General features: G+C 30.4%; 10 protein-coding genes and 1 long non-coding RNA gene across 21 annotated transcripts; 5 read left to right on the forward strand and 6 right to left on the reverse strand.

The window, feature by feature from the left end:
- Window positions 1-5512: 5512 nt before the first annotated feature.
- On the reverse strand, window positions 5513-9436 carry LOC132940737 (uncharacterized). The gene is made up of 3 exons (XR_009664099.1): window positions 9374-9436; window positions 9192-9300; window positions 5513-5637 (listed from the first exon to the last, which is right to left on the reverse strand). It is a non-coding gene; the product is annotated as an uncharacterized LOC132940737 (long non-coding RNA).
- Window positions 9437-17535: 8099 nt separating this feature from the next.
- Window positions 17536-25685, reverse strand: LOC132941399 (leukocyte surface antigen CD53-like). Its single transcript, XM_061009436.1, has 5 exons — window positions 24984-25685; window positions 23268-23456; window positions 20042-20218; window positions 18650-18862; window positions 17536-18260 (listed from the first exon to the last, which is right to left on the reverse strand). Exons 1-5 carry the CDS (start codon window positions 25041-25043, stop codon window positions 18192-18194), a joined length of 708 nt encoding a protein of 235 aa, XP_060865419.1. The 5' UTR covers window positions 25044-25685; the 3' UTR covers window positions 17536-18191.
- A 2108-nt stretch (window positions 25686-27793) lies between these two features.
- LOC132940457 (autism susceptibility gene 2 protein-like) lies at window positions 27794-62911 on the reverse strand. Of its 3 annotated transcripts, none has more exons than XM_061008080.1 (17): window positions 61833-62911; window positions 50289-50519; window positions 49841-50014; window positions 49742-49777; window positions 46173-46199; window positions 40435-40483; window positions 39723-40093; window positions 37384-37950; window positions 31582-31787; window positions 31349-31510; window positions 31089-31264; window positions 30786-31030; window positions 30554-30712; window positions 29474-29506; window positions 29170-29407; window positions 28451-29102; window positions 27794-28314 (listed from the first exon to the last, which is right to left on the reverse strand). In XM_061008080.1, exons 1-17 carry the CDS (start codon window positions 62070-62072, stop codon window positions 28119-28121), a joined length of 3762 nt encoding a protein of 1253 aa, XP_060864063.1. In that variant the 5' UTR covers window positions 62073-62911; the 3' UTR covers window positions 27794-28118. The 3 variants fall into 3 exon arrangements, with proteins under 3 accessions (XP_060864063.1, XP_060864062.1, XP_060864064.1); XM_061008079.1 differs by having other exon boundaries at window positions 29474-29509; window positions 61833-62910; XM_061008081.1 differs by lacking the exons at window positions 46173-46199; window positions 49742-49777; window positions 49841-50014; window positions 50289-50519; window positions 61833-62911 and adding an exon at window positions 42441-42810 and having other exon boundaries at window positions 29474-29509.
- A 7383-nt stretch (window positions 62912-70294) lies between these two features.
- LOC132941737 (uncharacterized) lies at window positions 70295-74220 on the forward strand. The gene is made up of 7 exons (XM_061009886.1): window positions 70295-70437; window positions 70507-70655; window positions 71306-71681; window positions 71743-72029; window positions 72088-72591; window positions 72922-73190; window positions 73796-74220. Exons 2-7 carry the CDS (start codon window positions 70534-70536, stop codon window positions 74188-74190), a joined length of 1953 nt encoding a protein of 650 aa, XP_060865869.1. The 5' UTR covers window positions 70295-70437; window positions 70507-70533; the 3' UTR covers window positions 74191-74220.
- Window positions 74221-74342: 122 nt separating this feature from the next.
- On the reverse strand, window positions 74343-75053 carry LOC132941738 (PHD finger-like domain-containing protein 5A). Its single transcript, XM_061009887.1, has 3 exons — window positions 74892-75053; window positions 74591-74781; window positions 74343-74519 (listed from the first exon to the last, which is right to left on the reverse strand). Exons 1-3 carry the CDS (start codon window positions 74941-74943, stop codon window positions 74430-74432), a joined length of 333 nt encoding a protein of 110 aa, XP_060865870.1. The 5' UTR covers window positions 74944-75053; the 3' UTR covers window positions 74343-74429.
- A 6117-nt stretch (window positions 75054-81170) lies between these two features.
- Window positions 81171-160528, forward strand: LOC132940150 (hormone receptor 4-like). 6 transcript variants are annotated; one of them, XM_061007592.1, is made up of 16 exons: window positions 81171-81834; window positions 82409-82746; window positions 137607-137705; window positions 147385-147489; window positions 149876-149990; window positions 150833-151584; window positions 151767-152409; window positions 153246-153394; window positions 153518-153579; window positions 154205-154387; window positions 154485-154619; window positions 155222-155350; window positions 156427-156573; window positions 156674-156866; window positions 156961-157091; window positions 157945-160528. In XM_061007592.1, the coding sequence occupies exons 3-16, from the start codon at window positions 137681-137683 to the stop codon at window positions 158023-158025; spliced, it is 2850 nt and encodes a 949-aa protein (XP_060863575.1). In that variant the 5' UTR covers window positions 81171-81834; window positions 82409-82746; window positions 137607-137680; the 3' UTR covers window positions 158026-160528. The 6 variants fall into 6 exon arrangements, with proteins under 6 accessions (XP_060863575.1, XP_060863577.1, XP_060863578.1 ...); XM_061007594.1 differs by having other exon boundaries at window positions 81171-81763; XM_061007593.1 differs by lacking the exons at window positions 81171-81834; window positions 82409-82746 and adding an exon at window positions 133618-134000.
- Window positions 160529-171560: 11032 nt separating this feature from the next.
- On the forward strand, window positions 171561-180973 carry LOC132940458 (repetitive organellar protein-like). The gene is made up of 11 exons (XM_061008082.1): window positions 171561-171833; window positions 172712-172778; window positions 172841-173388; window positions 173735-173795; window positions 175336-175498; window positions 176818-176905; window positions 177000-177095; window positions 178768-178892; window positions 178989-179150; window positions 180322-180471; window positions 180547-180973. Exons 1-11 carry the CDS (start codon window positions 171810-171812, stop codon window positions 180731-180733), a joined length of 1671 nt encoding a protein of 556 aa, XP_060864065.1. The 5' UTR covers window positions 171561-171809; the 3' UTR covers window positions 180734-180973.
- A 1463-nt stretch (window positions 180974-182436) lies between these two features.
- Window positions 182437-184434, forward strand: LOC132940459 (glycerate kinase). Its single transcript, XM_061008084.1, has one exon. It carries the CDS (start codon window positions 182774-182776, stop codon window positions 184262-184264), a length of 1491 nt encoding a protein of 496 aa, XP_060864067.1. The 5' UTR covers window positions 182437-182773; the 3' UTR covers window positions 184265-184434.
- A 1032-nt stretch (window positions 184435-185466) lies between these two features.
- On the forward strand, window positions 185467-189998 carry LOC132940461 (mitochondrial inner membrane protease ATP23 homolog). Of its 3 annotated transcripts, none has more exons than XM_061008089.1 (6): window positions 185467-185653; window positions 185771-185978; window positions 186066-186111; window positions 188763-188844; window positions 188914-189138; window positions 189706-189998. In XM_061008089.1, the coding sequence occupies exons 2-6, from the start codon at window positions 185780-185782 to the stop codon at window positions 189898-189900; spliced, it is 747 nt and encodes a 248-aa protein (XP_060864072.1). In that variant the 5' UTR covers window positions 185467-185653; window positions 185771-185779; the 3' UTR covers window positions 189901-189998. The 3 variants fall into 3 exon arrangements, with proteins under 3 accessions (XP_060864072.1, XP_060864071.1, XP_060864070.1); XM_061008088.1 differs by having other exon boundaries at window positions 185468-185691; XM_061008087.1 differs by having other exon boundaries at window positions 185486-185687.
- A 562-nt stretch (window positions 189999-190560) lies between these two features.
- Window positions 190561-222037, reverse strand: LOC132940460 (glycine receptor subunit alpha-3-like). Of its 2 annotated transcripts, XM_061008086.1 has the most exons (12): window positions 221901-222037; window positions 219712-219842; window positions 211269-211373; window positions 209604-209676; window positions 206345-206415; window positions 203025-203092; window positions 202278-202498; window positions 202105-202187; window positions 200876-201022; window positions 199303-199501; window positions 193705-193951; window positions 190561-192923 (listed from the first exon to the last, which is right to left on the reverse strand). In XM_061008086.1, the coding sequence occupies exons 5-12, from the start codon at window positions 206412-206414 to the stop codon at window positions 192663-192665; spliced, it is 1296 nt and encodes a 431-aa protein (XP_060864069.1). In that variant the 5' UTR covers window position 206415; window positions 209604-209676; window positions 211269-211373; window positions 219712-219842; window positions 221901-222037; the 3' UTR covers window positions 190561-192662. The 2 variants fall into 2 exon arrangements, with proteins under 2 accessions (XP_060864069.1, XP_060864068.1); XM_061008085.1 differs by lacking the exons at window positions 209604-209676; window positions 211269-211373; window positions 219712-219842; window positions 221901-222037 and adding an exon at window positions 207130-207459.
- A 51556-nt stretch (window positions 222038-273593) lies between these two features.
- LOC132941880 (glyoxal reductase-like) lies at window positions 273594-278190 on the reverse strand. The gene is made up of 6 exons (XM_061010099.1): window positions 277862-278190; window positions 277693-277773; window positions 277359-277466; window positions 276000-276292; window positions 274991-275198; window positions 273594-274641 (listed from the first exon to the last, which is right to left on the reverse strand). The coding sequence occupies exons 1-6, from the start codon at window positions 277932-277934 to the stop codon at window positions 274499-274501; spliced, it is 906 nt and encodes a 301-aa protein (XP_060866082.1). The 5' UTR covers window positions 277935-278190; the 3' UTR covers window positions 273594-274498.
- Window positions 278191-288358: the final 10168 nt, after the last annotated feature.

Raw genomic sequence — 288358 nt, forward strand, 5'->3', positions numbered from 1 at the left:
GAAAAGAGGGTAGCTATACCTGTATAGTTGTGTGAGAAGGGGGAAGAAGAAGTCTGAAAGGTCCCGGTGCCAATTTTTCAAATCTTCAAATTTTCCACAATTCTATAAAATATGAAAATTAAATTTTATATTTTAGTTGCCACCTCAATTATTAGACTTTTCCACTAATCTACTACCCGATAACTATTTAGGGAATTGATAGGGTGTATTTTATCTAAAAAATTACTTTACGGGAATAACTCTCAAGCTTTGTGGAATTGTCGGATTTTGATGACTGTTTTTTTTATCTGAAAGAAGAAGACTTCCTACAGCTCGCATCAATCTCTGATTTTGTATTTTATTTCAAATAGTTGTATTAAAAAATTTGTAAAAAAATGCTTTTTATCTTATATTTTTTTTAGATATATTATAAACTTTGAGAATAAAATATTGAAAAACAGAGATCAATGCGGGCTATAGAATATTTCCCTCTAGCAATTCAAAATTTTTGAAATTTCGTTGATTTTACAAAGCGGTATTGTTATTCCCGCAGAGTCTATTTTTGAGGACAAAATGGCATCGGCACCGGGCGCCTGAAGGTAGAATAGTTAGGTTAAAAATGTCGAATACGTAGGTAAGGATCTTGAATTGCAAAGGCCACTCGACTCTTTGGCTGAAACTATACTGGTAACAACCTTGACTTATGGGATAGAATAAAAAGATCGGTGGCCGGTTGTGATGTCAGCGCACAATTTTTTTTCCCACTTTGACACACACTAGGGCTAAAATATCGGAAGGGAGGCTCTAGTCATCACCAGCTGATATTACATGAAAAGTAACCCGTGAGGGCGTTGCCCCCACACCACCATACAAATATTCGTTTGAAAATATAAAAATATAAAAGAATTTTTTTTATTTACTCGAATTTAATTTTTCACAATAATAATATACTGTTTGTACATATATAATATAGTTAAATGTAAATGTAATTAAAATTCAAAAAAAAAATTAAGAATTACAGTTGAATTTTAAAAAAGTTTATTAATATATTAGCAAATATTAAAGATATCAATACGGGACAGTCAATGTTAAAATGTTACGACGTATGATCCTCCAAAAATCGTAGTATTTGGCGGTTGCCTATAAGAGAAATCCTTCAGCGTAGTCAAACAAATGAAAGGACCTATGATATGTTTGAAGGTAGGCCAAACCCATATGTTTTCGGGGGGACAAATGTATCGCGGTTTTTTAATCGAACTATCCCGTATCTATATTTTATCTATAGTATTTCAACCAACAATTACTCCCCGCTACAAACAACCAAAAAACAAAAAAAAACAGCTAATGGTCACAGTTGCTGGGCTTTAACACGGTCTTAAAGACTGCAAGCTAGAGTTGTACCAGTATAATTAAAAACTTAAATACAGCCAACCTTAATTAATGATTTTTTTACCACAACAAATTATAAAATGTCACAAAATATTATTTTATTAGGGTTTTATGAGGTTTTCAATCCTTATAAGTTGCTGTAAATAGAAAATGTAGAAAACAATAGTTTTAATTTAAAATATGGTTTTGTGTTTTAATATCCTGTTGTGAAATAATTCTCAAGGTTTCCTTCCCACATTTTTTTACATTGTACTAAATCTAATTTTTTCTGCACATATTTACGAAAACTAAAACAGATATCTGACCGTTTTTATTTGTATTTATTTTAGACTTTATAGTTTGTAATTTAAAATTGACTGTAGACCCAGCTTAAACACAATATTATTTTAAATTAAACATTATTTTATGTCCTTCATACATGACTATCACATACTAGAGTCCATGCAGGACCTCTTCCCATTTAACTTTTTGCATCCTTTATCAATTTTATTCATTTTTATACATTTTCTAATACATATATATTACGGTGATACACCTCTGATCATAATAACTGTTCGTTTATTTTAATGTAAACAATACCTAGTTTTTGATTTGTAGTTGATTTGTAGTTCTTTTGTTTAGTATTATTTCGCCCAGGTTCCTCATACAATATTTTTTTTGATTCATTTAACTATATAATTTAAAAACAGACTGGTTACCTATGTTCTTTCACGTTACCATTCAATTTATTTTTTCATTTATTTAACTCAAAGTAATTATTTATAAAAATAATTCAAACTTTTTTTTAACTATTTTAAATGCATTTTTGGTGGGTGCCAACGTTCTTTTAATTTTTTTTTATGAAGCAAACAGTTTTTGATCCTTGTATAGGTTTATAGAAGTTTTAAACTGACAACCAGTTGCCATCTGATTTTTTAAAAAGAAATTTTTTAAATTTCGAGGCTAAAAATTGAGGAATTGTCTAGATTTCACAAAAATGGGAAATTATCAGAAAATCTGGGAATTCCTAGATTCGTGAATTGTTGGAGCCGGCTAAAATCGAGGAAATGCCTGAATCTAGGAAATATACAAAAAAAATTTTAAATATCCGATGGCATCTGAATCTCTAGGAATTCCCAGATTTCTGATAATTTCCCATTTTTGTGAAATCTAGACAATTCCTCAATTTTTAGCCTCGAAATTTAAAAAATTTCTTTTTAAAAAATCAGATGGCAACTGGTTGTCAGTTTAAAACTTCTATAAACCTATACAAGGATCAAAAACTGTTTGCTTCATAAAAAAAAATTAAAAGAACGTTGGCACCCACCAAAAATGCATTTAAAATAGTTAAAAAAAAGTTTGAATTATTTTTATAAATAATTACTTTGAGTTAAATAAATGAAAAAATAAATTGAATGGTAACGTGAAAGAACATAGGTAACCAGTCTGTTTTTAAATTATATAGTTAAATGAATCAAAAAAAATATTGTATGAGGAACCTGGGCGAAATAATACTAAACAAAAGAACTACAAATCAACTACAAATCAAAAACTAGGTATTGTTTACATTAAAATAAACGAACAGTTATTATGATCAGAGGTGTATCACCGTAATATATATGTATTAGAAAATGTATAAAAATGAATAAAATTGATAAAGGATGCAAAAAGTTAAATGGGAAGAGGTCCTGCATGGACTCTAGTATGTGATAGTCATGTATGAAGGACATAAAATAATGTTTAATTTAAAATAATATTGTGTTTAAGCTGGGTCTACAGTCAATTTTAAATTACAAACTATAAAGTCTAAAATAAATACAAATAAAAACGGTCAGATATCTGTTTTAGTTTTCGTAAATATGTGCAGAAAAAATTAGATTTAGTACAATGTAAAAAAATGTGGGAAGGAAACCTTGAGAATTATTTCACAACAGGATATTAAAACACAAAACCATATTTTAAATTAAAACTATTGTTTTCTACATTTTCTATTTACAGCAACTTATAAGGATTGAAAACCTCATAAAACCCTAATAAAATAATATTTTGTGACATTTTATAATTTGTTGTGGTAAAAAAATCATTAATTAAGGTTGGCTGTATTTAAGTTTTTAATTATACTGGTACAACTCTAGCTTGCAGTCTTTAAGACCGTGTTAAAGCCCAGCAACTGTGACCATTAGCTGTTTTTTTTTGTTTTTTGGTTGTTTGTAGCGGGGAGTAATTGTTGGTTGAAATACTATAGATAAAATATAGATACGGGATAGTTCGATTAAAAAACCGCGATACATTTGTCCCCCCGAAAACATATGGGTTTGGCCTACCTTCAAACATATCATAGGTCCTTTCATTTGTTTGACTACGCTGAAGGATTTCTCTTATAGGCAACCGCCAAATACTACGATTTTTGGAGGATCATACGTCGTAACATTTTAACATTGACTGTCCCGTATTGATATCTTTAATATTTGCTAATATATTAATAAACTTTTTTAAAATTCAACTGTAATTCTTAATTTTTTTTTTGAATTTTAATTACATTTACATTTAACTATATTATATATGTACAAACAGTATATTATTATTGTGAAAAATTAAATTCGAGTAAATAAAAAAAATTCTTTTATATTTTTATATTTTCAAACGAATATTTGTATGGTGGTGTGGGGGCAACGCCCTCACGGGTTACTTTTCATGTAATATCAGCTGGTGATGACTAGAGCCTCCCTTCCGATATTTTAGCCCTAGTGTGTGTCAAAGTGGGAAAAAAAATTGTGCGCTGACATCACAACCGGCCACCGATCTTTTTATTCTATCCCATAAGTCAAGGTTGTTACCAGTATAGTTTCAGCCAAAGAGTCGAGTGGCCTTTGCAATTCAAGATCCTTACCTACGTATTCGACATTTTTAACCTAACTATTCTACCTTCAGGCGCCCGGTGCCGATGCCATTTTGTCCTCAAAAATAGACTCTGCGGGAATAACAATACCGCTTTGTAAAATCAACGAAATTTCAAAAATTTTGAATTGCTAGAGGGAAATATTCTATAGCCCGCATTGATCTCTGTTTTTCAATATTTTATTCTCAAAGTTTATAATATATCTAAAAAAAATATAAGATAAAAAGCATTTTTTTACAAATTTTTTAATACAACTATTTGAAATAAAATACAAAATCAGAGATTGATGCGAGCTGTAGGAAGTCTTCTTCTTTCAGATAAAAAAACAGTCATCAAAATCCGACAATTCCACAAAGCTTGAGAGTTATTCCCGTAAAGTAATTTTTTAGATAAAATACACCCTATCAATTCCCTAAATAGTTATCGGGTAGTAGATTAGTGGAAAAGTCTAATAATTGAGGTGGCAACTAAAATATAAAATTTAATTTTCATATTTTATAGAATTGTGGAAAATTTGAAGATTTGAAAAATTGGCACCGGGACCTTTCAGACTTCTTCTTCCCCCTTCTCACACAACTATACAGGTATAGCTACCCTCTTTTCACGCCTCCATAAGATCAGTATTCTGTATATCCACCTCTTCTTCAATCTTCTCACCTCTCCATTCACCTATAAATTTCTTTATTCACTCTCACTATACCCTTATCATACAGTGACCGAACTACCTCAATCCAATCTCTCTTGTTTTCACTACAATATATGCCACTACACAACACTACACTACCTTTAATTAATTAATTTTCTATTCTATCTTCCTTATTGGCCATTACACACCTAACTTAACATTCTCATATCTGCTACACACACTCCAGTAGCCTAGCCTAACCTTACATTTCTTTTTCGTCTTTCCCTTTCATACGTCAAACATTCTGAAATCCTGTTGACCTCTTTCCCCTTATCTTCGCCATACCATACATTTCCTATTCACTCAGTCTCTAGTTACTTACAAATCATCGTACTTGATTATCGGTAAAAATATTTAAATATCATTGAGCGAATTACCTACTCAAAATAATTATTTAAAAAAATATCATACCTGACCAATTTCCTAATTTTTATTACAACTTTATTGATATCTGGCATAGTGTTATGCCAGTAGTTACTGTAAAAATAATTTAAAAGTTGCGGGCAATACATCCCCTGATCAATTAATAATACTAAAAATAAACATACTGAAAAATAAGAAAATACATTCACCGTGTCCTAATCGAAATCTGCTATAAAACTTAGTCTTTGAAACTCTGCACCGCTAACTGCTCATTTCCCTCTGCTTAATATGATATATTATTTCCAGACCCCAGTTGGCAAATGTTCAATGACGAATACCATCTCTGTAATAATACGTAGCATTCAGTAAAATGTTCAACAATATACTTATGAGTTATGACCAATGCGTTAAAGATATTATATATTATATGTGTAATGTTTAATTTGTATTATACCTATTATAACTATTATGTGTAAGTTTGTATTTTTTAATATTGTATTCAAGGATTTATTAGTTTTATACCCAACCGACTACCGGAAATACATTGTACCCTTTAATGTTTATTCGTTTGTATTTTAATAGTTTATCCACGAATTTATTCTTATTAGTTATTACTAATTTATAATTATAGTAGGTGTATTAATTGTATTTCAATAATTTATAAATAATATGACAATTAATTATATATTAGTTAATAAATTTTGAAACATTGTGTTCAAGAAAATAAAATAAATGTTAGGGACATAATAATAGGTACCTAACGCATTCGTGTATGTATTTACATTTACACTATTTATATAGGTACCTATACCGAAGCTATACACGGGGTGGTCAGGATAGGTAGTATATAGCTATTGTTATAGTGTAGGTACTAGGTACCTACTGAATACACTAATAGTCGGAAATAAGATTTTTAAAAACAAGCTAAATTGATTGAGCGTATAGTTATTTTATGGTTAGCGTTGTTCGTTGAATAAAGTTAGATCGTTTATTTTACTTTAATATCATGGATACCCTAGTGGAAGGTATATTTTTTTTTGTTAAGTTTTTAAATAATATATATGTGTATAGAAATGTTAAAATATATTATTTTATATTATTAATGGATACGGAAAAAAAGTAGTGGATAGTAGAAATTTGAAATTAGTGTTTTCAATTAGCTTAACTTGTCATCTAAACGTTATTACATGATTTGATTGCGGCAAGTTTCAGCACAATACCTAATACAATATATAGAACCTATTATAATTGTATAATTTTATATTAATATAAACTTTAGAATTAGAGAACAATTATTATAACTCTCAATAAAACCAAATGACAAAAAAACATACTTTATGTTTTAACTTAATAGTTTAGTTTTATCATTAAGACAAATACCTAAACATTTGTTTAATTAAAAAAAAATTTATCATAAGACTTCAGAAATTTGTTTACGGACTTTATGGATGCACACTGCAAAAACTAAGTTAAAAAATAAACTAAGCATCCGAAAAAGAAATCATTTTGTCCTGCTAAAAATCCTTTTTGGAACACTGTGCGGCGTTTGTATTATTCGATCTCGCGTATTTTATACATTTCCAGCTCGGGTCTAAAATATGCGTAGTACGTTACTTGGATAGCACATTTTTCGTGACATTAAATATTTATTTTAAATCTTAAAAGTAAATATTTAAGCCCCGAAAGAATATGAAAACAAATTTATTTTTAATATCGACTCTTTCGACTGAATCCGTGACGTGTGTTCACTGCGATGCCGATGTGAAAATGCTCCAGATACAGAACTAAAACTATTTTGATTTATAAAAAATAAAACCATACGGAACGCAGTATGTTTTTTGTTCTGTTCATGTCTGTTTTGTTAATTGACATTTTAGAATTTTTAATCGACTGTGTCTTCTGCAACGACTTTGAGAATTGCCATAGAATATACATGATAGGTAGATATTATATTACGTCAATATGATGAATCCATAGATATAATATAATACAACTTTTTATGTCAAAGAGTTCCGTGTTAAGGAACAATTTGTTCATTGAAATTTCATATGACAATATAACCAAAATAGTTTACAATTTAATATTTATAATTTAAATTATAATAATAAAATATATTATTTAAATTATTATTTTCGTTTTCATATTGATTTAACTAGGTATTGATTAAGGTGGTGAATAGATATTAGAAGCACAAGCATATTTTTATAAAAGCATATTGTTTTTTTAATAAATCATTAAATAAAAATGTGATTTCTGGTTTATAGAATTAACCAAGAGTTAACATAAAGGTATACAGTCAAATGTACAGTACCGACTTTAATACCTGCAACTAGATTTGTAAAATTCCAAGTCTAACATTTTCTCCCAATACTGCCGAGCACAAAATGTATAATAATGATTTACCTAATATATGTTAAGCTTAATTGTATCGGATGTATTTTAGATTTTAGATTTTGAGCGGATCGATCGAATGACTGTATTGATTTTACAATAATGTGTGTTGTTTAATTTTTTAATTTTTATAATTAGGTATATTTTTTGTGTCGGTGTAATCGATAAGAATTCGTAATAAAGATTCTATTTTCATATATAATATACCAAAGGCACTCAGTATGACGCAATAATTTGTTTATTTTTAGTTTCATTGTAGGTATTTAGTATTTTAATATATAATAATATACAAAATTGTGTTTTCGAATAATAATTTATTGTTTGTATTAGTAGGTACCTACACCATAATAGGGAATTAAAATGTTGTCAACATTTCAATTTGGTAGGTGTGATGCATAAAATATAAATGTTGTACAAATGTATTTTTGCTGTTTTTAGGCTGCTGTTAAGATCAATTTATGAGAATCTTTGCATTACATTGTTAGGATTTTTTTCGTGAATAATCATTTTATAGAAGTTACTTACATATAGGTACGTCGATCAGAAACTATTTACACTGAATGTTATTAGTTAAAAGCTATTAAAATATCCAGTATTTGTATTTATTTGTTAATAATAATTAAGACATTAATATTAGAAATAATGTTGTTCCTTTCACAAAATTGTTTTTAATGATTCTTAATTTAATTTACATTTATACTTTTGGAATTTATCCCCAAGTGACCACTGAATAATCGTTCAATGATGAATTTAATAGTTATTACAATACTCGGATTATAAATTAGAATAAACTGAAGTTTCCATCTTCTACTACAACATTATTTCATATTTTATTTAATCGATTTTCATTCTGCCATCTTGTTCCGGTGATCTTATACCGTTGCACGTAATATAATACTAGTGATACTAGTGATACTAGTGATACCCGATTGTTTAATTAAATTATTTACACGATTTCAATCGAAAAAGATTTATGAAGTATATACAACCGCCAATCCCCTCAATTTTAATTTTTGTGGATCGAAGCTCCCTCGCTAAAAGAGTACCTACGTTTTAAGACGATGAGTCTTGATAACAACGAATTTATATTAAAGTGTATGGTTATAATATATAATTTCAAAATATTTAATAGGTACCTATTTCTATAAGAGGGTATAAACTGTACTAAAAAAGGTGTAAGTATGCTAATAAAATATATGAGGTGTATAATGTATATAAAATATAAATATTAATAATATTATATTGTTTTAAATACTTAGCGTAAATCTAAGTTAATACCCGACGTATAGTATATGCAAAAAGGTACGTGTATTAAACTTGGCGTGGAGAAACGAAGACGGGTTTGGACGGTTCGGGCTCCCGTATTTTATACATTGCACTTTTGGGAGTAAACGTATAAATGCTTCTACGTCTCCCAGTTAACAGATTGTCCGTGGCAATAAATATTTAATTTAAGTCTAAAAAGTAAATGTAAAATAGTAGGTAATAATATGAAAACAAACTTACTCGTAAACATCTACTCTTCCGGTGAAACGTAGCTAGAGTGCCGCCATCGCCGAAGAAACAGCTATCTTCATCCATCTTTATCTAATCATCTCACTCCGATGAGCTGAAACTTGAAAGTATCGAAATATTTTATGAAAATAACCTGATCATAATGAAATTTGCGAGTTTGTGTTAAGACTTACATTATAATATGTACGGTTTAACAAACTGTCCGTTTATATTGGTGGCATATTATTTTTTTGTTCACTGAAATCAAAATATACAATATATTATATTTATAATACAATAGTATTTGCTGAAATTATTAGAATTGTTAACCGTCGCCGACGAATTTCGACAATTAACGATTGCCATAGATATTATAAAATATATTATTTACTATGATAAATCCATAGAACTTATATATTATAGTATTATACTCAGTACCTAAACGGTATATTGATAAATCGTATGTTATTTTACAGAAATCTTTATCATCTGCAATGCACCTATTCTGGTTTTCTATTTCAATTATAGTTTGCATGCCAAATTTAACTATACAAACTGGTCCGCAAGTTTATAGACATTATAATACATTCTCCCACCAGTGCCAATAGACACAATGTTTGAGAAGTTATATTTTTTTGGTACCTAATTAAAAAACAATAGGAATTATTATAAATTACCTATGTAGGTACTTGTTCAAAACTCTACTACAGGGAAATCATTGGTTTTTATGGTATAGCCTTACGAAGTTCACGATTTTCGGTGTCTTACGCACCCGTACAACGCTTAAAGTTTACCGAGCTTAAGTATAACAAATTAATTTTTTTTTTTAATCTAGGTAAATCAACGTTTTAAAATTGATGATGCAAAATTAATTCTTTTTTTGACCTCTCAAAGTATCAACTAGATTCACTTTCCTATCAGAAAAGTTACTGTTGAAGAAAATCCAAGGACTTTTACTATCCTAAAAGGTGATGACAGACACAAAAATAAAAAATAAAATAAAAAATAAAAATAAAAAAATATAATAAAAAAAAACACACATCATTGTAAAATCAATACATTCATCGCTTCGCTCAGAATCTAAAATTGAAAGAGGGTGTTGGCGCCCGCAGGCAAATGCATTTTAGAAAACCAAAAAAAAATGTGGAAAAAAAGTTACTGCAGGAATACACATTACAAAGTACAAACTAAAACGTCCAGAATCTTAAACAGAAAAAAACTAATAGAAATATATAGTTCATTAAAGAAGGATTATTCATAGGGTACGAAGTTATCAATGTTCAAGTCTATACAAAAAATTCAACTAGTCACATTACTAAAAAAAAATTGAAGGAGGGTGTGGGCGCCCGCAGGCAAATGCATTTTAGAAAACAAAAAAAAATTGAAATTAATTATATTGTGTGAATACACATTACAAACTTCAAACTAAAATGTCCAGAATCTTAAACAGAAAAAAACTATTCAAAATATTTAGTTCATTAATGATGGATTATTCAAAGTGCACCATGTTATCAATGTTCAAAAAGTAAATACAAAAATTTCAACTAGTCACATCATGACTAAAAAGGTGGATAAGTGATGTCGCTCTGCTGTACAGTAGGTTACAAGTGGGTCACTGTAATGGATGGTGTTAAATTTGAATTCAATGATATAATATCATTGTATAAGAAAAACGATTCTGAGCGAAAACGGTCAGTCAGCCTATGATTTTACCAAATATATTTGATGATATTATTGTGAATAAAGTAATTTATATATAACCTATTTACTCGGAGCCTTGTTTTAAATTTTCAATCTTTAGCCATAAAAGTTAAACATTTTATACATTTTTAACCATAAAATAATTAATAAATTATAAATTTGATAAATGTTGTCAAAATTTGAACTTTAAATGCTTATAAAAAAAAATTGTGCCTATGTATTTTTAATATATTTCAACTGCTATTAGAACGATATATCAGGAGCCTTATATTAAATTTTCACGCTTTTTTACCCAACAAATAGAAATTAATTGATATTTATAGAAAAAAAAACTAAAAAAATTGAAAACTGACAATGTCCGTAAACAGCTCAAAAAGAGTCAAAATATTTTCAAAATGTTATGGTGTATAGAAAATGCTAATATAAACATTCAGTGAAATTTTCAAGTATCTACAGTCATTCGTTTTTTAATTACAATAAAATAAGAAAATTGTTACATGAGAAATCGAGTAAATATCAAATGTTGTAAAAATATAAATTTCAGACGCTCATAAAAATTTAATTTAAGTTTCTTCTAGACATTTTTTTTTTGATAAAGGTAGACAAACTTATGAGTAATATTATATTACATTTTCAAATCTTAGATTTAAAAAGAAAAATTTTTATGAATTCTCATCAAAATAATTTGCTATTTTTCGTGATTTTTCCGTATTTTGTCAAAATTTGAACTTTAAATGCTTATAATTAAAAACTGTGACTAAGGATTTTTAATTTTTTTCATCTGCCTTTGAAACAATAACCTAGGAGCCTTCTATTAAATTGTCAAGCTTTTTTACTCAACAGATAAAATTTTATTGATATTTATAGAAAAAAAAAACTAAAAAAATTGAAAACTGACAATGGCCGTAAACAGCTCAAAAAGAGTCAAAATATTTTGTAAATTTTATGGTGTATAGAAAATGCTAATATAAACATTCAGTCAAAATGTCATGTCCCTACGGTCATTTGTTTTAGAGTTACACCAAAAACCAAAATCGATTTTCTCGAAAACAGATTTTGCGTAAAAATTCCCGTTTTTCCTTAATTTTTCTTTTGTTTTTCACGTCGCTTGTGAAAACTACTGGGAAATTTTTACTTTTGACCCCCCAAAGTACCAACTAGATTCACTTTCCTATCAGAAAAGTTACTATTGAAGAAAATCCAAGCACTTTTACTGTCCTAAAAGGTGATGACAGACACAAAAATAAAAAAATAAAAAAAAAACACACATCATTGTAGAATCAATACATTCATCGCTTCGCTCAGAATCTAAAAAAAAATTGAAGGATGGTGTGAGCGCCCGAAGGCAAATGCATTTTAGAAAACAAAAAAAAATTGAAATTAATTATATTGTGTGAATACACATTCCAAACTTCAAACTAAAATGTCCAGAATCTTAAACAGAAAAAACTATTAAATATATTTAGATAACCAAAAAAAATGTGGAAAAAAAGTTACTGCAGGAATACACATTACAAAGTACAAACTAAAATGCCCAGAATCAAAAAGAAAAAAAAAATTAGTTCATTAAAGATGGATTATTCGTATGGCACCAAGTTATCAATATTTAAAAAATTTGGCAAATGTTAAAATCATGAAAAATAATTGAAGGATGGTGTGGGCGCCCGCAGGCAAATGCATTTTAAAAAACAAATAAAAAAATTAAAAACAAATATTATTGTAGGAATACACATTACAAAGTTCAACCTAAAACGTCTAGAATCTTAAAGAGAAAAAACTATTCAAAATATTTAGTTCATTAAAGAAGGATTTTTCATAGGGCACCAGGTTGCCAATGTTTAAAAAATGTATACAATTTCATTACCTAAAGAGAAATTCATAAAAAAAAAACTTAAAAGAAGATGTGGGCGCCAGCGGGCAAAAAAAATTTTAGATGGCACTGGCTTGTTTAGTTTAAAATATATGATATAATATAATCTTTATGATCTGTAATATATTCTGGTGTTCGATGAAAAATATTGAAATAAGCTAAAAATACATATTTTTTTGGTTTTGAATATGAAAGCTGTGAGATGATCGATATGAATTTCGTGAGAAATCTAGAGGTACTAGAAAACTGAGACGAGTGTGTCGAATTAAATAAATAAAAAAATTGATTAACACAACAATTGGTTAAAAATTAATTTAATTCAAATAATGAGATGAACCTTATTAGATCATTTAAATTGTCCAGAACAAGCCCCCGGTTGATGGTCGCATGCCAATTTTAACCATATACTAGACCACAAGTTTATAGACATTCTATAATGTATTCTCCTGCCGGTGACACTGTTGGGGAAAATATATTTTTTTAGTAATTAAATTACGTAGGTAATTGTCCAATACTCGACTACCAGAATTCAATTTAAAGAATGTGATATACCTAGGTAACCTATCGATCGATTCTAAAACAGAAACTTAACCTAGGCACAAATAATATCACAATATAAAATAGTGAAATGTGAAAATTTGAAGAAAATTTCCCTTAGGTATATCCCGTAACCCCCCCCCCCCCCAAAAAAAAAAACGTACGTTTGAGGTGTTCTCTTAAAACCCAAATGTTTAATGCCCGTATCCCGTATGCATAGAAAATGCATGTTTCACATTTACGAAAACTAAAACTATCGTGACGGAACGGAATTACGAAGAACGTATAAGACAAAAATAATCGTCACCAAGTGGTAGGTATCTGCCAAGTGATCTGCTATGTACTTACAAATTATATTAAATAACATTAATCATTATGTATTTTCTTATTTTATTAGGTAGCTATAAAAACCTACCTTCCTACTTATAAAAGCATTGCCTAATCATTTATTTCAAATTTTAAAAATTATTCTACTATAACAATAAATTAACAGTTGTAGGCAAAGTATTATAATTTAAGGTATTTTTCATAATTTTTGCACACCTATAACAACTGGGTTTTAAAAATTACTCTACGTCTAGCGGTTATATAAGTTTGTCTGACAATAAATATTTACATTAGGTCTACTGCTTCAACAGAGTAGAAGGACAAAACTTACGTAATTATTTATTCTTCCAGCGAAACGCGTTCCCTTCGAGTGTATATAATATTGTCTAGTGTCAGAGCTGTGCATCTCCGCCAAGGAAAATGCAGCGCGCGTCTTCATATATCCGATCCAAAAGTTCAGTCTGGAAGTATTGAGATTAATGGCATTTATAAAAATAGCCAATAGGCACCTAGTTCAAATAGTTCAATAACCAGAATGGAACGAAATATGTGAGTACGTATTGAAATCGCTGTTCGTCTCAGACGATTGTCATTTGCCATAGATTATTTATAATTATAACCTCACCGTCCTAATCATAGAAAATATATATAATATGGTCCTGACCGATGGATGATGGATATTTTTACATTGTCTTCAAAAAAACATTTATTTGTTTCTACTAGATGCAAATGCGGAAAATTGAATTCAAACTTATAATGTAGATAACGGTTTTTTTACTTGGTAACCATTCATTTATTACTTGGTTTATTAACAAATTCTAATTGATATAAAATAGTAATTGAATAAAAATAGTTTTATTGATCCCAATATTTAAAAATAATGTTTCGAATAAAATAATAAAAAAATTTTAAGAAATACCTATTAATTAATATGTATTACCTTAATAACAAAATAACTAAATAAATTCGTAGCTTAATAAAATGTCCAGAAAAATTAAAAGTCCAATTTAAACGAATATAAAATAGAATTTAGATAGGTGTATAGGTAGTGTATTCGTTATATTTTGAGTTTCATTATAGCACATCAGTCAATCAGATGCTATTTAATATTTTAAAATAAAAAACTTCGACAGTAATTCCATATTGGCAAGTGTTGTTTTCTATAACTGAAGACCGAAGTTATAGTATCGAGCATAATGGGTAAGTAAAAAAATAGAAATATAATTTAAAAATATCACCTTTATTTAATTCTATTTAATTTTTTTTTAATAAGTTTTTATAATATTGACTTCAACCCATATAAATGTTCTTATTTCATTTTTCAATTCGTTGATAATATATGAAACGAATTCTTTGCTTGGAAAGCAATGTTTAGAAAATTCAGAAAATGCAGTTTATATTTAAATCCGTGGCCTAATTATAAATAATAATTTCTGATGCATTGATGCTGAAGAGTGAGGGAGGTGCACAATCAGCCGAACCTGAAATCTAAAGTCTTAAACACTTAATATAAACAATTTTTCACACACGCGTCATGGTATGAAAATAAAAAATATTTATAATTCATATTTATACCGATTTTCTACCGATTTATACCGATCTTCTATATTAATAATAATTATAAATATATAGCAATAACAAATCATTTTTGAGTAGCGGCCCACCGCGAAAGTTCCCAGTATCCCGCCGGCCCAGTCCGCCCCTGGTTCATATTGTAACCGAAAAATCTAAATAATAATAATCTATTATAAACACAGTTACTTTTTACAGATATTATAAGTTAAAATTTGGACGAAATTACATATTAAAACCAAAAATAACGATTTTAGTTATTTTGTTGTAATTTAAAAATAGTAAGTATTCGCGGATTTATGAAACTTTTAGAGTATATTATTATAATTTATAGACACGATGACACTTTCAAATGTTATTGTCCAGAGGCTCCCTAAATTTAATGTAAAACTGTCAAGGCTTACTTAATCAAAATAATTAATGGTTTTTTCTAGATTAGATATATACTAAAATTACATGTACTTTTTCACACAGATAAATTATTATAATGTATAGTAAATTAATGTTTTAATATACTTTTGAAAAATATTAATAATAGTATTAAAATTTAAGCATTTAAACTTTTTCCATAAACGTCTAAAGAAAAAGAGCACTGATCTAGGATGACCATATAAATCTATCAACCATTTAGCATATAGATATGTTTCTATCCCCAGGATATCTGTTAATAATATATAATAATATATAGGTAATAGTAATACTATAAATACTATGAATATATTATAAAATCAATGGTGATAGGTACAACTGAGTCATAAATGCTTATAAAAAGGTATTCAAAATATATGCATTTTGGTAACACATAGGTAATATGAATACTAGTATTAACCTCAATATCAACATATTATGAATTGTATTTAAAATCCATATATTAATTAATAATCAATAATTATTATTTGTTAATTGTAACACTTTGAAAGCATTATGTATGATAATTTAGTGAATTAACTCTCACAGTTTTTATATATTTTTTTTTTAATAGGAAATTTAAAAATGACAATATTTAATAATATTAATAATTGTTTTTGATTAAAAGAAAGTATTTAAATACATGCATATAAATAATTTAGAACATAGAATTAATTATGCAATGAAAAATTTTGAATTTTATTCCGTAAATCATGATATATTTTCAATTTTCTATAGCTTTGGTGAACTAAACTGTTCATTCATCGGCCTCTTTAGGACATACGCTCCCGGTGGTGACGACTGTCTGTAGCAAAATTTTCAATCAAATTTTCAACGAATGGATCATAGGTAAACGTTAACACAATCAGCTGATCTGCGTCTTTGTTGTTGTTTAACGTTCCGTTTCCCGGGTTCGGGTTTTAGTGATTAGATCAGTACCAGATACCTACAACTTATTAGGTACCTATAATATTATTTAATACAATAATATAAAATATAATATTAATATTGTGTCGTTGTAATACATTTACCAACACAGATAATATAATATATGTATATAATATTATATATATATATATATATATATTATGTGCTTACCAAAGTCCCAAATGGCAAATAGACGATATTAAATAATAACAAATCTTGAGATTTGTAAACTTGTAACTTTTAATGAAGTATACTCAATAGTCAGTATCTGCTTCAATATGAATGGTTTGAATAGGGAGTTAATTTATTTTTATGAATCAGACATAGAATAAGCTAACATTTATTCGTATATTTCATAGGTACATATTGAAATATAATTACTAATATCCCACATAACATGCCAACTTTTAATTAACTTTAAATTAATGTCGTTATTTAAATGTTTATAGTTAAATGAATGTTAAGTTTTGATTGAGTAGTGATCGTTTTAAGATGAAATAAAGCTCGCATAAATCTTATTTGGACCAAAAAAATAGATCGAATGAACACTTTATCTACAATGTTGGTTGAGTGTCATAAAATAAATATTTATTTAACCTGTTAAAACCATTTCTTCAAGATTTATTTGACCTCGATATGATCATTTCTTAATTGGTATTGGATATTAATTGAACTTTCTATAATTGAATAAATATTATGTTAATTGAACCTTAATATATTTTATATTCTAGCTTAACTCAACCATTAAATATAGATTAAATGACATACATTTAATGTTTGTTTACCTTTAATTGAATGGTATAAATAGTTCAATCAGAATTATTATTACAAGTTTTATTTATAAAATGAGGTTATAGCCTTATAAGTAGGTATAGAGAAGACTTAACTAGAGGTAAATAATGATAATTGCAAAATTAATTAAAATACTATATTTATCATAATATGATATTATATTATATTATAACAAATGAAAAAGTGAATATTATCCACAGTTTATTAGAACAAGCAAAGTAAATAATAAAAATATTGCCTATGATACAAATCATGTGATTATAATATAATATTAATAACAGTGTCTAAATTTATTTCTATATGTAAAATTCACACCAATTATAGCCTATAGGGGATTATCCCCTTCGCCAAGCCAGTATCCTAATCTAACCTTATATAAAATAATTATATCTCTTTTTCATAAATTCATCATTCTCTTTCATACACCAAACATTCTGAAATCATCTTGACCTCGTAAATCGTAATCGTCTATGAACGCATTAGTGTCTTGACGAAGATTCAAATTGTCTCTTACAGTCTTACAGTGGCGCAAGTATAAAAATTCGGCCCCAATGCGAAAAATTTAAAGCGCCCTTCACCTTTTCGGAATAAATGTATAAGAAAAATGTAAGTTTATTTGTAGTATATCTCTACCCACACAAACCTCATAATAAATGTATGAATCGAAAAATTATAACATTTTACAAGACGTGATTGTAGATTTATTTATTTAACGATACAACAGTTATACAAGTATAAAATTATAAATAATATGATATAATATAATATAATATATGCCTTATTCCGTATAAATGATTAATTATTGCTAAATGAGACGATAGAGAAAATAGTACAATAGGTAATTTTTTTCAATATTGCACGAACTTCAATAACAATCATTATATTTTCTCATACTCTTCGTGGACAATAGAACACTTGCAATAAAATGCTAAAAATACAGCAAATATCTGAAATCAAAAATTCGTAAGCGATTATGGTTATTATTATTGATCTGTTTTCGCAAGTCGCAACGAACTTTTATATAGGCACCTACCTAATATAACTCGAATAAATGTAAAAGTATGCTCGTGCGATCAGTAATATAATGTGATCCAGGAGCAGTTCCAGAGACTAGGTTAGAAGGGGGTTTTATAATTTTCAGAAAACTTTCGATAGTGTAATATATTTTTTTTTTTGTAATTATGTTTTTAACAGTAAATTTTTTTAGAAATACGGGCTTGGGGGGGCCTAGGGGCCACTCCAGATGTGCACCTACATTGCATTGATCTAACGAGTGTGGGCAGTTCTATATAAATGTCTGTATAAATACTATAATATGTATTATTTCTAAATATACCTGAACCAAAGCGAATCCTACAGCAGACCAAAATATTATTCGGTTATTTTGTTGAAGATTGGTCTTGAACTTTTCAAAACAGCCGATTGTGTACGAATTGATTTCCGTGCAAGACTGATCGATTTGGACGGCGTAACAACAAGACGCAGGCAGTTCACCGCTGCTCGTAACCGGCTTCCAATCTTTCGGTCCGTCAATTCCACAACATTCGATCTGAAAACAAGAAGTATTGTATAGTATGGAACTATGGAATACGAAGTAAATGAAATAGACAATAATATTATGACATGATATGTAGAGTCTGCCTTATCGTGTAATTACTATTTACTAATAACACGAGTTTGGTGAAATTATGCAATTTTAACCAAAGCTGCCCGTACTTTTCTCGAGAGAAGGATTCTGATTCCGTGATTTAAATAATAAATAATGATTAATCTTCACAAAGACCTAAAAATTCCTACACTCAATCAATTAGCAAAAGCCCATTACTCTAAATTTCACTCCAACTTAAACTCTCACAGTAATCCATTAATAAAGCAACTTTCTTCCACCTCACTTCCTGGCAATGTAATTAGAAGACTCAAAAGACAGTACCCTAGACACCTACTAAAATAAAAAAAAAAACCACGACATCTAAAATGTTCTCGGTTGGGTGGTGCTGCTGCAGAGTGCCTGCCCACAAATGTTCAATTCTGTTACTTTATATTATATTAAATATCCTATTTGCTCATTGTACATAATGTTGTATAGATTGTAAATTACTTAAATAAATAAAAAAATAATAATAATAATAATAATTAAGGGTTCGTATAACGTACATCATCTAAACCGGGGTGGCACGGCTCCATTGCTCCCCCCCTAGATGGCCCTGGCTTCAAATGTATAACTGCAGTATAAGTTTTAGTGATATTTTATTTGTCAATCAATGAGTATTTATATATATTTCTTTAGTTTCACAACACGTGGAAATACATACTTAGTTGTTAAAAAAAGTGTTGGACAATTTATCATAATATGCTTCTATGTTTTAAGAGTACCTATAATATATATTCGTTATTTTTTAGAAATATACATGTTATTATATCCATTTATTTTTTATACGAACATATAATTTTTCAAAATCATCAAGACAAAATTAAATTCAAATAGATAATAGTAAACCACAGTAATTTTAAAATATAGGTACTTAATAAGTATTAATATCTCCTTTTTTCAATGGAATACGATGGTTGGGATGGAACGGAGTAATAAACGAGTAGTTTTATTCATATTTATGCTACATGCACAAATATATAACATATTATGTTCTATGAATATTTAGAGCATAAAACATTTTATTCTTATTATTTTACTTATTAAAATGTAACATCATTGTTATATCATTAAACTTACATTAGATTGTAATGTATTCCAGGACTGTCTAGTAGCTTCATGTCCGGTTTTATTGTACATTCTGATCGTGTATTTCATTCGTTCCAATGCATATTGTTCCATGTCACTGCTCATATGATAAACAACACTGCCCAACATATATTCTCCGATCAAAAGGATTGCGAGTAGTACAGATACCTATAATACATATATTGTTAATTATTGTTGTGCACAAAACTACAAAATGACACAATAGTAAATTATAAAAAGGTTTAGGCATTTAAGTGTTAATACATATCGTGTAATTTGTATAGATGTATAATGTGTGCACTTGTCACTTAAAAAGTTATACAGCTAGACCATTAGCTATAGCAACTAGGGTGACTTCGTATTTTTTTTATACATATTTTATGCCTTCTGTCCCTCTCGCTTACTGTTCATTCACTTTTATTTTAAATATACTACAATTCTACATAGACGTTAGACTACCAAAAACTCCGAAACATAAAAAGTTCGTGGTGAAAAAATCTGGTAGTAAGGTAAAAGGAAAAATACGCAATGTGATGCACAATCAAACGTTCCAACTAGTATTAATTTAAGTTGTAACTAACTGTAATATTTTTTTTTAAATATATTATTATTTATTTCTATACGATAATAGTTAATTAAACCGAAAAATCATTATAATATATTATGTATATTTTATTGTATGAATAATAGTTTTGATTTTTTTATATTGGTATATAATATACCTATAACAATATTTAAAATAATTAATTTAAAAAAAAGTTCAATGATTATAAATACTTAGTATCATTACCTATATGAAAAAAATCAAAATTATTATTCATATACAAAAATATACATATACATGGTATAGGTATATATTATATACTGGACTTCTTAGGCTTAGGACTTATCCACTACGGAATTTTTATGCCTTTGACTTTCTTACCACGATTTTACATAGACATACATAATAGTTTATATTATTACTAGCTGATCCCGCTGGCACTTTGTTGCCCGTTAAATGTACCAATTCTACATGATTCAAACTTTGTTCAATTCGTTATTTAATATTCGGTGTATAGTGTTCAAAATGTATCTTAACTTTTCTGCTGCCCGGAATAAAAATTCTGATTCGCAGCAGTATATTATCAAGTAGGCAATATACCTGCGGTAGATCGCGGACCCCGTGCTGTTTGTACGTAAGTGTATGATTTAACTCTAAAGTATCAAAATTGTACCAAGTTTGTCATTTTCACTTAATTCCACCTACAGAGGATTAATATAATCTGCAATTAATACAAAAGCCTAACGCAACCGTACTAAAATCCGACAAATAAAAAAAACAAATTTAACACTTTTTAAATTAGCCTCTTCTTCCCAGAGGTCTAATCTACACACAAACATTCATTTTTATCTATATCTATACTAATATATAAAACGATAGTGTTTGTTTGTATGTTCGGGATAAACTCCGAAACTACTGAACCGATTTCGAAAATTCTTTCACCAATACAAAGCCACATTCTTTGTGAGTGTCATAGGCTAATTTAAAAAGGGAAGTGATCACAATCAACATTTTTGTTTTTTAATGGTTGCTATGGGTTATATATTATATAGATAAAAATAATTGTATAAACGTTGTTGTTGTTTTTGGCCATGTCGCCAGGTGTGCATTTAAGAGGTAATAATTCCGGAACGACTTATCCCACAGCGTACAAACTTCACAGAAACCATCTACATATCAATTTTAATATGTCCTGAAATTTTTATTGAAATCGATTTGGTGGATCTTGAGTTATAAAATGTATTCAAAATGTACACTTATTTTTATATATATAGATAAATTAAGCAGTGGCGTAATTAATGAAGAGGTGCTAGTGAATTTCTCTTTTTATATTTTAATTTATGTTGCGAGGTTCTTATCAATTTTTAAATGTACTGTAAATAATCTGAGACTAAACTTTGTCATTATCAGAGCCACATGACAAATACACTATACAGTATACACGTCATGTTAATTTTCCCCAAATTATCTCTGTAAATTAGCCCCAAACCATTTTTTTTTAAATAATTGACATATAATAATTTTCTTATTTATTAATTTTTTTTTTTATTAGAACCACAAGACTTTATAATATACACTCTGTTATAAAATGTATACAATAGGTAATATAGGGGGTAAAGTATACAGGACTGGAAGGCATGATATAAGGGTGGTGGTCCAATGATCGCCTATATTCCTATTTCATTACAATTAGCTTTGTGTAGTAATGCAAAAATACAGACAAATAATATATAATAGCAATTAAAATACATTAAATCGTAATATTTGCGATTAGGTTAAGTGTTAAGTCTAAGGTTAAGTGTTTAATTAAATTCGGTATATGGTTAAAATAAAATATATTATAAAAGATAAGATAATGTTTAATTGGTATATGGAGTAATAGAGATTAGAGAAAGATTAATTATGGATTTGATTGCTTATTAAATATGTAAACGAAAATATAATTACTAATAGAAGTTAAGTCGGAGAGAAATTTAGATAATATTAATTCTAAATTAGAGTTGTGTGTGATAGTATTGGATTGAGGACCAGAAGTAGCGGAAGCGTAGGATGGTTTTGAATTAAAAGGGATATCGGTGAGGGGCCCCGAGGTTTTATTAATGGATTTCCGATTTAGTAATATTATTGTGGAAGATTGTGGGTTTAATTGTTTGGTGTTTGATGATGGATTTGTACTCTCCATCCCTTGAAATTAACTATATGATCCTCGGAGCAGAGGGCGCATTTTGCTGGGGAGTTAGTGCAGTCTTCCGAATGATAATCATCGCCACATTTCACGCAGCGAGAATGCGGTTATATGAATGTCCATACTCCTACAATTTTGACATTGTGGAGGATCGTGTCTGTTTTTATGTGGTTTCTCAATTAAGACTAGTGTATAATAATGAGGTGATCAGGTGATGTTAAAAAAATCGTTGTTATTATCATTCGATTTGAGGAATGAGGTCCACAAAAATATTGGAAGCAGGCAATTAGTTATTTTAACATTGTGAATTCGTGTCACAGTATGTCCTTCTTCGGACAGAACGGAAGTAATATCGGTACTCAAGGTGGAGTGGAATGGTAAAGGTTCTTGATGACTATCCTGAATGGACATTGGACGTAAACAAAGTAGGAGAAAGGTATTGAACTATTTTGTTGTAATTAATAAATAAATAGGTATCTTATATCTACCATAATTAATCGATATTTGATGTTCTTGAGGGTACCACACATACAGAAGACGGCAATGACTAGTAATACCAGACCGACAGTCGACAGTACTTGAGGCACTGTGGTCAGTTCCGAATCAACAAACTCTGACCATTTGTACAACTTTCTGTCCATGAAGTACGCGATACACAAAATACCGACGCCAAATATCTATAGTCCGTATACATGAAACAATGCTTATAATATTAATAATAACATGAATAATTATGAAAAATATGGTATAATTATTTATTATACAGGGTGATTCTGGATACCACCAAACATGCTCATTGCTCACCCGCTTTTTTTTCAATATTGAAGTTATTCAAAATCTGATTTTTGGAATTTTTAAATATACTTAAAGACCATTTTTTTCAAATTCTTGAGCCTCTTTTTACTACTTAAGGAGTGTCCTATGGTGATACAAACTTCTGTTTTTAAAATGAAAACACGCCTTTTCAATTGTAAAATATACAGTGGATAATTTTTCTGAAAAAGTTGACGTATGAGAATCAAAATTCGTATGAATAGTTTTTGAGTTATTTAACTTTGTGTTCTAAGGATAAAATGTTCCATGGTATAAGATATGGGGGATATGGTGATCAGAGATACCCGATTATACACACTGGTTCACAAAATAACGTATAATTAATAAAATAAAATATCTATAAAATATATTTTTATTAAAATGCATCATAAATAGTATATACAATATACTTACATAAATAGTAAAATAACTGTTTACAATAAAAAAAGATATGAAATGAATATTATGTCAATTAATAGTCAATAAATAGACAAGTATTAAAATAATTGTAGTGTTAAATTATAGTGTTGGAAGTAGATTTTTAAAAAATTAAAATTAGATATTTCCATAATTCCATGTTTTTGGTTTTTTTAATTTTGATTTGTATAAATAGTATTTCCTATTTTCCTATTTTCCTACCTACTATGTACGAGCCGCAATCGGGATAGGTTAAAAGATAAAAAGGTTATTTTGGGCCGCAATCGGTCGACGCCCATGGTGATTTGACAATTGTAATCATTAATATTAAGTTTGTAAAAATGGCCCAAGTAAATAAATACTCGATCCAATTTTACATCTAGTTGATATTTGTGCAAAACCATTTTTAAGGACTATTATCCTTAGATCCTTAGTGCGAACATTTTAATAACTAAGAAATTACTCGTTAAAATTATGAATTAGCCACATCAAAATGTTCGAAAAAGAAATATCCACTAAATAACTTTTTTTTTTTATTTATAATTACAATCTATACACATTTGACACAGCAAAAAAGGAGAGAGAGCTGAGAGGGTACTCATTTGAAAAACAGAAGTTGGTATCGCCATAGGACACTCCTTAAGTAGGTATATAGAACAAAAATTGAATAATTCGAAAATATAGTCTTTTGATTGTATTTAAAAATTCAGAATTTGAATAAATTTATTATTAGAGGAAAAAATAGTGGTGAGCATGCTTGGTGAATCACCCTGTATTATATAATATTATAATTTATAGAAAAGACTAACACGTGTCACAAATACGTATTAATGTACTATAATATAAAATTACTGCATGTCTGAATTGCTCAATTGCTCAAATGTTCGAAGTTTGCGATATTAATATATTATAATATTATACTATTATAACAATTTATTATTTAGCCTATAAGTAAATAGATTAGAGGTACTTACAAAACAAAATAGATTGACAGACTGGAACACGAACTTGCTCAAATACTTGTTGATGAACATTTTTGATTTCTATCTGACGGACGATGATAAATATGTTAATATTTATGTATAATATATAGGTACAAAAAAAAAAACCCAAAAAATAATAATTTTATACTACTATACTATAGTCTATAACTATTGCAGTTCATACATCGACGCATTGTATAATATGCATATGAATAAGAAGAAACGGAGATACACGAAACCGTTAGGTACTGCGGTACTAGTTACGTAAATATACAAATAGCTATAAAGATAAAAGACAACAACAATAATAAATTACACATAATAAAGTCAACGATTCGGAAAAATAACAGTTCAAAGTTCAGGCTATCAATAAACAACTGTAAGTTATAACAATTCAAAATAGCGTATAATTAATAAGCCCAGGAATTGGGAGAGGTAAATTATGTATATAATAATATATACTTTTAATGAAGGGGGAATTAGTGCTGAATGCTGATAGAATTCTAGCCACACCCCCCAGAAAAATGTCCCAAGTTGCGCCCATAAAGGGGCCTCATTATTAAAAATATTTTTATTAAAAAATCGTGCCAATGTACCTTTAATATTTATAAATAGCTATAATAAAACCTTATGAGGAACATTGTATTACATTTTCAAGTTTTTTGACTAAGCAAAAATTTTTTGACGATAATATATACTGAAAAAAATTCAAGAATGTCAAATGTCTATAAATAGCTCAAAAAGAGTCAAAATATTATGAAAATTATACTCATGTACCTAAAGAAAATACTAATATAAACATTTTGCAAAAATTTCAAATATCAATGGTTATTTATTTTTGAAATAAAACAAAATAAGAAAATGATTTTGTCGAAAACAGGTTTTGCGTTAATATTCAGTTTTCCTTAATTTTGTATTTTGCTTTTTAAAATTATTAAAACCAAAAGGCGATGCCACAAAAAAAAATCATTGTAAAATATATTATCAATATATTATAGGTATATTCATCATTCTGTTTAGAATCAAAAATCGAAACAATTTTATTTTATTATCTAAGTCTTGAAATTTATCCTAATAAGATATTTTACTAAAAACTGATTAAAATATCATAATATATTATATTTTTTAAATTTAGTTAATTCTAGTGGGTTAGACGAAATAATATAAATTAATATATAAAACTGTAAAAAAAAGGGGGCGGCATAAAATGTTGTCAAATTTGCTTACTTGCTTTTGTAGCAGCGTCGCTCAAACATCCTATGACTCGTTCCATAGAGTGAGAAAATTAATGAAAATATAACTTTAAAACCTCAAGACAGCACCACATAAAATTTGAAAAACTCAGTGGCCATGCTTCTGTTCATAGCATTGATGGAAGATTATTGGAAGGAAGCAATGAAAAATTAATATAAATAATATAAATATTATTGTCCTATTGTCATATTCCAAAATAAAAAACAGTTATGTGGTACATAAAATTGTATTATTGTACATCACTTTACAAGTTTATATACACTTCCTTAATTAACATTAGAATCACAATAAAATATTTATATTTAAATCTATACATAATTACAAAGTTTTTTTTTTATGTGTATTATAAGGTATAACCATATATAATGTTCTAACAGCATTTTTTGGTTGAAAATCTTATCACTGGCACGTAAAATAAAATAACAAATTAAAACTATGAAACACCAATTGCATTCTAAAATGTAGAAATTAATTGAAAAAAGCAAATAATCAATCATGGTTATAAAAATAAAAATAACCCATTTATACATTCATGTAGCTGGATGAAATATAAAGTTGTTTTATAATTTTATCATGAAAAATAAAGATAACCGACAAAAAGTTTTCTTTCACAAATTCTCAAAAGAACCATTAAGTTCTATAAATAACATAATGATATCATTATAACATAATATGTATATAGATAAATCACAATATAATAGAAATAAGTTTTATACTCAGTTTTGTAATACAACACAATACATTCTAAGCTTAGACAATAAAACATAAAAATATAATATGTACATATATTTGCAACTATTACTAGAATGAGATTAAAATAGAATATTGATTATCGTGCAAAACGATTCATCAATATAGACAAATTAAAATGTAAATCTGCTTTGTAAAATAATATACTAAATAGAATACTTAATCGTATATTGTAGACAGAAAGACACAGGTTTATTTTTCCATTTATCAGTATAATTCTTATGTACAATAAATTTTAAGTTAATGCAGCAAAATTACTAATAAGTGTCTATACTTTACGAAACACGATGCACAAAACACTTACTTTGTTAAGTATTAACTTAATAATAATAATACAATTATCATCATTATTTTTAACTGGTAACTTAAATAATGGGGTTTATTTCTTTTTTAAAATTTATTATAATTAATATTATTTCAATGTAGAAATTATGTATTCACAGATATATTATATTAAACAATAATAGGAACAAAAGCAATGAAAATTCATTAAAACACTTTACAAATAATATTAAATATTTATTAAAAATGTTGGGTTTCTTATCTATTTTTAAATTTAATTTGGTAGTATACAACTCTGATGTGACATAAATATATTATATCAAGGGTCAAAAAATCAGTTCAGATAATAAAAATTAACCCTGTGTGTCCTAAATAATTATTACAAAGAATGTTGAAAGGTTTTACATATTATTTAATATTTATGTATAGGTTAAATATATATATACTTTTTTTTTTTGAAAAATAAGAACTTGATTGCACGAATACAATATTATTTAAGAATTAAAAAATTCATATTTCATTAACCAAAGATTAAATTTATTAAAATGGTATTACTTACATTTTAATTCAATACAAATAAATGAAATAAAATTAATTGCACATAATTAATTTTTAGAAATTACATGAAATAATAATTGTAATAAGTAAAAATGTTTCATTACATTTTATATGTAAAATAAAAATGTATACATAGAAGAATAAATGTAGTTATGTTTAAAGGACACTAATAAGGGTAGTGGTGAGAAATTAAAAGAATAAATTAACGTACAATTTATTTTGTCAATATTTTGACTATAAAAATAAAATATATTCAAATTCAAAAACTGTTTAAGTTTTGGACTACCTAGATTGGGAAGATTCTTCTTTTTTAGGTAATTGCATATCTGGAGGCATTGATCGATGAGTGTTAGGAGATGGGTCTTTTGGTCTTAAATGGGCTTGAGGGTGGTAACCAAACAATTTGGCTCTATGTTCTTCTTCTTCAGCTCTATAAGCAGCTGCAGCAATTAATGGACTGAACCTCAAAGAATCATATCTAAAATATATCAAATAAAAAACAAATATTTATAATTATGATTCAAGACACAAAGAAAAAAAGTGTAAATATGTTAAGCCTAATGATGGCTTAATTTTTAATTATAATTCTATTTAAAATATAGTTGTATACGCACCTATACTGATCCCATGGTGAAAAATGTGTTGGTAGATGTGTAGCTCTTTGAGGATGCCTTGGAGGTGGAGGAAGGTAATGAGATGGAGGTGGAATACGACCCAACATCATATTATTTAAATCATCTTCTTTGGACATCAAATTAGGATCTTTTAGAGGTGACCGTTCTCTCATTTTAGCTACTTGTTGTTGTTGTTGCTGATGTTGATGTTGTAAATGTTGCTGTTGCTGTTGATGTTGAAGTTGTTGCTGATGTTGATGTTGCTGTTGCTGTTGTTGATGCTGCTGTTGTTGCTGTTGCTGTTGTTGTTGTTGATGCTGCAATTGCTGCTGTTGAATCATATGTCTTCTCTTTTCTTCGCGTTTCACTCTTTCTCTTTCTCGACCTCTTTCCCTTTCTTTTTCGCGTTCTCTTTCCCGTTCACGCTCTCGCTCCCGTTCTCTTTCACGTTCTCGTTGTTGCTGTTCTACTCGTTCTGTTTCTACAGGATCAGGTTTTATTGGCCAACCTCCAGAAGGCCCGTATGCTGAGTTTTGTGTAGGTAGCCCACGAGAAGGCTGTAACCTAGCCCATGGATCATTCATGGGATTGGGTGGGAATGAGGATATTGGTGGAAATCCAGCCGGGTACCTAGTAAACATTGCTGCAGGACCTACAATATAAATTGTATTTATATTAAAATATATCTATAGACAAGAAAAATATAAAATAATAATTACCCATAGGTGGATAGCCTGGAGGCAATCCTGGATGATGATGATGATGAGGCGATGTAAACGGAGAGAGATCGTGCGGTGGTCGACTAGGTGGAAATAAATGTGTGGGTGGCCTTAATAATTCAGTCTTTGGCACCGGATTGTTTGCAACATTTTTGGTTTCTGCCACTTGTTGTTTCTGTTGATAATGATAAATTTCCCAGGCTAATCGCACATGCATTGCATTCCATTTTCCAGGTTTCTATAAATTCAAATGTAATTATAAAAATTAATTTAGGGTTTGATTCAAGAGGTTATATTCACTTACACTTGACTTTGTAGGCTTAGATGTATCAGTCAACTGCTAGAAAATAAATAAATATTGATAATCAATTGTAAAGTTATAATAAAATGTTTAATTAATGAAACATTTAATAATCATTACATGGTTTGGGACCTAAAGCACCTGAAATTATCAAAATAAGCACTTAAAAACATAAAAACAAGCATAATAAGCAATCTTAAAATTCCCCTTAAACTTAAATAAAAAAATCACAACACAACAATCTAGACAAAGAATCGATTCATCATATTTTATTGTGTCAATCACACTGATGGTATTGGTATTGGTAGTATACCGGGAATAAATTATAGTTTTTTTTCTTGCAGCATTATTATTAGAACATTGGAAATTTTGAATATTTTTTTTGTTCTATAGCCAGCCACGACCGACAAAATAGATAACAAAAATGAACAAAGACAATTTAAGTATTATTACAAGGCAATAGAACACAAAGGCAACGTGTTATTATAAACACACATCAAGACAAAAATTATAGAAAATATGCAAAAAGCAAATTAAACTAGAATTACACTTTTTTTTTTTTTTATTATTATTTTAAACTAAGACATTCCTAGCCTAAGGCTATCTATGTCTAGGGATATTTGACAATATACTTATGTTTTAAAAAGAATTACACTAGAAACAAGCACTTTTAGAAAAAACAACCATAGAAATAAACAAAGAGCGATTCCAAATTTGAAATTGTAGTGACATGAGTTAAATTATTTATATTGCACTCTACTCAATTTTAAGTTAAGCAAAACAAAAAATATAAATTCTTTAAGTTCCGAACCCTTATATTTAGTAATTAGGTTGATTACATTTTGCTAAACAGAAGATTTTTTTGAGAGTATAAAATATATTTACAATATTAATAATAAAATTAAAAATATAATTTTGTTAAATTATACTGGAGTTAAGAAGAATCAAAAGAAAAAAGTAATTGATTTAAATATTAATGGAAATATTGCTTAGTCTAGAATAAATATGTATACTGTATATTAAATTTATATTATATACAGTATAAGAAACCGTATATGTTGTCAAATGACAATGCATAATTACTTTTGGTGTAAATGTCGGCATATGACTTGGTGGTGTAAATGGTGTGTGACCCATTGAAGAATGCAACAGGCCTGGTGTAAATCCAGGATAGCTACCAGACAATAAATTCTGCCTATAAAATGGTGAATCAACTCCTCCCAATTTGGGTATATCTTTAAACTATAAATATATGCACATGTATATTAATTATAGATATATATATTATTTAATATTTTTTTTAATATATGCTAACCAGTGGAGGAGGATATAATGCCGAAGTTGGTGCTGGTGGTATTGTTGAAGCATTTGGTATAGTTGTAGTAGTTGCAGCTACAGCAGGGATTAGTGGTGTTGCTGTGTGTTGGTGAACATGAGTATGTTGATGCTGGTGATGATGCATTTCTGTCCGTAAGTATGGTGCACCAACAGCCAAAGTTCTTTCTTGTGATGATGCTAAAAACCTCGAGTCTAGTTCTCTCCTTAACATGTCAGCTTGATCTAAATCAAAATCATTATAGAATCCTAAATACAAGTGATATTTTTTATTCTAACTTACTTGATTGAAATAAAGATTCAGCGGAAAAGGGATTATGAGCAGGTGGTGCTGATGGCAATGAAGAAGAAGATTGTGACGTAGCAGTAGATACTGGTGAAGAAAATAACGGAGGGGGGTATGATGATGGATGTTGTCGAGTAATATTTGCCATTGTAGATGTCGCAATACTGTTGTTTCTACGAAAAGAAAAAATAAAATAAAATATTTTCATTATTTTACAGCTAATAGTTTATGCTTTAGTTATAAACCTATGTACTTACCCCATTGGACCCCATAATTGTGGTTTATTATATACAAGACTAGAAGGTGCTGAAGATGAAACAGTAGGTGCTAATGTTGGAGTAGCAGCAGGAGGTAATGCTAATGATGAAGAATTGAACGACGAAGGAGAATTTAATGGAGGGCCATTACTTCGGTTTAAACTATTAACATTACAAAATGAATTAAAACATGTTAATTGGATAAAACAATTATTTAAATATATCAAAATTACATATAACTATCACGATCTCTGTTTGGACTTGGTCCTCGTGGCGACTGCCCTCTACCTAACACAGGGTGTCCACTCAAAATTGACGTAGTAGTGGTAGTAGAAGTAGAAGCTGATGCAGAAGCAACTGTTGGTGCAACAAGAGGAGGTGCTGACACAACATTTGATTTTGTTGATATCACAGACATTGGAGAAGTTCGACTTAATCTCTATATAAATCAAACAAATTAAAAAAAAATTATACCATCATAAAAATTATTAAAAGAATATATACATTTGGTGCAAAATATAAAACTAAAATTATACAATTAATTTAAATACTTAAGTTTCATAAATCAAAACTAAATAATTTTTAGTAAACAGCATCGCCAAGACAGTCATTATAATTTTACCGCCATCGCAACAGTGTGTAACTTAACACTAAATAATATCAAACGGTAAATTAATTATTAATATAATATTTTAAATTCTATGCGTTCCATTGAATGTAATGATTCACAATAATGTCTGTCATCACTATGTAGAGTAATAAAAAAATCTTACACTTTAAGGGTGGTTAACAGTTTCTAATAGAAATTTGGATCTATATTGGATATTTTGAGAAGTAAAATATAAAATGTCTAGTACGTTATAAAATAATTTAAAAAATAAAATAAAACAAAATTATGCAAACCAATTTTTGACAAAATAGATTCTATTATTGTAATTAAAAAATGACTAACTGTAAAAGACTAGATATTTTACAATTACATATTTTTTTCAATATTTTTGTTTTTATTAAAATAGAAAATGTAAATTTGTGGCATGTGAAAATAACAAATACGTTATGAAAGGGAGAATAATAAATGTACATAATGCAATAGTATGATAATAAGAGGCTCTGTCCAGTGACAGAAACCTCAATTTTCAATATTTCTTTGACATTTTCTAGAAATGAATTATTATAATATATTGGTTCTTTTTGTGCTATTTATAGACAACTGAAATTTTTTACTTTATTTAGATTTATGTAATACATTTTTGTTTGCACAAAAGCTTGAAAATTCGTTACAACAATTAAAAAATGTCAACAATTTATATTCAGTTTTTTTTTTGTTATAAACGTTTTAAAGTATCTAGATAATAAGTATCTTTCTTATCATTTGACTCTTTTATTCAAATTATTAATATTATTACTGTGTCTACTTCATTATTAGCAATTTGTTTTATTTTTATTTTGGGACTGGGACTATTTTCCAACAAAAATAAAAATAAAATAAATAAAAAGTTTACATTTTTAAATAATTTATCAAATTAACAATAATGTGTTATTTATTTTGATTATTCATACAATTTTAGATTCTGAGCAGAGCAATGAATGTATTGATTTTACAATGAACTATGTTTTTTTAAGAAAAATGTTTGTGCATTAAATGTGTCATCGCCTTTTTGGGACAGTAAAAATGCTTAGTTTTTCTCGAACAGTATCTTATCTGATAGGAAAATGAATCTAGTTGGTACTTTGGGGGGGAGGGGGGTCATAGGTATAAAATCCCTATTAGTTTTCAAAAGCGCAGGGAAAAATAAAATACAAATTAAGAAAAAACAGGAATTTATACGCAAAATCGGATTTCAACAAAATCGATTTTGGTTTTTGGTATAACTCTAAAAGAAATAACCAAAATATACGAAATTTTCCATGGTTGTTTATAGTAGCATACACGATAAAATTTTCAAAAAATTTGGAATTGTTTATGGACATTTTCAGTTTTCAATTTTTTTAGTTTTTTTTCATAAAAGACAATAAAATGTTAGTTGTTGAATAAAAAAAGATTGAACATTTAATACAAGGCTCTTAATATACTGTTACAATGAAAGTTGAAAAACATTAAAAGTACATTGTCACACATTTTTTTTATAAGCATTTAAAGTTCAAATTTTGACAAAATACGTAAAAATGACAAAAATGGGCAAATTATTTTGAGACAGAAATTCATTAAAATGTTTCTTTTTAAATCTAAGATTTGAAAATGTAGTTCAAGATTCCTCATGAATTTGTCTATCTTTGCTTTATCAAAAAAAAATTTCTAACCTGAATAAGACAAATTAAATTTTTATTAAAGTTTCAAGTTCAAATTTTTACCACAATTTTTACTCGATTTCTCATATAGCGATTTTCTTATTTTGATGTAATTCAAAAACAAATAAATGTAGAATCTTGAAATTTACACCATAATATGCTTATTTTATCAATTTCTATACTTCATAAAATTGTTATTATTTTTTTTTCTGATGTTTTAATTTTGACAAAATTGAATATTTAAATGAAAAATAACTATTTTCCTCCAACAACTTAAGTTATGTCGAAATTCAAAAAATATTATACATAAAAACTTGAAACTATTTGGCATAACATAGGTATGTCTATACCATGAACTTATTCACGACGTTCTACGGCACGCGGTAATGCGGACTTATAAGTCAATAGCCATAATGTATGATATAATATCATAATTATTAATAAATAATAAATTTATATAATATGCGATGTTTTTGTAAAAAAAATAGAGTTCTACACACAGTACCTCTGCTGTCTTCTATAAAAAAATAAATTACTAATTAGGTACTTAAAATATAACTATAGAAGTAAAGTATAAAATATTATTCAATTTTGGTATCTGTTAAATAAAGAAATACTGGTTTTATAATAATTTAAGGAAAAAAACTATAAACTATGTTATGCTAAAGCCTAAAAGTATAACATATGATCAATTTTCGTTTTAACCATTTTAATAAGAACGTTTTTATCAATCATATATGATTAAGTTATAACTTAAAGATGAAACTGATCAATAGACAATAATAATAACGTAAAGTTTTAACCCATAATAAAACCCAAAAGGTATTTTCAATTTTTAGACAAGACACATTTTAAATAATATTAATAAATAATTAGGTATAAAGGTAAGGGTTTGTTTGTTCATACACGATTACACGAAGGAGTTTTTAAGTGTTTAACGAGGGGAAATTAAAACTGTAAGTTCGTAGAAACCCAAAAGTTTATATCAGACTGAGCAAAAGTCGATAAGCGGTGAGCTTTATGTACAAGGTAAGGGGAGGAGGACTCTGTTGTAGTAATTAAGGAGGTACCACTACCGCCGCCATCATGCAGTTTTATCATTAACCTTCTCTAGACTTCTCGTCGGAGCAGCCGAATGGAAAAATTAACATCCGTACCCATGGTAGAGAGAAGAGAAAGAGATAAAGTGGGAGAGAAAAGAGTGAAGCGAACAAATTCCGTGCAACGTTTCCCTCGGCATCCTAATTACAAGCCCGTTTTCTGCTCCGTTGAAACTCTATTAATATTAATGATGCCGTTAAGTTTTACAGCAAAACGATGGTCTATCTAACTATAATCAAAACTATGCCCAATGCATTTCAAATAACAGTTAAATTATGGTAAAAAACGTTATTAATTAGCAATAATAATAATAATAAACGATATAAATTCTTAGGTATACATAAAACATACATTTAAATATTATTCGACTGATATTAAGCATACAAATACGTAACATTTTTAATAGGTAATTGGAAATATTATTTTCAATCAATCGTGTTGAATGTTGATTATATTTTTAAGTCATACCCAAAATAATCTTTTAAAACGTTAAAACATCAATATCATAATACGAGTATTTAAGGTAGATGGTTTTGCCAACAATTTCGAAGTTATTTTAATAGAAAATGTCTAGTGTACTATAATATGAATAGTCTGAAAGTTATTTTAGGTAATGTACTAATGTAATCGGTATTTTTCTGTACAAGTTTAAATAATTGTGTATTATTGTACTAAATAATAAATACCCTCCATAAATGGTTTGAAGAAGTTTTAAGGTCAATACAATTATATTATTATATTTTGTATTTTATAGTATTATTATATTAAATACAATTAATAATTATATTTTATATGCATACCAACTACACGGTATTGATTATAAATAATATTACACTCATTTAAAAGTCAAAAGTAAGTTGACTCTCTCCCATATAATCATTGATTATTGATTTATGATCAAGTATAATACATATAATAATAAAGTCAATAGCACTATTGCTCAGTATTTCTTAATTTTTCTTATAATTATAAATTTATTATCAGAGACCAACGTAATTTGAATAAGCCAGGTATTTCGGTATTTTAAAGCATGGGTAAATAAGGGTTATAAATAAATAAAAACAAATTCAATTTTCTGAACGAATTTTTTTTTTTTTTTTTTTTATTGGGTAACCCGCGGCAACATAGGCCATTGGGTGTGGGGAGGGCACTGTAGGTTTTATATTGGGTAGGTTTGGTAGGTTTTATATTGGGTAGGTTGGTACACGTGTGTGTTGTGTTTGGCAGAATTTCTAATGGGGCACCCGTAGGTTTCTGCCGTGCCCCGGGGTGGGGGGATGGCGGCACTTGTTCTCCGGACACCGTGACTTGCACGGAGAAAAATGCCGCCCAGTGGTCGAGGATCGAACTCGGACCGGCTGTGCCGAATCCGTCGCGTTAGACCACTCGGCCACCTCGTCCCCCCTCTGAACGAATTGTTATAAAATAAAATTATGGGTCCACACCAGGAGGTTGGCCTGTCATTAACGTGTTCTGAGGTCAAGCATAGGCCAAAATCGCTAGGCCAAGTTCCCAGATGGGTGACCACCCGGGTTTTCAGTGACGAATCCTTGCCCCACATACACGTGTTCCTCAACTTTTTTTTTTCAACCTTTTGAACCGACGACGCCGCGGGAATTGCTTTCGCATTACTTCCGCGGCGGCGTGTTCCTCAACTAGCCGTACTTATACTAACTCAATATAATTTGCACATTTTCGTGAATTTGACGTATTTTGTCAATATTTAAACTTCAAATGCTTGTACAAAAAATTGTGATTATAGATTTTTAATAATTTTTCATCCATCTTTGAAATATATTAGGAGCCTTTTATTAAATTTTCAAGTTTTTTTACCCAGCAAATACAATTTTATTGATATTTAAAGAATAAAAAACTAAAAAATTGGAAACTGAAACTGCTCAAAATAAGTCAAAATATTTTGAAAATGTTATGGAGTATAGAAAATGTTAATATTCATCTGTTTTAGAGTTACACCAAAAATCAAAATTCCCGTTTTTCCTTAATTTTTCTTTTGTTTTTCGCGGCACTTTAGAAAATTTCTGGGAAATTTTCGACCCCCCAAAGTACCAACTAGGTTTACTTTCCTATCAGAAAAGATACTTTTGAAGAAAATCCAAGCAATTTTGCTGTCTTAAAAGGTGATGACACACAAAAAAATTAAAATTAAATAATAAAAAATAAACACACATCATTGTAAAATCATTACATTCATCGCTTTGTTTAGAATCTAAAAAATCCGGCGATAACCTAACAATTATCTTGTTTTTGTATTTAATGAAATAAATAGATACTATATTTTAAAAATGACCAATAAAAAGTATTGATATGATAAAATATATTCCTAGACCCTAGTGACTAAAGGGCCTAGTCCATTAGATGTAATATACTATTATACTATAAGTATAAGTAACATCTTAAAAATATTCTGTAGAGCCAATAGTGTATTTAGGACGGTGACTCAGGGCCATGCCCCCCCCTAGGTACGTTTAAGTTTGGGGGGAGGGCAAAGTACTTTATTATTAAAAAGAACTGAGAAATTATTTATTTTTTCATCAAAAGAAAGTTCGACAAGTTCATTTTCAATTTTTTAAATATACAGTTTTATACCTATAATTGTTATACTTGTTAACCAAAACAATACTCACGGCTGCATTTGATAGCGCAGATGGCATATATGGTGTACTTCTGTACGGAGCATACAACGGTGGATAATGTTGTTGATGGGCAGGAGGTTGGTATGGAGAGCTAAAATTGTTTACTGGCGTTGTCGTTGTTATCGGACTACTAGATGTGCTAGGAATCGTAGAAGAAGCAGATACAGTCACTGTGGATGACTGGGGGGTAGAATATGGCATATATGCACTAGACACTGTAGCCAATAACGACGGGGTAGATTTATATGGACTAGGATGATAATTAGGCGAGGGATAAGGAGCACCGTGAGGTGGATGGTATATCATGTTTGGTTTTTGCATATAAGGAGAACTATGTTGGTGAGGAGATGGTGTTTGATTTGAAGATTTTGGGATGTAATTCGATGCTGCGTGGGATAAGACTGGATGTTGAGACGTTGAAGGAGTAATGTAAGAATTTGTTATGCTCAAAGACAATGGACACGCTTGAGGCGGTGTTTGGTATGGCGGCGCACTCGTAGGTGGTGGTACTGGATTCGTTGAAAAATTTCGAGGACTATTGAGCCCTGAAGATGGTACCTATAAATAATATTAAAATCATTATTTTAGAACAATTTAAAATTAAAATGATATTGACATTTTGAATTTTAAGTGAGAAGCTATATTTTTAATATTACGCTATATGTATAGACTATATTATAGCATTAAATATTTAGTGCACACAATACCATATACTTATATTAATCATACTAACTATAGTAAATTAAGAAAACAGAAATTAAATGAAAAATTAACACCTAACTAGCAGGATTATATATTATATATTATTATTATATATTATATTATACATTATGGATAAATAAAATGTACGTAGAAATATGTATTACACTCAATAAGTTTATATTTTTATAATGTATAACTGGTAGTAATTAACAAAATAATATTATTAACTTCTATTCGGCAACATCTCTTATAAGGCAATCATACTTATTTTATTTATTTATAAGTCACCATAATGATAATTATGATGCACGTGCGAAATATGAAAATGATTCTCAAGTGTATACCTACATGTTTTTTTTTATCCAAACAAGTGCGATATTAGGCAGCTTAGAGCTGGTTTATTTCTTACAGAGAATATTGATGTGACGATGAACACGATAGATTTAAGATGAACTCGTTTCCATGGCAATCCGGATAGTGTACCGGTGAGAGTACTGTATAAATGCCCCGCGATAATAATATAATAATGATAAAAAAAATCTTTGCCAATAATGGTATTAACTATAAAGAGAAACTTGAAACGAGTGTATGGAATACATAATGGATTTCAGAGTTTAAATACTATAGCTTATAACTATGTTTACGTGGTTGACGGAATAAAATACAGTTCAAAATAATGTTGCTTATAAATTATAAAAACCCAGTAAATTTTTCAATTTGTTAAGAAAATGGTGTTTTATAATAAGATTGAAGAATGTATGTTTAATATAGATAACAATATTTAATAAAACACGTTAATAAATTGCTCATCTTAACATAATTATTACTATTTTATAAAGCTAATGATGAATAAAAGAGTTGTTACTCGTTAGGTTAAAATATATTTACTATTAAAATATTAAAAAATCACAAAAGGACAAAAAGTTTGAAAAAATAGATTAAAACTGTATCATATTACCAATCATCAATTCCGATTATTTTCCTACCACAATTTTTATACTCCAAATTCCAATAGTGATTATAGAGGTATTTAATACTTATACTTTATTATTTAGGTGTATTATTTTAATAGATTTATTTATTATTAATTTGTTAATCAATAATTGTTTAATACTATTTTTAATTTATCAACGCTCGATTTTTTATTTATTTTATTTTGTCAATTAATTTCCAATTTTTAGGATGTGTCCCACCAAACGTGTGAACCGAGTATTCCAACTTTCAAAAATATTATTAATTATTGACCACGATAAGGCTATTATTTACGAAATTAAGAGAGATAAGTACAATATTATAATGCGTTACGAAATAACATTTAGATAACACTATTAAGCATTGTAGGTATTATGAAAATAAATCGGAAGTTATAACCAACAAAGATATAGTACAATTTTAATCTATTTTGTTTTATTTTTTGATACTAAACTTAATAAATAATAAATTTTTTTTTCTCTGACGTTTTTACTATTTATCTAATCGTTATTTTTGTGTAATCGGGAGAGATGAATTAAAAATATCAAGTAATATTTTAATTAATATTGATATTAGTTAAATGTACGAAAATGTAAACTCACAATTAAATAAAATGTTAACTATTGTATATTAAAACGTATGGTAGTTTTACTTACTGGGGAATACCTCGACGTAACTGTAGCAGGAGTCGTTGAAGGTTCATGTCCATTCACATGTGTACTTTGAGGTTTAGGTGTAGTAGGGGGCGTGGATGCTGGAGGTATCGTAGGAGATGGACATTTTGGTTGAGACACCTGTAGAGCCCGAGGAGTAGTTGAAGGAGGTGGTAACATAGGATTTTGTGAGGGCCTAATATGAGTCGTAGATGCTGTGGTTGTTTCAGACGTCGAATGGTTATCAAACTCTATACCATTAACTAATGGGGGAGTAGGTTGTCGACTTGGTGGTGTTATTGATATAGGTTCTTTAGAGACCGTAGCAGGTAAATTCTGGGTAGGTTCAGAAGAAATTCTTCCTGGTAATTCATCTAGAAAGATTTTAGTAATTTAACAATTAATTCATTAAAACATAATATTTAAATAAATACATTTTTAAGTAGTGCAAAATTATACAAAAATCACCTATTCAATAATTTCAATAATTATAAATACTATTAATATTCAGAAGAAATATTTTCAATTTTATAAGATTATTTATGTATAAAGATTATATAACAACATTTTAATTTTAATTTTTGTTCGACATCATTCAATTGATTAGTAACTACAGGAGACCAGGACAAAAATATAATAGTAAACAATTTAAAAGTTGTAAAAACGTAAAGTTCAATAAAATAAACATCATTGAAAAATTTCAAGGACTGCTTACCTTTCCTGGAAACCAGACTGGTCCTGAAGAGATCAGAATTATCTGAACCCTGAAACAATAATAATAAAACAAAAATTATACATTTTCGTCTAGTTTGTTTTCAGTGCTCAATAAAATGTTATTGTCATTATTATATTTTCAAAAAGCTATAATTTAAGCCACTATATTTTTAATAACCCCAGAGTTTTACGATCATGGATCTTAAAAAAAAAAAACACATAAGCTTTATGTGATAGTAGAGTTAACGATCCCCTGCAACGATCGTAAACCATATTGAAATGCAGTAGAGCTATTCAAATTCAATGACATTAAAACTATGTCATTTTTAGATATTAGTATTTGTTGGACTGTGTAATATAATTTATTTGATAGTGAACACTAAACAAGTAAACAGTTCACGATAACTAGTTTAAATTATTAAACTACTCCAATTTGGGTACATATACGGCTAATCCTACTTCACAGCAAATCTTTTAATAAGTTTGAATTTTATCAAAACACATAAATATAAAACTTGACCCTTGATTTGATTAAGCTATAAATAATTATTTCTGCCATAGTTTTTATCAAACTAATGTTTTTCCTCTGACACGTATAACAAATTCCGTCCACTATAATGGCGTATAATAAGCGAAATATTTAATTGAAAAGTAAAATAAAATCCTTTTGTATTTTACCATATTCCTCACATAGTTAATATATTTGAAAAGCGTTAAAGAATAAAAATAAATAAATGAATAATTCTTACACAAGTAAAAAAAAAAATATTAATGTTTTGAATATTTTATTCAAGGTCCGCCACTGACAAACTATTCACGTATTTAAATTTTAAAATTGTGCACGGGATAAAATAAAAACGTCAAGTACTCAACACTCAACACAAATATCGACATGCTATGATGACCGAGCATATTTTATTAACTAACATCCGTAGTAACAGTTTATTTAACGTATCAAGTATATTTTAATATTTCCCACTTTTTTTGTATTCACAGATAATATTTGTGTACATAAATACGTGTTAAACAAGGTCATAGGTAATATAGATAATGAAAAATTAGTTACTTGTAAATGAGTACAAATATTATATTACTTATTTATATTGATAAAACATTAGATTATTTTCTTAGACAAAGAATATTATATACTTATTATTCGTGGTGAAATATTTATATATATATCAATAATCTATTATTTAATATTTGTATGCAATTAATTATTATTTCAGAACTACTATTTTGACGTATTCGTTTTAGTTTTTGATATAGGTAGTATAGGTACGTACTATAATCTAATTAACTCAATATCATTATTATCGGGAAAATTTATATGGACCATGTCGATAATAAAATATAATTATACGAAATCTATTTTTCTCAAAACATTTTTCTTTTCTCGGTAATACGAATGCAATAGGTAACAAAAATTAATAAAATATCTCTATACATGTAGCTGAACCAAAAAGTTATTACTGTCATCTAACCATTCTAACCTATACTATAACTAGGTGATATAGTGATTTCTAATATAAGGGAATTTGATTCACATTAAAGTGCATAAAATGGAACCGTTACCGTAGTCACCAACCACCTCGTACTGCGGGGTAGCATAAAAAAAACACCACCAGGGGTATGCACTATGCGTGCATTACGAACATATTATGAGAGAGAGAGAGAAAGAGAGGCAGGTACATAAAGCTGTGTAGGCTTTAAAATGGTTATAAAAATACATACAGTTTAGGTAAAACAAAACAATATAACTTAAACGGAAAAGTATTAAATTTAACAGCGGATTGTTGTTTCACACGCATACACTGCTTGTTCCCCATAAATAGGTTAAGTTTAAGCATTATCATAATATTATACTTGATCTGATAAACGAATATTCAAGAAGAAAGTTTTGCGACTACTATAATATGCATATTGCATACATTATTGCGCCATGAGATCGATCATAGCGACACAACAATAACACGCGTATAACTGATATAGATGGACGATGTTTACCGGGCGGTCGATGAAACAAGGTCTGTCCACGGTCATAGCAGTTGCGGAAATACTGTGTTCAAAAGGCGGCATCTTTCAAAAGAAGCATGGTCGAGGACGGGTGGGTGTTTCAGTCGGACGACGATCCACTATAAGGACTACACGTCGGGCGTTTCCGTGTCGATCGGAATAAAAGTCGTGTCAACGATCGATCGAAATGACGGTCGATTAAACTTTTATTATTTTATAAATAGGCGGGAAAAAAACGAACTAGGAACACGCACAGGCGAACACGTGCGCGTGAATCAGATTTCAGCGACGACCGCGACGGACTGGCAGACCGTAAACACGTACGTACACGACGGCGCGCGCGCCAAGCTCACCAAGTGACTACTGATGTGACTCGTGCTTGGTGCTACGGTAGCAGCCGAACACGCCACCCGCCGTATTGTTGTTGATGCGACGGCGGTGGCCGGGAAGGGAAAACGCGGTACGGCGCGCACGCGTCTCTCTTCGAACACACACCGCCGTCTGGTTACCACCGTTCACCATCACTCGTATTTCCCCCAAGGGTCGTAAAAACTTTGGTGGACTTGCGCACAAGCGTGCGCTGGGAAAGTGGAAAAACATGGGAGAAAATTCCCGCACGTCTGCAGCGAGAGAAAAAGTATAGTAACCAGCAATCGTACTTTATAATATATATATGTATATAACAGCACTTCCTCATCATTTTTTTTATTTAAAAAATATCGACCTGTGCTTTCGGTGTCATCGAATAGAAAATACGATAATATTACAGAGCATTGGGCACTTTTTTATTTCAAATGATTCTGGCTCGCGATATCATCATCGATAAACGTGCGACATCGATCGCGTCTGCGGTACGAAATTCACGCAATGTCTATGTACCGAGAAGCCGTTAGACCGCGAGGGTTGGAATGCCCAGGCGGCGGAGACGAGCAATAAAAAATTCAATATATTCAAAAGCAGCAAAGTATATATAATATTTATACATATTATATAAGGGGAGTAAAAAGGTGCCGTGGGTGTGTGGGATGATTTTTCTTTGCCCCGGCAGTGTTAAAACTTATAATAAATATTCATGTCGCTACCACTGTAAAGGGATGTCGAAAAGCCCATTATTATTATTTGCAGAAGGAAAAACATCAACGAAGATTTTACCTCATACCCCTCCATTAAAGATAACTTTCAGACTTTTGTGTGTGCACCCAGGGATAAAGAGGGGTTTTCTCCCCGGGAACAAATCGACGAAAATAAAAACTAAACGGATACAGAAGAGAATTGGGAAGACAGTACAAAAAGGCCCCGGGCCGACAAGATTTTACGGTCGTTTCTCTTGTTCTCCTCTAAATGGCGACGTAGAGAAAATAATATTATATTTTATAGTTTTTATTACCGAGATAATCAAGATTACAAGGAACAAAACGAACTCAAGAAATGTAAATAAAGGTGAAGAACTGAGATTTTCGACACAATCCTCGCCAACGATTTTCACATTATTTAAGACCACAAAAACAATATTGCAGTATAAAAGTAACAACGTATCAAATTTAATATACTTAACAACTTTATAATATCAAGGCTGGGACTATACGTGGCGTTTTCCACTGCTATACGAGTAGTATCCGTCCACGTATTTCGCCGAGTAAATAATACACAAAACGCGGCGTTTTCTGTTTTCGTAACCTATATAATAGCAGTGTTGGGAAAGTTCCTTTTAAAAAGGAACTCGTTCCCGTTCCTCGTTCCTACTGTAAGAAAGGAACTCGTTCCCGTTCCTCTTTCCTGTCCCGAAATAAGAACGCGTTCCCGTTCCTTTTTAAAAAGGAACGCGTTCCCGTTCCTTCATGTTCCTTTTTTTGCAATTTGAGTGGTGGTCAATGGTGTATTTTGCGAACAATTTTTAAGTCAGAAATAATCGAACCGAGAGAGTTAACCGATTATTTCTGACTTAAAAATTTTTCGCAAAAAACACCATTGACCACCACTGAAATCGGTTAACTCACTCCTTTCTAGGAGCACCGATTTTTAACAAAAATGATTTGTCTTAGATTTTTTTTGTTATAATTCAAAAGTTGTATAGCGTAGACTTGAAACTTTATATATATACATTCATATTGCATAATTGCATAATATTATACATGTATATTACTATAGTAGTATAGTATACAGTGTATAGTGTGTACTATACACGATACACCACACATAGAGACATGCTATAGGTTATAGGCTTATAGCCCATAGGAGTATAGGACATAGTATGATACAACAATCTGTTTTTTTTTTAATTCAATTTATTTGAAAAAATATTTTTATACTGACATTTTGTTTTGTTTGAGAAGAACTAATTTGGCGCGCGGAACCGGAAACGACCCGGAACACGACACGTAGTCGACCGACGGCGTCGCGGCTCAGTTTTGGCGCGGAAACACACTATATGCGCTTCATAAAATATACTGTGGCACTCAACGTGTTAAAATTTTTTCATTATTTGAGGAACGGAAATTTTCGTTCAAGTTCCTTCAAAATAGGAACTCGTTCCCGTTCCTCGTTCCTATATTTTAAATGGAACGCGTTCCGAGCTTCGTTCCTATAAAAGGAACGCGTTCCTCAAGGAACGCGTTCCTTCCCAACACTGTATAATAGCCCATTCCAATTTAATAACATGTTTTACATGTACAATTTGGAGTTAGCGTTACTATTTTTACTATTATTACTTCGGCGTAGACCAAACAAAAAAAAAACACGGGCTCGTCGGAGTTTTCCGCTGAGGAGAATCAGTTATCAGAGCTGTCGTGTATGGCCACTGGCTCACTCAAATACAAAACAATAAATAATAATTATTGAATCCGACAGAAAACACAGCGGTATGGAACGCGATGGACAACGCCTTATTAAGCTCTGTCTTAAAATAAAATCCTTTAATCTATTTTGTAAGCATGATTAAAAGTTATCAAAACACGCACCCTATATTATTAATATGTAGCCAATGGCTATACTAGCCATGTATGTTTTACTCTTGTAACTATGGTGGATTGTATAAAAATATTTTTTTGGTTTTCAAGATTACAAGAAGTATTAACGTTTAATGTCTTTCAATTTTAATAAATCACAAGTACTATTCATTCATCATAAATAATATTTTGTAGTTTTAACGACAGAATGTATACTAGGTACCTTTTTATAATTTACCCAGATTTAAAAACAGCATAAAAATCATTACAGTTTAAATAGGTACATTTATAATATGTATATAAAATATAACTAACATAAAATTAATTTAAAAATCTCAATTTATTATTCATAGACCGGCCTTGTGAATTAAAATCGGATCCATAATAAAATGCACTAGTGGTAGTATAAAAAACTATAACTATATATTATTATGTACTAACTATATAACTGTAAATCAATATATATTTATATATAACTTCGTTTGTGAATCAGTCATTCGCAGTCACTCAATCGCTCCCTCTATCTCGGGTCATGACAGATAATGTTATAAGTAATAACTTATTATTATAGGCAGGGCCGGGCTAAGAGTAAAGTATATTATGCTATTATTAACCATAAAATAAATTATATTTACTAGCGAATTTCAAATTATAAATTAAATTGAAAAAAAAACATTAATAATTAAATTAGTTATAAACCTAATTAAGTACCTAACATATTAGATGTTTTTAATCATAATTAATTATTTAATAATAATAATATTCAAAAAGATCTTACCTTATCACCCTCATCTTCACTATCACACTAAAAATAAAATAAAAACGTACAATTAGTAAAAATCCAAAACTGTAGTAATTTCCAATAAAAATAAAAATTACATATTTCTGCGATATAAGAAATAATAGAGATAATTGATACTTTATAAATTATAATATATAATATTAGTCCGGCGATAACATTCACCATGAACGCACGGTCATTAGTAATAAATAAGAAGACCGGACAATTTACCAGATTTTTAATGACAACTGACGAGAATTTGAATTTGAATCTTTTTTATTATCTACTCGTTTAAAACCTACCTAATAAAACTTTATAATATTACTTAATAAAATGACTTAATCCATTTCATAAAATAATTTGTTAATATATTTTTTTAATTTTTTTGGTACAAAATATTTTTTTATTGCAATTTTTAAGTGCAATTTTGGGTTTTTTTCACAGCAATAATGCAATCAATTTTATAACATTTTTAGTGCAACAACATCCGAGCCCTAGTCATTACGCTCGCTCCGTTATCTGTTTTTCATACGCTAATATTATATTATTATACTCTGCCGTTACGTTTACGTAGTATGGCGGCCCAATCGTCTAATAATCGTGTCACAACTAAAACTAATCCAACTTCAAGCAAAAAAAATTTATCTTCTTCATCGCTTTCCCCCAAGCCAGAGGATAAGAAATCAAAAATATTCATAACTCCTAACCGGTACTCAGTTCTCACCACACTAAATAACTCTAACGAAAACACACAGCCAAACATGACTCAAACTCATACTCAAAATATCCCACCAAAACCACCTGCAGTTTATATCAAAGGCGTGAGTAATTTTTCCAGTTTCACCTCAAACTTGATTAAAATTATCAACACAACAGAATTTATCTGTAAAACCACACCTTCGTACCTGATCATCCATACTCATTTCTATGAGCATTACAGACTACTCATTAAATATTTAATTGAGAACAGCATCAGTTTTCATTCATACCAGCTGTATGATAAGCGTCCATTACGGGTGGTGATCCGCAATCTTTATCATTCTACTTCTACTGCAGATATAATTACTTCTCTTTCGGAACTGGGACACCAGGTTACCCACACATTCATAACATCAAGCGCTCTTCCGATAAATCACCTCTACCTCTATTTTTCGTCGACCTCAAAAAAGCCACCAACAACATGGATGTATACAAAATCGAGTATCTACTGCACTCCAAAATTGTTGTCGAAAAGCCCCACCCACGTAAAGGCCCACCGCAATGCCATCGCTGTCTGTCTTACGGGCACACTCAGAGTTATTGCAACCACATTCCACGATGCATCAGATGTGGCGAAGAACACAGATCTGACGTATGCACTATGTCACCAGAATCTCCGGCCAGGTGTGCTTTATGCCAAGGTAGTCACCCAGCAAATTACAAAGGCTGTCTCGTTTATAAAAAACTAAATTACAGACCACCTCGTCGTGAACATTTCATATCTACTCCCAAATCTCATACAAACTTTCCTAAATCCACCTCAAATCCCAATACCGATAAACCATCATATGCTGAAGCTACTTCCTCCAATCATAACCATTCCCACTTATCTCCTAATACAGAAACTTTATTTACATCCTTTATTACCGAGTTCACTGCAATCATAAAACCCCTCCTGTCTCTGCTAACGGCTTTATTAAATAAAGGTATATTGTAATTCCATATACCGTTATACGTCCACCATAATATATTGTATCATATCATTTTATATTCTTATCTAATTATCTAAATTATGCTAGAATAAGATACTATCTATTGTAAACCTTATCTATATTATATATTGTAATAATTGTCGAACTATAATAGTTATATACTGGAAGTTCTAATAAAAAAAATATATATATATATAATATTATAAACATAATAAACTAAGTTTATAATATCATTCACAAGAATTTTTTTTTCCATATTATGGCAATTCACACGAATTGAGTAGGTACTAGGTCGTATGGAATAAATCTAACCAGGAATGTTGTCATAAAAATAAAACATTTAGAAATTATTATCCTAGTTTTTCAAACAGATTCTTAACAGTTGCTGAGATTTTCAATTAGAAATGTTTGTGAAATTATGAGGTTTTAATACGAGTGCTTCCAAAATTTAAACTGCAATCTAGGTTTCGGGCTAAGTCAACTAGGTCCTAGGAGAATTACGTCAGAATACGTGAAAATTTCAAATTTAAACTCTGTTGTCTTACACACATGGCACACGAAACATGCTAAATTTACGTTCCGTATTTCCAATACAATTTTAACATAAACATGTTTTTAGGCTGGGTACATATATTTTATTTTTCTAACCAATTTTGCAAAATATACGTTTTGGTTGTCATTGGTTACTTATTAACAAAAACATATTTATAGATTTTCCTTGAAGATGAAAAATATCGAGTAGCGTTTTTATTTTTAGTATTTAATTAAGTAGTGCAATAATTATTATTTACCTATTCTTAGACTTAAATACAACAACGTTATCCGTGCTCTCTTGTTGGATTTAATCGAAATTTTAATTTTAAAGTGAGTTATAAGTATTTTTAAATATTGTTATGTTGTATTTACTTAGCTCACTTTGTAATAACTGTTATAAGTGTATATTTACAAGTACGTGTATAGAGACAACAATTACGTGTGCGGCGATCCTCTTAGAAGACGCCACAATCGCATGAGTTGGGTCCGTCAAATGGACAACAAAGCAAATTTTGGATTGTTAGCGTTAATATTAGAATACATTGACCTAGAATTAAACTTAAAGGTAAGAACATTATCCATATTCTCCGATTGGACTTAAGCAACATTATGTTTTTTTTTAAATTTTACATACTCATAGGTAACTGGCTTAAAAAAAATAACGAACACAGATAATGGTTTTGCTTTTAAGTTTTATAATAGTCATAATGGTCAGTTACTTAAATATTAAAACTAGCAACACTTTTTTGGAACTCCTGATTGCAAATTTTCTATGGTGTACTTCAGTTGTTCGTAAGATAGAGACAACACATGTGGGACGTGGGTACATCTTCTTAAGACATTTCCCATTTTAAATACAATAAATCAAAAAGTAACTTTAAGCACCAAGGAAGAAGTAACTAAATTTTTTTTTATTTAACCAATAATTATTTTCTAAATATAATTAAATAAATACACATTGGCACAAAACTCGCACCGTAACTTTATTTTAATAACATTTTAAGAATATAAGAAGTAATAGAATGATACAAATAATGTCAACAATAAATACATTATATGATATTCTCGTTTTTTTAGTAAGTGTAAATGTCAGTTCATATCCGTATGAAATAAATAAATTATTAGCTGAAGCTATACAACAATTTTTATAACAACATGTTAGGTATAGTAGGTACATAATATGTAATATACCTATGTTAAATATTATGTTATTATAAACATGTAATTTTTTAAGTACCTAGTACCTACTCAGTTTACTAGAATGTATGTGGCAAGTATCAAATATGTATTTTTAAATAATTTCGCAATTAAAAGTAATTATAATTAATATATACAACTTACAATATATCCTCTGCCTGAACTACAATTGCTACTCGCCTATAGAATAAAAACGGTGTTAATTATGATTAAAATTTAATAAAATAGATGTTTTTATCTTACATCACTGAATCGTTCCCTCGAACTCGATCGTCTTTGACCACTCTGACTAAGTGAAGATGTAGATACTTTATTACCAGAAGGTCTTTTAAAGGATTGTACAGAATTCGAATGTACAACAGAAGCATCATTGTCACCTCCTTCACTATCGTGCTTTAAATCCAATGACGACGAATCCTGTATAAAAAATAATTCGTAATCAACATTTAGTAAAATTTTAACTCTATTGAAACGTATAGGAGTAACATTTAACTCGTAAAATCATAAATAAACATTTTAATATTTTATAGAGATTAAAGCTGAATAACAGTTTAATTATATGACTATGCGCTATTATTTGAAATTTGTATGTTATTAAAACAATATTTTCGTTTCTCAACAATCAAAATCATGTAATTATTTACAAAATAATGTAACTTTTTAAAAATTTTTATTTATTTTATCTATATACCTTATTATGATTAAAATTATTAGGTGTTGTTGGAGGACTAGGGACATTATATTCTGTTTTGACTGGTGTAACTGGAGTACTGGAATTACTGTCGTGATGATGATTATTGTTATTGTGGTTATGTGCATGATTTCGGTGATGCTTATGATGATTCCGATGTAAAAAGCTTTGAGATGATGGATCTAACCCAAGAGTCACTGCACTCTTCACCAAACATTGTTGCACACAATTCTGAAAAATATAAACACCAACATACATTGATTAAGTAAAATGATTATATAAAAGTATAAAGCCTTTCATTTGAATCACAACACATAGCAACTCAATTTTTACAGTCAATATAGATCTTCAATTCATTTCTTTTAAATTATTTTGAAATAGTACGCACCAAATCCAAAAATATACATTTTTCTTTTGATTTGTTAAAACGATGCTATCTTTTAATTTGAAAAATAAATATTTATTTGACTACAATAAGTATCAGTCATAAATTATAGGTAACACAGTAGATTTCAGGTACTTATAATTATAATTAATAGTACATTGTAAATTCTACTTAATCATATTAAAATTAATAAAATATATTTTATTAACTGTAAAAAACATATGAAGGTATATAAGTATAGAACCAATTCTATACTTACACATTTTTATAGAAAATAAATTAGGTTAGTATATCAATCGTAAGTTGAAGCCAACGTAGTAGATCGAAGTGCTGCGGCTACTTAAAACGGAATTTCTATACACATTGTATATAGTTAATATTAATCATTTTACAATTGAATTATGTTCTCCTTTTATAATATATGTCCCACCACTATCAGTAATCACACATTGCTTCATTTTTTTTCGCAATTTTTGACAGGACCCTATGCACTAGATATAGTATATAGGATGTCCCGGGTATTTGTCATCTACTACTTTATCCCCCACATCCACAACTTAATCTTTTATGCCACTTAAAACTTTCAAAACATTTTTCAGTTTAACAAGGAATTTAAATTTGTATATTTTTAATGCAACAAAAATAATAAATACATCATCTGTTATTTAACGCAATAATATATTTAAAAATCTTTTTTTACGTAATTTTTCTGAGCTGGCAAAAACATATTTTGTGTACAACCATGACTCATCAGTGCTTTAAACTGTGAACAGTTCCTTTTTCAGAGGGTAGTAAAAAATTGTTTGCTTACTTTTAAAATAATCACGAACCTACAAGTATCCTGCTTCACGGTAAACGAAGCGAGAGGATTGCCCAATTATAAAGGTATCGTTAACCGGACAATTTTATATTTTATTTTTAACATAATACTAGTTAACATATTCCTTCTACAAAAAAATCGTTTTTCAAGTGCAATAATTTATTATAGCTTTTAAAAATATAACAATAACTATATTATATTATACGGCATTACTGCAATTATTTACGTGTAGGTTAGCGATGCGAGACGAGTGCCTGAACAACTAGTCTGTATCCTGTTTACTTTTTAAATTTATAAGTTAAGACCCGCGTTACTAATGATTTCAAATTATAATGATACGTTACCATTTTAATAATAGTTACCGTTTTACCTTTTAAAATAAAAATAAAAATATATAAGTAGTATAATTTGAATTTAATTTTCAAGTGACGTTTAAATTGAATTAACAATTTTAAGTACGAAAACAAATTTTGTTACATATTATAGCTATTACAAGACAAGTATAACTAATTAAACTGATGACTAAGTATGAGTATAACTTGATCGTTATGCTTATGACCATTTAATAAATATTATCTTGAACTAACAATTTTAAAACAAACCGTTTCTACATGTCTGTTTTTAACGACCAATAATAAAAATAAATGTGATTTTAAGGCTATACTTTTTATACTTTTCATAATATCAAAAACAAATAAACTGTTAGTAATGTCACCTACCTATCATGTTTACAATCTTTAATTGTTATCTTATTTTGATATTTTATGTGATGCAACAATATTGCGTTATGTTATTAGTTATTTTGAGTACAAATAAATTTGAATAACCAGTAGTCTACAATTTGATTTTTCAAAAGGTTGGAAAATAATGAATTAACAGTAGGTATGCAACATACAACTCAACATCTACTTAAAAAAAATCAAGTGTTTTATTTATGTTATACATACTTAATTTATATCCCACTTCAAAGCTTATGCATTATGAGGATAAGGTCCCAAGAGCATTTTAATGAGGGTAGCATATTTGTTCACACCCAGTCACCACTGAACTATTATAAACATATTTTACAAGTGCTTGGGGTCGCATACATTTTTGAAATACCATACCTAACGAATACTTAATCACATTTCTCTCTTGTTATTTCCTTAATAAAACTGTAATTTATACTCAAAATTAAAAAAAAAAAACAAATACAAGTGGTTTCAGCAGTTTAATTTACCACGTATTGCCTTACATAAATATACAAAACAAAATATCTCAAAATATTTTAAAAGTAATTTCCATATTATATAATATTAGGTATAACAATCATAATACTTTTAAGCGAAAAATACGAATTCTTAAATTTTTTTTAATGATTTTAAATAAATTAGGATAATATAATAATATGAATTAAAATACACCGTGGGTATGTCAATATATAAAAAAACTAATTAATTGAAACCTATTTGTATCAGACGTTATACAATGAGGTACCTACTAATTGATCTATGATAATATATTGGCTAATAATAGCGTGTAATTGGTTAAATAATTACTTTATTGAATACAATATTCAAAACATAAATTTACATTAACGTGCTAAAATATCTAACAGTAAATTATTATCATACAATACTATTCTAAAATAATAAATAATAAACTGAAAAACAGCTTTACAAAACAAATTGTAATATTTAACTATTTATTATAAACATGATACAATAAATGTCATATATCAGGTATCTGAAATGTATAAAACCATAGCTGATGGATTTTATGAAATATAAATATTAAATTATATTTTATACTCGATTTTATACAAAGCTTATAAGTTATAATCAACAACTAGAGTTGGAGTAAATTGCAGTTTTTGCAATACCTACTATTATTAATAGTTATTATTGACGGATAACAAGGTTTCCACGTTTAAAATAGTTTGATTGCATCGGTGGAAGGTCGACAAGAATGCAGCCCAACAAGAGTATGGATTTAGTCGAGTTCGGTTTAATTATGACTTAAACTCAACTAACACGCCAGTTAATATGCAATGAATAAACGAACGGAATAATTTTACGCGTATATATCTATATTCAAGCCAGCAAAAAAAAAAACTGTTTAACATTTACATTAAGATTCTTCTTTCTAAAAAAAACCTGTCTTGTATCAATGATGTTTAACGTCTCGGTTACGCACATAAAACAAGTCGTTATAAAACATAGCATGTTAGAACCTAGCCCAACAGTTATGTGGAAAAATAAAAGATTCTAGTTGGTAAATTTGCTAAATATAATTTAAACCAAAGATACAGGTAAAAATAATATCGAGTAAACATACGTTTTGTGTTTCTCATATTTTAAGTATATGATATTTCGACTTTTAATATTCGTTTTTACCCAGAAATGTTTGTCTTATACACAACAAAACATTAAACAACGTTAATAGGCACAAATGCACCACATTAGTATAACAATAAGCGTAGCCGACACGTTAATGCGACGGCGAAGAACTTAACTTAGCCAGTAACCACAAAATCTCCTAGATCTTTCTAATTATGAAACTTTACGACTTAAAAAACCCAGAAAAATGTTTGATATCTTGAGACTCCATGAGCATGAATTAAATATTATCGTTATAACACCACCACTGCGCGAATCGCAAAAATAAACCGCCTCCGCCGGGAACAAAGAAGAAACACCGTCGTCGTCGCCAACACCACAAACGCGTGTCTAGACTATCACGTGGCGCTACAACCGTATAGTTTGTGCACCATACGCCGCCCGAGCAACGCGGTAAAGATGCTGCCGACTTTTCCTCGCCGCCAACCGAGTGGCGGATTCAACGGACGGCAGCACGTATCGATCGGGTGGTAGCCGACCACGGCCGAACTACCGCTGCCGTACCGTCGGTCATCGCTTTTGTTCGATAAGGTTTGTGATGGAAGGAACGACGATGTGGTGGGTGGGGTTAGCGTCGGAACAACCGGCTCGGGTTCATAAAACGACGAGCGGCACGCCGCCGCCGCGACGCGCACGGATGAACATGACATGGACAAATTATCATCTCCTCCCACCCACACCTCATCATCACCCTCTTCGTCCACGGGCCGTTTAATAATACAAACGACACTACGACAGTCGTACACTGCAACTTACTCTTTTTCTTTAATATAATATTATATATTTTATTATTTCATCGTCAGGTGTGTGTAGTTGTGTGTTCAATCTTATTTGTCGGCTGTTTAATGCGATTAATATGCGTCAGTCTCAAAGATAATTAAATTGTATATTATATGCGACGGGTCTCCTGTAGGCTGTAACTCCGATTGCGGTTTTACGACGTATGTACTACAGGAACAAATTTATTGAAAAATAAATGAATACAAGTTACACATTATTATTACCGCTGTTATAATATAATAATAATATTATGTCATACCTCCCCATATTATATCAACTTAAGTGATGCTTGTAATTGCCGAAAATATGGGGTGATACAAATCCAAATCAAATATAATGTAACTGTAACATTATCTGAGACGTTCGGGCCGTTGACAGGGTTAATAACCCGTGTCAACAACATAACATCTATTTATTTTATTACAATTTATAATGGACGATTTTCTCAGTTGGGTTGCGCGATTAGAAATCGAAATAATCGATATCTCGTAAGTATCATAACAATAATTTGGAAGGAAAACTTAACTTAGTAGGGGGGATAAAAATGGCTGGGAACGAATCATAATGATATCGGGTTTCTTCGATGCTAGTGACACTGTCGTACCCCGCTATTTATTGTTAGTTATTAGTATGAAGTATAAACTAATATTATTATTATTATTATTATTAATGGTCAAACGAGCTTTACGCCTTTGCCCTTTCAGTTAAAAACATTAAACAAACTGATCGAGTTCCGAATTAGTCAACATTTGACAAAATAGAGTATCGTATAAAAGTATCACAAAATTAAAAAATGAAAGGCCTTGCATTATCTGAAATTAATATTTATGTTAAAATACATTTATATTGAATTCATATCACCACATCCCAAAGAAAACTTCACAAAGACAATAGGGATTCAAAATCGTTTTTTTTTTTTTACAAATTAAATATCTGTAGATCTTAAAATATTATTTACTTTAAATGTTTAGATTATTTAGAACATCAAAATAATATACATAATCCTGATACACTTTTATTATTTATTTAATGTGAAAAATAAATAATATTATGTAAGTATAGTTATCAAATAAAATAAACAAACTTATAATAGCTACAAATGTACATTGGAACATAAGCATCTATACACTATTTTAAAATAGAAAATACTTAATTAGGTAATTCCCATAAACTATAAATTATAATTTATAATCAATAATCATACCATATAGATGAATCGAAGTTTTCACATTAAACAAAATGGACCTTATTTCATGACCTAGGTACCGTTTTTATTTTTTTGAAAACAATGTTATGATCTGTTTTCAAAATATTAAAATTAAAACTTCCGTCAGTGGGCATTTTGATTTTATTTATCTTTTTTTTGAGCCAAAATAATCAAATGAAATAGCTTGTCTAACAATGTTCAAAGATGTGAATTACTTAATAGTGATAATTAACAAATATTTCTAATAATACCACTTATAAATACTACTTTGGGCTTAACATTTTTTATTATGGTTTTAAAATTGTATTAAGATACTAAGATAAGGTTAAAATACGGTCATTACTCATTCTTAAAACTTAACTAACTTGGTTACTAGCAATTATAACCTACATTTATAAACAATTTAACATAAAGATTTTGGATATAAAAAATGTGCAATATTTAAGTTAAAACATTTTCAACTTTGAGAATTGTGCGTTTATGGCACATTTAAAGAATATTGTTTTTCAAAATATCAAGAATCTTTTAATTACAGTGAGGCCAATAGTCAACTGTAGACTGTAACTAGTTTGTTTAAAATCTTATAAATAATAAGATATAGGTACATTTTAATAAAAAAATGTATATCCACAACATATAAAAGAATAAATTTCAAAACCATAAAATGACAATATATTTTTAACTACATATTAATTGAAGACCTATTATTAATTTATTTTTAGAAAATATAGGTAGGTAGATATTTACAACAACTTATAGGAGTTATAATTCAGAATATAATATATAGGTAACTACAATTATTTAAATATAAAATATTTTTAAAAGGTAATATTCGTTTGAAAATTTGAAATAGCTGAACTAACTTGTTATAAAATTACTAAATCTCGTTTCTATTGACTGTGTACTATAAACTTATTTATTTTTATTTCTACTTTCAGTTCATAATATTATATTTTAACTGATAGGTGTTAAATATTTGAATCCATTTAAAAATGTTTAGTATTTTATTATTTTTTAAATTAAGTATAAAAATAAAAAATCTTATCCATGATTTATAAAAGTTGTATTTCTTAGATTTGTATGATATTTAATCGATATTTCAAACTGAACATCCAGAATTTTACAGTATTAGAATAGGCTTACATACAATTAGATGTTAAAACAACTTTCAACTATATATCAAAGTTCTAGTAAACACACATTTTTAAATAAATGTTAGGTATTTATAGAATTTTGATAATGTCTAATATTTACTATATCAAATTAGGCACTTGTCTAACTTTTTCCAATCTTTTGCCCAAGATAGTGGTTTACCTATTATTACTTAACATTTTAATCCACAATTATTATATTTCTAAGGCCATTTATAATGTTTAGTTTTAAGTTTGTGTCATTGCTCACAATTATTTTTTAATAATTTTCTTTATAAAATTTATAAATACTGGAAAGTATATTTTTACATAAGACTTACTTAGTACAAGATATAATTTGACGTGTTAAAATAATAATCTATTGATGGAAGATAGGACTTAAGAATAATTTAGACCACTTTACTATCACAGAAGGTATTTTCTAAGAAAAACAAGCAAAAAGATGACCACATCTTGTACAACAAATACCTCCGTAAGTACTCACCACTTCAAGTTCCACTCAGAAATTAAAAGAATTTTTTTGAAAATGGCATAGATAATGAGTGTTTATATTTTAAAGTGCAAATAAAAATGCAACTGAAATTTCAAATAATTATCTTTATGTAGACTCTAATTAAATATAGCATTAAATATTTATGAGACTTTAGTACAGCTAATATAATTATTATAAAATAATAATCAATATTATCTATCAACTCGTATAATATATTAAAGCGTTCAACAACATAAATAAAAATGATCATGGAAAATTAACTGTACATGTTAAATGGACTAACATTTCTATTTTGAAATCTCAGAAACAAATTTTTATTTTAATCCTAAATTATGGTAAAAAAACAATAATGAAATTATTTGAATACTAATAAATGACAAAACAAACACTCAATCAATATTTCTTATCATATCGAAAAATTAATAGACACTTTGCAAAACAATTGGTTTAAGCCTCTACTAAGCTTAATGAAATTAATAAATCAATTATTCCATGACCAACTATCATACTTATATATCACTAGTGACTAGTCATTAAGAAATTTTAAAAATAGATTAATATTGAACACAAAAAAATAAATAAACTAACTTTTAACTGAAAAAAATTCTTCCTTATGATACAGTATCAATTCTATCAAAGTTCCATCCATAAGTTGGCCAAAGAAATTTAATGAAAAATTCACAAAATAAATAACGTTTATTATTTTGTATATTGTGCTAGGCCACCTGGGTATTTGATAGTATTATCAAAAACCAAACACCATGATTTTGGCAATATTGTAATAATATAATTTAAATAATCTTACATTGTCCTAGAAAAGTTTAAAATAATTTCATAATAATGTATTCTTAATATTAACCCGAGTATTAACCAGATAATTGAGTTATCAAGATAGACAAAATTAACTTAAATTAAATACTAGGTACCCACTATAAGGCTAGGTATAACATGATCTATGTTTAAGATCAATAATAAATATTGTTAAATATATAGCTAGTTCCAACATTATTATCAATCAAATACTAACTATATTTTTAATTTTTTATCATTTAATTTGAGTAATAGTTTATACTATCATGATTATCAAGGACTCAAGGTAGATATCATTTGTACCTACTAATCTAACATAATTTCAGTATAAATGTAACCAACAATATACAAATGTATAATATATTTCTTTTTTAATTCTATCTACTTAGTTAAAAAGTAATACCAATATTAATTCTGATATTATGTATACTCTTAAATGAACCAACATTTATATAATTTGAATTATTGTACCTACACATCTCATTATTTTAAACATATAACTCTATATGGAGATTTAATATATAGTAACTTACATAGGCACCTATTAAATCTAATCTATATATTTTATTAAATAGGAATTCAAAAAAATTAATTATATATAAATAATGGTAGGTATACCTTTTATGTCTTGTCTTTATGAGAAATTTAAAATAGTTATCTATACGACTATACCTAAACCAAGTAATTAAATTAATATGGATAAACTATGTGCAAATTATAAGACTTGTAGGTAATGAAGCTACCAAATTTAAATTTAACAACTATTTAGTATATAATTATTATTAGTACTATGAATAATTTATACCACATTTTATTTAGGTTAGATACTACAGGTAAATAAAATATTGAATAGATACCTACTTGAATACAAATTCAGATTCATTAAAATCAAAACAGTATTAAACATATTTAAATCATTGACAGTAGATATCGAGGTAGATATATTCTACAATTTTTAAATAAATAATTGTTCAATTTATGATAGGTAATAAATACAAACTAGGCAGCTTACTAAAAGAGTAAATACTATCAACGTTCTTAAACAAAATTAAAAAAGTAGGTACCTATTGGTAATTAACGAGGTAATTAATTTAGCTATCATCTACATATTTTAATCTAATTCTACAAATACATAGGTTCCTATAAACTTTAAATAAGTACCTACCTACTGTCTGATGTCTATTGAAATAAATATTTTAAATTTAATAAAAATTTATTTTAAAAAATATCAACATCATATTGTTTTTCTATAAATGTAGTATTAATATAACTAAAAGGTACCTATTATAAATGGATATAATATATTATGTACCTATTATAATACCGTATGTCTGCAAAAACTGGGTACCTCTATAACTCAGTTACCTACATACTCAGTACCCTAAACATATTTTAGAATTCTGTCTGCTGGAGATTCATGATCCAATCAATAGACATGTCCGGCGAGAGAATTCAAAAATATGTAGGTAAAGGGTATTGACTATTGAGTAATATGGGTAATTTAATTGTATACAGTGTACCCTGTTTCGAGGACACGAGGTATTTAGGATAGGCTACAATAAATCCAATTTAAATCCATTAGATACTAAATATATAAATATATATATATATATATATATTTTTAATCATCTAAAATCTAAATGAATATGTTTTTATACTCTATCCAGTGCGAGAACATGCAGCGGCCCTAAGAAAATTGGTTTATCTGCGCATTCTCACTTGACACTCTATTATAGTGGAACCTGCTCTATAGCAGGGTGTTGGATGGGAATACGCAAAATCGGTGTGTTCTCTGCCTGGACCGAGTATAAGTTAATTGCTATATCTACATCTATGGATAATATTATAATTTGTACAGTTTGGTCTTTTATAACTTAATGGACTTAATAATAGAAATAAAACAATGCATATTATATAATAAAAAGTAACAATAAATACCTAGTCAATACATTAGTATTAACTAGGTACCTATTAAGTAATAGTTTATCTATCATTTTAAACATTAATATATATAATATCAGTTATAACATTCAAAAATAAAATCTGCTTTCAAAAAAATTTGAAGAAGTCTAGAAATTTTCAAAAACAGACAAGTACCCTACATAAAACTCGTCAAATGTTTTTTTTTTATGTGATATTTGTAAAATTACTACCTATGTTCAATAGTATCTAAATTGATAATCTCAATTATTGGTAAATCTTACGACAATGTTACCTAACAAATAAGATATAGTAAAGTTTCTTACATTAAAAATTAAATAGCATACCAGTTGGCAGTTAGTTAAAGAAATTTTCAATAAATGTTTTATCATTAACCTAACCCAGTAGTAGATTGTTAATAGGACCTAAAATATCATTCATTACTCTAACTCATCAAAAGTAAATAGGTACCTATATGACAGGGTATAACGGACAAATTTAGCATTTTTAAAACAATAATTATATGATAAAAAAAGATAACAGATTTTATTCAGTTTTAGATACATAGGTAGGTGTGAATTTTAGAATATCTATTATTAATATTTGGTATGTAGGTACCTAAGTATTTATCTAGATATTATATTGTTATTGTTATATACCTATGTGATATCTTATCACATAAATATTAAATACAATACAAATTAATTAATCACATACCTACTAATATACAATCTCGTATACAATGTATAGCTGCGATATATACCTAACACATTTCTGTCAATAATTAATCAATACCCAATTTAAGATTAAGACAGTGAGTAACCTAACCTATATTTGAATCAAGGCTATATATTATAGTAGAGTAGGTAAATTGATAATAATGTATAGGTAGGTACTGAATAACAAACATGTTAGGGTATAGATCACCTGCAGCATCTGGACATGGCATAAATTGGGGTTAATGTATGGTTTTGCTACAGCAACTAGGCATGAATCAATGCTGCTGTGCTGTTTCACAGTCTACAAGGTCAAAACACTGTGCCTCAGTTTCTTAACCCATTATTAGGAAGGAACCAAGATAAAAATGGATATAAATTAAATTTAACAAAATGTCAAAAAGATTATCTGAGAAATGGATTTATTACGTAAACTAATATTGATTTTATAATATACAAATACTATATATGTATATATATATTAAAAATCTAATTAGAATATGACTCAATAGAAGGTAATTTCAAAATATTGTCATTTAATCATGACAAATTAATAATTTTTCTGTAGGCAGTCTTATCACATTTAAAAATCATTTGATTAGCATTTGCAGTAATGTACACAACTAACACTTATAAAGATATAAATTTGTATTACAGATATTGGATATTTGTAGAGAATTTTGATATTTAAAAGTTGAATAAAAAATTCAGTCTCAAACAAACCAAGCAGAATATACATTTTTTGAAACCATCAGTAAGAGTCAACAGATAACGTATCACATAGGTGGTATATGTCGTACACTTAGTAAAACAACTGCCTACGCAAGTAACAAGTACATAATAAGGTGCTCTATACGTATGTAATATGAGTTGTGATCACTCACTTCAAGATCTTCGTACGACTTGAAAGAAAGAATAGCAAATCCGTCGACAACGTCCTCGTCAAACAGTGTGGTTTCCTTCTTTTTCCTGCGGTTTGGCGGCGGGGGCCTCTGCGCCTTCTCTTTAGTGGACAGTTCGTCCTCTTCGCCACTGTCCAGCTCATGTTTCTTAGCGTGCATACGCTGAGCCCGTTCACGGCGCTTACTGCGTTTGATACGCTGCTGCTTAATATCCGTTTCCATGTTATCACGACACGTCAGTCGTCCGACACACAACAAACTTGGACCCGTCGAACGCCGGTCGGTCGGTCATCGCGAACGGAAAACAAATATCGGTGGAACCCTCTACTCGTCACATCGTTCGAAAATGATCGAAAATTAATAATTTGTTGGGGAAAAAATAAAAACACGCACAGAAAACCCAAGTATTATTGTATTATATACCTATATATAAATCACGAGACGCGAGCGTAGATCATTGGCCGTGCGGTGGCAGTACACGATTGCGCGTGAGAGAATAATACTATTATCGTTGGCGATCAGACGCGCGGACGGGTTAGCGGCGGCGGCGACGTCTGCCCAGTCGACGTCGTATCTTCCGTGCCTCTAGCGTACGACATCACCGCCGGACCGGTGCTCTGCGATCGAATATTATATAGCTGTGATGAACTGTCGGTGACGGCGATGGCGTCAAACGGCTGCGGGAACGAGCAAAGACGAGGAGATCTACGGCGACGGCAGCGGAGCGATAACGCGAACAGGGCAATTGATTTAACAAAACACACGCACACTCAAACACACGCATATACAAACACGTACACACACACGGGCGAGAGACTGCGAGAGACGTCAGTGGTGGTCGGTCGGATACGGGGACTGGGGAGAGAACGCGCGCGCACACACTCACTTGTCGCCGTCGTTGGTTTTCGGTCGGGCACGTAGTAGTATTAGAGAAAAAAAATAGTAATAATAATAATAAAGGATGGAAAAGAAAATAACGCACTATCTGTCTCGCTCGCGCACACGTCTGTCGTCGACGGCCGTAGACAGTGAACGCGACGGCAATAACAGCGCGACGGAGCTGCAGCAGCCCGAGCCCCGAATGACGGGAAAAGCGCCGCCGTCGTCGCCCGTGAGGTTGGTACGTACTGGGCGAACGCCGTCCACCGTACAGTGTGGCCAATTAACGGGCGCGAGTCACAGCCACCGCGCGCAACGTTCACCAAACCATTATTTTAAGAAGATGTCGTGCAACACTATTTGTTTTCTCTCTTTGGCCCACGCGCAGCATAGATAAAACGCATTTACGCAGAATAATTTTTTCTATGTTTTTAAGTAATCTTAGAGTAAAATCACCCATTACAACAAAGATAGAGAATAATATTTTTGAGGGGATGACATATTATCGATTTGTCTATATATTGTCTCAAAACAGTTAAAACATAATTTAAATTTACAACATTTTTTTGTTTATTTTTAAAATCAAATACAAGATCAAAGAACAATAAAATATAATATCGATATGTAATCCCCTAAAAAATATTATTCTCTATCTTTTTTGTAAACGGTGATTTTACTCTAAGATTACTTAAAAACATAGAAAAAATGATTCTGTGTTTATGCGTTTTGTCTGTGTTGTGCGTGTGCCAGAGAGAGAAAACAAATAGTGCGCTGACATCCAAATTATAATATTATACAACTACTAAACAACTTGTATCTGAATATCTGATCGACTGATCTGTAGACTGTAACTAGGTATCTAAGATCAGAGTATCACTATATAGTAATGAGTATCAGACCCAATTCCGTAATAGCACATGTCACATTTAACGTGAGTGTTGTCTGTCCGTTATCATTTGTAACAAATTGACGCAATTATTGTGAGTGTTGGGTGTGCAATTCACAGCCCCCCCCCCCCCCCGGTTTTGGGACCTACAATAATCTGTAATATACATATGCTATTATATTATTTATTTGTTTTAATATAATATTATAATAACAGTAAATAATAATGTTTTTATTCTTTTCAGTTTAGAGGATTCGAATTACGAGTACCTACCTATGCGAAAAACCTATGTAAAATAAGGTACCTATATATTATAACTAATAATTATTAACTATGACATGTGAAAAAACAATATTTATTTATAGTTATAATAAGGTATGGCTGTTTTTAATTTTTATTAGCAGGTAAGGGCCCCAGTCTAGAAATGTTCACAGGACCCTTCGGGCGCTGGATTTTCCAATTAACATGGGGTGCCCAAAATCCTAAAATGATTTAACTTATAAGCAAAATAAAAAAAAAGTGGGTAGGTGGATGTCACTCTGCTATACAGTAGGTTAAAAGTGGATCACTTAAATGGATGATATTGAATTTGAATTCAATGATATAATATCATTGTATTCAAAAAATGATTCTGAGTGAAGACAGTTTGTCAGTATAGGATATTTTATATCACATTTATATTGTTATTACTTATTATTTATTATATTGTCATAACTAAATACTAATTATAGAATTACAAAAAAATAACTTAAATCATTATTCTTGGTTATTTTGTCTTGAACTTAAAATAACTACCTATGTTTATGTATATTTTTAGATATTATGGTTACAAAATTAACTACTTACGTGGAACCTTGTTTTAAATTTTCAATAGTAGCTATTAAAGTTGAACATTTTAAACATTTTTAAATTTTAAATTTGATAAATTTTGTAAAATTTCGAACTTTATAAATTCTTATAAAAAAAATTGTGCCAATGTATTTTTAATATTTTCAACTGCTAATGAACAATATAACAGGAGCCTTGTATTAAAGTTTCACGCTTTTTGACCCAACAAATGATGTTCATTGCATCACGCGGCTGCCGGCGTTTCAGTGTTCACTATTCTGTAGTTAACCTTACAAACTGCAACTTTCAACTATAGTACTCGGCGTTTAATTTTTATCAAATCCGACTTGTACCTATGTTGTTAATTTTGGACGTTTCATCAACACTTTTATATCATAATATGTTCCTACCCATCTTCTGAATAATATTTTTGTTTCATTCGTTTAAAAGGAAAAAAAATTAAAACGCACTGATGAAAATATTTAAATTTTATTAATCTGACCATAAAATGGAGTAATGTGCCCATTATGTAAATGTCTAAATACCAATTATCTTTTATTTATCAAAATCCATACAGCTAGATTGACTAAATGGCAAATTTACATTGCATTTTTTTTTCTTGTAGGTACGTCTTGTATTGCCGTCCTTCAACAGTGGTGGTGGGACCCCCTTTAGGAAGCTAAGGTTCTGAATTCGAAATTTCACGCTTCATGAAATATTTCAATGAAATTTTGAAAAATATTTTTTTTTCTTTTAAACGTATTCGGTTTTATATGAATATGATTAGAAATGATTATTGATTAATTATTATACACTGCGGAAAATACCGATAATGAATATGACTTATCAACCAAGGTTTACGAATTACCTAAGTGAAATGCAGATTACTATATGTTAAAATATAAATTAGGTATGAATGGTATTATTATATTATATTATCGGTTAATTTATAATGTATCACTTATATCAATTGGGTAAATAAATCTATAAATCTCTATTAGCTATTAATTATTATTATTATTACTATTATTCGATAGAATAAAACAACTTTAAAAAATGTTCTCTTGCCTTAAGTTTTTGACTATACACTTTTAGACATAATAATTACCAATATAAGTTTCAATAGTTTAAATAAGAAACAGTTTTTGAATAACAATAACAATATTAGAAAATCGTTATATGCGAATTTGTTAATTAACTTCAAACGCTCGTAAAAATTAATTAGATTTTCAGTTAAACTTTTTTTTCGTTAAATATATAAGTGCTAAATTTCAAATCTTCGATAGAAATAAAAAATATTTTATGAATTTGTACCTCGAAATATTTTGCCAACTTTCGTGATGTTGATGAATTTTGTCAAAATTTTAACTTCAGACGCTCTTAAACGATTGTTGTGGTCAACTTATTTTTATATATTATTTCCATAGTTCTACTTCAGTTAGTATGTTTCCCCCACTTGCAGACAGGAAATATTATGGCTTTGTCAAGCACAAACGAATTGTGCCCGGATTCTATTTTTATTACAATCTACTTACTGGATTCATCGGCCTTATTGTCTTCGTTTTTATTAATTACTTGTAGTATCATACCTACAGCATAAGTGTGTATTAAAAGTTTTTTGTGGATAATACAAGACTTGAGTTAAATTTAAAACCAACATATTAGAGGTGGAAAGTTTTGATAACAGAGAAGTCAGAAGTGCACTGGGAAATATTTGTGATCCGCCTTTTATGGACCCCACGTAGCCACGTCCCCACAAGCCTCCACAGTTACCTACTTCTCCCTTTTTATTTTTTAAGCTTGATAATGAAAATCACTGCGGTCGCTGAACTCACAAACAGTGCAATAGTGCATCTATTATTTGAAGTAGTTTTTAAGTAGAAGGAAAGATTAATTGGTTATTTACTTACTTATTAGTTATTAAATATTATTAACTATTATATTTATAAGATAAATAAAGTAAACTAGGTATATTTTAAATGATTAATATTTGTGTAATGTATAATTTGTACCGATACAAATTCATAGACAAAGGTGGGCATTAACTTGTTAAAAAGTTAAAGTTAAGTTAAAAAGTTATTATTTTTAACTTTTAGCTTAGGTAACCAATTAAATATTTTAGTTTTTAACTTATTAACTATTTAACTTATTCAGTTAATTTTTTTATTGTTTTAACTTAATTTTTAAGTTTTGTGTAAATCAAAATACTAGGGCAGTTTATGATATTGTAATTTGAAATTTTTTTTTACTGAATTAAGTTAAATTTATTTTCTATTTCAACTTTAATCTTATCTAGATAATTTTTTATTGTTAACTTTTAATTTAACTGAAGGCAATTAAATTGAATTAACTTAACTTGCCACATTTTATTATTTTCATTAACTTGTCCACCTTTGTATATTGTGTAATAGTAATAATACTATAATATAATAACTAAAGACCGGATTTATATGTTTTTACATATCGTTACTGAGTCTATGCAGTCTTATGAGAGTAAAAAATGTAGATGATTTGTTCAATTCTGAATGCATAGAAAAAAGTTTTTTTTGCATATTTGAGAATATTTTATGGGTTAGAGAATATTTAACTCATTTAGCATATTTTGGAATATTTCGTAAATTGTGAGAAAAAATTTGTATTTATTTTTAATTTTAATAATATGGTACCCAGAAAAAATTTTTTTGAACATTTACAATTTTTTATTTTATTATTTCCAATTCTTACTAAAGTGCAATAATATTCCATTAGAATACGAAACTTTAAATACCTAATAACTAACTCATTATTAATATAAAATTGAAAAAAAAAAAATTTTAAATGCATATTAAAGTAAATATAATGATGTTTATTGATTATTTTTGCATATTTTTGCTTTTTTTTGTATATTTTACATATTTTAGCATATTTTTTAAATTTTTAAGAGAATATAATGAGAATATTTTAAGGTTTTTTCGAGAATATTAGCATCATATTTAAGGTATTTTAAGAGAATATAAATCCGGTCTTTAATAATAAGTAATAACTAATAAATAGTACAGTAATACCTAAAAATAATTCAGAAGTTCTTATGTGACGATCAATTTATTACCCACCAATTTTGTACCTTTTCAACGCGATAAAAATAATACTGTTCATAAAAAAGGATAAATGTCAATGGGTGGGGGGTAAGCAAATAAAATCCTTCTTGGCTATGCCTTCTATAGTTCTATAGGGTACGCCACTATTCTATGATTTCGAAGTTGATTCTGATAATTTAAGAACTGAAATTAAACTACATCTACTTAAAGAACTTAAAAAATCATGATACTCCAAAAGACATATTCTAAATCAATTAAGAATTTGATGGAATAGTATTACTGCAGATAGTTATATCCATTTATAAATTTTAGTAGTTTTGAATTTGGATGTCTTAAAAATATATGTGTACCTAAGCATTCCAGTTACTTGTCACTATATACTGTTTTGTGAAATAGGTATACCTATTGTACAATGTACAAGGGACGACTTCAGTCACGGAACACTAGGTATGAGTCTATCAACAGGATTGCTTATTTTAATTTTAATTCAAACGTTTTTAATGAATTTGACTCCAGGGAAGTATCGAATCGAAGAGTTAAAAGTATTAGTTCCCCGAGAGGGGTTTAGCTTTGTAACGTAATCAACTATGACTAGGGCCGTCTGGACCAGTTAAACTGACGAGTGTTCCAATAAAATAATGATTATTATATAATATTCTAATTATTATTATTAGTTATTCAGTTACTTTTGAAAAGTAATTAAGTTACTTTACTCGTTACTAAGAGATAAATGTAATTAAGTTACTTTACTCGTTACTAAAATAAAATTATAACGAAATTACTTTACTTTTCAAATAGAAAAGTAACTCATTACTTTCTCGTTACAAAAAAAAAAAAAAATTAATTTCTTGTCAATTATCTTTTGCAGCCAAATAACAAATTCTTTATTTATAAAAACCTGAATAGTTAATAGGGTCGTAAAACTTAGTCTTCCACACAAGCTATTCATAGAAAAACTATTTAAAGGAATCATATTAAATAATAAATTTAATAAACTGTTTCGTGATTTAGGTGCAATTCGACATGTCAAATGTCAAAAGCATCGAAAACTAAAATGTGGCGAGTAAAATTAAATGTATATAAATATTAGATTCATAAATATAATATAATACCCGCATAATAGACAAACATGTTTTTTTGAATTCGCAATAGGTGTAGGTACTTAATAATTCGAAACTGTAACGCGTTATTCTATAGAAATTACTTTTCAAAAGTAATTTCCATTACATTTTCGTTACTTGGAAATAATTCTAATGAAATTACGTAACGCGTTACTAGCAAAGTAACGCCGTTACAATAACGCGTTACTTTCGTTGCGTTACTACCAAACACTGTAGTTATTAGTAGGTAGTTATTACTACCTAACTATTAATGATTAAATTGTACTGTCGATATTATTGAAGTATTTTGAAAAAAAATTAATATTTAACATTTGAAAGTAGGTAGGTGCTAGGTATTTATTTAAATACAAATTTTATTTTATTTAAAAATGTACATAATATGTTGTATTACTTTTTTAATATCAAATAAAATTACTTATAAGACTAAAAAAATGTACTTATTCATCTCATAATTGTATAATACCAACTCCTTGTTTCATGATTAATTATAAAATACTATTATAAGCAGCATCCGCAATGAAATATGGCGTGCTTTTATAATTAGATATTAGGTACCTACCTACCTACTTATTAATGTATGTATATTATATATTATATTTGTATGTACCTCCGTAATTTTAAATATTTTTTTATAAATGCAAAACAACATCATATTTGGAAATATGTAGGTATCTATTAATCATTATTTAAAAAGATTCAAAATAATTATCACGATTTATACTTTTTTAGTACAAAAATTGATTAAATATAGTACATTCAATATTTCAATAAATATGGTAGGTTCAACGATAATATTGGTATATTTGGCATAGAACCCGTCTAAAATCCTACATCGCGTATGTGTTAGACAAAAACAGAAAATCACGGTATCGAATCCCCCGAGACATGAAACACAATTGTAAGATCAATGTATAGTTATCATCACAAAAAAAAAAAATAAAAATACCTACCCATAAAATCATATTTATTGAATTTACCATAATATTTAAGTGGTATCTATTTGTTTAAGTAAATGTCAAATAAATAAGGTTATCCAAATCGTCTAGTGAATAATAAGTCGGACTCCACGGCCTCGTTATGCATTTATTCTAGTCTACGTTTTTAAATCAATTAGTTTTGAAAATAATAATGTATTCATGAAACTTACAATTCCAATATAAAATAGGTAGGTACCTACTACCTACACACGCGATCGTTTCAATGTAACTGGGTAGTTCAATCTAATTTTATATTCAATTATTTTTTAGTTACTTATTTGTTTGGATTGTAATAAAATTTGCTTACAGTAATACAGTATTTATAATACTTTCAAATCGTACAGACTACAGAAACTACAGATGTTCGTCAAATTAATTCTTTTTTTTATAAAAAAGTAAAATATAAAGTTTTGTTTAAAGTCAAACCTCAACTGTATCTATAATATTGACTATAAATTAAAATAATATGAATACTTATATATTTTATATTTTTATTAAATACTTCATAATTTTCAAACCACACATATCGGCTACATCTTCAGCGAATACAAATAAATTTAAGTATGTCTAAAATATATTATTGTCTATAGTTATTTTATTTTATGATAAATATTAAATCAATTTTACATTTATAATTTATTGTTTCAAAGTTCTTATAAAGAGATAAAATGGAATTCTGAATTTGAAAATTTAGCTGTTGATATAACGTATAAATGGAAAGATACAGCTACCTGCTTGAATTTAATACTGGACAATTTTCATGATGGTATATTAGATAAATCATTTTATAGAGCAGTTTCTGGAATACCATTATTTAAAGTAATACGAAACAAAATGATTTATACTACAATTTTATTTAAATTATTAGTTTTTGAAAATAATTTATAGACACTAGTTGATGACTCGGAGGATCTAATGTCTCCAAATTTTCAAACGTGGCAAATTTTAAATCATGTTAGAAAAGAAGGATGTAACATGAATATAATATTTATCCTAAATGCTGACCAAACAATGAGATTACTAAAATTTAGTGATAAGTAAATGATTTAATGATAATCTAAAAATGTAATTTATAATTTATAATTTATAACTTACCATACTATTAATACTATAAGTAGGTATTCTACTGGGTAAATGAACATTTCCCCCCGACTGTTTTCGGTCTGGTAGGACATACCTCCTCACGATATATTTTTGATGCAGACATTTTCCCCTTATTTTTTTTTTAAGTTTATTATTTATTATTCAACATGAAATTTAGTTTTTTCATAAAATATAAAAAATAGTTTTTATTTTCATAAATACAGTAGATTATAAATGTATATGTTTTATCAAGTATCAACTGAATTACTTGAAACAACAAAAATTTAAGAAAAAATAAGTATAAAATAAAATTAATAATTAATAAAAATGGCTAAAAATTCCGACATAAAAATGATACATTTTGTAAAAAACATTTGATTTCTGATTGTTTTGTTATTTCTAAACATATATATTTTTAGCATTTGTTCATATTTATTTTATTTGTTTTTGTTAAAACTATAAATATTATATGATGTATTTTGGTAGATTGGAAATTTGTAGTTCTATTGAAATTATACCTAAACCAAGTATATATGTTAATAGTTATATAAAATGTAAATACAACAATTAGTTGAAACATGTACCAGTATTACACAATTTTCAGGCATAGAATGTTGGATTCTAGAACAAAATTCATATTATTACACGATCGTAGACTTTTTACAAAGCAACATCATACCATATGGACAAAAATTATAAATGTTGTTTTTATTAGAAAATATCGTCTTAAAGAAATGTATGAGTTATCCACTGTTCCATATCCTGCTCCAATCAAAGGGGCATTGGTTACTCTGAGACTAGACATATGGAATAAAAGAAATTTTCAAAAAAAAACAGATTTATACATAGACAAAGTTTCAGATCTACAAGGAAATTTACTTAAAGTAGTTACTTTTAATTATATTCCATCTGCAATAAAAAATTCATTAATAAATGAAAATGAAGAAAATTCTGGCTATAAGAAGGGTTTAGAAATTGAGGTACCTATAATAATAAAAATGTATCATTTCTAAAATAATATTTTAAGTTTTGTTGTTTTAGGTTCTTAAATCACTTGGAAGTGCAATGAATTTTATTCCAATCATTTATGAACCAATAAATTGGCGTACTGAACAATGGGGTAAAAAACAAATTAATGGAACTATATCAGGATTGTTAGGAGAAGTATGGTCTGCTCGTGCTGATTTGGCACTGGGTAATTTACATTACACACCGTATCATCTAAATATTTTAGATCTATCCATTCCTTACAACACAGAATGTCTAACATTCTTAACATTTGAATCAAAAACTGATAACTCCTGGAAAACATTAATTCTTCCTTTCAGGTAAAAATACTTAGTAAATTATGTTAATAAATTAATATTTAAACATAATTCCTTTTAGATTAAATATGTGGGTTGGCGTTCTTATTACACTTCTTATCGGAGGTTTTTTGTTTTATGCCCTTGCAACAGCCCACAAACATATTGAAGATAGCGAAAACTCAATTAAAATGATACAATGTGATACTAGGAAGACTAAAATATTAGAAAAGAAACCTGAACTACTAACAGAAAATAAAGCAATTAAAAAAAGTATTATAGATATAATAAAAAATAAATTTGAAAAACCAAAAATAATCAAACAACAAAAATGTATCATCAACCATACAAAAAATAAAAAATCGAATCAACTCACAAACAAAGATGTAATTGGATTATACTTGTTTGAGGACATAGGGAATAGTATTTTATATACTTATGGGATGTTAGTAGCTGTATCATTGCCAAAAGTACCCAGTGGATGGGCCATAAGAATTTTAACAGGTTGGTGGTGGATGTACTGTTTATTAGTTGTAGTTGCTTACAAAGCTAGTATGACTGCAATCCTAGCTAATCCAGATACAAGGTAATACAATTATTTTGATAATACTCATTAATTATTATCAGTGGCGTATACAACGGGAGTTTTTGGGAGATATTATGATAAACCTTTTAGCACAGAATAGATTAAATGCTTTTAGCACATGTTATACATACATTATTTCATAATTAAGTATAAAAATATAATTTATTTTTTTCCATACATGTATATTGTATATGAATGTCTTGATTGTTTTTTTATAACTTTAACTATATTTTAGTTTATATATATATTGGTAACACCCCCTTAAAAAAATCCTAAATGCGCCACTGATTATTATACATAAATACATTTACAATTGCATGTATATAACAGGATTACAATTGATACATTGGATGCTCTTGCTGATAGTAACATTAATTGTGGAGGATGGGGAGAGCAATCAAAAGAATTTTTCATGACATCACTAGATAAAACTGGACAAAGAGTTGGTCAAAAGTTTCAAGAAGTTTATGAAGTCGATAAAGCTATTGATTTGGTATCTAAAGGACAATTTGCATACTATGATAATATACACTTTTTAAGATATGTTAAAGTGATGCAAAATACCAAAACATATGAAAAAAATTCCCAGTTCATTAATGGTATTTAAAAATATTAATAATTTGATAAATGATAGGTTGAAAAATATTTTATCTTATTATAGTTTTGAATGAATTAAGTTTCATTAAACTCTTAAATTTTTAAATAATAATCTGAAAATGTTTCAAATACACTATTCAGGATTATACTGGTAAATTTGTTCACAATTACTAAGCCACCGGCAGCTATCTTTATTCTATGGTAATGGTATAAACTATGAGAAAATGCTTGTATAGTAGTATAATATATTTTATAGTATTTGCTAACCTTACCTAAGGTAATTACCGGGGCTCAGTTAACATTCTTATCCTGAATAGAGTATATATTATATTGTTACAAAATTAAAAACATATCAATTATCAATAAAAAAAATATGATTAATAATTACTTTATAATGAAAAGTTAAATTGTAATATAAAATAAAATATTATATCATGATGACTTGACTTTTGTTAAGTTTAGTGGTTTAGTCCCTACACAAATTAGTAATTACTGAAGTCTGAAATTCATATTTAGTGCATTAACAGTATAATGTATAGTATTAATACTAAATTAAACAATTGTATTTTAATTTATTGTTAATATTTCTTCAATTGAATTGTTTAAGGTACACTGAATGGTACAAGTAATGGAGATTTTACACTACATATAATGTCAAAATGTATAATAAATATGCCAATATCATTAGGATTACAAAAGAATTCTCCATTAAAACCAGCAGTTGACAGATTCTTGAGAAGAGTTATAGAAGCTGGGTTAGTGAAAAAATGGTTAAATGATGTTATGTTGGACACAGTAATACTCGAAGAACCACAACAAATTGAAGAAGTTAAAGCACTTATGGACTTAAAAAAACTTTATGGGGCATTTGTTGTTTTGGTTGCTGGTTATATTTTAAGTATATTGGTTTTATTAATCGAAATTGGTTATTGGTATGGAGTGGTAAAAAAAGATCCACTATTTGATGAGTATTCATTAAACTGTTATTATGCACAACAATAGATTTAAACAAATATAATACTATTTGATGATTTAGAATACAATGCTATATTGATGAAATATTTTTTAATTATTATTTTTTGAGTAATTTTATTTAAAAGTTTTTATTTTTAATCAGTAAATATCCATTTAAACTGGAGTCAAAAACAAGAACATGAAATTAATTTTTTAATTATTTTAAAAGTTAATCTAAAATAGTAGCATACATTATTAAAAATACAAATGACAAAAATACAATAGTTCTATCTTCGTTTGAACCCATATTTTTTCCGTTCGTAAAATAGATCTGTTTTTGAACTTCCCAAATTTACAATTTTTGGGCATCCGTCTCGCTGAAATAAAAGAAACGTTATGAACTTGAATTATTTGTAAAACTTGAAGTACAATTTGAAAAATAACTTACATCTTTTTCTTGAACTGTACATTCCTTACAATAATATGCATCCGATACTCCAGGTCCACCACATATAACACATCGACCCTGGTATGAACCATAATTGCACTCATCACATATGCGCACTAATGTACATGGCCTGACATATGAATCACAGATTACACATTTACCATCACATTTTTCACATAATCGTCCTATAGCTGTCACAGAAGGTAAAATGTGTTAAATAAACGAAAAGGTATAATAATATATTATTGTACTAGTAGACTATAGATATGAAAATATTATAAAAATTATACACTACACTTACCAACGCCGGGTTGCTTACGACAGAATATCAAGTCTGGATGATGTTTAGCCATCCTGTTGGATTACTGTTTAATAGGTCAACCGAATACCGAGTACCAATAAATAATAAATGTTGTTAAATTTTAACCGGCTTGATCACGATTCAAGAGTGAATTAATTAACTACTTATCAGTTATCACAATTGATAATCACACTAAACATCCAAACAATAATATTTTCAAACGCCAGTGTTGCCAAAGTAAAACTGTAAGATTGAAAATGATAAGAAACTGAGTATTATAAGCATCTGAGATAGATCATAACGTCATTACCCACGGACTATTAATATTATAATATCTTAATATCTTGTATGGTATTATGGTCCGTGATAAAAGCACAGAATATATTAAGAAAAGAACATATCAATAAATTATGTCTATGATGAAAAGATTAAAGAATACACATCCATCTCAATGTATAAGATTATATTGTATGTATGTATATTAATATTAGCATTGATTTTTATAAAATTTATTATTAATCGATGATATTATAATAAATTAATATAGTACAAAACTGCTCTCCCAGGCGACTCTTTTTTTTTTGGAATGCTCATTGCTCTTATGTTCGTATATTAAGAAGTTAAAAACAATCCACGGAAAACTTTAATTTTTAAGTTATAGCCTTTTGAAGTTCACGATTTTCCATTTTTTATGCATACTTACGGATAACGTAAAACAAAACGTTTACCACACCTTTCACGAGTTTTGATTTTTTTTTTGGAATTCAAATAATTGAACGTGTTAAGGACAATGACGCTATTAGAATTTGTCATTCGGTCTAATAGGTACCTACTTGCTTACTCATAAAAACTACTCAATTTTTTTCTTGTCCCTTAAAATACATCGCTCAATGCTGTATAACTCAATTTTATACAATTTTAAATATAGATAATTATGGCAAATTTATTTTATACCTCTTAAATTACGAGTTAGGTATAGAGAATCGAGTGTAGGTATGTAGGTATATTAGGTATTGACATTTATCATTATTAAAATATAGGACATAAAGGTAATTTCTATTTTCTTGGCCGACATAAAAAATAAATACAAGTACACATATAAGTCAAAATTATCTATTTAACTACTTCGATGTAGCTACATAAGCATATGTAGGTTTTAAAAGTATTTTAAAAATGTGTGTACAAAAACTAAATGATGAAAACTAAACAAAACATTTTCCAGTGAAATAAAAATTCAACTTCTGCTTTCGAATTTGAACGTTGTAAGTTGTAATTTATGAACCCAACTAAAGTAACTATTGTCTATTATAACAATATAATTAAACAAATAACAACTATATAACCACAAATATACAATTTTAGTTATAACTTAAAGCGATAAATTAAGTGCTTAATACTGAATTTTTTATGTTAACGGTTAGTTTTAGGAAACGTATAACGGGTCATTACCACCCATTTTCTCCTAATCGACCTATCCTGACAATTTTCTATCAGATAGTTTTTGAATTATCGTGGTCCACGAGTATCGTAGTGTCTATGAATAGGTTATAGCCTATAATTATAGGTACATAATAATATGGCAATGCACTATTGATAAAACATTTCCATTTCATATCTATGATTTGAAAAATTAATATACAAGCTTCCTTATAAGTTTTTCTATGTATAATAAAAAAAGTTTTTCGGAAAGCCATATTCATTTTTTATGAAGTTTTGCAAAATGTTGCGACATTGAATGTTCACCAGTAAAATAACTTTTTCCGCCTTACCATAGATGGTATAAATAGGCTGTATCCGACTTACAATTGAGAATGCTGAATTAATTAATTTTTTTTTATTTTTGAATGATAATTTTTATCCATAAAAATACAATAATTTTACATATAAACTTTAATTGTATTGTACGCAACTTTCAGTTATTTTAATAATATGAACGACCTAATGGCTAATGATCACAATAAGCAGCTGAAATCAGTGTATTAGGTTAATTTATTAGGTACCTCATATAATATACCTAGTAGGGTTTCGAATAATTGCAGTAGTATTATAGGGAACAGAAAGAAATTATTGCAGGATGCGAAGGTACTATAAGTTATAACTTATAAGCTAGTTTTCGGTTTTAAATTTTGTTTCTGTTTTGCCTGTTTGAGTGTTTGTCATCTGAGTTAACCAAGGCCTGTGAAAATCGAGTTAAAATTTTTAATTTTATTTAAAAGTCATCACTGAACCGTATAATATACCAGCAGGACGTAGCCGATGAATCGTTTATTTTCCATTATATATTTGTATACCTACCTATTATAATTTTGTTATATATACGCAGTGAATGCAACTATATAAATTTAACAATAAACCTGGACCAGTGATCTATACCTAATAATATTATGCATTTAAAGCGATGATATTCAATATTTATTGTCGATATAGCTGCATGTCAAACAAAATAGTATTAAGACACAAAATCGACACACCTGCTCTGAACCGTAATTTATCATTGTACCTGTATAGTTAATCTTAAGAACAATTTAGCTGGATTTGAATTATATTCTGGTTCTTCAAATTAAAATATTATTTATTGAAAACTGAAGTGATTCGTACGTTTTGTCTGTTTCAAGTGTTTTAACAAGTGCAAACCTAACCCATGTCGTAGTATATTATATTATTATAAATCATAATATGTTTATATAATTATATATCATATAAGCTGCGACCAAACATTTTTTTTCTTATTATTTAATATAATGTCCATAATATGTTGTGTGCGTTATTTTTTAAGTTTCAAATTCAAACAAATGATGTCGAATAATAATTGTTAGTAGCTATTATACTAATTAGTGTAGTTATATAGGCGTTTCCGAATAATGTGTATATTGTCAATGTCAAAAAAATAGTCAGATACGGTATTTTGGGACAAACGAGTAGCAACCCGATAATCTTTCATCGGTCGGCGACACATCGAAACGCAGTACTTAGAATATTAATGGCCTATAAAAGAATATAAATATTATTATTCAAAATAAATTACTTTAAAAGTTTACATGACCTATATATTATAATACGCCAGATATTAAAATTTCCTAGTGACTACAGCCAATGTGAAAAATGTGAAAAGCTGGATGTCTTAGCCATTTTAGCCATTTATAGGCGACCCGCCTCACTCGCAGCGCCACACGTTATTTCGAAAGTCAGTATTTAAGACTTTATTGAGTTGAGGAAAGATATTGTATTATATACATTTTTTGTATAAGTCCCAACACCATTGTACTTGTACAATATAGTAAGTATACTCAAATTGTTATTTATAAAATATTATATTTATAATATGTATATTATACCTATATTCTGTTTTTAAATAGCAACATCTATTTTTGATATCATATATTATGTGGTGAGGAAAATTATTTTTTGAATTAACAACCACATCATTAAAATAAAAATTAACTGAATTAAAGATATTTAAAATTTAGTTTATTAGATTCTGAGTGGAACGATATCGTTGTATAAAAAAAATTATGCCACAGTTAAATAATGTATGGCAAAAATTGTGAAAATTATATGGTTAGTAAATAATTTAAGAAACATACTCATGTCAAGAAATTCCCAAAACTAATATTTTGAAAAAAGTTTTACCTTCATTCAAAATTAATTTACTTAAAAAAATATTGACACTTATTTTAAAAATTATAAAAAATAAACTACTTACTTGACTTAGATAAACATTTTTACCACAAAAATTGTTCTTATAATCAGATTTACAAATTGCAATTTATATTGATATATATATTATATTATATTTATATTTATATGGCTATATTAAATTTTTCTATTTTCTGTATTAAAAATTAAAAATATTTTTTATTAAACGTGTAGCGCAAGTGACTAAATTATACATAAAAAATATTAATTAGATCAAAAGTTATTTTATCTGTCAGGTATTCTTGTTACACTCTGCATATTAGTTTTACAAGGTTTATATACTAATATGTTTGCAATTTATAGTATTTAAAAATGCTTCAATCTACAACCTTTAAGTGTGGTTTCTAGTTAGGAGTTGGTGTTTTGCGGGGAAGGGGTAAAAAAAGGGAATATTTTTCGTGTGTTGAAAACAAAATTCATGTATGAGCTTCCATTTAGCTACCTATATGGGGTTGGATAAATGAGCTATAAACACCCTCCAAGTCCAAGGAATCTATTGATATAGGTAACTTTTATTGAAAACGGTCCAGTAGTTTTTGAGTTTATTAACTTCGGATAAATTAACATCCATTATTTGCTGAATAACCCGACTTCGCCCGTGAGAAAATGAAAAAATATAAAATATAGTCCTATATAATATTATCTAGGTATACCTTGTTATAACAAGATATAGTATCTTGGTTCTAGCGTATGTCGGTTCACGGACAAATCCACGTCGGTGACCGGTGTACACTGTACATCGCTTTGGGAAATAATTTGACTGAGATGGACGAATTCGCCAATTCGCCTGTTGTGGTAGATTGGATATAGCACTTGGTATAATTCGATTATTCGAAAGTGGTTCAAACTATACTCTCTAAACTTTCCTGATATCTCTAAGAACTATTTGAAATTCTCATAAAATCGGTCAAGTCGATTTCAGTCTATAAGCTACAAACATACATTCAACTATCATATTTGTTTTAAGATATAATTTCTTTATTATCTAGTCCATATTAATACATGATTTTACCTAATCTGCTTGAGTAACCAATGGCAACTATTTATGTACAATCAAATTCTAATTTCTACTCATTAATTTTAGTACTATTATAATCTGTAATATGTAACAAATGACGACCATTTATAAACAAAAAATTGTTTTCAATTTCCAAATTTTTCAATTTTCCAGGCAACCGTTTCAAAATTTATTTCCATAAAAGCTTTCTTCATACTATTTAAAATATTTTTAAAAAAGTTTGATCCAAATCGATCCAGCCATTCTCAAGTGATAGGATTATCAATACAATTTTTATTTATATAGATTGAAAAAATCGGAATATTTGAATAAATTCATTAATCATTATTTAAGAATTAAGGAGACATTGGGGGTGAGCATTCTTGGTGAATCAACCTGTATATTATAAAATACATAGTCACAATTTTAGTTATAAATCTAATATGCATTTACAAATGTATAATAACCATGTAAACTTTTAGAATCCTATTATTACATAAATTATTTCAATTTTAATAGCTATATAGGCTTGAACATTTAATACTGAAATAGCTTCTTCTCAAGGCAACCTAAAAATATCATTAATATTTATATTATGCGCACTTTTTTTTATTGACATTTAAAATTTAAAGTTAGACGAGAATGGATTTTTAAACAAAAATGTATAATATTAGTTATTTCATTGAAATTCATATAATATTATTCTTTAGGACTTGAAACTTTTCGCCTTTACTAATATTACCTATAATTCAATATACTGACACAATAATATTTGTTCGGTATTGACTATTATAACTTATAAGTTAATAAAAGTTTATTAATTGTTATACTATACGAGATACTTAATATTATTATATATAGGTATTTACTATACTAAAAAATATATTATTGTTATTGTTTTATTATGTATTATTATTGTATGAAAACATATCACATAATATACATTATATTATTAGGTATGCTGTTTGTTTTTGAAAAAAAAATATTTCAATCAAACTACGTATATCATAAAATAAAAATACATTTATAATAAATAATAATAACAAAATATCGTCAGTAAATTGTGTGATCTTATAATAATAGAATTGCATAAGTACCTACGAGATAAAAAAAAGGCCAAGGTGATATATATATACCCAATGGCACGTACCCCTTATGCCCACCCCTAAATACGACACTGCCATATGCAGTCAAAATTCTATTCCTGACAAATCAACAAATTCAAAATGTCTTTCTCCGAATGTTTAGGAGTGCTTCAGCCACTTCAGGCCGACGGCCAGTGAGCCTATCGATTTCGATTCGATTATTATTATTAATTTTTTCCGTTGTACACGCGTAAACAAAACCACCGAAGATCCACACACACACTCTCGCAGTCGCACATAATATACTAATCTAAGTATATAAGTCACAAAACTGTATATATATACCACTACAAGCGTAAATGCGCGCGCGGCGGCGGCGGCCACGGCTGAGGTCGATGACCGGCGATAACTGTTGGCACATGTTGCCCCGCCGTGCGCGCGCACCCCGCCGTCCAACAACCGCCGCCGCCGCTACTGCCGCCGCAGTTCGTATACATTCGCAGCACACGCTCGGACCGCCGCCGCCCGGCTCCCAAGTTTGCGCCGGCACCAGCTCGCGATCGTGTCACTCCGCAACCGTCGAAAGCCCGCCAACGCCACCATCGCATTCGCACGAGTCGCACGCGTTCTTTCGTTTCCGCGGGTTTTTGGAAAACATTAAACCGTAATAAATTATTAATTATTAATAATATACTGAGCTATACAATAATAATATCATCGTCCGCTATCGAGCCATCGGGTTTTTGCGTGTTTTTAAGTAGTATATCTTATGTATATGATCAAAATTTAGTTTTTTTTCCGTTTGATGTTGACGTCTCGTTTCGTTTCGTTTGTTTTTCGGTGCGGTGATAATAATCGGCCGCGGTCATTCGTTCCCGTCCGATTATAATATCGTTTTTTGTCAAGTCGTGCAGTGCGTCGGTATATACTATCGTTTAATATCCGGGAACTGATATAAAATCGAGTACAGTTTTGTCACTTATAAACACGCACACATTTATATATCCGCATACAATTTATATATTTATCTGCTATTACGTGGTTTTTTTTTTAGTGCGTCACGTGCCTTGTGCGGTGGACTATATGCTTATATTGTCAGTTATAGCTACGCGCTGACCGTACACGCGGGTGCGCCATTTCCTTGTCTACGACAGGATTGACGAAGGTTTATCTGATCCGATCTATCCTTAGGGGAGGGGCATATACATATCTCGTAAATCTTGCGATCACAGTAATATTATATTCCCCCCATCCCCATCCACTTTTCAGTAGTATAGTTGATGCGTCACAACATTTTTACCCACCGCGGTATATAGGTACGATGCGACGTTGTTACTTATCATCCCCGCACACATCACGTCACACTTAAAACAAACACACGCGTAAGTATAACATCGCTGGAAAGGTATGCGCAAAATAAAACTTTTCCCGAGTCCCCCGAAGACGATTGCCATCCGAGTAATTGCCAGCGGCAGATCGTAAGACGGGTTGTATAACTAATTTCCATGTGTGAATGTGAGTAGGTACGACCCACGGGGATGGATCGGATGAGATATTCGTGAAATGCATAATTGTATATATTATATATAGTGTGTATATATATATGTATATATGTATATATGTATATATATATATATATATATGTATTATGTATGCATATGCATATGTATATCATATTTACATATAAATATAGGTATATACCTACGAAAGACACGTGATTCGTTTTTTTTGTGTTTTAGGTGAAATATTAAAATATAAATTGTCACACGTACATAATAATATATATATGTTGGACGTGCGCGACGTCGTTTCGTGTGCGGACGAATCGTTCGATGTGTATGCGTTTCGCGAGGTGTCGTCGCCGCCGGCCGCGCATTTTCGCCTGCGATAAACACGATGATCGGGCGTGACGGCGCTCGTGAGTGCTGTGGGCGACATTATTTCGGGCAAACCGCTAGTGGCCGCCAGACGTTTAGCGGCACTTAAACTTTGCTGATACGTCAATAATAATAATATTAATTATCCGTCCACTCGCGCCTCATCACAACTACAACATGCCGGCGTATGTCGTTAAAATGTAAGTTTTCTTTCAGTTTTCACTGTACAATATTATTATTTAGTTAGAATTTTTATTCAAGTGACGTAATCGTGTCATAGTAATCAGCTAGACAGTATAGTGGTATCCTAAACTAGGGTTGGGCACTTGGGCAAGTAACACTACTTGGACACATGGTGTAACTGGATACAAGTATTATTCTAATTCTAGGTATCTATAGTTACAAGTTATAAGTTACATATTTTGTTGTATTGTGAAAACAATTTGGTAACTGAGGGGGGGGGGTATTATGACCCCCCATACCCCCATGTAAATATGCCACTAATTTGGAGTTCCTACCTAATTGATTTCAAGTTAAATGTTATAAAAAAATATTAAATAATCATAAATATTTTTATACAAAAAGCTGCAGTCAGTCAATAAAATACAATATATTAAATATAATATAAAATGTCATACAACATTATTAATTATTCATTACACAATCAAAACTAAAAATAATTAGTATTTTTTTTTGATAAAAATATTTAAATACTTTTATTGGTGTCTAATACTTTATTAAATAGTATCTACTATCTAAATACTAAAAAATGTCAAGAATTAAATTATTTAAAAATATTTAATTTTTTCTAAAGTACCAAAAACTTATAAAACTTATACTTGCAAAACATATGTTACCTATGAGTATTACCTATTAAAATACATTCTCTAATATAAGATTATTGAATGTTCATATAATAACATACTGATTTATTTTATTTGAAGCTTATTATAATAATAATACGTTATACATTTATAATATATTATTTACTAAAAACATATAATTTAAAATAACTAAAAATGACAATATAAGATCAAATTAATATTGTTTAAATGTAGGTAGGTAACTTAATTTATACCGGAGTCGTAGACACTGGTCCTCCCAACCTATTTACAACATGGAAAGTATATAATTAATATATTATATTTATTTATCATATAATATGTAATTATTATGATATAACCCCCCCCCCCTCATATTAAATTCCTACCTACGGTGCTGATTAACGCAAAATTGATACATGTTTATGTGTGATTACTATTCATTACCCATCCTTTTTATCACCTTATTGCTTATCAGTATAAGTAGTTATATTATCATTTATTTTAATTTATGAAGGAGTTGGTGAACTGTTGTGCTTTTATTTATATCAAATAATAACAGTGGTATAAGTAACTTATTTTCCATTCACAGTTGTACTGTAGGCAGTGGCGTATTTTCAAATTGTTTGTGGGTACAATGGTACATTTGTTGTCGTGGCGAAATTGTATTGCATTATACAACGATGAATATAGCTTATAATATGTATTATGTATAATAGATATTATAAGATATTATCGCGGTAGTGTACTCTGCGGCAATAATACCTATTAGATTTTGGTTTTCGAATAAAAACACTAGCAATTTTACGTAAAGTACATGAAAAATCATATTGCATAACTTGAGTTGGCGCGTGTACGTGGAAAGTTGAACGGTCGAAAGTTGTGGTCTATATTTATACGCGGTTTGAGCTCTCCCGCGAGCGCGTCGAGTTCAACGACCGACTCGAGTGTGTGTGCCTGTGTGTTGGGTGCGCGGAGGCGCGTTAATTGGCAACCGGAGCGAGAGAGAGACTTGCAACGTCGTGTTTGCGAGGAACTGCAGTTCGTACATTATTCTATTTTGTATATTTCGGTTTTGACGACGTATATAAAAAAAAATGTATGTTCAAAAAATATTTTGTTTATTAATAATTTAAGTAGGTATAACAGTGTTAATGTGTTATAATGTTAAACTAAAATAATTGTTTATCTATTATGTTGTTATAAATTTATAGTGTACTCCGTTGGAGGAAAGTCGATGACGGCAATCGTGCCGTGAGAAGACGAAACAAATAATAATAATAATAATAAAAATATATAAATAACCGAACGTAAAAGAACCGGTTTAACTGGCCTTGGCCTTGTTCAGCGTCATGGCTTCTTTACTTTCTTATAAAAAACAACAAAAAAAAAACTGCATGTATCGAATTTTGTTTGGTCGACGAAATAACATGAGCAATTATTATTTATTACTCATTTTCGTCGTTATTATGATGTATGTGTTTTTTACGACATTACCCTAATGTAAATTGTCACAAAATATAAATTTAGAAATTACTTGGACTGATGATCGATAATTAAGATGATATAATATCGATGATCTAGATCCGAAGTAGGAAAAATCGTGACGAGAAGCGAAGGAAATCAGTTATTCGTTTTCACGTTCTGGGTATACAAATAATAACTGAGGGCGGCGTTGCGGGGTCGTCTGGGGTCGTTGCCTCATTACTGACCTACATTCAGATTCCAAACGAGAGCAACGACCGCTCGGGCTGCTTTCGAGCTAGCGGTGGCGGATAGGTAGTCGTCGGGTGCCCGACGACCGCACGTGTAAACTCGACACCGACGACAGATCTTTTTGTTTGTCATCTTTTCGGGTTCGGTGTTCTCTCCCCTATTATTTTATACTCGAAACTCGTACCCTCTTGCGTCCCCTTTTATCGTTAACTTATTTATGTTTGTTAGGAGACCGCGATATCATAATATTATATAAGTCGTGACGTCACTGCACGAATTTCGCACATATTTTAGATAAGTTTTTCTTCCATCGTCTGTCATTATATTGATTAATATTATTTCTTATTACTTATTATATTATGTAGGACTGTTAAATCTCTGAGACCGTACCAGTGCAGCGGTATAGCTGCAGGCATATTATACATGTAAGCGATATTGTAAAAATATTTAACGTATGTATATTGAATTTTTTTCGACTGCAACTATTGAAGGTTGAGGTCTTATCATCAAGTTCATAGGCCACACATATATATATATATATATGTCTGTGTATATCACACTACTATAATGTTATTATGTACTATTTTCAATCGTTATCAATTATCAAACGTATACTGTTTTCGACGGAACACATTATTTTAGTTTCAAATTAAAGTTAAGTAAAATATCTCTGTCTAAATTCTAAAACACAAGGTACCTATACAAAAAGTTTAAAAACTTGTATCTTGTATATTATATACAGAGTGTCCAAACTTTCAAACTTCTTTAAAAACCTGTATATAGGTAGCCAGGTAGGTTAGGTTCCTAACCTAATCTATGTCGTATTGTTCAATAGCGTTTTAAAAATAAAACATTTTAGCAAATGACTTAATTTATAGTTTTCAGTTTTTCACATTGCGTTCAAATCTTATGTGTTTAAAATAAATAATTAAAGCATATTATTAATAACCACTCATTATTTTATATCTGCTTAAAGCCTTAAAATTACATTAGTTTTGTTCTACTGTATATATAAAGTATATATAGTTATCGACGTTATCGTATAATATATGATGAATCATGTATTAAGACCATGCATACATGATGCAGTAAGCCAGATGCAATTAAATAAACTATAAACCTTTTGATTACGAAGGAATCATGAAAATTACAGATTTTGTTATGCTTAAAATTCTCTGGAACATAATATTTTCTTTACAGTAGTCTGTAGATATAATAGCTATAATAGTTCATGGTATAAACTTAACAACCATAATTTCTAAAAAAAGGTAACGCTACCAAGTGATTTTTTTATCATGAACCACTCAATATTTCAAAAAGTATTTTTGAGACGAAAAAATCTTACATGATTTCTAGTCGTTAAAAACAATTTTTTTTTTACCACATTTAAATTCCAAAAGCATATTCTGTAAATATTAATATTATGAACCGCGTAACATAAATATCAATAGCTACAGTGAACGTTGTTGTTTGTAGTTTTGTACAATACTTTTAAATATTAATATAAATTATAATTTACTTTTGCAGGATTTTACTAATATAATCCTAAGCATTTACTCAATTTTTTTTTTGTCCACATTAAATTCAAACGAATAATCCGAGTATATTATAACTATTACAATTAATATGTAATGACCAGAATCGCGTTATTGTTATATTATTAAGAGTCGTCACAAGAATTTTAAATCTTAAGCTGCTATATTTGTATTTTGTATATATTTGTATAATAGGCGTTATTGATACAGTTTTCTTCACCTTTCACGGGTTGACGTTATCCGCTCACTGCGCAGCCGTTGGTATCACAAAGTGATTCACTTTTTTCTTGTATAAATCAATACCCTCAATCACTACAAAATGATTTGTACCACAAAATAAAAATTGTAACTTAAAGCTCATTCCCAAAATTAATGTTTCGGGGTGCTGCAGTGCAGGTGGCGTGGTACCAATGCGGTCACTATCTTAAAACACGTTATTCAAAATATATCATATTATATTCATATATTATATAATATATATATATATATATATATATATATATATATATCATGTACGATGTACACCATAATATAGCACATGAACCATAATATTATATACGTATTACGTACGCGTTCAGTACTACGACCGACGATGAACCACGGGTAGACTTATATTTACTTATATTTTATTATTGATGAATATGCTTTATTATCTCGACGTAAGTTGTAATTATCTTTTTGGCGCCGTAGGAGGGGCAACCAGACGTCGTTTGTTGAAACGTAGTATAAGCGGGGAAGAGTATGAGCCCGATGTAAACGTTCGCAACAACACTCGAACTCGAACAGCCGAGCGCAGGTCGACAGAGATAAGAATTTTCGAGAACTGCTAATGCTGTCCGTGCGGCGTATACGTGTTCGTCAGGAATATTATTCGTAATAATATAAGCGTATTATTATAATATTATGTATACCGTATACGAATACGGTGGCAATAGTTAATCGCTGTGCACTCCAATGTCAAGTCCAATTCAGTGTGACGACTTTACTGTGCTTATTTTTACATTTCCACGCGCTGTTATCTCGATCCAAACATGGTATCGGGTTATAGGTGAAATTTGTCTACACGGGTTCGACTGGGAATATCGACAATACATTGCGTGCGTAAATGTGTTATACAGATTGACGAAAACATTTCGATTAATCGTTTCATCATCGATTTAATATTATGTATTAACGAGTAACGACTGAACACTACATAAATACCACCATTGGGTTAGTAATTATTAATTAGAATTGATGGATTTCGGTGGGTGACGTAACGAACGAACAGAACTGGTGATATTTTGTAGCCCATCCAAGTTGGTGAAATCCAAGTTGGTCCACCCTTGGAATGTGTAATTTTAACTATCGAAATCCTTCAGAAAAAAGAGCGCAAAAACAATAAGCAAGAGCGGTTTCCTAGTTAATTTCTTTAAACCTCTCCCCCAACCCCTCCACTTGATGCGCCGCAGTAGTGCGTGGTACACTCGCGATTCGCGAAGTCAACGTTAACAATGCGGGGTGAACGACCTTTTTCTCCTAAAAACAGCAAGAGCGTGCGTACATATATAATATATTGTATATCAGTTATTATAGTTGTATAATATAATATAACAATATTATTGCATGGTTACACGCACGCGCTGTTGTATTGGAGAAATTACAAACGTAAAAACGTGTAAACACGGTATTATAATACTACGATAACAATAAACGAAGGAACGGTTTTTATAATATTGTAATCGTTATTTATAAAGACGATCAAAACGCGTTTAGAGGGAATAACAGTGATAATACGACCGAGGAGAGCGCGCGCGCGTCACCCATCGCAGGTATAGACAATCGGCAGCGGCGGGAGGTTCATGACCTCATGCTCTTTACTGACGGCCACAGATGATGCAAAGGACGGCCAATGAACCCGTTCCGCCTTCTCGCTCGCTTCGCACCGTTGTTTCTCTCTCGCTCGCCCGCCCGTCTACCACCCGGTCTCCGCCACACGCACACACGAAATAATATTATTATACCTATAGGTATATAAATACACACGCAAAAATAACGATAAAAATAACAAAACTCGTTGATTGACGGCGCACGTGATTGATCGAACTCGCGCACGTAACGGGCCGGTTCGCCGTGGTTTATATTTTTGTTTTACAAAAATGATAACGGCGGCGGCGGCCACTTTTTGAAAGCCGCTGTCGTCATCAGCCGGTCGACGACGTCCGTTGACGCCGCCTTCGCGCTCGCACGGGATCCCTTGCTCGCTTGCGTGTTCGTGCGTGCGTGCGAGCGTGCTATCAATGTGACGGGCACTTGTGCGTGCGCGCGCGAGAACGCTGCCAGCGGCTTGAGCGTTTTGCGCGCGCGCGCGCTCACTCCCGGTTCAACGAACTCTGTGCACAGGTCCAACGGTCACCCCCGCACACGCGGCCCACCACTTCCGCATCGACTTTATATTATTATCCAACACAACATCAGCCGCCACCGCCACAGCAGCACTTCCCAAAACGCGATGTGGATTAACGCCCCCCCCCCCCCACACCGAATAAAACCATGTTTTTTCCTAATATTATTGTTATTATTATAAATTAATTTATTTATGCATATAATTCCATCCATAATCACCTCTGTGTTTTCACGATTAACAGAATACGCGAAAGGTTAGGTTTTTTAATACTTTAAGGTAATATGATTATTACTGTTCAATTCAGTTTCAATTTATTTTTCAAAATAGAAACAATGTCTAGAACATTTTGAAGAATCTCGGCATCCTCTTCAATAGCACTGCAGTCCAACCCAACTGTACTCCAAATATACAAGCATTGATTAGGGTGGTAATCTGCAGGTATGACGGTATAATGATGAACGTTGGTTCCATGTTACAAAATATCATCAATAATATTAAATACTTTTTTAAGAGTATAAAGTTTTAGTAAAAAATTTTGTTTTTGGGATGATGGACCCGAATATTATATATTATATACATATCTGACTGAAAGGTCATCGACGCTACACAAAGCTTGTATCGATATAAACACGGGCGCAGTAACCGTCTACGCGAATGGTATTCAAAGTTTATTGCCCCCCAGCTGGCGTCTCGTATTCTAGATGCATTACATATTCTTATGCCACTACAGACCAAAATCACAAAACTCTGGAATACGCCGTGATATTTCGTCGTAGGTACACTGATATATAGTGGCTGTCTGCTGATAACTTATTATATATAGTTATTACTTATAATAGGTGCCTCCCACACGTTTGTCATTGTCGATTATCGTTTAAAATTACAATAAACAAATCCTTGAATCTGCTTATAGTGGTTTCGAAAATAAATCAAGGTGTTTGATGTTGCAGACCTGCAGTTTCTTTTCAACGTTCTTCAGGGGTGTAATTATGGGGGGATAGATCCCCGCCCCCATGAGCTCTATTTATATATTGTCTTGTACCTACAAATAGTTCAAATACAAATTTATACATTATTACGAAACTAAAAAAAATAAAATGTTTTGTTGTTTTAGTATATTATTAGGTTATAAATATTTAATCGGTAAACGATAAGCATGATTTCAATATAAAAGGTCTGTTCACTTTCATCGTTATCTTATTAAATCTAAATCGTAATAAACACGGGGTGTCCTTTACGATTCAATTTATATTTGTCTACCCGAATATGTGTGCATACGTAAAAACTTAAAATCACAAACTTTGGAAGAATATAATTTCCAAAATAATGATTTTAGCAAAATATTCTTATACACTATCGTTCATATTCTTGAAATACATATGTTTGAAAAAAAAGAAAAAAATCACGTAGTAGCTAAACTGCAATTGTTTCAAAAATGAAAAATGTAATTCGATTTTATCTATACATCATGTGATGAGATATAACATTTAGATAAGGGGGATGTGGGGGGTGAAACCCCCCACAAGTTCACCATACAAATTTATTTTTATATCCCCCCCCCCTCCATGAAACATTTTCAATTACGCCACTGACGGTCTCATATTATGTACAGCAAATTACCCAATCGCTGAAACAACCCATCAAACCAATACAATCTATAGATACCACGTATATATTTACCATTAATTTATGTATGATTGCATCGTTTAAAAACGTTAGATAAAATTTTTAAGTGTTTCTATAATGGTGTATACTGTATACAGTATACTTTATTTCGAATTATTTTTTGAAGTTTAGTTTTTATAATATTATACCCAGGCCCTAAAATCGTGTGTACTATTATACTACACATTTTGTGTAATACAAAAAGTGAAGTGTGTACTAAGAAATTTGAAAGTGTATAGCAAATAATTTTTTTTTTATTATTACTACCTATTAATTTTGTAGAAGGGTCTTCTTCATTATCTGTGTACCTCACTGGCTATGAAATTTAATTTAAATATAGTGTGTAGTACGAAAATTTGAAAATTTTAGGACCGAATTATATCAGCATATTTTATAACTGTTTATTATTCAAAGAAACCAAACACAAATCACGAAATTAATAATTAGTCGCAAATTATGGTTTTAATTATAATTTCTTACTTCTTTATTTATTCATTTACCAAACGATGAACGACAATTCATAACAATATATTAAGTGTCATTTATCGTGTATATATTATATACATTTATTATGACTACCTAATACTATTGTCTATTAATGATTTTTAGAAATTGAATCAGAAAATGACTATATATTTTATTGTCAGAATAGTTTTATCTCGGTTATAAGACAATAACAAATATGTATAATTAATATCGGCATATCGGTAGCCCAAAGTAAGGATAGTGTGATGTTGAGATTGGTGAATACTAGTTAAATAATTATATCTATCGGCAGAGGGGAGGTACATCGTGCATCATGCTGATGGCTGACTAAAACTTTGACGACTTAGCGCTAAATAAATTGATATACATAACTTTTTTTTTTAAATTACATTTTATAATATTCATTTCGTATCAATTGTATTAAATAAAAATATAAATATAGCTATCTACATGATTAATAGGGGTGTACCTATTCCAGTGGCGTATTAAGGTTTTTGTCTTGGGGGGGATGATATGATTTTATCCAATAGATATTATTTTATCCCCGCTTTTAAAGTTAGAGGCCTGAAGTTAGGACTCCGAAAACTTATGCATATTATACCCTCCCCTAAATACGCCACTAACCTATTCTAATTCCCAGTTAACACCAGGAGAAAGGATTTATTATCACTTGTTTCTTGCATTGCCATCTTTGCAATGATTTAATAAATAGATTTTTATCGGTTTATCTAATAAAAAATAAAAATGAGTTGGTATATGGCTACTAATTAGTAATTACTATTATAGTACTTTACTACTAGACTTAAGTTAATCAAAAAACACAAAATACAAATTTTTGGAATGCGTTGGTGAAAATGGTTTTTTTTTTTAAAGACTGTCAAGTGTTAAACATTGGTGGACAGATGAGACTCTAACAGATTTGTAATGTAATAGATGTGCTGTTATATATTGCGGGTTTATATATGTATTTTTATTTAATATTTTGTAAATGTGTGTACAGTGTACATGTATAAGTGAATAAATATATATATATAAGTAAATATATAAGTGAATAAATTATTCTTCAAGTATTTTATTATTTGTTGTCAATTAAAATTGTTCTTGTACCTACAGTTGTACACTTGTACCTGAAATATACATGTATAAATATACTTAAACATGAAATTATAAAATATAGCGATAATAACATAATGTAATAAAATAATAGGTACCTATTATAATATTATGTCGAGTGTTGACCGTTGACATGTTGTAAACATGTAAACATAATCAAATTAAAATTCGTTTTTACCTATATAAAAAATTGTTTTATAATTAAACTCAAAGCTGAAATTTTGTGCTGCAGTATGGCACTAATAGTAAGTACAGCGCATAATTTAATATCAACGTAAACAAAACATGTACAACTGTAAAATAACTGTAATTTTATTTGAGTCATCATTTTAGAAACCTTAGGTGATGAATTAAATTTATAGAAGCGTATGAACCTTTTTTATATTATAAGTTATAATAATTAATAATTTTTTAGTAATTTTTTGAATGAAATTTGATTTTTATTATTTTAAATTTATCGACATTTCTACTATTTGAAGATTTGTAAGTAATTTTTATTTTGGATACCAAGATGAGTGAAAAGGATACATAATAATGCATAATTAGGTTATAATCTAACTGTTTGGTTTTTTCAAATATTTAAATTTTAAATTAAAAAATACTTTTTGAAGCATTGAATTAACTTCAATTTTTTTATATAATAGTTCAGTACAACTGTACAAGAGTACTGAAGAACACAGCAGAATAGAGTTTCAAATAAAATAATTTTCGGTAATAGGTAATGATTTAAAATTTAAAGTAATAATAAATGAACTAATAAGTAATAACACAATCGAGGTGAGCGAAGCGAGACGAGTGCCCAATAACCAATTTTAATATCCTGTCGGCTGTCCGCACCTACTCTTTTCATATGTTATTTACAATCGATTGACGATTGTAAGGAAAACCTGCAAGTTAACAGTAAGTAGTTAACTCGCCTAACCTTTATAATGTGTCTGAAGGAAATCGGAATATTTCACTCTATACAAAATAGTTTAGAACAGTTGAATTAGGTAGGTATATACTGGAAAAAAACATGAAACTATATAACAGGTCACGGAAACATTTTGTTAATCGTAATTTGAGTGTTTAATAAATAATAATGAATTTAATAAGCCAGTTGTTATTTTGTACCGTAAATATTTAAACATTAACTTTTGATTCTATACGAAGATTTACTGTCATTTACAGGTACCGGCATAAAACTATGATTATTATTTATTTGCTTATTTTACGTTTATTACCTTAAATCTTAATAAGACGTTCATCTTTAAAAGTTGACTAAAGTAAAAAAAAAAAGAATTTATTATTTAAAGTTTAATTAATAATAAAATCATTATTGATTCCAGAGGTATTTCAACATTTTTATCACGTAAGTCGATAAACTTGTTAATGTGTGTGTGTGTTTTTTTATTAAATATAATATCCTAATATATAATGAAAAATAATTATAACTAAAATAAATCTAATATGACGAATTTTATTACGACCCATGTTATTTGCATTATTAAGTTAGTAAAATTCTTTTAGATATATTCTAGGTTTAATTTAAAGTTGTTATTTGATAGATACATCATCTTATAAGTACACATCGATCATATTACAGTATCACACATTCACACAGTTGAATATTTATTCTTCATTATCTATAAAATTATTATTCTATTTTAGTAGTGAATGAATTTTTTAATATTCTCGTTCGTTGGCAATCGTTGACCGACAGAGCGCATTGAATGTTATTAGGACGTTTTTTTTTTTTAAGTATGACTGTTTATTGCGTGCTACTAACAACTAACTAATACAACTTACAAGTACGTTTATAATTGTTCTTTAAAAAATATAGAATTCAATACCTTCCTTATCTTCATTCAAACAATGCTATTGATTTTATATCGAAATTAAGTTAAAATAATGTATATTTCGAATTTTAAATTGTTTACGATGTTGAAACGGTAATATGTTTTCGGTCTACAGGAAATGTCAGTAGTCCGTAATTATATTATTTTTTATTTTTCAGATAGTCTCATGATTACTTTTGTTTTCGTTATATTATAGTCTGACACATTTTAACAAACTAAGCGTTATTAATGTATTGTGCTACACGGTTGTCGCTGTTTTGTATTATTGTTCGGCAATATTTGTGTGTGCAGTAAATATTATGGCGGGAAAATTAGAGCTGCACAATATCAATGCTGTTATCTTTCTCTGTGCGGTGAATAGCATTCACCGATAGACATACACAGCGTAACCAATAGATGGCGCTTAGTGTTCTTTAAAAAAAATTGTAAACAACGTAAATTTCAAGTCACACCTATCAAAAGATTTTATTTATTTTTTCTTATTCAGTGTTAATAAAAAAAAAAACAAAAAAAAACACTTATTATTTTAAGTCATTATAATAATTATTATTATATACTGCACTACTGCAGGTATGGTGTAAATGCAATGTGGTATGAGGGATTTTGGTTACAGTTCCGTTGGCAGTTTTGCAGGTCACAGCCTTGCGGAATCTTTTTTACTTTAAAACGGAGGCTGAATTGGGTTTTTTTGATTTGCAATCTTCGGCGAAAGTCTTACGTCCTAAGTAAAACCCTTTGTTCTAAATTATAATTGTACGAATATGAGACTACTGAATTTCTTCATGTATCTTTTTCACTATAAAATGTTTATGCCCCCGCTGTCTAGTTCAGGACATTAGTTATTGATTAATGATCTTATAAAGTAAGCCTCGATTCTAATATTATTATAATCATTAATTATATAACATGATAAAGTGGTGTAACTAAGCGCATAGGCGCCCCGGCGAAAGCCTTGCTTTGATAATATTGAATAAGCTTAAAACAAAATGTGGGAAATGTTTGGGGGGCTTAGCCCTAAAGCCTCCCCCCTATTTGTGTCTATGACACACAGTGTTAGGTTTTATATAACCATTATATTACCTATAATATATAAAAATTAAAAATATTGAAAAAGTATACCTATTATTTTATTTTTACAAATAAAACTCCGTCTACAAATCATGTTGCCTTCATGATGCTATTATCATTTATCGATGAATCGATATCGCCGCAGTTTTCCAACATTTTTGTTACTATGAAATATCTTTGAACAGCTGTTATTTATGGTATATTATGCGCCCCCAAAGCTCTCGGTCAATACATATGGAAACATGGATTCTCTAGCTACGCTAATAATGATGATTGAAGTTTGATAATAATATATCACGTTATGCTATTGCACCATTTGCACCGTTACAATATTATGTGAATATGTGATGGTACAGCACGCGCGAACGAGACGGCGTCTGTCTATGTACAAGGATTTAAGGGTTACTGACCTACGACAACGGGTAAGCGCCGCGCCGTGACGTCATCGCCGGAACTTTACGTCCAATGGCGGCCCCGCGGGCTTCGTCCGGAAGAGCCGACGGATTAATCAATAACGTCGCGCCACTAGTAGCTTTCGTGCGACGTTCGGGGTAGAGGGTGGTAGGTGCGGGGGTGAGCCATAAGAGCGTCGACCCCATCGCGTCGGCGGCGGCCATGTCGTATTTATGGTATACATAATATATTATATGCCTATAATGCTGTACGTATATAACCTACGCATAAAATGCGTACAATGATTATAATATTATATTATTATTCTAAATCGTAGATACTGTGCAGGGTCGTCCGTGCTGCAGCAGATTTCGCGTATAATTACAACATCGGCCACTGGTATCGCATCGCGGTTTTAAAGCCATCACACAATATTATTTATATCACGCATAGAGTACGTCATTATAATATGCATACTGTACGTGCGTACTGCGGCAGCTGCGCAGTAAAATATAACTTCCGCGAAAGATTTCGTTCGCACGGCGAGGCGCACATATTATATAGGTTGGTATTGCGGGGACGGGGGAGACGCCCGAATTCGCGGTGTACACTGTACACATTGAGTGTTTTTATACAATTTACAAGATACTTAGGTATCCGAGTCCGTAATACTGAACGATGGTTGCAGGACACCGTTATGAATATGTACATAATCGTATATTTGTCATATGCATATAGTAATATAATATACCATATTGCATATATTTTGAGTCGATATCGCTCATGATATAATACATTATGTATAAAAATGTGACTGCGTTGTGAACATATTACGTGGGGTGCAGGGCCGGCTCGGTCAATACCCATCACCCGTCAAAAGAGAGTCTCTCCGACTCATTCCGACATATTATAATAAATGTAGGCATTTTGCAGATTTGTTTTAAAATGTGTTACAATACGTAACGTATCCGACATGAATTCAAATAATTCAGTTACAGCCGTTATAGGAGCAGGTATAGGTAGATCGCCGTTATCCGTTGACACCATCACGGGCTGTTATTATTTTTAAAAAACGGATTAACATTTTAAAACAGCTAACAATTTGTCACAAATTCAGTGTGAATATTTTTCCATTTTCCATTGGTTACATTTTGATTAAAATACCAATGCTGTTTCTTGAACACATCGACATAATATAATACGAAACAAGTATAGTGATGTTCATCATCATCAAACACAATTTTTGAATACTTTTAGTAAGTTTCTATAGCAAAATAACTAATAAAAAACCGTAAGAAGTTAAAAAAAAAACATGTCATTGGGAATTTGAGCGAGAAGATATTATAGACATTAGAAAAGTTTGTTCTATGATAACGTTCTATTGTTGTATGAGAACATAATTATATTATATAGTAGAAGTAGATAGATTAGATTACTCGGATTATCGTCATCTACTTCTTTTCCCAAGATCAAGGGAAAAGCATCATTGTTATTTCGTTTTCTACGATCTAAGCTGTAAGCTTAGTTATAAAACAACAATTCAATAAAAATAAATTAAATAAATCAACCTCGATGATTATAACGTATAATTATTTTTATTTTTCAACATATTCAATCATAGGCTCTTTAGTTTATTTTTAATTATTATTAAACATTTACGTTTAATGAATTTAATGTAACATAAATATAGTATTGCTTAATTTACTATACAAATGTATGTACTATATAATATGTATAATGAAAGTCAATATTGTCAACTTCAAACTTATGAAGAAATTAGAAAATATATTATTCATTATTATAGTATATATTATTACTGATTTGTGATTACTATTTAAAGTATTTCAGATAAATGCATAGACCTTAGGGCTTAGACCGTATAAGGTATACGGATAAAATAATGTAACTATACCAATTATCAATAGTTCAATAGTTTAACTAGGGATCCTTTATTCTCGTCGTGTTTAATGTATATAAATGTAGTTACTCTGGCAGTTCAAATATTTAATGTATTTACTATTATATTATTTCTACGATGTTTAATTATGTGTATACACTTAGGCAGGTAGGTTAATATAATAATATATATATACATGAGTAAATTTTTGAAACAACGCGCGAGGAAGGTCCACCCCGGACATTCAACAACAATAAAACTAAAATAAAGCGTTGAATTAACCTTACGAAACGTGTCAATATTATTTAAACAAAGATATATTCACAGTACAATACATCTCGATCATATTGTATTATTTTGAATCCTGGTAAATTTATACATATATATACACATTAAAATACATTTAAACTTTCTATAAATACAATAAATACATTATAATATACATAGGCGCAACTAGACTTAGGGCTAAAAGTACCAAACACGAAATTCTGATATTCATTATTTTTCATCTGGGAGGTCTATGAAAATATTTTGCTCCCGCCCCTCTCCTAAGTTGAGCCTAGCTATGATGATAATTGATAATATAGTACTATATTTGTATATATTTACCTATTTATAATAATGTTTGTTCTCTTTGATTATTGATTACAAATATGCACATATATGATACCATATATAATACCACCGTGTAACACCAACTACCAAGCAACTTTATTATATTTGTGTAATTAATTATTTTATAATCTTATTTAATGAAAACTATTGTATCGTTAAGTGACATTTATGAATTTATTGTAGGTATAGCATGACCGCACGTGATGGAAAAAAATCATGGAAATATATCGGTTATAGGCTTCTGAGTACTCAATACTTACCTAATACACCCACAACCGATTATATTTAATATTTGTGGTTCTATTATTTTCATTCACAAGGCTTCAACATTTCCACTGAATATTTTGTCGCTAACGAAACCCAATACTTACGAACTTATAATTACCAAACTCTATTTTAATGCTTGATATTACATTACACGATTTTTAATAATATTAGGTATACAAAGTATACCATATTATAATATAGGTTAAATTTCTTAACAACCTCGTCAGATATATTTTACAATGTATCAAATTTTACTTAATGATAGATCGCGAGTGGAAGATAAACATATAACTGTTTTAAAACTTCTCTTTAACGATATATTGTATTGAGTTTGGTTTGCTGTATTTGAATTCTATTATTTTGAACATTTATTGACAATCAATTGGACTAATTATTAATTTTGTATGACCATTAGAATCATTTAAGAAATATTTCGACTATTTTAACGAATTAACGATGCACTAAACATAAGTGTTTTTGTGATTGAATAAAATATATAATGTATAGCTACGTTTTTTCTTTTTAATTTTAACCAACACGATTCATTTAATAATTATAATACTGCACGGCGTTTAATGTGCTTTTAAAAATTGTACAATCTATTGTAGTGTTTTATTTTTTACACCATGTTTGTCAGGGCTTATACTTTTTTGTTTCCATTGGGTGTTATTTTTAAATTGCCAAGTCCGGTGTTTTTGGTTATTTGTAAATATAAACGGTCAACATAATATAAGTATTATTTATTAATATCTAGCTCAGCTTAATGACTATTCGTTTTTGAATAAAAATAACATGACTGTATAGTTATATATTTATAGTATAGCACATTAGCATATTATATTTAATATTTACACGCGTATATTATATTTTACTCCAGTAAAGTAGGTTAAATATTAATCTACCGTACAATTTTTTCGTCTAGTCAACGATTAGTTTAATTCTGTACTTATACTTATATCTAAATCGAGTGGTTAAATAGTGTACGAGGAGGAAAAGTTGGCTGGTGTGTAGAACGATATAGCATGCGCAAGTTCTAATAATATAATTATATATAATATACAAAACATATAATAAAATATCTAATACTGTGCTCATCATAATTCTGTAGTTTACGACGTCGCTGATGCTGATATAGTTTTTAAGAATAATATTATAAAATAGGTATATACTATTTTGCAGATGTATGATGTAAATATTATGTTTGTATTGCGTTATATTGTAATGTAAGGTAGGTATATCCTTTTCAAATATTCAATATTTTATTAGAAATTAATGAAAAACGTATGTAGGTGTAATGAATGTGGTTTTTCGGACACACAGTAAATGTTCAGCAATCAAAGGTTAATTTTCTTTTCAATTTTCTTTTCAATATGGATCGCATTCACATCTTAACCTTCCTCCAAGGTTGACGGTTGTCATGCCTTGCTCTTTGTAAGAATAGTATTTTATAAGTCGATTGTCATGAGCGACAAACATTTTTTTATATTTTTATCTAAATTTTAAATTTTTTATTTAATTTATACTCGTGACCATGTTCAGTTGCAGTGACATAAAATAAAATGATAAGTATATTTTGGTAGCTGATCGGTAGCTGATCGCACAGATCAATATACGTTTTATAATATCATCGGTACCCAGACGTTTCGAGTGCATTGTATATTATTTGAATTTTTAATGTAGAAAGTTATAATTTATAAAGTATAACAAAAACAAAATTATGAGAAATATCAATGATATACCTGTTCTCGTCCAATATTACAACGATTTGTCAAACCACTCAAAACTTTGCGACGACACCGTGTACCAGGTTTGTTTTAGTGTCTTAATAAATGTGTTATTATCGCATATATTATATGGCATGTATATTGTATAGTGATTAGTGGATTTCGAAATTTATATATTAGATTAGGTACGACTTTGTAGAAAAACAAGTTAACTAAACCCACTGCATGCACTCTGAGAGCATGCCAAATTGCTAGTTTCTATATGCATTGTGTATTAATAAATTATGTGTCTAAAATTGAAATATTTACCTATAATTATGTTCTACACTTATACGTAATATATACGGTGTCTTAATTAAACGAGAACTTTTACTTATTATTATATTATATACAATATGGTTCTGAAAAAACTAATCTTGGTGGTTCATCAATTATTGGTTTTTAACTTTAAATTGAACATATATGTTTTGTTTTCCGTACTTTTTATGTGCTTTTAATGTGCAACCCAGTAACATATCATTTTCTATATCAACATACAATTAGGTTTAGATTACTTCAGATAATTTTGAACCATCTAATCAAATTATTCCAATAATTATAATATATTTATTATTAATTAGGTATCCTTTTTACTGTTTTATTTGATTTTATATGTTTCGAAATGTGTTTAAATAAACAATAATTTAAATCCAGATGACAATTTTCTTCAAAGACCATTACCACGAAAATAATAAAAATCTCAATTTAATTTTCGATCTACAATTTTAAATATATATAAAAATAACATAGACGTGGAACCCTTTTGTTTCCTTATGTCATCACTACATGGGAGCAGGATTGTTTTCACATGGCTTAGTCCCAATGTAGTATCAATGTGTTAATATGTGTATGTTTATTAAGTCAATAATTTAAAAAATGTTGATTGATCTCATGTTCCGAAGCCTACTTTCTTCAGCGAAGAAGTAGCGGTATAATGTAAACTATTAGAGCTATCCTTTATAGTTGGCTAAGCCACATGGAGATAGCCGAGAAGTGCCCCTTATAGCCTTATCCCCTCACATAAATGTAAAATGTACAATGTACAGCAATAATTATTAATTTTATCCAAAGATCTTCATGGGTCGACCAATGTCCGCCGCCCTAGGCTCACGCTCAGCGATCCTCTGCTTGGACTAGCTTAAGCCCGCTGTCCTGGACGTCCTTTACTGATTGCCCTATTCTCAAGCTGTTTTGTGGGTGGTGGCCAAATATTGTCGGCGTCAGTGGTTCTCCAGTGGTACACGTTTTATTGTTGTCATCTGTTAGATAGAGTAAGCTATTATTTATATAGACTATAAAGTATTGTATATATGTTTTTAGCTTACGTTGATACACTTTTTGTTTTTTATAGTAGTTACCATCTATAGTTGTTGTCAGCTGTAAGTTGGTAGAGGCTATATCTACATAATTTTAAAAAACGTGCCAATTATTTTGATAACCACTAATAGAAATTTGCCACTTGTAACGCTCACGTCAAGTCTCACTTTTCGTAAGCCCGACTATAGATATAAAATGCTTACTTGAATGTACCTACAACCTGCATCAACATCATATTATATTTAAAAACTAGAGAAAATGTAATATAAAATATATACATATCTATTAAACTCTATATTACACAATAAATAACTTTTTTTATGTAAAAGTAAATCGAATGGGAATAGATTTTATTGTGTGGTTGTTTTAAGCTTTAATATAAACTATTATTGAAATTTGTCTTAAAATAATCAGCTGTTAAATAATATGTATACGAGTAATGCGATACATTGATTAGAATATTATAATTTACCTGCAGTTTTTTTTTTAAATTTATTATTTCATCAAATCATAATATAAATATTACAATACGCAATACCTATACAAAAATATTCTAACAGGAATTATAAACGACATTTAAACGTAATTTATAAGACTAAATCATCATCCAGCCTCAAACCGATGAATTAAAACAAAAAAAAAAATAGATAACGTATTTTTCATCGACATCATTGAGCAATATTTATTTTCGTATAATTCTGAAAATGGACTTTGAAGAATGGGGATTTGATATTCCTCTTATCACTCCAACCCTCAACTATACGACCCCGGTAGTCGTGTTATTTTCTAAAGTGGCAATATATTAGATATTGAAATCATCATGGACATTTTTCGGTTATTTGATATGCTATTATACTTCTATACAATATATTCTATAAGAGTTCATATTATTGCACAATTATTGTAAATGCCTCAGTACATAAATAATAATACAATATGTGTATTATATACGGCGTGTATGCTGTGCGTGTGTATATTTATGTATTTATTATTCGTCGGTTCAACCACCTTTCGTTTCCGCTTTCACTTTTGCGTACGTCCGTTTGGCGGTAGTGATGGCAGTAGTGGTGGTGGCGGAAGCGGAGACGAACATTTAGACCAGGGCGGCGGCGCTCCACCAGGTATACGTGATATTTTAATGCGTATGTGTACGTATAAGTAAACTTAGGCGGCGGTGGTGGCGGCCGTCGTCATGGTTACGGCTAGATTCGAGCGGCAGATTTGCGATAGGTCCGGGACCGACGGCAGCGGCGTCTGTGGCTGCTAAACCGATGAGCGGCTTGGACGGTGGTGGCAAGAGGGATGAGACGCTCGCCGATGGGTGGTGGTGGGTATGGTCGTCGCGTTTAGGTGCGGGGCAGTGGTTGGTGGCGGCGGTGGTTCAAGTGTGCGCGCGAAATCGAAGCTCCCCGAGCGTGAACTTCGACCCGACCGTCTGCGAAGGGCGGTGGCCTCTGCGGTAGTGCGTCTGGCCGTGAAAGGGTTGTGCTCGGCGCGGGCCCGGGTTACTGAACTTGAAAATATATCGTGTGCGTTACAGCCGGCATTACGGACGTACAGTGCTATTATTAATATAATAGAGTCGCGTCGCGTATTCCGCATAATATGCACTATGCAGTATGCCAGTATGTACTATATTTGTCCAGCGATAAACAATTATATTATACACGTGCGTAATGTATAATAAAAATATGTTGTTTAGTCGCGGTGTGGTCCGCAGTAGCAGCAGCAACGGCAGTGACACGCGAAATTTATCGTATAGTATAATCTACAGTTAATACAATTATTACCATTATCGCGATGACGATTTCTGCTTGTTCTTATTCCGGTTCCACCGGAAGAGTACCAGAATAATTATTTTCGCCACCACCGCAGTGTTATTCTATTATGTACGGCGAATGTTGTCCGACACCGTCTGAACTTTGTTTTCGTGGTAGTCATCGTAGTTTCGATACCGCTTCCGTGGTAAGTTCAACTTTGAATAGATGTTATACATAGGTGTGTTTACGCATGACAGATGTGACCACTCTGGCAATTTAAATCAACTAAAACTAACTTTTAATTTTATAAAATATATAAATATTATACAGCCTGTTAAACAAAATCAATAAGTTACATTAGGTAGGTAATTAAGGAGATGTGGTTCAAATGATTAACAAGACCATTTAGAAACAGAACCTCAGAATACATTTTTTACTAGACTTTTATCAATTTTTTTAAATACCTATACAGCTAGTACACATCAGTATTTAATATTATGTTATTATATAATTTAATTTAATATTAAAATTACGATTTTAACCTAACGTATTAAAACAATAAATTGATAGATTTTTAAAACTATGTTCAATTGGTATATTATGGTCAATTTAATAAATAACATATATATTTTTGTATAATCAAGCTTTTTTTCCTTTGGTCACGCTGACCTATCGTAAAAGTATAAAAAAAAGTACTGTGACTTTGAACAGTCACTGCAGATTTGATAAGGGAATTCCCAAAAAATGTTGACCAGATTTGAGTAATAGTTCAAGACCACATTATATTGCCTATGATTATGGTTACAATAATTGAATATATTGATATACACTGCAGTTGCGGTGAGCTTGAGTAGCGACACTATACGACTAGTTAGAAAACCCCCTTACCGCCACCAATCCATTTGTATATCCTGGTCCCTGGATACGCCACTGCACGCTGTTCTACAACATACATCTTTAAAGTCAAGTCTTCAGGAATATCCAAACTTTTTAGTAGGTACGTTTTTTATTTGACTTTTTACCGTTTTATTCGCCGGTCACATTTGTAACTAAAGCGAATGGTAAGTACAATATTGCGTTACGCGTGCGCTAAGAACACAGCGCCGGGGGTCGTGTCAACATATTATCGCACCCCCACCGCACGAACCCGACAAAGTCTGCAGTTTATCAATAATAACATGCACGTGTAATGTGTATACCTCACAGCTCCATAGCCGTTGTACGGTCGACCAATCGAAACCCCATCCATTATCCCTGCACTGTATAATATATAATATGTATGACCGTGTTCGACGAATCACCCTCTATAATATATCGTACGTCTATTAGGTATATACATATATTATATGTTGTAAACTTGTAACGGCGGAGTTCACCCCCCCCCCCCCCCCCATCCCCCATCACCCCTCAATCACTCCGGCAGTGTATAGCTCACACGCATGTGCAATTTGGCGCGTGTGCTTGCGTCGCCGATGTTGGTACCGGTGACGGCGTCGGTTGTCGTGGCCCGTGTGGCCGTGTGCGTCCGGCATCGTACGACTTCATTTGGTATTTAATTATTATGTTATAATATTGAAATTTGTAGTAATATTGTAAAAATAAGTACATTTGTACTGCAGTTGTTATTATTTGCATACCTTTATCAATTTATTTCCTCGTCAAATCTCATAAAGCTAGTACCCATCAAATGTATAATATAATAATAATATTCGGTACCTATATATCGTATATTATGGTGTCCGAACGGTAAACCTCTAGTAAAACCGCTATGTATGAACGACGGACGTTGAATAGCATTGTAAGCGGTGGATTTCGAAATGCTTTAACATACGTAACGTGTCGTCGACCGTCGGGCCTATGAATTAATTACCGTTTTTGCGTCATGTATAGTACACACTAATTTTGTATGGTTTCGTATGATCATTTCCGAATTCCGGCACGTGTCCAAGTATTTTAATTGCGTAGATAGAGTCCGCACTCAAATAGATGCGCTCCAATATGAACCGCAAGTTATAAATGTATGAAATGTGATGCAATTTGTAGAATATGATCTCCAATGAAATATATCGTATTATATAGCAAATAGTTATGATAACAGTACAAATCGTTTGTTGCTGCAGCTCTGCAGTGACGTGCTCAGTTTTTTTATCGTGGGGGCTTATGAATTTTTGACTATTCTCAGACCAGGTTATATAGTGACAAATATATTTTCATTGCTTTACCATATATTTTATATGAAAAAAATAAGTCATACTTACGAGAGGATATGACACCCACACCCTTATTCTCCCGTGAGCATATGATGAGTCGATCACATTTTTATTTAGAGCGGCCAGTTTCCCCTGTCCATTCAGTCACGGTTTTATATAAGCGTATATTATAGCAACTTCGTTGTATTTATAATATTTACTGTCAATTTTTTTTTACTAAAGAGTGAATAAACACTCAACACTGCATACATTAAAATATTATTTTTGATTGACTTTGCAAGTGTCGCAGACCGCAGTAAGTCAGGTAGTATGATTTTCATATTACTAAGCGGATTTCATGCCTATTTATATAAATATTAATTTAATACTAATAATGAATCATAAGATATCATGTGATTTATTCTGTTTATTCGCTAAAATATCATTTATAGGTTATATATTTAATCAGATGGTTTGTAAATTTGTACATTTAGTTAACATGCAAAATAAAATATGTATGTGTTACAAATGAAAATTATTATTATTATAGGTATACACAGTAGATCAGGCTTTTAAATATTATCAATCAATTAATATAGGCAGCCAACCCAAGAAGAAACGAACAAATTATGTATGTGCCTATAATATATTAGTCTATTTCCCATCTACCAATAATATAGTAGAAGTGTAAAACCGATTATTTATGCAGTTACAACTTACATTTGATGTTCATTCTAACATAACCAAACATTACCTTTAGTGATTGGACTTCGATCATTACTAATTGTTATCGCGTATACCTAACATAAATTGATTTTTCTATATTATCATGATGGGTGTAGTTTGAATTACATACTATTATAATATATATGTACACATTTACATTTCTTCACGTTGAAGCTTGTTTTTAAATAATAATTACTATTATTTATTATTATTGATAAATAATACATATTATATTATATTGTGTCTGTGGAAAATTTGTTAACAGGATTGCTATAAAGTTTATTTGTAGTTACTGGAGTTTCATTAGTATGTCAATATAATGTTCATTAATGAACGATCATTTTGCTGTTTGTTCGTTTTTAACTGTCGTTGTTTTCAATAGAATATATTTTCTTTCGTACAACAACTATGCACAACGAGTAACGATTATTTTAGTTAGTCATAAATGTTTTATAAACATTTCCTTTGTACGGTTTTATAAATGTAATATTATGTATCAATCGTGTGTAATAAGTTTTAATAGTGTCAAGCATTAATTTACTTGACTCTATAGGAGTTCAAGATTCATTAAACATTTTGTTAAAAACTGGTTTATGTTATTTTTAAATGTATTTTTTTTCTGATTATAAATATATATTTCACAATCTGTAAAATTAATTTTACAATAAGCGAAAGTTATGTGGAGTGAGATTATGTCCATGATGAGGTTTGTGCGAAGATTCATCCACTGATGGAACCTCGTGACCTGTGGCTATAATTATATTTTATTCATCCATCAGGTTGCGGTACCAATTCTATATTTATATTATGTGATTGATTGTTTTATTTGATATGGAAAGGGTATATTTGGTATTTTTTTAAAACTGAAATTAAAACTTCCGGTTGACGGACAGGCGATGGGGTGGATCACGGATAATGTATACGTTTGTGTCTATACAACTATAATTATATCTTAGACCTACAGTGTTATAAACCTATAACTTTGTAAACATTAACTATACTGTTATCTTAAATTAGTTGTATTGGTTGTATTTCTTATTATTCTAGCACAACATGTTAAGAAAATGTTTATAACACATTAATAGGTAGTGCCTATATGTAGTGCTAATGGTCACAACTATATATTATTAATGATCGATAAAATAAACTTTTACCTACATTTTTTAGCATTTACGTACATTTTTTTATCGCCTGGTTTTAAATTTAATTTTGTTGTATTTGTTACTGTTGTTTCTCTTGAAACATTTTTAATGTTTTTAAAAGTCGTATTCATTCATAACTTGGGGTACTTAATTAGGGTTTTCATTTGCAATATGTTATTTTTAGTGTTATGTGCATTTTTCTTACCAATAAAAATTATCTTTTGGTATTTCATTAAGTTATCTTAATAAGGTATCTACTATTATATGTTTGAAAAATGAAATGGTATTTTTTATGATGAGTTAAACGTTATTAATATTTAACTAGACTATAGTATAGCTATGGTACTACAAAATTATTTATTCATTCCAGGTACCTATTTTAAAATGTACTTTTGAGTTGTGACTTAGTGAGTATAAATAATTATCTTACTTACATTTCTCATTAATCATAAAATATAATAGATTCAATTATTATGAATTTATAAAATACCTATTAATAATTAACGAATATATATGTGCGTAAGTACATAATATTGTATTTACTATAAATTAAAATATTTAAAGTCGATAAGTAGTCCGATAAGGTTTACATCATTTTTATTGTAGGTAGTTGAAATTATTTTTAGTTTAGACACTTGATTAAATTAGCTAATTAATTAAACAGTTGCAAAAGAAATCGGGTGAAATTGTTTAGTTTCTACCTTAGCTGATAGATAGTGCACTCTTTGTTTAAAATTGTAATTTTAATATAAATTTGTATCTTCAGAAGGAACGTATAAAGTTATCAAAAAACTAAACTTTAAAGAAGCATATTATTTTGAATTTTGGATAAGTTGTCAATGACATGACAATATGACATTAAGTATAGTTTATTTTACATAACATAATTTCTTAATTTTATGTTATAAATTCATTAAATTAAACGCTATAGCTATTATCTGGTTATAGTTTAAAACTAAATACAGTCAAGTAGAGAAGTGCAGCTAATTTATTTTCTCAACATTTTATTAATTATTTTTTGTTATACTATAATATTGGTCATTTAAATTTAATGTAAAAATTGTGTTTTTTCAATTGAAACGTTCAAAATGTTAAGGTTGGTTGAAAACTTTATAGGTACCTATACTGTGTAACAATTAGATTAAAATTCAATAAAATACGATTTGGAAGTTGTAGCCTATTATATTCTAAATTCTAATATCAAATATGGATATAGGCACAACATTAACAATTATAAACGACGTTTTCCGTTCGAATTCTCGTGTCACATCAATATGGCTTATAATGTTCTAAAATCAATATTATTCATTATTGTACAGTAAAAGTCAATACAAGTATTGTTGGCCGATTATAATAATAGCAGTTAAAATCTCGTCTTATCTGTTATACAAAAATATTAAATACAATAAACGTATAGGTACCTACATAAACTACGAGACGGGGTATTTACTATAATATGCCCATTATTACTTCAGTAAAATTATGTTGCGTAACATTATGCGTAATGGTCGATTAAAACGAGGGTTTTGACTACCTATTTCGGGTTTTCGTACTGACGATGACGAGTGGTTGATGGAAGTATGTGCGTTTGTATGTGTGTGTGTGTGTGTGGTGATAGAGAGAGGAGAGAGAAATAATACTACGCGTAGGGATTAAACGGCGCGACGGCGGAGTCTCCAAGAAGTGTACACCGTATTATTTACACACATATATACATTATCCATCGTAAGTACGTACCAAGTATATAACAGTTGCGTAACTGCAATCGCGTATAATATGCACACACACACACACACACACATATGTAGTTTACTATTAGGTTTTTATCGTTCATTATCTATAGCGACAGGTGATATTATTATGTATGTACAAAACGCGTATACACAGTTTGCACGCCCGTGTGTGTGTGTGTGTGTTGCGGGAAGGGGCCCGAGCACGACCGAGAAAGTTGGCGAGTCCTTGACGCGGTCAATCCACTCGGATGGCGAATGTGGGTCACGCGCGGTTCCCCCTGCCTCCGCCCGACCACGGTTCGTCATTCGCCACCAATGTGCCGTGCATACGCGAGGTCGTCAACGTCGACTGGCGTGCGTGCGAGTGCGTGTGTGTATATATAATAATGTACAATAATATACTGCATAATGTGTTTGTGTGTGATGTGTATTTTATAATATACGTTGTGTGTGTGTGTGTGTTATTCGGTCGCGTAAATGTGCGCGTGTGCGTACAAACGTTGCCAACAATGGCGGTATGTTCGACGAGTACAAAGGTCTCCTCCGACGTATGTGTAGCTACATAGGTACCCATCGTCCATCCTGATATTGTATTATATAGTTGGCTCCGCCGGCTATGACCGTTGGAAAATGCCATAGTGTTCGGTGCGATTTTCGCGCAGTGAAAGACTATAACAAAAATATAGTGTGCTCTTGTTTGACTCATTTAAGAGTATACAATTATTATCCGACACGTTTCCGATCATTCGATAAATTAAAGCATTGTGATTGAATGACTGTACAGGGCACTTGGGGGGGGGGGGGGTGTAAGACATTAAAGAGTCAATCAAAAAAATGTCTGGGGATATCTGAAGAGTGTCTACTATAGTAGGCACCCATGTTTAGGGGTGGCATAAATTGAAATGTGATTATATTACTTAATATTATACCTACACTAAGAACGCAGTTCACATACGCGTTAAAATTGTTTTTAGCAAACTATATATTCATTACTTCGGTGCAGTACATACACAGTCTTTCGGTGGGATATTGAATTGTTTTATATACGCAGCATTTAAATATTTTCGGCAGAACAATATGTTATTGCGATTTCTGTGGGTTATTAAAATAAAAATGTCGGACTTTGTAGTGTGGCATTTTCATTTTTCTACCGTAGGATTAATTTTAACATTAATAAAAATTTAAAACATAAAATTCTTGTGTATAACAGTACACACCATTATAATTTTATCTGTATGATAGGTAGGTACACCGTATTTGTACAGAAAAATTATTTTTATCAGTATAATGAATGACTCTGCAGAGTCAAGTCGATTATCAATTGACCTTGTGAATGAAGTAGGACATAATAAATAAACATGATTTTCTCGACTCTCGGCTGTTATTTCGCTCTTCCATTATAGAATTTTATTCGATCGTGATTTTCCAAAATTTGCATAAAATGGCAAATATTCGTGGAAAACCTTAAATATAATATTGGCGTTTAATGCATTCACGTTTGTGGTTTGTTTTATATCATTTTTAAATAACAAAATGCGATTTTAAGGAATAACGTAAATAATTGTGTTATTGTTGATAGCTCGAATGCAAAAAATTAGAGAACTATTATTATGTGAAAAAAAACATAACGAAAAAAGAGAAAGCTTAGAATATGTAATATAATGACTGAGAGTGACGCTTTCCGTAAACGGTTGGTTTAATGCCACTGTCAACAAACCGGTTCGACGTTCGCTTTTGTTTGTCAAGGACATAAAACAATAAAGTGTGCTTAATATAATAAATTTATAAATAATATGAGTGTGTGTGATTATTTTGAAAAAGATAATTGTTTGCCAATTTAGTCGTTTTATTAAATCATATACTTGGATCATTTTGTAGGAATTTTACAAGTTGTTCAAATGTAATTTAATGTAGATAATTATCCATTCTCAATATTATTGTCATTTGCGTATATTTTAAAATAACTAGTTTGTAGTTAAGCCTGTATTCTGTACAGGACTATAATATACCAATAGTCATTTAACATTCAAAACATTTTAAATACAACATATTTAAACACTGCTACTTCTGGTTACTCTTGAATGATACCTACCCATTAATTTGTACTATGCATACAACGATCGGTAGAAAAAAAAAGTATTTAATGACATTTATATGAAAAATAAGACATTCTCTGAGCGGTGTGTAGGTGGAAGGCAAATTGGTTGAACGCGTTGTCGTGTTAAATTTGAACAGCGTTAATAATATTATAAAAACGATCTAACTGTTACTTTTAGATAGGCACTTCGAAACTCGTATAATTTATTTGTGTCTACAAAAATAATAAGGGTTTTGGCAATTGTTGTAGTTTAAGGACAATAATATAATAAAATTATTATAATAAAAACTATGCAAAATATGCAACTTTTGGAACAAAATGTTGTACTAATTGATAGTTCAGTTTAAAATCTCAAATTTCTGTCGCATAAATAATTTTTAGTAACGAATATAATTCTTAAAATTCGTGAATGGTGAATAATGTATTTTATAAACATGTCGTTGTGTTAGGTGTTAAAAATATAGATGACATAATTAAACGTTATTCCGTAACTCTGGATTTCCGATTTTGTCCACTTAATGAAGTCTACAAATGTATAGTAATGTATACTTAGTACATAATTAATGTATACGGTATAATGGTAAACAAAAAATATTTAAAATCTGTTAGTTTTGAAATGAATAGTTTGTAAAAAAATAAGTTACAACAGTTTTGTGAAAATTATTAATTTTATTGATTTATTATTATATGCAACTAATTTCGATTGTCTTCGATACCTGTGATCTACACTTCTACCAGTCGATATTGATTGCTTCATTATAGAAACACACTGTATACTTTATAGGCGTATAGCCGTATAGCCGTATTAATTGGTATGTAGTGTATATGTATATTTGATGAATCGACATTTGTTATTACGATTTTTATTTCAATACAAACTGGGAATGATCGATATTTGTTTTTTTACAAACGGTGTACATGGTACATGGTTTGTGACATTGTGAGTAATGAATAATGGTTATTTTTCCAAATGAGTCATATTATAATAAAATACCATTGGCTATCAATAGCCTACTATAATCTCGCCTCACAAAAAATGTCCAATATATTTATATACTTATTTAGACTACGGTACTTAACATAATATATCGCAGGTATAACCGATTTTAGTAAGGAGTTTCCTATATTTATCTTGATATGGTCTCGAAAACGATGAGACCTCGCTTATTATTTGTATATTGTCGTCGTCGCAAATGTATATTTTTATGATATCATTTGGTATTAAAAAAAAATATTTAATTAAAACCAGCTGCATGTAATATAATATAATATAATATACAATATACACGGTATAGGCGGATCTTTACTCTTTAGGTCGCGGTGAGAGTGGTGACTGGTGCGGGGTGGGGGATTTCGGACGAGCGGTAATGCAAACTTCGGAATATAGAAAGTGAAATCTGCAGGTGTATCGGTTCGTCGACCTCAGCGCGCCAAGACCCCTGCCGACCGCGAACTCGTGCGAGAACTATAATATATATATATATATATATATATATATATAAAATCGCGCGTTACATAAAACTCGATTGTATAAAATAAAAAGGAAGAACGTTGCGGGCTGCGTAAGAATAAAAAATATGAAATAAATAAAAATTAACATCATCAAGGTTTTTTGCGCGCGTACACTGTATATAGTGTACACGCATTATCGTATAATATATGATATTAAACCCGTCACAACTAACAATGTGGCAGCGTCGGCGATTGCATGAATAATGTCAAGCGCGTGCGAAATTGAAAATCTGGGCGATTCATCTCCGCTGTAGTCGGTATATTTATGAATTTTTAAAATGTTGTATACCATATACCCGATACCAAATATAATATTATGGACTAAATTGTATATGTTTACACATATTATATGTATATATGACTATATCAGTGTTTGAAAACAATTTCGTACTGCATTAGCCAAAACACTTTGATTTTTAAATAAACTTAAAATTAAAAAACAAACGGTATTTCAATCATGTACTTATAATGGGACGTAGACCATTTGGGAAAATTTTCCCAAAATTTGGTCTGTTTGAGCAAAAATTCAGATTGCATGCATCGTAGTTTGCCGAAAAAAAGAAACTTTAAATATTAAATGGTTAATTAAAAAATAAATCTTAAACATTGTGTTAATGATGCAGGGTTGTTTTGTCGATACCTACTTGTCGACTCACACTGCGTAGTGCATACTTTCTGCAAACTGCAGTTTTATGGATTGTTTTACAATATACGATATATGCGGAACGACGGTTCGTCTCAACCAACATGCATGGAAATTAATTTTTTTTATAAAAAAGTACTCGTTCTCATAACAATCGCTGTAAATTAATAACGGCGGCTATTGTACATGTCTGTTCGCATACACCAGCTCTTCACCACGCGTGCGTTTATAATGTATAATATCTATGAAAACTGCAGTACGGCGTGGCATTCAAATTTTAATCTTTAGAAACAATATCATTTAATCGTGAATTCGTGGAGTTTCGCAATTTTCCTCGGGTGTATTACCGAATTTCAAGTGTTTGATTCTGGTATTCATTGCTGCAGCGCAGACCCTTTCATCAAAGAACCCTCTTCGTGAACAGTGTGGGTGAGGATACAAAGGTCTCTTGTTCATCAAGGACGCACTCTTAACAGTCTGCAGGCTTTTAAATTTAAGCTCAACATATACGTGTTTGAGTATATATAAATATATTTTTTTTTCTGTTTCTCAGATTAGAGATGTAGATTTCAGACATTTTTAATTATTGCGAAGTTTATTATTATTATTTTAAAACCGTGACTAAAACAAGGGTAAGTAATTAAAACGACGTATTTTAATGATATTCTCTTTGTTTATCCGGATTTCAGCTACATATTTTGTAACACGGCTCATATTTTATGTTCTGTGTACTTTGATTTGTGGTAGACGTTCTAAACAATCAACCAGTTTCATATTTTTATAAACAGCATAACTGTTGGTATAAAAAGGAAACGTAATGAGAGCCGTGAATCGATTACTGAACCTATTATCTTATATTATAAATATTCTGCATATACTGTAAAGGTATAACCATCATTTTTTACCCCAGTACTACTCCCTCCTCCCCTCTCTATATTTAATTAACAATATTACCTACAATATTAATTGCAAACATTTATAACCACAATGTATGTTCATATATAAGAAGAATACTACTGTATTACTCAGTGGTTGATTATTCAACAATAAAGCTTTAAATCTGGAGTACTTACAACGTTATTTTAATATACAACTATAAAATACAAATAGTTTTGCGTGTGAGCAACATCTATATTGTTGTTGAAGGCGTTGGCGGGTAATTCACAGAATTTCAACGACGAACATAGAAAACTATTAATGGTACCTACACATCATAGCTGTTCGAAAACTCTGTAATTTTTAAGATGTCTCACAACGGTACAAATTTCTTTGCAAATACCTCACGATTAACAATCGCGACTTCATTATGCTTGTCTATCGCAACATTGTCTCTTATCGGTTTTAAATATTCCCCTAGCCATCCATCCACTACAGCCTATATTCAGATCTGTAATAATTCTGTATATCAATGGGCCCCTTTGAAGTCTCTACGTGTAGCGCGTGTAATATAAACGCATACCGCTCAATTTGCGATTGAAGTGTCACGTCGATCATGGTTTACATAGTTTAAATTTTAATTCACGCGCTTGCTGTCCATGTGTAATATTATCTTGTACCTATACATTATTCAATATTTTGTATATTATATTTTTAGCTTGAATTGTATGTATGTGGATGTACAACATAAGACCTGTCGATATTTATTCATCTTGTACGCGTCTTATAATATACATATAAACACTCATAAAATTGTATATACACTGGGCGTACATATTATGCATTTTAATAAAATATATCTTTTATAATAATATTATATTATAGTACCAGTACGCGAAAATTATTAAAAATTCGCGGCTGCCGTCAGAGACTACAAAGACTGCACTGCAGACACGTACTTATATATAATATAATACATATATATATATATATATATATATATTATAGCGTATAACACAATTTGTTACGTAAAAACAAAATGTGATTTAGTTATATAGCGTGTGCATTTGCGAAACGACGTGTAAAACACAGCGCACTGTATATAATAGTCCGTTTGATAAGTGATGTAGAAACATAATAATAATAATAATAATAATAATAAATATTATGCGCGGATGACTATTATTATTAATCAGCGTGCATATTATATTATTATTATATATTATTATGTTGTGTGTTGCCCAGCGCGTTTAAGCCCGAACGGTCTGACCGGTGTCAAGAGTTTGATGACCCGAATAGTACGCGTATTCGCGTATATATATATATATATTATCCTACGGACGGCTGCAGTGATGGCGGTGTACCGTAGTCGTCATCGGGTGAAAGCGGTGGGCTTGCACATTTCGCGCACACATAATGCCAACGATATACGATTACGCAATGTTGTTCTTTTTTCCCGTCTTTTTCTTTCTCTTCTTCTTCGTCTTCTTCGAGGTTTTCCGTCTCCGTCACCATCTCTCACTCTCTCTCTCTCTCCATCTCACTCTGTCAGTGTGCGTAAGATGTCTCTCCCGTTTCGTGACGATTGCCATTATTTTTCTGTTCGTTTCTTTTACAAAAATAACGACGCCTCCGACGTTTCGTAAAAATCTGGTCGCCGGCGTGTTCGACCGAATGGCATCTCCGCCGCCGCCGCCGCCAATTGTTTATAGGTTCACTTGTCGCCGCCACTGTCGCGCGCGCTTCTCTGCCGCGGCCTCAGTACGTTGACCCGAACTCAAGCCCGTTATATGCGTGCATTTTTACACAGTTTTCATTGTTCGTGCCAACGTTGCCGCTGACGGATTGTTGTGCGGGCGGGAGAAAGAGTTCAAGTGAGTGACCGAGACTCATACTGAGAGAGAGAGATAGAGAGAGAGTGCAAGATTCAGCGAAGAAGGGAGAGCGATTTAAAGCCTATAGTGGGCGTTGTGGACGTGTGGTTCAGGTTATACGTCGATATAATATTGTATATGAGTAAATATTGTGTGTTTTTGCGATGTAAATTTATTCTTCTTAATGTGAATAACGATAAAAAAAATTAGAATATAGGGTGTCTCTGTTAGGTATCAGTCCTCGTGCCTATATCCACTGACCTACTATATAGGTATATTTTAATCTATATACCCACTGTAATCTATCGATATATATTTCATAATGATTGTGGCTTTCTCTTAGAGAGTCTCTAATACAGTAATGATCATGTCAAAAATATTGATTTAAAAAAAGTTATTTATGGAGACAAACACAGCGAGACACCCTGTATATTAACGGTTGTCGCGTATAACTATGGTGGTATTTCTTATTATTACATCATAATCGTTAATTTTTTTTTAAAAATCAGCGGTTATGTTATATGCATTCAGCGGTCAGATTATTGCTGGTGCTTATTAGACTTATTAGTTATTACACTACCTATACTCATAAAAGCCCCTATCGAATTTCGGTGTTTTTTTTATTCTTATATCTATATGGTTTATGTATACTACGATCGTAAAATGAGAGTTTAATATTGTAGTTTGGCATAATATATCATGTAAACGTTTTTAAAACAAACAGTGTGTATATAAAACATTAATATAATAAAAATGCTAACTTAATAATTTATATGCAATAATAAATTATACATTATATTATCTTATATAGTCGAGAATATTATTTTTATCAAAATTCGAATTTTTCATACAAATTAAGTCACGAGTAATGTTGTTTAGAATAAATCTACTATAATTATTACGTTCTGATACTTATATAAATTAGTAATAATGAGTATAATGATCTATGTTCGGCATTGGATACTGGCACAGTAAAACACAAGAAGGACACTTCCACTGAAATTAATGTGGAATTTGTCGATGTAGGAAGGCGCTCCGTGTAGGCATTTATACTACACTGCAGTCTTTGATTTTGTTGTATGCGACAAATTTAAATAATATTATTGTATGTAATAGTGTAATACGAATATATTTATGCAAATATCAGTTATATTATAATAACAAACCATCTCTTTAATATAATATAACTTTTAAAACTTAAAACCTTTTTTTTATTGAAAAGATAAAAAAAGGCTTCAACAAATTGTATTTTGTTATTTTAAAATGTCAATGTTTAATAATTCAAACATTTCTTTAATAATTTAAATAAATCAATTCATAAAAGTTTTGAGAAATGTATAATATAATATATAATAAATCCATTGCGTTACTTCCCGAACAAAAATTAAAAAACTACAAACTCTCCAAAATAAATTCTTGAAAATAGCCTAAAAGCCTTCTGGTTCATGTGAAATAAACAGGAACTGTTTATTGAATATCAACGACTCGAGAGTCGAGATTACTTTTTCTATATTAATCAATAATAATAATAATAAACTTTCCACTTCAAAATCGGTGAAAACCCTGCAAACCCTGATTAAACCACGTCTACCATCCAGACAATTATTAAAGAAATTATTTCTTTATGTATAATTAGCTATATTCCGCGGCTCCACTCACATGATAGTAGCTAAAAAAAAAGCCTATGTCCTTTCTTAGGGTTCAAGCTATCTCATCCATACCAAATTTCATCAAAAACGGTTCAGTGGTTTAGCCGCGAAAACGTAATAGACATTAGACAGACAGAGTTATTTTCGCATTTATAATATGATACATATACATATATACAGGTGGTATAGAATATTGATGTAATGTTTGTATTATAATCATTTAAAACATTAGGTTTGTTGACACAATTAATAAAACCAGATAATTATAGCGGTCTTAATTTATTTTTATATTCATTCATCATATGCGTTGTGCACTTAACATATTATTATGTTCATAGTATATTATAGGTAACAACATTATAGAAATCATTTGTTTAAACGTATAGTAATATTTATATGAAAACAATGATGACTAAACGAATAAATTGTATTTATACATTTGTTGGTAAAATTATTCGTATTACATATTACAATACTATAATATTATGATGAACTACTACTAATATATTCCACGGAGGCTCAAATTAAATATTGTGAATTTGAACTGCAGCATATTATATTATTCTATATTCATCATTATTGTTTATAAGATCGTTGATTAGAAAGATATAGGTACATAACTATCAGGCATCAGCTGGTTATCATATATTTATTTTTACGCACGTAACGATGTTTAACCAACTTAACCTTTCTTCTTAGTTTTTGACATAATCGATCTTATTGTTTTCGATGTAGGAGTTGCGAACGTATTCAGTCGAACGAATTGGTAATAACTAATAACTAATGAGTAACGGCCTACGAGCGTGTATTAGGTATACTTTACCTCTAATACAAAGTATTCTTGTATTTACTAAAATTGAAGTTTGAGCTAGTAGTTTCTGAAATTTTCTACTTATGATTGATGTCCAACTCAGTTCAAGTAAATTTGATAATCTGGATAATAGTCTATTGTTTATACATATAATGATTAATTGGTTGAATGTTATGTGTCATCGTGAGATCTAGGACATTATACGATAGCCGAGTTTGGTAAATCTTTTGTCGTCTAGGACGTTGCCCGAGGTACACTGCGTGGAAGCGATTTACCGTTGTACCCCTGTTGTATCGTTATAAAAGATAAAGTTATCTTTTATTTATTTACCTATTTTACTACTTGTACCAATTTTATACTATGTTACTTATGTTAAACCATGAATGCTATTTCTAAGCCATACGAAATAATAACTAGGAATAAAATATATTTTATTTACCTCAACTTAAATTGTATTCTCGGTGTTGTTTATAAAAGCTGTAAGTCATTTACTGATATTTAATAAATAAATAAATAAGAACCTATACGAAAAAAAACCTAAAATCATTAAGATTTTTACAATAAATTTAAGCTTAAAAATGAGCAGAGTGAGCTTAAAAAATCACTCAGTATTAATATACAGCGTCTTTTCGATGCGTATTGATTGCGAGAGGTGATATACACCCGTGTACGTGCGTGCACACGCACAAGTATTCAACCGAGTGGTGATGAGGGGTGTGGTGAGAGAAGTGTACAAGTATAAACAGGGTGATTTTTTAAGCACGCACACCCCTATTTTTCACTTTAAAAGTACCTACATTTATTCAAATTCTGATTAATAGAATTTTAAGTATTTCTAAAGACCATATTTTTAAATTTCTACTTAAGTAGTGTGACGATACAATCTTCTATTTTTTAAATGAGAATTTTTTACAGCAAATTATTTAGCGGATGATTTTCTTAAAAATGTAAGTGTATCTAAATCAAAATTCTAATTGGTAATTTCTGAGTTCATAAAATGTTTATACTAAGGATGATAATCCTTAAAAACGATTTTACAAAAATATAAGCTATATGTAATATTAGATGCAGTATATTTTATTATACTTTGGTCATTTTTACAAATTATAATATAATATATTGATTGATAGATCAATCGTAATTACTAACATTGCGTTAACCTATTACCACATCGACATACTATTCTTAGCACACAAAGACAAAGTTATATACCTTTAACTCAAAAACTACCTCTCAAATTTTGATTTAGATACATCAAAATTCACAAAAAATATCTGCTGAATAATTAAAAGTAAAAATAGGGGGTTCCTATTTGAAAATGAGAAGTTTTTATTTTTACAAGATCATCCGTAAGTGGTACAAAAAATCCTAAGTATTCAAAAATATGGTCTTCAAGCGTATTTAAAAATTCCAAAAATCAGGGTTTGAATACACGCATAATGTAAGCATAAAAATAAGGTGAGCATGCTTTAAAAATCACCCTGTGTATGTATGTATAAACACAGAATATCGTCGTACGAATGACGTCAGGGTGGTGTTTTTTGTTTTTGGGCTGCTGCTACCGCCGCGGGAGGTCAACAACCCTCCCTCTCACGTCGCGTCTATACACGTCCCTTTGTATACATGTAGGTATATTGTATAATGTATATACAGTATACACGAACACAGTGTAACTCACACACACAAACACACTATATTATATAATACACACCTGGACGTACATAAATATAATAATATAATATATCATACTATACATAATATACAATATATACAGTATACACATTACACGTATACCCCGTGGTCGCCGTGGCAACCGTTCCGTCGGAACCACTGACGCGGTTGGTCATGACCCAGTCGTGTGTTTTTCCACAACGTTTCGGTTATCGACCCCGATGAGACTCGCGGAAATACGTTTATTTTTAATGTAAAAATTTTACATATTTATGTATCTAAATACCGTACACACTACACATATTATTCAAATTATAAACGGGCGGCGCCGGTTGTGTCGAGTTTTTCACGCGAAAACTTTCATTCTTTTTACACAATATAAAATCATTACGTGATATAAATATATAATACTAATTATTTTTCTCTTTATATTTATAATGTATATACTGCAATATGTAATGTCCGGGGACCGGCTAATGTTGATATTCCTGCAAGCTCTGACCACGGTTAAACGATCTTAAATATGGATACATCTAGCCCACTAATTTTAACATTTTATACCTAGGTATAAAATACATTATTATTATGCGGTTACTGATGCAATTGCTTTATCCGTGTAAATTAATAATATTATTGTAGTATAAATTGAATGTAATTATTAATATCACTGATTAGTAGTGATTACTACAATAAAACTAACGTGACACGAAATAGAATTTATTGTTTTGATATTGTCTTATATTATTATTATAATTATTTTTTTATGTCATTTTTGTTGAGATTTATTCATAAGTACTTCATACTAGTTGTTAATGATATCAGAACTCTGATCTCCTGCTCTAGTTTTAATTTAAGGAAACAAACTATTTTATTTAAAAAATAATAGTTTCCTATGTATATATTTTTATACTGCTCACAGATATACATACTATAATACTAGATGCCAGACTCGGAGACCATACTTGAAGCCAATCGTTCTATACCCTAACCTATATGGTTGGGCAATGTTTACAAATCGATGTTATCAATTTTCTATCTATTATACACTATAATATTGGTAACAGATTGTAAACATTGCTCAACCTTTGGCCTCAAAAACCCATACACAATAGAATATAAAGTCGGGCATCTAATATAGTAGTATATATCTGTGATACTGCTAAATTATTATTATTATTTTTCATGTGTATTATATGAAGAAGCCGTAGCAAATATTTCGGTTAAAGGACTCGTCGTCTTTTACACATTTATATGACTATGTGTACAGGAGAATTGCATTTTTTAACTACATTAGAGGTGTATACTATACATTCTGTACCTACTACCTATATATTATTACTTTACACGTGGCCGATGTGTATAATATTGATCAGAAATCGGACACGGCAGCACATCGTGTACTTACTACTTTATGTTTGAGACTTGTCGTTAAGTTTATAGTAATATAACTTTCGTGACAATTTAAATAATAATAATAATATTGACGTTTATATGGTAAATCAATTTATTTTAAAACAAATTTTTTATGTAAAAAACCACTAAAAATAATTTATATTTATATTGTTTAAAGTCTTATATGCTGGGTATAGTATTACATTGTGGCAGTTGTTGGTCTTTATATTAAGTTTATTTTGACACAAGGTATAAGAATTAAAATATTAGTTTACCTAGTACATTTATATTATATTTTATACTTCGTATTGACAATTCGAAACTTTTTTGGCGTAGGTTAACTTTAAACAGCTAATTGTATTCTTTTAATACAAAAATAAAAGACTGAGTGTTACGTGGATATATTATAAATTAAAATATATCTTTAGTAATTTATACACTATACACATGAGTAGGTTCATGACTATAAACCATAATACTATATTATAATATATCATAATATATGATATTATTGTTATGTAATATAAGATATTATCTCTAAAAATGTTGTCGCCCCGGGAATTTAACCGCCAATATCGGCTTGCTATATACCTATATAAATTCGGCACTGCAGTTTATTATTATACAATTATGTATACCTCACGCCCGTATTTATAGTTCAGTGACTGAAGTCCCAACACGAGTCTTGAGTGGGGTAAATAGTAAAATATACTAAATAGTCGCGGAATTGTTTCCGTGCAGCATGACCCCATAAGTCTTTTAGACGACTGCGTAATTGTATCATTTTCTGAGCGTATAAAATAGTGAAGGGTTTCTTACGTCCGACGGTTGCACCTAGATAATATGTTCTTAACCCTAGTGATTTAAAAACTCTTCTTTGCCATCGGTACCCACGTGAAAATCTAGTCTGTATAATGCATTAATACTATATTAAGACCAGCGCAAACGATTTATAATACATAACTAGGTTTAAATTAATGTAATTTATGCAAAAATAATTACGGCGTAATTTTTGTCTTGATTGACTATAAAAGTTAAATATTATTAAATTTCATTAAATATATATTTACAATACAATACTCTCGTTAGAGTAGGTATATAAATAAATATATTTATTGGGCTTTACGCCGTTAAATAGATGATGATGATAATAATAATAATAATATAGGTACCTACGCACCAAGTGCCAATAATAATATCAAAAATACACGCGATTTAAATTTTTTTATAGTTTTATCATAATAATATATTCCGTTCAAAATACGTTTACTCGGCGAACGAATAATAAAAAAAAATCATTAATCACGGTGTTAGAGAGATAGTGGGAGAGAAGAGCGAGAGTGAACAATTTAATAAAGATTTGGATAGTGCGCAGCACCACTGTGTTATGACGCTCGATGGTGTGTATACGCGTGCGTGTGTGTGTGTGTGTGTGAGCATTAATAGTATATTTGTTGTGATTGTATTACCGTATACGTTTGTGTACCACGTAAAATATTATATATTTAATGATCGCCGACGACAGTGAAAGGAAAGAAGGTTGTGGTCAGGAGTAAACGCGAGCGCGAAGGCTATCCAACCCGCTATAATAGTATAATAATAATAATAAGTGGTGCGTGGAGGGGGACAGCTTTGCTAAAAAACTGGCACTACTTTCACCGTTGCCGCCACCGCTTGCCCCGCGCACCGGGTCACGACGGTTGCATCGAGTCACGTCGGTATAACCGTTATGATGATGATGTTATTGTGTGATACCGTGGTTGTATACTCGGCGAGCTGCTGCCATACGCGCGTAACGATTGCGGCGCCGTTTTGATGAAAGCAAGACGAGGATGAAGGAGCTGCATGGTTAATTATTGCGTGCACAACCCTGGAAAAATAACCCTGCGAGCTAATAACTCTAAGAAAATTATGTAGGTGTAATTATATTATGCAGATATTGGTAACGATTCTGATTGGAATTTTAATTTTGTTCTAAAACTACTGAAGAATGAAGCAAAAATGTAAACTTCCAATTTAAATATTATGCATTGTTTGGCAAGCGTTTTTTGAATGCAATGCTTACGCATGTGCGTGAAAACGTTATTATTATTATTATTATAGCTCGCAAGTAGGTACTTGTATTTATATAGCTGTACAAATTCTGCGGTATGGAACTTGTTTTCAAAAAAGAACTATTACAATATAATAACAATAATATTTTGCAACTTTATAGGTAATCTATGACCTATGATGTGTATTGTAATACACAAATACACAATCCGTTTTTCCATGGCTATCCAAGTACGCTACAGCCTGCAGATTAACCGTGAACTAAGTTCATAATTCATATGAGAATAAGTCTGAATAACACTAATAATATTATACATTTATGCCGGTTAACCGGTAATTACTAGATACATGCATCTAATATACTATGTATAATACTATAATGATTATGTTTAGGATTCATCATTCTATGTAAAATATTAAACCGATATTTTACTAAAATTAGATTATAAAGTTGTTTTCCATATCTTAGTACTTATAGATTGTGGGAATTCGTATTTTCCAGTTAAATTTCAAATTAAATCAATATTTTTTTACAACATTGTATACAGTTGGGTACTGTTATAATATGTGTATTATTATAGTTTATATAATGTCCATGTCAACAGTCGAAACAACAAACTGTAGCAAAGCAAACTATATACACTATAGGTATAACCACTAATTAAAAAGCTATTATTATTTATTTTTAATAACATTTATTATAATATTTAAATACTTTGGTTTCTAAAAATACATAAATCCTATAGTACCCTATAATGATAATAATTAATAATAACATATTATATTATATGGCGTAACGCCGGAATTCCGGCTTCGCGCGGCCCGTTAGTCGTTACAACTTACAATACAGTTAGTATCATACGCGTTGTCGATATCATCGTAACACTCGACACTCGCACACACACACTCTCATACACCCGTATTTAATATTATACACATTACACTGTTATACGCGATGCAGCGGAACAACATCGCTGAAAGCTACGCCACATAATAATATTAATACACTCGACTGGTTTTGAGAGAAAAATAAAAGTACATTTTATTATTAGATAAAAATAATAATACCTAACAGTATATTATTATATAGGCATATCATGTACTAGAGGTATACGACTATATGAGGTATATTAGGTATAAGTGTATAACATATAGGTATGGACAGTCGGTCGCATTCGGTATTCATACATCTCTGCAGGTTTACGCAACAGCGTTGGACGCGTATAGGTACCGGCGGCGTACAGTTGGCAGTGCGGAGACCGGTTTCTATGGGCGGCGCGGAACCGTCGTCGACGGATTTTAATTGGCGGTTTTCTTCTCGAGGCAGTGGCGGCGGCGGTGGCGGGCGGCGGCATTGCCATCCGCCGCCCGGGCCGTTAACCGCATGCGTGTGACTTGGCCGCCGACGCCGCCGCCACTTGATTTATCGTATAATATGCGCCACTCAGTGTACCTCTATAATATACATAATAATATAACATAACGGTACCGGCGGCGCGCCGAGAAAGCGGTAATTCGGATCGAAGGGAAAGTGATGGTTGGAAAAAGTGAAAATTTTTTGGGAATAGAAACGATCCGAACCGCGATGAGAGGGAAAATAAAACGCGTATTTACACACGCCCGCGCGTTTCCGTCGCTATATATGTATATCAATTCATTGTGTGCGTAGGATCACAGCACAATTACAACATATTAAGGTGTATTATTTTTCAAAACAACCGTTTAGCTTTTGTTTTGCTTGGATATAAAGGTAGTTTATAAAACTATGATGATTATTATTTTTATTACCGTTCCCGCTAATATAATAAAATATATTTGTGGCAATGACCGGTCGAAATTCGTATACATAACCAGACTTCGACCGCTGCGAGTCGTAGGAATAGGTATAAATAATTTAACAATAATAATAATAATATAATATAGGTAGGTTCATGCGAACATATTCGCGGCCGATGACGAAAACCTTTCTCTCTCTTCAACCATAATAATATCATACGTGCGATATACTAAATTATGTCTATATCTATGTATCACCTACCCGTGATAATAGTTTTTCACGGCCAGATCCGCGCGCGTCTTAGTGTGTGTTTACTATTTACTGTTTACTGTTTAGGATCATGACGATTTTTCCCGAGCCATCCCAACGCTTTGTCAATGCTTCAGAAATGTAAAGTTTATTATTATGGTGGCATAATTAGGTACTAATTAGTTACACTTTACGTCGTCGGATCATAAATTATTACGAAAACGGGCGTAACCCCAATACTATATATAAAGTACCTATAGGTATATATAATATGCAGTACCTAATTCCTAGGTAGGTCGTAGGTACATACAGTATACAAAGTGCATATAAATGTTGTTATATAATATCTGTACATACAATAAATATATATCATAATATATATATATATATATTTATATTGTATATACTATATAATATACACTATATATTTTTAATTAAATATGACTATAATATGGTAAACATTTTTAAATAATATATTGGGTATAAACTCGCTTCCGAATAATTTTTTTTACCGCGTATATATTATGTTTATATCAGTGTATAAGTGTATTTGCCATTTAATTTCAATATTTACTATACCTGCTATGCATCTACATTATTTATATTACATATATGTATGATGTATGTATTTGCTGCAGACAGCTGTTTTGTTATAATTTTTATGAACTTTTGAAGTCATTATAACGATTACCATACAATACAATTAATACAACTTTTGATACACACACATATAATTATAATATTAAATTGTATTATATTACTAACTGATCCCGCGTTACCAATAAAAAATTGTGATTATTCAACTCCTTTTGGGTGCAACTCAGCCACCCTAGACCCTGGTAGGCAATCTAAATACGTCGGATCGCGGACAATGTGCGAAAATTTGATTTGATTCACCAATGGCAACCTTATAAATTATAATAAATACTAATTTATATTAATTATTTCTCCAATAATCGATAACAACCATTTATAAATAAAAATTTATACCGTAAATCTCAAAATCCTACTAAAATCACGATTAAATAATGTGGGGGGATGGGGGTAGAAAGATGAAAAATACTTTACGACCTATTCTCATACCTACCAAATATACAAAAAAAATTCGTTAAAATCGGTCGAGCTGTTTCGGAAGAGTGCGACCACAATAAACACCGTGACACAAGATTTTTATATATAAATATATAATACCTATTAGATATTATTATAATTAAAATAAATCGGGGATCTCAGTTAAATAAACTTAATACATTTTTAATAAATAAAAAATATGCATAACATATTTATTTTTTATCAACCTTTGTAGGAAAATAACTAAAAAAAGTCAAAACTTTCAAATGTTTATAAATTATAAAATAAAAACTAAATTATTTTGAAAATTATATTATTATGTCTATAGAAATTGATAAGGTACCTCTTACCTATATATACTTACCTATATATTCAAGTGTATACGGTTATTTGTTTTTGAATTACAACAAAATAACACAATTGATTTTGTCAAAAATTGATATTGCGAATATTTTTTTTATTTATTTATTTTTTTTTTTTATTGTGTAACCCGCGGCAACATAGGCCATTGGGTGTGGGGGAGAGCGCTGTAGGTTTTTAAATTGGGTAGGTTGGTACACGTGTGTGTTGTGTTTTGGCAGAATTTCTAATGGGGCACCCGTAGGTTTCTGCCGTGCCCCGGGTGGGGGATGGCAGCACTTGTTCTCCGGACACCGTGACTTCCCCGAAGAAAAATGCCGACCACGGCCGAGGTATCGAACTCGGGTCGGCTGCGTCGAAGCCGACGCCTTAGTCCGCTCGGCCACTCCGTCCCCCGAATATTTTTTATCAAGTAAAGTACCCACGGGGAATTGTATACTTTTGTTACCAGAAACCTTCTGTAAAGTTGAAGATTGAAGTACTTTTTCCACTATAAAAAATAAAACCTTTCACATTGTAGAAATAGTAATTAATTTTCATCATTCCTAATTATTTTTAAACCTATAATTGATAAATATGGCTTTTGGCCGGCCATATACTGTATATTAATAATTTTTTCCAAATAGTTTCGACATTTAAGTTACTATTAGAAATCTGCCGTGTAAAAGCCAATCGGGTAGGTGGACTTAAATTGTGTGTGTTAGGGAGCTATATCCAATGTAAGAACCCTCAGCAGCGCCCTTGCCATTTGTGCATACAGGCGTGTGTATTCTATACAATATACCTACAACCTACCATATGTGTACTGTGTAGGTTTTGAAACGGTTTCCGAAACGGTTTTGCGGAGCACGTTTTTGTATAAAATCCACACGTGTAACTACTAAATATAACTAGACCTTATAAGTATTATGAGGGGGCTTGAAATCATTTTACGGTCGCAAAACCGTGCGGTAGGGGACTACCCTCCATGTGTTCCACGGTTCACGACGATTACTCATTACGACTGATTATAAAATAATTTTATTTTCTATACCTATACCTATCACGTGATTTTGTTATAATATTATAGTGCTGCAGAACTAAATTAATTACAACCGCGCGAAAAGGATTTGATGCAGAAAAAGTATATTTGCGTCATTATAATTATTATTTCAACTCGAGGGTGCTTGATTATATGTTTTCATATGTATAAGGGTATAGAGTTACCCCCTCTCAGTCTTACGTCCTAATAAGTATAATATATTAATATGGTTGTATATGCGTTAATAATAAATATCAATATAATATGTCTTAATATCGTACATGCTAACCTAAGCAGGTCAAGTCCTTAGGATAGGCATATATTATGTTAAATTCTGTAGGTGATATTACTAAGTAGAGAATTATATTAAGAGAATAAGAGGGCGCTACTCCCACATGTGTTGTCTCCGTCTTACAAATGTAAAACATAGCAAAAACCATTTTGCGTGGGTAAGAACCACTCAGGCCATAGTTCAAGCTAAGCCCAAATTGTTACACTATAAATAAGAGAACATTTACTGTGCAACGTTGTTTTTATTTTTTCAATATCACAAATACAAAGAAAGTTCATATCAAAAAAATAAAAACAATGTTGCACAGTAACATTATGTTCTCCTCTTTATAGTGTGAACATTTGGTTGCTTAGCTTGGACTGCAGCCTGAGTGGTTCTTACCCACGCAAAACAGTTTTTGCTATTTTTTACATTTTTAAGATGGAGACAATACATGTGGATGTAGCGTCCTCTTACATTAACCACATTTACTTAACTCTTCATCGGTAAAATCTGCGGCAAATTGTTGGGTTACGATATTATATTAGTATATGATTTGCATATTTTGATTGATAATGGCGTGGGATGAATAACCTAACCAACAACGACACGACATATTCCACTAAGTATACATAGGTATATAATATCTATACATTATATTATACACAGGCTGTATGTAAATATAGCTCAAGATTACGGATATGCCTATTGTCTATTATAAAAAATCTAAATGGTGCAGAAAAAGTAGACTACTATTGTATAGAAAACATAGGGCTACCTACAAGTAAATATTATAATGTATAACTCATCGCTGTGAGATCCCCCTCTCCTATTACAACTAAAACGACGTGTGCTACCCAAACTAAAAATGTTTATAAATTATAAAATTATCCACTTACTTACGTCTTACATACTTACTATAGTAATATTGCATATACTATATAGTATATAGGTACACCTCTTTGCGGATGAAAACGTCACATCGTAAAATCGAACCAAAATCTTCTAGGGTTCGTCGGCCGCCGTCGTCGATTGTTCACGTATTTTCGTGCTTAATGCGCATGTGTGTGTTCGCAGATTTTTTTGCGCGTGCGCATTTGTACCTATATAATATTGTTGTTTAAAACGCGTTTTGGTTTGGGCGACTTTCACCGGCTTTTATGTATTCAATAAATTCACAGAGGTCACGGTTTCTCATTTCACCATTGTTCTTGCGCGATATTTTCGACTGCGCGCGGGACCGGGTTATTATATTATTATTATTCTTCGCGAGGACAACGCGCACCGCCATATATACCATCCATACATTATATTATTATACTTATACATAGATGCATTGAAGATATTATATAGATGTATAATATATTAATATATATGTATAATAATCTTTATACATGCGTGCACAGGGTTTTGTTCGAACCTACACGCCATTTGTTTTGTCTATTATCATTATGTTTTTTTTTTCTGTAATAATACTAAATAGTAATATTGTGCATGCCAAGTATAGGTACTTATTCTAATGTAAAGGTAGGTACGTCGTCTTCCCTGTAACCAAAACCGAATATTTACACTCGACGACGGACGAGTATAATAAGATTATAATACGCTCCCTGCGTGAAACCGTTGAAATATTTATTGGACTATTATAGGTCACAAAAAAGAAACAGAACTTTTTTCTTTCTTAATTTTTGTCTGGCTGTTCTGTATATTATTGTCGGTCATATTATTAGATATTATTATACGAGTACATCACGGTTGTTTTTTTCCGTTGCTTTCACGCAATTAAGAATATAATTACATATTAATCTAACGCCGTCACTATACCTAATCTTTTAAATGCATATATATATATATATTATATATAGATGTTTAATTAAATTGGTCGATTTTAATCTGATATTGGTACTTTAACCTTCACCTAAACTTGTGTGAAGCTATTTTTTTCAATACGTCTGTAGGTATGCGTTTATACTGTAAGGAATGAATTGATACAATTCATTACCAAACGTTTTTAGGTATAATATCTTTATAACGAGTATAAAAATATAAACAATGATTGTCGATTGACATTGATCTTATGAAAATAAATTTACATCTTAACACTCTAAAAATGCATATTATAAATTATAGTTCGAAGAAATAAAAGTAAAAGAGAATATTATTTTGTTTTATATTTAACATGAAAAAATGGACGATTACAAAAAAAAAGTTCGCTAGAAGTATAATATTTATCATCCCATTTGTCTTTATTTACTATACTTTTGTTTTAAAAGTTATTTTATATTGTTTATATCTAATCAACAGAGTGATATATAAACAATAGTCAGTAGTATTTTATTATATTTCGCCATGCAGTCAACCAGACAAACGAATTTTAACAGATTCAGTAAAATAAAATCGCTGATGCTCTTCATAATAAAACATTCATATACGATATTATATATTTGGAATTATATTTTAATCTCGAAGTTTAGTGTTGTTGTGATAAACTGAGGAAATCATATACCTATATATTATACATACCTACCTAGTACCTAGTATCTATATTATTTATACAATAAATAATAATTAATAGGTACTACGTAGTATTATAGGAGCGTGTTAAAATGAAATACGGTATTACGTAATAACTAATAAGTACACATATTAACTAGTTTAACTTCTATAATAGTTCTATACAATAATTATTGTGATCAATATACCTACACCACGTGTACATTCACTTAATTATAATAATTAAACAATTTGATTATTTTTGGATTAAAACATTATTATTCAGTTTTCTGAATATACAATGTTTTACTGTGAAATATTATTTTCGTTTTTACTTTTTACCCAACAATAACCTAATAAAATACAGTTATCGTTGTAAAAAATTAAAATCTGAGTTTGAAGCTCATTGTAATATACCTTCGATTTGTAATAATGACAATTATTTTCACAAGATAACTATATAATAACTATACAGTAATTATTATGTTTATATATAATGTAAATAATTTCCACAATGCTCGATTATGCTTTGATATCGTCTGAATGATGTAAACTAAATTACATTTTTTAGAAAGTATTCTTAGTTGATCAACAATAAAAAGTATATTTTTGTACCGCTAAGCTTATTTTATTATTTCCACTTATTATAACAGTGCCTAGTATTTTCTATTAATTTATGACATAATGATAACAAAGCAATACTTCACATCTAGTATTTATGAAAATTTATTTTGTATAATCTAGTATCTAGAAAATAATAATACATCAAAAACATAAAATATTAAATTTATACCCGCATGTGTTGTTTCCGTCTTACAAGTGCGTAACATAGCAAATTTTACGCTCAGAAGAACACGTGTAGCTTCATTGGTTAAAAAATTTGAGTGAATTGACCTCTTATAAAATTTAAAGGTAAGACTATTATCTAGACAACCTCATGGGTTATTTATTATGTTTTTATTTTAAAGTGGATTATGAATATATTAAGATGTACAAACAATTTACAATTTTAAAGTAAGTACAATTTTTAGATAAATAATATTATCTTTCCTTTTTTGTCTATTCATTTTTTTAAATTTTATTTAAATTTTTTATTAATTTATTTCCCTAGTAACAATTTATAATATTTATCATTAAAAATACATTTATTTACATAGAACAATTAATAATAAATCATTAATCTTCACGTATTTATTTGGAGAATATTTAATGTAAATAATTCAATAATCTGGTTTTATATTATATTATATACCTATACAATAAATTTTATACTAATGTTATGATGAAAATTCTACTAGGTATGAAATTGAAATAATAACTAATAATTACATTTTTCAGATATTATAAATAATACTTGAAGCATGTCAGATGCCGGGCTATCCTATATTCCTATCCGACAAAATAATAATACTTTTAAGACAGATGAATAAGGAAAAATAGATAAATCGATATGGCGATATCATGTCTATATAGAGTTTAAGTTAACTTTAATGGTATTAAGGGATACATTGTATTTGTACAATGTATATTATATTATTTTCATATATTCATATTCAATGAACCTAAATTATCCAACACACACATTTTGTATTAATAATAAATTAAAACCATTACTCATTAATTAAACACAATGATATGATTTGTTTCATCAATTAATGTTAGAACTTATAGTTCTTCTTGCTATTATTTTCGGTATCTACACGGTAAATGTGAAAGTTAATGGATATTTTTGGCTCGAAACTCGTCAATCTAGAATTTTATATTGACATTTCTCTTACAGAAACACGTAAAAAAAATAAAAATTAATATGTTATGGAATAATCACTTTGCGATCGGGTTAAATTTTTTTTACGCGGTTGAGTCCCGGAACGAAGTTATATTGTTGTTTCGCCTGTAAGGTGATGAAACAAAGATGGTTGTTCGACATCGTTGTTAATTGTCCATTTATCGGGAAGTAGGTATACAATTTTTGTTAGTTTTTCCAAAACACTATTGTTAAATAGTTACGTTTAAAATTCGTTTGGGTAAATTGTTTTCGAGACGCTTGCGCATTTGACTTCGATTCAAGATCATTGGTTCGTGAAATGTGTGTTTAGTCTTTATTTGACTTTCTATAATTGTTCGATTATTTCGTCCGAGACTCAAGTGTGTTATTATTTCTATATAAATATTTTTTAAATAGTTGATCAATGATCGCTAATTGGCGAAAACCGCTCACTTGATGAGTCGTCGATATAAACTCGATCGAAACGCGATCATCGCGCGAATACTCTTCTGTTGTTGTAGTCTATTAACGCAACGATAAAATATAATATAGCCTATAGGTATCTCTATTTATATCGTGATCACGGACTCGGGGTTGTAGGTACATATAGTTGTGGGTGGTGAACAAATCTGAAGCCGGTCACGACAACAAGATGATAATGTAGAATATAAAAGACGGAAGTGCAATAGGTTGCCATTTACTATATAGGTTTATATATTTTTACTGTATTCTCGTGAGTTTACGACTTTGTTGGTGGGGCGGGGATACACCGTTGTGTACTTGATGAGTGAGAGTATTCTGTATAACATGAATATGTTAAAAATAACAATAATAATAAATAATAATATATTATACACCACTGGGTGACTGACACGGCGGCTAAAGCCACACACACACACGCGCATATATAGTATACCTTATTTCTATGTATATACTATAGATCCCTCCCCTCCCCCTAACGGTGGTGACGAAGACCGTACAATGGTGGTATACGGCTGTAACGAAAGGAGAAAGGATCCATGTTCTCCGCGGTGGACCATGCCCGGGCCCGGGAGAAAGTGTTTGCCGGTCGGACGGTTCGGAAATGCGTTCCTCGGCGTCCCAAAGCGTATAGTACAGCGGGTACACACGCCGCGCGCGTACCGATCACTCAAACGTATTTTGTTTAATTTTAACAATATTAATAAAGAAAATCATATCGAACAATAACGATTACAATAATACTTTCGTCGTCGTCGCCACCGCCGTACTTGGAAGTTTTACGCTTTGTACGTTTTATACTCGTTGACCGCTGTGCGCAGAAAACCGTGGACCGTCCGTCATCGGTGTAATATAAATAACATTAACTGCGTTTCTTGGTTTCTTACGGTTCTATACGACATTCGAGGACAACTTTCCCGATTGATTATCAGACACCAAATGGATTCCTTGTCACCGAGGTACGTGTATTTGTGCGTATTATGCAAATGGGTATTTTACGACTATTGATTACGATGTCTTAGTTTACATGGTTATAGGTGAAAACATACGCAGGCGCCTTGAACTTGACCTCGTAGAAGACTTATTTCTACTGTAACGCGCAAACTTCTTGATGCTCCCCCGCACATTTTGTCACCACATAATTACCTGCGCGTAAATCCAATGCTGGGTTCATCATATTATAATTTATAATATGTAAAGAGAAGTACGAAATCGCTATCGAACCACACTACTGCTGCTATTCGGTTGTTGTTATTTTTCTGCAGTAGGTACTTATATCTCATGGTATATAATAAATTGTGTATAATATGTAATATGTATATATATTATTAATAAGTGTCACGTATATAGACAAATAATATATTACTCTGGGCAAATGTTGCTTGGGAAAAAGTGCTTTATTCCTACCCCATATAATACATAATTTACCTACAACCCGATATAATAAAATCATTTACATAATATATACATAGAAAATTATTTCACTTATTTTGCCCATATAATTGGTATACGCCCAGCTAACCTATAATATCCGAATAACTTTTGAAAATCACTATAAGCTGGTTTACTATTTTCTATAGACTATCGGTACCTACACATTTTTTACATTCGATGTTGTATTTGTAGGTATAACGAATTGTTAATTGGTATACCACGATATAATTTATACATAATGCATATATATATATATATATATATATGGTATCCCGGGTAATGTCGCTAAACGATGTGCTGCCGGGGTCATTGTATTATGGATTCAGCGTGATGCAAACCGTAAATATACCTAAAATAATAGTATTATACAGTCGATGGGTACAGTTTGTGACTTTTCAGTTTTCACACAAACATGACTAAAATAACAGAGATTTGAAGGTCAGTGACCGACATTTTTCTCGCTCATCATCTATAAGTCTCTCCTCTTGTTTCTGTATAATATGCGAAACGTTATCGTTTTTCTAAAAATGGGGACATACTATTATTGTACATAAATAGAAATTGCGCACCGCATGACTCCGTTGTATTGGAGATATTTTCGAACTTCAGTAATATTAGATTTTACTATTTTTATCAACTATTTGACTTTAATTTACTGGTAAATGGTAAACTTTAAGTGCGTATCGCCGTTACTATAATAATATTAAAAGTTATATAATCCAGACAATAACTCGTTCAACTTCACTCGTTTCAAACTATACCGTCCGGGAGACTTAATAGGAAACGTAATTATTTATAATTTTTAATAATTACAATACAACGCATCTTATATGGATTAGTGTACGATTGGGCCGGGCTTTTACTTTCAGGATATGGGTTGGGCTAGGCTTAAAAATATCGACACATGCAGAGCTCTAGCATTTAGAGCATACATTTACCAATAGCAATTACTTCTGAATATAATTATTTGTTGAGATGATGTATATAGAGTATATAGAAAAATTATCAATAGTAAAATAACATTTTCCAATTTCATAATACCTAATTCGTTTACATAAATCACATTCAGAATCCAATTCAAAGCTTTTATTGGAGAACATTCACAACATTCTTATAAATATTGTACTTCTAGTGACTAACGTCATAGCGGGTGATCAAAATAACCACCAACCCCCTCTGCTCCCATCAGGCACCAGCTATCATATATTATACATAATATTTAGTACTTATACAGTATACACATAGATATACTGTGATTATCGACTGATAATTTAGAAACCGAATTGTCGTATCCAATGAATTAGAACTGTTACCAAATGAATAACCTCCTTGAGAATACCACCACCGCCTTGGGTAAGGTCAATCGTAGTTGCATTTCCGTATTGCGGTGCATCAACCACAGTAATAGAGCGGTCAACCGAATGGTGTGCAAGTTATTTTAATTATATACATATTACATATAATATATTTTATATTATTTATATTATAGGTACTAGACTTTCCCACGCGTTTGTATTAAGATTTATAATTACAACTCGTGTATTATACATTATATTTATTTAAATAAATTTGCAAATATCGTTCAATCATAAACTACCATAACTATTCGATATTAATGTATGAAACTCTGAGTAGAATTATACACTATCGCATCATACATATTATACACTATCGGCTCTATAGTCTATCCAAAATTTCATAACTATTAAACTATATTAACTATAACATAGAGTCTATGGCATAAACTAAATCAATACCAATGAATCAATTCATATTAAAATAAATGTTATTTAATATAATTTCGTAAAATTTCTAAGTAAACTATTAATATATACTCGAGTTGGAAGTACTTGGAATCTATTTTTTATGTACACCAAAAGATTCTATTTTGCATTCGACTTGTGTATCGCAATAGAGATTGTCGAGTAAGGTGTAACCTTGATGTTCTTCGGCACGCAATATTGTTTTCCTCCAAAAAAAAATATATATTTATATATATTACCAGCAAGTATATAACTATCTCTAATATTATTATCATCAAAATAAGTGAAAAAAATCTAAAATTTATAACTTGTAAAGATAATAGAAACTGTTCATCCCAATCTAAACATATAAACCGGTTCGAACGTTATAATTTATAATATATTATATTATATATTCAATTATATTTGAGGGGGAGAATCCGCTCTCTTTATTGTATAACACATTAACACACTCACTTTGCAAGCTAAAAGCTGTGGGTATCGTTAAATTTATCGCACAAACCACGGTTTGTTATAATTTCAATTAAACTTTTCTTTATTATATAATTTCTTTTTCAATTTTTTTGTAACTATTTATGCTGATTTTACGTTCGAATAGTGATAGTTTGAGTATTTGACGACATAAGACTTTATACTTGTACAGTTGTATTACTCAAAAACCCAGTGACTAATTATAAAATAATTTGTTATTAATATCTTTCAAGTTGTTATTAAATTGTACATAATTAGTAATCATACACTAATTATATTATTTACTATTTTTATATGGCTATTTCAGCGGAAGCAATGATTTCTGCAGTCTGATTTTTTTTTTTTGATAGATTACTACCTATATAGTGTATATATTTATACAATGAACGGTTTTCGATTGTGTTTCTTGTACATATTGTGTCCGTCATCGCAAACCTATTACACACAGATTTTTTCCAAATTTCTCAGAATGTTTGGCTGTAACCGAGTTCAATGATCGCTACATTGCCACAACCTGCATAATCAAAACGCCTTCCTTAACATTAACGTAGATGGACTGGCTCAATGCCGCTTGGTTTGTCACTTTCACTTTTGCGCGCAGGCCTTGGGCTATAACCAGTGTTAGCTAACTAAAAGCATAGTTCATAATGATTGCACTCTGAGAACCGCGATTTGGTCCTAGGATCAGATTGTTTAAATTTAATATTTGCATAAATAAAATGTTTATAAATAATATAATATATAATGTGTACAATATACTACGTATATCTACATGCATCTGTATACATTGTAATGTAATTTATTATAATTTATCTATTTTTTTTTTTGTAAAATAACGGCTCGGAGAACCAAAGGTATTATCAAATCAGCTAAAAAGCTTTTACGGTTGTGTTTTAGAATTTGGACGGAAAAAAAGATTTTGAAAAAGCTGTGTTAAATGTAATACGAAGACCCGAGAAGATTAAGATAAAATGACACAGACGTTGGACAAAACAAGTATACCTTCATTTTTCAGTGAACTAAGATATAATATCTGTTCTTTTCAGGTTCATATGTTATGCACTTATGTATGTGCTTATATGTAAGACCTAATCATGTATATAATTAAACTCGTCTTATTAGTTATTATATATATTCAATAGTCTGTGATACACGCTTATGTCTATATTATATAGGTTCCATATGTGACCAATGGTACCTATACAAATTGGTATTTGTTACTGATATTATTGGACAGAATGGAGGCTGTGGCTTTTTAACGATATAGTGTCCAACAAAAGTTATCAAATATATTAACAACAACATGACATGACCGTATTCTAAAAAATAAAAAAACTTACTCCGTCGCGAGGTTTTTGACCCCCTACGACCTTCTACCAGTGTCCACCTTCGTGCAACTAGTCCAGGGACATCTGGTATAACGAATTATTGAAATATTAGATAAATATCTCCTGCAATGCAATTATAGTGATCTGCCGAAATATTTACACCACTGGAATTGTTATTTCTCGAAAGTACCTTACAGTTTATCTTTAATTAGTAATACAACACTGTGTTTGATTGTCTATTTATATTTAATACTTGTAAAATGTACCTACTTAAAACATGGGCCGAGAGGGTTTTGGCGTACGGATGACGGAAAACGTGTATTGTGTATAGTAATTATTAATCGCGTGTCGCTTGGTTATATGCGTGTATTATTATAACGTGGATTTAGATTGTCTCACGTGGTCGCAAAAACTCGATTTCGGAGTAAACGATAAAAGAGAATAACGAAATTGCAATGATATCTAAAATAAATAATAAAAATCAATAATATAGTAACGCTGCAGCCTGCAAGTATAAATCGAATACCGATCGATCTACACATAAATGCACATGCTACATATTAATATATACTCGGTATTTCAATACAAGTACATAAGCACACATGCGCACGTGTGTGAGAGGGAGGGGGAGGAGACAAGTAAGTAAGGTATATAATGAAGTGCGTAAAGTTCATTGTATTCTAAGTTCTAACGTAGCTATGTCGTTTGTTCGATGTGCAAGCGTGATAGGACGCGCGCGACTATACCCACTATAATAATATAATGTGTACGATTATAACCTTGGCCCGGTTGTTACGAGTCGACGATTGGAAGCGTCGTTGTCTTATAGTGCTCCAATGTCGTAATCGAACTTTAGAACAGTAGGCACAATAATAACGTAGCCATATAATAATAATAATAACAACAATAATTAAAACAATTATTTCATTTCGTCGGTTATCGGATGCGTTTTGTCCATATTTTACCGCCATACACTCATAACTGTATATAATAATAATATTAATATGTTAGGTACATTATATTTTAATATCGATATGATTCGTCCACTCTACGGATTTTCATTTTTTCCCTGGGTATCTACGGTGAGTCCTAAAATGTACTACACTCGTAGGTACACGCAGCTAACGTTCGCACGGTAGTATTATCTTTTTACTTTTACGAACCTGTAACTAATTTATTATAATTTTTTCCCTGAACATGTACTTTTGTCTTTATTGTTCTGGCCAATGCTAAACATAAGACAATACAATATCATAATATATTATTGGTCTCGTGTGGTTTGCTGCATCGTGCGCTGCAGCAGAAATGATGAGGATATAGGTGTGGATGAATAGTGCAGTTACTATTAATGTGTTATTATCTATTTTTTGTCGTTTTTATTTTTTTTCGCTTTTAATCTCCGAGAAGGATGTTGACGTCACAACCTCTAAACCAGTGGGTAAAACGTATACTTATACCAGCTATACCTATACAGCTCGAACGGTGCTGGAATTAATTATTGGGCCGGTATGGTTCAAGGCAGATTGAAGCTTCAAGGACCTATTTATTGTGACAACCTATAGCGGAGCTATTGTTCGATTTTTTTACTTTTTTTTTACAACGTGCATGCCAAATAAACAAAACATAGATACAATAATGCCGTGATGTTTTTGTAACGGATTTTAGCGAACATTAGTGCATTATAATATACAGACTAAGCGTCCTATAAGTAGATGTTTTGGATTACGTTTAAATATATTGTAGGTTCCTCCCTGCACGAGATATATCATGATGACTGATAATAAATTTAAATAAAAACTTTGTTAGTTGTATATTCATAATCGATAATTATTATTCATTTAATCTAATTTTATTTATTAATACTAACTTTTTTTTAAAAATGTAAACTATATTTTAATATTATCATCGACTATAATCCTATGATATTATATTTACTGTACTTTAAAATATAGTATGAATATCAAATATGAAACACTCAATCACTTTATAGTTGTTTAATTTCTTATTTTTAACGATAAGTACTAATTTGGTTTGTTAAAATAATCAGTTTCGATTAAATTTGTATTCATAAATTTGAATGGTAATAAATCAATAATAATCGTATAATTGGTTCATAATTTTAAACTTATAATTTGTTACACAACTTTTGTTTAAAATACAATAAATATATTACTATGATAGAAGGTATCACTAATTTTATTTAAATCATGAATATGAATGATGTTTTGCTTAGTTCTAAATTAAATTATCATAAGAGTATTATCTGCTACTAATTAGTAATTATTTTATGTTTATATTAAATTATAATATATTCTCTTCTAAATAACACTCGACAATATATTCTCTACGATTTACCTATTAATATTTATTTTGCTGTAATTTCATATATTGTAGATTATCATACTATTTATGATACATTTACAATACATGCTATAGCTAAAAAAACGAATAATTTTTATGGTTTTTATTTTTTATGTTTTTCTAAAATATTATGTTATGAATTTTTACTATAGCGTAAAACCTATTTTTATATTAAAAAATACCTAAATGTTTTTATAAATTTAGCCATAGTTATTGAATATTTTTAATAAAATAAATATTAACTTTTTGGAGTAAAAATTAAGTTATTTTTCAAATTCAAACGATGTAAAAACTATAAATCATGGCTCTTGACCAATGTACAGTATCTTAGTAGAATGTATATTTTATTAAACAACAATTAATTAAATGACATAGTAGGTAGTATTGGACGTGTTAAATGTGTACACAAATGCTCACAAAACTTTTATATTTTCCAAATAAGATATATTACAATCTTGTTTTAATAAATCATAAATTTAATTAAACCAAAAACATGTATTTGTTTGTAACAAATTTGCTAAAATACAACGTTTTAGTATATAAAATATGAAATTGAATGTTGTTTGTGAAAAAAATAATATATCTAATTATAATATTATTTCAGGATAACAACAATTAAATATTGTCAAAACTTTTAATTCAATATCGAACGTTTAAAAAAAACAATTGTCATTATTTTATATAAAAACTATTTAAATATATTATATTTATGTATTAATATTAAATATAAAGTAAGTACTAAGTTACTCTTGTCTGTTGTTATCGTTAACAGTCTTGAAATATATATTATTATAGTAATAATATAATATACCTACATGTGTGTAGTATGAGAATATTATGACAACGTCGTCGCTTATCAATTTTTACATGCAAACGAATTAATAAAATATACTTTCTACTGTCTCTTAAAGACAACAGTATTTTTTTTTTATCTCATCTTACGGGGTTATTATACTTAACAGATATTTTTACAGGATTACTACGTATATAATATACATATAACATGTAACTATGGTTTATAGGTTATTTATATACACCCGTAGTACGCAAAAAAATATAAATGTTGCTAACTGTGATTTTTAAGGAAAATGTCAGCGAATTTCTTCAAGAAATTAAATACCTACGTACATACCGTTTGTATTAGGTAGTAGGTATATTATAATCGCAACAGCGAATTTTTTTGATAAAAGTCCTTTACATAATTATTATTAATAATAATGATGACGATGATTATAATAACAATATGTTCGCGTATCTACATTATAGTGTATACATACATATTACATATACGATATACAATATACATAATATAATATATACCTATAATAATGTATAATCGGAATCTTTCATAAGTACAAATCGTTTGGAAGATGACGGCCAAACTAATTATGGCCATTGATTATTACATTACTAAATGGTTCTGAATGGAAGTGGGGACGAAAATATCTCATGAAACGACCTTTGCACTAACCGAGATCTCGGTCGCCGGGTCGTTGGCCGGCCGACAACGGGTGCGAGGTTTTTGCCGCCCGTTTTGCCTTGAACTCGTTTCCAATGATATAGGCAGCCGGTTATTCTATTTTATTTTCCTCTTATCTCTCAAACCGGACTAAAACGTTGAACGTAACGCGAAGAACGTTGCTTAACAATATAATAATGTATTTAATTTGTTTATCTTATTATAAAATAAATGTGCCGAAAAAATTATGTAATTATAAAGCCCTCTGCATTTGCCGGAACAACACACTTAACATTAACCCGTCCATAATTCCGGAATAGAATTCGTATTCCGTTTCGCATAATACGTGACACGTATTTTTCGTAACCTAGGTATAGGTAATAAGCTGGTATAGTTAGGTACGAGTGTACGACGACTGCGGTAGTGCGGTGTGTCGTATATCATACGATTGCATATGGAATATTCGCTGTGCCAAAAGTATAAAATGATTTATAATAATAATAGGTGTATATTGGGTAATGCTACGTGTGCGAATTTCAACGCTAAACTTGGGTCATCTTTTGTGACAACAATGATGACGATTTGATGATTATTTTTTTGCTAAACATAATTATAACAATCGATATCGAGTATTGTTGATGTTCTACAAATGTGCCAGAAAGGCGGTTAAAAAAATGTTTTTTTTTTATGTTATTCCGTTTTAGTAGACCTTGATGGTTGCAACAATATTGTTGATTTTCGATTCGAGTGTCGTGATTGTCAAACGTTTTCAAACGATAACCCATGACTCGAATTTGACGTACCTACAATTTTTTTTTTTTTCAAACCATCTTGTTGAATAGATAGAATAGCGCATGATAGATGCGTAAGCCGGATGCCGGAATTACATCCGGGCCGCGGTAAAACAGTCATCGGAAACATATATGTATAATGCATATAGTTATATTGTATATGTATATCGCATGAGTGCATGAGTACATTATAATGTATCGTAGTGGAGTATATTATTATGTCAATTTTCGTCGGGGAATATATTGTGTTAAAACCGCTGCGAATGTATGTCACAGCAGTTGTTGGCCGAAAAAAGTCCCATGTCTACCGCCGCGCACAGTAGAACTATCTTCCAAGAACCATTCTATTTTCGTACGATCGGCTTTTGGCTTGTGTCGCATTTTTACATTTGATACCGCCGCTGACATTACTTGTAATAGGCACGGAATAAAATAATAATAATATCAGTAACTATATTCGTGGACGTGAACTTGATTGGTGTAGAGAGAGAATTAAAAACAAACGCCGAACAAATAATTGAATAAAAAAACCGCTCAATTCAAAGTTGCGAAAGAACGACAAATAATATTACCGTCGCGTTTTATAGTTACCCACCGACCAAACGATTATATTGGACTACCTACCTATATTACAATATTATTATTATTATTATTATATTTTATTTTTATTGTCATTTCACGTATGATATTTTAATATACATACATTAATATAATACTGTGTTGATCAAATGGAGTCTCCTATCCCCGATTAGTCTAATTTTCTTCCAGTTCGAACATAAAAAAAAATAATTTAAGATTTTAGTCTTTTGTTTTTTTTATAACTTATCAGAATAAAAATAATTTTGATATCAAAAATTATGAATAGTTTTATCAGAATAATGATTACAGATAAAAAAAATTATTATTTAGGTAGGTACTTTATTTTTTTTTATTATAATAATATCATTAATATAATATTGAAAATAAAAGTTATGGGTGGGCGGGGGGAGTGGGTATATTCACTACATCACCACCGCTGTTTGATCATCTTTATAGATACCAATTTGGTAACTCAAACAATATACAGGATGATTACATTTTTAACGTTATACACCCAGCATCTCGAAAAATAGGTACACCTACGAAAATAGTTTATTTATAGAAAAACATTTTTTTTAAGAACATTAGTACTCTTTGAGATGGTGAGTATTTACTATTTAATGTACAAATGAATCACCCTGTAGTAATCAGTATTATAATAATATGATTCAACTATACCTATATATATATTAGGCAAACAATTGATAAGTAGGGCTTGTAAAAAGTCTTATAATATCGTATCAAGTTTATATTTTTAAATTAAAAGAAGTTTAACTAATAATTCCTAATTGAAAAAATGTTAAAAATTAACATTAGCACTCTCTGGCTCCCCCTCCTTTAAGATTCTAATTTCTAATCCCAGTTACATCTATACATACAAACATAAGATATACGTAGGTACTCGGCACACACCAGTAATGGGGTTTGGTAAGGCATTATTCAACGATGATAATAATAATAATCGTGTATAAACGAATCCGGGATTCGACATGACGTCATATGTTAGATATAACGTTTGAAAAACAAATTCGACCTACATATTATAATAATATATCGGTTATTGTGTTTTCTGCGTTGCGTCGCGGCTAATGATCCGACAACACTTGTATAACAACATGATTATAATAGGTACGATATTATACGATGTACACGATGCAATTATACGTAGATTATCAGCATTGCAGCGGACTGCGTGGCGTTATCGTTATTTTTCCTTTTTGTGTGTTTCCTTAAGTCTTAACACAAGGGAAACGCATACGACGATGATAACTTAAGTTAGTAGCTACATACAATAATCTAGATAATTTGCGCGTATATCGCGATACACGCCGACACGCCGTACCTAACTGTACGTAAAGGACGTAATTCGATAGAAGGACGTTCGGACAAAACAAAACCTCCAAGACTCGATACGGTCCGGCGCGTAAAGAATGCCTAGAAATAAAACGTTGGCTGTGTCGTGTACTGTGTACAATCATTATTAAGATCGAGTGTATCACGGCGCGAACCTATATAATATACGATCGTATTTTTAAAGTCCTTTCCTTTTTTGCGTCGGCTGTCACGAAAAGAAATTTCCGAACGCCAACAGGCAACAATACAGAAATTATTATTCTGCGGCCAAAACTAACAGCCCCTTTGTTGTACACGGCACCATACGTTTTCATATTTACACGCACAAACACACACACACACACACACACACACACACATACACACACACACACGCGCGCGCATGCATATAGACAAAAGCCGAAATATCTATCACGCGTCGTTCAGACATTGAAACGTAGGCATTATATTTTTTCCATTTTATTCTTGCCACCGCAGTCCAGCAGTCCTTATAGGGCATAGATATTTATAAATTGGTATATAGCTTGCAATAGTTATTTATTATAATTAGTAGAACATAGATCTCCGATTTTATGTGCATTTTGCATATTATATAGGTTTTATATATTTTATTTTACTCATCAGACCCAACATTTAATTGTATATTATATGCATGTTATATAGAATTCTTTTTTTTGTACAAAGTATATATTTTGGAAAAAATGAATGCGTGTATAAATAGATAGGCTTTATCCTAATTATTTAATCGAGACTTTTAGGGATCACCTTATTCGTATAGGTAGGTACAGCATGTAAATTGTATAAATATGTGATATTATGATATCGTTACGTCGACGGTGAATATTTTGTTATTCCTATAAATGGGTTAGGTTCTTACACTCGTACACGTATACCTGTGAAATATATGTAACCTGCAACGTGTAAGATGAGTGTTACATAAACAAAAAAAAAAACCGAACGAAATTCGCTCGGTCTGGCAATCCGGTTTGGCAAAAGACAACAATAATAATAATCCCAACAGTCCATCTGTTCTTCCTCGGCAGTAAAATCGTTACGCAAAGAAACAAAAAATCGAAGAGATAAAAACACGACAACCAAAAATCGTTCTCACGATTATTTAACCATCATATTTATCGTTGCGAGTCATATTATAATATGCAACCGAAGAAAATATGTTTCGGTAATAGTAAATATTAAATAATAATAACTAAGAACAATGATTTGCCTATCGCATCAAATATTTGTGTGAGAGAAATAAAATAAAATAAAATATCGTTTCATCGCGAGAAGTGCACGAGAGCAATCAAAAATTGAAATGAAAACTACCAAGCTCTTGGAACGCGACCTTTTACAAAATATCGCTAATTCCCTTACCCACTGTAATTTGGGGTGACTTTGGGCCAGACGACCGACACCAGTGTCCGGGTCTGCGCGTGCGCCCACGTTTGTGCACACTTTCGCGCCGTTGACGGTCGGTGGGGAGGAAAATCTAGTACTCGCGCGGGGGATGATGATGTTTGTTTTCCCGGGGGAAGATGAGGTGGAGTATAAGTGAGTATAACACAGTGCGTGTGTTTTGACGATGTTTAAATATACGGCGACGGTGGTGTCGGTAGCGTTGCCGCCGCCGAACGGGTGGGCGAACTCGCACGGCGCTGACCTACTTACCGCGGCGCAGGTTACCGACCTCTTCCCTCTTCGTTTACACCGGCGGCAGCGGAGGCCCCACTTATAACCTTCACGCGATACACAAACAAGCGCTCACACGCACACACACACGCACACGCTCTCAGACCGTCGTCGTTCGCCGACAGTGGCCTCATCTACCATTGGCGGCCGAAAGTCCCACCAGAAAAAAAACCGTTCGTTTTGCATTAAACAGACAGAGATTGCACAAGCCTCCGTCGCGTGTGTACACTCGTTTAATACATAGGTACAAATATTTTTTTCTATTTCGTCTTTCTCGCTTTTCTCCGCCGCCGCCGCCGCCGCCGCAAACAGCGGCTCGATCATTCCCGAACCAATCGTCATCGATTGTACGCCGGTCCCGCTATCGTTGTAGCCGCCGCCGTGACGCAAAATTCCGAAAACTTTGGGCGAAAAAAATTCCCTCGATCGTATTCGTTTCGCGACGCTTAAGAAATGTTTTCGGTTTTGCTAGAAAATATATTTTTAAACCATTCTCGGTGTTAAACAGTCGCGGTGGCTGGGCGTTACCCCGTGTTCGCGGTCGCTGAGAGATAGATGCCGCGTGACGCGGGTGTTGTGCGCTACGGGGCGTGCTCGTGTAGCTCGTGTGCGACAAAAGATTGAAGAGAAAGTGACAGTATTCGCTCGATGACCGAACGCGCCGCACGGTGTCGGTTGTATTCCACATAAACGTTAGATAGGATTTTCTCCCATGTACGACGCCGCCGCACTCTCGTCTACGAGATATTATGATTGAATTTTTTTTACTTTCTGCGACGATGCGACTACAGTAGCAATTATTAACATGTGTTATGGGGCAGATTTTTTTACACTGCGCCGTGTCACGTTTTAAATGATCGGACTTCACGCGCACATATCGACGAATAATATTTTTTACATTAAGCGAGGTAATTGTTTATCGTTTATGTAATATACTAATATATCACATAGGTATATTTTGTGAACAGTTTTTTTTTCCACGTGTTTGTGTGTACAAAAAAAAACATCGCATAGTTCGTAAAAATGTTTCTAACACGATATTATAATTATACAACAAATTAACAGTTTTGTCTTCGCCAAATTTTAATTGCAACGATATATTGTTTGTTGAACAGGAATTATGACCCTAACAAGTACCCCGTGTGACCTGAGTACCATGAGTCTGTTTCAAGACCTGAAACTGAAGAGGCGCAAAATAGATTCAAGGTGCAGCAGTGACGGTAAGATTTTGTATATACATATAATAATAGTATTATGTAGTATTTGTTTGGATAACAATTTTTTAATTTTTACTTTGGTAATTTTGAATAAGTATAAGTTTGTTAGGTTTGTTTTATAGTCAGTTTAAATTAAAAAACTAACTAATTCATTTTGTCAAAAAAATCTCGTACGGATCAGATTAAATTGATTTTTGTTTTGATTTTGCTCTATCGTGATAACTGATAAGTGATAATAGATAGCAATTTAATCTGATTTGCATTAATATCCTGCAGTTCTTACTTCTTATATAAAATACATTTGTCCAACTCTTAAACTAATGAAACGAATAGTGATTATTAAGATATATTAACTAATACTTTGAATATGTACCATAAACCACTAAGCCACTAGTATAATTACTTATTAGAAATAAAAATATAAATATGTACCTATTTCATTACATTTTCTTGTTTATATAATATTTCTATACGCATTTGGTATCAGGTACTATTTATAAGTTTGCTTAATTTAAAAAAATTATTATTATTTTGTATTTGCATACAACCCTTAAAAAGAGTGTAATATTTCCCCACGTCCCCACTCTTTACTCCTTAGACATAAATTGTAAACTTTTGCACGTAACGATAAATTATATATATATTTTTTAAATTTTAACTTCCTATTTTCCCCGTTTTATTGAAATACTTAAATTAATTTCAATTTATGATTTAATGTGGATAAATAGCCTGTTTATTGTTTTCATATAACAAATTATATCTAATGTTAAATTCAGCTGATTTTAAAGTACCTATATGATTCACATGATTTATTATTTATTTATTTATATTTTATTCACTCTATCAATATCTTAGTTTTAGTGATAACTCCTGTATTTAGACGTTTTTTACATATATTATGTTACATATAGCTACAGTGGTCTATGGATAAAATAATAATAAATTATGAACCTAACTAATTGATGTTATTAAAACTAATTCCGTTACTTCACGTTAAATAATATTAATTAACAATTATAGTATTGTTGTATGGACATACACACATACGTATTTAGAAATTATATTTTTAATAAAAACAGAAATATTTATTCAAAACTTAATATTTACCATTGTATTCTTAATCCTGTCTATGTACCATATATATTATAATATTATATATATATTTTATATTATATCATATATATTATATTAAAATATTCATGTATAAAAGCGTCACAACGAGTACCTACTAGTTTTGGTAATTCCTTCATCGTCAAACCGTGACGACACGACGTCTATATATTATATACTTATTAGTTATTAATCGAAGTTGACCCTAGCTACAAGCCGTTGGAACGAAATACTTAACCCAGTGACCGAAACAAATCGACATCCCAGACACGACATTTTTGTTGTTTTGACACTGAACCCGTCCGTATTATGACGATTCTTTACGAGTCACCGTATATTTATTATCGGGGAAGAAAACTTATGTAGTAAATAGTAGCCGAAATAACGCGCATTAGGTATCATAAAATACTACAATACATGGCAATAAATACGTCCAAACCGTCCAGAATAGCTGGACGCCGTCTGGTTTTCATTGTGCCTAAGGTCATGGGAACCTATCTGCAACACAACCCCTAATCACGGGTTTGTCACGGTGGTTTTTTGTGCGGCACGCGGGGTTTTCGCCCACGTGGCCGCACCGGTACGACTCATGGGAACTGACCTGACCCAATTCCGTAATGTCGTTTTTATTTCTTTTCATGTAGGTAATATCAGTATTATTGTATATAATATAATATATATATATATCGGTTACTCTATGAGACTTTTCCCCCCAAGAATCAAACAACCTATATTATCGTATAATTGACCAATAATCGTCGACGACAATAATAACAATATTATTATACAATTTAAAGATACACACCTATTTCCAAAACCAAATGTTTTCGATTTTTTTCCATCAATTTCACACTCTTTGGTCAATAATACCTGTCATTCTCCTGACTTAAGCGAGTATAGGACATATATTATACAGGTACTTATTATATTATTATATACTGACGTTTAAAAATCACATCATTCGGTGGTTCAGCGAAAACATTTCTGTTATTATTGTTACTATATTGTAATTCGCTGTGTGTACGGCCCCCTAAGTGCGTGACCTAATAAGGAGTAGTCGAAACGACTTCGTTTATCTTATCTGTCTTAAACTGCACTAGTGCAGTAGGTACCTATAGCTTAACATTTCTTAGCGGGCCTATATATGTATGCACGTAATTATACGTACAACAATAACGGTATAACGCGTATACATTCATGAAAATAAACATCCTTAAATATGTACTTATTATTAACTATATTAGTTTTAAAAACTTTGTTTGTATTTATGTTTGGACAGGTGAGAGCATAGCGGACACTAGTACTTCATCACCAGACGTCGCTGGCCCGGCGTCCCCATCTAACCGAATGGACAGATCAGTACCGTCGCCTGGACTTATCATATCGATGGATAGGTACGATTTATGGTGACATACCGGGGAGGGTATTAAGGAACTAAGGCGTCAGATCGCGATTTATAAGAGATTTTGCAACCAGCGACAAACATCTCGTTTTTTAAACAAAATCAAGTGATTGTAACTACAGTGATAGCTTCTCGTCTAAATATGTTTTTATTACTATAATATACAGTTGCAAAATCTCTCTGTTTATATATGATGTTTTCAAGAGTATTCGTAACCGTGAACGGTCGACGATGTCTTAAGTGTCGCATGAGACGCAATAGGCGATATATGAACATATTAAGTGGATTCGATTCCAACTGTTTTAAGGAGTTTAATGTAGGCAATTTTCTAAGTGCTTGCGTGTGAATGTGTGTCTGTGACTGTACTGCCCAAGAGATATTGGAATGCTCTGCACCCGTGTCACGCACCCACATTTAACTAATCTGTAATCACTAATCGTCGTCTGATATGTTTTACTAAAAATCATGACGTACTTTTTGCCCATCGTAAACCAAGGTATTCAGTTAAATGTTGAAAACATATTGAAAATTGTTAAGAAGTTTACTTTGAATCAACCACCCAACTTCAATCTGAAGTGAACTTGATAAAACATTTAATTAAATTTGTTTTAGATTTGTTTATCAAATCGATATTCAAATACATCCCAATACAGGAAGGGGTATAATTTTTAGGTGATATACTTGCCTTTATATTGCTCTATCCCATCAACCATAAACGATTAAATAAAAATATCTCGTCTAAACGCCGATCGACTTTACTCAATATTATTTGTGAACGTACTTACTGTTGTACTTACAGTTGTTTTGATTTGTTTCGTTTGTGTGTGTATACAGAATGGCGTCGTCTCCGGAATGCGGCAGCATGACCACGGACAGCGGGCAAGACCCGAATGACGTGGGAGAAGGCGTTAAGGTCAAAGAGGAGATGTTGGACGAACCGCAACCAAAAGATGTGATTGGGACGGGATACGAAAACGGGACGGTGACCGATAACAAGGCGGAACCACCGTCGCCGTCGCCATCACCTTCGGCGGTGGTTACAGCAGCGTTGGCGGCGGCGGCGGCGACGGCAGCAGCGCAACAGGAGCAGCAGCAGCAGAGACGCGAGTCGGTGGTGATGACAAGCCCGTTGAGTTGCGTTGTCAAGTCACCAACAACCCCGCCACCGCCACCATCGTCATCGTCGTTGTCGCCACCCTTGACTTGGACGACGGCGACTGCTCAAACAAATCCACCACCGCTGCGGTGTTACACGCCCTCCTCCGCTGCCAACTCCATGTCGGTGACGCAGCAGTACCAGCAGCGCCGGCAATCCGTCGTCACTTCCGTTTCATCGGCGTTTTGGAACGCGGGCACGCAGACGTCGCCCGCGTCCACTGCGCCGGGTAATGCATCCGTGGCCACCGCCGCCGCAGCGTCCGTGCTGTCCGTGTGTCGCATCAATGGCGTCCGACCTGAGCTCATTGGCGGTGCGGGATTCGCGACCACGGCTGCGGTCGCCACCTGCAACACTGACATGAAACCACCGGCTGCCATACCCCCACGGACTACCCGGTCTGCACCCACCGTCATAATGGGCGAAGCGGGTAAGTCGTTAAAATTTAAAATTCATATAATTATCGTATTAAACGTAGGTACAGGTACCTATATAATTATTTTTAGGAGTAGAATATTTTTTGGGGGACAAAAATGTAGTGCACGAAAGCATATATTATACTCATTAATAATAATAACAGTGTTGTAATTCGAAGATAATTGTGTTTTAAAGGTGGAGTGCGGACTATGATCTGGTCCAGTCCACCCTGCACCGTGGAACAGTCTACGTCACCCGCCAGCACTGGCTGCAGTTCCGTACCATCAACGGTCAGCACGCCGTACTGGTCGTCCGCGGCCACATGGTCGTCCAACACGTCGTCCACATCGTCCCCGTCCCCGTCACCCGCAGCGGTCAGTGAAGAGTCAGCCGCTCATCTACTGTTGAACCTTGGCGTGGCCGCTGGTCATGATGTGGCGTCTGTCATCAGCCACATGCCCGGTCTTAGGCCCATTGGTGGCCAGCTGCAGCAGACGTCAGTGGCCGGTGGTGGAAGTGGTGGTGGTGGCGGTGGTGGCGGCAACGTCACCAGTGGTGGACAGCAGAGCTTTCACGTGCCGCTCAATATGGAACGTTTATGGGCCGGTGACCTGTCACAGCTCCCGGTGGCCGCCACGCATCAGATGCACGCGCTCAACTTGACGGCCAACACGGGACCCGGATGGCCGATGGCTGGTTCCAATGGCGACAATAAGTCTGCGCCTGTCAACGCATACCACCAGATGGAGGAGGCCGACGAACAGGAACAACCCATGGTGTGTATGATCTGTGACGACCGAGCCACGGGTCTCCATTACGGCATTATCACTTGCGAAGGGTACGTATTTAGAATTAAACTCAACAACTGTTTTGTATTTCTCCGGTTTACCAGCATGTAATATTATATGATCTGCATCCAACTTATATTTGCAAAATTTGTTGTAAATACTACGTGGGAGTAAAACCACAAAAATAGTTCGTTGACGAGTTTTTGAGGGCTAGCCGTTATATAACTATAACTTTTAAGGGTTAGTCGAAATGAGAACAGTCATCACAACGCTAATATACGTCTATCTGTAGTGTGGATTTTTAATATAAAAAAAATATATAATGGTTTAGGTGCATTTGAGATTGAGGTAGAATCAAACAGGGTTAAAATGCCACCACATTTTGCGACAATTTATATGAGGGGTCGTTCTGCACGTGCCATTCATTTATCATTATACGCGTGTCCTTTTCAATGACGTCACGTTGCTTTAAAGTCGTATACGACTATCACATAATATATTGATTTCTAAGATTTTAAAGTCCAAATTTCGTCGCTTCAAAATTGGGTTAAAACTTAAAACGCGTATTTTTTCTGGCCTGCGGGAAAAACACACGGCACATCGCAATGTCGCAAATGTAGCCACGGTGCGATGTATATGTATTATACGTAGGTACGTATCGTCGTCGTAGTAACTGTATAACTCTTAACGGTACGCCTCGTCTCCCTCAAGGACGACGACTTTTTTTTACTACAAGGTTATAGTATATTAATGGTATTACGCGCACGTTTCCATTCATCCGAAACATGAGTCGTTAACACTAACATAAAAAAATACAACATTTATCGTATTTATTATTATTTTTTTTATCTGACAAATGTTTAACGTTTTTCTTATTTCCAAATAGATGCAAGGGGTTCTTCAAACGTACCGTCCAAAACCGGAGGATATACACGTGTATAGCTGAAGGCACTTGTGAAATAACAAAAGCTCAAAGAAACAGGTGTCAATACTGCCGGTTTAAAAAATGCATCGGCCAAGGAATGGTGTTGCAGGGTAAGCGAATTGTGTCGAGAGCACTATTTAACTATATTCGTAAAAAGAAAGACATTATTATAGGAAATAATGACGCAAAAATAATATAATAATATTTTATTTTGTCGTGTTTCTATAATATAGCCGTCCGAGAAGATAGAATGCCGGGTGGACGAAATTCTGGCGCTGTATACAACTTGTACAAGGTAATACGCTTATTAGTATTGAGTTGTTTCTGTATGGTTTAGTGTCATGGGGGGGGGGGGGGGGGTTATAGGTATAACGTTTGTGGGTATATATTAATTTTCTGCTTACGCGAGTAGCGACCAACACCAACGGTACAATAATTAATATAATTTAATTATTTTTCCAACGTTTGTTTGTCGTTGTCGTTGTATTTGTAATACACGTTTACGATAATTAATGATAATGTACCATGATTAATGTTCTCAATTAATCAGTTAATATTGTACTTTTAAACTCTATGTTTTCAAAACTATTAAATCTATTAAAAAGACTAAATTTGTTTTTCATAAAATGTATTAATAGTATTCTATTGCCTCTTAAAAATATATCACTGTATAATATATCCTTTTAATACCTATGCCACGTCACTGGTTATTGTAAAAGTACTGATGACAAATTTATTAATATTATTATACATTCATTGTTATTGGTTATTATTTATTAGTGATAATGTTAGTAGGGAATTTAAGTTTAGAAATTTTAATTTTTTCTTAAATGAAAATTTAAGAAATGTTACATTCCTATATTTTATATATTTTTTTACGCTTACTTAAATAACATTATACTAAACCACGTGCGTTATAGGTAAAGTATAAGAAGAAGAGGCCCCCGAAGAACGGACAAGTAAAAATGGAGAAGTCCGTCACATGCACCACGGCCAGTACCATGACCACGATTAAAACAGAAAACCAGGATAACAATTCCTCGTCTATGTCGACCCTGGTCAACGGCACCATATTAAAGACTGCACTAACGAACCCCAGCGAGGTAACTAATACATTTTAAATACTACTCCAAAGTGTCAAATGTATGTGTTTGTATAATAAATAATAATATTTATGTCTATTATCATTTTCCCACACAGGTCGTTTATCTCAGACAGCGACTAGACAACGCTGTCAGTTCGTCGAGGGACCGTACGTTTTCGATCGAAGCTACGGTGAACATGATCAAGAACCTCATGGACTGCGACGAGTTTCAAGATATTGCCACTCTGCGGGTAAATACACGATATATTAAAATTTTGTCGAGAAATGTAAAACTTACGGTACATAGATAGAGGGGTAATTTTAACATTTAGTTATTAAACGGTAACGTAAATAATAATATTATGTCATTACATTAATTTGGAACAATTTAAACTTAAATAAGTAATCATAATAAATTCTTTAACTTTTATATAATTTTCTTTTGAATCGTTTTTGTATAATATTTAATTACTATATACTATTTGTTTTAATATTTTACTAAATGGCTACCTACTAAATAACGAAAAAAATTAACCTTAAAATGTAAATAACTTATTTATTACACTAAAAACGTTTTTTTATTTACATTTTACAATCTGAGCTCATTAAGCAAATAAGATAATGTTTTAATATATAGTATATAAGTGAAAACTTTAAGGGTTATATTCCAATTCTTGTGCTGCAGAATACTATACCTATATTAGGTACTTTATAACATATTGCGTATTCATGTGTACACATCGAAAACGAAATCGGTCTCTATTAGTAGTAATTAGTAAATCATATAGTATTGTTATTTTGTTGTTCAGTATTATACACATTATAATATTATTGTATCGTGTTTTGTTTATAGAACATGGAGGACTTACTCGAACACAATTCTGATCTGTCAGCCAAACTGATGCAGATCGGAGATTCGATCGTGTACAAACTGGTGCAGTGGACCAAGCGTCTTCCGTTTTACCTCGAATTGCCAGTCGAAGTAAGTCCAGTTAACTACCATGAACTTAGGTGTAAAAAACTATTCTATGATTCAAGTTTATAGGGATAACATATAAAAAAAAATTTATAAATGTCAATAAATATACTTTTATTAAATAATTCAATACCTACCGCTACAACTATGGTCAATATACTCAATACAACGATACCTATTATAATATTATAAAAAACATTTTAAATACACTAATACAAGTTGGTACACAACTAATACAATTTTGTTGTGTAACGTATAGTACGTTTACGAATTATTATTCTATTATACGGTATATTTTACAGGTAAAGTGTTCAATTCAGACATTTCGTATTATATCTAGGTCCAAGTATTTTTGCCCAAAGTAAAAAATATTTAGATTTTACCTATTTAGCATAATTGCATACATTAAAATTATTATATTATTATATTAACAATATAGTTATTTCATGAGACGACGAATAGCATGATTTACAATTACATACAATTAAAATAATTAAATAGGTACATATTTTCTTCTCTTGGCATTTGGTATAGTATGATTATTAATTATATATACTTATAGGGAAAATTCAATATCGACACGAGTTAAATTAAATATACTACTATTTGTTACCTAAACTTATAAGTTATAAGTTATAACTAAAATTCTTGGAAAGCAGTGGCACCGAACACTATATCCAGCCAGATCAATTGAACAGAAAAAAAATCGAGGCGTGTATATGTAGCCATGTAGGAATAATTAACTTTAGGCTCAATCGCTATGTAAAACTGTCAAATCATTTTGATACACCCTGCTATAAATTATAATATACATAGGAGAAAATAGTGTTTGAAATTAGGGGGGGGGGTGTATAGCTCCGGTCTATACTTGATAGTTGATACTCTTATGATGCTTTTAAATTATAGTATTATAGTAGTGAAATCATTAGTTTTTGGGGGGGTTATAGAAATTCTAGGGTAGGGCTCCCCCCGCTCACTATTTGCGCCTATGATAATACATAAACGGTGAACTGGTGAGGGCATGAGGCATGCCGCCTTAACGTATTTTGATTACAATGACTTATACAGATTACATTTCACAGGTGCATACGAGACTTTTGACACACAAGTGGCATGAACTGCTGGTGTTGACCACCTCGGCATATCAAGCGATACACGGCCCCCAGAAGATATGGAACTCCACCAACATGAACGGTGACCGGAACGAGGATTCCGAATTCCACCAAGAGGTACGGACATTTGACGATGCGATATAACGACAATCCATACTTTTCACGCGTATACCTACTTATTATTACATATTTCATATTAAACCGGGATTGTCCACAGGTGTTTCAAAATCTGTGTATATTGCAAAACTGCCTGTCCTCGATGATGGGCAAACCCATAACGATGGACCAGCTCCGGCAAGATGTTGGCGTAATGGTGGAGAAGATCACACACGTCACCCTCATGTTTAGGAGGGTAAAGCTGCGAATGGAAGAGTACGTGTGCTTGAAAGTCATAATCATGTTGACACAGAGTAAGTACATTAAATATTACCGCGAGTATTGGCAATCCAGAAAGGAATCTTATAATAATTGTTGTTATTTTCACTTCTTCTTCTTCTTCTACAGATAATGGTAATACCACTAGTGAGCTGGAAACCATCCAAGAGAGATATACGTCTTGCCTGAAGACTTATGTCGAACACACTTTTCCCATGCAACCCAACAGGTTGCAAGATCTCCTTCAACGACTGCCAGAGGTAAAGTATATACTATAATATATTACACTCTTGCAATGTAACGACCGTGTTCTTAAATCGAGTATAGGTACTTTCTGGCCTTATTCTAAGGAAATATATCAAAATGTCAATTGTCATTAGGTTATGGGTGATTAGAATAAAATAATCGTTAAATGTTGTAAAGAATATTTTGAAAATGTATATGAAAAGCTTACCGAATATTCTTTTGGTCAATATATTTAAGTAATACTCAAATAATTAAATGTTACAAAAAAAGTTAGTTAATTTATACCTAGGTAGGTAATACAATACAATATATTATTATATACATTTTTAAATAAGCTATTGTTACACTTTAGTAGCTAACATTATTTGTTTGAAATGTTCATCCGTCATCCGCACCTACCTATAACTTAATTAATGATTCTACAAAATTAAAATTTTTACAGTCATAAAATATAACACGTCATTACCATGACAATTTTATGTTAAATTAAAATTTGAAAATTGAACCACCAGAAAATAAAAACTAAGTATTCAATACTATTCAAACACTTTATGACACTACATATATTTATTTCAATTCCAATACATTCTCGTATACCCATCCCACAATAATATAAAAATTATATTATTATACTTATATAATTGATTTTAAAATGTACCTACATCACTTACTACTTACTCACCAGCTATCTACAGAGTATCAGTCATCAATATCCTTCTTTGGACAGTAATGTAAAATCCTTAGAACAAGGCCTGCGTGTACTTTTTACTCTTCACCACCATAAAAAAATATAAATACTGTCGCGTGTGATTGACATTTAATCGCTTTATTGAATTCATTTACGTAACAATTTTTTCCCCCTTACAGATTCAGTCAGCTGCTTCGCTCTTGTTAGAGTCAAAAATGTTTTATGTGCCTTTCCTCTTGAACTCCACGATCAGAAGTTAGTGCATACATTATTATGCACGGAGGATAGCTACTGATCATCATTATTATAATAGAATAGAACCAGTTACCAAAATAATAACTATATATGTACCTAATATATGAAAGTGAAAACGAAGAAGAAATGGAAACGACTAGAATTTGTCACCCTCGCGCGCATGCGTGTGTGAATGCTACCGTACCTATATATAGTTAGTACGTATTCATTTTGTAGGTAAATTGTGCATTGTTAATTGTTATATTATTATGTGAACCAGAGGAGATTCTTATATTAGGAATATTTTTTTTAAGTTTTTCTTGTTTTTTTTTTTATGTATTACTAATACGTTTCATTTTGTAACTCTTGAGTTTTTCCTTTACGATTTGGGAGTTATTTAATCGTTGAATCCAGCTATATGAAAGTATCTATAATGTTAACATAATGTTAGTATAATAATATAATGTCCGTGAAAATTTGCCCCACGTCTGTATAAACTACGTATATAAATATATATATATATATATATATATATATTATTTTAAGATAGTATAATTATTACGATACGAGAAAAGTTTTTGAAAGAGATTATAATAATAATAATAATATATGATGATGATGATGATGATATAGGTATACGCGTGTGGGTTACCTTTGTATTATTATTTATTATTAATTAGACTTAATTGTAGCAGTAATGTTATATTGTATTTTGAGTGTATAAACTGGCGCGTACGGTACCTAAATCATATTACATATATGTGTATATATATATATATATATATATATATATATATATATTAAATACGATAGTAGGTATGTTTTGTTTAAATGATGTAGGCTGATTGCTGAATTATATTATCTTCTCTGTCTGTGTTTCTCTACATCTCCATCCCCCATATGTCTCTGTCTCTCTTTCTGAGTATTTCTATACTCTCCTCCTTACCTTGTTCCAGTGGCGCTAGGCAAAACGTAATGGGCACCGTCATTGTATTCATACTGAATATTGACAACACACACACACACACACACACACACACACATAATATACTCGAGATGGCTATAAATTATTTTGGTATTTCTGACAACTTTGTGATTTCTTATTAATATGTAATTAAAATAATTTTTATAGTAAAAATATAGTTTGACTTACATAATTTTCATTCGTCGCGTAATATGTATAAATATATATTACTTTCGTACCTATATTATTTTTTAAAAAATAAGTGAATACTTAATTTTTTTAATCGACACACTGCCAGTATATAAATAACAATTTTGCATTATACTACTTTTATATTTTCATAAAAAAAAAATAAGTAAAAAAAATAAAACGTGAAAACTATATTTTTATACATTCTTCGTATAAACGAAGAATTAATTTTAATATATTAAAATAATAGTAATGTAAAATTTAAGTTAAATTAAAAAATTGAATTTCGTTAAATGTCTGTCTATATACATATTAACATATGTAATATGTATATGCATTTTTCGATACCATCTCAAAGGATGGTAGGTACCCATTTAAATGTAATACTTAGGTTTTTTATTAATAAAATCTAAATGCGCTTTGATCGCAACCGTATCGGTTGGATTGTTTTCAAATACCACCCTATTCCTCGAGCAATTTCTAGGTTACCTATACATACAAAACAATATGATATGATATATTTACCTCAAATAGATAACCTATTTAATATTCACGATTATAGATATATATACCTAACCGTTTAGGTAGCTACACTACACAAAACTACATGTTTAGATTTAAATCTATTGCTGAGTAGGTAGTCAAACATTAAAGTTACCAATTTATTGAAATATAATAAAAACGACTCCTAAACTAAACAAAAAGAGATATTATTATAAATAATAAAATATAATATACCTACGGACTAAAAGCTACGTAGGCTAAGGTGCATTATAAAAAAATAACACGAATATTAGGCTCGAAAAACATAATGTTGAAAATAGGTACACACATATTATAATATAATATATGTTACAAACATGTTCCTTTAGTTTAACTGATAAGAAAATTATTGTAAATTATGTCCAATGTATTTTTTTTTTTTTTTGATAGGAGTAATATGATATTGGGGATAGGTATTATTATCTTGTTTAACCTTTTTTTTTTTTGTTAATTTGTAACCATTATTTTCTTGATCGTTATAAATTGTGTTCCAACATTACTAACGTTGTACTTGAAAACTAGATTTTGTAAAATGTTTAAATGTTTATTATTTGTGTAAAAGAAAAAATATTTATAATACTATAATATATATATATAATAATAATATTATATTATGTAAACACTGACTGTTTTATCCGTGAAAATCGGTGCCTTTGCGCTTGTTTTTGTTTTTTTTAAATCATATTGTAACAGAATCTGTCGTTTTAATAAAAAATTTATAATATAATATGTTTTATAGAAATGTAGGCTATAAAAATAATTTTAAAAAAAAATGATCTATCGAAGCAATAAAAGTAGTAAATTTAAAAAAAAATTAAATAACTGAATCAAAAGACTTGTTTTATTATACCTATATATTAAAATAATCATTTTTTCAATTTTATACGAATACTATTGTACAATTTTTATTTTAACATTTTTACGTACACAACAATTTAATTCTCTTATCGATGGTTGTTTAAAATTTAATTTTAACCGATCAATAATATAATGTAATATTTATATCGGTTCCGTTCGATTTTTTTCGGACGTCTGGAACATAAAAAGTGATACAGAATGTTTTTAATTTGGATAAAATTTTTTTAGTTTTAATTAGTAAATTTCACACGGTGGATGATTTCTTATGATAGGTTGAAAAAATAAAGTTAGAAACACTCTACAGCTTGTCTCTCAGGCCTGTTATTGTTCAAACCATCTATGTAATGTTCACACAACCTTATTATATTCCATCGGTGTAATTTATTGTAGCTTATAATCAATTTTTTAACGTACTTTCATACTGCAATTTAATTTAATACAATTTTTTTTTGTATTTATGTAACGATGATTTTAATTTTAAACACCCAAAATGACTGTAAAACGTTCTGAAACACTTAACAATAATCGCGTGTAAATATATCTTTTTCTTATGGAATTTTAAGTAATTCATGACACATAAAAGACAATTTTATACGTTTCTTATTTTTTTTTAAAAACAACGATTTTCTAACAGAAAACAATTAATATAATATTTAATTAAAAAATTAAAACATAATTGTGATAACTATTTGAACATCAAATGAGCTCAATTGTTTTCCTTTTTTTTCTAGATAAACGTGAATTTCTCAAAAATATTTTGCTTTTAATTTTACTTTAATATTACATAATATTCACTGCATATATACATATTATAATATGGTAGTATATATATATGTGTGTATTTTTATTATTATCATTTTTTATTAAAATTTTTTTTAATGTGAGTCGTCATTTTTCTATATAAATACGCATATTATAGCCTACATGACTTAAAACAATACGCTAGGAAATTATTTATATTTTGTACATAAATTTATATTTTAATTATTACAATATTTTATTTTGTAAATAAAAAACGTTCAGTCAGTATTTGTACAAAATCTATAGACATTCACTTTATACCTACTACTATAGTGTAATATTTTGATTTTTGATACGTTTCAAGTAAAAGATTATTACATATTATTAGCTAGGGTATTAAATTAATTGATTAAACATGCTGATTAAGTTTTGAAAGATAAACATAATTATAATATATATTTGATGTTGTTTGTTTTATTTCTTTTTAAATGTCGATACTAGTGTAATATTGCATTTTGTTTGTTTGTTTTTATTTTAATTTTGTTTTTAATATTATTATTATTATTATTATTATTATTAGCCTATTTAAAATCTATGATTGGAAAAGAGAAAAAAAACTTTATTTTTTCTTCTGCAAAGCAAAATGAAAAAACATCTTATCCTGTATGATATCTTACATATAAAGCCTACCTATTTGTTTTATAAACTAGACAGGTAATTTGGTAAATAAATAATAAAAAAAAATAACAATATTGTTTCTGTTTAATGTTTTATTATTTATAACTCTATGATACCTATATTATAGATATCGAATCGTTGTATCGTTTTTCATATAAACGCACTTATATCATTTATAATATATAGCCATACCTGCAGGTAGGTAGGTACTGTAATTGTGTAGTATGTGTCATTGTACGCAGTGCTCAAATTGGGAACTATTAAGTAGAAGAACTAGGTCCAACGATTTAAAAACTGCGTTTCAAGTGTAAAATTATTTAACACAGACCCATGGCAGGCTTTGCTTGCCCCCACATCACATCCCCACCTTTCCTAAATTTGGAATACTACATTTCAGCTTGGTTATAGCATTTGAACTTCATTATATTCCAAATACAATATTATATGTAGATTGTAGGTACCTAACTATGTAACTATAGTAGGTAAGTGAATATGAATTTATATTCACCTTATTTTTCGAAATTTTTCCCAATTACATGTTATATATTCAGTTACTTACTACTAAAAATACAACCTAACCTAACTAACATGTTTTAGTAGGAAATAAAAACAAAATTATAATTATTAGTGATAATATCTTAATTCATGGTTCAGATGATCAGATGCATATGTCAATATATTTTTTTTATTAATTGGTAAAGGCTTCAACAACATAGGTTTTTAGCCTGCATTACCTTAATATTGAAATATAAATATATGGATGTACATTAGAACTCAATACTAGTATTGATAAGTTATTTACAATAATTTATGTTTAAGGTTTAATTTATGATTGAGGAAAATAGCTCTGATTGCAACAATGTTCCCTTCATTGAGGGCTTGGTGGAGTGTGGTAGAGTTGTTGAGGATCTTGCGGGCTTCGGCGTGTTTGGAGCAGTTGATGACTATGTGTTCTATCGTTAAAGTTACATAACAAGTGTCACATGTCAATATTGTCAACACTAGTCCACACATATTTGAAAATACAATAGTTTATTGTACATATCTGTGGTGTATGAGGTAAGACACAAATAAAAAGGTTTGGAATATCAAAAACGAGTGTAAGTTTAAGTGTAACGGGTGTATAGCGAGAATATGAACAGACGAGCCCCTCAGACTACGGTTTAGCCCCCCCCCCCAAAAAAAAAAAAATATCCTTTATTGATTTAGATGTAAATCTTTTATGGGTTTTTGTGGGTTATTTTAATTTAATGGTTTTGTTAGATGGGCTGTAGCCTCCCAGAACTTTAACCTTAGTTGCGCATATGTCACCAGTAGTGGATTTAGAATTTTCTCAAGGGGGGAGAGATAGAACTTTTTTTTTATGTACTGTATATAATATATTTATACACCTCGGCTGGTATACACTATATCTATTATTTTAGATTTAAGATTTTTTTTATAAAACAAAATTAAATTTCTTTGACGACCGTGGCATGCCATCTTTTTTTTAGTTCAATGTTGGGGACACGACCCTCATGTGGCCTGCAGTAGATCCATCACTGATCATCACTAGCTGGTGTGGTTAACTCGTCAGGGCTTGTCGTCTGCTGGAGAGCGTCACTCGTCTATCGTGTAGTTGAGGGACACACGACTGTGGTTATCGGATCGTTGATGAGTAACGTCAGTCCACCAAACAGGTCTTTTGGGTCCTGCAGGTTGTGGCACACTTTCAAGTCACCGACCGGGGCTCGATGCTCGACGACGCCGGCACCATCTTCTGTAATCTATATCATTAGCAGCTGCAGAAATGGGCCCGACGGAGCCCGGGGCCAATCACTGGAAAAATGTATCTGGGACACCTGCAGCATACATGATATATGTTGTATGTTGGACCGCGGTGGAATCGGCTGGAACGACAAAGCATTTATTCATTCCGAGCTGCAATGGAACACTGGTCGAATTCGTTTATTGCCCGCAAGCCATGGGTTATTCTTATTTCATTGACACTGGGCGCAATTAAATGAATGATATATTAATATTTAATACACTACTACAGTTAATTAAACAATAATTGTTAAAATGTATAGTCATGTATATAAATATACCTTGTAGTTTTCTACATAATATCTCCATGAAAATACTCAATTACTGAATTACCTCTGGGGCGTCATTTTTTTTTTTTTTTTTGGGGGGGGTGGGTGCAACTGTGCAAGATGTACATTTGCACCAACTTTTTTTTAAAACTCCTTCTTTGGCCTGCCAACAATAAATATAAGCGCCGATATACCTAAGTGTTTTTATTATATATAGGTACTTTATATTTTTTCAGTATTAAAAAAAAAAGTGTATTGTACTAATGTTTAATTTCCAAGAATGTGGTTTTGTGATCCCACAATATTATAATTGATAAAATTATAACACGAACATTGTGAAGAAGGCTACCCATAAAATAAATTTCTTGTTTTATAAAGCTAGCTATATTAAATATATTGAGTATGCAGGGAGAAAAAATGTGTAAGTTAGTTTCGGTTAGGTATTTTATTATAAAGGTGTTTTATACCCATACATTTATTTACCAAGTGTAAATACCACTGTGCACTGGTATCCACAATATAAAATAAATACATTAAAAGTACCTACACATAGTTCGTCAAAAATAGTAACATTATTGTGATATTTTCATACTAATATTAGTGATATATTAAATAAATTATACAAATAATCTACAGTTTTTGTCACCACTTAAACTGTCTGTGTACTTCTATTTGATATTTTAATATTAAAAAATAATTTTTCACAAAATCAGTTTTGATTAGATCGATTTTGGATTTAAGTATATTATAACTTTAAAAAAAATTACCATGGGTACATGAAATTTTCAGTGAATATTAATTATATTAGCATTTTCTTACATCATACAATTTTCAAAATATTTTAACTCATGTTGAGCTATTTTTAGGCAAATTAAATTTTCGATTCGTATTAGTTTTTAGATAAGAAAAATTAAGGAAAAACAGGAATTTTTACGCAAAATCTGTTTACGAGAAAATCGATTTTGGTTTTTGGTGCAACTCTAAAACAAATGTCCATAGGTATATGAAATTTTGACTGAATGTTTATATTAGCATTTTCTATACTCCATAACATTTTACAAATATTTTGACTTATTTTGAGCTGTTTACGGACATTTTCAGTTTCCAATTTTTTTAGTTTTTTTTTTTCTATAAATATCAATAAAGTTTAATCTGTTGGGTAAAAAAAGCTTGAAAATTTAATAGAAGGCTCTTAGGTTATTGTTTCAAAGGCAGATGAAAAAAATTAAAAATCCTTAGTCATAGTTTTTATTCATAAGCATTTAAAGTTCAAATCTTGAAACGAAAAAATCACGAAAATTAGCAAATTATTTTGAGTTGAGAATTTATAATAATTTTCTATTTAAATCTAAGATTTGAAAATGTAATACAAGATTATCCATAAGTTTGCTACCTTTATCAAAAAAAAAAAAAATGTCTACAAGAAAGTCAAATTAAATTTTTATAAGCGTTTGAAATTCATATTTTTACAACATTTGATATTCACTCATGTAACGATTTTCTTATTTTGTTGTAATTAAAAAACGTATGACTGTAAATACTTGAAAATTTCATTGAATGTTTGTATTAGCATTTTCTATACACGATACAATTTTGAAAATATTTTGACTCTTTTTGAGCTGTTTATGGACATTGTCAGTTTTCAATTTTTTTAGTTTTTTTTTTCTATAAATATCAATAAAATTTTATTTGTTGGGTAAAAAAGCGTGAAAATTTAATATAAGGCTCCTGATATATCATTCTAATAGCAGTTGAAAAAAATTAAAAATACATTTCATAATTTTTTTTTATAAGCATTTAAAGTTCAAATTTTGACAAAATTTATCAAATTTATAATTTAATAATTATTTTGTAGTTAAAAATTTATAAAATGTTCAACTTTTATAGCTAAGGATTGAAAATTGAAAACAAGGCTCTTAGGCTTCGCGTAAATAGGTTATATATAAATTACTTTTTTCACAATAATATCATCAAATATACTTGGTAATATCATAGACTGACTGACCGTTTTCGCTCAGAATCGTTTTTCTTATACAATAATATCATATAATTGAATTCAAATTTAACACCATCCATTACAGTGACCCACTTGTAACCTACTGTACAGCAGAGCGACATCCACTTACCCACCTTTTTTCAAATTAATGTCGTTAAAAAATATAATACTAAGTATCACTTATAAGTGGTTGAAAATCGAAATTAAAAAAATAATTGAGCATAATACATTTTTATGAGTGTCTAAGGTTCGAATTTTGTCAAAATTAGTAATAATCACGAAAATTTGCGAACCATTTTGTGTTAAAAATTCATAAAGAATTTTTTTTTTATATCTAAGATTTGAAAATTCAATACAAGATTCCTCATACATTGTTCAGGAATCAGCGTTCATAAAAAAAAAAAACCAGCCAAGTGTGAGTCAGACTCGCGCACGAAGGGTTCCGTACCATCATCGATAAACATGTTGGCAACACTGCTTATATTATATATTCTATGATTTTTAGTATTTGTTGTTATATCGGCCATAGAAATACATAATCTGTGAAAATTTCAACTTTCTAACTTTCATGGTTCTTGAGATACAGCCTGGTGACAGACGGACGGACGCCTTAGTAATAGTGTCCTAACCGTACTGTAAAAAAATGACTACTGGAGACATTACGGACATTTTCAGTTTCCAATTTTTTTAGTTTTTTTTTTTTCTATAAATATCAATAAAGTTTTATCTGTTAGGTAAAAAAGCTTGAAAATTTAACAGAAGGCTCCTAGGTTATTGTTTCAAAGGCAGATGAAAAAAAATTAAAAATCCTTATTCACAGTTTTTATTCATAAGCATTTAAAGTTCAAATCTTAAAACGGAAAAATCACGAAAATTAGCAAATTATTTTGAGTTGAGAATTCATAATAATTTTCTATTTAAATCTAAAATTTGAAAATGTAATAAAAGATTATCCATAAGTTTGTCTACCTTTATCAAAAAAAAAAAAAAATGTCTACAAGAAAGTCAAATTAAATTTGTATGAGCGTTTGAACTTTTCTGCATGTTCACTTGATTTCTCATATATGCAGCGATTTTTATTTTGTTGTAATTCAAAAACGAATAACCGCAAATACTTGAAATGTTGACTCATTTTGAGCTGTTAACGGAAATTTTCAATTTACAATCTTTTTAGTTTTTTTTTTTTCTATAAATGTCAAGAAAATGTTATACTAATGTCTAATAGTAAAATAAATTACTTTAATCACTATAAATCATAAAATATACCTATTTATAGTAATATTATAGGATGACAGACCCTCTTCGCTCAGAATCGTTTTTCGTATCGGTATAGTGGTTTTATACCGTTGAATTCAAATTTAACACATCCATTACAGTGAATCTCTAGAGTCTAGACACCTAATATACAACAGAGCGTTACCCACTTTGTTAATGTTTTTGTAAGTTATTTTATTTTTCCGTATAAAATTATATAACATTTTGATGCAAAATCCTTCACCTCCTTTCAGACAACTATTTTTTAAATAATAATTGTATAGTAAACTATGCAACTGAGGAGGAAGTAATATTATCATGATTTCCATTTCAGTTGCAATGCCACACGGAGAAAAAAAGGTTCCCCCAAAGCCCAAAACTAATTTCAATATAAATTCATCTGGCCGAAATATTTAGTGTTACTTGAAATTGCGATCACACTGTATACCTAACATGTAGTTAAAAAGAATCTCAGTCTGTATATTATACATATGAAAATGTTAAAGCCCATTCCGTGACGATTATATTTTAGTCATTCAAGTTTTAATACCTATGTCATCAGCTTGAAGCACAAGTGATTAAACGCATCGACCTCCGTTCCCACTTTCATCCAGGCAATCCAGCTGTAGACGGATATATTAATAATAATATTATACTTACGCTTTACAGTAGGTACCTAATATTCTGTGCTCTTAAAAATACTATTTCAATGACGAATTTGTGTCAGCTTGGAGGAGAATAGGAACTACTGATGTATGTATTATTGTAGTACCTATATGTATTATGTATAATATAATATATATTAATTATATTATATAGTGGGTTGATCGTTTTAAGTAGATATATAGAAGACACGACTACTTAAATGCGACGACCTTCGTCCGCTGCGTAAGTAATAAACTGTTCAATATTACAACAACAACAAACAACAGTCAATATCTACCAAAATAGTTTTTTTAAACGATTTATAAGTAATATTATGTAGGTGGTATAGTTACCGTAATATACCGGCTAACCAGTTGTAGCTGGTACCGACAACCGGGTAACAAAAAACTGCAACACTATCATTAATAATTTATATAATAATTTCAAACGTAGGTATTACACGATGATCAGCTGTCACAATAAAATATAATATAATGCATAATAGGAAGCCTGCGTCATATTATTGTTATTTGGGTCATGGGCACCAAGTTTAGTGGGTGCAACAATTTACATCTCAGTGACTCAGTCCTATTATATCGCCTCATTTAAATGTCCTACCCTTTTTCTGCAGGGTTTGATAAAATAATTCAATGTAGGTATAAGTTATATCTATAATACTAATGATAATTTGAACGATTGACTATTATACCAATAACCTATATTATGGATTAATTTCCCTGAAACATATCAGTTTTCAGCATTAATAGTTAATTTTTATAAATTATAATTCACGTGTTTATACTAATTAATGTAGACTATATTATAGAGTCTTATATTAACTTTTAATTAAGACGTGCGGCATACACATTTAAACAATAAATAAATAAATAATAGTTTCCCATATAATAAAAAGTATTTATTTTAAATATTTTATCGGACTATAAAAAAACTCGATTTTGCCATTTTCTATGTAAGCCGTAAGCTATGTAGGTAGGTATGTAAAATATAAATGGAATAACAAAAATTAAAAAATTCTTTTAAGTTTTTTTCAGAAATCCACCGATTATCATTATTTAGTAATATTATTACGCTGAATCATAGGCGTAGAATGGGAGAGTCTATAGCACCCTTGAAATTTTGTTTAACCCCCCATGCCCTTACATATTTTTAGTTTCATTTTTAGAATATATGTTGAGTACCAGAAATATAATAGAGCCCCCCTATATAAATTCGTCATGCTACGCCTATATGTGCTAATATATAACTAAGTACCTAGGTATGAATACAAAATAATGACTTTAAAAATATTTAAATGTGTACTATAGTTGCATTTGGTAATCATCTCGTTAAATAAGTCACGGTAATTTAAATAATAAATCAATTATTTTGGTTCCTAGTATCCCTACCTACTTCCTATACAGACATACAGTTATGTAGAATGTAGATACTGAGTGATGGAGCTATGAATTTAGTACCTATATGATTTACAATATATATTAATATTTTTTTGTTTCACTTTTTGACACTTTTAGCAGCAGAAAATATTTCAATCTTCACCTTTAAGAATGGTTTTAGCCTTTTGGTCAACATTTTTATCTTTTTTAATAATTAGGAACGTAAAGTATTGGGAAAATTAGAATTTTTAATTTAAATTTAAAATGCAACAGCCTTTTTGGAAAAAATGTTTCATGTCTAGAAATGATTATACAAATATTTAAATCTCATTATGGTTATTTGTTTTTGAATTTCAACAAAAAAACCAAATCGATTTTGTCAAAATGTCTTGCGTAAATAATCCTAACAATTATTATATTACCTAGCATTTTTCTATAGTTTTTCTACTTTTGCCTCCAAAGCGCAAACTATAAATCTTATTTGCTTCCATAAACCCTTTATATTCTACCCTATTGAATTTACCATGAAGTTTACCAAATTGCGTCTGATGAGTGATGACCCTCTTCTAAAAGAAATAATGCTAAATATTCAATTTCAGGTTAGACAACTTACTATAAATTAAAATAATATTTATATAGTATAATTTCTTTAATTTGATAATAAATTTAAGCCCGGTTAAGACCCTCAGGGGCCCAAAGGCTAATACATTGGTGTGGCCCCAAAGGACCCAATTAATGAAAAAATGGCCATGTGCCCTCCTCACTTACCATGCCCTTGGTGTTCAACATAGTAAGCGGGTGACGGGCCCCAACGCCTGTTATTTCAAACAAGAAAAAAAATAATATTCTCTTGGAACTATAAAAAGTACAAATTACTACTCAATGTAATTTTAAGCCGAGAAGACTATGGGCCCTTTACATACGCGGGCCCCTGCCCCCCCCCCCCTTATCCAGGATTGGTGATAATGTAAATCGTTATGCGACTGCTTATGCGATAATATTACTGCTCCGATTACTACGAAGTAAACGCCCATCCCCAGGACGTACAAACAATTTATTAGAAACTCCAGTCAACTATAAAATAATATTAATATGGTTTCATATTTAATACGAAAACATGTAAGGTATAAAAAAAATTCGTTTTGCCTTAACATCATGTATGTACCCATTACAGGCAATGCAACGGTAATAGGAAAAAAAATCCCCAACCCTATGAAAAAAATTCCCCAGACTACAATATTACTCATAACCACATACAACATGAACAAATATTTTTAAAACGTTAATTAGTATCTATAATTACCATTTACCACATTATTAATATTTAATTACAAATACATATATTATATTATATTATGTTATTAAAAAAACTATATATTATAAATAAAATTTTGTTTTAAATTACGATAATATATTATGTGTAATATGCCTTGTGCCTACATTTAATAAATTATTGTTTGATAATTATTATTACTTATATTTTGTATAATATTTTTGTATACTTAATATGTTTTTTTAACTTTATTATTTGACATATCGATCATTCGAAATATTTTCATATGCTATATTTGTTAAGTTGTTAAATTAATTAAGTTGAATTGCACATAATATTTAAAACAAAATATTATTTATAATGTATAATTTTTTTAATAATATAATATACGTATTTGTAATTGAATATTAATAATGTGGTAAATGATAATTATAGATACTAATTAATGTTTAAAAATATTTGTTCGTGTTGCATGTGGTTGTGAGTAATATAGTAGTCTGGGGATTTTTTTTCCGGGATTCCATTACAACATTTACAACTATATAAAAACCAATTATTCTTTATGTCATGGGGAGGCATTCGCCCCCACTGCCCCCCCCCTCTCAAATACGCCACTGACTCATATAACTATATATAACTACAAGTATACAACTATATTCTATAACAATAATTATTAGTTATTAGTTGATTTCACAATATCTTTAATTGTGCACGGACTAGATAGAAGTCTATTTTAGTCCGTAGTTAATAGTTAATACTTAAAAGTATTGTTAAATCATGCATTTTTGCACCTAAATTACCAGCATTGACCTTAATACCTTTTATACTATGATTACCAGGCTATTGTTCTGCGGTCAGTCTGTAACCTGGGTATGCGGACGGTTTGAACCGCAATGTTACCTAACGGTTCTACTGATACGTTCGTTGATAACGTTTGCTTAGTCAACTTACATCGTCTGCTACACTGACTGCCTACAAGTTACAACTACGACAACACTCTACAGTTTGTACTTTTTATCATCACGATTTACGACGGCGACGATATAATATGATATTGTGGATTAGTGACTAGTCTTGGCCCCGTTATTTGGATTTTGTAACTGTGTGCACTTTACAGTTGTTCGCTAATAATAATTTAACTGCGCGAATAATAATATTCAATTTCAGAAATTTATTACTACCACGACTACAAGGAATGATATGATGCTCGACCAAGAAAATCAGGTAAATTGTTGTTATTGATTTCGCTTACTAAATATCTGTTGCCATTATATGTTGTTTTTGTTAAATGCTGCAACGCCAAATAGGGCTAGGATTATGTCAACTCCGGTGTCAAAAGGTAAGGTTAAGGAGAAATTGTATTACGGCTGTAATATTGCAAAGCTTATAAAGAAATATATATATACATGTAGCACCTTTTAATTATAATAATATTATGTTTACATTATACTCGAAATGGTGTCGGGTCAGACTTTGCAATTCGTTGACAAAACTTTTATCTGTACTAGTGTTAATTATCTACATAGTATGTTTCCCATACAGTTTGTTGTTTACACTATAATCATATTATATTGTCCTCTACACATATACTTTATGTGATTAAGATAAATATAGTATTTTATGTATAATTAGATGTTCACCCTATGAGGGCATACAGGTAGTAATGATGTGGCAAAAATATTCCATACCTGTCCAACTTGATCATGTAGGCGGATACACCTTTTTCTATTCATGATCTCACACAGAGAACGTCATTACTCTGTTTAAAATGCATTGATTATACATTTACAAATTAAGATGCAATTTAACCAAATTTTCATATTTACTGAACGCTACTATTAGTATTTAAGTTGTATATGTATTATTATACAATAAAATCACTAAAAATTATAAACAAAACATTGTATGGCTACAACTAAATTTTGAGTAATGAAATATGATACTTATATTTCAATTTTTGTTTGAAATATAGTATTCTTTCTTTTTAGCAACTTTCATAAGATTGTAATAAAATGTAATAATTTGTGATAATATATGTTGTAGTTGTGCTATGTTATTAAGTAAATATGTGGTATAATATTAATTTTATTTATTTATTACAGCCTAATCTTCCAAATGGAACAGAATCATCAAACAGTTCATTTCAAGACAAAACAGTTATAAAAAATGGTTAAAATTTTTATTTTTATTGCTCTATAACTAACAAATATTTATGCAAAAAAATATTATAGGTGCTTCAGACAATATTTTCAGTAGTCACGAGGAATATTTAGGTGATGTGTCATTGGGTGGTTTTAACGTTTCTCAGCTCACAAACAAATTAGAACGTCTGGCTTTAGCTACTCCACAAGTGTCAAAAATCAGACCTGATAGTATAGTGATTGAAGACGATTTTGATCTAAAAGAACGTCCAGATTCAGCTGATTCAGATAGCGGTAGGCCTGTAACTTCAAATGACAGTTCTATTTACAGGTCATTTGTTACAGATTCTGTTGAAAACCAACAGTTGGATAGTTTAGACTTTTCTTCAACTATATGCAACGAAGACATAAATGACTCGGGCAGTAATATCGAATCAATACATGAAAATTTAACATCAGTGAATTTGGATTTAGTTAGCTCCGATTTTGAAGACTCTTCGCATAATCTAACTCTACATTCTTTCTCAAACAAATCATCAGAAGAACTATCACATCAATTAAATCCAGACTTGAACAATTCAGTACAGAAACTAAATATTTCGCTAATGGATGGTATAGGATCAGAAAAAATATTCCAGGTATGATAAGTATAAACTATAAAATATTAACAAAAACAAGTAATTATAGACAAAGTGCAATATCTAGAATACATTAAATTTGTAGGAATCATTAAATCTGTTAAAAGAAATATAATTATATTGCTAAAATATATTTCACATAGTTTATCAAATTTGTTATTTAACTTCTATAACAACAAATACAGTAAATGCCAAATCTATTTATAAATTATTGCAATAATAAACTGTAATATCCAATTTTAATTATTGCATACACTTTAAGGCTAAAATTTATTACACTTTGAAATGTTAATCTTCTATAAATCTTCATATTATAATTAAATTAATTATTATTTTTATTTTGCAGTCAAATATTTTTGAAAGTGAAATCAAAAATTCTAGTGAAGCAGGACCTGTAATAGCTGAAGGTAATTGTATTTACTATTGTTAAAATTAAAATGTATGTTGTTTTTCAAATAGGAACCCTATATTTTCATTTTTAAGTAGATATTTTTGGATGTATCTAAATCAAAATTCAAGCAAATAATTTTTGAGTTATATCAGCTTGTGTACTAAGGATAATATTATGTCTATGGTAATGGATTAAGTAGATGTGACAATTTGAAAAAAATAATAGTTACTATTGATTTATCAATATAAATAGTTTTAAGAAATATATATAATTTAGAAATTTTATTTTTATAAAACCATTTTTAATGATTATTATCCTTAGTATAAACATTTTAATAACTTAGAATAACTACTAATTACATCAAGATCAATAATTAGAATAATTAAATCAAGAAAGTCATCTGTTAAATAATTTGACGTAAAAAAAAGGGGGGTCCCCCACCCGTTCTTATTTGAAAAACAGAAGTTTGTATTGCCATAGGATACTCCTTAAGTTGTACAAAAAACATCAGAAATTTTAAAATATGGTCTTTAGGTATTAATTTTTTTATTATTCATAGTACAGCATCAACACTAGGTTATTAGCTTGCAAAAAAAAAAAATTCCATATAAATAATACAATAGTTTCGTTGGATTAAGTTGTACATATCAATATGTTTTAGAAATGTGATGATTTCATTGGTGTTGTCTTGGATTGGGCTGAGGGCTTTGAAGAGGTTGTCAGGCATTTCTAGGCTTTTTCTGGTATCTATATGGTTTTGTCAGTAGACAAGGAGGTGCTTGACTGTGAGAGGTTCTCCGCAGGTTTGACACTCACAGGTTCTTTTCTACGCATAAGATGTCCATAGGACATCTTTGAGTAACCTATACGTAGTCTGTTGATAAATACTTAATCTTTTCGATTTGATGTATGTGGTTTGGGTCAGTATACGTTAGTATTTGTTATTTCTCTGAGTTCATTATTAGGTATACGTCGCCATTCGGATTCCCATAAATTGGTACAATAGGTGCTGACATTCCTATGGATGTCAATGAGTGGGTGCATATTTTGGTCAAAGGGTTATTAACTGTTTTACGAGCTACTTTGTCAGCTTTCTCATTGCCATCTATTCCACAATGGCGTCCATATAAACTGTATATTCTTGTTGGCTATCGGTATACTTTAAAATTTAAATTTAAATAAATGTACTATTAAAAGGAAAAATGGTAAGAGTATGCCTAAAAAATCACCCTGTACACATTTAGAAACTAATTGTTTATGTTATATTATAACTTATTATGTTGATATAACTTTTAAAATTAATATTTGTAGGTAAATTGGTTAATTTAGTACCCGAGTCGGTATAATTATCAAAATTATACCGATTAGATTTAGTTGACCAATTTAAATTATTTAAATACAATTATTTAAGGAAATCAAGATTTAATTATTATTTTGACAAAATAATGTACGCATTCGTATAAAAATAATAATATATAATAATGATTAGATAGATATTGTATAATATCATTCTAGTAATGTCTATTGTAATTATTAATTTTCTTTTTGGTTGATAGGTTTCAATTCATCTGCTGGGTATAATTTTGATAATCTAGAAGCTCTTGAATCCGTGAGATCGTTAAATGAAGAAGATATTAGAAGGTTAACTATTTCCAGAAAATCTTTATATGTAGCATTTGACCCTATTGTGAAAAAATCTAACGAGGAGTCCAATGCTCGGTAAGTAAACATGTCTTGATGTTATGTTGATTATAGTTTAATTATCTTATTTAAGGAGATACAAAAATGTTCATATTTTACATATATATTCTCTATAAAAAAACACAGAACATTAGTTACTTTATTTTTAGCATACTAAAAAAAAAATTTTCTACCTTTGAACATAGAAAAATGTAAAATTGTCTCTTTTACTCGTTGTAAAAATTCTATTGCTTACAATTACTCATTGGATAATATAGTTTTAAATAGAGCTTATTCAATAAAAGATCTTGGTGTTCACTTTAGCTCAGATTTATCCTTAACTAAATCATGAATATGCTCAGCAAAGCTCATAAAATGTTAGGCTTCATAAATAGGAACACTCAACAATTTAATAACCCTACTACAATAAAAACAATTTATTGCTCCCTTGTGTGATCTGTTCTTGAATATGCATCACTAATTTGGAGTCAATCGTTAACCACTCATATTCATCATCTAGATAATATCCAATTTAAATTTTTAAAAAGAATTGTCCATATGAAAGACTTACCCATTTCTAAAGACTATATTATGCCAGTAAAACATTTAGTTAACATAGATTGCCTCCAGCTAAGACTTCGGTTTTTTGATATGTTCGTGTATGACTTGTTAAACTATAATATTGTAAGCCTAGAGTTCTTAACTCAGGTCAATTTCCCCCATACTACTCGAGAATTCATGATCGCTTTGCCATTCCATTCTTCAAGTCCAAATCAAGTAATGACTCTTCTTTGTTAGAGCTCTGAAACTTGCTACTTTAGTGTCCACCGCCTTTAGATTTTTTCAATACTACTCATAATACTTTTAGATTTAAGTCAATTATATTTTTAAAAGAAACATTATAATTTTAGTATTAGTCTTTGACAATAAATGTTTTCTTTATATTTTTATATATTTATTATTTGTATACTTATATATTTATATACTTTTCAATATTACTTAATACTTACTGTTCTACATAATAATTATTATATTCTCTAATTGTACTTATTCCAGTGGCCTAATTTAGGGGGGGGGGGAGCAACTTATACCACATTCAAAATTATAAAATGGCGTGACCCGTTGAATTATAAAATAAATTAATAAATATTTATGAATTTTTAATTTGTCACCAAATCATGCCTATTATCTTGAATTGTTACTACTATTAATCGAAAACTAAAATATATTATTGACTGTTGTTCTAAATCTTATTTTAATACCTAGTTTATTTTAAATAAAAACAACTTAATACATTTTAATACAAATTATGGATAATTTGACATTAATTAATATGCATTTATATTTTTATCACTCAGGAAAGAAGCATTTGAAAATATACTAGTCACAGATAAAACAGTATTGACTAGTTCTCCACAATCTAGTGGTTCTAACAAATCTCTGAATGTACGTAACTGTATTTAAAATAAATAATATTTTTATTCCTCAAAGTGACGATAAATCAACAATTATCATTTTTATAAATATTTTAAATTTTCAGATTTCAGATACCAAAATGAATCAGTCTATTACCAAAGATGAGAAAATCAGTAACAGTTCCAATTCCAAAACTAATGACAGAGAAAAATGTCACCAAGTATATAAATTAAATATTTTTATTTATAAATCAATAAAGTAATTTACCCTATGCTCACCTAAAGCCGAGCATATACTAGCAACCTTGATTGTCAATCTTTATTGGTTCATATATATACATTGCTGATTGTCATTCTTTGAATATTAGTGTATGCCTAGCTTTAAACCACAGAATATGATTAAAGTTGAGATTGTTATTTTATTATTTACTTCTATCAATATAATTGTATTATATTATGTGTTATAATTTATAAAAAACTGGTGCTGCTCTTGTATGCCAACTATAAATGCGGTCTACAATTATGTACGTAGAACACATATTAGAGCAGAAAAAAAATTAAATATACCTATATATAATATAATATAAATGAGTAAGATTGCTGATTGTATACAGTATTTTCTCACTATAAAGTTCCTTAAAGTAGTTATAGAGATAAATTGTTAATTCAAAACAAATACGTAGGTATTTAATAAGTTTGTTAGTTACATATCGGCTGTTGATTAATTTAAACTAATTAATTTTTTGACGTGCTAATATAGGAACTATGTGGCTTACATATACTGTAGACCGCATACTAGAGCAGAAACATGACGGTAGTCCGCATACAAGAGTAGCAACAAAAAACTATAGGCATACCAACAGTACCAAACCAGGCATATTCTGTAGAACTTCCCATCTATAGATTCACCTATTACAGTCTATATATACAGTGTGTTATGTCTTATATGTACCACTAAATATCTCAACCCGATGACCTTAGATTTAAAAACGGTTTGCTCTGATAGATAGGTGGTACCAAAGTGCACAAGCATTGCATGCTCAATACAACTTAAGTTTTTTTGAATAGCGACCCTTATTTTTGACACCAGATATGGGTAGGTAATTTTTTTCTAGTACATTTTGATCCATTGACTTAAGTCCTAAACCCAAAATTGACAGAGTTACAGGCTAACAGAATTTTGAGAATTGAAAATAATTTTGTCGAGTAACTCGACGACTGAAAATATGTTAGGAAAATAATGGGGGCAATTTTGAACATTTTATTACATAAACAAATGTACTTAAATGAAAAATAAACGTAATTTACTTTTTGTTTCATTATTATGTATGTATGTATCATGTATTCATGTATTTTTTCATGTACCTATTCATTAAAAAAGTCCACTCAATACAAGACTTAGTGTACCAGACTTTTTGAAAAATTGAATTATTTTCAATTTTCAAAACTCTGTTAGCCTGTAACTTGATCAATTTTGGGTTTAGGATAATGGTCAATGAATCAAAATGTGCTAGAAAAAAATTATCCACCCATATCTGGTGTCAAAAATATGAGTTGCTATTGAAAAAAACTTAAGTTGTATTGCGCATGCGTGAACCAAAGGAGTTAAGAATTTGAAATTTTCCCAAAATGTGCGCTTTGGTACCACCTATCTATACCTATCTATCACAGCAAACCGTTTTTAAATCTAGTGCCTTCGGGCTGAGATATTTGGTGGTACATATAAGACAGGACACACTGTATATATATACAAATGAATGTTTGTCTGTCTGTGTGTCCTTTGGTTGCCACGGGTTTTATAGCTATTATAATAATAATTATTGGTTGCCGGGCAACAAAGTGCATGGAATCAGCTAGTTACTAATATAATTACCATTACTTCTTTGTGCATAGGAAAAAATAGAAAAGTTGGAATGCGAAATCAAGAACCTAAAAAACGAATGTATTGCCGACAAAGAAAAAATTAAAAACTTGACCAACTCATTGATATCAGTAACTAAAAGTAAAGATCAATTGAGGTATGTATAATTTTAATACATATATTAATTTTTTTCGACAACAAATGAATAAAGTTTGTTTATCTGATTAATTTATATATATATATATATGTTTAGTACTGTGATTGGAGAATATGAAAAAACTATTTCTGATATGGTCTCTAAAAAAGAAGATGTACATAAAGAATATGAAGCTCGAATTGCGTATATTGAAGAAGAAAGAGCAAAAATGGAACGTCACCTCCAAAATTCAGAATTGGCATTCAATGATGTTCACGAGTAAGGTTTATTTGCTTTCTAACTACATTATGTAAAATTGTATCCTAATACAAGCTAATCCATGTGTAATTATTAAGGTTTGGGTTAGTTACTCAAATAATAATTATAGGGTTCTGATGCAGTGTCATACTTTTTCTGGTTCTTTAAAATGTAGCTGTATGTGGATAATAAGTTGTAGGCAATACAGATTAATCTATTGTAAATATGGTTTTTCTTTTTTTGACAAATTTAACTTTCAGACATTTTCATTAAATTAAAAATATCCTTTTTCTATGAATTAAAAATAAAATATTAGTTATTGTTAGGGCTGGCATTTTTATGCAATGTCTTATAATTTAGTTTTGGAGCTTGATTTTTATCAAGTTTATCATTATAATAAAATAGTAAAAACCATTATACATAAGGACATTATGTATCTACATCAGTACAACACTGCATCATACATGTGTACTACTGTTAGTTTAGTAAGTTAATTATCATTTCAAATTACGGATCAGAAGATAATATATAAATTGAAACCTAATTAAAACAAAAATACATTTTTAATATCATTATTATTTGGTTCTGAGCGGAAGGATGAATGTATTGGTGTGTATACATAATAGGTAGTTTAAATAATTTTTTGCTTTTAAACTTCAGTATCTTTTCCGGTAGGAAAGTGAATGTAGTTGGTACTTAAGAAAGGTATTCATAGAAAATTTCCACAAATTATCAAAATCGCCAAGTAAAACAAAAAAAAAATCTGATGGGCTGGTTAAAATTTGTTCAGTGACCCAGATGTAGGCTGCATCTAGGCCTCAAGTTTGGAGATCCTTGATTTAAGTTATTAAAATTCCAGCCCTAAATTATTAAAATAAGATGATATTATGACTTGTTTTTTTTTATAATAGATACTTATAAGTTTATAAAAAGATAATATTAAGAGTTAAATAAGTTTTGTATTTTATTGTATGACTTTTAATTGAAAAATTGTTAGAAGATAAAAGATAATATTATATTATTAACCTATTGTACGTATAAATTTGTATTATTATTTGTGAAAACCATTCATAAAATAATTTATAAGTATACAATACTGGTTTAAATATGTTACATTTTGATAGTACATAAATTATTTTATTTAATGAGTGCAATTTGTTTTATTTGACATAAAATTATATTTTTTTCGTAGAAAATATAATTCTTCAAAGCAAGTAATAGAGGCAATGAAAGAAAACGAAACAAAATATAAAAACTGTATTAAAGAATTTGAAGAATCTCTCAAAAAGTATGAAGACAAATATATGAGGTTAAAAATACATGCCACTGAACAAATGAATAAGTAATAATTTAAACGTTATTGAAATTGTTGTCATTTTTAACTACTAAAATGTCTAATTAATATTTGTTTTCTTAGAGCTACTGAAGAAATAAATGATAAGGAGAGATCATTTGAGGCAGAAACTTCAAAAATGAGAATAATGAACAAACGCTTAGAGGTGAAAGTCAGATCATTACAAGAGTCGTTAGATAGGAAAGACGTGGAAAACGCTGAGCTAACTAATCTTTGTGACGAACTAATTGGGAAATTAGATAGAAACTGAAATACCTTAGTTGCATCAATTAAAAAAAATTTTAGAACTATTAATCTTAATATGTACACTTAATATTACTTGAATTATTATTTACTCACTATGTTTTGTTAATAAAAGTAAGTAAATTTATATATAATTATACAAGCAAAGCATAGATCACATACTAAACTATTGATTGCAATTAATTATAATTTTACATGTTATGTACCTGTTAAATGTAAATTAAAAATATATTATTTATTATTATTACATCTTCTTTTAACTTATGGTTTTCGAGGGTGAAGAGTTTTCATTTATGTACAAAATAATTTGGTCGGTAACAACCTATCAATTTAATTTGAATATACGCAATGGATTTCTTTTTTTCTAGTATTAATTGTACAATACGCTTAAAAATGTAATTTTATTGTTATTCCTCTCTCAACAATTAAATTATATATTTTTGTTGTAAAAAAAAAGGTGATCATTATAGTTTATAGATTAGCTATAAAATATGTATAGAACAAAAATAACTAAAAATGGTTGTATGTCATATCTCTATATACAAAATGTTTGTGTAATTCTCCGCCAATATAACTGTTGTAATTTTTAAATATTTTGAAGATGAGCTATTTTAATCAATCAGTTTATGTAAGTCAAGAATCTTGAAAATTAAAAAAAATATCAATTTATTTATAATTTTGTTAAATATAATATGCTTTCTAATTTTTGTAAGCAGTTTATACTCATACCCACTAACTTTGCATTAAGCATTACGTTCTCTAATTATTATTATTTGTTTTTTTCTAATTTTTCAATTAGCTAATAATTGTTTTTAACCTATCTTTTTGTTAATCATCATGTTTTTAACCCTTATATTATTCCATCCTAATATATGTAGTACCTAATTTTTATTCAAGCAACCTTATACTGTTGTATATTTTTGAGAATTAATTAATACAATACGAACACATATGTTAGTTGTAATTGTTTATTTTTTTTAACATTGTATTTTGTAAATATATTTAGTGAAATAAATGATAAAATAATATTGTAGATCAAGTCGTGTTTATAAAAATTCCAAATTTTTTTCTAACGTCATCAATTGTTTTGTTTAAGAAAAATGGTCAAATTTTTATAATTATAATATTGTTTTGTAAATATTGTCTGATTCATTTTGGTGATTTATAATTGCTTTTTTTTTAATGTAATTGTAAATTTATAGAACATTTCCAACATTTCAGTATTTACATTAAACTCAACTATTATGATCTAATTTCTCAAATGTTGCAGTGCTTGAATTGAGGGAATTGTGAGCGAGAAATGGGGTCTCTTCTTTAAAAAAAAATATTTTAGCGTGCCACTGTATCAAGAGCGCATGTCCGATCTCAATTTCAGCTGAAAAATTATTTATTGGACATGTATTTTAGACGATAGCTAAAATACAATTCAGGCAAAATATTTGTTATATTTTGTTTGCTAAAATATGGTTTAGCCAAAATATTTGTCAGATGAAATACTGTCAGTTAAATTATTTTTGGAACAAATACTGTCCAAGATGTTATTCGGTATTTTGGTCCAAATATTAACTGTCGTCGACATTATTTTCGGACTTTTTATAGCATTATAGCGGTGTATGCAGTCGTGGTTTGAACGGATTCTATATCAACTCTCAACGAACATTTTTGATAACGACGTTACGCCGTTATCGAATTAATGCCCGTCTTAAATAATATGTCCGATTTATAATACTATATTTCTATACGTGCGAATATGCGATAATCGGATTAATATTCATCACGAGAAGTTCAATTATTATTTATTATTGCTATGACGGAGTTACAATAAAATTGTAATAATATGTCATCACTCATCATGCACGTACTCAAAGGACGGTCTTGTCGCAGTTGAAAACGAATACCCGATGAAAGGCGATCGGGCTCAGAAAATTTACTATCGACGCGGTCTTACCTATACGATAATAATCCAAAATTGTCAATATTTATTTATATTATAGGTATTCGTCAACATCTCGGTCGCGTTTTGCACAAGGTTGCGGACTTGCAAGTAATGTGTTCGGAGTTCGATCGTTTAGCGGAAATGAAGAAATACGTTGTGAAGGTTTTTGAAGAATGCGTCAAATCGGTGTCGCCCAGAAACATCGTCAGAAACACACTGAGATTCGATTCAAAAAGGCTTTTCGTCAATGACGACTCTTCGGCGTACAGCGTGCCTGGTGACGTTTACGTGGTCGGTTTCGGTAAAGCGGTGCTGAACATGGCGCTAGAAGTGGAGAACATACTCAACGGCCGTCTCAAGGAGGCCGTAGTGAGCGTCCCATTCGGGACCCAACGACCCTCCTCCTCGCACAACTCCAGAGTGCGCGTCATGGAGGCAGCCAGGAACAATATGCCTGACCGGGAGTCGGTGGAAAACACCAATCACATCACAAGTACACTAGCCCGTCTGGGGAGTCACGATTTGCTGATCGTACTGATATCGGGCGGGGGTTCTGCACTGTTGTGTTCGCCGACCGTGCCCCTCCACGACAAAATTCTCGCCACCAACTTGTTGTCGTCGGGAGGTGCATCCATCGAACAGCTGAACACCGTGAGGAAAGCGCTGTCACGGGTCAAGGGCGGCAGACTAATCGGGTCGGTCCAACGGGAGTGTACCGTGATCTCGCTGATCCTGTCTGACGTCGTGGGCGACCCGTTGTCCGCCATCGCCAGCGGACCCACCGTGCCCAACGACGATCCCGACTGTCTGCCCATTGGGATCGTCGACCGCTTCGGTCTGCGTGATAAGATGCCCAAGTCCGTCATAGACGCGCTCTTGCGAAACGAATCGTTCAACGGCACCTCGGCACGGTTCGACAGAGTCCACAATTATGTGATCGGCAACAACGCCATAGCGTTACGGGCGGGCATCGAATACGCCAGCCGAGACTTTAAGGCTGTACTTGTCACGACGTCGCTCCACGGCGACGTGGCTCTGGTAGCGACGTTTTATTCAGATCTCGTAGCGTACGTGTGTGGCCTGTACGCAGGCGCAACGGACGAGAAACGCAAAGACCAACTGAAGGTAACGTCGTCGTCGGTAGTCGGCGGTGGCGGCGTGGACGTCGAGGGCCTGACGAACAGTGTCGTCGAAGCGTCGTCCGAAGGCCGTGGCTTGTGCATACTGAGCGGCGGCGAGCCCACGGTCATGGTCCGGGGTAGCGGCGTGGGCGGTCGGAACCAAGAGCTGTCGCTGAGGGTGGCTTTGGCCTTGGGGGCGGCGAGACGTCGCGACGACGGTCTGCACCGGTTCGACGTGCTGTTCTTCAGCGGCGGTACAGACGGCATCGATGGTCCGACCGATGCGTGCGGGGCCTTCGGTTACCCGGCACTCGAGGACGTGGCGCTATCCCAAGGCCTGGACCCTTCACGGTATGTCAACAACAACGACAGCTACGGGTTTTATTCGTCACTTGACTGCGGTAGTGGTGATCTACTGAAAATCGGACACACCGGCACAAATGTGATGGATGTGCACGTTTTGATCATCAAACCGAAATAAAATCATAATGCCACAGTGCAAATAATAATTATTTACCAGTTGTCAACACACATAGACTATAGAGTTCAGCGACCGTGTATGATAAATATTAAATTGTAATAACCGATCGTAGATTTAATTTTTATATTGACATAAATTTAATTAAATTTTGAATGAAAAATTTAAACAAATTTTGTAATAATGATTTTTTATTTTTGATAGTATTTGATTGTTATCATTGTTATCATACTAACTAAAATGATAATAATTTTGAATTTTGATTTAAATTTTGAAAAAAAAACATTTAATGAAAAAACTGCTTACATAAATGGCACTTGAAACATGGATTTCCATCCATTTCTTAACTAAACTAGAAAAATAACAGGACTGGAAAGTTATTTCTTTTTTTTTGTCGATAACTACGATTTACGTTCCAAGGCTCAAGCAGAGTTTGAAAGATCGCAAAACTCCATCAAAATTGTTGTAACACTTTATTGGTGCTTTAAAAACAATATTCCAACCATTTCCTAGTTATAACCACGATTTAAGGTATATCTTAAATCGTGGTTAAAACTAACATTTTCGAAAAATGTTTTTTCAAATATGTAATTTATCAGTCCCGCCGTTAACGTTCTATTTTAGTTTTAAAATTCGCTCAGAAGTCCTTCGACAGCAAAATTCAAAATCAAGTAAAATATATGAGTAAATTTCTAGAAACAGTTCTCACGCCAGCATCTAAGATAGAAAAAAAATTAATATTTTAAGATAAACTATACCGTCTATACTCTGAGCTTTGCATAAGATAAACCGAAGCTATGTAAAGCTAAGATATACTTAAGCTTCAGCTTAATAAGATATTGAAATACCTACCCTAAATGATATAAACTTACATGGTTTGTTCAATGTGTATCAATTTTAGGCAGTGTCGGCCTGATACAACAAAGGGTCGTTTATAAAGTTTTTTAAGGGGCCCCATAATGAATGGCATTGGTTGATAAATACTTTGCGGAGTCCCTACTCCCTTTATAGACCAGGAACACTACGCCAAGCATATACAAAACTTACGAGATCCTAAAAAAGCTGGCCGCTGGCCGATATTGATCATAGTCACATGGACGATGGACCTGCTTAATATGCGTTTGTTTCGACTGTTTCGAGTGTCGCTTCGCTTAGAGTGTACGCGGTCTTAGATCATGGTTATCATGAAACTAAAATAATAACTTTTATCAGATACTATTCAATCGGTGTGATAAGAAAATAATCAACGAATTACATGTGTTTTAAAAAGTTAAAATTTAAATCAACAACAATTTACTATATTGTAGTATTTAGACATAGTATTTTAGTGACTAACTTAGAGTAATGGTTGTCAACAATAATTGTATGTTTTATTAGATAATTTGTACGTGGGTACGTCTTTCCATTCTGTTCTAGTTTTATCTAAGTAGGTATACAACATAAAGTAGTAAAATAGACTACATTTTGTTATTACGAATTATTTTCTCTAAAACTGATGTTGTGCCTTAGATAACACTTATGGCGGAACGCAAAGAAAATAAAGACCAAACAACCTCACAGTCCACAGATAACTATGATGGATGGGGATTTGATTTATTCCCCGAGAGAAGAGGTACCTATAAACCAAATTTAAAAAATATTTTGTTTCAAGGACGTGGAAATGAAAACTTGGAAAGAGTCAAGTGCGAAAGAAAAGTGGCTTACTGTATCAACAAAAGTAAGTACAAAACAGTATTTAATATATATTTAAATGTATTAAACATTATAAAAAAATAACTATGATTCTATATTTTATATTTAACAGGTCCTTTGGTAAAGATCATGATGGGTGCGTTGCGCAGATCTGGCTGGTGAGTTGTGAAATCTTAAGATAATAATGTTCTTTAACGTGAGCGAGCTAGGTGGTGTCAGATAATGAATTTGATCAACTTATTATTATACAATTTGTGAAAATTCTGTTACAGTCAGTATTGAGGTGTAATTAAAAAATGTGATGTAGCATAGTAGTATCTATATATTACCTTGTCTTAAGACAATGCCGGACACAGTGGCACAAATTGTTTTATTTATACAGGTGGCAAACTTGGTAATTTACCGGCCATCACCATTAGTCATTATGAGTCTTATGAATTCATAAATAATAATTATACAATATTTCCTATATTTACGATATAATTATATAACCTTTTCCAGTTCCAAAGGATCCACCATATAGGTACACACCAACGCACCACCAAATTATTTTAGCAGGGCAGCTACTATTTTACTTGTGGATTTGCGCCACTCGCCAGAATTGTGCACAAATGCACATTATATAATATGAAAATAACACACTTATGACAATAATACCTAATAATGAATCACACTACCTACTTCAATTTAATAAATATATACTTCACAGTAAATATTGGCCTTTTTTGTTTTTTTAATTAAAATTTGTGTTGTATCTTTTTTTTGAAATAAATATTTTAGATTGATAACTTAAAAATTATTATAAAAGAAGCAAATCTAAACATTATATTACACAAACCTCATAACTCATAAGCATTCTACTCGACTTGTTTAATAATTTGTTGTTCTTCATATTATTGTGTTTATCACCAATAGGGTCATAAAATAATTGACTATTTTAGATTAGTTAAATTAAGTTTATCTATTTACTAAACAGTTTTAATAAATTATTAAATCAAAATTACTATTGAATTAGTCATACTATTAATAACTTTTTGATTGAACTAATTTAATGTTATTGTTGTGTTGAAACTTGAAATAGTTTACTAAATTACTATCTTAAATCTACTTGTCTTACACTTTTGTTCTTAATAAATTATCTGCTGACTTTAATGGCAAATTACTATTAAAGTTTTTTTACATGCAATTAGAGAATCACTATGAACATCATAACATGAAACATTGAAAACACATATTTTACATAACAATAAAGGAAATCTATACAATTATATGAGTTGCTAAGTGAATTTATTCACAATTAAAGTTTTCTGCCTAAGCCTTCCAGTGGCGGCGCGAAATTGTGGAGACTTTGAAGCATATTGTATAATTTAAATACTTTTAACACCGCACCATTTATTAAACCAAAATTAGCAGCAGGGGCCATTAATAATTATTAATTATAATATTTACCATGATATTTGTGTTGAGGTCTTACGATTATATATATATTTATACACCCACCCACCCATTTCAGACATGAAGCAATTGCTTCAAATAATCCTATATCCCGCCGCCACTTAAGCCTTCATACAATGTAGTTATAAAATAAATTATTTTCAGAACTATCAATCAGATAACATGTAATTGTCACTATTATATATTTTAATTTTATGATTTAAGTACAAACTATAATAACTTAAAATTATAAATTGTAAGCAAATTGTCTGTAAAATAATAAAAATAAAAATTTTAAAAGTTTACATGTAATGCTTCTTTTATATTAAAGAAAATATTGCAACAAGTTATTTGAAAATATTAGAAGTTTTTATTATATGTATTTTCAACTCTTGTTATTGTAGCAACACCAAAGAATACCTATAGGTCTTATTTAAATTAAAAATTATTTAAGAAATTCTTGTTCTATATTTTTCTCATCTATAAGTGAGAAAAACGAAATTGGGGACGGAGTGGCCGAGCAGACTAAGGCGTCGGCTGCGACGCAGCCGATCCGGGTTCGATTCTTGGCCAGGGACGGCATTTTTCTTCGGGCAAGTCACGGTGTCCGGAGAATCAAGTGCCGCCGTCCCCCACCCGGGCATGGCAGATACCTACGGGTGCCCAATCAAAAATCTGCCAAACCCAACACACACGTGTTCCTCCCCCTACCGACAACACTAAAGTACAAAAACCCAACCAGGCTAATAACCTCAGCTGTTGAAGCCTTACTCTTAATAAAAAAAAAAAAACGAAATTAGTTTAAAAAACATTATATTTTATAGGTACTATATTCATTAAATTAAATTTATTAATTACTTTTTAAGTATAAGGTTTTTAATTGGTTCCCAACTAATATGTAGAAATTAGTAATATTGTAAATTGTATTAAATATTTCAATATTTTATTGAATTGGTAATTATGCAGTACATATTAACTAGGAATGTTTCCAGATTTGGGAGTTTTATTGAAAAAACATTTTTTTGTTAAAAGTTAAGTAAACTGAGTAATTTAATTGTAAATCTATCTGTTTTATATCTGTAAAAATATAACAAAATAAGATAGGTAATGACTAATGACAGTAAATGGCGGCCCCTATATTACCCTTTGTCCTAGTGCAATAAAATGTTATATTCTATTCAAGTTAAAATAATCATACTACACAGGGCCATGGTGTTCATACACAACAAATTGTATAACTGGTTGGTCAGGTAACGGTGACAAAAATTAGATTGCCACCAAGTATGGTTCTTAACTTGAGTATAGTAATGTTGTAGCACTGTAAGCACTATTGTTGGTATTAATATTAATAATTAAATTATTTTTCTATTTTCAGCAATGTCAATCCATCTCGTCATATTGCATGTGAACTATGTGATTCGAGCGTCCATGGGGGATATGATCCAATTATGAATCAAGTATAAAATAATAATTATTATTATTATTCCATTTTTTTTTTTATTTTTTTTTTTTTTTGTGTAAATCAGGTTGTTATATGTCAAAACACAGCTACATCAAAGGGTACCATACAGGGAGTTCTTACACATGAGCTCATACACATGTTCGACAATTGTACACGTAAATTAGACTTCCGGAATATTGAGCATTTAGCTTGTACAGAAATCAGAGCAGCAAATTTGACTCATTGTGGACTTGTATCGTCTATTCTCGAAGGGCATTCATCATTTTTTAATTTTAGAAAAAAACACCAAGTGAGAATTAAAAATCATTACACTATAGTACAATCTTGATAATTTAAACGTGTTATTGGCGATTGCAAAACATTTGGTATTATAGCTTTTATGAAATTTTTTATATACATTATTAACTAAAGTATGAATACAATATAGATATTCAAGTTTTCTTTCAAATTTAATTTAAGTATCATTTATTATTTGTATATACTATATAACAATATGTTCTTAAAATTTTTTTTTTTTTTAATTAAAGTAAATTACTCAACCATTTTCAAAATGTATATAATGTATTCTCTTTTTATTGAGGGTTTTAGTTTGGTATAACATTTTATACATGTTAAGTAATTATACTAGACTGCTAGTTTATAACATTTTATACTTTAATTTGTGTACATAAATATTATAAAATTAAATGCTAATAAAAAAAAAAATTATATTATATAAGTTTAATAGAATACCAATTACAAAATGCTAAATTGACAAGATTATTCTATCTGTATATTTATTTAAAACTATATTTTTTTGGTATTGTATTTTATATATTTTTTTAAATATATTTTATTTATTGTTACTTTTACTTAGGACTGTGTAAAACATAAAGCCACTATTTCTGTGTTGGCTGTTAGAGATGTCACCTATGAACAAGCAAAAGAAGCAGTTGAGAAAGTATTTGATCGTTGTTATGCAGATTTAGAACCTATCGGGAGAAGAATAAGAGGAAATGCAGTTGATTTTGAACTTGCATATGCTGAAGCTTTTTTAATGGGCTATGATTAATAGTTATTAATTTATGTTATTGTGTAGAATAAAAAACAATATTAGGTGTGCAAAAAAATGTATTTGAAAATTAAAACAATATAAAAATATAGAAAATATTTTTACTCGTGGAATTGAAAATCTTCTTTCAATATATTAATTGATTTACTCACCATAATTTTATATGAATATAATTATAAAATGGTGTTGAAAATGAGACTGGTGAACAACATTTGTAAAGATTTAGTAGTATACAAGTTAGCAAGTAATTACATTTTTACACTGACTCAATAACATAATACAGATATAGGTAACAATGTACACAATGTACTTCAACAAATCAAAATATCTAGATGTTATAATAATTCTATGAATAAGTATAAAAGAAAAATTATGCTTGAAAATACAATATAATAAAATAATATCTGTGGTATGGTGTAAAAACATGACACTGATATGTTAAGCCAGGGGTGTGGTAATAATATCGTGTGGTAACTTAACCTAACCAACCAATCACAGCGAAGAATTTGTATGCACATACACGCGTACGTGTTTAATGGAAACCCGCCTTTAGTCAATCGAATTGAAATTTGGTAAGCTATTAACTAATACCAAATAATTATTTATCGTATACCTATGTGTTAAAATTAAAAAACATTTTGACTTTCTGCTTTTAATTTTTCTTATAATTATTGGTGAAAACAATTTTGCTCGGTCAAAACCATTGATAATAATAATAATAATAATAATATGTAATAACTTTATTAACGGAAATAAATTCCTGTTTCATTTTTACAGTTACAATAAGCACAATTGTTTCTTAATTAAATTATATTACAATATATATAAAAGCGTATATAATAATAATTAATAAGTAATAACTAATAAGTAGATTTAGGTACAATATCAATATGATGTTTAAGAATAATGAATACAAAGAATACATGCATACAATTATATAAATAATTAATAAACAATACAAATATAATGTTAAGTTGATGAACGATTTTTCATAACTTGGATTTTTAGTTACATTTTTGACGAAAACTTTTAAAATGAGTTATAGATAATAGATTAAATCTTCATGTTTAATATTGTTTCCTAACATTATTAAAACCTTACACGGGGAGTTAAATTCAGAACAAGGTCGTACATTTTTTAAATAAAATTCTCTTAAGTGCATGGGGCTAATTTTTAAATCTAATCTTTCTAATAATTCTGGGCAGTCAATTAAGTTATTTAATTGGTATTTTAAATAAAAAATTGTATTTATTCGAAGTGAATATTTTTTGTAATTTTAACTTTTAATATTTATAAAAATAAAATCGTGCATTTTTAAGCTTTTTGATAGAATGAAAAATATTTTAACGAAAATAACTAAAAAAAAAACAAAAATTAAATTTGTTCATGCTTATAAATAGCTGAAAAAGAGTTAAACATTTTTTTATCTAGAGAAAATAATAAAATAAATATTTGGTGAACATTTTAAGTACCTATCTATCGCTATTCGCTTTAGAATTGCAACAAAATGTCAAAAATTAACTGAGGATAAATATTTACTTAGGTACATCAATTTTTAATATTAAAATTTATTATTTAATATACAATATAATCCAATAGTGACCTGCCTAGTGCCTATCCAAAGACGATGTACACTCCACATCTATGCAACTATAAAGTAGTGCATTACCTACTTGTCTTTTTAATGTTACAGATTGATATGTTGTGCGTATTAATTATTACAAACAATTTTAACCACATATTGACACAAAAATACAATACAATCATTTATTAAAATGTAGCTATTTATGTAACTTAATATTGTTAGTAAATACTAATTTGTATATTTTATGTATCTATATAATATGCATTAATAATTCATATATTATCATATATGTATATAATTTTATTATTATTGATGCAATCTGCAGAAATAGTTCAGTTTCGGAAATATAAATATAATACAATATTATAGTGTTGCATACTTGTATACATATTCCATATACCTATTATATTAGTTACAATATAGGTAAGTAAGTACCTATTTCACTTAAGATTTCACTTATAGGTTAGATTATTATAATTATTATTCAGGGGCGTCATTTAAACTTTTTGAAAGGTATGCTAACAACTAGAAAGGCCAAAAAAATTTCCACCAAGCCAATTTCACGCTCTCGAAAATTAGAATCTTTATATTTTTCATGCAATAATCTAATTAGATTATAAATATTGTATACGGTATGCCTAATATTACGACTAAGTTAGTACTTAATTATTTTTATAATAATATTAAATAATATAATAATATTAAATTTATAGACACTATTGTATCTACCTATAAAAACATTGTATTTTTTTTTTTTCAAAATACTTGGTCCCACTGAGAGAACTCGTGTAGGAGCCCATGAGTTGAAAACTACATTATAAGTACATAAATAGTGTATTTAAAACAAATACTGAAATCCTCAATCACACATAAAATATTTAATATAAACCAAATATTTTTATATTTCATTTAAATAATTTAATAATAGGTACATTAATAATAATATCACATAGCCATAGCCCATAGTATCGGCAATACTTAAGACCATCAAAACATTTTTAAAAATAAAGTTTATTTTTGCCTGGTGTAGAATAATTATAGCCAGGGAAAAATACAATCTTTATAAATTTTAGGTATGCATAAGCATACCCTGAAACATCTAAAATGACACCCCTGTTAATTGGCTGTTATTATTATCATCATCATACGCACATATCATTTTTATTTTTGCATTCGTTCAGACGATGGAGGCCAACGCTTTGCGCCTGGACTCATTGAGGTAAGATATCCAGTACATGACAGAGAAAATGACAAAGCACAACGGGAACAGTGCCAACGACACCTGGTCTAGGGTGCCCCTCGGCGAACCGCAATATAGTATGACATGTCTGGTGATCAACTGGAATCGCAGCTTCCCGGTGGATGCAACCACCACTGGTCCACTGTTCGTCGTCCCCATATGCTGCTGTGATGTAGGAAGTTGAGATTTTGCAGTCTGCTGCACAGTGAAAACAAAAAAGGAATTGTAGAACGCAATTATTTAATTTTTTTTTTTATTTGGTCTTGTCATCGTTACTTCACGGTCCACGCATTATATAGTTCATTATAATATTGTAACACAAAAAATGTATACTAACTATATAGGTATCAACAAATAATGAAAATAAATGATTTATAGACGATAAAAATTGTGTGCTGTTATTTGCATATAACATATTGCATATTTGCATTAAAAAAAATGCGGGCGAGTGAGTACTACTCTGCTGTACATTAGGTGTCATGTGGGACACTGGGTTATTGTAATGGGTGTGTTAAATTTTAAGATCATAAATTTAACAATATACCCAAAGTTTTCGAACACGGTCAAATTTCCTACTCTGTCTACAGCACGTATATATACAATAATTAATATAATACCTATTATGGATACAGTGGTGTATTTGATTATTTGAGGAGGGAGACAGTGGAAATTGTCTCTCCCCTGTTAGTTTATTTTACAGTGTCGTCCATGACACTAAATGTAAATCATTTTAAATTGTATTTTTAATCGAAACTGTAATAAATGGTAGATATTAAAAATTAAATTATAACATAAATATTAATATTTAAAAAATAATTTCACCCTGCACTGTATGGATGTTAGATACTTCTGGATGACTGGATATATAATAATATTACTCCCATATACTGAGAGAAATTCTTTTTCACGTTTTTTTCGTAGGCTGATAGATTATATAGTGCGAGGGTGGGCAGTTTATTACAGCAATTATTGCACCTACCGAATCGTCTTCTCCAGCCATATCGCTTCCGGAGGTTGCGTGAACTTTGTTGGACCCGAACAATGGTGGTTTGCTTGGAGCGCCTCCACTGCCATCTAGATCGCGTTTCTTATGCCTCCAATGCTTATCATATCGCATGCCAAATAGCACGATAAAGTACTCGACCAGCGCCAAGAACACGAACAGCGTGCATGATATTAGCCACACTTCGATGCATTTCAGTTCCAGAGCGCTCGGCGAGTTGTTCCTGCGCAGTGGCGGTGTAAAAACGTATAGTAAAACGACTTGCCGACAATATTTTATATTCTAGGCATACATTGTCCGCCGTGTTTGTCTTTTCTAACTTGAAATATTTATAGAAATCAACCATTATAAATACCTATACCTACTACATTTGTAGGTGTTTTTATAACAACAGTCATTCAATGATTTTCGTTGTTCTGGGTTCAAGTAAATCAATAAATTTTTTATAAATTGTAATTATTATCACTAGATCTTTCCGGTACATAGGTAAATTACGTAGTATATTGGAAATACCACTGCTATCATCCCGTCGACAAGATGCTGATGAGCACTTCATAACCTCGCTCTTGGGTGGCACTATAGATGCTCCTGATCTCCTCTCCAACGTAAGTCTTCGAATCCCTTCCTTCTTCTCCAGAAATCACTCCCTCTTTCAAGTACCAACCCACAACACATCCTATGGACACAATCGTCCCTTACATAGAATGCTACGTAAGCTAAATAATGCTAATTTTGATTTTAATATTTAATAAATGTATTAGTTATAAATTTGCTGTACTATACGTCTATACTCTATACACTATGTTACTATATTATGTTTATATTGAGTTTTATTATCTATATTATGTTTGGTTTTACTGTATGTTATAAACATTTACTACATATTAATATTATATTGATTTTAAATGTAATCATAAAACTGCCGATTGGCGTTTTTATAGAAATAAATAAATAAATCAATGTTTTTGAAAATCGTTTTTCAAAGATTTTAAACAAACACGACGAGACGGCAAAAAGTGGGGTGTCTAAGCATGTTAGTGCAGCGCCTGCTACTAGACTATAAGTTATAACTACGAATAAAAAGCGTAGTTACTAAAAATTATAAATTAAATGAGTTGAATAATAATAATATATCTTGGGAGGGGAACTATATTTTAAATCAAATATTTGGTTTACTGATAGTTGATAATCGATAATTGTTATTGACTAGTGTACCCATATATACGATGGACTCGTGGAGGAAATACGATTCGGTAACGTTACATGAAAAAATACGTGTTTAAAAATTAAAACGGATTGCAGTGGTGCTAAGCAAAAGGGATATTTTATTCAGATATTTATGTTATAAGAAATACCTTATTTCTCGATTCACGTTTCACGAAGGTTGAAATATTATAGATACCTAGGTTCAGTAGGTACCTATCTAATGAGTTTTATCGCCTATACTTATACAGGCTACCAGCGTACCCATTTAATTTATTTATGACGATTGACGAGATGATGTTTTTTTAATTCAAAATGTTCGTTTTTTCTGATTACAGTTGTGGTATGAGTGTATGACTATGAAATATTATGGAAATAATCGTCTTCCCCCATGTCTCAAAATACCTACACAATAACGAACCACAGCTTATGCACTAGGAAATTAAGTAACTTAGTACCTAACCATTGTTTTAATATATTATCTAGATGCGGAAATAACATTTTTTTAAGGAATTTTACTATAAATTAATTTAAATTGGGTGCTGGTCGCTTTGAAATTTTTTGAATGGTTGATACGTTTATTTAGTGTTAAAAATGTACAACGCTCCAGATTATTTATAAAATTTTTAAATTATATACCTATTATGTATGTGAAAACAGCTCAAGCTTACATTTAGTTTATGTTTTCCAATAAACTATTTATTTGGTTTTTATGACCCACCCTTTCGCACTGAGGTCATAAACCTAGTGTTCTCCTTTGTACGCATAATTATTAAATATTAATAACCAAGGATTTGAAAAACCTTGATGCAGAAATATCCCATATTTTATCCCTAAAAATCATTAGGTACTTTATATTTTTGTACTGTGTTAAAAAAAACTTGAAAATCACACAAAAATTACCTAATAATTATGTTTATTCTACGTTTGTGCTACTTTGAAATATTATGTTTTATTTATTTATTTTTTATTTATGTCATGAACACGTCACACGCAACCGCCGTGACCACGCGATTTAAACAGTTTTGGTTTTAAAGAATTTAAGATCATAATACAACAGATTGATTGACCGATAAACCAATATCTTACGATTTATTACTGGGTAGTTACAAAAAAAAATATTTTATCAACTCTTTATAAATTATGATATTTGGTGATAAGAAAAATAGCTTATTGCAAAAAATTGCTTGGTTTAAATTAAAGAAAATGTTGATATTGATGATATTAAACATAATAGTTACCTACATATACAAATTAAAAAGTAAGACTTGCTTTTTAATTTGTATCTATATCTATTATGTGGAGGCTAGATAAATATTTGGGGGGGGCAAGCCCTACCCAAGCTCCCACCTAATTGCGCCTATGCAAATTTTCATCAACTTTATTTAATTGACAATAATAAATGGCAATATTACACAGAAAATCGTACGTAATCGTGTTGTTTTTGGGGTCTTTTTGACAATCTACTGTTTGATCGAAATCGTACGGAAATGTGTTCCCAAAAAGGTAAAACGTACGGACTTGTGCTTTACCGATATTACATAGGACCATAGGTAGGTCTAAGGTCTAACATACTATTCTGTTGATTCGTAGTCTGCAGGACAAAATATCCATACAGATATCCTCGTAATATTCGAGGGGAATCTATTGGAATACCATACCTAATGATGGATAGTAATGATTGCATAAAGTAACGTGTTTTCAGAGGGGGAGTGGCAGGGTAAATTTGCGAAATATTCAGATACAAAACCATTAAAACCAGTTTGAGTGGCTTGGCGCTGCGCGGTGGCTACAATCAATCACGCAACGTGGTTGAGAGCAAGTAACGCCGGCTGCCACTATTTCCCGAAAATAATCTAAAAATGATCAGTCTGAGAAATGTAAACAACTTGAGTAAAAATAAAAATATTATTATTTGATTTTGAAAATATTATTATTTTTATTTTTCTTATATTCAAGCGAGAAAAAAAAACCAAAAATATTTTTTTTGTCACTGTTATAAATTCATAAGTATTTTAGTCAAAAAATGTTAATTTAAAATAAAAATAATAAAAAAAAAACAAATCCTGGAGTACCACCAATGAATGATGCCAAATTTTTAAACATATCAATTGATCTAGCCTCACATAACTGTGGCTATAAATTATAATTATTCTAATACTGTAACTGTAATAGATTGTGTATACTAAATTATTTAAAAAAATATCATGTTTTTCAATTATTAAAGTTATAGATTAATAGTCATATTTTATGATTTCATAATATTATATTAGTTATATAATACTATTGTCATATTGGTAAGTATCCACCATACCTATATTTTTGAGTACTAATTTTACCACCTTAATATGTAGTTACTTACCTAATTTAGAACTACTATAGTACTATTGTCCATAATTGTGTATGCCTATTGTAAAGAGTACCCACTATTAAGTATTATGTACCCACAAAGTAATAATAGTAGGTACCTATACAACTATATAATATAACATAGTTAGCAATATCATATTATATTAAATTACACGATATATCTACGAATTACGATCTACTATAGTCTATAATCACACACGTACGTTTTGGTTGGTAAAACTATTGGTAAAACAGTTGAAATAAACATTTATTATTACTTCCGGGGATTACGTGCACGAACATGATTTACAAACTTTTTACACTTAACAATATTTAATTTTTAGTTTTTTTAGGAGACTAACTTTTTTACATTGTTCCATTTGTAGGTAAAAGCACCACGTATGCTAAAAATGTAGATCACAATGTTATCGAAATCAATATATATTATAGTTTGGTCTATTTATTTTAAATTATAAGCTGTCTGATAAATGTATTTGTTTCATATTTTTTTTTTAAATTTTGTTTTGTGTCTAACATCGTCTTTAGAGAAGTAAAAAATGCTACAATCTTCAACTTTATGGTGGTTTCTGGTAGATAATTTTACCTATTTGGGAGGGGGGTTTAAATGTGAAAATCCCATTATTTTTCAAAATAATTGAGAAAAAACTAAAAAAGATTACGGAAAAGCAGGAATATAATATATATGTAATACCAGTTTTTGACAAAAACGATTTTATTTTATTATGTTATAATTCAAAAATGAATATTAATAGATAATTGAAATTTTCATCAAATATTTACCATACTATATTCTATAAAATTTTTAAAAATATCATGGTAGGTACATTATGGATCTATTCATAAACATTTTGTAATTTAGTTTTTTTCGATTTTTGTATCGGCGATGGCTTTACTTTTTTACATTATTAATTTCAACTTATTATAATAATTGGAATTATTTTGTAACTCATTTATTAAATTGTAATTTACAGCAAATTATTGAGAATTCAGTATTTCAGTGTCTAAACTAAATACCAATAATATTACTAATTGCGATAATTCATGTACCTACCTGCACAATATAATGTATGCGGAATGTAATTATTATTTTGTTTAAGACATTGAATTTCACTAAATCATTTTTTTTAAATCAACGAGGATTGCATGTTATTGCAACTTTTTCTTTGCTAAAATATGGCCGTTTTAATTTGTATAATATCCGAACAGAAACTGGGTCGGTTTAATAATTTTAAATTCATAACACACCCTTTTTATTGCGTAGAACACGACATAATTTTTAGAAAACTCTGTAACTTATCATGCTATTTTAAATATTTTCCAAAATAAGTATTGTATAGGTATTACATTTTATAGAAGAATGGCTAGAGGGGGGAGGGGGGGGTTGAAGAAAGAAAGAGTAGAGAAATTAAGTTGTCCTTCTATATTATCCAAAAGAAAACGAAACGCAACCAAATATTTTATATAAGTCTTTAAATAAAGACCGTAATACCTACTTGGGGGTGTAGTTCTGGCGTCCTTCAACGACGCTAACACAAACTATTTCAAATAATACCGTTGTTAATAAATGAATAAGATTTTTTCAGAGCCGTATTTAGGGAGTGGCTTGAGTGGACGAATGCTTGGGGTGCTATTTTTAAAGGATACTGATAAAAAAGTCAGTGGTATGACTCACTTATATATTTCATAACTAATTTCAAACCATGTTTGATCATAATGAGACGCAAGCAAAAGATTATGTGGGTAGTATAGTAGTTTTCCACTGTACGCGCTCGACTAATTTGTTCTGATAATTGGTTAGGTAGGTTTACTCAGCAGTAAATGTAATATATTAAAATAATTTGAAAATATAATTCATCCAATCGTTATAAATTATAATATGTTATAGCATTGTACACAAAACACAATACTATCGCATAGAATTATTACTATAAACATGTTAGTATACTTAATGCAGCTGATTAACAATAAAACAATAAAATCGCTATAATATATTATATATACCTTATGGTATCGAACATGGTGACCAGGGACAGAAGTGTTGTGACCAGTAGAACCATTCTGCCAGGCACAACTTCGGGCATTACTACGAAGCTGCCCCAAGACATGATGACGAATAGCGTGCTTGGCAAGTAGCTCTCTAGCAGGTGACTTCTGAGTTCACGGCTGAGTGTGATCACCAGCCGGGCCGTGGAATGATTACCTACTCGGAAATATAATATATATATATAATAATAATATATATTATGACATAATTGACATTTTAGCCAATAGCCATGTGTACTGCAAGTATATACAAGAATTACAAGATACTAAAATCACATTTGACCAAATCTTTTAAGTTTTGACAAAATTAAGCGGAAATCTATAATAATGATTTATGATTGTTTGAAGTTAATTGATATTCTATTCAAAAATATGAATATAAATAACAAAGACGTATAATACGTTATTATATTTTAAATGTCACTAACATAATATTTATTCAGTTTTTTATTACCTATTCTTCTTACAAAATGAGAGCTCTGGTTATCCTGTTAAATTGTTTTTATCTATTAAACCAACCCACTTAGGTGAATATATTTTTAATTATTTAAGCTTTTTAAAAATAAAGCTTGTAAATATATATATACATGATAATAATTGTTTTTATAATAACATGTATATTAATGTATACAGTATATTATTTAAAAAAGAGTTTAGAAAATTGGTTCATTAAATATATTTTGATTGCATGTTTTCGGCACCACTTCATTTAAGGTCATGTTTTTTTTAAAACTTTCCTAAATCTTTTAAGGGTTAATATAATTTAAAATATAACAACTTCATAAAATATTGGAACAACCCTGTAGCCTTAAACTGGACCCTGGATCAAACTTATATCCGCATCACTGGAATATGCAGTTTGTACAGAAGATTAATTTGATCTGTTCCTGTCTAATTGATTAATTTATTAGCTGTTTAAAAACACAATGCATAAACATTTTATTATTTTAATGGATATAATATTGATATGGGAATTGCCGATATTTACATGTATAATTATCGTTAGTTATTCTAAATGGGAATTTTCAACATTTTCAAGTAATTAATATTTAATAATACAATGACAAAATTATAAAATGTTACAGTTTATAATTTTAAAAACTTCTTAAATACATAAAATATTACAAGGCATTTATGAACAATTTAATTACGTCTGAATTATTTCTATTCTAAGAAAAAGTTTTTTTTTATAGGTACATTGTTAAAATGTCTTCTTAACATTGTTGACATTGATTGTTATTGTCCAATGTTTCAATTGTTCGTTAAATCAATGACCATTATTATAACGAATAGACGGTAATTTCTATTGGTAGGTATTAACGTTAAAAACGTAGCACAAAAGCGATAAAATAAAATTAATGATATTTACCAGGAATTGTCATATTTTTTATTTTATCGTAATTTACCGTTCTAAGGGAACTAAGTTCTTATACATATATAAGCATACATTAAACATATTATAGGACATAGGTATACCTACGCGTGACTATGCGGAAATATTTGCGCGTGTGTGAGTAAAGTTTAGACTTACCATCGCCATAATAAATCACATTCAAACGATTAACAGTGACAAACGATACGACGTAACGAGGCAATCGAAATCCATCTCCAAAGTCACTGGGGAAAATCAGCGGATCGTCTCTCCAATGGAATTTCATGTCCGTCAGCGTGTATTTGTCTAACAGGTTAAACGAAAAACCCGAAAAGAAAAACACGGAGAAAAATTACACACATATGGTAATAATTTATTTTTGTAAGTGCATTATATTATATTATATAGTATCAAAAATAGCACGTGTCGGCAGGGTGACAAAAACAAAATATGTGTACTCGGGTCTTTTAAGCATATTCTATTATTTGTATAATATTCAGTTATAATATTATAAAATACACTATGTTAGTGCACAGGGTTGCTGTATTTTTTAGTTTTGGAAAAAAAGTGTTCAAAATAATACAATACAGTGCACATAAGCTATGTATAGTATACCTATTATAATTTAAAAAATTGTACTTATGTCTAAAAATGTCCGTTTAATTGGAGATGGCAATTAATAGAAACTATTACCGATATCACAATAAAATTATTTTTTAAATATTATGAAAAGTCAAAGAGCAATCGTATATACATTATCCGATAAAAATGATACCAATGACAATTTATTTAATACTATAATACTGATATAATATAAATTCATATAAATATAATTTATTTAAGACTATAGTTAAGTAGATAGAAGGTACACCCTAATCGGGCCTAATGAAAGTATTTCTAAAAACAAGTCGTCAATGATAAAATTAATTTAAATATTAATGTATTTTACTATTAGTTTTGTCACACACTATTACACACTTGTACACACAGTGGCACGGAAGACAGACGAGACAGTATGACAGTACACTTCAGTTGTTCCATAATCCATTATATGTATAAATAAAGACCGCTACCTATTTACTTTCATCTATCGATATGGAATGGATCTGTTGCATAGGCGGAAATCTATTAAAATTTCAGGGGTTTTGTTTATTAATAACGATGTATGCTTCAATTCCATAAACAATTAAAAAGTAATTGGTAGTATTTTTTTTTAGGGGGGGCGGGATATCTGGGGGCTTAGCCTCTCCCCCCAAATCCCTCTCCCGATTAACACCTATGATCTGTGGTTTCAAACAATTACGAATGACAAATAAATTGCGTAATACAACAACCCTGGAAATACGCGAATTAAGAAGAAAACAAAATAATTGATAAAGTGCGTTTACAGCTGCCGAAGTCTACAGCACAAGTTTGTACGTCCAACGGATAAAGTACGAAGTCCATGTCACATTTGATTATTATGGTCGCTCTGCAGAATACAATACAACGCACGTATATATTTATATATGCATATAGAGACTAGGTGGTTACTATTTCGTATACCATTCGCGTCCGTTACCCAATGCTAATCCGGAGTGTACTGTTGTCGTACAATCGTATCGACGCTAAGTCCTGGAACAGCGTAAGCACCTTCATCTCTCTCAATTGCCTGATGTACAGGTCAGGGATCCAGAATTTCGGGTCCTTGTCCCAGGTCAGCTCCACCTGGCTCGCGTTTCCCAAAATCCAGATCCGGGGGTCTTCCCAGTACACATGCAAAAATACGTCCAGTGCTATTTCCTGAAATATAATAACTATAATCATCTTCATTAAATCGGACACAATAATATACAATCGATATTTTAGGTAGGTACGTGGCGGTTTGCCAAACATATCATACTAGCGTACTCAGGTTTAATTATAAATGCATTTATTAAAAAGTCACAAGCCACAGTGCAGTCAGTGCACTTATATTAAATGTCGTAAAAAATTGAATCTTATGAAAATAAGTTGAATATAACCAGTGGCGTGCCCAGGAATTTTCAATAGGGGGGGGGGGATATTTTAACTAATAATAGATTAAAATGAATTGTGATGGTATACCAAAAACTCAAAAAAGGGGATTTATAGGAGAATGGAGGAGGGAGAGATATAACCCCTAACCTGAACCCTGGGAATGCCACTGAATACAACAATTCCAAATATCAGAGCTTGAATAAATGTATATATTATAATTAAAGTGAGCATGCTTGAGATTGGATTATCAGTTATCACTGTGTGTAAAATAAATGATATGTAATATTGTTGTATTTCGTAAAATGTTTACCTCTTTGCTCTCGTCTACGCCAGATATCCGATTAATGTGCAATGATAGAGATACGTCTACGTCTTTGCCTACAAGAAGAAAAGCAACAATATAATAATATAAAGATCTTTTATTAAATGGGTAAATAGGATTAGGAGAAAATAAATTAATAATTAAGATAGTAATTAATCTATAAATGTGTGTACAGTCGTGCAGGTAGCTAGATCAATGTATATGATGTTTAGATAGTTTTCTGACTTTACATTGTCATTCTGCACAATATTGCAATAAATACTATATGTCTATATATAAGTATTAAAAGTATATAACTGAACATTTTTCGTACACTTAAACTAGGTATCCGCGTTCGTAACATTTATTTAAATATTTTTCTATTTTAAATGTATGGTCATATATAAATATAAAATTATATTCAAATAGGTGTCGAAGTTATATAATATTAGGTTGGTCACCACGTTGGTGTCAAACTATATAATATTATAAATTATATTTAATAGGATGTCGCGCGGTCATGGTCGGTATTATACATCCACGCAGAGCATAGAAAGTTAGATAGAAGTTAGTATAATAGTACAGGTCTGAATTTGAATAGCATCTGCATTCTACATGTATATGAATGATGTATATAGTATATATAGTGTGTGGTATATACAAATAGCTAAGAATCTAGGATGCACGTAAAGTATACTTACTGTTTAGTCGTTCGTAGTTTAATTGTATTAAGTAATAAGTATTTATGTACTATTATGTATTGTATATTCGGGAGAAAAATATGTTTGGAATATTTTTTTGTATTAAATATTAAAATAAAACCAATATTTAATTATTTATACATTATAACCAGTGAGAATGAAAAATATGCAATTTCTAAATTTAAATATTTATTAACAGATTTAATAGTATATAAAAAATGAGCAACAATGATAAGTCGTTCTACGCTAGTACACTACAAACTACAAGTTACAGGTGACTCTATATCTCTATAAAATAATTTGATTGAAAATATTCCTATAATATTTGTACACAATACACTAATAAAAATCCTAACGACAACTTGAATATAATTATATTGATAAATAACCACATGTATGTAATATGAATGGTTATTCAGATTTTTGTATTTTAAAGGCAGTGTTTGTACAAGTGGCTAGCTAGGATTTTAAAATAGGGGGAGGGGGGAGGAGAAAGCTAAAAACCAGCAACCGTTTTATTATCTGATAACGCAAAAGAAAGGCGGGCAAGTGCGTGTTGCTCTGCTTAGAGTCTACTGTACAGTAGCCAGCCAGTAGGTAGGTTACAAATGGCTTACTGTAATGGATGGTGTTAAATTTGAATTCAATAATGTAATATCATTGTATACGAAAAACGATTCTGAGCGAAGATGGTCAGTCAGTCCATGATATTTAAATAAATATATTCGATGATATAATTATGAATAAAGTAATTTGTTCACCTATTTATGTGGAACCTTGTTTTAAATTTTCAATCCTTAGCTATAAAAGTTGAATATTTTATAAATTTTCAACTACAAAATAATTATTAAATTTTAAATTTGATAAATTTTGTCAAAATTCAAACTTTAAATGCTTAAAAAATTTGCGCCTATATCTTTTTAATATTTTTCAACTGCTATTGTAACAATATATCAGGAGCTTTGTATTAAATTTTCATGCTTTTTTACCCAACAAATACAATTTTATTGAGATTTATAGAAGAAAAAACTAAAAAAATTGGAAACTGAAAATGCCCGTAAACAGCTCAAAACAAGTCAAAATAATTTGAAAATTGTATGGTGTATAGAAATAACTCACTTCCCGTCCTTGCCACACAATATACTATTTTGCTGTGTCAAAAAACTTGAAAATTTAAAACAAGATTTCTCATAAACATTTCACGTTGTAACCAAAAAGTCTAAAAAATATAAAAATATAAATATTTTTATAGATATTGTAAGTTCAAATTTGGACGAAATTAGATATTTAAACAAAGAATAACAATGTTGGTTATTTTGTTCTAATTTAATATAATTGCGTGTATACGTGTACTGCAGTATTATTCGTTGCTATATGAAGCTTTTAAAGTACCAACCTATATTATTATATTTTGTACACACATTCAGGATTAATTTAACCTAAGTACCTAGTATTTTTAATGGTAAAATTATAATAATTTCTTGAGTAACATACTAATATCGACTGACAGTTTTATACTATACAATCTGAGCTAATGAAGTGTATGTATTATCAGATTATATTTATACTCAGTCAATTGTCTATGAATTTAAGAATTTTCTTTGACTTCAGTTTTAGTGGTTGAATTAACTTCCTAAATTAAAAAAAATAGCTGTGTTGAGTATTAGATGTTTTACTATTGATGAATGATTGATTAGATACTATTTTCTATCCAGCACACGTGTAAAATTATATTTAATTATCTAGTGACTATTTTTGGGGTGAGTGAAATAGCTAGGTAAATTACTTTTCAATATTATCAGAATTATATAGTTGTAGACTTGTACACCTTTACAACTAATTTTTAGTAGGACCACAATTTTCAAATTTCTATTTTTTCCTTTAGGTACTATCTAATAAATTCTTTTGAAACATAAATAAATAATATTATTAGCTTATTTGTATAATGTTATTTGTATTCATAAACTACATATAAAAACTGTAGGTGGAAATTAGAAAATTATTGGGATTTTAGAGATCAATCTTACTCAGCTCAAAAAAAACAGATTAATAAAATTAATTTTAGACGTTTCACATGCGAATACTATTTAACATTCAAAATGCTATTAGTTAGCCATTTTTTAATTTAAGAAGTTTGTTTGACCACTAAAATTTATGAAAAAAATACTTGGTGGAAAATAAGTGGTTTTTAAAAAAAAAGTTGTAGGAAGGTAGACTGCATACGCTAAATTTAAGTAGGTATGGTAGTATGGTGACTTGGCAAGTTGGCTACGGGGGTAAGTACTAATAGTTGACATACATCAAATAAAAAATATAAAATGTATGCTGGCCACAACCAACGTAACACACAATGCATCAATTGTTTGATTATCCATTATCACGCATAAAACTTAAAATGTGTGTTTTAAATACCACCTCATGGCACATAAATGTGTCCAAAGAAAATGTATTGTGTGGTTAGTTACCAGACATTTTTTAAATTTTTATTTTTGCATGTGTAAAAAAATTGACGAGAATGGTAAATTCAACGGATCGGCTTAGGTGTAGTACCTATATTATATTTAGGTCAAGGTTGTGGTGAGTATATGTGACTGTGAAATTGGGAAAAATGTTACGACGGAAAATAACCTGGAAGCATGTTTTTGTTGTACTCAGTTTCCATTTCGTAAAAGTCCTTTGAACGCACCAAATGAAACATTCTGAAAAAAAAATTTCCGTCTAATATTTTATATGTATAGAGTAGGCCACCCGTTTTCCAACGTCAAACTATTAGTAATAACATTATAAACCTATATAATCGTATGTACAGTCGAGTCTCGATAACTCGAACCTCAATGACTCGAATTTTTTTTAAAAAGGGACAATGTAACTCGAAAATACATAAATCGAATTAATTTTTATCTCCTTTGACATTCGAGTTATCAAGACTCGACTGTATACTATTAAAACATGGTGGTCCGTCCTATACAATACGCGAACATACCTCTGACGTCTGCATGTCTACTTATCTACTACGATTTACAGTTTTAATGTTATACTCAACGCAATAATCGAATAATATATTATCATATCATATTTGTCTTGTAAACTATAATATACTACTATTAGACAGGCCGTGGAAACGGGGGGAATGTTAGGGGGTTTACTCCTCCACCATTACAACATGGAAAGTTTATAAATGTATTTACAAACTTTTAAAACTAGGTAAGTACTAACAACTACTAACATATAATTTTAAAGTAAGTAATTTTTTTACAATGAAGAACTCTTCCCCTCCCCGTCGGCCGCATCATATTAAATTCCTGACTGTGGCACTACTACTGTAGTATTTAGAGACTATACACTAGTATAAAGTAAGTAAGTACACTAGACACTAGTTGTCATGTTGTAAAAAAATAATGAAATTAGCTTACGCGACTAATGATAAGGAAGCACTCGGTCTCATATTGTGCAGTGGACCACAGCAAGCAATACAATCAAAAACAATTATTATTCGTTGTTACTTTACTCGTTTGCACGCGTTGTCGAATATTTGTATGTATAAATCGCACATTCGCACTGTTATCTCGTTTATATAGTCATATTTATAATATGTATAATAATATAACGATTCGCCAAACTCAAAAGCAAAACACATACACCGTCCGAATACTTGTGTATTCATAAGGTGATTTCATAAGCAGCTAGTAAACACCACGACGCCACTGTTTTTGCAGTACCTATACGGGACTACGGGAGGTATATCGAGGAGTATGCATGGGCTTTGAAAGGTTTCTTAAGTCTCGTGCAAAAACCGTTTGTTGATCGCGTGACTTATTTGAATGCGAATTTCACCACTGGCTCGCCAAAAATGCACTAGCGCCAACGGTATACAATATCACAATATATGATATATAGGTACAACGTTTAAAAACGTAGCTATAAGAGACGTTTGCACCTCATGCTTATGTATATAATATACATTCAAGTGTACAGTTCACAGTGTTCACGCGCGCGCACACACACACATTAATATGTAGGTATATATAATATATATATTTACATTATACACCGTGACCTTATTATAATATAATCCTTACACGATATATGGCATACCTACTACCATCGAGTAGGTATAATAATATACTGTACTATTCAATATTGTATATTAAAATATATTTATAGGTATACAATATACATATGTTTACGCATGATATTACTATGTCATACTTCATGATGAGTTGTAATGAATAAATTGTTTATTTACATAATGTGACGTAACGACTAACGGAGAACATATTTAAATGTAATATACGCCATCGAAATATTCTAGCACTACTTATGTTTTTACATTTTTTTTTTTTTTTATTGAACTCGAGCCCGGCAACTAAGGCCATTGCCCATTAGCTATTTTTGTTTTGTTTGTAGGTATTTTGTTGGCAGGGGGAGGAACACGTGTGTGTTTGTTTTGGCAGAATTTTTGATTTGGGCACCCGTAGGTATCTGCCATGCCCGGGTGGGGGATGGCGGCACTTGTTCTCCTGACACCGTGACTTGCCCGAAGAAAAATGCCGCCCATGGCCAAGGTATCGAACCGTCGTCGGTGTGCGCCGCAACCGACGCCTTAGTCCGCTCGGCCACTCCGTCCCCCTTTTACATTTTATATGAGTGTTGAAGTTAACAGTTAAACTATATGCTTATAAATAAAAACTGTGACTAAGGATTTTTAATTTTTTTCATCTGCCTTTGAAACAATAACCTAGGAGCCTTCTATTAAATTTTCAAATTTTTTTATTCAATAGGTAAAATTTTATTGATATTTATAGAAAAAAAAACTAAAAAAAATGGAAATTGACAATGTCCGTAAACAGCTCAAAATAAGTCAAAATACTTGGAAAATGTTATGGCGTATAGGAAACGCAATTATAAACATTCAGTCAAAATTTCATGTCCCTACGGTCATTTGTTTTAGAATTACACCAAAAACCAAAATCGATTTTCTCGAAAACAGATTTTGCGTAAAAATTCCCGTTTTTCCTTAGTTTTTCTTTTGTTTTTCACGTCGCTTTTGAAAACTACTGTGAAACTTTTACTTTTGACCCTCCAAAGTACCAACTAGATTCACTTTCCTATCAGAAAAGTTACTGTTGAAGAAAATCCAAGCACTTTTACTGTCCTAAAAGTTAATGACAGACAAAAAAAAAATTTTAAAAAAAATAAAAAACACACATAATTGTAAAATCAATACATTCATCGCTTCGCTCAGAATCTAAAATGTATTTAATTATTATTAGAATTTAAAGATAAAATATATTTATTTGAGATAATGAATATAAAATATGTAAAGGTGTTTAAAATAATACTATAATCATAGTGATTCGTATCATATTAGATCTATAGTATAAAAGTTGTAATACACAAATCAATGGCATTTATATTTATATTTACAGTAGGTAACACAAATCAGTGGTACTGCGGTAAGTCACATAGGTATTGGGAGACCACTACTTTGACTTAATGTATTAAAACATATTTAAAATTATAAACAGTAATATTGTAAAATATTTTAATTTCAGGTGATGATCACAACTTACAACATTGTATCCGTAATGCTGAATACATTTAGATCGAAAATATGATTTACAAAAAAAATATAAAATAGTGTTGAATAAAGTTTTAATTTTCTGTAAACAGAAATCACATATTTATGTAGTTACGTATCATTAGATATTAAATAAATGAACATTATTATTATTTTATAGTGACATAACATTGAATATTAAAATACCTAATTAATATAATATTGTTAAAACTCAAGGCATCTACTTCATAATTACAAAAATTACACTGTAATTCAATAAAGAACATAAACAAAACAATTAATTGTAAAATAAATATAAATACTTACAAATTAAGTCTTCTTTGCTCACTTAATAATGACTTTAAATCATTATATGCTTTAATGGAACAATCTTTATCCTCTAAAAAATAAAAAATAAATATGACGACCGTTAAAGAGTTTAGTTGTCTATATTAATATATTATACGAGTAATCGTATAATGTATTTTAAAATAGTCAAAATATTCTTAGAATTCAATAAACTATATTCTGGATAGGCCGAGAGCAATAGAGCATATTATAATATTAATACGCCCGCTAGGTTTACACGAGACATAAATCACGAGTGATCCACGCTTTTGGCCCCACGACCCAAACGTGATAGAATCAAACAATGTTTGATTTTCAGTCGTGAGATACGAACGAAGGCGGCGTGGCGTGGTTCACTCTCAAATTCACGTCTCATGTAAACGCAACTTAAATCATGCACCTGCTATACCGACCAAAATATGCGTGTGTATGTGTGTGTGGGTGTAGTAATTAATATTATGTATACTTTGAACAATTGAGATAATTTCAATTTAACTATTCCGTAGCTTGTACCATCCATTATATAATTTATAGGTACTAAAATGTCCAATGTCTAATTCCAAAATCATTTCTCATTTACTGACAGGTACTAGCCACCAGGCAAACGTTCTACCGCACCCGAATTCAAACTAATTTAATTTTTACAATTTTTTTTTACAATAAAATGTACCAAATTTAAACATTAATTTTATAATTTATATACATAAAAATATGTTGTACCTACTTCAAGATCGAATGTTCTTAATACACAGCGTTTTAATTATGAATATGATGTATGGAAGGACAAAATGCGATGCTGATGTAAAAAGGAAAAAATTGAAAAATTTAATGACTTAATTTGTTAATATATTCATGTATAAGTATTATTTGGACTAATTTTAAAATTTTCTGATGAACGTCTATAAGACTATAGTTAATTATACTTTTTATAGTAGATTAATTAGAACTTTTGAACTATATACTTTCAAAGTTTTTTTACAAAGGTCCAACAATGCTATATGAATAATATTGGTTGTCTTTTGAGGCTTTTCCTCTTATAATATTATGTTCCTAGTGCTTGTTGTGAAATTAGCATTACAAACTTCAAAAGTGAATACATTTTTAACATGTTTCCAACAAATGTCCAATCACACCCAATAATGTTATATGAATATTATATACATACTCTAAAATGTATGGTACAAATTAGTAAAATTATTTGGAAAAGTTCTATTTTTGGGGATATATAAGTACAGGCGAAACGTTTTCCTGGCACCGTTCTTAGATGATTTTTGATAAAAAAAAATTTAAAATTGACTGTACAAATTATGGACAAGTTTTAAAATTCGTAAATAACAGTACCTATATGTTAGGGAAATGCACTTCTTTTGGAGTCTTTGTAGGTAGATCTTAACAAAGTAGAATACACACGAGTACCTATTAGTACTATAGGTACTAAAGTTATCACTAACAAATATACAATTTAATATAGTAAAACATATACGCCTATCTACTCGTAACTTTTTCTTAGCTCATAATATATTATAGTGCTTTAGCTTGGTACTTTCAAAGAATATTTATGTTGTATTATTGTAAGTAGGTACCTATATGTTTTCGTAAGGATAAAATAATACTGAAGGTAGAAAATGTTTAACACAAACTTACGGTTTTGGAATTTTTCCTCGTACCCTCGTTATATAATTCTACGTTGATAGCCACGTCATTAACTTCAAATGAGATCATCTTGGTATTTTTGTAGATGCGATTTATCTGAAAATAATTTTATAAATTTATATAATATTTTCATAGATAATAAGTATTGAATGTCTCAACTTACATAAACATATAATAAATTTCAATAATTGTACGTTGTGTAAGTTACTAAAGAATTGAAATACAATTTTCTAAAATTTGTCAAACAAATTATATTAGGTACCCATAACAGACATTTATTTAAAAATCATAATTTCAAATATAATGTTTTACTTACTGTTTCATCAAATGCATATTTATAAATGAAACTGTTTGCGTGTCATTGGTCACTGATACTAATTATTCATAATTTTCTTTTTATACCGTCTTTACTTAGGATATATATATTATGCATAATAGATGTAAAAGTGCACTTTAAGTTCAATGTTTACACAAAAAATAAATATTTGTTTGTTTGTTTTAGTAAAATATAACCTTCATTAGTTCATTATAATATTATGTGACCGCATAACCGATTCACATTTACCAAATCAAATTACTGCTGACCACATATTTTCTTTTTTCTTTTAAGTCAACTTAAACTATCCATACAATATATACCATGGGTCTCTGATCTTCATTTTACAACTTAACAAATCTTAAATATGTTTCTTTAAATATTAGTTTATTAAAGAAGGATAACTCAAGGGGCACCAAGTTATCAATTTTCAAGTTAATACAAAATATTCAACTAGAGTTACAGTAATAAGGCAAATAGATTTTAGAAAAACAAAAAATTTGGAAAAAAATGTAGAAAATACTATTCAAAATATTAAGTTCATTAAAGAATGATTATTCATGGGGCACCAAGTTATCAATTTTCAAGTCAATACAAAATATTTAACTAGAGTTACAGTACTAAAAAAAAAAAAATTGAAGGGAGGTGTTGGCGCCCACAGGCAAATTGATTTTAGAAAACAAAAAAGAAATTTGGAAAAAAATTTACAGTAGAAACACACATAACGAAGTTCTAACTAAAATGTCCCGAAACGTAAACAGAAAAAACTATTTAAAATATTTAGTTCATTAAAGAATTATTCAAAGGGAACCAGATAGTCAATGTTTAAAAAATATGGCTAAAGTTAAAATCATAAAAAAAAAAAAATCGAAGGGAGGTGTTGGCGCTTGCAGGCAAATTGATTTTAGAAAACAAAAAAAAATTTGGAAAAAATTTGACTGTATGAATACACATTACAAAGTTCAAACTAAAATGCCCCAAACCTTAAACAGAAAAAACTATCAAAATATTTAGTTCATTAAAGAAGGATTATTCATGGGGCACCAAGTTATCAATTTTCAAGTTAATACAAAATATTAAACTAGAGTAACAGTACTTAAAAAAAAAATTGAAGGGAGGGTTTGGCGCCCGCACGCAAATAGATTTTAGAAAACAAAAAATTTGAAAAAAGATGTAGAAAAAACTATTCAAAATATTAAGTTCATTAAAGAATGATTATTCATGGGGCACCAAGTTATCAATTTTCAAGTCAATACAAAATATTCAACTAGAGTTACAGTACTAAAAAAAAAATTGAAGGGAGGTGTTGGCACCCGCAGGAAAATAGATTTTAGAAAACAAAAAAAAAAATACAGTAGAAACACACATAACGAAGTTCAAACTAAAATGTCCCGAAACTTAAACAGAAAAAACTATTCAAAATATTTAGTTCATTAAAGAAGGATTATTCATGGGGCACCAAGTTATCAATTTTCAAGTCAATACAAAATATTCAACTAGACTTACAGTACTAAAAAAAAAATTGACGGGAGGTGTTGGCGCCCGCAGGCAAATAGATTTTAGAAAACACAAAAAAAATTTGGAAAAAATTTGACTGTATGAATACACATTACAAAGTTTAAACTCAAATGCCCCGAAACGTCAACAGAAAAAACTATTTAAAATATTTAGTTCATTAAAGAATATTATTCAAAGGGTACCAGATTGTCAATGTTTAAAAAATATGGCTAGAGTTAAAATCATAAAAAAAAAAAATCGAAGGGAGTTGTTGGCACCCCGCAGGCAAAAAGATTTTAGAAAACAAAAAATTTGAAAAAAAATGTAGAAAAAACTATTCAAAATATTAACCACCAAGTAATCAATTTTCAAGTCAATACATAATATTCAACTAGAGTTACACTACTAAAAAAAAAAATGAAGGGAGGGGTTGGCGCCCGCAGGAAAATAGATTTTAGAAAACAAATAAAAATTACAGTAGAAACACACATAACGAAGTAAAATGTCCCGAAACTTAAACAGAAAAAACTATTCAAAATATTTAGTTCATTAAAGAAGGATAGTATGGCACCAGGTTATTTATGTTTAAAATATTCAGCTAAAGTTAAATTATAAAAAAAAATTGAAGGAATGTGTTAGCACCCGCCGGCAAATTAATTTTAGAATACAAAAAAAAAAATTATATAAATTATATAGTGGAAATACACATTACATACAAAAAACTAAAATCTCCAAAATCTTAAACAGAAAAAACCATTTAAAATATTTAGATCATTAAAGAATTATTCAAAGGGTACCAGATTGTCAATGTTTAAAAAATATGGCTAGAGTTAAAATCATAAAAAAAAAAATCGAAGGGAGGTGTTAGCGCCCGCAGGCAAATAGATTTTAGAAAACAAAAAAAAATTTGGAAAAAATTTGACTGTATGAATACACATTACAAAGTTCAAACTAAAATGCCCCAAATCTTAAACAGAAAAAACTATCAAAATATTTAGTTCATTAAAGAAGGATTATTCATGGGGCACCAAGTTATCAATTTTCAAGTTAATACAAAATATTCAACTAGAGTAACAGTACTAAAAAAAAAAATTGAAGGGAGGGGTTGGCGCCCGCAGGCAAATAGATTTTAGAAAACAAAAAATTTGAAAAAAAATGTAGAAAAAACTATTCAAAATATTAACCACCAAGTTATCAATTTTCAAGTCAATACTTAATATTCAACTAGAGTTACACTACTAAAAAAAAAAATGAAGGGAGGTGTTGGCGCCCGGAGGCAAATTGATTTTAGAAAACAAAAAATTTGAAAAAAAATGTAGAAAAAACTATTCAAAATATTAACCACCAAGTTATCAATTTTCAAGTCAATACATAATATTCAACTAGAGTAACAGTACTAAAAAAAAAAATTGAAGGGAGGGGTTGGCGCCCGCAGGCAAATAGATTTTAGAAAACAAAATATTTGAAAAAAAATGTAGAAAAAACTATTCAAAATATTAACCACCAAGTTATCAATTTTCAAGTCAATACATAATATTCAACTAAAGTTACACTACTAAAAAAAAAAATGAAGGGAGGTGTTGGCGCCCGCAGGCAAATTGATTTTAGAAAACAAACAATTTGAAAAAAAATGTAGAAAAAACTATTCAAAATATTAACCACCAAGTTATCAATTTTCAAGTCAATACATAATATTCAACTAGAGTAACAGTACTAAAAAAAAAAATTGAAGGGAGGGGTTGGCGCCCGCAGGCAAATAGATTTTAGAAAACAAAAAATTTGAAAAAAAATGTAGAAAAAACTATTCAAAATATTAACCACCAAGTTATCAATTTTCAAGTCAATACATAATATTCAACTAGAGTTACACTACTAAAAAAAAAAATGAAGGGAGGTGTTGGCGCCCTTAGGCAAATTGATTTTAGAAAACAAAAAATTTGAAAAAAAATGTAGAAAAAACTATTCAAAATATTAACCACCAAGTTATCAATTTTCAAGTCAATACATAATATTCAACTAGAGTTACACTACTAAAAAAAAAAAAATGAAGGGAGGTGTTGGCGCCCGCAGGCAAATTGATTTTAGAAAACAAAAAAAAAATTTACAGTACAAACACACATAACGAAGTTCAAACTAAAATGTCCCGAAACTTAAACAGAAAAAACTATTAAAAATATTTAGTTCATTAAAGAAGTATTATTCATGGGGCACCAAGTTATCAATTTTCAAGTCAATACAAAATATTCAACTAGAGTTACAGTACTAAAAAAACAAATTGAAGGGAGGTGTTGGCGCCCGCAGGCAAATTGATTTTACAAAACAAAAAAGATTTTTCGAAAAAAATTTAGAAAAAATTATTCAAAATATTTAGTTCATTAAAGAATGATTATTCATGGGGCACCAAGTTATCAATTTTCAAATCAATACTAAATATTCAACTAGAGTGACAGTTCTAAAAAAAAAAATTGACGGGAGGTGTTGGCGCCCGCAGGCAAATAGATTTTAGAAAACAAAAAAAAAAATTTGGAAAAAATTTGACTGTATGAATACACATTACAAAGTTTAAACTAAAATGCCCCAAATCTTAAACAGAAAAAACTATCAAAATATTTAGTTCATTAAAGAATGATTATTCATGGGGCTCCAAGTTATCAATTTTCAAGTCAATGCAAAATATTCAACTAGAGTTACATAACTAAAAAAAAAAAATTGAAGGACGGAGTTGGCGCCTGCAGGCAAATGAATTTTAGAAAACAAAAAAAAAAATGTGGAAAAAATTTTACTTTAGGAAGTCGCTTTAGAAGTACACGGGTACTCAGCGTACTCCCAGGTATAGCTGGTTAATCTTGAAAAATATTTATACAAAAAAATCTACTAGAGTTCAATGAATTGAAAAAAAAATTGTTTGAGAAATCTGCGTGAAATAACACTTAACAAAAGAATACGCTGGAAGCTGAATACTGCAATACATATTAACTACAATCCAAAAACTAGGTATTGTTTACATTATAATAATACGAACAGTTATTATGATCAGAGGTGTATCACCGTAATATATGTATTAGAATATGTATAAAAACGAATGTAATTTATAAATGATGCAAAAAAATTAAATCAGAAAAAGGTCCTGCATGGACTCTATTATGTGATTGTAATTTATGAAGGACATAAAATAATGTTTAATTTAAAATAATATTGTGTTTGGCTGGTTCAACAGTCAATATAACAAACTATAAAATCTAAATGCAAATAAAAACATAGTCAGATATCTGTTTTAGTCTTTGTAAATATGTGCGGAAAAAAATTAGATTTAGTATAATGTAAAAAAATGTGGATAGAAAACCCTGAGAATTCTTTAACAGTAGGATATTAAAACACAAAACTATATATTAAATTTAAACTATTGATTTTATACATTTTCTATTTACAAAAGCTCATAAGTATTAAAAACCTTATAAAATCCTAAAAAATTATATTTTGTTATATTTTAAAATACATTTTATAATTTGTTGTGTTAAAAAAATCATTATTTAATGTTGGCTGTATTTAAGTTTTTAATAACTATACTGGTACAACTCTAGCTGACAGTCTTTAAGACCGTGTTAAAAACTATAATAATTAGTTAACGTCTAATTTACTGTCCTATCCTAACCTAACCTAACATAACCAAATTAATAATATTTAAATATTTTCTTTCATTGTTATGTTTACAATATCGAATACCTTTATTGTTAGTAGGAAAAGATCATCGCAAAGCTCACGACCAGTGATTGTAGTCGTCTATCATTACCATAGCTTCATCTAACCTTAGGTTTCCCAAACTAGCTTCTTATGACTAATTACATTAGGACACTTTGAATAAAAAGTTCCTGAGTTGCAGGTTGCCGAACTTATAAGTGATTGATTATCAAGTTGATCCTTAGATTGTTGACACCTTAGTTCCCCTCGAAGACCGCTGGTAAGACTATTATGTCCTATCCATTATGTTATATCTATATTATCTATGATGGAGCCATACCCAGCTCACTCGTGTAAACAATTTGAAGCACATAAAAGCGATTAATAAAAGTCTCTATTAATGATAATATGAAATCCCAGACTTGTCCCCCATATTCCTGACATTAAGAGCCCAGCCCACCTTCATATTCTCTATGCAAAAAGTAAATTTAAGACAAATTTGTAAATCAATGCACAGTCTCTCTATTGTACTAATATTTGTGATTTCATTAATTTTCAGTATTTTGTATAATTAGTAATAATTAGTAAACCTAACCTACTGAGGCAACCTTGAGGCATTTCCTTTTAGGAAATTAATTAAATCCTCAAACATAACTCTTAATTCAAGAGTTTGTAACTAATACAATCATAATATAATATGTGTATAGTACATTTCGTAATATTTCTTTATAATATTTACTGTTAGTGAAATATTAAGTTTGTATTTCTAATATAATATATGTTATGATATTTATGGACGACACTTGCACCATGGCCCCTCGATATAGTAAAGTGGCGACCCGGCACATCTCTTTTAGATAAATGATTAAATACTTAATCAAGTCTTCCAATTTACTAAACATTTATGTTTTGTAGATAATTTGAAGAAAAATTTAAAATTGAAGAGAGACTGTGTGAATTAACAAAATTTGTGGTATGAAATGTTTATTTGAACACCTGTTATAATGTATTATATTGATCTTAAGTTAATTTTTTATAATGTACTATAGTAAACATTTGAACGTTTATTACAATATACGTATATTATACATAGATTTCAAGTATGATTTTTTTTAGTTTTTTTTTTTGATAAATACCTACCTACTACAATACAAGACACTTTATTTTTATATTTTGAAGCAAATTTAAAGAATTTTTTTTGTATACCAATTTGAATTATTATGCATATATTTGCCTGTTTTTAGTGCATACATGCAGGCAAATATTTAACACTTAAGAGGATGTCAGATTTTTAGCGCACCATTTATTTCTCTCTCCGACCCACGCACAATCATTTTATTGTTTTCTTAATCGTACATTTGGTATGCTACGCGTGGGTCAAAGATGGAAAACAAATAGTGCGCTGACATCCCAACCAGCAACAAGTTTACACGAGTGAGCTGGGTATGGCTCCATCATAGATAATAAAGATATGGATAGGACATAATATCAGCGGTCTTCTTCCTTCGAGGGGAACAATTGAGGCCAAATAAAGTATACTCATATCGAGTATCGACTATCAATATAAAGAGCCTCAATTGCCTTCCCCTCCGGGAACGTGGCCTCAAATGTATTTAACATAGGCGTGGACTATCCATGGTGTCAACCATCAGAGGATCAACTTGATAATCAAACACTTAAGTTCGGCAACCTGCAGCAACTCAGGATCTTTTTATTCTGAAAAGTGTCCTAATGAGTCATAAGAAGGTTAGTTAGGTAAACCTATGGTTAGTTGAAGCTAGTGGCCTTTGCAATTCAAGATCTTTTCCTACATATTCGGCATTGTTAACATAACTATTCTACCTTTACACTTTTTCTTCCCCCGTCTCTCACAGCTATATACAGGTTCAGCCACTCTCATTCCACACCTCCATATGATCGGTATTCTGTCTATCCATCTCTTCTTCAGTCTTCTCGCCCATCATTTCTCCGTTAAATCAACTTCTATAGCCACTCTCACTATCTCTTATCATACAGTGACCGAACCACCTAAACCTATTCTCTCTTGTTTTCACTACAATATGTACACTACCCTACACTACCCTTAATTAATTAATTTCTTATTCTATCCTCTTTTGTACCTTAACACCTTACCTATTATTCTCATATCTGCTACTCTCACTCCACTTACCTACCCTAACCTTACATTTCTTTTTCATCTTTCCCTTTCATAATTCCTATTCACTCAGTCTCTAGTTACCTACAAGTCATCATACTTGATTATCGGTGAAAATATTTAAATATCATTGAGCGAATTCCCTACTCGAAAGAATTGCTTAAAAAAATATCATACCTCACCAATTTTCTAATTTTGAACACGACTTTATTGATAGCCCGAATAGTGTTATACCAGTATAGTTATTAAATATTGAAAATTTTCGGGCAATACATCCCCTGATCAATTAACTATAATAAAAAAAAACCTGTCTTCGAAACACTTAAACGTTCACACATTTCAATCTGCTTATGATATATTATTCACATTTAACGAAAACTAAAACTATCGTGACGGAACTGAATTACGAAGAACGTATAAAACAAAAATAATCGTCACCAAGTGATAGGTATAATCTGCTATGTACTTACAAATCATATTAAATAACATTAATCATTATGTATTTTCTTATTTTGTTAGGTAGGTATAAAAACCTACCTTCCTACTTATAAAGGAATTGCCTAATCATTGATTTCAAATTTTAAAAATTATTCTACTATAACAATAAATTAACAGTTGTAGGCAAAGTATTATAATTTAAGGTATTTTTCATAATATCCTAATTTTTGTACACCTATAACAACTGGATTTTAAAAACTACTCTACATCTAGCGGGTATATAAGTTTGTCTGACAATAAATATTTACATTAGGTCTACCGCGTCAACAGAGTAGTAGGACAAAACTTACGTAATTATTTATTCTTCCGGCGAAACGCGTTCCCTTTGAGTGTATAATAATATTGTCTAGTGTCAGAGCTGTGCGTCTCCGCCAAGCAAAATTCAGCGGGCGTCTTCATATCTCCGATCCAAAAGTTCAGTCTGGAAGTATTGAGATTAATGACATTTATAAAAATAGGCACCTAGCTTAATAACCAGAATGGAACGAAATATGTGAGTACGTATTGGAATCGCCGTTCGTCTCAAACGATTGTCATTTGCCATGGATTATTTATAATTATAACCTAACCATCCCAATCATAGAAAATATATACATGGTCCTAACCGATGGATGATGGATATTTTTACATTATCTTCAAAAAAATATTTATTTGTTTCTATTAGACGCAAATGCGGTAAATTGAATTCAAATTTATAATATAGATAACGGTTTTTTGACTTGGTAACCATTTATTTATTACTTAGTTTATAAACAAATTCTAATTGATATAAAATAGTAATTATATAAAAATAGTTTTATTGATTCCAATATTTAAAAATAATGTTTCAAATAAAATAATAAAAAAAATTTAAGAAATACCTATTAATTAATATGTATTACCTAAATAACAAAATAACTAAATAAATTCGTGTTTTTTTTTAAACATTTTCAGCCCCCTCTCCCCCCCCCCCCCCCCTTACGAAATTGTGTCACTCCTCCTTAGAGTGGCGCGCCCCTTAGGTTAAGAGCCCTTGAAATAGTGCATGTTAAAAAATCAGCCATATCCTCCCCCCCCCCCCTTGACAAAATCATTTGACTCATTTAGCTACTTTTTGAATTAAGAACTATACATTGAACGTACAAAACTGTACCTACCTACATAATAGTTATCAACCTATTAACCCATCAATAATATTATATTTTTTATTGTGTACACTAATCGATTGGTATTTACAAAATAACGTTAAGTTATTAATATGACGTGGATTTAAATGCATTAAAAATAAGATAAATGCCTTAAAAATACGATTTAATGCACTTATATTACAAAGCTTAATAAAATGGCAGGAAAAATTAAAAGTCCAATTTAAACGAATATAAAATAGAATTTAGATAAGTGTATAGGTAGTGTTTTCGTTATCTTTTGAGTTTCATTATAGCACATCAGTCAATCAGATGCTATTTAATATTTTAAAATAAAAAAATTCGACAGTAATTCCATATTGGCAAGTGTTGTTTTCTATAACTGAAGACTGAAGTTATAGTATCGAACATAATGGGTACGTAAAAAAATAGAAATATAAGAAAAAAAATTACCTTTATTTAATTGTATTTAGTTTTATTCTAATAAGTTTTTCGTTTGTTCGTTTTGTATTTTAATAGTTTATACGAGGATATATTATTATTACTAATAATTATAGTAGTTGTGTTTGTTTTATTTCATTAATTTATTTAGTACTATATCAATAAATTATATATTAATTAATAATTTTTAAGACATTGTGTTAAAAAAAATAAAAAATAAATGTGATTTTAATTAAAGTCTTGTAATGTACCTACCTATATTTAAAAAATAAATAAATATAATAATAACTGTTGAACTTTTAGGGACATAATAGGTAACACATTCGTGTATGTAGTATTACACTATTTATATAGGTTTATTTATATACCTATACGAGTATATGAGTAGGTATATTATTCATAAGTGCGCACACGTCAGGATAGGCAGTTGACCATTCCGTGAATATACTTTTATGTGTACATGGTTATACATCCCTAATCCCTATGATATAGTATATAGATATTAGGTGAACAATAGAAGTTAAGTATGTGACACTAAATTAATAGTTACCTATAACTTATAACGGTGTATTTGGAAAAAAAATTACCAGTTATTAATTGAAATTGTATCTTATGACTATTATCAGTTTTAAGTCATAACATATATTTCTATAAATTAAACCAAAATATTTATATATTTATATTAAGTAGTAAGTACCCTGTATAGGTATGCACCTATTAATTATAATTATTCTACAAACAGGGACTGGAAAAACGACGACGACGTTTATATCTCGCGTATTTTATACATTTCTAGTCCGGAACTAAAATATGCGCCTACAACACTTGGATAGCACATTTTTCGTGACATTAAATATTTGTTTTAAGTCTTAAAAGTAAATTTAAGCCCCAAAAGAATATAAAAACAAACTTACTTTAATTATCGACTCCTTCGGCGGAATCCGTGACGTGTGTGAATTGCGACGCCCATGAGGAAACTCTCCAGAATACAGCCAGAACTTAGAATATTGTGATTATGAAAAATAAAATTATTCGAAACGCAGTAAGTTTTTTGCTCATACTTCTTTGCTTATTGAAATTTTAGAATTTTTTATCGACTGTGTCTTCTGCAACGACTTTGAGATTTGCCATAGATTAAATAAATAAATGATAGATATTATACTAGGTACGTTAATATGATGAATCCACGGATATAATATAATGCAACTTTTTATGTCAAAGAGTTCTGTGTTAAGGAACAATTTGTTCATTGAAATTTGATATGACAATAAACCAAAATAGTTTATATTGAATTATAATAATATGATATAGGTATTATTTAAATTATTATTTTCGTTTATCAATTTAATTATTGATTAAGGTGGTGAATAGATATCAGAAGCACAAGAATATTTTTATAAGAGCATATTGTATTTTATGAATTATTAAATAAAAATGCGATTACTGGATTTAATTATTTATTTATATATATTTAACCTAACCTGGACTTAGATAATTATTTTATTACATATAGGTAAGTCGATCAGAAACTATATTTACACTGAATGTTAATAGTAAAAAGCTATTAAAATATCTATTATTTGTATTTATTTGTTAATAATAATTAGGACTTAAATATTAGCAGTAATCTTGTTCCTTTCACAAAATGTTTTTTAATTATTTTTAATTTACATTTACATTTATCCCAAAGTGATCTCTGAATAATCATTCAATGATGAATTTAATAGTTACATTCTCGGTTACATTAATTGGATTATAAATTAAAATAAAATACAGTTTCCAGCTTCTACTACAACATTATTTTGCATTTTATTTTATGTTTTTAATTTTTTAAATGCAGTCTGCACCTTCTGTTGTTGATTTTACACGTAATATAATAAAATTGATACTAGTGATGAGTAGGTACCTGATTGTTTAATTAAAATATTTACACGATTATTAACTAAAAAAATATCTATGAAGTATAAACATCCGCATTTCCATTAACTATAAATTCATAATTGTATGAGCTATACATGTTACATATATTTTTCGAGAAAACTATTTAAAAAACAAGAATAGTTCCTATTTGATGTCACACGGGTTGATCTAGCAAATGACTGCTACGACAACTGTGCAATTTTTTTTAAGCATAATACGTTTTGAAAACGTCCAGAAAAGAGTTTGTTTTAAGACTGTCTGTCTTGATAACAAATAATTTAATTTAGAGTGTATTGTTATATTATATTATAATGAAATTAATAATTATAGTAAAATATATAATTGCAAGACATTTAATACCTATATCTATAGCCATCTAGGGTATAAACTACACTAAAAAAGGTGTAAGTATGCTAATAAAATATATGAGGTGTATAATGTATTTATGTATATAAAAATATAAAATATAAAGATTAATAACATTATATTGTTTTAAATACTTCGCGCAAACCTAAGGTGATACCCGGCGTATAGTATAACATGCAAAAAGGTGCGTATTAAACTTGGCGTGGTGAAACGAAGACGGTCTCGCGTATTTTATACATTACGCTATTGGGATTAAACTTATAAATGCTTCTACGTCACCTAGTTAACAGATTGTCCGTGGCAATAAACATTTAATTTAAGTCTAAAAAGTAAATGTAAAATAGTAGGTAATAATATGAAAACAAACTTACTCGTAAAAATCTACTCTTCCGGTGAAACGTAGGTAGAGTGCCGCCATCGCCGAAGAAACAGCTATATTCATCCATCTTCATCTAATCATCTCACTCCGATGAGCTGAAACTTGAAAGTATCGAAATATTTTATGAAAATAACCTGATCAAACGAAATTTGCGAGATTGTGTTACAACTTATCCGGTTTAACGAACTGTCCGTTTATATTAATGAATTGTTAACCGTCGCCGACGAATTTCGACAATTGACGATTGCCATAGATATTATAAAATATATTATTTACTATGATATATCCAAAGAACTTATATATTATTATATAAGTACTCAGTATACCTATACGGTATATTTATAAATCGTATGTTCTTTGTAACGGGATAAAACGGAGTGCCCATTTAGGTGGCGCACTCTCGTGGCCCGTTACCCCACCGTCACCTGCAAAGACTACCGCGCGCTCGTGCGATTACAGAGTCGGCGAAACATCGGCGAACGCCCAAACCCAACCGCCCGCACAGCCACAGATAGCGCCCATGCAGTACCCGATTTCCGGACGCCTGCCGCCCTCCGGGAAATCACTGATTAAATAAAAACCCCTCAACTTAAAACCAAAGTTGAAAGTAATCCAGAATCCAGACCAGTAGAGCTATCTCCCAGGATATTTTAAGTGGTTTTAGGTACGACCGGACCACCCAAAGAGACCAAAACCGCTACCATAACACCACCCCTATCGCTACGGCCAGACTTAACATAAGTATGGGCCAACGAGCACAGCAACAGCACCCTTCGTCCCCTTCGCTGAGTGCGGCAAGCTAGTAAACCGGCCGGTACTTTGTGACCGGTAGACACGGGAACTTCCGCCAAACAATAGAACAGCGCCTTGCCTCCAGTCTGCAGAAGCCGGCCGGTATTTAATGACCGGCAGATACGGTGATGCCACAGACTGTTCCCACCAACTAGTGACGTTCATCCGTCCAGTTGGCTACCCTGTCCGCTATCGTTGTTGAGAACGCCGAGCCATCGCCGCCGCCGTCCAACCCGTTACGCAAGTTTATCCGAGAACGCCGAGCCGTTGCCGCCGCCGTCCGGACCCAATTGTGCTGCTACCGTTATTGAGGACGTCGAGCCATCGCCGCCGCCGTCTGATCCAGTTGTGCCGCTAAGTTTATCCGAGAACGCCGAGCCGTTGCCGCCGCCGTCCGGACCCAGTTGTGCCGATACCGTTATTGAGAACGTCGAGCCATCGCCGCCGTCGTCCAACCCGTTACGTAAGCCTATCCGAGAACGCCGAGCCGTTGCCGCCGCCGTCCGGACCCAGTTGTGCCGATACCGTTATTGAGAACGTCGAGCCATCGCCGCCGTCGTCCAACCCGTTACGCCCGTTTATCCGAGAACGCCGAGCCATCGCCGCCGCCGTCCGATCCAGTTGTGCCGCTAAGTTTATCCGAGAACGCCGAGCCGTTGCCGCCGCCGTCCGGACCCAATTGTGCTGCTACCGTTATTGAGAACGTCGAGCCATCGCCGCCGCCGTCCAACCCGTTACGTAAGTCTATCCGAGAACGCCGAGCCGTCGCTGCCGCCGTCCAACCCGTTACGCAAGTTTATCCGAGAACGCCGAGCCGTCGCCGCCGCCGTCCGGACCCAATTGTGCAGTTACCGTTATTGAGAACGTCGAGCCATCGCCGCCGCCGTCCAACCCGTTACGCAAGGTTATCCGAGAACGCCGAGCCGTTGCCGCCGCCGTCCGGACCCAGTTGTGCTGTTAACGTTATTGAGAACGTCGAGCCATCGCCGCCGTCGTCCAACCCGTTACGTAGGTCTATCCGAGAACGCCGAGCCGTCGCCGCCGCCGTCACCCGACTGTACCCCGTTGTACCATCACGACCGGAGCAGTACGACATCCACGAGGCTGCCCCACAGACATATACCTCATACCAATCCACAGACCCACATCGTGAGTTCAATGTATGATTCCCACCACTAAATGTATTCCCAGATAAATCATTTGTATTTTTGTAAACTCTTTTAATATTGATCAGTAAAAGAAAATATTGTAAAAAAAAAATTGGATCAAAAATATTGTTAAAATATTAGTTGATGAAAATAAACGAATTATTCAAGTATAACCTAAAAGACAACCGTCTGTTTTCATTACATTGGCGCCCAACTGCAGTGCTCGATTAGGAAGAAATTCCACTTCGACCTACGAGAAGAAAACTACATCGTTTTTAGAAGAAAAACTACTTCGTGTCAATTAAGAAGAAAACTACATCTCTAACAATGGCACCGAAGAAAAACATATCCGAAGAGGCTTTCAACGCGTTCAGAGCGGAAGTGGAGAGAAACGGTCAATATTTAGCTGACCAGCTGTTGCAGAAAATTTACAAGTTAGAAGAAAAGTACAACAACCTGGAAGACGAGAGTAACCGGAAAATCGGAGAAGTTGCGGAAAACTACGAAAGGAAAATCGATTTGATTGAAGCTCAACTCCATGATATAAAACTGAAGTATGAGAATAGCAGTAGACAACCAGTACATAATGACTGTAATAATAAAAAGGAACAAATACACAACACTGAGATATCGCGTCCGATATTCTATGGAAACAACCGCGATGGACACCCAATAGATTTTCTGTACCGACTGGAAGAATATTTTGCAGTAAAACAATCATACGTCGGTGAGAAAATAATTATTGTGGGTGATTGTTTAAAAGGAACCGCATCAAATTGGTTTTCTACAATCCGATTCCAACTCACCAATTATGATGATTTCAAGAAGGCGTTTATTGACGAATTTTGGTCCAGGGAAATACAAATCCAGGTATGGAGTCAATGTCTGAGTACAAAGCACATACCAAACAACACCAACTACCGTGAACATTTTGCCACGTGGGCAACCAAACTTCGACACTTAGAAGTACCACGATTGTCTGAGAACGAAATTGTAAAGCACATAGCAAGACACTACCCAGGATACCTCAGAGCAATATTGGTGTCACTACCCGAATGTACGATACTCACAGCCATGAAGATACTAGGTGAGGAAGAGCAAAGTGATCAACCCACGGAAAACAAAGCAAATAATCAAAAAACTAACCAAAACGAATCCAACAACAACAGCCATACTCAAAACAACAACAGTTGGAACAACCAGCGGAGTAATGGTTGGAGCAATATGCCACCACGCAATAACCGTTGGAACAACCAACCATACCGCAGCAATGACAAGCGAGGAGAGACCCAACAAAACAGCACACCACAAACGGAAAAAATCCAACAGGTGGCAACGAATAGTGAAGAGCAAGCAGGATCTAGTGGCAATGAACAACATGCAATCAACTCATTGAATACCACTAATCAATCAGTTAGTCCGTATATTCAATGTACAATAGAAGGGGAGGAAGTCACCCTACTCATCGACACTGGAGCGACAATCAGTGTACTGACGAAGGAGGTGGTAGATATTATCACTAACAAAAATCCAAAAATCCCACAGCTTCCAGTGACCGGGATCCAAATCAGTAACGCGGTCGGAAAAAAGATATGCAAAGTATCAAAGCAGATTTTCTGTGAGTGCAAAATAGGGAACGAGTATATCCAAACCAATTTCATTCAGGTGGAGAATCTCAATGAAAAAGGGATAATTGGAGCTGATATATTGAAAAAATATGACGCTCAAATCAAATTCAAAGAACAAGTTATTCAATTCAAGATTGACCAGACCATACACAAAATACCGTTCGCCAACCAAAACCCAAGAGTGATCAGCGCCCAGGAGCACTTACTCAATGTAGAGATAAACGAAAATCCAGAAGAAGACCAAGTAGATCTTACCAGTGATGAGAAACAACAATTTATATCATTACTCGACAAATATGATGAAGTATTTTCAGACAAACCAGGGAAAATTAAAACATTCCAGTGCCAGATACGAGTGAAGGCAGGGGACCCTATCCATCAAAAACAGTATCCCATACCAGTGTCCAGGATACCCAAAGTGGACGCAGAAATACAGAGAATGCTCAAATTAGGAATTATTGAAAAATCTACATCACCATGGTCATCACCGATTGTTTGCACAGAGAAGAAAAATGGTGACATCCGGCTCTGTCTTGATGCACGGAAAATCAACACCATGATTATACCAGACCGGGAGTGCCCCACCAACATGGAGGAGACACTGATGAAGTTCCGCGGCATGAAGGATCTCAGTTCTATTGATCTCACCGCCGGATACTGGCAATGTCCATTAAAAGAGGAGTGTAGGGAGATAACAGCTTTTCTACATCGAGGGAGGAATTACCAGTTTAAGGTGTTACCCTTTGGTTTAATCAATTCTGTGGCAGAGTTCCAGAAAATACTCGACCAGGTATTAGGGCCAGAAATACTCCAATTTGCAGCAATTTATGTGGATGACATCCACATCACTTCACGTAACTTCGAGGAACACATGCAACACCTTGAAAGTATCTTTAAAAAATTGAATCAACATCACATCACCATCAACAGGAAAAAATCACAATTTCTAAAAAACCAAATAGTCTTTTTAGGACATATAATATCCGAAAAAGGGATTACTATGGACCCGGATAAGGTCCAAGCAATACAAAATTTTCAACCTCCGAAAACGAAGAAACAAGTTCAATCTTTTTTAGGATTCATAAACTTTTACCGTAAATTTATCAGGGATTTATCTCAAGACACCGAACAGTTAAGCTTATTGACGAAAAAGGATGCAAAATGGAAGTGGGGAAATCAACAACAACAGGCTTTTGAAAATATTAAATCAAAGTTTCTGGAAGACATCATGATTCAATTTCCCGACTTTACCAAAGAATTCTATATCAATACGGACGCATCCACCACCCATGTTGGAGCCGAGTTGTACCAGCTAGAGGAAGACGGACACCACCAATCCCTAGGATTCGCCAGCCGAACCCTTAATGCTGCTGAAAGGAACTACAACACAACGGAACTTGAGCTGTTAGCGATAGTCTTCACTTGCAAAAAGTTCCGTCACTATCTGTTAGGACACAAAGTCAACGTATTGACAGACCATCATGCTTTGACATTCCTAAACACATGTCAGCTGTTAAATGCAAGACTGGTGAGGTGGGCTACATTCTTACAGGAATACCAGCTGGAGATAACACATGTGCCAGGTCGAGAAAATGTCGGAGCTGACACATTGACTCGTTACCCGCAATCACCCACGGACGAAATGTCGATAAAAGATCGGACCATCGTCATCAACAAATTAGCCATATTAAACTACAGTCCAGAACTAAGGGAGAAATTCAAGGAACGGCACACAGTACAACAAGCCGACGAATATATTACCAAGCTGAGACAGCGACTAGATCGCCGAGCAGATCACAACTTAATCGAGCATAATCAATTGCTGTTCCGCAAATCCCACCAAGGGGAATATCAGGTCATTGTGCCGAAAGAACTCGTACAACCACTTGTCGTCGAGACGCACCAGATCTACGGACATTGCGGTACTTATAAAACATACAAACTGCTACAACAGAATCACCAATTCAAAAACATGTATCAAACGATCAAAAGGATCATCAAAACCTGTGATCTTTGTCAGCGGACCAAAATCAGCAACCGGATAGCCAGGGGACCGACACTGAGTCTGTTGCCAGAGAAGCCACTCGAAATGGTATCGGCAGACCTGATGGGACCACTACCCAGGGGACAAGGAGGGTGCCGATACATCCTAGCCATTTTGGACCTATTCTCTAAGTATGTTAAGCTATATCCACTAAAACGCGCAACAACGGACACTATAGTCAAGAGGATAGTGACGGATTACATACCAACGGTTGGACTGTTCCAGAAGATTCTCACGGACAATGGAACGCAGTTTACAAGCCATAAGTGGAGTAGGATCATGGAAGGATTAAAAGTCAAAATTGTACATACCACTGGATACCACCCTGAAAGTAACCCGGTGGAGCGAACGAACCGAGAAATTGGTAGGTTACTACGAACATATTGTCACAAACAGCATACCAACTGGTTGCGATGGTTGAACAATATTGAATTTTGGATTAACCACACCACTCACTCATCCACCGGCTACACACCTCAATATGTGATGTTTGGACAAAACACCCAACTGCCCATCACCAAACTCGTCACTTTCCCACCATACAAAGATGATCAACCTGTCCCGGATGTCATTCAGATCGTGATCAAGAAGACTCAGAAACAGGCGCAATTGCGAAACAGATTAAAGGACAAAGGCAAAACTTTTCCGAAATACGAAGTCGGAATGAAAGTACTAGTCAAGGAACACCGGCTATCGTCAGCTGAGGACCACGAGACGCATAAGTTATTCTTATTGTACCACGGGCCCTATCAGATCCACGAAGTACACCAAAACAATACGGTAACCATACGTACTCAGAGTGGAACCCAACGCACATACAACTTAAAAAATATCAAACTGTACCACGAAGTGGGACTGCCCGATGGGGGTACCAGTTGAACATTAACAATTATACAATAAAAAAAAAAAAAAATATAAAAAAAAAAAAATAAAAACACAAAAAAAAAAAAAAACTTATCAAGGAGCCTATAATAAACTCAAGGAGACCGTATTCACGGCAAGGAGGTTTGTGAAAGAGTTTGAAGGAATGTCCAAGACCCAGCTCAAAAGACAGATGTACAGAGAAAATACGAGACAGATAAAAGCGTTAAAACAACAGCATCGGCAATGAAGAAACCCACCACATCTAAAGTTTTTAGTTTTACAGAATAACTCGTATCTCACTATTCATGTAAAACTAAAAAAGGGGACTATGTAACGGGATAAAACGGAGTGCCCATTTAGGTGGCGCACTCTCGTGGCCCGTTACCCCACCGTCACCTGCAAAGACTACCGCGCGCTCGTGCGATTACAGAGTCGGCGAAACATCGGCGAACGCCCAAACCCAACCGCCCCGCACAGCCACAGATAGCGCCCATGCAGTACCCGATTTCCGGACGCCTGCCGCCCTCCGGGAAATCACTGATTAAATAAAAACCCCTCAACTTAAAACCAAAGTTGAAAGTAATCCAGAATCCAGACCAGTAGAGCTATCTCCCAGGATATTTTAAGTGGTTTTAGGTACGACCGGACCACCCAAAGAGACCAAAACCGCTACCATAACACCACCCCTATCGCTACGGCCAGACTTAACATAAGTATGGGCCAACGAGCACAGCAACAGCACCCTTCGTCCCCTTCGCTGAGTGCGGCGAGCTAGTAAACCGGCCGGTACTTTGTGACCGGTAGACACGGGAACTTCCGCCAAACAATAGAACAGCGCCTTGCCTCCAGTCTGCAGAAGCCGGCCGGTATTTAATGACCGGCAGATACGGTGATGCCACAGACTGTTCCCACCAACTAGTGACGTTCATCCGTCCAGTTGGCTACCCTGTCCGCTATCGTTGTTGAGAACGCCGAGCCATCGCCGCCGCCGTCCAACCCGTTACGCAAGTTTATCCGAGAACGCCGAGCCGTTGCCGCCGCCGTCCGGACCCAATTGTGCTGCTACCGTTATTGAGGACGTCGAGCCATCGCCGCCGCCGTCTGATCCAGTTGTGCCGCTAAGTTTATCCGAGAACGCCGAGCCGTTGCCGCCGCCGTCCGGACCCAGTTGTGCCGATACCGTTATTGAGAACGTCGAGCCATCGCCGCCGTCGTCCAACCCGTTACGTAAGCCTATCCGAGAACGCCGAGCCGTTGCCGCCGCCGTCCGGACCCAGTTGTGCCGATACCGTTATTGAGAACGTCGAGCCATCGCCGCCGTCGTCCAACCCGTTACGCCCGTTTATCCGAGAACGCCGAGCCATCGCCGCCGCCGTCCGATCCAGTTGTGCCGCTAAGTTTATCCGAGAACGCCGAGCCGTTGCCGCCGCCGTCCGGACCCAATTGTGCTGCTACCGTTATTGAGAACGTCGAGCCATCGCCGCCGCCGTCCAACCCGTTACGTAAGTCTATCCGAGAACGCCGAGCCGTCGCTGCCGCCGTCCAACCCGTTACGCAAGTTTATCCGAGAACGCCGAGCCGTCGCCGCCGCCGTCCGGACCCAATTGTGCAGTTACCGTTATTGAGAACGTCGAGCCATCGCCGCCGCCGTCCAACCCGTTACGCAAGGTTATCCGAGAACGCCGAGCCGTTGCCGCCGCCGTCCGGACCCAGTTGTGCTGTTAACGTTATTGAGAACGTCGAGCCATCGCCGCCGTCGTCCAACCCGTTACGTAGGTCTATCCGAGAACGCCGAGCCGTCGCCGCCGCCGTCACCCGACTGTACCCCGTTGTACCATCACGACCGGAGCAGTACGACATCCACGAGGCTGCCCCACAGACATATACCTCATACCAATCCACAGACCCACATCGTGAGTTCAATGTATGATTCCCACCACTAAATGTATTCCCAGATAAATCATTTGTATTTTTGTAAACTCTTTTAATATTGATCAGTAAAAGAAAATATTGTAAAAAAAAAATTGGATCAAAAATATTGTTAAAATATTAGTTGATGAAAATAAACGAATTATTCAAGTATAACCTAAAAGACAACCGTCTGTTTTCATTACATCTTTTACAGAAATCTTTGTGATCTGCAATGCACCTATTCTGGTTTTCTATTTCAATTATAGTTCGCATGCCAAATTTAACTATACAAACTGGTCCGCAAGTTTATAGACATTCTAATACATTCTCCCGCCAGTGCCAATAGGCACAGTGTTTGAGAAGTTATATTTTTTTGGTACCTAATTAATTTACAATATGAATTATTATAAGTTACCTATGTAGGTACTTGTCCAAAACTCGACTACCTGCAAATCATTGGTTTTTATGGTATAGCCTTACGAAGTTCACGATTTTCGGTGTTTTACGCACCCGTACAACGCTTAAAGTTTACCGAGCTTAAGTATTACAAATTATTTTTTTTTTTTTAATCTAGGTAAATCAACGTTTTAAAATTGATGATGCAAAAATATTCTGACACCCACCCATGGTGGTTTTACATAACAAGTCGAGGGATGTTTTTGATTTTAATTGTTCGAGCAAGCGCAGTGTGGTACACCGGGTACATATGAAAATACCAAAAATTTCAATTAGTTATAATACATATAACTTAAAAATAAGACTGACCGCCAAGTTCAGACTTCCCTGTCGTTTTCAGTTAAAAACTAATGATTTCCGGCAATTATTTTTTACAATATCGTTCTTAATTCGTCGTTACTTGTAATATATACATATACCTATTTTAAAAATATTATTCGTGGGTAATTGAAACGTCTAAAATATATTATCATATACAAATATGATAATAAACAAATAATAATAATTCAACTTAACCGGCTACGGTATTAATAATATTTAATAATATCAATATAAATATAGTATACAATATCCTAGGCTGACAAATCGTCTCCACTTAAAATCGTTTTTCGTATACTATGATATTATATCATTGAATTCAAATTTAACACTATCCATAACAGTCACCCACTTGTAACCTACTGTTCAGCAGAGTCACTTCCAATTTTTTTTTTAGATTCTGAGGGAAGCGATGAATGTATTGATTTTACAATGATGTGTGTTTTTTTTTATTTTTTTTTGTGTCTGTCATCACCTTTTAGGACAGTAAAAGTGCTTGAATTTTCTTTAACAGTAACTTTTCTGATAGGAAAGTGAATCTAGTTGGTACTATGGGGGGGTGCAAAAGTAAAATTTTCCCAGAAGTTTTCAAAAGCGACGTGAAAAGCAAAGGAAAAAACGGGAATTTTTTACGCAAAATCCGTTTTTGAGAAAATCGATTTTGGTTTTTGGTGCAACTCTAAAACAAATGACCGTAGGTACATTAAATTTTGACTGAATGCTTGTATTAGAATTTTCTATACACCATAACATTTTCCAAATATTTTGACTTATTTTGAGCTGTTTACGGACATAGTCAGTTTTCAATTATTTTAGTTTTTTTTTTCTATAAATATCAAAAAAAATTTATTTGTTGGGTAAAAAAGCGTGAAAATTTAATGTAAGGCTGCTGATATATCGTTCTAATAGCAGTTAATAAATATTAAAAATACATAGGCTCAATTTTTATTTATAAGCATTTAAAGTTCAAATTTTGACAACATTTATCAAATTTATAATTTAATAACTATTTCGTAGTTAAAAATTTATAAAATGTTCAACTTTTATAGCTAAGGATTGAAAATTAAAAACAAGGCTCCACGTAAATAGGTTATATATAAATTACTTTATTCACAATAATATCATTAAATATACTTGGTATTATTATAGGCTGACTGACCGATTTCGCTCAGAATCGTTTTTCTTATACAATGATATTATATCATTGAATTCAAATTTAACACCATCCATTACAGTGACCCACTTGTAACCTACTGTACAGCAGAGCGACATCCACTTACCCACCTTTTTTTAATTAACCTCCCTTTTTATTTAATTCCCGATAAACGAGTTTTGGATAAGTACCTACCTACATAATAGGTACCTGTCCTACCTATATTAATTAAAAACTATTTTTAACACGACGTATTTTACTTATTATTTTTGTTTTTTAGTTTATCTAATTTTGTATGATTAAAATATGTTTCCTTTATACCCAAATAATTTTTAAGTACCTACAAATAATATAGAACTCAATTTTATTAATACAGTGTTGACTTTGTAGATGGGTAGTAATAAATTAACTGTACATTCAGGATTACATGCATTCAGGTGAATAATTATAAGATTGCAATGATAGATGTAAGATGTAAGATGTTAGATGTAAGATGTATGATGTATTGTTGATTCATCAATACGATTCTGGGTGGACTTGAGGACTTCCCATGTTCAGCGACCGGCGTCGACCCGTTTTGTGGCACAGCGGAAACTTCGTACAGCTGACTGTTCGACAAAGACACTGTAATATTATTTGAAAAATATTATTTCTACTTAATCGTAATAACTTGGTATAATGAATTTAATATTATATTATATTATAATAAATATTAAGTACCTATATTATTAGCTTCTAATAATTGGGATGTCATTTTTGTAGATATTGATCCGGACAAAATGATGCTGGCCCAGCGCTATGCCACGATTTATGGCGTACCTATCCGATGAAATTGTTGGAGACTCTTTCAAACTGGGCAATCTGATAAACGGTGACGTGATCGTTACTTCGCGGCCATCATAGGGTAGACCAGAATACACAAAAACGTAGGTCATCGGGCTGTCGGCTGTATGTATGATAAAGTCCTGGAAGTGGGAATTACAATAGCCCCTAAAATGCTGTTACACCTCAACCTTAATAAAAACAAAGAATGATTAAAAAATGACAACGGAATTGGCCTACAAATCTGAAAATAAGTTTATGGACAGATAACTTCTCAACGTAATATTATGACCGATCCAATAATAACTTTACATAGGTACATCAGACCCACCCAAAACACCCACCCACGGACCAACAATCACAGTCCGGATGGCGGACGGTCGCACTGCAACAACCAGTGGCACCTCCACATTCGAAGCTAGGATAGGTGCACTCGATATAAAATTCGAAGCTACCATCCTAGACAATTTGTATTGCGACGCGTTACTAGGACACGACTTTCTTGTTAACAATGAAGTCTCTTGGGATTACGCCGCGTGCACAATTCACATGGGTAAGCAAATTCGTACGTCGACATGTTGGAAAGGGAAATCTCAACCACCCGCCACTCGTCCCGACCTGTCACAATTAGAATTCGGAAACGACCCCGAAACTCGCCCGAAACTAACCAAGATTTTAAATAAATACGCGGTAGTATTCAGCGAAAAAGTAGGACGTACCAAATTAATTGAACACGAAATTCTGCTAAAAGACCCGTCCCCATTCGCGCTCAAACCATACCCATATCCGCAGCAGAAGCAAACTGCTATCGACGATATGGTACGCGATATGGAACTCCAGGGGCTTGTAGAACCAAGCACATCACCGTGGGCCTCACCAGTAGTAATGGCAAAGAAAAAAGACGGAACTTTTCGTCTCTGTGTCGACTACAGGAGGCTTAACGACGTTACGGAATCCGACGCGTACCCTATGCCAGATCTCAACAAAATGATTAGGCAAATGCGGGGCGCGAAAATTTTCAGCATTTTTGACCTTAAGTCGGGGTACTGGCAAGTGCCGCTACACAAAAATGCACGAAAATACACGGCTTTCCGAACACGTAGAGGTCTATTTCAGTTCAGAGTCCTCCCCTTCGGTCTAAAGAATAGTCCAATGACTTTCGTGGTACTCATGTACCAGGATGATTTCGTACAAGTTTACCTGGATGATATCGTAGTATTTTCAAGGGATGAGTACGAACACCAGGCCCACTTAGACAAGGTTCTCGAGCGGCTCAAGAGGTTTGGACTAACGTGCAATACAAAAAAAAATGTAAAATCGGTCTTCGTAAAATTTCATTTTTAAGGCACATTGTAGACTCGGAGGGCATACAAAAACAACCGGAAAAATTGGTATGCATTGACAATTTTCCGGTTCCCAAAAAGGTTAGGGACGTACGTAAATTTTTGGGCATGTGCAACTGGTACAACCAGTTCGTAGATAATTACGCGGATACCATAGCACCTCTGACTAATTTATTAAAACAGGGAGTACGGTGGAAATGGACAGATGTAGAACAACGCGCGTTCGAAACAATAAAAAAAACGCGCTAGTCACATCACCAAAATTGTCGCCACCCGATTATAGCAAACCGTTTTGTCTGCAAACTGATGCAAGCGAAATAGGAGCCGGTGCGGTACTTTTCCAACGGGATGACAGACCGGAGGAAAGACGCATAGTGTCCTACGCAAGCAAAAAGTTTAGCGAAACGCAAACAAGGTACGCCGCGGTCGAACGCGAGTGCCTAGCGATAATCTGGGCGACAGACAAATTCCGTCCATACCTAGAAACCCGACGTTTCGAACACCTAACCGACAACTCGGCACTAACATGGTTACACAGGGCTAAAGACAAAAATTCAAAATTAACACGTTAGTCACTACAACTAGCTAATTTAGATTTTAGTACGGTACACGTCCCGGAAATACAAAACGAAGCACCAGATTTGTTATCCCGTCAACCGCTACTACGGGCTACAGCGCGACAACGCCAACTCCCCCACCGCGTCACAAAGGCACAAGGTGGGACGGGAAGGCGAGTCGCGTAGAACGAGTACCGGCCGTCGTAAACTCGCCAGTTGTAAAACACCACATCTATCTAACCATTGTCATAGACATACCGCCGTTGTTATTCTTTTTTTTTCAACACTATATATTGCATAATATCTGTATTATATATTCACGGTGCCACGCCGTCTTACTCACGTCATTAAATAAACGTCTACCCGCGGACATAACTTCACTCTAAGTTAGAGTTGTGTTATTAGTAACTGTAAAATTGTAAGTGTCACCTACATCCTCACCACTACAACCACCATCAAATCTGCGACCGGACTACCGTGACACACCGCACCACCGTAGCCCGCGTCACACACGTACCGTTTCTTAAAGTTTTTTGGTACATACGTCATGACTATAGAAAAATTTAAGTAAAAAAAAAACAAACAGGAAAAAACAGAAAAAAACTAACTAATACAAATTAAACAACAGAAACAAATCTAATCTATCTTAAACTATAACACAAAAAATAATGAATTATATAACAAAAAAACAACAGAATACTTCGCACTAGAGAAAGAAAGCGATGGGGGTTTTCGATGAGAAATCTCGGCGTTATATGAGAGCGTCTAAGAAGAAAATGTCATATTTGCACGTGTGTTTACGCCTTTTATAGGAAAAATATTGGCCGCACACACCATTGGTAACAAACATAACTGTTTATATGGAGCCAGGAAGGAAATTTTTTACGAGAAAAAAATCATTATTATATATTAGCCAACAAATTTATTATAATCTTACGACGAAAAATACGCGAGTACAATATATGAAACCTATACCCTATATTATTGTGTCACTGCGCAGGCCAAGGCATTATTTACAATTTTGCCACCCGTGGGCAAAAACAATTTTGGGCCATTTTGGCACCTACGTTTTTGCTCATGATTAATTTGTCCCGTTTCAATATTTATTATCCACAAAAAATCAGAAACAACTGTCTTATTATTACTAAATATAATTAAAAATTATATAATATACCAAACTACTATATGGACGACTGTATTATTATATTATATTATATTATATTATTATTCTCATAGTAAATTGATGTGACAATGCTCTTTTGCAGAGGTGAATAATATTTAGATAGGTACCTGTTTTGTTATAAAATAATAACGATAGAATTTCTATAGCATATACCATAATCTAACATTTTTTATTAGGTATACAAGATTTATTAAATGCTTCAACGAAATTCAGATAGTTACTCGGCATCTATAGCGATGGAATGATAAAAGTGGTTTTAAATTTAAAAGCTGCGGGGTTGTAAATAATATAATATTATTACTGTCGTTAATGCACGCAGATAAATCTTTGGAAATGTGTACCCATATATTATAATAAGCCACGACTTATTTTAGTTAGACAGGAGAAGAATAATAATTAATAACAGCTCGCACTTAAAAACACGTGATGCTGATTTAAGCAAGTGTATGTTTCTATAATTATGCACTTCCGCAAATTCGGGTTTTTTTTTATATTTTAATTAAAAAACTAATGGGTAAATGTGTAGTTATTATTACGTCTTGTTAAAAATAATAATAATAAAATCGTATCCACACAACGCTTGAAAACGCGTAGTAACTATGTTTCAATATTTGAAAAATAACAAACAAATCGTATTCTAATTTTTACGAATTATTTTTCTGTCGTATTTTAAAAATACAGAATAAATTCTTATCAATGTAGATTGTTGTGGTTTTGCGATTCACGTAATACATAATAATATTACCGCGTTCCGATTGTCGTGCTTATCAACTTATTGTGAGACCCACCCGCGCAGACTCACGTAATAGTTAAGCACGAAAAGTTAAAGGTTAACGTTTTAAACGTTAAAGTTAGGATATTTAGGATTATGCTGCCCTTGGTACACATTTTTTTAATGAAGTTGCATGAAATTTACACAGAATATTTATATTAGCAATTTCTATTTTTCTTGAATAATATTCATTTTTTTGTACTAAAATTGTTCTACCATAACACTATACAATTAGTAGACAATATTACAATATTACGCAATATTATGTAGGTACTTATTAACTATTAGTTACTTTATATTCGTGTAGGTAAAAAAGTAAATTTGTTATCTAATATATAAAAATCTCGTGTCACAATATAGAAAATGTATGTCGCCAAACTCCTCCGAAACGGCTTGACCGATTTTCATGAAATTTCGTGTGTATATTCAGTAGGTCTGAGAGAGTGAAGTTGACTATTTTTCATACCCCTAAGTCCAACCTGGGGATGTGCTCAAACGAGGATTTTGAGATTTACGGTGGAAATTTTTGTTTATAAGTGGTTGCTATGGGTTTTAAAGTTACAATAATAATAATAATTGGTTGCCATTGGTTAAACGTTAGTTAAATTATTATTATTATTAATAATTATTAATGACGTATTAGTATTTTATTTGTATATTGGTTAATCAAGCATGCATCAAATCGGATTGTCGCATATTGCACTTTATAGCCGCTCATCGGCGGGTGGATTGTCTACTTGATATACCTTTGCAAATTGTCCGCGATCCGACGTGGTCGGATTGCCTACCAGGATGGCTGAATTGCACTTACTGTTGCGAGTTACATACAAAAGGATTTGAACAATCACAATTTAAAGAGTTGTCATTTTTTAAGGGAAACGAAGTGCATGGGATCAGCTAGTTTAAATATAATAAAAATTAGCTTATCTACCACATTATTTAGATAAAAGTTAAATTATGTAATAACGTAAAATAAGATAACATATAAATATATATATAAGTACGACTCCTGTCGATAGTTATATTAAAATAGTAAAAGTTAGAGTAGTAAAATTACGCTATTACCTTCCTCCAGGTGTTCGGAGGGCTCTCGAGATCGTGTATTCGAGAATTATATCAAATACACCGTACAATATAATTTTATGGAAAAAAAGCACATAGAACGCGTACTGACTGCAATCAACATAAAATATTATATCATATGCCTTACCTGATTCGCAGTTGTTCGTAGACAATATTGTAGGAGTTTTAGGTTTTAGATAAAATAAAGTACTACTTCAAATACACAAATTGAATTAACGAACGCACTGATTATTGCTTGCATAAGAAGTCCAGTTGTCGCTCGTTGAAATCGGTTTCTTTGGTACTTGAGAGGTTGTTACTGCGGTGGTTGGTGCTCATGCACTGGTTTAAGGGACGGACGCGAGGATGCTGACCAGAAAGTGGTGGGTGGCTTTGTCACTAAATTATTGTGGGCCTGGGAACTAGATTATTCTTTGGCGTCAGCATAAAATAAGGTCACACACATCCTACGTAATATTGTTATGAGTGCGTGTCGATATCTTAGTTGTCGTTGTTAATGGTTTTATTTGATGCGACCGATTTCTACAAGCGACAGTCTGGCCGTTGTTTATTATTCTGTAAAATTTTAGTTTATTATAATGGTGTGTGAGCATATCATTACAATTATCTTTATCTAATATAGATAAATGTAAAATGTATTTACCTATCTTTATCTGTATGTAGATAAATGTATATAAAATTACCTGTATTAGTAATATTATAGGCTAACAGACCGCTTTCGCTCAAAATAGTTTTTCGTATACACTGAGTTTATATATCATTGAATTCAAATTTAACATCATCCATAACGGTGACCGACTTGTAACCTACTGTACAACAGAGCGACACCCACTTACCTGCTTTTTTGTTTAGAAATTACATTTTGTTACCTCAGTTTAAGGGAATAAGTGATTTTACTAAAATTTGGGATGTAGGAACCATCGAAAATAATTTTCCAATCCCAAAAAACTACTTACTTAATTGAATTATGTTAGTCGGAGAACTTAACTGTGTAATTGCTGTAAGCTGTAGGACGGATCTTTTTTATCATTTATATTTCCTAGAAATTTTAACTCCGTGTACCCAAATCTACATTTTGACAATTTTTATTTTAAATTATATTGTTTAAATCTTTTCATAGTTGATCCTAAGAATATAAGTGCTTATCAAAAGTTTTTTCAAAACTGTGCAATCATCAATATAATTTACATTAATTCTAAAATTGAAGTTTTTCATAATTTTAATGATGTTAATGATGCTTCCTGATATTTGCTTGGGCCATTGCTAATTTCGTTTAAATTGATACTTTCTTGTTGTGATGCAAAACGCTATTAGATTTTAAGCTTTTTTACTTAATTTAAAGGACCACGAAACAAAAAAATGATTTAGGTTTAATTAATAGTTAGTTAATTACTATAACTAACAGTGGTACTACAATTTGTATACGTCGATTCGTTGAGGTGCTAGAGCCCAAGAGAGATAACCGCGTGACGTCAAAAGATGCGCGGTGGCCTATTCTTTTATACAGGAATCGCCGAGAAAGTCTAGATTATTAATTTATATTTTTTTTTATATTAAATTATATTATAAATAACTTTGTAGTCACAACAATGAACAGACATCTACAAATACTATATTTGTTAATTATGTTTTTATCCAAAATAAGACATACATTCTATGTTTATATGTCTTTGTAAATGGACGTATTTTTCAACTTTATATTTTCATCGTTGAAATTTTGTTTTACAAGGTAAAGTAATGTATTATAAATTATAATCATTTTTATTTTATTTATTAATAATAATATTTTTAATTTTATTGATATTTACAGAAAAAAAAACTAAACAAATTGAAAACTGATAATGTCCTTAAACAGCTCAAAAAGAGTCAAATTAATTTCAAAATTGTATGGTGTATAAAAAGTTCTAATATAAAAATGTAGTGAAATTTTCAAGAATCTACAGTCATTCGTTTTTTAATTACAATAAATTAAGAAAATCGTTACACGAGAAATCGAGTAAATATCAAATGTTGTAATAATATGAATTTAAAACGCTCATAAAAATGTAATTTGATTTGTTTGTAAACATTTTGTTTTTGATAAAAGTAGACAATCTTATGAGGAATCTTGTATTACATTTTCAAATGTTTAGATTTAAAAAAAAAATTTTTTATGAATTCTCAACTCAAAATAATTTGCTAATTTTTGCGATTTTTCGGTATTTTGTCAAAATTTGAACTTTAAATGCTTATAAATAAAAACTATGACTAAGGATTTTTAATATTTTTCAAGTGTCATTGTAACAATATAGTAGGAGACTTGTATTAAATTTTGAAGCTTTTTTACCCAACAAATAAAGTTTTATTGACATTCATAGAAAAAAAGACGAATAACATTGGAAACAGAAAATTATATAATAATATAACTTCATTGTAAAAATGTAAACGAAAAAGGATTCTGAGCGGAGACGATGTGTCAGCCTAGGATATTTTATATTATATTTATATTGTTATTAATTATTATTAATACAGTAGTTGGTTAAGTTGTATTATTATTATTTGTTTATTATCATATTTGTATATAATAATAAACTTAAGAAATTCGAAGTCCCTCGAATAATATTATTTAAATACAACACAAAACAAAAATCGTTATTCTTCGTTTAAATATATAATTTCGTCCAAATTAGAACATGAAATTTAAATCAAAATTTAAATACTTATGAGAATAATTGTTGCTATGTATTTTTTATATTTTTCAACTACTATTGTAACAATATATTACAGGAGCCTTGTATTCAGTTATCAAGCTTTTTCACCCAACCGATTGTATTTTATTGACATTTATAGAAAAACATTGGAAACTGAAAATGTCCGTAAAAAGCTCATATATATACATAGATAAATATATCACATGATCTCCCAGCTATTATACCCACTTATTATTAGCATTGACAAAGCCATTGAGGTCATTTCAATGAACAAATACAGAAAAAAAAATCATTGTAAAATCAATTAATAATTAATTTTTTATAAACAAATGTCCATCATAAATATCAAAATCCCCGTTTAAGTACCTCCCCGGGGTTGGACACATTAGATTATTGAGAGGGTAGTTTACCGTATTTAATTTGAAAGCGACTTATTATAAACGTATGGGTTTTCTGAAAAGCTGTGCATTTACGCACTGATTTGGGTTCGCTTATCCTATAATTTTAAATAAACATGATGTATCACAGATACATTAACCTATTAATTGTTATAATCATTATAACCTATAAAATTAACGTATTGTTTACCTAGGTTAATAATATATAATTTATAAACATAAAATTGATGGTATTTCAGTATTTAACTTTAATAATAGTTGAGACGTATACCTAAAAAAACAAGGGTTGCTAAATTTGAACTTATTATTAACTTATTAAATATTAAATTGAATTATATTTAAGAACAGTTAAAAATAAATATTCCTTTAAGTATTATGTAGTCTAAGAATTACATTTGTATGTTTCTTATATAATATGTTGTCAATGGACATTAAGAATATTTCTTGGCAGTGCCCGATTTTCTTTTAGTTCAGTGAGACAATTATATTCAACTAGTCACCAAATTGTGATTGTGATGCAGTGATAGGACCACCCAATGGTGCTGACTATTGTAAAAACGCACACCCAAGAAGAACTCTTAATGTAAATAGAGGATTATTACTTAATTTTTTTAAAAATTTTAATCTTTGACACCATTCACAGTAATAGGAAGATATGCCTTGATTATTTTTCCTGTCATTGGACATATTTCAACCATTTGTCTCTCACATATTTTATCTTTAACATGCATGGAGAATCTGTCATGCAAATGTTGTGGCAAAATATTGTACATAACATCTACTGCTTTAACGGCACATAAAAAACAATAAAAATAAAAATTACTTTTGATTTGTAACAAAAATGTTTGAAAACTTTTAATACTTGGGTTATTTAGTAGTTTAATATTATGGTAACAGATAAGGGCCCATCTTTCTATATTGTCAATATTAAGCTGTTAGTAAAGAATGATATATACCATGGGTCTCTGATCTTCATTTTACAACTTAACAAATCTTAAATATGTTTCAGCATCGCGAGCCAAAGTTGTTTAGACTGTTTGAGAAGGATAGAAAGGCAATGTAATTTAAGAAAGATGAGCGTCACTTGTAAATGCTGGTCATTAAAGTTACTTCTACAGTTATTTCCCTTTAGCGGAAAGTTGGATTGGAAACCACTGAAATTTTGACAGAACATTGGCCATAATATGCTCATTATAAACTAAGTAATGATCAGGTAGAGAGTAAAATTAAAGCTATTTTATAATTTTTATAGAAAACTAATTTATTAAATTCGAACTTGGGTAAAATACTTTTCAGAATATGTATTCGAATACTTTATGATAATAATATTCCTAACTTTTTGTGAAGTATTCCAAATATTTTTCGAATACTTCTTTTTAGTAGATTTATATTTCAATAGCAAAAATATTATTTTTTCAATTTTGTGTTTATAAATGAACAATATTATAATCTCAATAAAACAGACCTATCTGGCTATTTATAAGTTATAAATTATTTTCAAATTATTATATTTAGTAAGTAATAATAAGTAATGTATAAGAGTATACCTATATAAGAAAAAAAGTATTCCGAATACTGTACTTAGAATACTTGTAAAAAGTATTCAAAATACCGTATTGAATACTTAAAAAAAAAATATTTAAAAAGTATTCGGAATTTAAATACCAATAACCAATACCTAACCTAACCTAACCTAATTGAAAGAGGGCATTGGCGCCCGCAGGCAAATGCATTTTAGAAAAAAAAAAAAAATTAGGAAAAAATTTAACTGTAGGAATACACTTTACAAAGTACAAACTAAAATGCCCAGAATCTTAAACAGAAAAAACTATTCATAATGTTTATTTCATTAAAGAATGATTATTCATAGAGCACCAAGTTATCAATTTTCAAGTCAATACAAAATATTCAACTAGTTACATTACTAAAAAAAAAAATTGAAGGAGAGTGTTGGCGCCCGCAGGCAATTGCATTTTAGGAAACCAAAAAAAACTTTTGAACAAATTTTACTGTTTGGTTACACATTACAAAGTACAAAGTACAATACTTAGAATATTAAACAGAAAAAACTATTTAAAATATTTAGTTCATTAAAGAAGGATAGTATGGCACCAGGTTATTTATGTTTAAAATATTCAGCTAAAGTTAAATCATAAAAAAAAATTGAAGGAAAGTGTTAGCGCCGGCCGGCAATTTCATTTTAGAATACAAAAAAAAAATTATATAAATTATATTGTGGGAATACACATTACATACAAAAAACTAAAATCTCCAAAATCTTAAAATGAATACACATTACAAAATTCAAACTAAAATGCCCCAAATCTTAAACAGAAAAAACTATCAAAATATTTAGTTCATTAAAGAAGGATTATTCATGGTGCACCAAGTTATCAATTTTCAAGTTAATACAAAATATTCAACTAGAGTTACAGTACTAAAAAAAAAAAATTGAAGGGAAGTGTTGGCGCCCGCAGGCAAATTGATTTTAGAAAACAAAAAAAAAATTACAGTAGAAACACACATAACGAAGTTCAAACTAAAATGTCCCGAAACTTAAACAGAAAAAACTATTAAAATTATTTAGTTCATTAAAGAAGTATTATTCATGGTGCACCAAGTTATCAATTTTCAAGTTAATACAAAATATTCAACTAGAGTTACAGTACTAAAAAAAAAAATTGAAGGAGAGTGTTTGCGCCCGCAGGCAATTGCATTTTAGGAAACCAAAAAAAACTTTTGAACAAATTTTAATGTTTGGTTACACATTACAAAGTACAAAGTACAATACTTAGAATATTAAACAGAAAAAACTATTTAAAATATTTAGTTCATTAAAGAAGGATAGTATGGCACCAGGTGATTTATGTTTAAAATATTCGGCTAAAGTTAAATCATAAAGAAAAAATTGAAGGAAGGTGTTAGCGCCCGCCGGCAATTTCATTTTAGAATACAAAAAAAAAATTATATAAATTATATTGTGGGAATACACATTACATACAAAAAACTAAAATCTCCAAAATCTTAAACAGAAAAAATTATTCAAAATATTTAGTTTATTAAAGAATGATTATTCATGGGGCACCAAGTTATCAATTTTCAAGTCAATACATAATATTCAACTAGAGTTACAGTACTAAAAAAAAAAATTGAAGGGAGGTGTTGGCGCCCACAGGCAAATAGATTTTAGAAAACAAAAAAGAAATTTGGAAAAAAATTTACAGTAGAAACACACATAACGAAGTTCAAACTAAAATGTCCCGAAACGTAAACAGAAAAAACTAATTAAAATATTTAGTTCATTAAAGAATTATTCAAAGGGTACCAGATTGTCAATGTTTAAAAAATATGGCTAGAGTTAAAGTCATAAAAAAAAAAAATCGAAGGGAGGTGTTGGCGCCCACAGGCAAATAGATTTTAGAAAACAAAAAAAAATTTGGAAAAAATTTGACTGTATGAATACACATTACAAATTCCCCAAATCTTAAACAGAAAAAACTATCAAAATATTTAGTTCATTAAAGAAGGATTATTCATGGGGCACCAAGTTATCAATTTTCAAGTCAATACAAAATATTCAACTAGAGTTACAGTACTAAAAAAAAAAAATTGACGGGAGGTGTTGGCGCCCGCAGGCAAATAGATTTTAGAAAACAAAAATAAATTTGGAAAAAATTTGACCGTATGAATACACATTACAAAGTTCAAACTAAAATGCCCCAAATCTTAAACAGAAAAAACTATCAAAATATTTAGTTCATTAAAGAAGGATTATTCATGGGGAACCAAGTTATCAATTTTCAAGTTAATACAAAATATTCAACTAGAGTTACAGTACTAAAAAAAAAAATTGAAGGGAGGTGTTGGCGCCCGCAGGCAAATTGATTTTAGAAAACAAAAAAAAAATTACAGTAGAAACACACATAACGAAGTTCAAACTAAAATGTCCCGAAACTTAAACAGAAAAAACTATTAAAATTATTTAGTTCATTAAAGAAGTATTATTCATGGGGCACCAAGGTATCAATTTTCAAGTCAATACAAAATATTCAACTAGAGTTACAGTACTAAAAAATAAAATTGAAGGAGAGTGTTTGCGCCCGCAGGCAATTGCATTTTAGGAAACCAAAAAAAACTTTTGAACAAATTTTAATGTTTGGTTACACATTACAAAGTACAAAGTACAATACTTAGAATATTAAACAGAAAAAACTATTTAAAATATTTAGTTCATTAAAGAAGGATAGTATGGCACCAGGTGATTTATGTTTAAAATATTCGGCTAAAGTTAAATCATAAAAAAAAAATTGAAGGAAGGTGTTAGCGCCCATCGGCAATTTCATTTTAGAATACAAAAAAAAAATTATATAAATTATATTGTGGGAATACACATTACATACAAAAAACTAAAATCTCCAAAATCTTAAACAGAAAAAATTATTCAAAATATTTAGTTTATTAAAGAATGATTATTCATGGGGCACCAAGTTATCAATTTTCAAGTCAATACATAATATTCAACTAGAGTTACAGTACTAAAAAAAAAAATTGAAGGGAGGTGTTGGCGCCCACAGGCAAATAGATTTTAGAAAACAAAAAAGAAATTTGGAAAAAAATTTACAGTAGAAACACACATAACGAAGTTCAAACTAAAATGTCCCGAAACGTAAACAGAAAAAACTAATTAAAATATTTAGTTCATTAAAGAATTATTCACAGGGTACCAGATTGTCAATGTTTAAAAAATATGGCTAGAGTTAAAGTCATAAAAAAAAAAAATCGAAGGGAGGTGTTGGCGCCCGCAGGCAAATAGATTTTAGAAAACAAAAAAAAATTTGGAAAAAATTTGACTGTATGAATACACATTACAAATGCCCCAAATCTTAAACAGAAAAAACTATCAAAATATTTAGTTCATTAAAGAAGGATTATTCATGGGGCACCAAGTTATCAATTTTCAAGTCAATACAAAATATTCAACTAGAGTTACAGTACTAAAAAAAAAAATTGACGGGAGGTGTTGGCGCCCGCAGGCAAATAGATTTTAGAAAACAAAAAAAAAATTTGGAAAAAATTTGACCGTATGAATACACATTACAAAGTTCAAACTAAAATGCCCCAAATCTTAAACAGAAAAAACTATCAAAATATTTAGTTCATTAAAGAAGGATTATTCATGGGGCACCAAGTTATCAATTTTCAAGTTAATACAAAATATTCAACTAGAGTTACAGTACTAAAAAAAAAAATTGAAGGGAGGTGTTGGCGCCCGCAGGCAAATTGATTTTAGAAAACAAAAAAAAAATTACAGTAGAAACGCACATAACGAAGTTCAAACTAAAATGTCCCGAAACTTAAACAGAAAAAACTATTAAAATTATTTAGTTCATTAAAGAAGTATTATTCATGGGGCACCAAGGTATCAATTTTCAAGTCAATACAAAATATTCAACTAGAGTTACAGTACTAAAAAAAAAAATTGAAGGAGAGTGTTTGCGCCCGCAGGCAATTGCATTTTAGGAAACCAAAAAAAACTTTTGAACAAATTTTAATGTTTGGTTACACATTACAAAGTACAAAGTACAATACTTAGAATATTAAACAGAAAAAACTATTTAAAATATTTAGTTCATTAAAGAAGGATAATATGGCACCAGGTGATTTATGTTTAAAATATTCGGCTAAAGTTAAATCATAAAAAAAAAATTGAAGGAAGGTGTTAGCGCCCGCCGGCAATTTCATTTTAGAATACAAAAAAAAAAAAATATAAATTATATTGTGGGAATACACATTACATACAAAAAACTAAAATCTCCAAAATCTTAAACAGAAAAAATTATTCAAAATATTTAGTTTATTAAAGAATGATTATTCATGGGGCAACAAGTTATCAATTTTCAAGTCAATACATAATATTCAACTAGAGTTACAGTACTAAAAAAAAAAATTGAAGGGAGGTGTTGGCGCCCACAGGCAAATAGATTTTAGAAAACAAAAAAGAAATTTGGAAAAAAATTTACAGTAGAAACACACATAACGAAGTTCAAACTAAAATGTCCCGAAACGTAAACAGAAAAAACTAATTAAAATATTTAGTTCATTAAAGAATTATTCAAAGGGTACCAGATTGTCAATGATTAAAAAATATGGCTAGAGTTAAAGTCATAAAAAAAAAAATCGAAGGGAGGTGTTGGCGCCCGCAGGCAAATAGATTTTAGAAAACAAAATAAAATTTGGAAAAAATTTGACTGTATGAATACACATTACAAATGCCCCAAATCTTAAACAGAAAAAACTATCAAAATATTTAGTTCATTAAAGAAGGATTATTCATGGGGCACCAAGTTATCAATTTTCAAGTCAGAACAAAATATTTAACTAGAGTTACGGTACTAAAAAAAAAAAATTGAAGAGAGGTGTTGGCGCCCGCAGGCAAATTGATTTTAGAAAACAAAAAAGAAATTTGGAAAAAATTTGACCGTATGAATACACATTACAAAGTTCAAACTAAAATGCCCCAAATCTTAAACAGAAAAAACTATCAAAATATTTAGTTCATTAAAGAAGGATTATTCATGGGGCACCAAGTTATCAATTTTCAAGTTAATACAAAAAATTCAACTAGAGTTACAGTACTAAAAAAAAAAAATTGAAGGGAGGTGTTGGCGCCCGCAGGCAAATTGATTTTAGAAAACAAAAAAAAAATTACAGTAGAAACACACATAACGAAGTTCAAACTAAAATGTCCCGAAACTTAAACAGAAAAAACTATTAAAATTATTTAGTTCATTAAAGAAGTATTATTCATGGGGCACCAAGGTATCAATTTTCAAGTCAATACAAAATATTCAACTAGAGTTACAGTACTAAAAAAAAAAATTGAAGGAGAGTGTTTGCGCCCGCAGGCAATTGCATTTTAGGAAACCAAAAAAAACTTTTGAACAAATTTTAATGTTTGGTTACACATTACAAAGTACAAAGTACAATACTTAGAATATTAAACAGAAAAAACTATTTAAAATATTTAGTTCATTAAAGAAGGATAGTATGGCACCAGGTGATTTATGTTTAAAATATTCGGCTAAAGTTAAATCATAAAGAAAAAATTGAAGGAAGGTGTTAGCGCCCGCCGGCAATTTCATTTTAGAATACAAAAAAAAAATTATATAAATTATATTGTGGGAATACACATTACATACAAAAAACTAAAATCTCCAAAATCTTAAACAGAAAAAATTATTCAAAATATTTAGTTTATTAAAGAATGATTATTCATGGGGCACCAAGTTATCAATTTTCAAGTCAATACATAATATTCAACTAGAGTTACAGTACTAAAAAAAAAAATTGAAGGGAGGTGTTGGCGCCCACAGGCAAATAGATTTTAGAAAACAAAAAAGAAATTTGGAAAAAAATTTACAGTAGAAACACACATAACGAAGTTCAAACTAAAATGTCCCGAAACGTAAACAGAAAAAACTAATTAAAATATTTAGTTCATTAAAGAATTATTCAAAGGGTACCAGATTGTCAATGTTTAAAAAATATGGCTAGAGTTAAAGTCATAAAAAAAAAAAATCGAAGGGAGGTGTTGGCGCCCACAGGCAAATAGATTTTAGAAAACAAAAAAAAATTATATAAATTATATTGTGGGAATACACATTACATACAAAAAACTAAAATCTCCAAAATCTTAAACAGAAAAAATTATTCAAAATATTTAGTTCATTAAAGAATGATTATTCATGGGGCACCAAGTTATCAATTTTCAAGTCAATACATAATATTCAACTAGAGTTACAGTACTAAAAAAAAAAATTGAAGGGAGGTGTTGGCGCCCGCAGGCAAATTGATTTTAGAAAACAAAAAAAAAATTACAGTAGAAACACACATAACGAAGTTCAAACTAAAATGTCCCGAAACTTAAACAGAAAAAACTATTAAAATTATTTAGTTCATTAAAGAAGTATTATTCATGGGGCACCAAGGTATCAATTTTCAAGTCAATACAAAATATTCAACTAGAGTTACAGTACTAAAAAAAAAAATTGAAGGAGAGTGTTTGCGCCCGCAGGCAATTGCATTTTAGGAAACCAAAAAAAACTTTTGAACAAATTTTAATGTTTGGTTACACATTACAAAGTACAAAGTACAATACTTAGAATATTAAACAGAAAAAACTATTTAAAATATTTAGTTCATTAAAGAAGGATAGTATGGCACCAGGTGATTTATGTTTAAAATATTCGGCTAAAGTTAAATCATAAAAAAAAAATTGAAGGAAGGTGTTAGCGCCCACCGGCAATTTCATTTTAGAATACAAAAAGAAAATTATATAAATTATATTGTGGGAATACACATTACATACAAAAAACTAAAATCTCCAAAATCTTAAACAGAAAAAATTATTCAAAATATTTAGTTTATTAAAGAATGATTATTCATGGGGCAACAAGTTATCAATTTTCAAGTCAATACATAATATTCAACTAGAGTTACAGTACTAAAAAAAAAAATTGAAGGGAGGTGTTGGCGCCCACAGGCAAATAGATTTTAGAAAACAAAAAAGAAATTTGGAAAAAAATTTACAGTAGAAACACACATAACGAAGTTCAAACTAAAATGTCCCGAAACGTAAACAGAAAAAACTAATTAAAATATTTAGTTCATTAAAGAATTATTCAAAGGGTACCAGATTGTCAATGATTAAAAAATATGGCTAGAGTTAAAGTCATAAAAAAAAAAATCGAAGGGAGGTGTTGGCGCCCGCAGGCAAATAGATTTTAGAAAACAAAATAAAATTTGGAAAAAAATTGACTGTATGAATACACATTACAAATGCCCCAAATCTTAAACAGAAAAAACTATCAAAATATTTAGTTCATTAAAGAAGGATTATTCATGGGGCACCAAGTTATCAATTTTCAAGTCAGAACAAAATATTTAACTAGAGTTACGGTACTAAAAAAAAAAAATTGAAGAGAGGTGTTGGCGCCTGCAGGCAAATTGATTTTAGAAAACAAAAAAGAAATTTGGAAAAAATTTGACCGTATGAATACACATTACAAAGTTCAAACTAAAATGCCCCAAATCTTAAACAGAAAAAACTATCAAAATATTTAGTTCATTAAAGAAGGATTATTCATGGGGCACCAAGTTATCAATTTTCAAGTTAATACAAAAAATTCAACTAGAGTTACAGTACTAAAAAAAAAAAATTGAAGGGAGGTGTTGGCGCCCGCAGGCAAATTGATTTTAGAAAACAAAAAAAAAATTACAGTAGAAACACACGTAACGAAGTTCAAACTAAAATCTCCCGAAACGTAAACAGAAAAAACTATTTAAAATATTTAGTTCATTAAAGAATGATTATTCTGGGGCACCAATTTATCAATTTTCAAGTCAATACAAAATATTCAACTAGAGTTACAGTACTAAAAAAAAAAAAAATTGAAGGGAGGTGTTGGCGCCCGCAGGCAAATAGATTTTAGAAAAAAAAATAAAAATTTTGAAAAAATTTGACAATAAGAATACACATTACAAAGTTCAAACTAAAATGTCCCGAAACATAAACAGAGAAAACTATTTAAAATATTTAGTTCATTAATGAATGATTATTCATAGAGCACCAGATTGTCAATGTTTAAAAAATTTGGGTAGAAATCAAAACATAAAAAAAAAAAATTGAAGGAAGATGTTGGCGCCCGCAGGCAAATAGATTTTAGAAAACAAAAAAAAAAATTGGAAAAAATTTGACTGTATGAATACACATTACAAACTTCAAACTAAAATGTCCCGAAACTTAAACAGAAGAAACTATCAAAATATTTAGTTCATTAAAGAATGATTATTCATGGGGCTCCAAGTTATCAATTTTCAAGTCAATACAAAATATTCAACTATAGTTACATTACTAAAAAAAAAAATTGAAGGAAGAAGCCTGCAGGCTAATTAATATAAGAAAACAAAAAAAAAAGTTTGAAAAAAATTTTACTTTAACACTCAGCGTACTCCCAGGTACAACCGGTTAATCTTGAAAAATATTTATACAAAAAAATCTACTAGAGTTCAATGAATTGAAAAAAAAATTGTTTGAGAAATGTGTGTGAAATAACACTAAACAAAAGAATACGCTGGAAGCTAAATACTGCAATACATAATATTAACTACAATCAAAAAACTAGGTATTGTTTACATTATAATAATACGAACAGTTATTATGATCAGAGGTGTATCACCGTAATATATGTATTAGAAAATGTTTAAAAACGAATGTAATTTATTTATAAAGGATGCAAAAAAATTAAATCAGAAAAAGGCCCTGCACGGACTCTATTATGTGATTGTAATTTATGAAGGACATAAAATAATGTTTAATTTAAAATAATATTGTGTTTGGCTGGGTCTACAGTCAATATTAAATAACAAACTATAAAGTCTAAATGCAAATAAAAACATAGTCAGATATCTGTTTTAGTCTTTGTAAATATGTGCGGAAAAAAATTAGATTTAGTACAATGTAAAAAAATGTGGAAAGAAAACCCTGAGAATTCTTTGACAGTAGGATAATAAAACACAATACTATATATTAAATTAAAACTATTGATTTTATACATTTTCTATTTACAAAAGCTCATAAGTATTGAAAACCTTATAAAATCCTAAAAAAATTATATTTTGTTATATTTTAAAATACATTTTATAATTTGTTGTGTTAAAAAAATTATTATTTAATGTTGGCTGTATTCAAGTTTTTAATAACTATACTGGTACAACTCTAGCTGACAGTCTTTAAGACCGTGTTAAAAACTATAATAATTAGTTAACGTCTAATTTACTGTCCTATCCTAACCTAACCTAACATAACCAAATTAATAATATTTAAATATTTTCTTTCATTGTTATGTTTACAATATCGAATACCTTTATAGTTAGTAGGAAAAGATCATCGCAAAGCTCACGACCAGTGATTGTAGTCGTCTATCATTACCATAGCTTCAACTAACCTTAGGTTTCCCAAACTAGCTTCTTATGACTAATTACATTAGGACACTTTGAATAAAAAGTTCCTGAGTTGCAGGTTGCCGAACTTATAAGTGATTGATTATCAAGTTGATCCTTAGATTGTTGACACCTTAGTTCCCCTCGAAGACCGCTGGTAAGACTATTATGTCCTATCCATTATGTTATATCTATATTATCTATGATGGAGCCATACCCAGCTCACTCGTGTAAACAATTTGAAGCACATAAAAGCGATTAATAAAAGTCTCTATTAATGATAATATGAAATCCCAGACCTGTCCCCCATACTCTGATATTAATAGCCCAGCCCACCTTCATATTCTCTATGCAAAAAGTAAATTTAAGACAAATTTGTAAATCAATGCACAGTCTCTCTATTGTACTAATATTTGTGATTTCATTAATTTTCAGTATTTTGTATAATTAGTAATAATTAGTAAACCTAACCTACTGAGGCAACCTTGAGGCATTTCCTTTTAGGAAATTAATTAAATCCTCAAACATAACTCTTAATTCAAGAGTTTGTAACTAATACAATCATAATATAATATGAGTATAGTACATTTCGTAATATTTTTTTATAATATTTACTGTTAGTGAAATATTAAGTTTGTATTTCTAATATAATATATGTTATGATATTTATGGACGACACTTGCACCATGGCCCCTCGATATAGTAATGTGGCGACCCGGCACGTCTCTTTTAGATAAATGATTAAATACTTAATCAAGTCTTCCAATTTACTAAACATTTATGTTTTGTAGATAATTTGAAGAAAAATTTAAAATTGAAGAGAGACTGTGTGAATTAACAAAATTTGTGGTATGAAATGTTTATTTGAACACCTGTTATAATGTATTATATTGAACTTAAGTTAATTTTTTATAATGTACTATAGTAAACATTTGAACGTTTATTACAATACACGTATATTATACATAGATTTCAAGTATGATTTTTTTTAGTTTTTTTTTTTGATAGTTACCTACCTACTACAATACAAGACACTTTATTTTTATATTTTGAAGCAATAATATATGTTTTGGATTATTTAGATCTATATAAACTAAATTTCAGACCCATAGTTTAGTATTTAAAGTTTGTATGATCAAAGTCGTGGAACCAAATTTTATCAGACTCTACTAGAATGTTGTAGTTAAATTAAACTATTATATAGGTATGTGGAATAACAGTACCTAACCTTCTATTATAATTTGTTATGAATATAATATTTTTAGTAATAACTCAAATTTAGCACTTTTACGGTACTTAATACATTTTCCTAATATTTTAACAGAAATTATGGAGCTAAAAATATAGAAATACCTATATATTATGTCACGGTCCATAGTTGATAGTTTTGTTTCATTTATAATAATAATGCTTTTTAATATACTTTTTCATAAATTAACATTTCTTACAGTTGGCTTTTATGATTTGTTTGAACTATTAGTACGTATTTTTTTGGGGAGATCCCTATTATTACAACACCGTTACCAATATGCGTTTTTTTCTGGTTAGTTTTTTTTTTTGATAGTTATCTACCTACTACAATACAAGACACTTTATTTTTATATTTTGAAGCAAATTTAAAGAATTTTTTTTGTAAACCAATTTGAATTATTATTTATTAATTTAAAAAAATTTTAATAAAAACGTTTTCATTCAGTATTTTTTTGAATATTTTATTATTTTTAATATTTTTGAATATTTCAGTGCATATATTTGCCTGTTTTTAGTGCATACATGCAGGCAAATAGTTAACACTTAAGAGGATGTCAGATTTTTAGCGCACCATTTATTTCTCTCTCCGACCCACGCACAATCATTTTAGTGTTTTCTTAATCGTACATTTGATATGCTACGCGTGGGTCAAAGATGGAAAACAAATAGTGCGCTGACATCCCAACCAGCAACAAGTTTACACGAGTGAGCCGGGTATGGCTCCATCATAGATAATAAAGATATGGATAGGACATAATATCAGTGGTCTTCGTCCTTCGAGGGGAACAATTGAGGCCAAATAAAGTATACTCATATCGAGTATCGACTATCAATATAAAGAGCCTCGATTGCCTTCCCCTCCGGGAACGCGGCCTCAAATGTATTTAACATAGGCGTGGACTATCCATGGTGTCAACAATCAGAGGATCAACTTGATAATCAAACACTTATGTTCGGCAACCTGCAGCAACTCAGAATCTTTTTATTCTAAAAAGTATCCTAATGAGTCATAAGAAGGTTAGTTAGGTAAACCTATGGTTAGTTGAAGCTAGTGGCCTTTGCAATTCAAGATCTTTTCCTACATATTCGGCATTGTTAACATAATTATTCTACCTTTACACTTTTTCTTCCCCCGTCTCTCACAGCTATATACAGGTTCAGCCACTCTCATTCCACACCTCCATATGATCGGTATTCTGTCTATCCATCTCTTCTTCAGTCTTCTCGCCCATCATTTCTCCGTTAAATCAACATCTATAGCCACTCTCACTATCTCTTATCATACAGTGACCGAACCACCTAAACCTATTCTCTCTTGTTTTCACTACAATATGTACACTACCCTACTCTACCCTTAATTAATTAATTTCTTATTCTATCCTCTTTTGTACCTTAACACCTTACTTATTATTCTCATATCTGCTACTCTCACTCCACTTACCTACCCTAACTTTACATTTCTTTTTCATCTTCCCCTTTCATACACCAAACATTCTGAAATCCTGTTGACCCATTTCCTTATCTACGCCATATCACACACTTCCTAATTCCTATTCACTCAGTCTCTAGTTACCTACAAGTCATCGTACTTGATTATCGGTGAAAATATTTAAATATCATTGAGCGAATTCCCTACTCGAAAGAATTGCTTAAAAAAATATCATACCTCACCAATTTTCTAATTTTGAACACGACTTTATTGATAGCCCGAATAGTGTTATACCAGTATAGTTACAATACAAATATTGAAAATTTTCGGGCAATACATCCCCTGATCAATTACCTATAATAAAAAAAAACCTACTGAGAAATAAGAAAATACATACCCCGTGACGGAATCAAAATCTGCTACGAAACTTAGTCTTCGAAACACTTAAACGTTCACACATTTCAATCTGCTTATGATATATTATTCACATTTAACGAAAACTAAAACTATCGTGACGGAACTGAATTACGAAGAACGTATAAAACAAAAATAATCGTCACCAAGTGATAGGTATAATCTGCTATGTACTTACAAATCATATTAAATAACATTAATCATTATGTATTTTCTTATTTTGTTAGGTAGGTATAAAAACCTACCTTCCTACTTATAAAGGAATTGCCTAATCATTGATTTCAAATTTTAAAAATTATTCTACTATAACAATAAATTAACAGTTGTAGGCAAGGTATTATAATTTAAGATATTTTTCATAATATCCTAATTTTTGTACACCTATAACAACTGGATTTTAAAAACTACTCTACATCTAGCGGGTATATAAGTTTGTCTGACAATAAATATTTACATTAGGTCTACCGCGTCAACAGAGTAGTAGGACAAAACTTACGTAATTATTTATTCTTCCGGCGAAACGCGTTCCCTTTGAGTGTATAATAATATTGTCTAGTGTCAGAGCTGTGCGTCTCCGCCAACAAAATTCAGCGGGCGTCTTCATATCTCCGATCCAAAAGTTCAGTCTGGAAGTATTGAGATTAATGACATTTATAAAAATAGGCACCTAGCTTAATAACCAGAATGGAACGAAATATGTGAGTACGTATTGGAATCGCCGTTCGTCTCAAACGATTGTCATTTGCCATAGATTATTTATAATTATAACCTAACCATCCCAATCATAGAAAATATATACATGGTCCTAACCGATGGATGATGGATATTTTTACATTATCTTCAAAAAAATATTTATTTGTTTCTACTAGACGCAAATGCCGTAAATTGAATTCAAATTTATAATATAGATAACGGTTTTTTGACTTGGTAACCATTTATTTATTACTTAGTTTATAAACAAATTCTAATTGATATAAAATAGTAATTATATAAAAATAGTTTTATTGATTCCAATATTTAAAAATAATGTTTCAAATAAAATAATAAAAAAAATTTAAGAAATACCTATTAATTAATATGTATTACCTAAATAACAAAATAACTAAATAAATTCGTGTTTTTTTTAAACATTTTCAGCCCCCCTCTCCCCCCCCCCTCCTTACGAAATTGTGTCACTACTCCTTAGAGTGGCGCGCCCCTTAGGTTAAGAGCCCTTGAAATAGTGCATGTTGAAAAATCAGCCATATCCTCCCCCCCCCCTTGACAAAATCATTTGACTCATTTAGCTACTTTTTGAATTAAGAACTATACATTGAACGTACAAAACTGTACCTACCTACATAATAGTTATCAACCTATTAACCCATCAATAATATTATATTTTTTATTGTGTACACTAATCGATTGGTACATACAAAATAACGTTAAGTTATTAATATGACGTGGATTTAAATGCATTAAAAATAAGAAAAATCCCTTAAAAATATGATTTAATGCACTTATATTACAAAGCTTAATAAAATGGCAGGAAAAATTAAAAGTCCAATTTAAACGAATATAAAATAGAATTTAGATAAGTGTATAGGTAGTGTTTTCGTTATATTTTGAGTTTCATTATAGCACATCAGTCAATCAGATGCTATTTAATATTTTAAAATAAAAAAATTCGACAGTAATTCCATATTGGCAAGTGTTGTTTTCTATAACTGAAGACTGAAGTTATAGTATCGAACATAATGGGTACGTAAAAAAATAGAAATATAAGAAAAAAAATTACCTTTATTTAATTGTATTTAATTTTATTCTAATAAGTTTTTCGTTTGTTCGTTTTGTATTTTAATAGTTTATACGAGGATATATTATTATTACTAATAATTATAGTAGTTGTGTTTGTTTTATTTCATTAATTTATTTAGTACTATATCAATAAATTATATATTAATTAATAATTTTTAAAACATTGTGTTCAAAAAAATAAAAAATAAATGTGATTTTAATTAAAGTCTTGTAATGTACCTACCTATATTTAAAAAATAAATAAATATAATAATAACTGTTGAACTTTTAGGGACATAATAGGTAACACATTCGTGTATGTAGTATTACACTATTTATATAGGTTTATTTATATACCTATACGAGTATATGAGTAGGTATATTATTCATAAGTGCGCACACGTCAGGATAGGCAGTTGACCATTCCGTGAATATACTTTTATGTGTATATGGTTATACATCCCTAATCCCTATGATATAGTATATAGATATTAGGTGAACAATAGAAGTTAAGTATGTGACACTAAATTAATAGTTACCTATAACTTATAACGGTGTATTTGGAAAAAAAATTACCAGTTATTAATTGAAATTGTATCTTATGACTATTATCAGTTTTAAGTCATAACATATATTTCTATAAATTAAACCAAAATATTTATATATTTATATTAAGTACCCTGTATAGGTATGCACCTATTAATTATAATTATTCTACAAACAGGGACTGGAAAAACGACGACGACGTTTATATCTCGCGTATTTTATACATTTCTAGTCCGGAACTAAAATATGCGCCTACAACACTTGGATAGCACATTTTTCGTGACATTAAATATTTGTTTTAAGTCTTAAAAGTAAATTTAAGCCCCAAAAGAATATAAAAACAAACTTACTTTAATTATCGACTCCTTCGGCGGAATCCGTGACGTGTGTGAATTGCGACGCCCATGAGGAAACTCTCCAGAATACAGCCAGAACTTAGAATATTGTGATTATGAAAAATAAAATTATACGAAACGCAGTAAGTTTTTTGCTCATACTTCTTTGCTTATTGAAATTTTAGAATTTTTTATCGACTGTGTCTTCTGCAACGACTTTGAGATTTGCCATAGATTAAATAAATAAATGATAGATATTATACTAGGTACGTTAATATGATGAATCCACGGATATAATATAATGCAACTTTTTATATCAAAGAGTTCTGTGTTAAGGAACAATTTGTTCATTGAAATTTGATATGACAATAAACCAAAATAGTTTATATTGAATTATAATAATATGATATAGGTATTATTTAAATTATTATTTTCGTTTATCAATTTAATTATTGATTAAGGTGGTGAATAGATATCAGAAGCACAAGAATATTTTTATAAGAGCATATTGTATTTTATGAATTATTAAATAAAAATGCGATTACTGGATTTAATTATTTATTTATATATATTTAACCTAACCTGGACTTAGATAATTATTTTATTACATATAGGTAAGTCGATCAGAAACTATATTTACACTGAATGTTAATAGTAAAAAGCTATTAAAATATCTATTATTTGTATTTATTTGTTAATAATAATTAGGACTTAAATATTAGCAGTAATCTTGTTCCTTTCACAAAATGTTTTTTAATTATTTTTAATTTACATTTACATTTATCCCAAAGTGATCTCTGAATAATCATTCAATGATGAATTTAATAGTTACATTCTCGGTTACATTAATTGGATTATAAATTAAAATAAAATACAGTTTCCAGCTTCTACTACAACATTATTTTGCATTTTATTTTATGTTTTTAATTTTTTAAATGCAGTCTGCACCTTCTGTTGTTGATTTTACACGTAATATAATAAAATTGATACTAGTGATGAGTAGGTACCTGATTGTTTAATTAAAATATTTACACGATTATTAACTAAAAAAATATCTATGAAGTATAAACATCCGCATTTCCATTAACTATAAATTCATAATTGTATGAGCTATACATGTTACATATATTTTTCGAGAAAACTATTTAAAAAACAAGAATAGTTCCTATTTTATGTCACGCGGCCACACGGGTTGATCTAGCAACTGACTACTGCTACGATAACTGTGCAATTTTTTTTAAACATAATTCGTTTTGAAAACGTCCAGAAAAGAATTTGTTTTAAGACTGTCTGTCTTGATAACAACTAATTTAATTTAGAGTGTATTGTTATATTATATTATAATGAAATTAATAATTATAGTAAAATAATTGCAAGACATTTAATACCTATATCTATAGCCATCTAGGGTATAAACTACACTAAAAAAGGTGTAAGTATGCTAATAAAATATATGAGGTGTATAATGTATTTATGTATATAAAAATATAAAATATAAAGATTAATAACATTATATTGTTTTAAATACTTCGCGCAAACCTAAGGTGATACCCGGCGTATAGTATAACATGCAAAAAGGTGCGTATTAAACTTGACGTGGTGAAACGAAGACGGTCTCGCGTATTTTATACATTACGCTATTGGGATTAAACTTATAAATGCTTCTACGTCACCTAGTTAACAGATTGTCCGTGGCAATAAACATTTAATTTAAGTCTAAAAAGTAAATGTAAAATAGTAGGTAATAATATGAAAACAAACTTACTCGTAAAAATCTACTCTTCCGGTGAAACGTAGGTAGAGTGCCGCCATCGCCGAAGAAACAGCTATATTCATCCATCTTCATCTAATCATCTCACTCCGATGAGCTGAAACTTGAAAGTATCGAAATATTTTATGAAAATAACCTGATCAAACGAAATTTGCGAGATTGTGTTACAACTTATCCGGTTTAACGAACTGTCCGTTTATATTAATAAATTGTGGCCTATTATTTTTTTGTTCACTAAAATCAAAATATACAATATATTATATTTATAATACAATAGTATTGCTGAAATTATTAGAATTGTTAACCGTCGCCGACGAATTTCGACAATTGACGATTGCCATAGATATTATAAAATTTATTATTTACTATGATAAATCCAAAGAACCTATAATATATTATTATATAACCTAATAATATATATAATATTATTATATGCACTTCCGCAAATTCAGGTTTTTTTTTATATTTTAATTAAAAAACTAATAGGTAAATGTGTAGTTATTATTACGTCTTGTTGAAAATAATAATAATAAAATCGTATCCACACAACGCTTGAAAACGCGTTATACTATGTTTTAATGTTTGAAAAATAACTAACAAATCGTATTCTAATTTTTACGAATTATTTTTCTGTCGTATTTTAAAAATACAGAATAAATTCTTATCAATGTAGATTGGTGCAGTTTTGCGATTCACGTAATACATAATAATATTACCGCGTTCCGATTGTCGTGCTTATCAACTTATTGTGAGACCCACCCACGCAGACTCACGTAATAGTTAAGCACGAACCGGACGTTAAAGTTCCAAGTAAAGTTCTAACTCGCGTATAAATGGCATTGCGACCGATGGCTATAGACTGTCACTCACTCATCTGTGCTGTGGTAAGACCCACCCGGACAGTAAAATACGACTAGGAACTCCCAAATATATGCAACCACTTGGACGTACGCACCACGCGTATTTTAGTAGCATTATACATTTTTTTTTTGTTAGGCCTTCTTGTTTGTTACGTCTAGTGGCGATTTAGGATATTTAGGATTATGCTGCCCTTGGTACACATTTTTTTAATGAAGTTGCATGAAATTTACACAGAATATTTATATTAGCAATTTCTATTTTTCTTGAATAATATTCATTTTTTGTACTAAAATTGTTCTACCATAACACTATACAATTAGTACACAATATTACAATATTACGCTATATTATGTAGGTACTTATTAACTATTAGTTACTTTATATTCGTGTAGGTAAAGAAGTAAATTTGTTATCTAATATATAAAAATCTCGTGTCACAATATAGAAAATGTATGTCGCCAAACTCCTCCGAAACGGCTTGACCGATTTTCATGAAATTTCGTGTGTATATTCAGTAGGTCTGAGAGAGTGAAGTTAACTATTTTTCATACCCCTAAGTCCAACCTGGGGATGTGCTCAAACGAGGATTTTGAGATTTACGGTGGAAATTTTTGTTTATAAGTGGTTGCTATGGGTTTTAAAGTTACAATAATAATAATAATTGGTTGCCATTGGTTAATCGTTAGTTAAATTATTATTATTATTAATAATTATTAATGACGTATTAGTATTTTATTTGTATATTGGTTAATCAAGCATGCATCAACTCGGATTGTCGCATATTGCACTTTATAGCCGCTCATCGGCGGGTGGATTGTCTACTTGATATACCTTTGCAAATTGTCCGCGATCCGACGTGGTCGGATTGCCTACCAGGGTGGCTGAATTGCACTTACTGTTGCGAGTTACATACAAAAGGATTTGAACAATCACAATTTAAAGAGTTGTCATTTTTTAAGGGAAACGAAGTGCATGGGATCAGCTAGTTTAAATATAATAAAAATTAGCTTATCTACCATATTATTTAGATAAAAGTTAAATTATCTTTATCTAATATAGATAAATGTAAAATGTATTTACCTATCTTTATCTGTATGTAGATAAATGTATATAAAATTACCTGTATTAGTAATATTATAGGCTAACAGACAGTTTTCGCTCAAAATAGTTTTTCGTATACACTTAGTTTATATATCATTGAATTCAAATTTAACATCATTCATAACGGTGACCGACTTGTAACCTACTGTACAACAGAGCGACACCCACTTACCTGCTTTTTTGTTTAGAAATTACATTTTGTTAACTCAGTTTAAGGGAATAAGTGATTTTACTAAAATTTGGGATGTAGGAACCATCGAAAATAATTTTCCAATCCCAAAAAACTAGGGGAGACCCGGGTAAGTTGACGAGCAAGCTGGGTAAGATGACGAATTTATAATAACTGATAGTAGATTATATTATTAACAGCTAATGTTTTACAACAAATGTAAGGAATGATGTTAGGAACAACTATTTTACCGATAAGAAATAATCACGATAAAGACCATGTGTTTTTATTTACGATTTTCTGTTATCACCGTACACACTACACACTTTAATTTTTTGTGTTTTGAAATAACGTTTTTCCGAAAAAAGGAAAGTGAAATCCATTATATATTGTTTTTAATCAATAAAGTATAGTTTAAGCTTTATTTTTATGTATAATTAATGTTTATTACGTATGTTAAAATGACAAAAATATTATCATGATTAAAATATTATCGATCGGGTCAAGTTGACGTGGGTAAGATGACTATCGTCAACTTATCCCATTTGATTATATTTTATATTAAATATTTTTGTTAATTCGTGTACGTTTATTCACGAACTTTATGTAGGAGTTGAATGTTGGAAAACATTCACCTGCGAGTTTTGCAGAAAACATATTTTATAAGTTGATTTTCATATTACTTTCATATTTTATAGGTATTAAGACTGAATGTTTATTTTTAGACTGAAGGAAAAATGTTATTTTATTGTTTTAGATATTTGATATTAAGGCTCTTAGGAGGTTACAATTTTATTTTATTGTTTTATATATTTTAATATATTTTATATTAAGACTGAAAAGGTTACAATTTTATTTTATTGTTTTAAATAGGTATTTGATATTAAGACTGAACAAGGTTACAATTTAATTTTATGTTATTTTATTTGATTTTCAGACTGAAAGAAAAATGTTATTTTATTGTTATTTGTCTTTAAGTTTTTAAGACTCTTTGAATTTTTAAATTTTTAAATAAATGCACTGAATTTTATAAAAAGTATATTTACTCATTAAAACATAATATAAATTATGCTTTGTCAACTTAACCCGGCAAAATGTCAACTTACCCCAGCACATGGGTAAGATGACGAATTCCAAATTATTTTTTATTTAATTTTTTTAACACGTTCAAAAAAAAAATTAAGTCTAATTTTTAATTTTAGAACATTCTTCAAAAGTACCTCTATCTATGTGTGTACAATTTACAAATATATATAAAGGTAGTATATTTTAAAAATGCACCGAACCTTAGATTCGTCAACTTACCCAGGTCTCCCCTACTTACTTAATTGAATTATGTTAGTCGGAGAACTTAACTGTGTAATTGCTGTAAGCTGTAGGACGGATCTTTGTTATCATTTATATTTCCTAGAATTTTTAACTCCGTGTACCCAAATCTACATTTTGACAATTTTTATTTTAAATTATATTGTTTAAATCTTTTCATAGTTGATTCTAAAGAATATAAGTGCTTATCAAAAGTTTTTTCAAAACTGTGCAATCATCAATATAATTTAGATTAATTCTAAAATTGAAGTTTTTCATAATTTTATTCATAGCTTCCTGATATTTGCTTGGGCCATTGCTAATTTCGTTTAAATTGATATTTTCTTGTTGTGATGCAAAACGATAATAGATTTTAAGCTTTTTTACTTAATTTAAAGGACCACGAAACAAAAAAATGATTTAGGTTTAATTAATAGTTAGTTAATTACTATAACTAACAGTGGTACTACAATTTGTATACGTCGATTCGTTGAGGTGCTAGAGCCCAAGAGAGATAACCGCGTGACGTCAAAAGACGCGCGGTGGCCTATTCTTTTATACAGGAATCGCCGAGAAAGCATTGGAAACTGAAAATGTCCGTAAACAGCTCATATATATACATAGATAAATATATCACATGATCTCCCAGCTATTATACCCACTTATTATTAGCATTGATAAAGCCATTGAGGTCATTTCAATGAACAAATACAGAAAAAAAAATCATTGTAAAATCAATTAATAATTAATTTTTTATAAACAAAAATGTCCATCATAAATATCAAAATCCCTGTTTAAGTACCTCCCCGGGGTTGGACACATTAGATTATTGAGAGGGTAGTTTACCGTATTTAATTTGAAAGCGACTTATTATAAACGTATGGGTTTTCTGAGAAGCTGTGCATTTACGCACTGATTTGGGTTCGCTTAACCTAATATTAAATAAACATGATGTATCACAGATACATTAACCTATTAATTGTTATAATCATTATAACCTATAAAATTAACGTATTGTTTACCTAGGTTAATAATATATAATTTATAAACATAAAATTGATGGTATTTCAGTATTTAGCTATAATAATAGTTGAGACGTATACCTAAAAAAACAAGGGTTGCTAAATTTGAACTTATTATTAACTTATTAAATATTAAATTGAATTATATTTAAGAACAGTTAAAAATAAATATTCCTTTAAGTATTATGTAGTCTAAGAATTACATTTGTATGTTTCTTATATAATATGTTGTCAATGGACATTAAGAATATTTCTTGACAGTGCCCGATTTTCTTTTAGTTCAGTGAGACAATTATATTCAACTAGTCACCAAATGTGATTGTGATGCAGTGATAGGACCACCCAATGGTGCTGACTATTGTAAAAACGCACACCCAAGAAGAACTCTTAATGTAAATAGAGGATTATTACTTAATTTTTTTAAAAATTTTAATCTTTGACACCATGCACAGTAATAGGAAGATATGCCTTGATTATTTTTCCTGTAATGGGGCATATTTCAACCATTTGTCTCTCACATATTTTATCTTTAACATGCATGGAGAATCTGTCATGCAAATGTTGTGGCAAAATATTGTACATAACATCTACTGCTTTAACGGCACCTAAAAAACAATAAAAATAAAAATTACTTTTGATTTGTAACAAAAATGTTTGAAAACTTTTAATACTTGGGTTATTTAGTAGTTTAATATTATGGTAACAGATGAGGGCCCCTCTTTCTATATTGTCAGTATTAAGCTGTTAGTAAAGAATGATAATATGTTTTTATGCAATTTATCAATAATAATATAATTTTCATTCAACGATATTTTATTTATATAATATTTGGACGATTTAATTTTAAAAATATTCTACTTACTATACTTAGTAAGTAGATACTTAGAATTAATTTTTCTCGAAATCAATAACTTCAAAAATGTAATATTTTACTCCAATGAATTATGTATTATAATATTTTAGTTTAATTTTTGTTATTTTAACCCATAGAAATTATTTTTTTTTAATCATTGTTTAAATTATGTGGCAATGTTGAGCATATTTATTATTTTGTATTGAATAAACCAGATAGTATATGAAGTATAAGTATAATAGCCCACATGAACAAAATAGCTCTAATAAATCTAAACTGATGGTAACTTAAATGGATTCAATGAACATTTATCTACAGTTCTGATAAAAAAAAATAAAAATAAAATGTTTATGTAAATACGATCATGGTATACGATATAAGCACCAAGCGCTAATATGTCTATTTTTAAGTAAGAAGTTACTCTTTTATATGAACTATATTAACTTTATTAAACTATTTAATTTTTTTTTACTTGATAAATACTTACTATTAATGTTTGCATGTTCCAAAGAATAATGCAACTTTTTCTTGATCAAATATTATAAATAGATAATGATGATTTAAATACTAATATATAGACTATAGGTAGGTATATATTAGATTATGAGCGGAGCGATGCAGATGTGGGTTTTTTTTAATTTAAAATTGTTTGTCATTACATTTTGGAACAGTAAAAATGCTTTGAGTATCTACTTCATCATCTTTTCTAGTAGGAAAGTGAATCTAGTTGGTATTTTGGCGGGTTAAAACTTAAAAGTACAAAAATCTCATTAGTTTTAAAAAGCGGCGGGAAAAAAATGTCAATAAAATACATAGTATAACAAACATAATAACACAAACAACTTACTCATTAAACTTTTCTGACATCTCTAAAACACTGCGATTTTCGTAAAATTTAATTGAGTAGTTTTTGACTATATAAGCTACACACATAGATTTGGTTTTAAGATATAGTTTCTACATTCATACCTTTAGGTACACCCTGTATAGTGGGTACAACAGAACGGTACCCACTTGCCTACCTTTTTTAAATATAAATATAAGAGTTAGAAACAGTATTTTTATTATTAGTTCTCTCATTCTGTGAACAAAGTATACAGTCATTTTATTATTTATGATAGATATATTGTGACCATGCACGCAATATGAACTGTAGTTAAGTAAATATTAAACCTATTGAAGGCATTCTGAAAATTATTGTTTTGTCATATTTCTTAATATTAAAGCTATTTTATTTAATTTATAATTTATTAACAGAAAATTTACATCAGTAGTTTAAAAATACTCGGACGGACGATGTAAAATATGGTAACGCACAACATACCCCTAAATAATTTCAAACAAACACATGGGAATTTACAACAATGTAAATATTTGTCCCTGTGAAAAATTCTGAATTTATGTACCATTTATAAGTCAATGTTCCTTAATTTTAAATAATATGTTTACTTCAAAATATTTAAAAATAGTTGAAATCAAAAAAAAAAAGGTGGATAAGTGGATGTTGCTCTGCTGTACAGTAGGTTACAAGTGGGTCACTGTAATGGATGGTGTTAAATTTGAATTCAATGATATAATATCATTGTATAAGAAAAACGATTCTGAGCGAAAACGGTCAGTCACCCTATGATATTACCAAGTATATTTGATGATATTATTGTGAATAAAGTAATTTATATATAACCTATTAACGTGGAGCCTTGTTTTAAATTTTCAATCCCTAGCCATAAAAGTTAAACATTTTATAAATTTTTAACCACAAAATAATTAATAAATTATAAATTTGATAAATGTTGTCAAAATTTGAACTTTAAATGTTTATAAAAAAAAATTGTGCATATGTATTTTTAATATTTTTCAACTGCTTTTAAAACGATATATCAGGAGTCTAATATTAAATTTTCACGCTTTTTTACCCAACAAATAAAAATTTATTGATATTTATAGAAAAAAAAACTAAAAAAAATGAAAACTGACAATGTCCGTAAACAGCTCAAAAAGAGTCAAAATATTTTCAACATTTTATGGTGTATAGAAAATGCTAATATAAACATTCAGTGAAATTTTCAAGTATCTACAGTCATTCGTTTTTTAATTACAATAAAATAAGAAAATTGTTACATGAGAAATCGAGTAAATATCAAATGTTGTAAAAATATAAATTTCAGACGCTCATAAAAATTTAATTTAAGTTTCTTCTAGACATTTTTTTTTTGATAAAGGTAGACAAACTTATGAGTAATCTTATATTACATTTTCAAATCTTAGATTTAAAAAGAAAAATTTTTATGAATTCTCATCAAAATAATTTGCTATTTTTCGTGATTTTTCCGTATTTTGTCAAAATTTGAACTTTAAATGCTTATAATTAAAAACTGTGACTAAGGATTTTTAATTTTTTTCATCTGCCTTTGAAACAATAAACTAGGAGCCTTCTATTAAATTTTCAAGCTTTTTTACTCAACAGATAAAATTTTATTGATATTTATAGAAAAAAAAACTAAAAAAATTTAAAACTGACAATGGCCGTAAACAGCTCAAAAAGAGTCAAAATATTTTCAAATTTTTATGGTGTATAGAAAATGCTAATATAAACATTCAGTCAAAATTTCATGTCCCTACGGTCATTTGTTTTAGAGTTACATCAAAAACCAAAATCGATTTTCTCGAAAACAGATTTTGCGTAAAAATTCCCGTTTTTCCTTAATTTTTCTTTTGTTTTTCACGTCTCTTGTGAAAACTACTTGGAAATTTTTACTTTTGACCCCCCAAAGTACCAACTAGATTCACTTTCCTATCAGAAAAGTTACTATTGAAGAAAATCCAAGCACTTTTACTGTCCTAAAAGGTGATGACAGACACAAAAATAAAAAAAAAAATAAAAAAAAATAAAAAAAAATAAAAAAAAAAATAAAAAAAAAAACACACATCATTGTAGAATCAATACATTCATCGCTTCGCTCAGAATCTAAAATATGTACAAAAAACAGAATTCGTCCCATCTTATCCACACCATGCGGTAAGAAGAGATGGATGAAATGTTACAATGCCGTTTGAAAAATATTAAAAATCCAGTCATAATTTTTTTTTGAAGCATTTAAAGTTCGAATTTTGACAAAAGGCGAGAAAATCACAAAAATGTTTCATTATTTCATTTTCGCCAAAATCTAATGCAAAGCACATAACTGACGCAATTTTAGCTGGTTTACGTAATAATACTTAGTAATAGTGTGGTACACGATTTGTAAGTAGGTGTAATACAATAAATTTTTATATACTTAAATAGTAAAGAAAAAAAAGGTTGGTAAGTGGATGTCGCTCAGCTATTACAAGTGGGTCACTGTAATGGATGGTGTTAAATTTGAATTCAATAATATATAATATCATTGTATAAGAAAAACGATTCTGAGCGAAAACAGTCAGTCAGCCTATGATATTACCAAGTATATTTGATAATATTGTTGTGAATAAAGTAATTTATATATAACCTATTTGCGTGGATCCTTATTTTAAAATTTCAATCCCTAGCTATAAAAATTTAGCATTTTATAAATTTTTAACTATAAAATAATTATTAAATTTTAAATTTGATAAATGTTGTTAAAATTCGAACTTTAAATGCTAATTAAAAAAAATTGTAGCTATGTATTTATAATGTTTTCCAAGTGCTATTGTAACAATATATCAGGAGCTTGCATTCAATTTTCACGCTTTTTTACCCCACAAATAAAATTTTGATATTTATAAAAAAAAAAAATAAAAAAATTGAAAACTTACAATGTCCGTAAACAGCAGAAAAAGAGTTAAAATATTTTCAAAATTGTATGGTGTATAGAACATGAAAATATAAACATTCAGTAACATTTTCATGTATCAAAAGTTATTCGTTTTTTAATAACAACAAAATAGCAAAATTGTTACATGAGAAATCGAGTAAACATCAAATGTTGTAAAAATATAATTTGACTTTCTTGTAGACATATTTTTTTTCTTAGATTTAAAAAGAAAATTTTTTATGAATTCTCAACTCAAAATAATTTGCCAATTTTCGTGAATTTTGCGTATTTTGTCAAGATTTGAACTTTAAATGCTTATAAATAAAAACTGTGACTAAGGATTTTTAATTTTTTTCATCTGCCTTTGAAAAAATAACTAGGAGCCTTCTATTAAATTTTCAAGCTTTTTTAACCAACAAATAAAATTTTATTGATATTTATAGAAAAAAACTAAAAAAAATGGAAACCGAAAATGTCCGTAAACAGCTCAATATAAGTCAACATTTTTGGAAAATGTTATGGTTTATAGAAAATGCTAATATAAACATTCAGTCGAAATTGCACGTACCTACGGTCATTTTTTTTAGAGTTTTTTGACCTCCCAAAGTACTAACTAGATTCACTTTCCTATCAGAAAAGTTACTGTTGAAGAAAATCCAAGCACTTTTACTTGTCTTAAAAGGTGATGACGGACACAAAAAATAAAAATAAAAATAATAAAACACACATCATTGTAAAATCGCTCAGAATCTAAAACAAGAATAATTCCAATTTTATGTCATACCTACAGCCACACGGGTTCATCTTGCAACTGACTGCTGCGACAACTGTGCAATTTTTTTTAAGCATAATCCGTTTTGAAAACGTCCAGAAAAGAGTTTGTTTTAAGACTGTGTGTCTTGATAACAACTAATTTAATTTAAAGCGTATTGTTGTATTATATTATAATATGAGGTGTATAATGTATTTATGTATATAAAATATAAAGATTAATAACGTTATATTGTTTTAAATACTTAGCGCAAACCTAAGGTGATACCCAGCGTATAGTATATTATGCAATATGCAAAAAGGTACGTATTAAACTTGGCGTGGTGAAACGAACACGGCCTTTGGACTTTTCGGTGTCACGTATCTATTTTATAAATTGCGCTTTTAGGATTAAACGTTTAAATGCTTCTACGTCACCCAGTTAACAGATTTTCCGTGGAAATAAATATTTAATTTAAGTCTAAAAAGTAAATGTAAAATAGTAATTAGTTAGAAATTGTTAGAAAACAAACTTATACGCGTAAACATCGACTCTTCCAGTGAAACCTAGCTAGAGAGAGTGCCGCCGTCGCCGAAGAAACAGCTATCTTCATCCATCTTCATCTCGTTCCGAACTGAAACTTGAAAGTATCGAAATATTTTATGAAAATAACCTGATCATATCGAAGTGTGCGAGTTTGTGTTAATACTTACATTATAATATATACGGCTTAACGAACTGTCCGTCTATATTGATGGCTTATTATTTTTTTTGTTCACTGAAATTATTAGAATTGTTAATCGTTTTGACGATTGCCATAGCCCATAAATGATATAATATAATTGTGTGGCAAGGGCGGGAAGTGAGCTATTTCGCCCAAGACTGAAATTGCCTTCCCGCGCGAGCCACACATACTATTTTTTGTCACGCCTCCGTCATCTGCGTCCATTGATCCCGCCATCACGGCAAAGGTAATTCAGGCTAGGATCTATGCAACAACCAGACTATTCTACGAAAACAATATTCCATGAAAGAAACGATTTGGTTTTATTTATTTTAAGCGTCATGCATGGAGGTTATAATATAAATATATAAGATGTAAGTGATGTAACCACAGATATATATATTAGTATATATCTGTGGATGTAACCAAAAGTTTATGTTTTGTAAGGACCGTGGTATAGATTTCAGTATAAATAATAATTATAATATTAAAGTAAAATAAGAATAAAAAAATGTAATCAATATAATTTATGTAATACGTATAGGTAGGAAGTCATAATTATACAGACGTCATACTAATCGATACAAATTCAATCTTCAAATCTAATTTGTCACTACAATCGGTGTCATTTTAAACGGGTTTTACTGTAGTTAAAACAAATAGATGAAAAAATAACAAAGTATATTTTATTTTAATGAATTTGTTTATTAATAATTTACATTAACAGATTTATTTATAAAAAGTGGATGTCGCTCTGCTGTACAGTGAGTTACTGTAATAGATGGTGTTAAATTTGATTTCAATGATATAATATCATTGTATAAGAAAAATGGTTCTGAGCGAAAACGGTCAGTCAGCCTATGATATTACCAAGTATATTTGATGAGATTGTTGTGAATAAAGTAATTTATATAAAACCTATTTACGTGGATCCTTATTTTAAATTTTCAATCTCTAGCTATAAAAATTGAACATTTTATAAATTTTAAACTACAAAATAATTATTAAATTTTAAATTTGATAAATGTTGTTAAAATTTGAACTTTAAATGCTTATAAAAAAATTGTACCTAAGTATTTTGCTGTTTTTCTCAAGTGCTATTGTAACAATATATCAGGAGCCTTGCATTCTATTTTCACGCTTCTTTACCCAAAAAATAAAATTTTGATATTAATAGAAAAAAAAATAAAAAATTTGAAAACTGACAATGTCCGTAAACAGCTCAAAGAGTTAAAATATTTTCAAAATTATATGGTGTATAACAAATGAAAATATAAACATTCAGTAAAATTTTCATGTATCAAAAGTTATTCGTTTTTTAATAACAACAAAATAGCAAAATTGTTACATGAGAAATCGAGTAAATATCAAATGTTGTAAAAATATGAACTTCAAACACTCATAAAAATTTAATTTGACTTTCTTGTAGACATTTTTTTTTTGATAAAGGTAGACAAACTTATGGATAATCTTGTATTACATTTTCAAATCTTAGATTTAAAAATAAAATTTTTTAGGAATTTCCAACTTTAAATAATTAGCACATTTTTGTAATTTTTACGCTTTTTGTCAAAATTTGAACTTTATAATTATAATTATAAGCTTTATTTTTTATAAATGTTTATGAAAACAATTGTGACTATGTATATTTAATATTATTTTAATCACCAATTGGTAATAGTATTAAAACAGATATTTAAAAATAAATCAAAATATATTAATGGTTTTTAATATTCAAAATATATTCAAAGTAAGTCATTGTTAAAATAAAATTTTAATTAAAAAATAATGATTAACATAGCTAAAAAAATTTAAATTGTAATAAACCAAACAGTATACAATAACATTGTAATTATCACAAACATAATATATATAACAACAATTAATACATTTCATGGTAGTATCATTGGTTTTGATCACATACTAAGATAAAATATAATGGAAATGAAAGCCATATTACCAGGCAATGCTGCTTAAGGTTCAGGAGTCGCGTATGAGTATTTATACAACATGTATCAAGTGCTACTTATATTCATCATATAAACTAGATGATCTATATAAGTAGCGCTCTATACATAATTGCTATTTCCCCCTTTCCCATACAAGACTCTTCTTAAGCACCTCCACCACATGCCTGCTTGTTCATTTCCAGTCTATTCTTTCTTAATCAATGGTTTTGGACATCAACACTGCTTTATCAGTAAACTTGTTAATAAATCTATAAGATCACAATATACAATGGTATGAATAATGAAATTATATAATGTAAATTTATATTTATAGTATATATTTTGTATATAATATAATATTTGTATAATTGAAAATTGGAAAAATAATAAATGATAATCAATCATTTCGGATGTACAAGAAAAATAAACAGATCTGATAGTGACGTAACGTGTTATAACTTATAATATCCCTATCACCAAGGTTAACTCATTTCTCACTGAGTTTAGACTGTTTAGAGTGGCGTATAGATTATAGAGCCATTAATATTAAAGCCAACATGACAAAATGCAATACCAAAATGGTGATACACTAAATTATAGCAAATTGATCATAATATTATGTTATACAATTTTAAAAAAGTTTTCATAATATCATGCTATGACTTCAGGCTCCCAAGCAAACTTTTCCGTGTGCTTGATATTATTAATATCATCAACATCTTCCTTAGTGAGTTCAGTGTCAACATCAAAGTTTATTTTTATTCTTTCTGCGGTAACTGACTTTGGTATAATAGCTGAAAATGTAAATAAACAAAAATTAGTTTAATAAATAATAATAATAATTAAAAACAATAAAAACCTATTTATTAATAATATGATATTGAATTTGAGTATTAGGTTATATAATTTTTCTACATTTTATTAATAATTTTAAATTTTAGTTATAATAATATATATAATAAAATAGACAAAATTATGATTATTTTATGTTATTAAATTATGTTCAATGAAAACAAAATCAACGAACCTAAATAAGATTTTGAAATTTTTAAAACAACCTTTTGTTTATATGTATAAAAAATATTGGATATTTAAACGTTACCTAGTTTAAAATTTTGAACATATAATTTTTTTTAAACTCACCATAATTTCTTTGTATGGCCCATCTCAATAACACTTGTGCAGCACTTATGGAATGTTTTTTAGCAATACGATTTATTACTTCATCATTTAACAATGAATTTTTTCCAGCAGATCCTCCCATGGAACAATATGCTTGTAGAACAATTTTGGCATTTCTGCACACTTTATGAAACTCGGAAGATTGTTGAAAATATGGATGGAATTCAACCTGTAAATAATTATGAATATAACAATATACCAAATGTTAAATATGTTTTTAAAGAGTAATACCTATGTAAATGTGTGCAATGTTTTAAACATTTTAATCAGGAAACAGAAGTTTATGCAAATGCATATGTTTATTGGGGAAGAATACACATTTTTAAATCTGAATCAATATAATAAAAACATATAATACATATAACATATTATAATTATGTTATCATATTTAGTAGTTTTTAATTTTAAAAATGTTCAATGCATATTTTTATTTTAACACAATACAAATATATTAATACATTTTAAGTAAAAGTGTTCTATTTAAAACAATCAATACTTAAAAAATAATAATTTGAAATTAAAATTAAACAGACCAAAAGTCAAATATTAATTGTCTACTAAGTCAATTTTTAAGTTTTTAATTTAATAAATATAAATTTTTAAATTAAAACTATTTAATTGTGTTGTTTAAGCTAGCTTGTAAATCTTATAAAATAGAAGATATAGTTGATATTTTGTTTATATATGGTGCAAAATTAACATATATCGGTTGTTTTTCATAGCACATTTTCATAAATATTATATAATTTATATTTTACTGTTTTATTAATATTTTTTACATTTAAGAATTATGATCATTCAAAGGAACAAATACAAGTACAGATACATTTTTGAGTACAGGCTTAAAAGTTGTGATTCTACTAGCTTTAAACACCAACTCCAAATATATAAATATATCCATCATAGAGTATTAAAAAACACATCAAAATCAATGCAAGGGAATGAGTTAATAAACATTATATATTATTACCTGATTAACAGCGGGAACAATATTAGTTGGATCGGCGAGCATTTCTTTTATATGTTTTACGGTATAATTAGATACCCCAATATTTTTAAGTGAACCATTGCCATTGTCGTGCAACTTCATAAGAGTCTTCCAAGTTAAATTACGAAGTTTAGAATTTTCAGGACTTTTTGCATCAATACGCCCAGCTCCTGGCCAGTGTATCAAATATAAATCCAAGTAACTGGTACCTAGATTATCCAATGACCTTTGCACAGCAGCTGTTACTTGCTTCTCATCTCCATGGTCTTTGGGAGCTATAAAATTTTTTAATTATAAGAACTGTCGTCGTACATGTGCAGTGGCGTGACGAACTAAAAATTTTCCAGAGGCAAGATACAAGTACCCCAAGTATGAATGTATAATAATGTATTAATATAGGATAACTAATTATATTTCAGATTGTTATTGACTACCTATTGAGTATATCATATTACATTTACTAGGGGACCCACCCCTCTTTTAAAGAAAAATCTCAGAGGCAATTGCCTCTGAAATTGCCGTTTACTATGTCACTGTACGTGTGTAAGACGAAGACAACAAAGACAGGTACAACGTCCTCTTAAAAAAACAAAAATGGTCAAATTAATGCAAGTTTAAAAAAAAACTGACTAGGTTTCTACATTTAGATTCAAATTAATTTAAATGATTTGCTTAATTAAAGAATAATAAAAGACTAGTTGGTGAAACTTTACTAAAATAAATGGCCATTCAAATATTAGAACATAAAAAATATGAAAAATATAGTAAATGATACATAACATTTAATTATTATATCTCTATAAAGAAAGACTTTTCAATTTCTTTTAGATTCTGAGTAAAGCAATGAATGTATACATTTTTGTGTCTAGAGACACATAATATAGCAGAAAAAATGTTTCAATACAAATATGTTTATTTGTAGATTTACAATGATGTATGTTTTTTTATTTTGAAGTTATTCCTTTTTGAAAAGGCTTAGTATTAAGGGATCAAGTCAAAAGTCCATTTTAAGAGAAAGCCGGAAAACAAATGTTAGAAAAACTTGGTGTAGCTGTTCGTACTTCATGTAAAGATACACTGGTATTGCGCTCAGATACCTAATATTTATTATTTTTATTTTTAACGGAATAATTTAATCTACATTTTAGATTCTGAGCGGAGTGATGAATGTATTGGTTTTACAATGATGAGTGTTTTTTGACACACTACAGGGAGACACAGTAAGGTAGCTGAGAATAGTATTTTTCATATGGAATGATTAAAGAGATTGAATTATATTATCTATGCTTTGGCTTTACAAATGTCTACAACCAGACATTGAGACATTGCAAAAATGTATACCTAATTTTGATGTAATGAACAGATCTTCACGCTTCAGATGATACTTTGGTAATAACACTTTAAGTGCTTCTTTGATATATTGCTCATTGTTATACACTGCTGCTGTGTCTGAAAAACAATATTATATATTAAAATACTGAGTAAAAAAGATTTATCAATAAATAGTTAATAGTAATGACCACAAACACTTAATATAATATGATTTTAAGAAATATTTAAATTTATAACCAAATAGAGAAAAGTAAAAACAAATAATTAAATTAACATGACATAAACCAATAATAAGACAAATGATTATTCATAAAGATAATTATACAAAGTTTAATCAATTTACCGATTAGACGATAACCAGCGCCAAGTGCCACATCCAAGACATTCAATATTATTTTTTTATCGCTAATTGTGTATGTACCAACTAAAATCATAAAGAGTTATTCAAAAATAGTTTTGATCAAGATTCGTCATTCGAAAAACATAAGAAGAATATTTATTTTATGACTTACATCCGATTACAGGCAGTTGGCTATTTCCTCCTTGTGTGTTTAATGGTAAAAATGTTTTAGAAATAGAAACCATTATAATAAATGTGTTATACAATTATACACTTAACCTATATTTGATTTTAAATGTATTTATACAGGGCCCCAAAGATGTAAATGACTACCGCCTACCACACCATAATAATATATTGAATTTTCAAATTATATTGTACTTATTGTAGTATAATCACAGAAATACAGAATATATCACGATTTAAGATAATATAATAATAATAATTAATAATAAATAATAATATACCTATTATCTTAAATCGTGGAATACATGAAATCTGGTCACATGAATTACATAATATTTACATTATTCTTATGGAAAGCTGATAAGAAGATCTACCATATTATCATAATAATATTATTGAATGCATACGTCAGTGTTGCCCAAAAAATAAATCTTAAATTGACTTCTTATAATAACATGCTTCCATTATGGGTTTGTTCTAAAAAGCTGATCAATTCATCAAAATATTGGTCTGTTCGAGAATGTATGATTCAAATTTTAAGATATTTGTATTTATTTTTGACAAATTATTTAATATTCCTTTTTTATTTTAAACAATAAATACCTTATTTAAATATTTGGTAACTTTATTGAGATTTGGATTAACTCATATAATATTATATTCAACAGGATAATAAGACCCCCCAAGTACCAACTACATAGCCGCAATTTGGGGGGGCTTAGCCCCTCCTAGTTTTATTCAAGCCCCCTAAGTTTTTCAATATATTCATTCTTAAATCCACCTAATAAAAAAATTATGCGGGTCTGTATCGGTTTTATAAATTTAGCCCCCCCAAATCAATTGTCCAAATTGCGCCTATGGCCAACTAGATTCACTTGCTGGGTCAAAATGCTTGAAAATTTAATACAAGGCTCTTAACATATTGTTACAATATCAGATTAAAAATATTAAAAGTACATAGGCAAGGTTTTTTTTATGAGAATTTAAGTTCAAATTTCAACAAAATGTACTAGTTATTTTGCAGTAAAATATATAATTACAGTTTTTTTTATAGTTATTTGAAGTTCAAGTGTGGACAAAATTAGATATTTAAACGAAAAAGGATGATGATTTTGGTTGTGTGTTATAATTTAAAAACACTGCTCGTTTATTATATACAAATAATATTAATTCAACTTACCAGCTACCGTATTAATAATAATAATATAAAATATCCTGGGCTGACAAACCATCTCCGCCATAGGCGCAAATAGCCAAATTATTTTGGGGGGACTAAAGCCCATCCTACAATATTTTCTAAAAATTATATAATATGCTCAATACTAATTACTGACTTTTCAACTGGGGGGACTTAGAAGAAATATGGGGAGACTAAGTCCCCCGCATGCCCCCCTCCATTGCGCATGACCAATGGTCTCCGTTCTGATGTATTATATCATTGAATTCAAATTTAACGCCACCCATTACAGTGATCCACTTGTAACCTACTGTACAGCAAAGCGACACCCACTTACCCGCTTTTTTACCACTTTATTGGTAAATTTACCTATATTTTTAAATTATCTATCTCTATATATTATATTACGCGAACTCGAACATTTCGTTACGTTCAGGTTATTTTCATCAAATATTTCGATAATTTCAAGTTTCAATTTGGAGCGAAATAAAGATGGATGAAGATCGCTGTTTTTCGGCAGTGTATACTGCACGTCTGCACTCTAGATTTGCGGCACTACTTGGTTTCACTGGAAGAATCGATGTTTATGCGTTTATTTTCATTTTATTTTGACGGAAACGAAGAAACCTAAGATTTCGCCAGCCATTTTAATAAATGTTTTTATGCTTAACATTGGAATAATGCAGCTGAAGAAAACAAAAACAAAGTTCAGATTTTAAAGTAAATGCATTTCTAAATAATATAAATAAATCGTTATACATAAATACATAATATTATGTTGTCCGGCGTATTGTATAGGCAAAATAGGTACATTTCCGCACTGTTCAGTATTGTCCATATATAATAATTACATTTTAACGCATTGTAAAGATGCTCCGCTCGCATAGAGAAATTGGTTTCCGTTGCACACAATTTTGCTTTGTACCCCACCGCAACCACCAAATCCACACTCCTCCACTCGCAATATGTGCAGAATAACCCAGTGCGTCATTTCTGTTTTTGTTAGACTAGGTCAGCCACTTAATGATTTTCCGACTCAACATTTGTTCACGCAAATTCACATAGCATCGTACCATAGTGGGTAATTTTTTTTTTTTTTTTTGGGGGGGGGGGGGGGGGGGTAAATATTCAGGTATTTGAACGTCACACACCGGGTTTTGAATATTTAAATACAAAAAATACTTCTATGGTCAAAAATAACTAATAATGCAAATGAAACATAATTATTTACATTATATTATGTTATATTTAGCGAAGAGATCTTATCTGAGATTCTGATGTGGGTGACGTTTTGGTAGTTTATACCGCATTGATTATAAATAGTTAATAAGTTTATGTAGTAATCTAAAAATATAATAATATTATTACTTGTGGTACACCCATACTCCATTCACCATTGGCATAATAAGTCCATGCGTACAACACAGTATTGTATGAAATGATTTATTGTTAAATTCAACATATTTAATGGGTCAATGTTATCAATATAACATACTCAATGACGACACCTATATAGGTTATGTACTATACAGCATATTATATCAACAATACAGCAGTGTAGTTCCCAGTTTTATACACTAGAAATTACATCAAACAATGAATTCAAAAAACTATTTATTTTTTAATGTATACAAGTTTTTTCACGCTAATTATAACTATCCAAACAAATTATGACCATATTCTTTACTTCTTAAGTAAAATTTACAATTTATGCAACGTAACTTTTTGAGGCATTAGGTATACATTTAATTTTAAGTCAGAGATAACTGGTAAAATTAAAACAACTGTATATAGTCAATAAAAACAAATAGTTTGATAAATAAAAAAAAGGAGGATAACGCAGACACTCCCTGATAAAAAAAATTTATTTAACAAAAAAAACCAAAAAGATTAATGAACAAAATTAACGCCAATAATTGGTAACACAAAAAAAAGGGAAGTGGTACCTGCAGGTAAATCCATTTTAAGAAGCAAGGAAAAAATGCACTTACAATTATATATAGCCATAAAGAAAGTAATATAATTTGAAGCTACTGTAGTCTACAGTCTTATATCAAATCCCGAAAATTACTAACAATAATATTATCTCATTAACGAAGAATTATTTAAAGGTTAGGTTAGGTGAGCCCATAGATGGCTGGCTAAAGTATAAAAATGTATTAAAAAAATAAACTTGAGTTAAATTCAGACAAAATTAAATAGTAGGTATAAACGCTGAAGACTTCAGTCTATATCCTCCAGATTTTTTTGAAACCCAAAAAATGATTGCCGATCGACTATAATAAGTTTATTAAAAAATGTTTATTCAGAGGGCACCAAGTGGTCAAAGTTCAAAAAAATTATACAAACAAATCAACAAGTCTGTTATTAGTAATACGGTAGGTTGAATCAATATTTTCCCAAAACATTGTGTGTATAAAATATAATAATATACTTTATAATTTTTAAGTACCCACCAGTAATATTTTTAAATTGCAACAAAATAACAAATCGTACCTAATTTTACCTCAATTGAAATTAAAATGCCTATAAAAAAAACTGTTTATAACCTATATTTTAGATATTTTGTTACAGTAGAAATTAGGAACTTGTGAGAAATCTTGGTTTAAATTATCAATGTCGGAAGAGTTAATGAGAGGGAATAAAAGGGTTTCCTCTTATGTTATACAATAAGCTATAGAAAAATAAAAATGATGTCCGAAATATGAAAGGTACAATATATTTATCATAACTTCAGGACGTAGTCCTGTAATAATATTCATATGTTTATTATGTATTTCATTGGTAATTAGTCATTACTCATTAGACATTAGGTACTTATAACTTATTACATATTATATTGTCGAGGTTGTTATTATAACTATTGCGTTGCCTCATTATCTATGTTCACGAGGTCACATCCGCTAACCAATTTTGGACGCTGGAGAGGTTTGCGACGACGACACCTTTCATCGCATATATATAAATATGTAATATTTTATTTATTACAATCGACAAACAAAGGCTGTTAGAATATTTTTTACTTATTTCGATCCCGTCCAACACTCACAATATAGATGGTGAATTATCATTATAGAGACTCATCCACAACAATATAATAGATATTATGTTATATTATAATAGTGTATCATATCGCATCTTTCAGTTTTTAAATACAACAAAATATGTAATAAAATATAGGTACACTAGCTTTTACCATTGTAGTGTTTTTTTTTTCAATTAAATATAACTTGGGTAATACTTGGGTATTATGTTTATTACTTATTAAAACAGATTGGTAAATATACCATACAAAACAAATATCTATTGTGTGATCAGAAGTGATCAAGGACTATGTAACGACAATCTATACAAGTTCGTCATTTGGAATATATGTGTAAATTAAATACAATAATTTAGTAATACAACAGCAATTTTTCGATGTGAAAATAATCACGTTGCATGTACGCATCTAAATTGGATAATATTATAATCGTTTCGTTAAATGTTCTTGCTCCACCCAATTACCCATATCGATGTATAATAACGATCGCATGTAACAATCGCAAAGTTTATCAGAACCCGTGCCCCGTGCATATTATACGACTTAAAAACGGTGTTATACGACGTCTTGGAATTGTGGGTGATAATAAAATAACACAATATTTTATTTTAGCATACATTACGGGCGTGAGCCCTATTTACATTTAATATTAATACAAGTAATTTATTACAGTAATTTAACACAATATTAGATAAATAATAAACTGAACAGTAAAAAAGATTTTCACCAGACCTCAAAAGGTCAATGCATATATTATATTATAATGTATAGCTAATTAATAATGTATTTAACCATTTTAACCTAACTGATAATGCACAGTGCTTGAATTAGAAAACAATTTTAATGAAATGTAAAGAAAGAAAGATTGATGCAAAAGTGTAGTTAACTCTGTGTTTACTGCAATGAAGTTTAAAACTGAAGATTTAAATGTCTTTTAAGCTCGTGGTTATCTCCACCCTGACACCCCTCTCATTAAATTGTTTTTCATTTAATGAATATTCGTCCTTTTTATTTATTCTAAAAATGTATAAAATTGTGTCAATATATTGTGTTGCTTGAGTCGTGAAACTTGTTAATAGCATATTTTTAACAAGACTCGTAAAGAACTACGACTGCATGTTATTTTTATTGGTATATTTACTTGATATTTTGTTATTTTCATTAATTCGATAAAATTGTAAAATAAAGTCTTTATTGTGCTTTTTTTGATGTTAACATAAGAAAATTATAAGGGGTACGCGACATTTTGGGCGTAATGTACAAAAATTAATTTTCTCTGCGTTTACGGCAACGACGTTTCAAATGTAATTCACGCATACCATTTTATATTATTGGTATTTGGTTTAACGAAATCAGTTTTTCTCTACAGCTATCGTGACCCCTATCACCCACATCACTACTAAATAATATAAGCACTGCAGTGGAACCCACTACGGGTGCCTGAATGTTAGTGGAATGGAGTGGAGTGGATTAGGTGCTATTTGATATTCCCAACGCAAATTCACCGCTATTCTCGTCATCGTATTCATGGCATAACTTTACATTCGTAAAAAGAAATTTCTGGTTGTTCACCACAATAGTCATAAATAAGAAATACTTGAATTTTATTGTGATTTTGACGACGGATAATATACCTACGCACGAGTCGCCGTGGAAAATAATTAAAATAATATTAATTCATACCAGTTGAACGTGCGCACTAAATAATACGCCCCCGTGTGCGTTGTGTGGTGGTGACGTGCGCGCGTGCCGGCGAAGCGGTATGTTCGATTTTTGTCGTTTCTACCTTTCGTCAACCATTCGAGTACAAAAACGTAAAACACAACAATACTAAACAGCGGATCGAGTTTTGAATAAGTTAATAATAATTCGTGCTGTGACCGGCTCTTATATAATAACCATTAGTTGACATTTTATCGTTATTTCTTTCCAAAATCATTGCAGCGATTTGCATTAGTCGCAGAACGGTTTTCTCCGTTACCATAAATCATGTACCCATAATATATATTCAATATACATGTATACATATAAATCTGCGGGAGAGTTACACAATCCCAACGGTTTTTACTCGATGGCAGAAATCACCGTGAACTATTTGCCGTGTACGATTAATCCGTATAACCGTATCAAAGATGTAAATAACGTTGATATTTCCAAAGTCGGTTGAAATGAAAACTTTTTAATAGGTATAAAAAATATAATTTCAAAGGCACTTAGGCGAGTAAGCTTTCCAATTAATTTGTATTAACCGTGAAATGTATAAAATAAAGAGAGATGAGTTTTATACTATTACGGCATGCCACTCTAAATATTAGATACTTCTAATAATTGTTGTATAATAATATTATTTTATTAATAAGTAAAAACAAATACAATTTGGTAAAATTATGATTTAAAGTTTAGCAACTAAGTGCTTACTAATTAATATTTTTATTTATTTTTATTCAAGTATTATCTTTATATTCTTTACTTAAGCCTACAGCCTGAATTTTTTACCACCTTGATTGCGCAACGTAAAATCTACATCCTATAATTTACATGCCAGCACATTGCACATGTATCTATGCTTAATTCCTTCTTGCGAAATCCTTAAATCGACAGTAACTTTTGTTAGCTTTAATTGTAAACCATGATCAGAGCAATAAAGAATAATTGATTTTAATATTTTAATATAAGTATCTTTTTGCTTGTCTTAAAGTAGACAAAATACTAAAGGAACATAATATGAATTATCTTTATAACCATGAATAGAAAATAATTTATAAAAATGAATTGCACAGTATTCGAAATTGCCGTCAACATAAATAGATTCTAACGAACATAGGAAATTTAAATTTGTAATAAGAAATTTATATATGACGTATTAATTTAGTGGCCCAATTACCGGATACAATAATAAAAATCGTTGAAAATAGTGGCCCAATCGCCGGTTCTACCTGTTATAAATGTAATTCTGTAGTGGCCCAATTACCGTATACCTTTTTGAAAAAAGGTTAATTGTGGCCCAATTTCCGGACGCCCGTTTTAAGTACCATCTTGATCCAATTTGCTAAAAGATAGGATACTATGTGTTGAAAACAAAGCACTTCTGGTAGAAATTTCGTTTAAATACAGGATAAAATTATAATCATTGTAAAACCACTAGCTTCCTCCCTCCGCTCAGAATCTAATATTGAAAGTATCATTGAATCATAGCATACCAGATAAGGTATGTATCACTTTCAAATTAGTTTATTATTATAATACCGTTTGATTGAGTTAAAAATAATATTGTCTCATGTATCTATATAAACAAATTAAAAAACCAACTAAAATAAAAAAAAAAAAAAATTCAGTTTTTTTTTTTGAGAACTTTTAATAAGTCAGTGAAAACATGAACATTTATATCTCTGGTTTATCTCCACACAGTTTTTGATTTTGTTTTACGGTTTCTCGTATTGAAATTTATATTAACTATTAAGGTTTTTCTTTTGTTCGTAAATATTAGTTTTTCCTGTTACGTTATAGTAGGTACATATAAATAATATATAATAAAGATTAAAGGTATTATACTATTATTACATATGTTTATAAATGTAACATTTTAACATAATTATAAACGCAGACAGATAACGTTGCGTTTTTTAAACGTAGGCATGACGTGGGAATGACGATTAAACATGAAAGTTCAACAGCTATCGCTCTATACTGCTGCCTCCCAAGTACAAGTATACATAATAGATTATCGATACAAGTACGTTGACCTATTGATACTTTTGGACGGTTTGCTCCTTATTTATATACATATATATATATAGGTAGATCTATACGTGATACGAACCGAATACAATAATATTATTTTCTTATCTGGTGGCCATCTCGTATATATGTAAATCGCGTTTATGTTGATTTCGTCTCGTACGTTTTTCATGTTTACGGACAAAGGATAAATCCGAAGTCCGTCCGGCGATGAATGTAAATGTTTTGTACAGTCTGACATTTATAGGACTGCTGATATATGTATTACATATGTCATCTGCAGTATAGGTATTGCTAGTCGTCGTTACACAACACACACGCGCCTCTCGAAAAGGTCATGACCACCGTCGATTTCTGTAATATCACTCAGTGGTTGGATTGGCCCAAAACAAATGAAGGGATTCAAAAACTTGAATGTTTTAAATATTCTCTACGTTCCATCCTCTTAGATATTATCTATAGGTATATAAATGTATTATTTTTAGCACTTAAAATCTCTAGGTCTCTACACCATATTATCTTCAGCCCGTTAGCCCACCCCCCACCATCGTACGCCACTGCATTACATACAGCGACGACTATAATATAGTGGTTTTTGATTAAAATAATAATATAAACGTTCGCACTTTCAAAAACTCAATGTTATCATGTTGCTGAAAATAAATATGATGTTTCCTTCATTGGCGCGTTTCATTAAATGTATGGTGCGGCCTTTGATGGACGCTGAGAAAACTTCCTGGTTGACATTGGGGACGAGCCTAACCAGCAGATGCGATATTGTTTCATCCATACGCCATATAATAATAACGACATCTTTAACTATACATATTTCAGAGATTCTATTATAATATTATTATTATTTTATTGTGACTTCCGGAGTAGATCGAAATTATATCATCGTCGCGTATGGATATTACGTATAAACGTATAATACACGTTTTTATATTATACATACAAAACGTGCATGCTTAGTTATGTCCCCGCACGTGATTTCACGTGTTTTTGTAAGAGCTGAGAGTATAATATTATCCCTATATCAGGAAAAGCTCGTGGACGGACCAACATCGCAGCACATCACACTCGCGTGCGTGTGTGTACGGAAAGAAAAACGCACACGCAGGTTATCATGTGTAGACCGGATCGCCTTGACCTTGGCAATAGACGTACACACCGTCGCGTCATTCGCTATAACATGTGTTTGAGTGCGTTAGTATGTGTGTATATTGTGTGTGTGCATGAGTGTGTACACAGTACACATTTGCAACAATTTGATGGTAAAATGAAAACACGCACAGGGGCGTACCTTACTGGAGGACATAGGCGCAAATAGCGTTAGTGATTTGGAGAACTTAAGCCCTATTTTGATAATATTAAATAGGTAACATAAACATTTTTTTATTAAATTTTAATAACATTTAGGAAATGTTTGTTGGGGGACTATGGACATTTTTAGGGAGCGTAGCCCCTAAATCCTCTCCTATTTGCCCGTATGCCGGAAGAAATGGCCACGATCGGTGTACGTGCTGTACCTCACACCACTGTTGCACGTTGTTCACACACATAATAATAATAATTAATAACACAATTTTAAATTTAAATCGAGTACTCCTTCTTTGAAGAACATCCCTTAAAGCCAATATACTTTGCCTCCAGACTTTATGTACAATATACAGTAGTACAGTACGTCAGTATCTACTTAACTATTATACATGTGTGGTATATAAATATATCATAACTCGGCGTCTCTGTTGGACGTCGCAGTAAAGATAAAAAACATATCATCAGTAATAAAATAAAAAACGCAATCAACAAAATCATTTCAAAATCACTCCGTGAACACCATAATATAACACGCGATAACAATCCCGAGCTGCAGTGTAATTATACCACCTGCGCCAATCACTTATAGGTAGCCTATATAGTATAGGTATATATTATACCTTCTACTGGTACCTATAGGCGCAACAGAATAAAAGTTATAGTAAAACACAACAACAGCGTTTTGAACTATTACTGTGAATTGGGTGAAAATCTAGAAAATACGAAAATTAGAATTCTTGTCACAGAAAATAATATTTAGTTGTTTTTGCTATCGGTTTTCATGGTCATCAAGAAAATATCCGCTGTTTCTTCAACCGGTTATTCCACCTTGCATGTATCGCGCGTATCGTTATGTAATTCTCTGGAATTGATTTTGATTTAATAAAACGTGAAAAGAGAGATTGAACAAAAAAAAGGGGGGATGGGGGATTGCCATTATCAATAAACATTTCCGCATATTGGCTTAAATAAATACAAGTGGCGTGCATATCATCATAAGTGATACTTGAGTATTTTTTACAATTTTTAGTGCCTGCCAAGCAACAACCTCTCTACCACTATTATTTTATATACGTACAATAATAAACGATTTACATACTGGTAAATCATATAATTCCATGTCGTATTGCCACAAATTTACATTTTTTTTCGTGTATAGGTGCTAACATTGTATACTGCACTAAACTTGCAGTGTGTGGTTCTAT

Source organism: Metopolophium dirhodum, chromosome 3 (genome assembly GCF_019925205.1).
Source record: "Metopolophium dirhodum isolate CAU chromosome 3, ASM1992520v1, whole genome shotgun sequence".
NCBI classification, from domain to species: Eukaryota; Metazoa; Arthropoda; class Insecta; order Hemiptera; family Aphididae; genus Metopolophium; species Metopolophium dirhodum.

Bases quoted from the DNA above. Each gene is read 5' to 3' on its own strand.
- LOC132940459 (XM_061008084.1), top strand. From the start codon at position 182,774: ATGTGTTCGGAGTTCGATCGTTTAGCGGAAATGAAGAAATACGTTGTG.
- LOC132941737 (XM_061009886.1), top strand. From the start codon at position 70,534: ATGTCTCCAAATTTTCAAACGTGGCAAATTTTAAATCATGTTAGAAAA. The intron at 72,030-72,087 runs GTAAAAATACTT...AATTCCTTTTAG, and splicing joins ACATTAATTCTTCCTTTCAG to ATTAAATATGTGGGTTGGCG. The intron at 73,191-73,795 runs GTATTTAAAAAT...GAATTGTTTAAG, and splicing joins AAATTCCCAGTTCATTAATG to GTACACTGAATGGTACAAGT.
- LOC132940461 (XM_061008089.1), top strand. From the start codon at position 185,780: ATGGCGGAACGCAAAGAAAATAAAGACCAAACAACCTCACAGTCCACA. The intron at 185,979-186,065 runs GTAAGTACAAAA...TATATTTAACAG, and splicing joins GGCTTACTGTATCAACAAAA to GTCCTTTGGTAAAGATCATG. The intron at 186,112-188,762 runs GTGAGTTGTGAA...TTCTATTTTCAG, and splicing joins GCGTTGCGCAGATCTGGCTG to CAATGTCAATCCATCTCGTC.
- LOC132940458 (XM_061008082.1), top strand. From the start codon at position 171,810: ATGATGCTCGACCAAGAAAATCAG. The intron at 171,834-172,711 runs GTAAATTGTTGT...TATTTATTACAG, and splicing joins TGCTCGACCAAGAAAATCAG to CCTAATCTTCCAAATGGAAC. The intron at 172,779-172,840 runs GTTAAAATTTTT...AAAATATTATAG, and splicing joins CAAAACAGTTATAAAAAATG to GTGCTTCAGACAATATTTTC.
- LOC132940460 (XM_061008085.1), bottom strand. From the start codon at position 207,161: ATGAGACCGAGTGCTTCCTTATCATTAGTCGC. The intron at 202,188-202,277 runs GTAACGGACGCG...TGTATTCTGCAG, and splicing joins ACACTCCGGATTAGCATTGG to AGCGACCATAATAATCAAAT. The intron at 192,924-193,704 runs GTAGGTGCAATA...TTCACTGTGCAG, and splicing joins TGGCTGGAGAAGACGATTCG to CAGACTGCAAAATCTCAACT.
- LOC132941738 (XM_061009887.1), bottom strand. From the start codon at position 74,943: ATGGCTAAACATCATCCAGACTTGATATTCTGTCGTAAGCAACCCGGC. The intron at 74,782-74,891 runs GTAAGTGTAGTG...CTTCTGTGACAG, and splicing joins TCGTAAGCAACCCGGCGTTG to CTATAGGACGATTATGTGAA. The intron at 74,520-74,590 runs GTAAGTTATTTT...CTTTTATTTCAG, and splicing joins GTACAGTTCAAGAAAAAGAT to CGAGACGGATGCCCAAAAAT.
- LOC132941399 (XM_061009436.1), bottom strand. From the start codon at position 25,043: ATGTTCATCAACAAGTATTTGAGCAAGTTCGTGTTCCAGTCTGTCAAT. The intron at 23,457-24,983 runs GTAAGTACCTCT...TACGGACTATAG, and splicing joins CTGTCAATCTATTTTGTTTT to ATATTTGGCGTCGGTATTTT. The intron at 18,261-18,649 runs GTATATTTAGAA...TTTTGATTTCAG, and splicing joins TAGGATTCGCTTTGGTTCAG to ATATTTGCTGTATTTTTAGC.
- LOC132940457 (XM_061008079.1), bottom strand. From the start codon at position 62,072: ATGGAAACGGATATTAAGCAGCAGCGTATCAAACGCAGTAAGCGCCGT. The intron at 31,265-31,348 runs GTAAGTACATAG...TTCTTTTCGTAG, and splicing joins CAATTATGGGGTCCAATGGG to AAACAACAGTATTGCGACAT. The intron at 30,713-30,785 runs GTTAGCATATAT...ATATATTTATAG, and splicing joins CATTATATCCTCCTCCACTG to TTTAAAGATATACCCAAATT.
- LOC132940150 (XM_061007591.1), top strand. From the start codon at position 147,123: ATGATCGGACTTCACGCGCACATATCGACGAATAATATTTTTTACATT. The intron at 151,585-151,766 runs GTAAGTCGTTAA...TGTGTTTTAAAG, and splicing joins CGTCATAATGGGCGAAGCGG to GTGGAGTGCGGACTATGATC. The intron at 153,395-153,517 runs GTAAGCGAATTG...TCTATAATATAG, and splicing joins CCAAGGAATGGTGTTGCAGG to CCGTCCGAGAAGATAGAATG.
- LOC132941880 (XM_061010099.1), bottom strand. From the start codon at position 277,934: ATGGTTTCTATTTCTAAAACATTTTTACCATTAAACACACAAGGAGGA. The intron at 277,467-277,692 runs GTAAATTGATTA...ATTGTTTTTCAG, and splicing joins CGCTGGTTATCGTCTAATCG to ACACAGCAGCAGTGTATAAC. The intron at 275,199-275,999 runs GTAATAATATAT...AATTATTTACAG, and splicing joins TTGTTCCCGCTGTTAATCAG to GTTGAATTCCATCCATATTT.